Genomic DNA, 285,244 nt, shown 5'->3' with positions numbered 1-285,244 from the left:
GGAATCTGAGGCAGGGAATCTGAGGTGGGGAATCAGAGGCGGGGAAACAGGTGGGTAAACAGAGGTGGGTAAACATAGGCGGGGAATCAGAGGCGCGGAATCAGAGGCGGGGAATCAGAGGCAGGGAATCAGAGGCGGGGAATCAGAGGCGGGGAATCAGATGCGGGGAATCAGAGGTGGGGAATCAGAGGCGGGGTATCAGAGGAGGGGAATCAGAGGCGTGGAATCAGAGGCGGGGAATCAGAGGCGGGGAATCAGAGGCGTGGAATCAGAGGCGGGGAATCAGAGGCGGGGAATCAGAAGTGGGGAATCAGAGGTGGGGAATCAGAGGCGGGGAATCAGAATCAGCGAATCAGAGGCGGGCAATCAGATGCAGGGAATCAGAGGCAGGGAATCAGAGGCAGGGAATCTGAGGCAGGGAATCTGAGGCAGGGAATCTGAGGTGGGCAATCAGAGGCGGGAAAACAGGCGGGTAAACAGAGGCGGGTAAACATAGGCGGGGAATCAGAAGCGGGGAATCAGAGGCGGGGAATCAGAGTCGGGGAATCAGAGGCGGGGAATCAGAGTCGGGGAATAAGAGGCGGGGAATCTGAGGCGGGGAATCAGATGCAGGGAATCAGAGGCGGGGAATCAGAGGCGGGGTATCAGAGGCGGGGAATCAGAGGCGCGGAATCAGAGGCGGGGAATCAGAGGCGTGGAATCACAGACGGGGAATCAGAGGCGGGGAATCAGAAGTGGGGAATCAGAGGTGGGAAATCAGAGGCGGGGAATCTGAGGCGGGGAATCAGAGGCGGGGAATCAGAGGCAGGGTATCAGAGGCGGGCAATCAGATGCAGGGAATCAGAGGCAGGGAATCAGAGGCAGGGAATCAGAGGCAGGGAACCTGAGGTGGCGAATATGAGGTGGTGAATCAGAGGCGGGGAAACAGGCGGGTAAACAGAGGCTGGGAATCAGATGCAGGGAATCAGAGGCGGGGAATCAGAGGCAGGGAATCAGATGAAGGGAATCTGATGCAGGGAATCTGAGGCAGGGAATCTGAGGCAGGGAATCTGTGGCAGGGAATCTGATGCGGGTTATCAGAAGGGGGAAATGAGATGTGGGAAACGAGATGCAGAGAAAGAGGCACGGAAATAGAGGCAGGGAAAGAGAGGCAGGGTATCAGAGGTGGGTAATCAGAGGCGTGGAATCAGAGGCGGGGAATCAGAGGCGGGAAATCAGAGAGGGGAATCAGAGGTGGGGAATCAGAGGCGGGGAATCAGAGGCAGGGAATCAGAGGCAGGAAATCAGAGGCGGCGAATCTGAGGCGTGGAATCAGAGGTGGGGAAAGAGATGTGGGGAAACGTAGGCCAGGAAAGTTGCTCGGAAAGGGAGGCGGTGAATCAGAGGCGGGGAATCAGAGGCGGGGAATCAGAGGCGGGGAATCAGAGGCGTGGAATCAGAGGTGGGGAAAGAGATGTGGGGAAACAGGCGGGTAAACAGAAGTGGGTAAACATAGCTGCATCAATAGATGCAGCGAAAGAGATGGGCGAAACATAGTGGTTGGAACTTTTGTGTTGAAAATTAGTTACACAGAACAGATCGAACAGAGTTGTTGAAATTGAGGGAGGGAAAGAGAGGCACGGAAAGAGTGGAGGGGAAAGAGTGCAGGCAAAATAGAGGCGTAGAGACAGAGGTGGGGAATCAGATGCGGGGAATCAGAGGCCGGGAATCAGAGGCAGGGAATCAGATGAAGGGAATCTAATGCAGGGAAACTGAGGCAGGGAATCTGAGGCAGGGAATCGGAGGCAGGGAATCTGAGGCAGGGAATCAGTAAAAAGTTATCAGAGGCAGGGTATCAGAGGCGGAGAATCAGCGGTGGGGAATCAGAAGTGGGGAATCAGAGGTGGGGAATCAGAGGCGTGGAATCAGAGGCGGGGATTCAGAGGTGGGGAATCAGAAGTGGGGAATCAGAGGTGGGGAATCAGAGGCGGGGAATCAGAGGCGTGGAATCAGAGGCGGGCAATCAGAAGTGGGGAATCAGAGGCGGGGAATCAGAGGCGGGGAATCAGAGGCGGTGAATCAGAGGCGGGGAATCAGAGACGGGGAATCAGAGGCGGGGAATCAGAAGTGGGGAATCAGAGGTGGGGAATCAGAGGCGGGGAATCAGAGGCGGGCAATCAGATGCAGGGAATCAGAGGCAGGGAATCAGAGGCAGGGAACCAGATGCAGGGAATCAAATGAAGGGAATCTGATGCAGGGAATCTGAGGCAGGGAATCTGAGGCAGGGAATCTGTTGTGGGGAATCAGAGGCGGGAAAACAGGCGGTTAAACAGAGGCGGGTAAACATAGGCGGGGATTCAGAGGCGTGGAATCAGAGGCGGGAAATCAGAGGCGGGGAAAGATATGTGGGGAAAAGTAGGCCAGGAAAGTTGAGCGGAAAGGGAGGCATTGAATCAGAGGTGGGGAATCAGAGGCGGGGAATCAGAGGCGGGGAATCAGAGGCGGGGAATCAGAGGCAGGGAATCAGAAGCGGGGAATCAGAGGTTGGGAATCAGAGGCGGGGAATCAGAGGCGGAGAATCAGAGGCGGGCAATCAGATGCAGGGAATCAGAGGCAGGGAATCAGAGGCAGGGAATCAGAGGCAGGGAATCTGAGGCAGGGAATCTGAGGTGGGGAATCAGAGGCGGGGAAACAGGTGGGTAAACAGAGGCGGGTAAACATAGGCGGGGAATCAGAGGCGCGAAATCAGAGGTGGGGAATCAGAGGCAGGGAATCAGAGGCGGGGAATCAGAGGCGGGGAATCAGATGCGGGGAATCAGAGGTGGGGAATCAGAGGCGGGGTATCAGAGGAGGGGAATCAGAGGCGGGGAATCAGAGGCGGGGAATCAGAGGCGGGGAATCAGAGGCGTGATATCAGAGGCGGGGAATCTGAGGTGGGGAATCAGAAGTGGGGAATCAGAGGTGGGGAATCAGAGCCGGGGAATCAGAATCAGCGAATCAGAGGCGGGGCAATCAGAGGTGGGGAATCAGAGGCGGGGAATCAGAGGCGGGGAATCAGAGGAGGTGAATCAGAGGCAGGGAATCAGACGCGGGGAATCAGAGGCGGGGAATCAGAAGTGGGGAATCAGAGGTGGGGAATCAGAGGCGGGGAATCAGAGGCAGGTAATCAGAGGCGGGCAATCAGATGCAGGGAATCAGAGGCAGGGAATCAGAGGCAGGGAATCTGAGGCAGGGAATCTGAGGCAGGGAATCTGAGGTGGGCAATCAGAGGCGGGAAAACAGGCGGGTAAACAGAGGCGGGTAAACATAGGCGGGGAATCAGAGGCGGGGAATCAGAGGCGGGGAATCAGAGGCGGGGAATCAGAGTCGGGGAATCAGAGGCGGGGAATCTGAGGCGGGGAATCAGATGCAGGGAATCAGAGGCGGGGAATCAGAGGCGGTGTATCAGAGGCGGGGAATCAGAGGCGCGGAATCAGAGGCGGGGAATCAGAGGCGTGGAATCAGAGACGGGGAATCAGAGGCGGGGAATCAGAAGTGGGGAATCAGAGGTGGGAAATCAGAGGCTGGGAATCAGAGGCGGGGAATCAGAGGCGGGGAATCAGAGGAAGGGTATCAGAGGCGGGCAATCAGATGCAGGGAATCAGAGGCAGGGAATCAGAGGCAGGGAATCAGAGGCAGGGAACCTGAGATGGCGAATATGAGGTGGTTAATCAGAGGCGGGGAAACAGTCGGGTAAACAGAGGCGGGGAATCAGATGCAGGGAATCACCCGCGGGGAATCAGAGGCAGGGAATCAGATGAAGGGAATCTGATGCAGGGAATCTGAGGCAGGGTATCTGAGGCAGGGAATCTGTGGCAGGGAATCTGATGCGGGTTATCAGAAGGGGGAAATGAGATGTGGGAAACGAGATGCAGAGAAAGAGGCACGGAAATAGAGGCAGGGAAAGAGAGGCAGGGTATCAGAGGCGGGTAATCAGAGGCGTGGAATCAGAGGCCGGGAATCAGAGACACAGAAAGAGAGGCGTGGAATCAGATGTGCGGAATCAGAGCCGGTGAATCTGAGCCGGGAAATCAGAAGCAGAGCAACAGAGGTGGTGAAACATGGGTGCGGAATCGGACACGGGGAATCAGAGGTGGGGACTCAGAGGCCGGGAATCATAGGCAGGGAATCAGAGGCAGGTTATCAGAGGCAGGGAATCAGAGGTGGGAAATCAGAGGCGGGGAATCAGAGGCGGCGAATCAGAGGCGGGGAATCAGAGTCGGGGAATCAGAGGCGGAGAATCAGAGGCAGGCAATCAGATGCAGGAAATCAGAGGCAGGGAATCAGAGGCAGGGAATCAGAGGCAGGGAATCTGAGGCAGGGAATCAGAGGTGGGGAATCAGAGGCGGGGAATCAGAGGCAGGGAATCAGATGAAGGGAATCTGATGCAGGGAATCTGAGGCAGGGAATCTGAGGCAGGGAATCTGTGGCAGGGAATCTGATGCGGGTTATCAGAAGGGGGAAATGAGATGTGGGAAACGAGATGCAGAGAAAGAGGCACGGAAATAGAGGCAGGGAAAGACAGGCAGGGAATCAGAGGCGGGGAATCAGAGGTGGTGAATCAGAGGCTGGGAATCAGAGGCGCGGAATCAGAGGGGGGAATCAGAGGTGGGGAATCAGAGGCAGGGAATCAGAGGCAGGGAATCAGAGGCGGGAAATCAGAGGCGGCGAATCTGAGGCGTGGAATCAGAGGTGGGGAAAGAGATGTGGGGAAACGTAGGCCAGGAAAGTTGCGTGGAAAGGGAGGCGGTGAATCAGAGGCGGGGAATCAGAGGCGGGGAATCAGAGGCGGGGAATCAGAGGCGTGGAATCAGAGGTGGGGAAAGAGATGTGGGGAAACAGGCGGGTAAACAGAAGCGGGTAAACATAGCTGCATAAATAGAGGCAGCGAAAGAGATGGGCGAAACATAGTGGTTGGAACTTGTGTGTTGAAAATTAGGTACACAGAACAGATCAAACAGAGTTGTTGAAATTGAGGGAGGGAAAGAGAGGCACAGAAAGAGTGGAGGGGAAAGAGTGCAGTCAAAATAGAGGCGTAGAGACAGAGGTGGGGAATCAGAGGCGGGGATTCAGAGGCGGGGAATCAGAGGCAGGGAATCAGATGAAGGGAATCTGATGCAGGGAATCAGAGGCAGGGAATCTGAGGCAGGGAATCGGAGGCAGGGTATCAGAGGCGGGCAATCAGATGCAGGGAATCAGAGGCGGGGAATCAGAGGCGTGGAATCAGAGACGGGGAATCAGAGGCGGGGAATCAGAAGTGGGGAATCAGAGGTGGGAAATCAGAGGCGGGGAATCAGAGGCGGGGAATCAGAGGCGGGGAATCAGAGGCAGGGTATCAGAGGCGGGCAATCAGATGCAGGGAATCAGAGGCAGGGAATCAGAGGCAGGGAATCAGAGGCAGGGAACCTGAGGTGGCGAATATGAGGTGGTGAATCAGAGGCGGGGAAACAGGCGGGTAAACAGAGGTGGGGAATCAGATGCAGGGAATCAGCTGCGGGGAATCAGAGGCAGGGAATCAGATGAAGGGAATCTCACGCAGGGAATCTGAGGCAGGGTATCTGAGGCAGGGAATCTGTGGCAGGGAATCTGATGCGGGTTATCAGAAGGGGGAAATGAGATGTGGGAAACGAGATGCAGAGAAAGAGGCACGGATATAGAGGCAGGGAAAGAGAGGCAGGGTATCAGAGGCGGGTAATCTGAGGCGTGGAATCAGAGGTGGGGAATCAGAGACACAGAAAGAGAGGCGTGGAATCAGAGGTGCGGAATCAGAGCCGGTGAATCTGAGCCGGGAAATCAGAAGCAGAGCAACAGAGGTGGTGAAACATGGGTGCGGAATCGGACACGGGGAATCAGAGGTGTTGATTCAGAGGCCGGGAATCAGAGGCAGGGAATCAGAGGCAGGTTATCAGAGGCAGGGAATCAGAGGTGGGGAATCAGAGGCGGGGAATCAAGTGGCGGGGAATCAGAGGCGGGGAATCAGAGGCGGGGAATCAGAGGCGGAGAATCAGAGGCGGGCAATCAGATGCAGGAAATCAGAGGCAGGGAATCAGAGGCAGGGAATCAGAGGCAGGGAATCTGAGGCAGGGAATCAGAGGTGGGGAATCAGAGGCGTGGAATCAGAGGCGGGGAATCAGAGGCGGAGAATCAGAGGCGGGCAATCAGATGCAGGAAATCAGAGGCAGGGAATCTGAGGCAGGGAATCTGAGGCAGGGAATCTGTGGCAGGGAATCTGATGCGGGTTATCAGAAGGGGGAAATGAGATGTGGGAAACGAGATGCAGAGAAAGAGGCACGGAAATAGAGGTAGGGAAAGAGAGGCAGGGAATCAGAGGCGGGGAATCAGAGGTGGGGAATCAGAGGCTGGGAATCAGAGGCGGGGAATCAGAGGGGGGAATCAGAGGTGGGGAATCAGAGGCAGGGAATCAGAGGCAGGGAATCAGAGGCAGGAAATCAGAGGCGGCAAATCTGAGGCGTGGAATCAGAGGTGGGGAAAGAGATGTGGGGAAACGTAGGCCAGGAAAGTTGCGCGGAAAGGGAGGCGGTGAATCAGAGGCGGGGAATCAGAGGCGGGGAATCAGAGGCGGGGAATCAGAGGCGTGGAATCAGAGGTGGGGAAAGAGATGTGGGGAAACAGGCGGGTAAACAGAAGCGGGTAAACATAGCTGCATAAATAGAGGCAGCGAAAGAGATGGGCGAAACATAGTAGTTGGAACTTGTGTGTTGAAAATTAGGTACACAGAACAGATCAAACAGAGTTGTTGAAATTGAGGGAGGGAAAGAGAGGCACCGAAAGAGTTGAGGGGAAAGAGTGCAGGCAAAATAGAGGCGTAGAGACAGAGGTGGGGAATCAGAAGCGGGGAATCAGAGGCGGGGAATCAGAGGCAGGGAATCAGATGAAGGGAATCTGATGCAGGGAAACTGAGGCAGGGAATGTGAGGCAGGGAATCGGAGGCAGGGAATCTGAGGCAGGGAATCAGTAAAAAGTTATAAGAGGCAGGGTATCAGAGGCGGAGAATCAGAGGTGGGGAATCAGAAGTGGGGAATCAGTGGTGGGGAATCAGAGGCGTGGAATCAGAGGCGGGGAATCAGAGGTGGGGAATCAGAAGCGGGGAATCAGAGGTGGGGAATCAGAGGCGGGGAATCAGAGGCGTGGAATCAGAGGCGGGCAATCAGAAGTGGGGAATCAGAGGCGGGGAATCAGAGGCGGGGAATCAGGGGCGGTGAATCAGAGGCGGGGAATCAGAGGCGGGGAATCAGAGGCGTGGAATCAGAAGTGGGGAATCAGAGGTGGGGAATCAGAGGCGGGGAATCAGAGGCGGGGAATCAGAGGCGGGCAATCAGATGCAGGGAATCAGAGGCAGGGAATCAGACGCAGGGAATCAAATGAAGGGAATCTGATGCAGGGAATCTGAGGCAGGGAATCTGAGGCAGGGAATCTGTGGTGGGGAATCAGAGGCGGGAAAACAGGCGGGTAAACAGAGGCGGGTAAACATAGGCGGGGAATCAGAGGCGTGGAATCAGAGGCGGGAAATCAGAGGCGGGGAAAGATATGTGGGGAAAAGTAGGCCAGGAAAGTTGAGCGGAAAGGGAGGCAGTGAATCAGAGGTGGGGAATCAGAGGCGGGGAATCAGAGGCGGGGAATCAGAGGCGGGGAATCAGAGGCGGGGAATCAGAAGTGGGGAATCAGAGGTGGGGAATCAGAGGCGGGGAATCAGAGGCGGAGAATCAGAGGCGGGGAATCTGAGGCAGGGAATCTGAGGTGGGGAATCAGAGGCGGGGAAACAGGTGGGTAAACAGAGGTGGGTAAACATAGGCGGGGAATCAGAGGCGCGGAATCAGAGGCGGGGAATCAGAGGCAGGGAATCAGAGGCGGGGAATCAGAGGCGGGGAATCAGATGCGGGGAGTCAGAGGTGGGGAATCAGAGGCGGGGTATCAGAGGAGGGGAATCAGAGGCGTGGAATCAGAGGCGGGGAATCAGAGGCGGGGAATCAGAGGCGTGGAATCAGAGGCGGGGAATCAGAGGCGGGGAATCAGAAGTGGGGAATCAGAGGTGGGGAATCAGATGCAGGGAATGAGATGCAGGGAATCAGAGGCAGGGAATCTGAGGCAGGGAATCTGAGGCAGGGAATCTGAGGTGGGCAATCAGAGGCGGGAAAAGAGGCGGGTAAACAGAGGCGGGTAAACATAGGCGGGGAATCAGAAGCGGGGAATCAGAGGCGGGGAATCAGAGTCGGGGAATCAGAGGCGGGGAATCAGAGTCGGGGAATAAGAGGCGGGGAATCTGAGGCGGGGAATCAGATGCAGGGAATCAGAGGCGGGGAATCAGAGGCGGGGTATCAGAGGTGGGGAATCAGAGGCGCAGAATCAGAGGCGGGGAATCAGAGGCGTGGAATCACAGACGGGGAATCAGAGGCGGGGAATCAGAAGTGGGGAATCAGAGGTGGGAAATCAGAGGCGGGGAATCAGAGGCGGGGAATCAGAGGCGGGGAATCAGAGGCAGGGTATCAGAGGCGGGCAATCAGATGCAGGGAATCAGATGAAGGGAATCTGATGCAGGGAATCTGAGGCAGGGAATCTGAGGCAGGGAATCTGTGGCAGGGAATCTGATGCGGGTTATCAGAAGGGGGAAATGAGATGTGGGAAACGAGATGCAGAGAAAGAGGAACGGAAATAGAGGCAGGGAAAGAGAGGCAGGGTATCAGAGGCGGGTAATCAGAGGCGTGGAATCAGAGGCGGGGAATCAGAGGCGGGAAATCAGAGAGGGGAATCAGAGGTGGGGAATCAGAGGCGGGGAATCAGAGGCAGGGAATCAGAGGCAGGAAATCAGAGGCGGCGAATCTGAGGCGTGGAATCAGAGGTGGGGAAAGAGATGTGGGGAAACGTAGGCCAGGAAAGTTGCTCGGAAAGGGAGGCGGTGAATCAGAGGCGGGGAATCAGAGGCGGGGAATCAGAGGCGGGGAATCAGAGGCGTGGAATCAGAGGTGGGGAAAGAGATGTGGGGAAACAGGCGGGTAAACAGAAGCGGGTAAACATAGCTGCATCAATAGATGCAGCGAAAGAGATGGGCGAAACATAGTGGTTGGAACTTTTGTGTTGAAAATTAGTTACACAGAACAGATCAAACAGAGTTGTTGAAATTGAGGGAGGGAAAGAGAGGCACGGAAAGAGTGGAGGGGAAAGAGTGCAGGCAAAATAGAGGCGTAGAGACAGAGGTGGGGAATCAGATGCGGGGAATCAGAGGCCGGGAATCAGAGGCAGGGAATCAGATGAAGGGAATCTAATGCAGGGAAACTGAGGCAGGGAATCTGAGGCAGGGAATCGGAGGCAGGGAATCTGAGGCAGGGAATCAGTAAAAAGTTATCAGAGGCAGGGTATCAGAGGCGGAGAATCAGAGGTGGGGAATCAGAAGTGGGGAATCAGAGGTGGGGAATCAGAGGCGTGGAATCAGAGGCGGGGAATCAGAGGTGGGGAATCAGAAGTGGGGAATCAGAGGTGGGGAATCAGAGGCGGGGAATCAGAGGCGTGGAATCAGAGGCGGGCAATCAGAAGTGGGGAATCAGAGGCGGGGAATCAGAGGCGGGGAATCAGAGGCGGTGAATCAGAGGCGGGGAATCAGAGACGGGGAATCAGAGGCGGGGAATCAGAAGTGGGGAATCAGAGGTGGGGAATCAGAGGCGGGGAATCAGAGGCGGGCAATCAGATGCAGGGAATCAGAGGCAGGGAATCAGAGGCAGGGAACCAGATGCAGGGAATCAAATGAAGGGAATCTGATGCAGGGAATCTGAGGCAGGGAATCTGAGGCAGGGAATCTGTTGTGGGGAATCAGAGGCGGGAAAACAGGCGGTTAAACAGAGGCGGGTAAACATAGGCGGGGATTCAGAGGCGTGGAATCAGAGGCGGGAAATCAGAGGCGGGGAAAGATATGTGGGGAAAAGTAGGCCAGGAAAGTTGAGCGGAAAGGGAGGCATTGAATCAGAGGTGGGGAATCAGAGGCGGGGAATCAGAGGCGGGGAATCAGAGGCGGGGAATCAGAGGCAGGGAATCAGAAGCGGGGAATCAGAGGTTGGGAATCAGAGGCGGGGAATCAGAGGCGGAGAATCAGAGGCGGGCAATCAGATGCAGGGAATCAGAGGCAGGGAATCAGAGGCAGGGAATCAGAGGCAGGGAATCTGAGGCAGGGAATCTGAGGTGGGGAATCAGAGGCGGGGAAACAGGTGGGTAAACAGAGGCGGGTAAACATAGGCGGGGAATCAGAGGCGCGAAATCAGAGGTGGGGAATCAGAGGCAGGGAATCAGAGGCGGGGAATCAGAGGCGGGGAATCAGATGCGGGGAATCAGAGGTGGGGAATCAGAGGCGGGGTATCAGAGGAGGGGAATCAGAGGCGGGGAATCAGAGGCGGGGAATCAGAGGCGGGGAATCAGAGGCGTGCAATCAGAGGCGGGGAATCTGAGGTGGGGAATCAGAAGGGGGGAATCAGAGGTGGGGAATCAGAGCCGGGGAATCAGAATCAGCGAATCAGAGGCGGGGCAATCAGAGGTGGGGAATCAGAGGCGGGGAATCAGAGGCGGGGAATCAGAGGAGGTGAATCAGAGGCGGGGAATCAGACGCGGGGAATCAGAGGCGGGGAATCAGAAGTGGGGAATCAGAGGTGGGGAATCAGAGGCGGGGAATCAGAGGCAGGTAATCAGAGGCGGGCAATCAGATGCAGGGAATCAGAGGCAGGGAATCAGAGGCAGGGAATCTGAGGCAGGGAATCTGAGGCAGGGAATCTGAGGTGGGCAATCAGAGGCGGGAAAACAGGCGGGTAAACAGAGGCGGGTAAACATAGGCGGGGAATCAGAGGCGGGGAATCAGAGGCGGGGAATCAGAGGCGGGGAATCAGAGTCGGGGAATCAGAGGCGGGGAATCTGAGGCGGGGAATCAGATGCAGGGAATCAGAGGCGGGGAATCAGAGGCGGGGTATCAGAGGCGGGGAATCAGAGGCGCGGAATCAGAGGTGGGGAATCAGAGGCGTGGAATCAGACACGGGGAATCAGAGGCGGGGAATCAGAAGTGGGGAATCAGAGGTGGGAAATCAGAGGCTGGGAATCAGAGGCGGGGAATCAGAGGCGGGGAATCAGAGGAAGGGTATCAGAGGCGGGCAATCAGATGCAGGGAATCAGAGGCAGGGAATCAGAGGCAGGGAATCAGAGGCAGGGAACCTGAGATGGCGAATATGAGGTGGTGAATCAGAGGCGGGGAAACAGTCGGGTAAACAGAGGCGGGGAATCAGATGCAGGGAATCACCCGCGGGGAATCAGAGGCAGGGAATCAGATGAAGGGAATCTGATGCAGGGAATCTGAGGCAGGGTATCTGAGGCAGGGAATCTGTGGCAGGGAATCTGATGCGGGTTATCAGAAGGGGGAAATGAGATGTGGGAAACGAGATGCAGAGAAAGAGGCACGGAAATAGAGGCAGGGAAAGAGAGGCAGGGTATCAGAGGCGGGTAATCAGAGGCGTGGAATCAGAGGCGGGGAATCAGAGACACAGAAAGAGAGGCGTGGAATCAGATGTGCGGAATCAGAGCCGGTGAATCTGAGCCGGGAAATCAGAAGCAGAGCAACAGAGGTGGTGAAACATGGGTGCGGAATCGGACACGGGGAATCAGAGGTGGGGACTCAGAGGCCGGGAATCAGAGGCAGGGAATCAGAGGCAGGTTATCAGAGGCAGGGAATCAGAGGTGGGAAATCAGAGGCGGGGAATCAGAGGCGGCGAATCAGAGGCGGGCAATCAGATGCAGGAAATCAGAGGCAGGGAATCAGAGGCAGGGAATCCGAGGCAGGGAATCTGAGGCAGGGAATCAGAGGTGGGGAATCAGAGGCGGGGAATCAGAGGCAGGGAATCAGATGAAGGGAATCTGATGCAGGGAATCTGAGGCAGGGAATCTGAGGCAGGGAATCTGTGGCAGGGAATCTGATGCGGGTTATCAGAAGGGGGAAATGAGATGTGGGAAACGAGATGCAGAGAAAGAGGCACGGAAATAGAGGCAGGGAAAGACAGGCAGGGAATCAGAGGCGGGGAATCAGAGGTGGGGAATCAGAGGCTGGGAATCAGAGGCGCGGAATCAGAGGGGGGAATCAGAGGTTGGGAATCAGAGGCAGGGAATCAGAGGCAGGGAATCAGAGGCGGGAAATCAGAGGCGGCGAATCTGAGGCGTGGAATCAGAGGTGGGGAAAGAGATGTGGGGAAACGTAGGCCAGGAAAGTTGCGCGGAAAGGGAGGCGGTGAATCAGAGGCGGGGAATCAGAAGCGGGGAATCAGAGGCGGGGAATCAGAGGCGTGGAATCAGAGGTGGGGAAAGAGATGTGGGGAAACAGGCGGGTAAACAGAAGCGGGTAAACATAGCTGCATAAATAGAGGCAGCGAAAGAGATGGGCGAAACATAGTGGTTGGAACTTGTGTGTTGAAAATTAGGTACACAGAACAGATCAAACAGAGTTGTTGAAATTGAGGGAGGGAAAGAGAGGCACAGAAAGAGTGGAGGGGAAAGAGTGCAGTCAAAATAGAGGCGTAGAGACAGAGGTGGGGAATCAGAGGCGGGGATTCAGAGGCGGGGAATCAGAGGCAGGGAATCAGATGAAGGGAATCTGATGCAGGGAATCTGAGGCAGGGAATCTGAGGCAGGGAATCGGAGGCAGGGAATCTGATGCGGGTTATCAGAAGGGGGAAATGAGATGTTGGAAACGAGATGCAGAGAAAGAGGCACGGAAATAGAGGCAGGGAAAGAGAGGCAGGGTATCAGAGGCAGGTAATCAGAGGCGTGGAATCAGAGGTGGGGAATCAGAGGCGGTGAATCAGAGGCGGGGAATCAGAGGCGGGGAATCAGAGGCGGGGAATCAGAAGTGGGGAATCAGAGGTGGGGAATCAGAGGCGGGGAATCAGAGGTGGGGAATCAGAGGCGGGCAATCAGATGCAGGGAATCAGAGGCAAGGAATCAGACGCATGGAATCAAATGAAGGGAATCTGATGCAGGGAATCTGAGGCAGGGAATCTGATGCAGGGAATCTGTGGTGGGGAATCAGAGGCGGGAAAACAGGCTGGTAAACAGAGGCGGGTAAACATAGGCGGGGAATCAGAGGCGTGGAATCAGAGGCGGGAAGTCAGAGGCGGGGAAAGATATGTGGGGAAAAGTAGGCCAGGAAAGTTGAGCGGAAAGGGAGGCAGTGAATCAGAGGTGGGGAATCAGAGGCGGGGAATCAGAGGCGGGGAATCAGAGGCGGGGAATCAGAGGCGGGGAATCAGAAGTGGGGAATCAGAGGTGGGGAATCAGAGGCGGGGAATCAGAGGCGGAGAATCAGAGGCGGGGAATCTGAGGCAGGGAATCTGAGGTGGGGAATCAGAGGCGGGGAAACAGGTGGGTAAACAGAGGTGGGTAAACATAGGCGGGGAATCAGAGGCGCGGAATCAGAGGCGGGGAATCAGAGGCAGGGAATCAGAGGCGGGGAATCAGAGGCGGGGAATCAGATGCGGGGAATCAGAGGTGGGGAATCAGAGGCGGGGTATCAGAGGAGGGGAATCAGAGGCGTGGAATCAGAGGCGGGGAATCAGAGGCGGGGAATCAGAGGCGTGGAATCAGAGGCGGGGAATCAGAGGCGGGGAATCAGAAGTGGGGAATCAGAGGTGGGGAATCAGAGGCGGGGAATCAGAATCAGCGAATCAGAGGCGGGGCAATCAGAGGTGGGGAATCAGAGGCGGGGAATCAGAGGCGGGGAATCAGAGGCGTTGAATCAGAGGCGGGGAATCAGACGCGGGGAATCAGAGGCGGGGAATCAGAAGTGGGGAATCAGAGGTGGGGAATCAGAGGCGGGGAATCAGAGGCAGGTAATCAGAGGCGGGCAATCAGATGCAGGGAATCAGAGGCAGGGAATCAGAGGCAGGGAATCTGAGGCAGGGAATCTGAGGCAGGGAATCTGAGGTGGGCAATCAGAGGCGGGAAAACAGGCGGGTAAACAGAGGCGGGTAAACATAGGCGGGGAATCAGAGGCGGGGAATCAGAGGCGGGGAATCAGAGTCGGGGAATCAGAGGCGGGGAATCTGAGGCGGGGAATCAGATGCAGGGAATCAGAGGCGGGGAATCAGAGGCGGGGTATCAGAGGCTGGGAATCAGAGGCGCGGAATCAGAGGCGGGGAATCAGAGGCGTGGAATCACAGACGGGGAATCAGAGGCGGGGAATCAGAAGTGGGGAATCAGAGGTGGGAAATCAGTGGCGGGGAATCAGAGGCGGGGAATCAGAGGCGGGGAATCAGAGGCAGGGTATCAGAGGCGGGCAATCAGATGCAGGGTATAAGAGGCAGCGAATCAGAGGCAGGGAATCAGAGGCAGGGAACCTGAGGTGGCGAATATGAGGTGGTGAATCAGAGGCGGGGAAACAGGCGGGTAAACAGAGGCTGGGAAACAGATGCAGGGAATCAGAGGCGGGGAATCAGAGGCAGGGAATCAGATGAAGGGAATCTGATGCAGGGAATCTGAGGCAGGGAATCTGAGGCAGGGAATCTGTGGCAGGGAATCTGATGCGGGTTATCAGAAGGGGGAAATGAGATGTGGGAAACGAGATGCAGAGAAAGAGGCACGGAAATAGAGGCAGGGAAAGAGAGGCAGGGTATCAGAGGCGGGTAATCAGAGGCGTGGAATCAGAGGCGGTGAATCAGAGGCGGGAAATCAGAGAGGGGAATCAGAGGTGGGGAATCAGAGGCGGGGAATCAGAGGCAGGGAATCAGAGGCAGGAAATCAGAGGCGGCGAATTTGAGGCGTGGAATCAGAGGTGGGGAAAGAGATGTGGGGAAACGTAGGCCAGGAAAGTTGCTCGGAAAGGGAGGCGGTGAATCAGAGGCGGGGAATCAGAGGCGGGGAATCAGAGGCGGGGAATCAGAGGCGTGGAATCAGAGGTGGGGAAAGAGATGTGGGGAAACAGGCGGGTAAACAGAAGCGGGTAAACATAGCTGCATCAATAGATGCAGCGAAAGAGATGGGCGAAACATAGTGGTTGGAACTTTTGTGTTGAAAATTAGTTACACAGAACAGATCAAACAGAGTTGTTGAAATTGAGGGAGGGAAAGAGAGGCACTGAAAGAGTGGAGGGGAAAGAGTGCAGGCAAAATAGAGGCGTAGAGACAGAGGTGGGGAATCAGATGCGGGGAATCAGAGGCGGGGAATCAGAGGCAGGGAATCAGATGAAGGGAATCTAATGCAGGGAAACTGAGGCAGGGAATCTGAGGCAGGGAATCGGAGGCAGGGAATCTGAGGCAGGGAATCAGTAAAAAGTTATCAGAGGCAGGGTATCAGAGGCGGAGAATCAGAGGTGGGGAATCAGAAGTGGGGAATCAGAGGTGGGGAATCAGAGGCGTGGAATCATAGGCGGGGAATCAGAGGCGGGCAATCAGAAGTGGGGAATCAGAGGCGGGGAATCAGAGGCGGGGAATCAGAGGCGGGGAATCAGAGGCGGGGAATCAGAAGTGGGTAATCAGAGGTGGGGAATCAGAGGCGGGGAATCAGAGGCGGGCAATCAGATGCAGGGAATCAGAGGCAGGGAATCAGAGGCACGGAACCACACGCAGGGAATCAAATGAAGGGAATCTGATGCAGGGAATCTGAGGCAGGGAATCTGAGGCAGGGAATCTGTGGTGGGGAATCAGAGGCGGGAAAACAGGCGGTTAAACAGATGCGGGTAAACATAGGCGGGGATTCAGAGGCGTGGAATCAGAGGCGGGGAAAGATATTTGGGGAAAAGTATGCCAGGAAAGTTGAGCGGAAAGGGAGGCATTGAATCAGAGGTGGGGAATCAGAGGCGGGGAATCAGAAGTGGGGAATCAGAGGTGGGAAATCAGAGGTGGGAAATCAGAAGCGGGGAATCAGAGGCGGGGAATCAGAGGCAGGGAATCAGAGGCAGGGAATCTGAGGCAGGGAATCTGAGGCAGGGAATCTGAGGTGGGCAATCAGATGCAGGGAATCAGAGGCGGGGAATCAGAGGCGGGGTATCAGAGGCGGGGAATCAGAGGCGCGGAATCAGAGGCGGGGAATCAGAGGCATGGAATCAGAGACGGGGAATCAGAGGCGGGGAATCAGAAGTGGGGAATCAGAGGTGGGAAATCAGAGGCTGGGAATCAGAGGCGGGGTATCAGAGGCGGGGAATCAGAGGCAGGGTATCAGAGGCGGGCAATCAGATGCAGGGAATCAGAGGCAGGGAATCAGAGGCAGGGAATCAGAGGCAGGGAACCTGAGATGGCGAATATGAGGTGGTGAATCAGAGGCGGGGAAACAGTCGGGTAAACAGAGGCGGGGAATCAGAGGCAGGGAATCAGCCGCGGGGAATCAGAGGCAGGGAATCAGATGAAGGGAATCTGATGCAGGGAATCTGAGGCAGGGTATCTGAGGCAGGGAATCTGTGGCAGGGAATCTGATGCGGGTTATCAGAAGGGGGAAATGAGATGTGGGAAACGAGATGCAGAGAAAGAGGCACGGAAATAGAGGCAGGGAAAGAGAGGCAGGGTATCAGAGGCGGGTAATCAGAGGCGTGGAATCAGAGGCGGGGAATCTGAGACACAGAAAGAGAGGCGTGGAATCAGAGGTGCGGAATCAGAGCTGGTGAATCTGAGCCGGGAAATCAGAAGCAGAGCAACAGAGGTGGTGAAACATGGGTGCGGAATCGGACACGGGGAATCAGAGGTGGGGACTCAGAGGCCGGGAATCAGAGGCAGGGAATCAGAGGCAGGTTATCAGAGGCAGGGAATCAGAGGTGGGAAATCAGAGGCGGGGAATCAGAGGCGGCGAATCAGAGGCGGGGAATCAGAGGCGGGGAATCAGAGGCGGACAATCAGAGGCAGGCAATCAGATGCAGGAAATCAGAGGCAGGGAATCAGAGGCAGGGAATCAGAGGCAGGGAATCTGAGGCAGGGAATCAGAGGTGGGGAATCAGAGGCGGGGAATCAGAGGCAGGGAATCAGATGAAGGGAATCTGATGCAGGGAATCTGAGGCAGGGAATCTGAGGCAGGGAATCTGTGGCAGGGAATCTGATGCGGGTTATCAGAAGGGGGAAATGAGATGTGGGAAACGAGATGCAGAGAAAGAGGCACGGAAATAGAGGCAGGGAAAGACAGGCAGGGAATCAGAGGCGGGGAATCAGAGGTGGGGAATCAGAGGCTGGGAATCAGAGGCGGGGAATCAGAGGGGGGAATCAGAGGTGGGGAATCAGAGGCAGGGAATCAGAGTCAGGGAATCAGAGGCGGGAAATCAGAGGCGGCGAATCTGAGGCGTGGAATCAGAGGTGGGGAAAGAGATGTGGGGAAACGTAGGCCAGGAAAGTTGCGCGGAAAGGGAGGCGGTGAATCAGAGGCGGGGAATCAGAGGCGGGGAATCAGAGGCGGGGAATCAGAGGCGTGGAATCAGAGGTGGGGAAAGAGATGTGGTGAAACAGGTGGCTAAACAGAAGCGGGTAAACATAGCTGCATAAATAGAGGCAGCGAAAGAGATGGGCGAAACATAGTGGTTGGAACATGTGTGTTGAAAATTAGGTACACAGAACAGATCAAACAGAGTTGTTGAAATTGAGGGAGGGAAAGAGAGGCACAGAAAGAGTGGAGGGGAAAGAGTGCAGGCAAAATAGAGGCGTAGAGACAGAGGTGGGGAATCAGAGGCGGGGAATCAGATGAAGGGAATCTGATGCAGGGAATCTGAGGCAGGGAATCTGAGGCAGGGAATCGGAGGCAGGGAATCTGAGGCAGGTAATCAGTAAAAAGTTATCAGAGGCAGGGTATCAGAGGCGGAGAATCAGAGGTGGGGATTCAGAAGTGGGGAATCAGAGGCGTGGAATCAGAGGCAGGGAATCAGAGGTGGGGAATCAGAAGTGGGGAATCAGAGGTGGGGAATCAGAGGCGGGGAATCAGAGGCGTGGAATCAGAGGCGGGCAATCAGAAGTGGGGAATCAGAGGTGGGGAATCAGAGGCGGGGAATCAGAGGCGGTGAATCAGAGGCGGGGAATCAGAGGCGGGGAATCAGAGGCGGGGAATCAGACGTGGGGAATCAGAGGTGGGGAATCAGAGGCGGGGAATCAGAGGCGGGGAATCAGAGGCGGGCAATCAGATGCAGGGAATCAGAGGCAGGGAATCAGACGCAGGGAATCAAATGAAGGGAATCTGATGCAGGGAATCTGAGGCAGGGAATCTGAGGCAGGGAACCTGAGATGGCGAATATGAGGTGGTGAATCAGAGGCGGGGAAACAGTCGGGTAAACAGAGGCGGGGAATCAGAGGCAGGGAATCAGATGAAGGGAATCTGATGCAGTGAATCTGAGGCAGGGAATCTGAGGCGGGAAAACAGGCGGGTAAACAGAGGCGGGTAAACATAGGCGGGGAATCAGAGGCGGGGAATAAGAGGCGGGGAATCAGAGGCGGGGAATCAGAGGCGGGGAATCAGATGCGGGGAATCAGATGCGGGGAATCAGAGGTGGGGAATCAGAAGCGGGGTATCAGAGGAGGGGAATCAGAGGCGGGGAATCAGAGGTGGGGAATCAGAGGCGGGGAATCAGAGGCGTGGAATCAGAGGAGGGAATTCAGAGGCGGGGAAAGATATGTGGGGAAACGTAGGCCAGGAAAGTTGAGCGGAAATGGAGGCAGTGAATCAGAGGTGGGGAATCAGAAGCGGGGAATCAGAGGCGGGGAATCAGAGGCGGGGAATCAGAGGCGGGGAATCAGAAGTGGGGAATCAGAGGTGGGGAATCAGAGGCGGGGAATCAGAGGCGGGGAATCAGAGGCGGGGAATCAGAGGCAGGGAATCAGAGGCGGACAATCAGATGCAGGGAATCAGAGGCAAGGAATCAGAGGCAGGGAATCAGAGGCGGGCAATCAGATGCAGGGAATCTGAGGCAGGGAATCTGATGCAGGGAATCTGAGTCAGGGAATCTGAGGCAGGGAATCTGTGGCAGAAAATCTGATGCGGGTTATCAGAAGGGGGAAATGAGATGTGGGAAACGAGATGCACTGAAAGAGGCACGGAAATAGAGGCAGGGAAAGAGAGGCAGGGTATCAGAGGCGGGTAATCAGAGGCGTGGAATCAGAGGCGGGGAATCAGAGACACAGAAAGAGAGGCGTGGAATCAGAGGTGCGGAATCAGAGCCGGTGAATCTGAGCCGGGAAATCAGAAGCATAGCAACAGAGGCGGTGAAACATGGATGCGGAATCGGACGCGGGGAATCAGAGGTGGGGACTCAGAGGCAGGGAATCAGAGGCAGGGAATCAGAGGCAGGTTATCAGAGGCAGGGAATCAGATGCGGGGAATCAGAGGCGGGGAATCAGAGGCGGGGAATCAGAGGCGGGGAATCAGAGGCGGGGAATCAGAGGCGGAGAATCATAGGCGGGCAATCAGATGCAGGAAATCAGAGGCAGGGAATCAGAGGCAGGGAATCAGAGGCAGGGAATCTGAGGCAGGGAGTCAGAGGTGGGGAATCAGAGGCGGGGAATCAGAGGCAGGGAATCAGATGAAGGGAATCTGATGCAGGGAATCTGAGGCAGGGAATCTGAGGCAGGGAATCTGTGGCAGGGAATCTGATGAGGGTTATCAGAAGGGGGAAATGAGATTTGGGAAACGAGATGCAGAGAAAGAGGCACGGAAATAGAGGCAGGGAAAGAGAGGCAGGGAATCAGAGGCGGGGAATCAGAGGTGGGGAATCAGAGGCGGGGAATCAGAGGGGGGAATCAGAGGCAGGGAATCAGAGGCGGGGAATCAGAGGCAGGGAATCAGAGGCGGGAAATCAGAGACGGCGAATCTGAGGCGTGGAATCAGAGGTGGGGAAAGAGATGTGGGGAAACGTAGGCCAGGAAAGTTGCGCGGAAAGGGAGGCGGTGAATCAGAGGCGGCGAATCAGAGGCGGGGAATCAGAGGCAGGGAATCAGAGGGGGGCAATCAGAGGCGGCGAATCAGAGGGGTGGAATCAGAGGTGTGGAAAGAGATGTGGGGAAACGTAGGCCAGGAAAGTTGCGCGGAAAGGGAGGCGGTGAATCAGAGGCGGCGAATCAGAGGCGGGGAATCAGAGGCAGGGAATCAGAGGCAGGGAATCAGAGGCAGGGAATCTGAGGCAGGGAATCAGAGGTGGGGAATCAGAGGCGGGGAATCAGAGGCAGGGAATCAGATGAAGGGAATCTGATGCAGGGAATCTGAGGCAGGGAATCTGAGGCAGGGAATCTGTGGCAGGGAATCTGATGCGGGTTATCAGAAGGGGGAAATGAGATGTTGGAAACGAGATGCAGAGAAAGAGGCACGGAAATAGAGGCAGGGAAAGACAGGCAGGGAATCAGAGGCGGGGAATCAGAGGTGGGGAATCAGAGGCTGGGAATCAGAGGCGGGGAATCAGAGGGGGGAATCAGAGGTGGGGAATCAGAGGCAGGGAATCAGAGGCAGGGAATCAGAGGCGGGAAATCAGAGGCGGCGAATCTGAGGCGTGGAATCAGAGGTGGGGAAAGAGATGTGGGGAAACGTAGGCCAGGAAAGTTGCGCGGAAAGGGAGGCGGTGAATCAGAGGCGGGGAATCAGAGGCGGGGAATCAGAGGCGGGGAATCAGAGGCGTGGAATCAGAGGTGGGGAAAGAGATGTGGGGAATCAGGCGGCTAAACAGAAGCGGGTAAACATAGCTGCATAAATAGAGGCAGCGAAAGAGATGGGCGAAACATAGTGGTTGGAACTTGTGTGTTGAAAATTAGGTACACAGAACAGATCAAACAGAGTTGTTGAAATTGAGGGAGGGAAAGAGAGGCACAGAAAGAGTGGAGGGGAAAGAGTGCAGGCAAAATAGAGGCGTAGAGACAGAGGTGGGGAATCAGAGGCGGGGAATCAGATGAAGGGAATCTGATGCAGGGAATCTGAGGCAGGGAATCTGAGGCAGGGAATCGGAGGCAGGGAATCTGAGGCAGGGAATCAGTAAAAAGTTATCAGAGGCAGGGTATCAGAGGTGGAGAATCAGAGGTGGGGATTCAGAAGTGGGGAATCAGAGGCGTGGAATCAGAGGCGGGGAATCAGAGGTGGGGAATCAGAAGTGGGGAATCAGAGGTGGGGAATCAGAGGCGGGGAATCAGAGGCGTGGAATCAGAGGCGGGCAATCAGAAGTGGGGAATCAGAGGCGGGGAATCAGAAGCGGGGAATCAGAGGCGTGGAATCAGAGGCGGGGAATCAGAGGCGGGGAATCAGACGCGGGGAATCAGAAGTGGGGAATCAGAGGTGGGGAATCAGAGGCGGGGAATCAGAGGCGGGGAATCAGAGGCGGGCAATCAGATGCAGGGAATCAGAGGCAGGGAATCAGACGCAGGGAATCAAATGAAGGGAATCTGATGCAGGGAATCTGAGGATGGGAATCTGAGGCAGGGAACCTGAGATGGCGAATATGAGGTGGTGAATCAGAGGCGGGGAAACAGTCGGGTAAACAGAGGCGGGGAATCAGAGGCAGGGAATCAGATGAAGGGAATCTGATGCAGTGAATCTGAGGCGGGAAAACAGGCGGGTAAACAGAGGCGGGTAAACATAGGCGGGGAATCAGAGGCGGGGAATCAGAGGCGGGGAATCAGAGGCGGGGAATCAGAGGCGGGGAATCAGATGCGGGGAATCAGATGCGGGGAATCAGAGGTGGGGAATCAGAAGCGGGGTATCAGAGGAGGGGAATCAGAGGCGGGGAATCAGAGGTGGGGAATCAGAGGCGGGGAATCAGAGGCGTGGAATCAGAGGCGGGAATTCAGAGGCGGGGAAAGATATGTGGAGAAACGTAGGCCAGGAAAGTTGAGCGGAAATAGAGGCAGTGAATCAGAGGTGGGGAATCAGAGGCGGGGAATCAGAGGCGGGGAATCAGAGGCGGGGAATCAGAGGCGGGGAATCAGAAGTGGGGAATCAGAGGTGGGGAATCAGAGGCGCGGAATCAGAGGCGGGGAATCAGAGGCGGGGAATCAGAGGCAGGGAATCAGAGGCGGACAATCAGATGCAGGGAATCAGAGGCAGGGAATCAGAGGCAGGGAATCAGAGGCGGGCAATCAGATGCAGGGAATCTGAGGCAGGGAATCTGATGCAGGGAATCTGAGGCAGGGAATCTGAGGCAGGGAATCTGTGGCAGAAAATCTGATGCGGGTTATCAGAAGGGGGAAATGAGATGTGGGAAACGAGATGCAGTGAAAGAGGCACGGAAATAGAGGCAGGGAAAGAGAGGCAGGGTATCAGAGGCGGGTAATCAGAGGCGTGGAATCAGAGGCGGGGAATCAGAGACACAGAAAGAGAGGCGTGGAATCAGAGGTGCGGAATCAGAGCCGGTGAATCTGAGCCGGGAAATCAGAAGCATAGCAACAGAGGCAGTGAAACATGGGTGCGGAATCGGACGCGGGGAATCAGAGGTGGGGACTCAGAGGCAGGGAATCAGAGGCAGGGAATCAGAGGCAGGTTATCAGAGGCAGGGAATCAGATGCGGGGAATCAGAGGCGGGGAATCAGAGGCGGGGAATCAGAGGCGGGGAATCAGAGGCGGGGAATCAGAGGCGGAGAATCATAGGCGGGCAATCAGATGCAGGAAATCAGAGGCAGGGAATCAGAGGCAGGGAATCAGAGGCAGGGAATCTGATGCAGGGAGTCAGAGGTGGTGAATCAGAGGCGGGGAATCAGAGGCAGGGAATCAGATGAAGGGAATCTGATGCAGGGAATCTGAGGCAGGGAATCTGAGGCAGGGAATCTGTGGCAGGGAATCTGATGAGGGTTATCAGAAGGGGGAAATGAGATTTGGGAAACGAGATGCAGAGAAAGAGGCACGGAAATAGAGGCAGGGAAAGAGAGGCAGGGAATCAGAGGCGGGGAATCAGAGGTGGGGAATCAGAGGCGGGAATCAGAGGGGGGAATCAGAGGCAGGGAATCAGAGGCGGGGAATCAGAGGCAGGGAATCAGAGGCGGGAAATCAGAGACGGCGAATCTGAGGCGTGGAATAGGAGGTGGGGAAAGAGATGTGGGGAAACGTAGGCCAGGAAAGTTGCGGGGAAAGGGAGGCGGTGAATCAGAGGCGGCGAATCAGAGGCGGGGTATCAGAGGCAGGGAATCAGAGGGGGGCAATCAGAGGCGGCGAATCAGAGGCGTGGAATCAGAGGTGTGGAAAGAGATGTGGGGAAACAGGCGGGTAAACAGAAGCGGGTAAACATAGGTGCATAAATAGAGGCGGCGAAAGAGATGGGCGAAACATAGTGGTTGGAACTTGTATTTTGAAAATGAGTTACACAGAACAGATCAAAAAGAGTTGTTGAAATTGAGGGAGGGAAAGAGAGGCACGGAAAGAGTGGAGGGGAAAGAGTGCAGGCAAAATAGAGGCGTAGAGACAGAGGTGGCGAATCAGTGGCGGGGAATCAGAGGCGGGGAATCAGAGGCAGGGAATCAGATGAAGGGAATCTGATGCAGGGAATCTGAGGCAGGGAATCTGAGGCAGGGAATCGGAGGCAGGGAATCTGATGTGGGGAATCAGAGGCGGGGAATCAGAGGCGGGGAATCAGAGGGGGGATTCAGAGGCTGGGAATCAGAGGCGGGGAATCAGAGGCGGGGAATCAGAGGGGGGAATCTGAGGTGGGGAATCAGAGGCGGGGAATCAGAGGCGGGGAATCAGAGGCAGGGAATCAGAGGCAGGGAATCAGATGAAGGGAATCTGATGCAGGGAATCTGAGGCAGGGAATCTGAGGCGGGGAAACAGGCGGGTAAACAGAGGCTGGTAAACATAGGCGGGGAATCAGAGGCGGGGAATCAGAGGCGGGGAATCAGAGGTGGGGAATCAGAGGCGGGGAATCAGAGGCGGGGAATCAGATGCGGGGAATCAGATGCGGGGAATCAGAGGTGTGGAATCAGAAGCGGGGTATCAGAGGAGGGGAATCAGAGGCTGGGAATCAGAGGCGGGGAATCAGAGGCGGGGAATCAGAGGCGTGAAATCAGAGGCGGGAATTCAGAGGCGGGGAAAGATATGTGGGGAAACGTAGGCCAGGAAAGTTGAGCGGAAATGGAGGCAGTGAATCAGAGGTGGGGAATCAGAGGCGGGGAATCAGAGGCGGGGAATCAGAGGCGGGGAATCAGAGGCGGGGAATCAGAAGTGGGGAATCAGAGGTGGGGAATCAGAGGCGGGGAATCAGAGGCGGGGAATCAGAGGCAGGGAATCAGAGGCAGGGAATCAGAGGCGGGCAATCAGATGCAGGGAATCAGAGGCAGGGAATCTGAGGGGGCGAATATGAGGTAGTGAATCAGAGGCGGGGAAACAGGCGGGTAAACAGAGGCTGGGAATCAGAGGCAGGGAATCAGCCGCGGGGAATCAGAGGCAGGGAATCAGATGAAGGGAATCTGATGCAGGGAATCTTAGGCAGGGAATCTGAGGCAGGGAATCTGTGGCAGAAAATCTGATGCGGGTTATCAGAAGGGGGAAATGAGATGTGGGAAACGAGATGCAGAGAAAGAGGCACGGAAATAGAGGCAGGGAAAGAGAGGCAGGGTATCAGAGGCGGGTAATCAGAGGCGTGGAATCAGAGGCGGGGAATCAGAGACACAGAAAGAGAGGCGTGGAATCAGAGGTGCAGAATCAGAGCCGGTGAATCTGAGCCGGGAAATCAGAAGCATAGCAACAGAGGCGGTGAAACATGGGTGCGGAATCGGACGCGGGGAATCAGAGGTGGGGACTCAGAGGCAGGGAATCGGAGGCAGGGAATCAGAGGCAGGTTATCAGAGGCAGGGAATCAGATGCGGGGAATCAGAGGCGTGGAATCAGAGGCGGAGAATGAGAGGTGGGGAATCAGAGGCGGGGAATCAGAGGCGGAGAATCATAGGCGGGCAATCAGATGCAGGAAATCAGAGGCAGGGAATCAGAGGCAGGGAATCAGAGGCATGGAATCTGAGGCAGGGAGTCAGAGGTGGGGAATCAGAGGCGGGGAATCAGAGGCAGGGAATCAGATGAAGGGACTCTGATGCAGGGAATCTGAGGCAGGGAATCTGAGGCAGGGAATCTGTGGCAGGGAATCTGATGAGGGTTATCAGAAGGGGGAAATGAGATTTGGGAAACGAGATGCAGAGAAAGAGGCACGGAAATAGAGGCAGGGAAAGAGAGGCAGGGAATCAGAGGCGGGGAATCAGAGGTGGGGAATCAGAGGCGGGGAATCAGAGGCGGGGAATCAGAGGGGGGAATCAGAGGCGTGGAATCAGAGGCGGGGAATCAGAGGCAGGGAATCAGAGGCGGGAAATCAGAGACGGCGAATCTGAGGCGTGGAATCAGAGGTGGGGAAAGAGATGTGGGGAAACGTAGGCCAGGAAAGATGCACGGAAAGGGAGGCGGTGAATCAGAGGCGGGGAATCAGAGGCGGGGAATCAGAGGCAGGGAATCAGAGGGGGGCAATCAGAGGCGGCGAATCAGAGGCGTGGAATCAGAGGTGGGGAAAGAGATGTTGGGAAACAGGCGGGTAAACAGAAGCGGGTAAACATAGGTGAATAAATAGAGGCGGCGAAAGAGATGGGCGAAACATAGTGGTTGGAACTTGTATGTTGAAAATGAGTTACACAGAAAAGATCAAACAGAGTTTTTGAAATTGAGGGAGGGAAAGAGAGGCACGGAAAGAGTGGAGGGGAAAGAGTGCAGGCAAAAGAGAGGCGTAGAGACAGTGGTGGGGAATCAGAGGTGGGGAATCAGAGGCGGGGAATCAGAGGCAGGGAATCAGAGGCGGGGAAAGATATGTGGGGAAACGTAGGCCAGGAAAGTTGAGCGGAAAGGGAGGCAGTGAATCAGAGGTGGGGAATCAGAGGCGGGGAATCAGAGGCGGGGAATCAGAGGCGGGGAATCAGAGGCGGGGAATCAGAAGCGGGGAATCAGAGGTGGGGAATCAGAGGCGGGGTATCAGAGGTTGAGAATCAGAGATGGGCATTCAGATGCAGGGAATCAGAGGCAGGGAATCAGAGGCAGGGAATCAGAGTCACGGAATCTGAGGTAGCGAATCTGAGGTGGGGAATCAGAGGCGGGGAAACAGGCGGGTAAACAGAGGCGGGTAAACATAGGCGGGGAATCAGAGGCAGGGAATCAGAGGCGGGGAATCAGAGGCGGTGAATCAGAGGCGGGGAATCAGAGGCGGGGAATCAGATGCGGGGAATCAGAGGCGGGGAATCAGAGGTGGGGTATTAGATGAGGGGAATCAGAGGCGGGGAATCAGAGGCGGGGAATCAGAGGCGGGGAATCAGAGGCGTGGAATCAGAGGCGGGGAATCAGAGGCGGGGAATCAGAAGTGGGGAATCAGATGTGGGGAATCAGAGGCGGGGAATCAGAGGCAGGGAATCAGAGGCGGGCAATCAGAAGTGGGGAATCAGAGGCGGGGAATCAGAGGCGGGGAAACAGAGGCGGTGAATCAGAGGCGGGGAATCAGAAGTGGGGAATCAGAGGTGGGGAATCAGAGGCGGGGAATCAGAGGCGGGGAATCAGAGGCGGGCAATCAGATGCAGGGAATCAGAGGCAGGGAATCAGAGGCAGGGAATCAGAGGCAGGGAATCTGAGGCAGGGAATCTGTGTTGGGGAACCAGAGGCGGGAAAACAGGCGAGTAAACAGAGGCGGGTAAACATAGGTGGGGAATCAGAGGCGGGGAATCAGAGCCGGGAAATCGGAGGCGGGGAATCTGAGGCGGGGAATCAGATGCAGGGAATCAGATGCGGGACATCAGAGGTGCGGTATCAGAGGCGGGGAATTAGAGGCGGGGAATCAGAGGCGGGGAATCAGAGGCGTGGAATCAGAGGCGGGGAATCAGAGGCGGGTAAACATAGGCGGGGAATCAGAGGCGGGGAATCAGAGGCGGGGAATCAGAGGCGGGGAATCAGAGGCGGGGAATCAGAGGTGTGGAATCAGATGCGGTGAATCAGTCTCGGAGAATCAGAGGCGGGGTATTAGACGAGGGGAATCGGAGATGGGGAATCAGAGGCAGGGAATCAGAGGCGGGGAATCAGAGGCGGGGAATCAGAGGCCGGGAATCAGATATGGGGAAACAGAGGCGGGGAATCCGAGGAGGGGAAACAGAGGCGGGGAATCAGATATGGGGAATCAGAGATGGGGAATCAGAGGTTGGGAATCAGAGGCAGGGAATCAGAGGCTTGGAATCAGATGCAGGGAATCAGATGCGGGGAATCAGAGGCGGGGAATCAGAGCTGGGGAATCAGAGGTGGGGAATCAGATTTGGGGAATCAGAGGCGGGGACTTAGATATTGGGAAACAGAGGCGGGCAATCAGAGGCGGGGAAACCCAGGCGGGGAATAAGATATGGGGAATCAGAGGTGGGGAATCAGAGGCAAGGAATCAGATGTGCGGAATCAGAGATGGGGAATCAGAGGCAGGGAATCAGAATCAGAAGCAGGGAATCAGAGGCCGGGAATCAGAGGCCGGAATCAGATGCTGGGAATCAGAGGCCTGGAATCAGAGGCGGGGAATCAGAGGCAGGGAATCAGATGCAGGGAATCAGAGGCGGGGAATCAGAGCTTGGGAATCAGAGGCGGGGTATTAGAGTTGGGGAATCAGAGGCGGGGAATCAGATATGGGGAAACAGAGGTGGGGAATCAGAGGCGGGGAAACAGAGGCAGGGAATCAGATATGGGGAATCAGAGGTGGGGAATCAGAGATGGGGAATCAGAGGCGGTGAATCAGAGATGGGGAATCAGAGGCGGGGAATCAGAGGCAGGAAATCAGACACGGGGATTCAGAGGCTGAGAATCAGACGGGGGGAATCAAAGGCGGGGAATCAGAGCTGGGGAATCAGAGGCAGGGAATCAGAGGCGGGGAATCAGATATGGGGAATCAGAGGCTGGGATTCAGAGGCGGGGAATCAGAGGCAGGGAATCAGACACGGGGAATCAGAGGTGGGGAATCAGATATGGGGAATCAGAGGTGGGGAATCAGAGATGGGGAATCAGAGGCGGTGAATCAGAGATGGGGAATCAGAGGCGGGGAATCAGAGGCAGGAAATCAGACACGGGTATTCAGAGGCTGAGAATCAGACGGGGGGAATCAAAGGCTGGGAATCAGAGCTGGGGAATCAGAGGCAGGGAATCAGAGGCGGGGAATCAGATATGGGGAATCAGAGGCTGGGATTCAGAGGCGGGGAATCAGAGGCAGGGAATCAGACACGGGGAATCAGAGGTGGGGAATCAGAGGTGGGGAATCAGAGTTGGGGAATCAGAGGCAGGGAATCGGATGTGTGGAATCAGAGATGGGGAATCAGATGTGGGGAATCAGAGGAACAGGGATGGGGAATCAGAGGCGGGGAATCAGAGGCAGGAAATCAGACACGGGGATTCAGAGGCTGGGAATCAGACGGGGGGAATCAAAGGCGGGGAATCAGAGCTGGGGAATCAGAGGCAGGGAATCAGAGTTGGGGATTCAGAGACGGGGAATCAGATATGGGGAAACAGAGGCGGGGAATCAGAGGCGGGCAAACAGAGGCGGGGAATTAGATATGGGGAATCAGAGGTGGGGAATCTGAGGTGGTGAATCAGTGATGGGGAATCACAGGCGGGGAATCAGAGGCAGGGAATAGAACGCAGGGAATCAGACGCAGGGAATCAGAGCTGGGGAATCAGAGGCGGGGAATCATAGTTGGGAATCAGAGGCGGGGAATCAGATATGGGGAAACAGAGGCGGGGAATCAGAGGCGGGGAAACAGAGGCCGGGAATCAGATATGGGGAATCGGATGCGGGGAATCAGAGGCAGGGAATCAGAGCTGGGGAATCAGAGGCGGGGTATCAGAGTTGGGGCATCAGAGGTGGGGAATTAGATATAGGGAAACAGAGGCGGGGAATCAGAGGCGGGGAAACAGAGGCGGGGAATCAGATATGGGGAATCAGAGGTGGGGAATCAGAGGCAGGGAATCAGATGTGCGGAATCAGAGATGGGGAATCAGAGGCAGGGAATCAGAATCAGAAGCGGGGAATCAGAGGCCAGGAATCAGAGGCCGGGAATCAGATGCTGGGAATAAGAGGCCGGGAATCAGAGGTGGGGAATCAGAGTCCGGGAATCAGAGATGGGGATTCAGAGGCGGGGAATGAGATATGGAGAATCAGAGGCGGGGAATCAGAGGCCGGGAAACAGAGGTGGGGAATCAGATATGGGGAATCAGAGGTGTGAATCAAAGGCGGTGAATCAGAGATGGGGAATCAGAGGCGGGGAATCAGAGGCAGGGAATAAGATGCGGGGAATCAGAGGCGGGGAATCAGAGCTGGCGAATCAGAGGCGGGGAATCAGAGGTGGGCAATCAGAGGCGGGGAATCAGATATGGGGAATCAGAGGCGGGGAATCAGAGGCAGGGAATCGGACGCCGGGAATCAGAGTCGGGGAATCAGAGCTGGGGAATCAGAGGCGGGGAATCAGAGTTGGGGAATCAGAGGCGGGGATTCAGATATGGGGAAATAGAGGCGGGGAATCAGATATGGGGAATCAGAGGTGTGGAATCAGAGGTTGGGAATCAGATGAAGGGAATCAGAGTCGGGGAAACAGAGGCGGGGAATCAGATATGTGGAATCAGAGGTGGCGATTCAAAGGCGGTGAAACAGAGATGGGGAATCAGGGCAGGGAATCAGAGGCAGGGAATCAAACACGGGGAATTAGAGCTGGGGAATCAGAGGCGGGGAATCAGAGTTGGGAATCAGAGGCGGGGAATCAGAGGCGGGGAAACAGAGGCGGGGAATCAGATATGGGGAATCAGAGGTGGGGAATCAGAGGTTGGGAATCAGAGGCAGGGAATCGGAGATCGGGAATCAGAGGCAGGGAATCAGAGGCGGGGAATCAGAGGCGGGGAATCAGAGGCCGGGAATCAGATATGGGGAAACTGAGGCGGGGAATCCGAGGCGGGGAAACAGAGGCGGGGAATCAGATATGGGGAATCAGAGGTGGGGAATCAGAGCTGGGGAATCAGAGGTGGGGAATCAGAATTGGGGAATCAGAGGTGGGGACTTAGATATTGGGAAACAGAGGCGGGGAATCAGAGGCGGGGAAACAGAGGCGGGGAATCAGATATGGGGAATCAGAGGTGGGGAATCAGAGGCAGGGAATCAGATGTGCGGAATCAGAGATGGGGAATCAGAGGCAGGGAATCAGAATCAGAAGCAGGGAATCAGAGGCCGGGAATCAGAGGCCGGAATCAGATGATGGGAATCAGAGGCCTGGAATCAGAGGCGGGGAATCAAAGGCAGGGAATCAGATGCGGGGAATCAGAGGCGGGGAATCAGAGCTGGGGAATCAGAGGCGGGATATTAGAGGTGGGGAATCAGAGGCGGGGAATCAGATATGGGGAAACAGAGGTAGGGAATCAGAGGCGGGGAAACAGAGGCAGGGAATCAGATATGGGGAATCAGAGGCGGGGAATCAGAGGTGGGGAATCATAGGCAGGGAATCGGACGTGCGGAATCAGAGATGGGGAATCAGAGGCCGGGAATCAGAGGTGGTGAATCAGAGATGGGGAATCAGAGGCGGGGAATCAAGAGTCAGGGTATCAGACGCGGGGAATCAGAGGTGGGCAATCAGAGGCAGGGAATCAGAGTTGGGGAATCAGAGGCAGGGAATCAGATATGGGGAATCAGAGGCGGGGAAACAGAGGCGGGGAATCAGATATGGGGAATCAGAGGTGGGGAATCAGGGGCAGGGATTCAGTGTCAGGGAATCAGAGGCGGGGAATCAGAGGCGGGGAATCAGAGGCAGGGAATCAGACACGGGGAATCAGAGGCGGGGAATCAGAGATGGGGAATCAGAGGCGGGGAATCAGAGGCAGGGAATCGGACGCCGGGAATCAGAGTCGGGGAATCAGAGCTGGCGAATCAGAGGCGGGGAATCAGAGTTGGGGAATCAGAGGCGGGGATTCAGATATGGGGAAATAGAGGCGGGGAATCAGATATTGGGAATCAGAGGTGTGGAATCAGAGGTTGGGAATCAGAGGAAGGGAATCAGAGTCGGGGAAACAGAGGCGGGGAATCAGATATGTGGAATCAGAGGTGGCGATTCAAAGGCGGTGAAACAGAGATGGGAAATCAGGGCAGGGAATCAGAGGCAGGGAATCAAACACGGGGAATCAGAGCTGGGGAATCAGAGGCGGGGAATCAGAGTTGGGAATCAGAGGCGGGGAATCAGAGGCGGGGAAACAGAGGCGGGGAATCAGATATGGGGAATCAGAGGTGGGGAATCAGAGGTTGGGAATCAGAGGCAGGGAATCGGAGATCGGGAATCAGAGGCAGGGAATCAGAGGCGGGGAATCAGAGGCGGGGAATCAGAGGCCGGGAATCAGATATGGGGAAACTGAGGCGGGGAATCCGAGGCGGGGAAACAGAGGCGGGGAATCAGATATGGGGAATCAGAGGTGGGGAATCAGAGGTTGGGAATCAGAGGCAGGGAATCAGAGGCTTGGAATCAGATGCAGGGAATCAGATGCGGGGAATCAGAGGCGGGGAATCAGAGCTGGGGAATCAGAGGTGGGGAATCAGATTTGGGGAATCAGAGGTGGGGACTTAGATATTGGGAAACAGAGGCGGGGAATCAGAGGCGGGGAAACAGAGGCGGGGAATCAGATATGGGGAATCAGAGGTGGGGAATCAGAGGCAGGGAATCAGATGTGCGGAATCAGAGATGGGGAATCAGAGGCAGGGAATCAGAATCAGAAGCAGGGAATCAGAGGCCGGGAATCAGAGGCCGGAATCAGATGATGGGAATCAGAGGCCTGGAATCAGAGGCGGGGAATCAAAGGCAGGGAATCAGATGCGGGGAATCAGAGGCGGGGAATCAGAGCTGGGGAATCAGAGGCGGGGTATTAGAGGTGGGGAATCAGAGGCGGGGATCAGATATGGGGAAACAGAGGTAGCGAATCAGAGGCGGGGAAACAGAGGCAGGGAATCAGATATGGGGAATCAGAGGCGGGGAATCAGAGGTGGGGAATCATAGGCAGGGAATCGGACGTGCGGAATCAGAGATGGGGAATCAGAGGCCGGGAATCAGAGGTGGTGAATCAAGAGGCAGGGTATCAGACGCGGGGAATCAGAGGTGGGCAATCAGAGGCGGGGAATCAGATATGGGGAATCAGAGGCGGGGAATCAGATATGGGGAATCAGAGGTGGGGCATCAGAGGTTGTGAATCACAGATGGGGAATCAGAGGCGGGGAATCAGAGGCAGGGAATCAGACGCGGGGAATCAGAGGCGGGGATTCAGAGCTGCGGAATCAGAAGCGGGGAATCAGAGTTGGGGAATCAGAGGCGGGGAATCTGATATGGGGAATCAGAGGCAGGGAATCAGAGGCGAGGAATCAGAGGCAGGGAATCAGAGGCGGGAAATCAGAGACGGCGAATCTGAGGCGTGGAATCAGAGGTGGGGAAAGAGATGTGGGGAAACGTAGGCCAGGAAAGTTGCGCGGAAAGGGAGGCGGTGAATCAGAGGCGGCGAATCAGAGGCGGGGAATCAGAGGCAGGGAATCAGAGGGGGGCAATCAGAGGCGGCGAATCAGAGGGGTGGAATCAGAGGTGTGGAAAGACATGTGGGGAAACGTAGGCCAGGAAAGTTGCGCGGAAAGGGAGGCGGTGAATCAGAGGCGGCGAATCAGAGGCGGGGAATCAGAGGCAGGGAATCAGAGGCAGGGAATCAGAGGCAGGGAATCTGAGGCAGGGAATCAGAGGTGGGGAATCAGAGGCGGGGAATCAGAGGCAGGGAATCAGATGAAGGGAATCTGATGCAGGGAATCTGAGGCAGGGAATCTGAGGCAGGGAATCTGTGGCAGGGAATCTGATGCGGGTTATCAGAAGGGGGAAATGAGATGTTGGAAACGAGATGCAGAGAAAGAGGCACGGAAATAGAGGCAGGGAAAGACAGGCAGGGAATCAGAGGCGGGGAATCAGAGGTGGGGAATCAGAGGCTGGGAATCAGAGGCGGGGAATCAGAGGGGGGAATCAGAGGTGGGGAATCAGAGGCAGGGAATCAGAGGCAGGGAATCAGAGGCGGGAAATCAGAGGCGGCGAATCTGAGGCGTGGAATCAGAGGTGGGGAAAGAGATGTGGGGAAACGTAGGCCAGGAAAGTTGCGCGGAAAGGGAGGCGGTGAATCAGAGGCGGGGAATCAGAGGCGGGGAATCAGAGGCGGGGAATCAGAGGCGTGGAATCAGAGGTGGGGAAAGAGATGTGGGGAATCAGGCGGCTAAACAGAAGCGGGTAAACATAGCTGCATAAATAGAGGCAGCGAAAGAGATGGGCGAAACATAGTGGTTGGAACTTGTGTGTTGAAAATTAGGTACACAGAACAGATCAAACAGAGTTGTTGAAATTGAGGGAGGGAAAGAGAGGCACAGAAAGAGTGGAGGGGAAAGAGTGCAGGCAAAATAGAGGCGTAGAGACAGAGGTGGGGAATCAGAGGCGGGGAATCAGATGAAGGGAATCTGATGCAGGGAATCTGAGGCAGGGAATCTGAGGCAGGGAATCGGAGGCAGGGAATCTGAGGCAGGGAATCAGTAAAAAGTTATCAGAGGCAGGGTATCAGAGGCGGAGAATCAGAGGTGGGGATTCAGAAGTGGGGAATCAGAGGCGTGGAATCAGAGGCGGGGAATCAGAGGTGGGGAATCAGAAGTGGGGAATCAGAGGTGGGGAATCAGAGGCGGGGAATCAGAGGCGTGGAATCAGAGGCGGGCAATCAGAAGTGGGGAATCAGAGGCGGGGAATCAGAAGCGGGGAATCAGAGGCGTGGAATCAGAGGCGGGGAATCAGAGGCGGGGAATCAGACGCGGGGAATCAGAAGTGGGGAATCCGAGGTGGGGAATCAGAGGCGGGGAATCAGAGGCGGGGAATCAGAGGCGGGCAATCAGATGCAGGGAATCAGAGGCAGGGAATCAGACGCATGGAATCAAATGAAGGGAATCTGATGCAGGGAATCTGAGGCAGGGAATCTGAGGCAGGGAACCTGAGATGGCGAATATGAGGTGGTGAATCAGAGGCGGGGAAACAGTCGGGTAAACAGAGGCGGGGAATCAGAGGCAGGGAATCAGATGAAGGGAATCTGATGCAGTGAATCTGAGGCGGGAAAACAGGCGGGTAAACAGAGGCGGGTAAACATAGGCGGGGAATCAGAGGCGGGGAATCAGAGGCGGGGAATCAGAGGCGGGGAATCAGAGGCGGGGAATCAGATGCGGGGAATCAGATGCGGGGAATCAGAGGTGGGGAATCAGAAGCGGGGTATCAGAGGAGGGGAATCAGAGGCGGGGAATCAGAGGTGGGGAATCAGAGGCGGGCAATCAGAGGCGTGGAATCAGAGGCGGGAATTCAGAGGCGGGGAAAGATATGTGGAGAAACGTAGGCCAGGAAAGTTGAGCGGAAATAGAGGCAGTGAATCAGAGGTGGGGAATCAGAGGCGGGGAATCAGAGGCGGGGAATCAGAGGCGGGGAATCAGAGGTGGGGAATCAGAAGTGGGGAATCAGAGGTGGGGAATCAGAGGCGCGGAATCAGAGGCGGGGAATCAGAGGCGGGGAATCAGAGGCAGGGAATCAGAGGCGGACAATCAGATGCAGGGAATCAGAGGCAGGGAATCAGAGGCAGGGAATCAGAGGCGGGCAATCAGATGCAGGGAATCTGAGGCAGGGAATCTGATGCAGGGAATCTGAGGCAGGGAATCTGTGGCAGAAAATCTGATGCGGGTTATCAGAAGGGGGAAATGAGATGTGGGAAACGAGATGCAGTGAAAGAGGCACGGAAATAGAGGCAGGGAAAGAGAGGCAGGGTATCAGAGGCGGGTAATCAGAGGCGTGGAATCAGAGGCGGGGAATCAGAGACACAGAAAGAGAGGCGTGGAATCAGAGGTGCGGAATCAGAGCCGGTGAATCTGAGCCGGGAAATCAGAAGCATAGCAACAGAGGCAGTGAAACATGGGTGCGGAATCGGACGCGGGGAATCAGAGGTGGGGACTCAGAGGCAGGGAATCAGAGGCAGGGAATCAGAGGCAGGTTATCAGAGGCAGGGAATCAGATGCGGGGAATCAGAGGCGGGGAATCAGAGGCGGGGAATCAGAGGCGGGGAATCAGAGGCGGGGAATCAGAGGCGGAGAATCATAGGCGGGCAATCAGATGCAGGAAATCAGAGGCAGGGAATCAGAGGCAGGGAATCAGAGGCAGGGAATCTGATGCAGGGAGTCAGAGGTGGGGAATCAGAGGCGGGGAATCAGAGGAAGGGAATCAGATGAAGGGAATCTGATGCAGGGAATCTGAGGCAGGGAATCTGAGGCAGGGAATCTGTGGCAGGGAATCTGATGAGGGTTATCAGAAGGGGGAAATGAGATTTGGGAAACGAGATGCAGAGAAAGAGGCACGGAAATAGAGGCAGGGAAAGAGAGGCAGGGAATCAGAGGCGGGGAATCAGAGGTGGGGAATCAGAGGCGGGAATCAGAGGGGGGAATCAGAGGCAGGGAATCAGTGGCGGGGAATCAGAGGCAGGGAATCAGAGGCGGGAAATCAGAGACGGCGAATCTGAGGCGTGGAATAGGAGGTGGGGAAAGAGATGTGGGGAAACGTAGGCCAGGAAAGTTGCGGGGAAAGGGAGGCGGTGAATCAGAGGCGGCGAATCAGAGGCGGGGTATCAGAGGCAGGGAATCAGAGGGGGGCAATCAGAGGCGGCGAATCAGAGGCGTGGAATCAGAGGTGTGGAAAGAGATGTGGGGAAACAGGCGGGTAAACAGAAGCGGGTAAACATAGGTGCATAAATAGAGGCGGCGAAAGAGATGGGCGAAACATAGTGGTTGGAACTTGTATTTTGAAAATGAGTTACACAGAACAGATCAAACAGAGTTGTTGAAATTGAGGGAGGGAAAGAGAGGCACGGAAAGAGTGGAGGGGAAAGAGTGCAGGCAAAATAGAGGCGTAGAGACAGAGGTGGCGAATCAGTGGCGGGGAATCAGAGGCGGGGAATCAGAGGCAGGGAATCAGATGAAGGGAATCTGATGCAGGGAATCTGAGGCAGGGAATCTGAGGCAGGGAATCGGAGGCAGGGAATCTGATGTGGGGAATCAGAGGCGGGGAATCAGAGGCGGGGAATCAGAGGGGGGATTCAGAGGCTGGGAATCAGAGGCGGGGAATCAGAGGCGGGGAATCAGAGGGGGGAATCTGAGGTGGGGAATCAGAGGCGGGGAATCAGAGGCGGGGAATCAGAGGCAGGGAATCAGAGGCAGGGAATCAGATGAAGGGAATCTGATGCAGGGAATCTGAGGCAGGGAATCTGAGGCGGGGAAACAGGCGGGTAAACAGAGGCTGGTAAACATAGGCGGGGAATCAGAGGCGGGGAATCAGAGGCGGGGAATCAGAGGCGGGGAATCAGAGGCGGGGAATCAGAGGCGGGGAATCAGATGCGGGGAATCAGATGCGGGGAATCAGAGGTGGGGAATCAGAAGCGGGGTATCAGAGGAGGGGAATCAGAGGCTGGGAATCAGAGGCGGGGAATCAGAGGCGGGGAATCAGAGGCGTGAAATCAGAGGCGGGAATTCAGAGGCGGGGAAAGATATGTGGGGAAACGTAGGCCAGGAAAGTTGAGCGGAAATGGAGGCAGTGAATCAGAGGTGGGGAATCAGAGGCGGGGAATCAGAGGCGGGGAATCAGAGGCGGGGAATCAGAGGCGGGGAATCAGAAGTGGGGAATCAGAGGTGGGGAATCAGAGGCGGGGAATCAGAGGCGGGGAATCAGAGGCGGGGAATCAGAGGCAGGGAATCAGAGGCGGGCAATCAGATGCAGGGAATCAGAGGCAGGGAATCTGAGGGGGCGAATATGAGGTAGTGAATCAGAGGCGGGGAAACAGGCGGGTAAACAGAGGCTGGGAATCAGAGGCAGGGAATCAGCCGCGGGGAATCAGAGGCAGGGAATCAGATGAAGGGAATCTGATGCAGGGAATCTTAGGCAGGGAATCTGAGGCAGGGAATCTGTGGCAGAAAATCTGATGCGGGTTATCAGAAGGGGGAAATGAGATGTGGGAAACGAGATGCAGAGAAAGAGGCACGGAAATAGAGGCAGGGAAAGAGAGGCAGGGTATCAGAGGCGGGTAATCAGAGGCGTGGAATCAGATGCGGGGAATCAGAGGTGGGGAATCAGAAGCGGGGTATCAGAGGAGGGGAATCAGAGGCTGGGAATCAGAGGCGGGGAATCAGAGGCGGGGAATCAGAGGCGTGAAATCAGAGGCGGGAATTCAGAGGCGGGGAAAGATATGTGGGGAAACGTAGGCCAGGAAAGTTGAGCGGAAATGGAGGCAGTGAATCAGAGGTGGGGAATCAGAGGCGGGGAATCAGAGGCGGGGAATCAGAGGCGGGGAATCAGAGGCGGGGAATCAGAAGTGGGGAATCAGAGGTGGGGAATCAGAGGCGGGGAATCAGAGGCGGGGAATCAGAGGCGGGGAATCAGAGGCAGGGAATCAGAGGCGGGCAATCAGATGCAGGGAATCAGAGGCAGGGAATCTGAGGGGGCGAATATGAGGTAGTGAATCAGAGGCGGGGAAACAGGCGGGTAAACAGAGGCTGGGAATCAGAGGCAGGGAATCAGCCGCGGGGAATCAGAGGCAGGGAATCAGATGAAGGGAATCTGATGCAGGGAATCTTAGGCAGGGAATCTGAGGCAGGGAATCTGTGGCAGAAAATCTGATGCGGGTTATCAGAAGGGGGAAATGAGATGTGGGAAACGAGATGCAGAGAAAGAGGCACGGAAATAGAGGCAGGGAAAGAGAGGCAGGGTATCAGAGGCGGGTAATCAGAGGCAGGGAATCAGAGGCAGGGAATCTGAGGCAGGGAATCAGAGGCGGGGAATCAGAGGCGGGGAATCAGAGGCCGGGAATCAGATATGGGGAAACTGAGGCGGGGAATCCGAGGCGGGGAAACAGAGGCGGGGAATCAGATATGGGGAATCAGAGGTGGGGAATCAGAGCTGGGGAATCAGAGGTGGGGAATCAGAATTGGGGAATCAGAGGTGGGGACTTAGATATTGGGAAACAGAGGCGGGGAATCAGAGGCGGGGAAACAGAGGCGGGGAATCAGATATGGGGAATCAGAGGTGGGGAATCAGAGGCAGGGAATCAGATGTGCGGAATCAGAGATGGGGAATCAGAGGCAGGGAATCAGAATCAGAAGCAGGGAATCAGAGGCCGGGAATCAGAGGCCGGAATCAGATGATGGGAATCAGAGGCCTGGAATCAGAGGCGGGGAATCAAAGGCAGGGAATCAGATGCGGGGAATCAGAGGCGGGGAATCAGAGCTGGGGAATCAGAGGCGGGATATTAGAGGTGGGGAATCAGAGGCGGGGAATCAGATATGGGGAAACAGAGGTAGGGAATCAGAGGCGGGGAAACAGAGGCAGGGAATCAGATATGGGGAATCAGAGGCGGGGAATCAGAGGTGGGGAATCATAGGCAGGGAATCGGACGTGCGGAATCAGAGATGGGGAATCAGAGGCCGGGAATCAGAGGTGGTGAATCAGAGATGGGGAATCAGAGGCGGGGAATCAAGAGTCAGGGTATCAGACGCGGGGAATCAGAGGTGGGCAATCAGAGGCAGGGAATCAGAGTTGGGGAATCAGAGGCAGGGAATCAGATATGGGGAATCAGAGGCGGGGAAACAGAGGCGGGGAATCAGATATGGGGAATCAGAGGTGGGGAATCAGGGGCAGGGATTCAGTGTCAGGGAATCAGAGGCGGGGAATCAGAGGCGGGGAATCAGAGGCAGGGAATCAGACACGGGGAATCAGAGGCGGGGAATCAGAGATGGGGAATCAGAGGCGGGGAATCAGAGGCAGGGAATCGGACGCCGGGAATCAGAGTCGGGGAATCAGAGCTGGGGAATCAGAGGCGGGGAATCAGAGTTGGGGAATCAGAGGCGGGGATTCAGATATGGGGAAATAGAGGCGGGGAATCAGATATTGGGAATCAGAGGTGTGGAATCAGAGGTTGGGAATCAGAGGAAGGGAATCAGAGTCGGGGAAACAGAGGCGGGGAATCAGATATGTGGAATCAGAGGTGGCGATTCAAAGGCGGTGAAACAGAGATGGGAAATCAGGGCAGGGAATCAGAGGCAGGGAATCAAACACGGGGAATCAGAGCTGGGGAATCAGAGGCGGGGAATCAGAGTTGGGAATCAGAGGCGGGGAATCAGAGGCGGGGAAACAGAGGCGGGGAATCAGATATGGGGAATCAGAGGTGGGGAATCAGAGGTTGGGAATCAGAGGCAGGGAATCGGAGATCGGGAATCAGAGGCAGGGAATCAGAGGCGGGGAATCAGAGGCGGGGAATCAGAGGCCGGGAATCAGATATGGGGAAACTGAGGCGGGGAATCCGAGGCGGGGAAACAGAGGCGGGGAATCAGATATGGGGAATCAGAGGTGGGGAATCAGAGGTTGGGAATCAGAGGCAGGGAATCAGAGGCTTGGAATCAGATGCAGGGAATCAGATGCGGGGAATCAGAGGCGGGGAATCAGAGCTGGGGAATCAGAGGTGGGGAATCAGATTTGGGGAATCAGAGGTGGGGACTTAGATATTGGGAAACAGAGGCGGGGAATCAGAGGCGGGGAAACAGAGGCGGGGAATCAGATATGGGGAATCAGAGGTGGGGAATCAGAGGCAGGGAATCAGATGTGCGGAATCAGAGATGGGGAATCAGAGGCAGGGAATCAGAATCAGAAGCAGGGAATCAGAGGCCGGGAATCAGAGGCCGGAATCAGATGATGGGAATCAGAGGCCTGGAATCAGAGGCGGGGAATCAAAGGCAGGGAATCAGATGCGGGGAATCAGAGGCGGGGAATCAGAGCTGGGGAATCAGAGGCGGGGTATTAGAGGTGGGGAATCAGAGGCGGGGATCAGATATGGGGAAACAGAGGTAGCGAATCAGAGGCGGGGAAACAGAGGCAGGGAATCAGATATGGGGAATCAGAGGCGGGGAATCAGAGGTGGGGAATCATAGGCAGGGAATCGGACGTGCGGAATCAGAGATGGGGAATCAGAGGCCGGGAATCAGAGGTGGTGAATCAAGAGGCAGGGTATCAGACGCGGGGAATCAGAGGTGGGCAATCAGAGGCGGGGAATCAGATATGGGGAATCAGAGGCGGGGAATCAGATATGGGGAATCAGAGGTGGGGCATCAGAGGTTGTGAATCACAGATGGGGAATCAGAGGCGGGGAATCAGAGGCAGGGAATCAGACGCGGGGAATCAGAGGCGGGGATTCAGAGCTGCGGAATCAGAAGCGGGGAATCAGAGTTGGGGAATCAGAGGCGGGGAATCTGATATGGGGAATCAGAGGCAGGGAATCAGAGGCGAGGAATCAGAGGCAGGGAATCAGAGGCGGGAAATCAGAGACGGCGAATCTGAGGCGTGGAATCAGAGGTGGGGAAAGAGATGTGGGGAAACGTAGGCCAGGAAAGTTGCGCGGAAAGGGAGGCGGTGAATCAGAGGCGGCGAATCAGAGGCGGGGAATCAGAGGCAGGGAATCAGAGGGGGGCAATCAGAGGCGGCGAATCAGAGGGGTGGAATCAGAGGTGTGGAAAGACATGTGGGGAAACGTAGGCCAGGAAAGTTGCGCGGAAAGGGAGGCGGTGAATCAGAGGCGGCGAATCAGAGGCGGGGAATCAGAGGCAGGGAATCAGAGGCAGGGAATCAGAGGCAGGGAATCTGAGGCAGGGAATCAGAGGTGGGGAATCAGAGGCGGGGAATCAGAGGCAGGGAATCAGATGAAGGGAATCTGATGCAGGGAATCTGAGGCAGGGAATCTGAGGCAGGGAATCTGTGGCAGGGAATCTGATGCGGGTTATCAGAAGGGGGAAATGAGATGTTGGAAACGAGATGCAGAGAAAGAGGCACGGAAATAGAGGCAGGGAAAGACAGGCAGGGAATCAGAGGCGGGGAATCAGAGGTGGGGAATCAGAGGCTGGGAATCAGAGGCGGGGAATCAGAGGGGGGAATCAGAGGTGGGGAATCAGAGGCAGGGAATCAGAGGCAGGGAATCAGAGGCGGGAAATCAGAGGCGGCGAATCTGAGGCGTGGAATCAGAGGTGGGGAAAGAGATGTGGGGAAACGTAGGCCAGGAAAGTTGCGCGGAAAGGGAGGCGGTGAATCAGAGGCGGGGAATCAGAGGCGGGGAATCAGAGGCGGGGAATCAGAGGCGTGGAATCAGAGGTGGGGAAAGAGATGTGGGGAATCAGGCGGCTAAACAGAAGCGGGTAAACATAGCTGCATAAATAGAGGCAGCGAAAGAGATGGGCGAAACATAGTGGTTGGAACTTGTGTGTTGAAAATTAGGTACACAGAACAGATCAAACAGAGTTGTTGAAATTGAGGGAGGGAAAGAGAGGCACAGAAAGAGTGGAGGGGAAAGAGTGCAGGCAAAATAGAGGCGTAGAGACAGAGGTGGGGAATCAGAGGCGGGGAATCAGATGAAGGGAATCTGATGCAGGGAATCTGAGGCAGGGAATCTGAGGCAGGGAATCGGAGGCAGGGAATCTGAGGCAGGGAATCAGTAAAAAGTTATCAGAGGCAGGGTATCAGAGGCGGAGAATCAGAGGTGGGGATTCAGAAGTGGGGAATCAGAGGCGTGGAATCAGAGGCGGGGAATCAGAGGTGGGGAATCAGAAGTGGGGAATCAGAGGTGGGGAATCAGAGGCGGGGAATCAGAGGCGTGGAATCAGAGGCGGGCAATCAGAAGTGGGGAATCAGAGGCGGGGAATCAGAAGCGGGGAATCAGAGGCGTGGAATCAGAGGCGGGGAATCAGAGGCGGGGAATCAGACGCGGGGAATCAGAAGTGGGGAATCCGAGGTGGGGAATCAGAGGCGGGGAATCAGAGGCGGGGAATCAGAGGCGGGCAATCAGATGCAGGGAATCAGAGGCAGGGAATCAGACGCATGGAATCAAATGAAGGGAATCTGATGCAGGGAATCTGAGGCAGGGAATCTGAGGCAGGGAACCTGAGATGGCGAATATGAGGTGGTGAATCAGAGGCGGGGAAACAGTCGGGTAAACAGAGGCGGGGAATCAGAGGCAGGGAATCAGATGAAGGGAATCTGATGCAGTGAATCTGAGGCGGGAAAACAGGCGGGTAAACAGAGGCGGGTAAACATAGGCGGGGAATCAGAGGCGGGGAATCAGAGGCGGGGAATCAGAGGCGGGGAATCAGAGGCGGGGAATCAGATGCGGGGAATCAGATGCGGGGAATCAGAGGTGGGGAATCAGAAGCGGGGTATCAGAGGAGGGGAATCAGAGGCGGGGAATCAGAGGTGGGGAATCAGAGGCGGGCAATCAGAGGCGTGGAATCAGAGGCGGGAATTCAGAGGCGGGGAAAGATATGTGGAGAAACGTAGGCCAGGAAAGTTGAGCGGAAATAGAGGCAGTGAATCAGAGGTGGGGAATCAGAGGCGGGGAATCAGAGGCGGGGAATCAGAGGCGGGGAATCAGAGGTGGGGAATCAGAAGTGGGGAATCAGAGGTGGGGAATCAGAGGCGCGGAATCAGAGGCGGGGAATCAGAGGCGGGGAATCAGAGGCAGGGAATCAGAGGCGGACAATCAGATGCAGGGAATCAGAGGCAGGGAATCAGAGGCAGGGAATCAGAGGCGGGCAATCAGATGCAGGGAATCTGAGGCAGGGAATCTGATGCAGGGAATCTGAGGCAGGGAATCTGTGGCAGAAAATCTGATGCGGGTTATCAGAAGGGGGAAATGAGATGTGGGAAACGAGATGCAGTGAAAGAGGCACGGAAATAGAGGCAGGGAAAGAGAGGCAGGGTATCAGAGGCGGGTAATCAGAGGCGTGGAATCAGAGGCGGGGAATCAGAGACACAGAAAGAGAGGCGTGGAATCAGAGGTGCGGAATCAGAGCCGGTGAATCTGAGCCGGGAAATCAGAAGCATAGCAACAGAGGCAGTGAAACATGGGTGCGGAATCGGACGCGGGGAATCAGAGGTGGGGACTCAGAGGCAGGGAATCAGAGGCAGGGAATCAGAGGCAGGTTATCAGAGGCAGGGAATCAGATGCGGGGAATCAGAGGCGGGGAATCAGAGGCGGGGAATCAGAGGCGGGGAATCAGAGGCGGGGAATCAGAGGCGGAGAATCATAGGCGGGCAATCAGATGCAGGAAATCAGAGGCAGGGAATCAGAGGCAGGGAATCAGAGGCAGGGAATCTGATGCAGGGAGTCAGAGGTGGGGAATCAGAGGCGGGGAATCAGAGGAAGGGAATCAGATGAAGGGAATCTGATGCAGGGAATCTGAGGCAGGGAATCTGAGGCAGGGAATCTGTGGCAGGGAATCTGATGAGGGTTATCAGAAGGGGGAAATGAGATTTGGGAAACGAGATGCAGAGAAAGAGGCACGGAAATAGAGGCAGGGAAAGAGAGGCAGGGAATCAGAGGCGGGGAATCAGAGGTGGGGAATCAGAGGCGGGAATCAGAGGGGGGAATCAGAGGCAGGGAATCAGTGGCGGGGAATCAGAGGCAGGGAATCAGAGGCGGGAAATCAGAGACGGCGAATCTGAGGCGTGGAATAGGAGGTGGGGAAAGAGATGTGGGGAAACGTAGGCCAGGAAAGTTGCGGGGAAAGGGAGGCGGTGAATCAGAGGCGGCGAATCAGAGGCGGGGTATCAGAGGCAGGGAATCAGAGGGGGGCAATCAGAGGCGGCGAATCAGAGGCGTGGAATCAGAGGTGTGGAAAGAGATGTGGGGAAACAGGCGGGTAAACAGAAGCGGGTAAACATAGGTGCATAAATAGAGGCGGCGAAAGAGATGGGCGAAACATAGTGGTTGGAACTTGTATTTTGAAAATGAGTTACACAGAACAGATCAAACAGAGTTGTTGAAATTGAGGGAGGGAAAGAGAGGCACGGAAAGAGTGGAGGGGAAAGAGTGCAGGCAAAATAGAGGCGTAGAGACAGAGGTGGCGAATCAGTGGCGGGGAATCAGAGGCGGGGAATCAGAGGCAGGGAATCAGATGAAGGGAATCTGATGCAGGGAATCTGAGGCAGGGAATCTGAGGCAGGGAATCGGAGGCAGGGAATCTGATGTGGGGAATCAGAGGCGGGGAATCAGAGGCGGGGAATCAGAGGGGGGATTCAGAGGCTGGGAATCAGAGGCGGGGAATCAGAGGCGGGGAATCAGAGGGGGGAATCTGAGGTGGGGAATCAGAGGCGGGGAATCAGAGGCGGGGAATCAGAGGCAGGGAATCAGAGGCAGGGAATCAGATGAAGGGAATCTGATGCAGGGAATCTGAGGCAGGGAATCTGAGGCGGGGAAACAGGCGGGTAAACAGAGGCTGGTAAACATAGGCGGGGAATCAGAGGCGGGGAATCAGAGGCGGGGAATCAGAGGCGGGGAATCAGAGGCGGGGAATCAGAGGCGGGGAATCAGATGCGGGGAATCAGATGCGGGGAATCAGAGGTGGGGAATCAGAAGCGGGGTATCAGAGGAGGGGAATCAGAGGCTGGGAATCAGAGGCGGGGAATCAGAGGCGGGGAATCAGAGGCGTGAAATCAGAGGCGGGAATTCAGAGGCGGGGAAAGATATGTGGGGAAACGTAGGCCAGGAAAGTTGAGCGGAAATGGAGGCAGTGAATCAGAGGTGGGGAATCAGAGGCGGGGAATCAGAGGCGGGGAATCAGAGGCGGGGAATCAGAGGCGGGGAATCAGAAGTGGGGAATCAGAGGTGGGGAATCAGAGGCGGGGAATCAGAGGCGGGGAATCAGAGGCGGGGAATCAGAGGCAGGGAATCAGAGGCGGGCAATCAGATGCAGGGAATCAGAGGCAGGGAATCTGAGGGGGCGAATATGAGGTAGTGAATCAGAGGCGGGGAAACAGGCGGGTAAACAGAGGCTGGGAATCAGAGGCAGGGAATCAGCCGCGGGGAATCAGAGGCAGGGAATCAGATGAAGGGAATCTGATGCAGGGAATCTTAGGCAGGGAATCTGAGGCAGGGAATCTGTGGCAGAAAATCTGATGCGGGTTATCAGAAGGGGGAAATGAGATGTGGGAAACGAGATGCAGAGAAAGAGGCACGGAAATAGAGGCAGGGAAAGAGAGGCAGGGTATCAGAGGCGGGTAATCAGAGGCGTGGAATCAGAGGCGGGGAATCAGAGACACAGAAAGAGAGGCGTGGAATCAGAGGTGCAGAATCAGAGCCGGTGAATCTGAGCCGGGAAATCAGAAGCATAGCAACAGAGGCGGTGAAACATGGGTGCGGAATCGGACGCGGGGAATCAGAGGTGGGGACTCAGAGGCAGGGAATCGGAGGCAGGGAATCAGAGGCAGGTTATCAGAGGCAGGGAATCAGATGCGGGGAATCAGAGGCGTGGAATCAGAGGCGGAGAATGAGAGGTGGGGAATCAGAGGCGGGGAATCAGAGGCGGAGAATCATAGGCGGGCAATCAGATGCAGGAAATCAGAGGCAGGGAATCAGAGGCAGGGAATCAGAGGCATGGAATCTGAGGCAGGGAGTCAGAGGTGGGGAATCAGAGGCGGGGAATCAGAGGCAGGGAATCAGATGAAGGGACTCTGATGCAGGGAATCTGAGGCAGGGAATCTGAGGCAGGGAATCTGTGGCAGGGAATCTGATGAGGGTTATCAGAAGGGGGAAATGAGATTTGGGAAACGAGATGCAGAGAAAGAGGCACGGAAATAGAGGCAGGGAAAGAGAGGCAGGGAATCAGAGGCGGGGAATCAGAGGTGGGGAATCAGAGGCGGGGAATCAGAGGCGGGGAATCAGAGGCGGGGAATCAGAGGCGGGGAATCAGAGGCGGGGAATCAGAGGCAGGGAATCAGAGGCGGGAAATCAGAGACGGCGAATCTGAGGCGTGGAATCAGAGGTGGGGAAAGAGATGTGGGGAAACGTAGGCCAGGAAAGATGCACGGAAAGGGAGGCGGTGAATCAGAGGCGGGGAATCAGAGGCGGGGAATCAGAGGCAGGGAATCAGAGGGGGGCAATCAGAGGCGGCGAATCAGAGGCGTGGAATCAGAGGTGGGGAAAGAGATGTTGGGAAACAGGCGGGTAAACAGAAGCGGGTAAACATAGGTGCATAAATAGAGGCGGCGAAAGAGATGTGCGAAACATAGTGGTTGGAACTTGTATGTTGAAAATGAGTTACACAGAACAGATCAAACAGAGTTTTTGAAATTGAGGGAGGGAAAAAGAGGCACGGAAAGAGTGGAGGGGAAAGAGTGCAGGCAAAAGAGAGGCGTAGAGACAGTGGTGGGGAATCAGAGGCGGGGAATCAGAGGCGGGGAATCAGAGGCAGGGAATCAGAGGCGGGGAAAGATATGTGGGGAAACGTAGGCCAGGAAAGTTGAGCGGAAAGGGAGGCAGTGAATCAGAGGTGGGGAATCAGAGGCGGGGAATCAGAGGCGGGGAATCAGAGGCGGGGAATCAGAGGCGGGGAATCAGAAGCGGGGAATCAGAGGTGGGGAATCAGAGGCGGGGTATCAGATGTTGAGAATCAGAGATGGGCATTCAGATGCAGGGAATCAGAGGCAGGGAATCAGAGGCAGGGAATCAGAGTCACGGAATCTGAGGTAGCGAATCTGAGGTGGGGAATCAGAGGCGGGGAAACAGGCGGGTAAACAGAGGCGGGTAAACATAGGCGGGGAATCAGAGGCAGGGAATCAGAGGCGGGGAATCAGAGGCGGTGAATCAGAGGCGGGGAATCAGAGGCGGGGAATCAGATGCGGGGAATCAGAGGCGGGGAATCAGAGGTGGGGTATTAGATGAGGGGAATCAGAGGCGGGGAATCAGAGGCGGGGAATCAGAGGCGGGGAATCAGAGGCGTGGAATCAGAGGCGGGGAATCAGAGGCGGGGAATCAGAAGTGGGGAATCAGATGTGGGGAATCAGAGGCGGGGAATCAGAGGCAGGGAATCAGAGGCGGGCAATCAGAAGTGGGGAATCAGAGGCGGGGAATCAGAGGCGGGGAAACAGATGCGGTGAATCAGAGGCGGGGAATCAGAAGTGGGGAATCAGAGGTGGGGAATCAGAGGCGGGGAATCAGAGGCGGGGAATCAGAGGCGGGCAATCAGATGCAGGGAATCAGAGGCAGGGAATCAGAGGCAGGGAATCAGAGGCAGGGAATCTGAGGCAGGGAATCTGTGTTGGGGAACCAGAGGCGGGAAAACAGGCGAGTAAACAGAGGCGGGTAAACATAGGTGGGGAATCAGAGGCGGGGAATCAGAGCCGGGAAATCGGAGGCGGGGAATCTGAGGCGGGGAATCAGATGCAGGGAATCAGATGCAGGACATCAGAGGTGCGGTATCAGAGGCGGGGAATTAGAGGCGGGGAATCAGAGGCGGGGAATCAGAGGCGTGGAATCAGAGGCGGGGAATCAGAGGCGGGTAAACATAGGCGGGGAATCAGAGGCGGGGAATCAGAGGCGGGGAATCAGAGGCGGGGAATCAGAGGCGGGGAATCAGAGGTGTGGAATCAGATGCGGTGAATCAGTGGCGGAGAATCAGAGGCGGGGAATTAGACGAGGGGAATCGGAGATGGGGAATCAGAGGCAGGGAATCAGAGGCGGGGAATCAGAGGCGGGGAATCAGAGGCCGGGAATCAGATATGGGGAAACAGAGGCGGGGAATCCGAGGAGGGGAAACAGAGGCGGGGAATCAGATATGGGGAATCAGAGATGGGGAATCAGAGGTTGGGAATCAGAGGCAGGGAATCAGAGGCTTGGAATCAGATGCAGGGAATCAGATGCGGGGAATCAGAGGCGGGGAATCAGAGCTGGGGAATCAGAGGTGGGGAATCAGATTTGGGGAATCAGAGGCGGGGACTTAGATATTGGGAAACAGAGGCGGGCAATCAGAGGCGGGGAAACCCAGGCGGGGAATAAGATATGGGGAATCAGAGGTGGGGAATCAGAGGCAAGGAATCAGATGTGCGGAATCAGAGATGGGGAATCAGAGGCAGGGAATCAGAATCAGAAGCAGGGAATCAGAGGCCGGGAATCAGAGGCCGGAATCAGATGCTGGGAATCAGAGGCCTGGAATCAGAGGCGGGGAATCAGAGGCAGGGAATCAGATGCGGGGAATCAGAGGCGGGGAATCAGAGCTTGGGAATCAGAGGCGGGGTATTAGAGTTGGGGAATCAGAGGCGGGGAATCAGATATGGGGAAACAGAGGTGGGGAATCAGAGGCGGGGAAACAGAGGCAGGGAATCAGATATGGGGAATCAGAGGTGGGGAATCAGAGATGGGGAATCAGAGGCGGTGAATCAGAGATGGGGAATCAGAGGCGGGGAATCAGAGGCAGGAAATAAGACACGGGGATTCAGAGGCTGAGAATCAGACGGGGGGAATCAAAGGCGGGGAATCAGAGCTGGGGAATCAGAGGCAGGGAATCAGAGGCGGGGAATCAGATATGGGGAATCAGAGGCTGGGATTCAGAGGCGGGGAATCAGAGGCAGGGAATCAGACACGGGGAATCAGAGGTGGGGAATCAGATATGGGGAATCAGAGGTGGGGAATCAGAGATGGGGAATCAGAGGCGGTGAATCAGAGATGGGGAATCAGAGGCGGGGAATCAGAGGCAGGAAATCAGACACGGGTATTCAGAGGCTGAGAATCAGACGGGGGGAATCAAAGGCGGGGAATCAGAGCTGGGGAATCAGAGGCAGGGAATCAGAGGCGGGGAATCAGATATGGGGAATCAGAGGCTGGGATTCAGAGGCGGGGAATCAGAGGCAGGGAATCAGACACGGGGAATCAGAGGTGGGGAATCAGAGGTGGGGAATCAGAGTTGGGGAATCAGAGGCAGGGAATCGGATGTGTGGAATCAGAGATGGGGAATCAGATGTGGGGAATCAGAGGAACAGGGATGGGGAATCAGAGGCGGGGAATCAGAGGCAGGAAATCAGACACGGGGATTCAGAGGCTGGGAATCAGACGGGGGGAATCAAAGGCGGGGAATCAGAGCTGGGGAATCAGAGGCAGGGAATCAGAGTTGGGGATTCAGAGACGGGGAATCAGATATGGGGAAACAGAGGCGGGGAATCAGAGGCGGGCAAACAGAGGCGGGGTATTAGATATGGGGAATCAGAGGTGGGGAATCTGAGGTGGTGAATCAGTGATGGGGAATCACAGGCGGGGAATCAGAGGCAGGGAATAGAACGCAGGGAATCAGATGCAGGGAATCAGAGCTGGGGAATCAGAGGCGGGGAATCATAGTTGGGAATCAGAGGCGGGGAATCAGATATGGGGAAACAGAGGCGGGGAATCAGAGGCGGGGAAACAGAGGCCGGGAATCAGATATGGGGAATCGGATGCGGGGAATCAGAGGCAGGGAATCAGAGCTGGGGAATCAGAGGCGGGGAATCAGAGTTGGGGCATCAGAGGTGGGGAATTAGATATAGGGAAACAGAGGCGGGGAATCAGAGGCGGGGAAACAGAGGCGGGGAATCAGATATGGGGAATCAGAGGTGGGGAATCAGAGGCAGGGAATCAGATGTGCGGAATCAGAGATGGGGAATCAGAGGCAGGGAATCAGAATCAGAAGCGGGGAATCAGAGGCCGGGAATCAGAGGCCGGGAATCAGATGCTGGGAATAAGAGGCCGGGAATCAGAGGTGGGGAATCAGAGTCCGGGAATCAGAGATGGGGATTCAGAGGCGGGGAATGAGATATGGAGAATCAGAGGCGGGGAATCAGAGGCCGGGAAACAGAGGTGGGGAATCAGATATGGGGAATCAGAGGTGGCGAATCAAAGGCGGTGAATCAGAGATGGGGAATCAGAGGCGGGGAATCAGAGGCAGGGAATCAGATGCGGGGAATCAGAGGCGGGGAATCAGAGCTGGCGAATCAGAGGCGGGGAATCAGAGGTGGGCAATCAGAGGCGGGGAATCAGATATGGGGAATCAGAGGCGGGGAATCAGAGGCGGGGAAACAGAGGCGGGGAAACAGAGGCGGGGAATCAAATATAGGGAATCAGAGGTGGGGAATCAGAGGTTGTGAATCAGAGATGGGGAATCAAGGCGGGGAATCAGAGGCAGGGAATCAGACACGGGGAATCAGAGGCGGGGATTCAGAGCTGGGGAATCAGAGGCGGGGAATCAGAGTTGGGGAATCAGAGGCAGGGAATCAGATATGGGGAATCAGAGGCGGGGAATCAGAGGCGGGGAAACAGAGGCGGGGAATCAGATATGGGGAATCAGAGGTGGGGAATCAGGGGCAGGGATTCAGTGTCAGGGAATCAGAGGCGGGGAATCAGAGGCGGGGAATCAGAGGCAGGGAATCAGACACGGGGAATCAGAGGCGGGGAATCAGAGATGGGGAATCAGAGGCGGGGAATCAGAGGCAGGGAATCGGACGCCGGGAATCAGAGTCAGGGAATCAGAGCTGGGGAATCAGAGGCGGGGAATCAGAGTTGGGGAATCAGAGGCGGGGATTCAGATATGGGGAAATAGAGGCGGGGAATCAGATATGGGGAATCAGAGGTGTGGAATCAGAGGTTGGGAATCAGATGAAGGGAATCAGAGTCGGGGAAACAGAGGCGGGGAATCAGATATGTGGAATCAGAGGTGGCGATTCAAAGGCGGTGAAACAGAGATGGGGAATCAGGGCAGGGAATCAGAGGCAGGGAATCAAACACGGGGAATTAGAGCTGGGGAATCAGAGGTGGGGAATCAGAGTTGGGAATCAGAGGCGGGGAATCAGAGGCGGGGAAACAGAGGCGGGGAATCAGATATGGGGAATCAGAGGTGGGGAATCAGAGGTTGGGAATCAGAGGCAGGGAATCGGAGATCGGGAATCAGAGGCAGGGAATCAGAGGCGGGGAATCAGAGGCGGGGAATCAGAGGCCGGGAATCAGATATGGGGAAACTGAGGCGGGGAATCCGAGGCGGGGAAACAGAGGCGGGGAATCAGATATGGGGAATCAGAGGTGGGGAATCAGAGCTGGGGAATCAGAGGTGGGGAATCAGATTTGGGGAATCAGAGGTGGGGACTTAGATATAGGGAAACAGAGGCGGGGAATCAGAGGCGGAGAAACAGAGGCGGGGAATCAGATATGGGGAATCAGAGGTGGGGAATCAGAGGCAGGGAATCAGATGTGCGGAATCAGAGATGGGGAATCAGAGGCAGGGAATCAGAATCAGAAGCAGGGAATCAGAGGCCGGGAATCAGAGGCCGGAATCAGATGATGGGAATCAGAGGCCTGGAATCAGAGGCGGGGAATCAAAGGCAGGGAATCAGATGCGGGGAATCAGAGGCGGGGAATCAGAGCTGGGGAATCAGAGGCGGGGTATTAGAGGTGGTGAATCAGAGGCGGGGAATCAGATATGGGGAAACAGAGGTAGGGAATCAGAGGCGGGGAAACAGAGGCAGGGAATCAGATATGGGGAATCAGAGGCGGGGAATCAGAGGTGGGGAATCATAGGCAGGGAATCGGACGTGCGGAATCAGAGATGGGGAATCAGAGGCCGGGAATCAGAGGTGGTGAATCAGAGATGGGGAATCAGAGGCGGGGAATCAAGAGTCAGGGTATCAGACGCGGCGAATCAGAGGTGGGCAATCAGAGGCAGGGAATCAGAGTTGGGGAATCAGAGGCAGGGAATCAGATATGGGGAATCAGAGGCGGGGAAACAGAGGCGGGGAATCAGATATGGGGAATCAGAGGTGGGGAATCAGGGGCAGGGATTCAGTGTCAGGGAATCAGAGGCGGGGAATCAGAGGCGGGGAATCAGAGGCAGGGAATCAGACACGGGGAATCAGAGGCGGGGAATCAGAGATGGGGAATCAGAGGCGGGGAATCAGAGGCAGGGAATCGGACGCCGGGAATCAGAGTCGGGGAATCAGAGCTGGGGAATCAGAGGCGGGGAATCAGAGTTGGGGAATCAGAGGCGGGGATTCAGATATGGGGAAATAGAGGCGGGGAATCAGATATTGGGAATCAGAGGTGTGGAATCAGAGGTTGGGAATCAGAGGAAGGGAATCAGAGTCGGGGAAACAGAGGCGGGGAATCAGATATGTGGAATCAGAGGTGGCGATTCAAAGGCGGTGAAACAGAGATGGGGAATCAGGGCAGGGAATCAGAGGCAGGGAATCAAACACGGGGAATCAGAGCTGGGGAATCAGAGGCGGGGAATCAGAGTTGGGAATCAGAGGCGGGGAATCAGAGGCGGGGAAACAGAGGCGGGGAATCAGATATGGGGAATCAGAGGTGGGGAATCAGAGGTTGGGAATCAGAGGCAGGGAATCAGAGGCGGGGAATCAGAGGCCGGGAATCAGATATGGGGAAACTGAGGCGGGGAATCCGAGGCGGGGAAACAGAGGCGGGGAATCAGATATGGGGAATCAGAGGTGGGGAATCAGAGGTTGGGAATCAGAGGCAGGGAATCAGAGGCTTGGAATCAGATGCAGGGAATCAGATGCGGGGAATCAGAGGCGGGGAATCAGAGCTGGGGAATCAGAGGTTGGGAATCAGATTTGGGGAATCAGAGGTGGGGACTTAGATATTGGGAAACAGAGGCGGGGAATCAGAGGCGGGGAAACAGAGGCGGGGAATCAGATATGGGGAATCAGAGGTGGGGAATCAGAGGCAGGGAATCAGATGTGCGGAATCAGAGATGGGGAATCAGAGGCAGGGAATCAGAATCAGAAGCAGGGAATCAGAGGCCGGGAATCAGAGGCCGGAATCAGATGATGGGAATCAGAGGCCTGGAATCAGAGGCGGGGAATCAAAGGCAGGGAATCAGATGCGGGGAATCAGAGGCGGGGAATCAGAGCTGGGGAATCAGAGGCGGGGTATTAGAGGTGGGGAATCAGAGGCGGGGATCAGATATGGGGAAACAGAGGTAGGGAATCAGAGGCGGGGAAACAGAGGCAGGGAATCAGATATGGGGAATCAGAGGCGGGGAATCAGAGGTGGGGAATCATAGGCAGGGAATCGGACGTGCGGAATCAGAGATGGGGAATCAGAGGCCGGGAATCAGAGGTGGTGAATCAAGAGGCAGGGTATCAGACGCGGGGAATCAGAGGTGGGCAATCAGAGGCGGGGAATCAGATATGGGGAATCAGAGGCGGGGAATCAGATATGGGGAATCAGAGGTGGGGCATCAGAGGTTGTGAATCACAGATGGGGAATCAGAGGCGGGGAATCAGAGGCAGGGAATCAGACGCGGGGAATCAGAGGCGGGGATTCAGAGCTGCGGAATCAGAAGCGGGGAATCAGAGTTGGGGAATCAGAGGCGGGGAATCTGATATGGGGAATCAGAGGCAGGGAATCAGAGGCGAGGAATCAGAGGCAGGGAATCAGACGCGGGGAATCTGAGGCGGGGAATCAGAGCTGGGGAATCAGAGGTGGGGAATCAGAGTTGGGGAATCAGAGGCAGGGAATTGGATGTGCGGAATCAGAGATGGGGAATCAGAGGTGGGGAATCAGAGGCGGTGAATCAGAGATGGGGAATCAGAGGCGGGGAATCAGAGGCAGGAAATCAGACACGGGGATTCAGAGGCTGGTAATCAGACGGGGGGAATCAAAGGCGGGGAATCAGAGCTGGGGAATCTTAGGCAGGGAATCAGAGTTGGGGATTCAGAGGCGGGGAATCAGATATGGGGAAACAGAGGCGGGGAATCAGAGGCGGGCAAACAGAGGCGGGGAATTAGATATGGGGAATCAGAGGTAGGGAATCAGAGGTGGTGAATCAGTGATGGGGAATCACAGGCGGGGAATCAGAGGCAGGGAATAGAACGCGGGGAATCAGAGGCAGGGAATCAGAGGCGGGGAATCATAGTTGGGAATCAGAGGCGGGAATCAGATATGGGGAAACAGAGGCGGGAATCAGAGGCGGGGAAACAGAGGCGGGGAATCAGATATGGGGAATCGGATGCAGGGAATCAGAGGCGGGGAATCAGAGCTGGGGAATCAGAGGCGGGGAATCAGAGTTGGGGCATCAGAGGTGGGGAATTAGATATAGGGAAACAGAGGCGGGGAATCAGAGGCGGGGAAACAGAGGCGGGGAATCAGATATGGGGAATCAGAAGTGGGGAATCAGAGGCAGGGAATCAGATGTGCGGAATCAGAGATGGGGAATCAGAGGCAGGGAATCAGAAGCGGGGAATCAGAGGCCGGGAATCAGAGGCCGGGAATCAGATGCTGGGAATAAGAGGCCGGGAATCAGAGGAGGGGATTCAGAGTCCGGGAATCAGAGATGGGGATTCAGAGGCGGGGAATGAGATATGGAGAATCAGAGGCGGGGAATCAGAGGCGGGGAAACAGAGGTGGGGAATCAGATATGGGGAATCAGAGGTGGCGAATCAAAGGCGGTGAATCAGAGATGGGGAATCAGAGGCGGGGAATCAGAGGCAGGGAATCAGATGCGGGGAATCATATATGGGGAATCAGAGGCGGGGAATCAGAGGCGGGGAAACAGAGGCGGGGAATCAAATATAGGGAATCAGAGGTGGGGAATCAGAGGTTGTGAATCAGAGATGGGGAATCAAGGCGGGGAATCAGAGGCGGGGATTCAGAGCTGGGGAATCAGAGGCGGGGAATCAGAGTTGGGGAATCAGAGGCAGGGAATCAGATATGGGGAATCAGAGGCGGGGAATCAGAGGCCGGGAATCAGATATGGGGAAAGAGAGGCGGGGAATCCGAGGCGGGGAAACAGAGGCGGGGAATCAGATATGGGGAATCAGAGGTGGGGAATCAGAGGCTTGGAATCAGATGCAGGGTATCAGATGCGGGGAATCAGAGGCGGGGAATCAGAGCTGGGGAATCAGAGGTGGGGAATCAGATTTGGGGAATCAGAGGTGGGGACTTAGATATTGGGAAACAGAGGCGGGGAATCAGAGGCGGGGAAACAGAGGCGGGGAATCAGATATGGGGAATCAGAGGTGGGGAATCAGAGGCAGGGAATCAGATGTGCGGAATCAGAGATGGGGAATCAGAGGCAGGGAATCAGAATCAGAAGCAGGGAATCAGAGGCCGGGAATCAGAGGCCGGAATCAGATGCTGGGAATCAGAGGCCTGGAATCAGAGGCGGGGTATTAGAGTTGGGGAATCAGAGGCGGGGAATCAGAGCTGGGGAATCAGAGGCGGGGTATTAGAGTTGGGGAATCAGAGGTGGGGAATCAGAGCTGGGGAATCAGAGGCGGGGTATTAGAGTTGGGGAATCAGAGGCGGGGAATCAGATATGGGGAAACAGAGGTGGGGAATCAGAGGCGGGGAAACAGAGGCAGGGAATCAGATATGGGGAATCAGAGGTGGGGCATCAGAGGTTGTGAATCACAGATGGGGAATCAGAGGCGGGGAATCAGAGGCAGGGAATCAGACGCGGGGAATCAGAGGCGGGGATTCAGAGCTTGGGAATCAGAAGCGGGGAATCAGAGTTGGGGAATCAGAGGCGGGGAATCAGATATGGGGAATCAGAGGCAGGGAATCAGAGGCGGGGAATCAGAGGCAGGGAATCAGATGCGGGGAATCTGAGGCGGGGAATCAGAGCTGGGGAATCAGAGGTGGGGAATCAGAGTTGGGGAATCAGAGGCAGGGAATTGGATATGGGGAATCAGAGGCAGGGAATCAGAGGCGGGGAATCAGAGGCAGGGAATCAGATGCGGGGAATCTGAGGCGGGGAATCAGAGCTGGGGAATCAGAGGTGGGGAATCAGAGTTGGGGAATCAGAGGCAGGGAATTGGATGTGCGGAATCAGAGAGGGGGAATCAGAGGTGGGGAATCAGAGGCGGTGAATCAGAGATGGGGAATCAGAGGCGGGGAATCAGAGGCAGGAAATCAGACACGGGGATTCAGAGGCTGGGAATCAGACGGGGGGAATCAAAGGCGGGGAATCAGAGCTGGGGAATCTGAGGCAGGGAATCAGAGTTGGGGATTCAGAGGCGGGGAATCAGATATGGGGAAACAGAGGCGGGGAATCAGAGGCGGGCAAACAGAGGCGGGGAATTAGATATGGGGAATCAGAGGCCGGGAATCAGATGCTGGGAATAAGAGGCCGGGAATCAGAGGAGGGGAATCAGAGTCCGGGAATCAGAGATGGGGATTCAGAGGCGGGGAATGAGATATGGAGAATCAGAGGCGGGGAATCAGAGGCGGGGAAACAGAGGTGGGGAATCAGATATGGGGAATCAGAGGTGGCGAATCAAAGGCGGTGAATCAGAGATGGGGAATCAGAGGCGGGGAATCAGAGGCAGGGAATCAGATGCGGGGAATCAGAGGCGGGGAATCAGAGCTGGCGAATCGGAGGCTGGGAATCAGAGGTGGGCAATCAGAGGCGGGGAATCATATATGGGGAATCAGAGGCGGGGAATCAGAGGCGGGGAAACAGAGGCGGGGAATCAAATATAGGGAATCAGAGGTGGGGAATCAGAGGTTGTGAATCAGAGATGGGGAATCAAGGCGGGGAATCAGAGGCAGGGAATCAGACGCGGGGAATCAGAGGCGGGGATTCAGAGCTGGGGAATCAGAGGCGGGGAATCAGAGTTGGGGAATCAGAGGCAGGGAATCAGATATGGGGAATCAGAGGCGGGGAATCGGGGCCGGGAATCAGATATGGGGAAAGAGAGGCGGGGAATCCGAGGCGGGGAAACAGAGGCGGGGAATCAGATATGGGGAATCAGAGGTGGGGAATCAGAGGTTGGGAATCAGAGGCAGGGAATCAGAGGCTTGGAATCAGATGCAGGGTATCAGATGCGGGGAATCAGAGGCGGGGAATCAGAGCTGGGGAATAAGAGGTGGGGAATCAGATTTGGGGAATCAGAGGTGGGGACTTAGATATTGGGAAACAGAGGCGGGCAATCAGAGGCGGGGAAACAGAGGCGGGGAATCAGATATGGGGAATCAGAGGTGGGGAATCAGAGGCAGGGAATCAGATGTGCGGAATCAGAGATGGGGAATCAGAGGCAGGGAATCAGAATCAGAAGCAGGGAATCAGAGGCCGGGAATCAGAGGCCGGAATCAGAGGCGGGGTATTAGAGTTGGGGAATCAGAGGTGGGGAATCAGATATGGGGAATCAGAGGTGGGGTATCAGGGGCAGGGAATCAGTGGCAGGGAATCAGAGGCGGGGATTCAGAGGCGGGGAATCAGAGGCAGGGAATCAGACACGGGGAATCAGATATGGGGAAACAGAGGCGGGGAATCAGAGGCGGGCAAACAGAGGCGGGGAATTAGATATGGGGAATCAGAGGCCGGGAATCAGATGCTGGGAATAAGAGGCCGGGAATCAGAGGAGGGGAATCAGAGTCCGGGAATCAGAGATGGGGATTCAGAGGCGGGGAATGAGATATGGAGAATCAGAGGCGGGGAATCAGAGGCGGGGAAACAGAGGTGGGGAATCAGATATGGGGAATCAGAGGTGGCGAATCAAAGGCGGTGAATCAGAGATGGGGAATCAGAGGCGGGGAATCAGAGGCAGGGAATCAGATGCGGGGAATCAGAGGCGGGGAATCAGAGCTGGCGAATCGGAGGCTGGGAATCAGAGGTGGGCAATCAGAGGCGGGGAATCATATATGGGGAATCAGAGGCGGGGAATCAGAGGCGGGGAAACAGAGGCGGGGAATCAAATATAGGGAATCAGAGGTGGGGAATCAGAGGTTGTGAATCAGAGATGGGGAATCAAGGCGGGGAATCAGAGGCAGGGAATCAGACGCGGGGAATCAGAGGCGGGGATTCAGAGCTGGGGAATCAGAGGCGGGGAATCAGAGTTGGGGAATCAGAGGCAGGGAATCAGATATGGGGAATCAGAGGCGGGGAATCGGGGCCGGGAATCAGATATGGGGAAAGAGAGGCGGGGAATCCGAGGCGGGGAAACAGAGGCGGGGAATCAGATATGGGGAATCAGAGGTGGGGAATCAGAGGTTGGGAATCAGAGGCAGGGAATCAGAGGCTTGGAATCAGATGCAGGGTATCAGATGCGGGGAATCAGAGGCGGGGAATCAGAGCTGGGGAATAAGAGGTGGGGAATCAGATTTGGGGAATCAGAGGTGGGGACTTAGATATTGGGAAACAGAGGCGGGCAATCAGAGGCGGGGAAACAGAGGCGGGGAATCAGATATGGGGAATCAGAGGTGGGGAATCAGAGGCAGGGAATCAGATGTGCGGAATCAGAGATGGGGAATCAGAGGCAGGGAATCAGAATCAGAAGCAGGGAATCAGAGGCCGGGAATCAGAGGCCGGAATCAGAGGCGGGGTATTAGAGTTGGGGAATCAGAGGCGGGGAATCAGAGCTGGGGAATCAGAGGCGGGGTATTAGAGTTGGGGAATCAGAGGTGGGGAATCAGAGCTGGGGAATCAGAGGCCGGGTATTAGAGTTGGGGAATCAGAGGCGGGGAATCAGATATGGGGAAACAGAGGTGGGGAATCAGAGGCGGGGAAACAGAGGCAGGGAATCAGATATGGGGAATCAGAGGTGGGGCATCAGAGGTTGTGAATCACAGATGGGGAATCAGAGGCGGGGAATCAGAGGCAGGGAATCAGACGCGGGGAATCAGAGGCGGGGATTCAGAGCTGGGGAATCAGAAGCGGGGAATCAGAGTTGGGGAATCAGAGGCGGGGAATCAGATATGGGGAATCAGAGGCAGGGAATCAGAGGCGGGGAATCAGAGGCAGGGAATCAGATGCGGGGAATCTGAGGCGGGGAATCAGAGCTGGGGAATCAGAGGTGGGGAATCAGAGTTGGGGAATCAGAGGCAGGGAATTGGATGTGCGGAATCAGAGAGGGGGAATCAGAGGTGGGGAATCAGAGGCGGTGAATCAGAGATGGGGAATCAGAGGCGGGGAATCAGAGGCAGGAAATCAGACACGGGGATTCAGAGGCTGGGAATCAGACGGGGGGAATCAAAGGCGGGGAATCAGAGCTGGGGAATCTGAGGCAGGGAATCAGAGTTGGGGATTCAGAGGCGGGGAATCAGATATGGGGAAACAGAGGCGGGGAATCAGAGGCGGGCAAACAGAGGCGTGGAATTAGATATGGGGAATCAGAGGTAGGGAATCAGAGGTGGTGAATCAGTGATGGGGAATCACAGGCGGGGAATCAGAGGCAGGGAATAGAACGCGGGGAATCAGAGGCAGGGAATCAGAGCTGGGGAATCAGAGGAGGGGATTCATAGTTGGGAATCAGAGGCGGGAATCAGATATGGGGAAACAGAGGCGGGGAATCAGAGGCGGTGAAACAGAGGCGGGGAATCAGATATGGGGAATCGGATGCAGGGAATCAGAGGCGGGGAATCAGAGCTGGGGAATCAGAGGCGGGGAATCAGAGTTGGGGCATCAGAGGTGGGGAATTAGATATAGGGAAACAGAGGCGGGGAATCAGAGGTGGGGAAACAGAGGCGGGGAATCAGATATGGGGAATCAGAGGTGGGGAATCAGAGGCAGGGAATCAGATGTGCGGAATCAGAGATGGGGAATAAGAGGCAGGGAATCAGAATCAGAAGCGGGGAATCAGAGGCCGGGAATCAGAGGCCGGGAATCAGATGCTGGGAATAAGAGGCCGGGAATCAGAGGTGGGGAATCAGATATGGGGAATCAGAGGTGGCGAATCAAAGGCGGTGAATCAGAGATGGGGAATCAGAGGCGGGGAATCAGAGGCAGGGAATCAGATGCGGGGAATCAGAGGCGGGGAATCAGAGCTGGCGAATCAGAGGCTGGGAATCAGAGGTGGGCAATCAGAGGCGGGGAATCAGATATGGGGAATCAGAGGCGGGGAATCAGAGGCGGGGAAACAGAGGCGGGGAATCAAATATAGGGAATCAGAGGTGGGGAATCAGAGGTTGTCAATCAGAGATGGGGAATCAAGGCGGGGAATCAGAGGCAGGGAATCAGACGCGGGGAATCAGAGACGGGGATTCAGAGCTGGGGAATCAGAGGCGGGGAATCAGAGTTGGGGAATCAGAGGCAGGGAATCAGATATGGGGAATCAGAGGCGGGGAATCAGAGGCGGGGAAACAGAGGCCGGGAATCAGATGTGGGGAATCAGAGGTGGGGAATCAGGGGCAGGGAATCAGTGGCAGGGAATCAGAGGCGGGGAATCAGAGGCGGGGAATCAAAGGCAGGGAATCAGACACGGGGAATCAGAGGCGGGGAATCAGAGATGGGGAATCAGAGGCGGGGAATCAGAGGCAGGGAATCGGATGCCGGGAATCAGAGTCGGGGAATCAGAGCTGGGGAATCAGAGGCGGGGAATCAGAGTTGGGGAATCAGAGGCGGGGAATCAGATATGGGGAAATAGAGGCGGGGAATCAGATATGGGGAATCAGAGGTGTGGAATCAGAGGTTGGGAATCAGAGGCAGGGAATCAGAGTCGGGGAAACAGAGGCGGGGAATCAGATATGGGGAATCAGATGTGGCGAATCAAAGGCGGTGAAACAGAGATGGGGAATCAGGGCAGGGAATCAGAGGCAGGGAATCAAACACGGGGAATCAGAGCTGGGGAATCAGAGGCGGGGAATCAGAGTTGGGAATAAGTGGCGGGGAATCAGAGGCGGGGAAACAGAGGCGGGGAATCAGATATGGGGAATCAGAGGTGGGGAATCCGAGGTTGGGAATCAGAGGCAGGGAATCAGAGGCGGAAAATCAGAGGCGGGGAATCAGAGGAAGGGAATCAGATGTGCGGAATCGGAGATGGGGAATCAGAGGCAGGGAATCAGAGGCGGGGAATCAGAGGCGGGGAATCAGAGGCCGGGAATCAGATATGGGGAAACAGAGGCGGGGAATCCGAGTCGGGGAAACAGAGGCGGGGAATCAGATATGGGGAATCAGAGGTGGGGAATCAGAGGTTGGGAATCAGAGGCAGGGAATCAGAGGCTTGGAATCAGATGCAGGGAATCAGATGCGGGGAATCAGAGGCGGGGAATCAGAGCTGGGGAATCAGAGGTGGGGAATCAGATTTGGGGAATCAGAGGCGGGGACTTAGATATTGGGAAACAGAGGCGGGGAATCAGAGGCGGGGAAACCCAGGTGGGGAATCAGATATGGGGAATCAGAGGTGGGGAATCAGAGGCAAGGAATCAGATGTGCGGAATCAGAGATGGGGAATCAGAGGAAGGGAATCAGAATCAGAAGCAGGGAATCAGAGGCCGGGAATCAAAGGCCGGAATCAGATGCTGGGAATCAGAGGCCTGGAATCAGAGGCGGGGAATCAGAGGCAAAGAATCAGATGCGGGGAATCAGAGGCGGGGAATCAGAGCTGGGGAATCAGAGGCGGGGATTCAGACTTGGGGAATCAGAGGCGGGGAATCAGAGGCGGGGAAACAGAGGCGGGGAATCAGATATGGGGAATCAGAGGTGGGGAATCAAAGGTTGGGAATCAGAAGCAGGGAATCAGAGGCGGGGAATCAGAGCTGGGGAATCAGAGATGGGGAATAAGAGGCAGGGAATCAGAATCAGAAGCGGGGAATCAGAGGCCGGGAATCAGAGGCCGGGAATCAGATGCTGGGAATAAGAGGCCGGGAATCAGAGGTGGGGAATCAGATATGGGGAATCAGAGGTGGCGAATCAAAGGCGGTGAATCAGAGATGGGGAATCAGAGGCGGGGAATCAGAGGCAGGGAATCAGATGTGGGGAATCAGAGGCGGGGAATCAGAGCTGGCGAATCAGAGTCTGGGAATCAGAGGTGGGCAATCAGAGGCGGGGAATCAGATATGGGGAATCAGAGGCGGGGAATCAGAAGCGGGGAAACAGAGGCGGGGAATCAAATATAGGGAATCAGAGGTGGGGAATCAGAGGTTGTCAATCAGAGATGGGGAATCAAGGCGGGGAATCAGAGGCAGGGAATCAGACGCGGGGAATCAGAGGCGGGGATTCAGAGCTGGGGAATCAGAGGCGGGGAATCAGAGTTGGGGAATCAGAGGCAGGGAATCAGATATGGGGAATCAGAGGCGGGGAATCAGAGGCGGGGAAACAGAGGCCGGGAATCAGATGTGGGGAATCAGAGGTGGGGAATCAGGGGCAGGGAATCAGTGGCAGGGAATCAGAGGCGGGGAATCAGAGGCGGGGAATCAAAGGCAGGGAATCAGACACGGGGAATCAGAGGCGGGGAATCAGAGATGGGGAATCAGAGGCGGGGAATCAGAGGCAGGGAATCCGATGCCGGGAATCAGAGTCCGGGAATCAGAGCTGGGGAATCAGAGGCGGGGAATCAGAGTTGGGGAATCAGAGGCGGGGAATCAGATATGGGGAAATAGAGGCGGGGAATCAGATATGGGGAATCAGAGGTGTGGAATCAGAGGTTGGGAATCAGAGGCAGGGAATCAGAGTCGGGGAAACAGAGGCAGGGAATCAGATATGGGGAATCAGAAGTGGCGAATCAAAGGCGGTGAAACAGAGATGGGGAATCAGGGCAGGGAATCAGAGGCAGGGAATCAAACACGGGGAATCAGAGCTGGGGAATCAGAGGCGGGGAATCAGAGTTGGGAATCAGAGGCGGGGAATCAGAGGCGGGGAAACAGAGGCGGGGAATCAGATATGGGGAATCAGAGGTGGGGAATCCGAGGTTGGGAATCAGAGGCAGGGAATCAGAGGCGGAAAATCAGAGGCGGGGAATCAGAGGAAGGGAATCAGATGTGCGGAATCGGAGATGGGGAATCAGAGGCAGGGAATCAGAGGCGGGGAATCAGAGGCGGGGAATCAGAGGCCGGGAATCAGATATGGGGAAACAGAGGCGGGGAATCCGAGTCGGGGAAACAGAGGCGGGGAATCAGATATGGGGAATCAGAGGTGGGGAATCAGAGGTTGGGAATCAGAGGCAGGGAATCAGAGGCTTGGAATCAGATGCAGGGAATCAGATGCGGGGAATCAGAGGCGGGGAATCAGAGCTGGGGAATCAGAGGTGGGGAATCAGATTTGGGGAATCAGAGGCGGGGACTTAGATATTGGGAAACAGAGGCGGGGAATCAGAGGCGGGGAAACCCAGGTGGGGAATCAGATATGGGGAATCAGAGGTGGGGAATCAGAGGCAAGGAATCAGATGTGCGGAATCAGAGATGGGGAATCAGAGGAAGGGAATCAGAATCAGAAGCAGGGAATCAGACGCCGGGAATCAAAGGCCGGAATCAGATGCTGGGAATCAGAGGCCTGGAATCAGAGGCGGGGAATCAGAGGCAAAGAATCAGATGCGGGGAATCAGAGGCGGGGAATCAGAGCTGGGGATTCAGAGGCGGGGATTCAGAGTTGGGGAATCAGAGGCGGGGAATCAGAGGCGGGGAAACAGAGGCGGGGAATCAGATATGGGGAATCAGAGGTGGGGAATCAAAGGTTGGGAATCAGAAGCAGGGAATCAGAGGCGGGGAATCAGAGGCGGGGAATCAGAGGCAGGGAATCCGATGTGCGGAATCGGAGATGGGGAATCAGAGGCAGGGAATCAGAGGCGGGGAATCAGAGGCGGAGAATCAGAGGCCGGGAATCAGATATGGGGAAACAGAGGCGGGGAATCAGAGGCGGGGAAACAGAGGCGGGGAATCAGATATGGGGAATCAGAGGTGGGGAATCAGAGGTTGGGAATCAGAGGCAGGGAATCAGAGGCTGGGAATCAGATGCAGGGAATCAGATGCGGGAAATCAGAGGCGGGGAATCAGAGCTGGGGAATCAGAGGTGGGGAATCAGAGTTGGGGAATCAGAGTCGGGGACTTAGATATGGGGAAACAGAGGCGGGGAATCAGAGGCAGGGAAACAGACGCGGGGAATCAGAGGCGGGGATTCAGAGCTGGGGAATCAGAGGTGGGGAATCAGAGTTGGGGAATCAGAGGCGGGGAATCAGATATGGGGAATCAGAGGCGGGGAATCAGAGGCGGGGAAACAGAGCTGGGGAATCAGAGGTGGGGAATCAGATATGGGGAATCAGAGGTGGGGTATCAGGGGCAGGGAATCAGTGGCAGGGAATCAGAGGCGGGGATTCAGAGGCGGGGAATCAGAGGCAGGGAATCAGACACGGGGAATCAGATATGGGGAAACAGAGGCGGGGAATCAGAGGCGGGCAAACAGAGGCGGGGAATTAGATATGGGGAATCAGAGGTGGGGAATCAGAGGTGGTGAATCAGAGATGGGGAATCACAGGCGGGGAATCAGAGGCCGGGAATAGAACGCGGGGAATCAGAGGCGGGGAATCAGAGCTGGGGAATCAGAGGCGGGGAATCATAGTTGGGAAGCAGAGGCGGGGAATCAGATATGGGGAAACAGAGGCGGGGAATCAAAGGCGGGGAAACAGAGGCGGGGAATCAGATATGGGGAATCGGATGCGGGGAATCAGAGGCGGGGAATCAGAGCTGGGGAATCAGAGGCGGGGTATCAGAGTTGGGGCATCTGATGTGGGGAATTAGATATGGGGAAACAGAGGCGGGGAATCAGAGGCGGGGAAACAGAGGCGAGGCATCAGATATGGGGAATCAGAGGTGGGGAATCAGAGGCAGGGAATCAGATGTGCGGAATCAGAGATGGGGAATCAGAGGCAGGGAATCAGAGATGGGGATTCAGAGGCGGGGAATGATATATGGGGAATCAGAGGCGGGGAATCAGAGGCGGGGTAACAGAGGTGGGGAATCAGATATGGGGAGTCAGAGGTGGCGAATCAAAGGCGGTGAATCAGAGATGGGGAATCAGAGGCGGGGAATCAGAGGCAGGGAATCAAACACGGGGAATCAGAGGCGGGGAATCAGAGCTGGGGAATCGGAGGCGGGGAATCAGAGTTGGGGAATCAGAGGCGGGGAATCAGATAAGGGGAAACAGGGGCGGGAATCAGAGGCAGGGAAACAGAGGCGGGGAATCAGATATGGGGAATCAGGGGTGGGGAATCAGAGGTTGGGAATCAGAGGCAGGGAATCAGAGGCGTGGAAACAGAGGCGGGGATTCAGATATGGGGAATCAGAGGTGGGGAATCAGGGGCGTGGAATCAGAGGCAGGGAATTAGATGTGGTGAATCAGAGATGGGGAATCAGAGGCAGGGAATCAGAATCAGAAGCGGGGTATCAGTGGCCGGGAATCAGAGGAAGGTAATCAGAGGCAGGGGATCAAACACGGGGAATCAGAGGCTGGGAATCAGAGCTGGGGAATCAGAGGCGGGGAATCAGAGCTGGGGAATCACAGGCGGGGAATCAGAGATGGGGAATCAAGGGGGGAATCAGAGGCAGGGAATCAGATGCGGGGAATCAGAGGCGGGGAATCATAGCTGGCGAATCAGAGGCGGGGAATCAGAGGTGGGCAATCAGAGGATGGGAATCAGATATGGGGAATCAGAGGCGGGGAATCAGAGCTGGGGAATCACAGGCGGGGAATCAGAGTTGGGGAATCAGAGGCGGGGAATCAGATATGGGGAAACAGAGGCGGGGAATCAGAGGCGGTGAAACAGAGGCGGGGAATCAGAGGTGGGGAATCAGAGGTTGGGAATCAGAGGCCTGGAATCAGAGGCGGGGAATCAGAGGCAGGGAATCAGATGCGGGGAATCAGAGGAGGGGAATCAGAGCTGGGGAATCAGAGGCGGGGTATTAGAGTTGGGGAATCAGAGGCAGGGAATCAGACGTGGGGAATCAGAGGGGGGGAATCATAGCTGGCGAATCAGAGGCGGGGAATCAGAGGTGGGCAATCAGAGGCCGGGAATCAGAGGTGGTGAATCAGAGATGGGGAATCAGAGGCGGGGAATCAGTGGCAGGGAATCAGATATGGGGAATCAGAGGCGTGGAATCAGAGGCAGGGAATCAGACACGGGGAATCAGACACGGGGAATCAGAAGTGGGGAATCAGAGATGGGGAATCAGAGGCGGTGAATCAGAGATGGGGAATCAGAGGCGGGGAATCAGAGGCAGGAAATCAGACACGGGGATTCAGAGGCTGGGAATCAGACGGGGGGAATCAAAGGCGGGGAATCAGAGCTGGGGAATCAGAGGCAGGGAATCAGAGGCGGGGAATCAGATATGGGGAATCAGAGGCTGGTATTCAGAGGCGGGGAATCAGAGGCAGGGAATCAGACACGGGGAATCAGAGGTGGGGAATCAGAGATGGGGAATCAGAGGCGGGGAATCAGAGTTGGGGAATCAGAGGCAGGGAATCGGATGTGCGGAATCAGAGATCGGGAATCAGAGGTGGGGAATCAGAGGCGGTGAATCAGAGATGGGGAATCAGAGGCGGGGAATCAGAGGCAGGAAATCAGACACGGGGATTCAGAGGCTGGGAATCAGACGGGGGGAATCAAAGGCGGGGAATCAGAGCTGGGGAATCAGAGGCAGGGAATCAGAGTTGGGGATTCAGAGACGGGGAATCAGATATGGGGAAACAGAGGCGGGGAATCAGAGGCGGGCAAACAGAGGCGGGGAATTAGATATGGGGAATCAGATGTGGGGAATCAGAGGTGGTGAATCAGTGATGGGGAATCACAGGCGGGGAATCAGAGGCAGGGAATAGAACGCAGGGAATCAGAGGCAGGGAATCAGAGCTGGGGAATCAGAGGCGGGGAATCATAGTTGGGAATCAGAGGCGGGGAATCAGATATGGGGAAACAGAGGCGGGGAATCAGAGGCGGGGAAACAGAGGTGGGGAATCAGATATGGGGAATCGGATGCGGGGAATCAGAGGCGGGGAATCAGAGCTGGGGAATCAGAGGCGGGGAATCAGAGTTGGGGCATCAGAGGTGGGGAATTAGATATAGGGAAACAGAGGCGGGGAATCAGAGGCGGGGAAACAGAGGCGGGGAATCAGATATGGGGAATCAGAGGTGGGGAATCAGAGGCAGGGAATCAGATGTGCGGAATCAGAGATGGGGAATCAGAGGCAGGGAATCAGAATCAGAAGCGGGGAATCAGAGGCCGGGAATCAGAGGCCGGGAATCAGATGCTGGGAATAAGAGGCCGGGAATCAGAGGTGGGGAATCAGAGTCCGGGAATCAGAGATGGGGATTCAGAGGCGGGGAATGAGATATGGAGAATCAGAGGCGGGGAATCAGAGGCCGGGAAACAGAGGTGGGGAATCAGATATGGGGAATCAGAGGTGGCGAATCAAAGGCGGTGAATCAGAGATGGGGAATCAGAGGCGGGGAATCAGAGGCAGGGAATCAGATGCGGGGAATCAGAGGCGGGGAATCAGAGCTGGCGAATCAGAGGCGGGGAATCAGAGGTGGGCAATAAGAGCCGGGGAATCAGATATTGGGAATCAGAGGCGGAAATCAGAGGCGGGGAAACAGAGGTGGGGAATCAGATATGGGGAAACAGAGGTGGCGAATCAAAGGCGGTGAATCAGAGATGGGGAATCAGAGGCGGGGAATCAGAGGCAGGGAATCAAAAACGGGGAATCAGAGGCGGGGAATCAGAGCTGGGGAATCAGAGGCGGGGAAGCAGAGTAGGAGAATCAGAGGTGGGGAATCAGATATGGGGAATCAGAGGTGTGGAATCAGAGGTTGGGAATCAGAGGCGGGGAAACAGAGGAGGGGAATCAGATATGGGGAATCAGAGGTGGCGAATTAAAGGCGGTGAATCAGAGATGGGGAATCAGGGCAGGGAATCAGAGGCAGGGAATCAAACACGGGGAATCAGAGGCGTGGAATCAGAGCTGGGGAATCAGAGGCGGGGATTCAGAGTTGGGGAATCAGAGGCGGGGAATCAGAGGCGGGGAAACAGAGGCGGGGAATCAGATATGGGGAATCAGAGGTGGGGAATCAGAGGTTGGGAATCAGAAGCAGGGAATCAGAGGCGGGGAATCAGAGGCGGGGAATCAGAGGCAGGAAATCCGATGTGCGGAATCGGAGATGGGGAATCAGAGGCAGGGAATCAGAGGCGAGGAATCAGAGGCGGGGAATCAGAGGCCGGGAATCAGATATGGGGAAACAGAGGCGGGGAATCAGAGGCGGGGAAACAGAGGCGGGGAATCAGATATGGGGAATCAGAGGTGGGGAATCAGAGGTTGGGAATCAGAGGCAGGGAATCAGAGGCTGGGAATCAGATGCAGGGAATCAGATGCGGGGAATCAGAGGCGGGGAATCAGAGCTGGGGAATCAGAGGTGGGGAATCAGAGTTGGGGAATCAGAGTCGGGTACTTAGATATGGGGAAACAGAGGCAGGGAATCAGAGGCGGGGAAACAGACGCGGGGAATCAGAGGCGGGTATCAGAGCTGGGGAATCAGAGGCGGGGAATCAGAGTTGGGGAATCAGAGGCGGGGAATCAGAGGCAGGGAATCAGAGGCGGGGAATCAGAGGCGGAGAAACAGAGGCAGGGAATCAGATATGGGGAATCAGAGGTGGGGTATCAGGGGCAGGGATTCAGTGGCAGGGAATCAGAGGCGGGGAATCAGAGGCGGGGAATCAGAGGCAGGGAATCAGACACGGGGAATCAGATATGGGGAAACAGAGGCGGGGAATCAGAGGCGGGCAAACAGAGGCGGGGAATTAGATAAGGGGAATCAGAGGTGGGGAATCAGAGGTGGTGAATCAGAGATGGGGAATCACAGGCGGGGAATCAGAGGCAGGGAATAGAACGCGGGGAATCAAAGGCGGGGAAACAGAGGCGGGGAATCAGATATGGGGAATCGGATGCGGGGAATCAGAGGCGGGGAATCAGAGCTGGGGAATCAGAGGCGGGGTATCAGAGTTGGGGCATCAGAGGTGGGGAATTAGATATGGGGAAACAGAGGTGGGGAATCAGAGGCGGGGAAACAGAGGTGGGGAATCAGATATGGGGAATCAGAGGTGGGGAATCAGAGGCAGGGAATCAGATGTGCGGAATCAGAGATGGGGAATCAGAGGCAGGGAATCAGAATCAGAAGCGGGGAATCAGAGCCCGGGAATCAGAGGCCGGGATTCAGATGCCGGGAATAAGAGGCCGGGAATCAGAGGTGGGGAATCAGAGTCCGGGAATCAGAGATGGGGATTCAGAGGCGGGGAATGATATATGGGGAATAAGAGGCGGGGAATCAGAGGCGGGGTAACAGAGGTGGGGAATCAGATATGGGGAATCAGAGGTGTCGAATCAAAGGCGGTGAATCAGAGATGGGGAATCAGAGGCGGGGAATCAGAGGCAGGGAATCAAACACGGGGAATCAGAGGCGGGGAATCAGAGCTGGGGAATCAGAGGTGGGGAATCAGAGTTGGGGAATCAGAGGCGGGGAATCAGATATGGGGAAACAGGGGCGGAGAATCAGAGGCAGGGAAACAGAGGCGGGGAATCAGATATGGGGAATCAGGGGTGGGGAATCAGAGGTTGGGAATCAGAGGCAGGGAATCAGAGGCGTGGAAACAGAGGCGGGGATTCAGATATGGGGAATCAGAGGTGGGGAATCAGGGGCGTGGAATCAGATGCAGGGAATTAGATGTGGTGAATCAGAGATGGGGAATCAGAGGCAGGGAATCAGAATCAGAAGCGGGGTATCAGAGGCCGGGAATCAGAGGAAGGTAATCAGAGGCAGGGGATCAAACACGGGGAATCAGAGGCTGGGAATCAGAGCTGGGGAATCACAGGCGGGGAATCAGAGATGGGGAATCAGAGGCGGGGAATCAGAGGCAGGGAATCAGATGCGGGGAATCAGAGGCGGGGAATCAGAGCTGGCGAATCAGAGGCGGGCAATCAGAGGTGGGCAATCAGAGGATGGGAATCAGATATGGGGAATCAGAGGCGGGGAATTAGAGCTGGGGAATCACAGGCGGGGAATCAGAGTTGGGGAATCAGAGGCGGGGAATCAGATATGGGGAAACAGAGTCGGGGAATCAGAGGCGGTGAAACAGAGGCGGGGAATCAGATATGGGGAATCAGAGGTGGGGAATTAGAGGTTGGGAATCAGAGGCCTGGAATCAGAGGCGGGGAATCAGAGGCAGGGAATCAGATGCGGGGAATCAGAGGAGGGGAATCAGAGCTGGGGAATCAGAGGCGGGGTATTAGAGTTGGGGAATCAGAGGTGGGGAATCAGACGCGGGGAATCAGAGGGGGGGTATCATAGCTGGCGAATCAGAGGCGGGGAATCAGAGGTGGGCAATCAGAGGCCGGGAATCAGAGGTGGTGAATCAGAGATGGGGAATCAGAGGCGGGGAATCAGTGGCAGGGAATCAGATATGGGGAATCAGAGGCGTGGAATCAGAGGCAGGGAATCAGACACGGGGAATCAGACACGGGGAATCAGAGGTGGGGAATCAGAGATGGGGAATCAGAGGCGGTGAATCAGAGATGGGGAATCAGAGGCGGGGAATCAGAGGCAGGAAATCAGATATGGGGAATCAGAGGCTGGGATTCAGAAGCGGGGAATCAGAGGCAGGGAATCAGACACGGGGAATCAGAGGTGGGGAATCAGAGATGGGGAATCAGAGGCGGGGAATCACAGGCAGGGAATCAGACGCGGGGAATCTGAGGCGGGGAATCAGAGCTGGGGAATCAGAGGTGGGGAATCAGAGTTGGGGAATCAGAGGCAGGGAATCGGATGTGCGGAATCGGAGATGGGGAATCAGATGTGGGGAATCAGAGGAATCAGAGATGGGGAATCAGAGGCGGGGAATCAGAGGCAGGAAATAAGACACGGGGATTCAGAGGCTGGGAATCAGACGGGGGGAATCAAAGGCGGGGAATAAGAGCTGGGGAATCAGAGGCAGGGAATCAGAGTTTGGGATTCAGAGACGGGGAATCAGATATGGGGAAAGAGAGGCGGGGAATCAGAGGCGGGCAAACAGAGGCGGGGAATTAGATATGGGGAATCAGAGGTGGGGAATCAGAGGTGGTGAATAAGTGATGGGGAATCACAGGCGGGGAATCAGAGGCAGGGAATAGAACGCAGGGAATCAGACGCAGGGAATCAGAGCTGGGGAATCAGAGGCGGGGAATCATAGTTGGGAATCAGAGGCGGGGAATCAGATATGGGGAAACAGAGGCGGGGAATCAGAGGCGGGGAAACAGAGGCGGGGAATCAGATATGGGGAATCGGATGCGGGGAATCAGAGGCGGGGAATCAGAGCTGGGGAATCAGAGGCGGGGAATCAGAGTTGGGGCATCAGAGGTGGGGAATTAGATATCGGGAAAAAGAGGTGGGGAATCAGAGGCGGGGAAACAGAGGCGGGGAATCAGATATGGGGAATCAGAGGTGGGGAATCAGAGGCAGGGAATCAGATGTGCGGAATCAGAGATGGGGAATCAGAGGCAGGGAATCAGAATCAGAAGCGGGGAATCAGAGGCCGGGAATCAGAGGCCGGGAATCAGATTCTGGGAATAAGAGGCCGGGAATCAGAGGTGGGGAATCAGAGTCCGGGAATCGGAGATGGGGATTCAGAGGCGGGGAATGAGATATGGAGAATCAGAGGCGGGGAATCAGAGGCCGGGAAACAGAGGTGGGGAATCAGATATGGGGAATCAGAGGTGGCGAATCAAAGGCGGTGAATCAGAGATGGGGAATCAGAGGTGGGGAATCAGAGGCAGGGAATCAGATGCGGGGAATCAGAGGCGGGGAATCAGAGCTGGCGAATCAGAGGCGGGGAATCAGAGGTGGGCAATCAGAGGCGGGGAATCAGATATGGGGAATCAGAGGCGGGGAATCAGAGGCGGGGAAACAGAGGCGGGGAATCAAATATAGGGAATCAGAGGTGGGGAATCAGAGGTTGTGAATCAGTGATGGGGAATCAAGGCGGGGAATCAGAGGCAGGGAATCAGACACGGGGAATCAGAGGCGGGGATTCAGAGCTGGGGAATCAGAGGCGGGGAATCAGAGTTGGGGAATCAGAGGCAGGGAATCAGATATGGGGAATCAGAGGGGGGGAATCAGAGGCGGGGAAACAGAGGCGGGGAATCAGATATGGGGAATCAGAGGTGGGGAATCAGGGGCAGGGAATCAGTGGCAGGGAATCAGAGGCGGGGAATCAGAGGCGGGGAATCAGAGGCAGGGAATCAGACACGGGGAATCAGAGGCGGGGAATCAGAGATGGGGAATCAGAGGCGGGGAATCAGAGGCAGGGAATCGGACGCCGGGAATCAGAGTCGGGGAATCAGAGCTGGGGAATCAGAGGCGGGGAATCAGAGTTGGGGAATCAGAGGCGGGGAATCAGATATGGGGAAATAGAGGCGGGGAATCAGATATGGGGAATCAGAGTTGTGGAATCAGAGGTTGTGAATCAGAGGAAGGGAATCAGAGTCGGGGAAACAGAAGCGGGGAATCAGATATGTGGAATCAGAGGTGGCGAATCAAAGGCGGTGAAACAGAGATGGGGAATCAGGGCAGGGAATCAGAGGCAGGGAATCAAACACGGGGAATCAGAGCTGGGGAATCAGAGACGGGGAATCAGAGTTGGGAATCAGAGGCGGGGAATCAGAGGCGGGGAAACAGAGGCGGGGAATCAGATATGGGGAATCAGAGGTGGGGAATCAGAGGTTGGGAATCAGAGGCAGGGAATCAGAGGCGGGGAATCAGAGGCGGAGAATCAGAGGAAGGGAATCAGATGTGCGGAATCGGAGATGGGGAATCAGAGGCAGGGAATCAGAGGCGGGGAATCAGAGGCGGGGAATCAGAGGCCGGGAATCAGATATGGGGAAACTGAGGCGGGGAATCCGAGGCGGGGAAACAGAGGCGGGGATTCAGATATGGGGAATCAGAGGTGGGGAATCAGAGGTTGGGAATCAGAGGCAGGGAATCAGAGGCTTGGAATCAGATGCAGGGAATCAGATGCGGGGAATCAGAGGCGGGGAATCAGAGCTGGGGAATCAGAGGTGGGGAATCAGATTTGGGGAATCAGAAGTTGGGACTTAGATATTGGGAAACAGAGGCGGGAAATCAGAGGCGGGGAAACAGAGGCGGGGAATCAGATATGGGGAATCAGAGGTGGGGAATCAGAGGCAGGGAATCAGATGTGCGGAATCAGAGATGGGGAATCAGAGGCAGGGAAACAGAATCAGAAGCAGGGAATCAGAGGCTGGAATCAGATGCTGGGAATCAGAGGCCTGGAATCAGAGGCGGGGAATCAGAGGCAGGGAATCAGATGCGGGGAATCAGAGGCGGGGAATCAGAGCTGGGGAATCAGAGGCGGGGTATTAGAGTTGGGGAATCAGAGGCGGGGAATCAGATATGGGGAAACAGAGGTAGGGAATCAGAGGCGGGGAAACAGAGGCAGGGAATCAGATATGGTGAATCAGAGGCGGGGAATCAGAGGTGGGGAATCATAGGCAGGGAATCGGATGTGCGGAATCAGAGATGGGGAATCAGAGGCCGGGAATCAGAGGTGGTGAATCAGAGATGGGGAATCAGAGGCGGGGAATCAGAGGCAGGGTATCAGACGCGGGGAATCAGAGGTGGGCAATCAGAGGCGGGGAATCAGATATGGGGAATCAGAGGCGGGGAATCAGAGGCGGGGAAACAGAGGCGGGGAATCAGATATGGGGAATCAGAGGTGGGGCATCAGAGGTTGTGAATCACAGATGGGGAATCAGAGGCGGGGAATTTGAGGCAGGGAATCAGATGCGGGGAATCAGAGGCGGGGATTCAGAGCTGGGGAATCAGAAGCGGGGAATCAGAGTTGGGGAATCAGAGGCGGGGAATCAGATATGGGGAATCAGAGGCAGGGAATCAGAGGCGGGGAATCAGAGGCAGGGAATCAGACTCGGGGAATCTGAGGCGGGGAATCAGAGCTGGGGAATCAGAGGTGGGGAATCAGAGTTGGGGAATCAGAGGCAGGGAATTGGATGTGCGGAATCAGAGATGGGGAATCAGAGGTGGGGAATCAGAGGCGGTGAATCAGAGATGGGGAATCAGAGGCGGGGAATCTGAGGCAGGAAATCAGACACGGGTATTCAGAGGCTGGGAATCAGATATGGGGAAACAGAGGCGGGGAATCAGAGGCGGGCAAACAGAGGCGGGGAATTAGATATGGGGAATCAGAGGTAGGGAATCAGAGGTGGTGAATCAGTGATGGGGAATCACAGGCGGGGAATCAGAGGCAGGGAATAGAACGCGGGGAATCAGAGGCAGGGAATCAGAGCTGGGGAATCAGAGGCAGGGAATCATAGTTGGGAATCAGAGGCGGGAATCAGATATGGGGAAACAGAGGCGGGGAATCAGAGGCGGGGAAACAGAGGCGGGGAATCAGATATGGGGAATCGGATGCAGGGAATCAGAGGCGGGGAATCAGAGCTGGGGAATCAGAGGCGGGGAATCAGAGTTGGGGCATCAGAGGTGGGGAATTAGATATAGGGAAACAGAGGAGGTGAATCAGAGGCGGGCAAACAGAGGCGGGGAATTAGATATGGGGAATCAGAGGTAGGGAATCAGAGGTGGTGAATCAGTGATGGGGAATCACAGGCGGGGAATCAGAGGCAGGAAATCCGATGTGCGGAATCGGAGATGGGGAATCAGAGGCAGGGAATCAGAGGCGAGGAATCAGAGGCGGGGAATCAGAGGCCGGGAATCAGATATGGGGAAACAGAGGCGGGGAATCAGAGGCAGGGAAACAGAGGCGGGGAATCAGATATGGGGAATCAGAGGTGGGGAATCAGAGGTTGGGAATCAGAGGCAGGGAATCAGAGGCTGGGAATCAGATGCAAGGAATCAGATGCGGGGAATCAGAGGCGGGGAATCAGAGCTGGGGAATCAGAGGTGGGGAATCAGAGTTGGGGAATCAGAGTCGGGGACTTAGATATGGGGAAACAGAGGCAGGGAATCAGAGGCGGGGAAACAGACGCGGGGAATCAGAGGCGGGTATCAGAGCTGGGGAATCAGAGGCGGGGAATCAGAGTTGGGGAATCAGAGGCGGGGAATCAGAGGCAGGGAATCAGAGGCGGGGAATCAGAGGCGGAGAAACAGAGGCAGGGAATCAGATATGGGGAATCAGAGGTGGGGTATCAGGGGCAGGGAATCAGTGGCAGGGAATCAGAGGCGGGGAATCAGAGGCGGGGAATCAGAGGCAGGGAATCAGACACGGGGAATCAGATATGGGGAAACAGAGGCGGGGAATCAGAGGCGGGCAAACAGAGGCGGGGAATTAGATAAGGGGAATCAGAGGTGGGGAATCAGAGGTGGTGAATCAGAGATGGGGAATCACAGGCGGGGAATCAGAGGCAGGGAATAGAACGCGGGGAATCAAAGGCGGGGAAACAGAGGCGGGGAATCAGATATGGGGAATCGGATGCGGGGAATCAGAGGCGGGGAATCAGAGCTGGGGAATCAGAGGCGGGGTATCAGAGTTGGGGCATCAGAGGTGGGGAATTAGATATGGGGAAACAGAGGCGGGGAATCAGAGGCGGTGAAACAGAGGCGGGGAATCAGATATGGGGAATAAGAGGTGGGGAATCAGAGGTTGGGAATCAGAGGCCTGGAATCAGAGGCGGGGAATCAGAGGCAGGGAATCAGATGCGGGGAATCAGAGGAGGGGAATCAGAGCTGGGGAATCAGAGGCGGGGTATTAGAGTTGGGGAATCAGAGGCGGGGAATCAGACGCGGGGAATCAGAGGGGGGGTATCATAGCTGGCGAATCAGAGGCGGGGAATCAGAGGTGGGCAATCAGAGGCCGGGAATCAGAGGTGGTGAATCAGAGATGGGGAATCAGAGGCGGGGAATCAGTGGCAGGGAATCAGATATGGGGAATCAGAGGCGTGGAATCAGAGGCAGGGAATCAGACACGGGGAATCAGACACGGGGAATCAGAGGTGGGGAATCAGAGATGGGGAATCAGAGGCGGTGAATCAGAGATGGGGAATCAGAGGCGGGAAATCAGAGGCAGGAAATCAGATATGGGGAATCAGAGGCTGGGATTCAGAAGCGGGGAATCAGAGGCAGGGAATCAGACACGGGGAATCAGAGGTGGGGAATCAGAGATGGGGAATCAGAGGCGGGGAATCACAGGCAGGGAATCAGACGCGGGGAATCTGAGGCGGGGAATCAGAGCTGGGGAATCAGAGGTGGGGAATCAGAGTTGGGGAATCAGAGGCAGGGAATCGGATGTGCGGAATCAGAGATGGGGAATCAGATGTGGGGAATCAGAGGAATCAGAGATGGGGAATCAGAGGCGGGGAATCAGAGGCAGGAAATCAGACACGGGGATTCAGAGGCTGGGAATCAGACGGGGGGAATCAAAGGCGGGGAATAAGAGCTGGGGAATCAGAGGCAGGGAATCAGAGTTTGGGATTCAGAGACGGGGAATCAGATATGGGGAAAGAGAGGCGGGGAATCAGTGGCGGGCAAACAGAGGCGGGGAATTAGATATGGGGAATCAGAGGTGGGGAATCAGAGGTGGTGAATAAGTGATGGGGAATCACAGGCGGGGAATCAGAGGCAGGGAATAGTACGCAGGGAATCAGACGCAGGGAATCAGAGCTGGGGAATCAGAGGCGGGGAATCATAGTTGGGAATCAGAGGCGGGGAATCAGATATGGGGAAACAGAGGCGGGGAATCAGAGGCGGGGAAACAGAGGCGGGGAATCAGATATGGGGAATCGGATGCGGGGAATCAGAGGCGGGGAATCAGAGCTGGGGAATCAGAGGCGGGGAATCAGAGTTGGGGCATCAGAGGTGGGGAATTAGATATCGGGAAAAAGAGGTGGGGAATCAGAGGCGGGGAAACAGAGGCGGGGAATCAGATATGGGGAATCAGAGGTGGGGAATCAGAGGCAGGGAATCAGATGTGCGGAATCAGAGATGGGGAATCAGAGGCAGGGAATCAGAATCAGAAGCGGGGGATCAGAGGCCGGGAATCAGAGGCCGGGAATCAGATTCTGGGAATAAGAGGCCGGGAATCAGAGGTGGGGAATCAGAGTCCGGGAATCAGAGATGGGGATTCAGAGGCGGGGAATGAGATATGGAGAATCAGAGGCGGGGAATCAGAGGCCGGGAAACAGAGGTGGGGAATCAGATATGGGGAATCAGAGGTGGCGAATCAAAGGCGGTGAATCAGAGATGGGGAATCAGAGGCGGGGAATCAGAGGCAGGGAATCAGAGGCTGGGAATCAGATGCAAGGAATCAGATGCGGGGAATCAGAGGCGGGGAATCAGAGCTGGGGAATCAGAGGTGGGGAATCAGAGTTGGGGAATCAGAGTCGGGGACTTAGATATGGGGAAACAGAGGCAGGGAATCAGAGGCGGGGAAACAGACGCGGGGAATCAGAGGCGGGTATCAGAGCTGGGGAATCAGAGGCGGGGAATCAGAGTTGGGGAATCAGAGGCGGGGAATCAGAGGCAGGGAATCAGAGGCGGGGAATCAGAGGCGGAGAAACAGAGGCAGGGAATCAGATATGGGGAATCAGAGGTGGGGTATCAGGGGCAGGGAATCAGTGGCAGGGAATCAGAGGCGGGGAATCAGAGGCGGGGAATCAGAGGCAGGGAATCAGACACGGGGAATCAGATATGGGGAAACAGAGGCGGGGAATCAGAGGCGGGCAAACAGAGGCGGGGAATTAGATAAGGGGAATCAGAGGTGGGGATTCAGAGGTGGTGAATCAGAGATGGGGAATCACAGGCGGGGAATCAGAGGCAGGGAATAGAACGCGGGGAATCAAAGGCGGGGAAACAGAGGCGGGGAATCAGATATGGGGAATCGGATGCGGGGAATCAGAGGCGGGGAATCAGAGCTGGGGAATCAGAGGCGGGGTATCAGAGTTGGGGCATCAGAGGTGGGGAATTAGATATGGGGAAACAGAGGCGGGGAATCAGAGGCGGGGAAACAGAGGTGGGGAATCAGATATGGGGAATCAGAGGTGGGGAATCATAGGCAGGGAATCAGATGTGCGGAATCAGAGATGGGGAATCAGAGTCGGGGACTTAGATATGGGGAAACAGAGGCAGGGAATCAGAGGCGGGGAAACAGACGCGGGGAATCAGAGGCGGGTATCAGAGCTGGGGAATCAGAGGCGGGGAATCAGAGTTGGGGAATCAGAGGCGGGGAATCAGAGGCAGGGAATCAGAGGCGGGGAATCAGAGGCGGAGAAACAGAGGCAGGGAATCAGATATGGGGAATCAGAGGTGGGGTATCAGGGGCAGGGAATCAGTGGCAGGGAATCAGAGGCGGGGAATCAGAGGCGGGGAATCAGAGGCAGGGAATCAGACACGGGGAATCAGATATGGGGAAACAGAGGCGGGGAATCAGAGGCGGGCAAACAGAGGCGGGGAATTAGATAAGGGGAATCAGAGGTGGGGATTCAGAGGTGGTGAATCAGAGATGGGGAATCACAGGCGGGGAATCAGAGGCAGGGAATAGAACGCGGGGAATCAAAGGCGGGGAAACAGAGGCGGGGAATCAGATATGGGGAATCGGATGCGGGGAATCAGAGGCGGGGAATCAGAGCTGGGGAATCAGAGGCGGGGTATCAGAGTTGGGGCATCAGAGGTGGGGAATTAGATATGGGGAAACAGAGGCGGGGAATCAGAGGCGGGGAAACAGAGGTGGGGAATCAGATATGGGGAATCAGAGGTGGGGAATCATAGGCAGGGAATCAGATGTGCGGAATCAGAGATGGGGAATCAGAGGCAGGGAATCAGATGCCGGGAATAAGAGGCCGGGAATCAGAGGTGGGGAATCAGAGTCCGGGAATCAGAGATGGGGATTCAGAGGCGGGGAATGATATATGGGGAATCAGAGGCGGGGAATCAGAGGCGGGGTAACAGAGGTGGGGAATCAGATATGGGGAATCAGAGGTGTCGAATCAAAGGCGGTGAATCAGAGATGGGGAATCAGAGGCGGGGAATCAGAGGCAGGGAATCAAACACGGGGAATCAGAGGCGGGGAATCAGAGCTGGGGAATCAGAGGTGGGGAATCAGAGTTGGGGAATCAGAGGCGGGGAATCAGATATGGGGAAACAGGGGCGGAGAATCAGAGGCAGGGAAACAGAGGCGGGGAATCAGATATGGGGAATCAGGGGTGGGGAATCAGAGGTTGGGAATCAGAGGCAGGGAATCAGAGGCAGGGAATCAGAGGCGTGGAAACAGAGGCGGGGATTCAGATATGGGGAATCAGAGGTGGGGAATCAGGGGCGTGGAATCAGATGCAGGGAATTAGATGTGGTGAATCAGAGATGGGGAATCAGAGGCAGGGAATCAGAATCAGAAGCGGGGTATCAGAGGCCGGGAATCAGAGGAAGGTAATCAGAGGCAGGGGATCAAACACGGGGAATCAGAGGCTGGGAATCAGAGCTGGGGAATCACAGGCGGGGAATCAGAGATGGGGAATCAGAGGCAGGGAATCAGAGGCAGGGAATCAGATGCGCGGAATCAGAGGCGGGGAATCAGAGCTGGCGAATCAGAGGCGGGGAATCAGAGATGGGGAATCAGAGGCAGGGAATCAGAGGCAGGGAATCAGATGCGCGGAATCAGAGGCGGGGAATCAGAGCTGGCGAATCAGAGGCGGGCAATCAGAGGTGGGCAATCAGAGGATGGGAATCAGATATGGGGAATCAGAGGCGGGGAATTAGAGCTGGGGAATCACAGGCGGGGAATCAGAGTTGGGGAATCAGAGGCGGGGAATCAGATATGGGGAAACAGAGTCGGGGAATCAGAGGCGGTGAAACAGAGGCGGGGAATCAGATATGGGGAATAAGAGGTGGGGAATCAGAGGTTGGGAATCAGAGGCCTGGAATCAGAGGCGGGGAATCAGAGGCAGGGAATCAGATGCGGGGAATCAGAGGAGGGGAATCAGAGCTGGGGAATCAGAGGCGGGGTATTAGAGTTGGGGAATCAGAGGCGGGGAATCAGACGCGGGGAATCAGAGGGGGGGTATCATAGCTGGCGAATCAGAGGCGGGGAATCAGAGGTGGGCAATCAGAGGCCGGGAATCAGAGGTGGTGAATCAGAGATGGGGAATCAGAGGCGGGGAATCAGTGGCAGGGAATCAGATATGGGGAATCAGAGGCGTGGAATCAGAGGCAGGGAATCAGACACGGGGAATCAGACACGGGGAATCAGAGGTGGGGAATCAGAGATGGGGAATCAGAGGCGGTGAATCAGAGATGGGGAATCAGAGGCGGGAAATCAGAGGCAGGAAATCAGATATGGGGAATCAGAGGCTGGGATTCAGAAGCGGGGAATCAGAGGCAGGGAATCAGACACGGGGAATCAGAGGTGGGGAATCAGAGATGGGGAATCAGAGGCGGGGAATCACAGGCAGGGAATCAGACGCGGGGAATCTGAGGCGGGGAATCAGAGCTGGGGAATCAGAGGTGGGGAATCAGAGTTGGGGAATCAGAGGCAGGGAATCGGATGTGCGGAATCAGAGATGGGGAATCAGATGTGGGGAATCAGAGGAATCAGAGATGGGGAATCAGAGGCGGGGAATCAGAGGCAGGAAATCAGACACGGGGATTCAGAGGCTGGGAATCAGATGGGGGGAATCAAAGGCGGGGAATAAGAGCTGGGGAATCAGAGGCAGGGAATCAGAGTTTGGGATTCAGAGACGGGGAATCAGATATGGGGAAAGAGAAGCGGGGAATCAGAGGCGGGCAAACAGAGGCGGGGAATTAGATATGGGGAATCAGAGGTGGGGAATCAGAGGTGGTGAATAAGTGATGGGGAATCACAGGCGGGGAATCAGAGGCAGGGAATAGAACGCAGGGAATCAGACGCAGGGAATCAGAGCTGGGGAATCAGAGGCGGGGAATCATAGTTGGGAATCAGAGGCGGGGAATCAGATATGGGGAAACAGAGGCGGGGAATCAGAGGCGGGGAAACAGAGGCGGGGAATCAGATATGGGGAATCGGATGCGGGGAATCAGAGGCGGGGAATCAGAGCTGGGGAATCAGAGGCGGGGAATCAGAGTTGGGGCATCAGAGGTGGGGAATTAGATATCGGGAAAAAGAGGTGGGGAATCAGAGGCGGGGAAACAGAGGCGGGGAATCAGATATGGGGAATCAGAGGTGGGGAATCAGAGGCAGGGAATCAGATGTGCGGAATCAGAGATGGGGAATCAGAGGCAGGGAATCAGAATCAGAAGCGGGGGATCAGAGGCCGGGAATCAGAGGCCGGGAATCAGATTCTGGGAATAAGAGGCCGGGAATCAGAGGTGGGGAATCAGAGTCCGGGAATCAGAGATGGGGATTCAGAGGCGGGGAATGAGATATGGAGAATCAGAGGCGGGGAATCAGAGGCCGGGAAACAGAGGTGGGGAATCAGATATGGGGAATCAGAGGTGGCGAATCAAAGGCGGTGAATCAGAGATGGGGAATCAGAGGCGGGGAATCAGAGGCAGGGAATCAGATGCGGGGAATCAGAGGCGGGGAATCAGAGCTGGCGAATCAGAGGCGGGGAATCAGAGGTGGGCAATCAGAGGCGGGGAATCAGATATGGGGAATCAGAGGCGGGGAATCAGAGGCGGGGAAACAGAGGCGGGGAATCAAATATAGGGAATCAGAGGTGGGGAATCAGAGGTTGTGAATCAGTGATGGGGAATCAAGGCGGGGAATCAGAGGCAGGGAATCAGACACGGGGAATCAGAGGCGGGGATTCAGAGCTGGGGAATCAGAGGCGGGGAATCAGAGTTGGGGAATCAGAGGCAGGGAATCAGATATGGGGAATCAGAGGGGGGGAATCAGAGGCGGGGAAACAGAGGCGGGGAATCAGATATGGGGAATCAGAGGTGGGGAATCAGGGGCAGGGAATCAGTGGCAGGGAATCAGAGGCGGGGAATCAGAGGCGGGGAATCAGAGGCAGGGAATCAGACACGGGGAATCAGAGGCGGGGAATCAGAGATGGGGAATCAGAGGCGGGGAATCAGAGGCAGGGAATCGGACGCCGGGAATCAGAGTCGGGGAATCAGAGCTGGGGAATCAGAGGCGGGGAATCAGAGTTGGGGAATCAGAGGCGGGGAATCAGATATGGGGAAATAGAGGCGGGGAATCAGATATGGGGAATCAGAGGTGTGGAATCAGAGGTTGTGAATCAGAGGAAGGGAATCAGAGTCGGGGAAACAGAAGCGGGGAATCAGATATGTGGAATCAGAGGTGGCGAATCAAAGGCGGTGAAACAGAGATGGGGAATCAGGGCAGGGAATCAGAGGCAGGGAATCAAACACGGGGAATCAGAGCTGGGGAATCAGAGACGGGGAATCAGAGTTGGGAATCAGAGGCGGGGAATCAGAGGCGGGGAAACAGAGGCGGGGAATCAGATATGGGGAATCAGAGGTGGGGAATCAGAGGTTGGGAATCAGAGGCAGGGATTCAGAGGCGGGGAATCAGAGGCGGGGAATCAGAGGAAGGGAATCAGATGTGCGGAATCGGAGATGGGGAATCAGAGGCAGGGAATCAGAGGCGGGGAATCAGAGGCGGGGAATCAGAGGCCGGGAATCAGATATGGGGAAACTGAGGCGGGGAATCCGAGGCGGGGAAACAGAGGCGGGGATTCAGATATGGGGAATCAGAGGTGGGGAATCAGAGGTTGGGAATCAGAGGCAGGGAATCAGAGGCTTGGAATCAGATGCAGGGAATCAGATGCGGGGAATCAGAGGCGGGGAATCAGAGCTGGGGAATCAGAGGTGGGGAATCAGATTTGGGGAATCAGAAGTGGGGACTTAGATATTGGGAAACAGAGGCGGGAAATCAGAGGCGGGGAAACAGAGGCGGGGAATCAGATATGGGGAATCAGAGGTGGGGAATCAGAGGCAGGGAATCAGATGTGCGGAATCAGAGATGGGGAATCAGAGGCAGGGAAACAGAATCAGAAGCAGGGAATCAGAGGCCGGAATCAGATGATGGGAATCAGAGGCCTGGAATCAGAGGCGGGGAATCAGAGGCAGGGAATCAGATGCGGGGAATCAGAGGCGGGGAATCAGAGCTGGGGAATCAGAGGCGGGGTATTAGAGTTGGGGAATCAGAGGCGGGGAATCAGATATGGGGAAACAGAGGTAGGGAATCAGAGGCGGGGAAACAGAGGCAGGGAATCAGATATGGTGAATCAGAGGCGGGGAATCAGAGGTGGGGAATCATATGCAGGGAATCGGATGTGCGGAATCAGAGATGGGGAATCAGAGGCCGGGAATCAGAGGTGGTGAATCAGAGATGGGGAATCAGAGGCGGGGAATCAGAGGCAGGGTATCAGACGCGGGGAATCAGAGGTGGGCAATCAGAGGCGGGGAATCAGATATGGGGAATCAGAGGCGGGGAATCAGAGGCGGGGAAACAGAGGCGGGGAATCAGATATGGGGAATCAGAGGTGGGGCATCAGAGGTTGTGAATCACAGATGGGGAATCAGAGGCGGGGAATCAGAGGCAGGGAATCAGATGCGGGGAATCAGAGGCGGGGATTCAGAGCTGGGGAATCAGAAGCGGGGAATCAGAGTTGGGGAATCAGAGGCGGGGAATCAGATATGGGGAATCAGAGGCAGGGAATCAGAGGCGGGGAATCAGAGGCAGGGAATCAGACTCGGGGAATCTGAGGCGGGGAATCAGAGCTGGGGAATCAGAGGTGGGGAATCAGAGTTGGGGAATCAGAGGCAGGGAATTGGATGTGCGGAATCAGAGATGGGGAATCAGAGGTGGGGAATCAGAGGCGGTGAATCAGAGATGGGGAATCAGAGGCGGGGAATCTGAGGCAGGAAATCAGACACGGGTATTCAGAGGCTGGGAATCAGATATGGGGAAACAGAGGCGGGGAATCAGAGGCGGGCAAACAGAGGCGGGGAATTAGATATGGGGAATCAGAGGTAGGGAATCAGAGGTGGTGAATCAGTGATGGGGAATCACAGGCGGGGAATCAGAGGCAGGGAATAGAACGCGGGGAATCAGAGGCAGGGAATCAGAGCTGGGGAATCAGAGGCAGGGAATCATAGTTGGGAATCAGAGGCGGGAATCAGATATGGGGAAACAGAGGCGGGGAATCAGAGGCGGGGAAACAGAGGCGGGGAATCCGATATGGGGAATCGGATGCAGGGAATCAGAGGCGGGGAATCAGAGCTGGGGAATCAGAGGCGGGGAATCAGAGTTGGGGCATCAGAGGTGGGGAATTAGATATAGGGAAACAGAGGAGGTGAATCAGAGGCGGGCAAACAGAGGCGGGGAATTAGATATGGGGAATCAGAGGTAGGGAATCAGAGGTGGTGAATCAGTGATGGGGAATCACAGGCGGGGAATCAGAGGCAGGGAATAGAACGCGGGGAATCAGAGGCAGGGAATCAGAGCTGGGGAATCAGAGGCGGGGAATCAGAGGTGGGGAATCAGAGGCGGGGAATCAGAGGCAGGGAATCGGACGCCGGGAATCACAGGCGGGGAATCAGAGGCAGGAAATCCGATGTGCGGAATCGGAGATGGGGAATCAGAGGTGGGGAATTAGATATCGGGAAAAAGAGGTGGGGAATCAGAGGCGGGGAAACAGAGGCGGGGAATCAGATATGGGGAATCAGAGGTGGGGAATCAGAGGCAGGGAATCAGATGTGCGGAATCAGAGATGGGGAATCAGAGGCAGGGAATCAGAATCAGAAGCGGGGGATCAGAGGCCGGGAATCAGAGGCCGGGAATCAGATTCTGGGAATAAGAGGCCGGGAATCAGAGGTGGGGAATCAGAGTCCGGGAATCAGAGATGGGGATTCAGAGGCGGGGAATGAGATATGGAGAATCAGAGGCGGGGAATCAGAGGCCGGGAAACAGAGGTGGGGAATCAGATATGGGGAATCAGAGGTGGCGAATCAAAGGCGGTGAATCAGAGATGGGGAATCAGAGGCGGGGAATCAGAGGCAGGGAATCAGATGCGGGGAATCAGAGGCGGGGAATCAGAGCTGGCGAATCAGAGGCGGGGAATCAGAGGTGGGCAATCAGAGGCGGGGAATCAGATATGGGGAATCAGAGGCGGGGAATCAGAGGCGGGGAAACAGAGGCGGGGAATCAAATATAGGGAATCAGAGGTGGGGAATCAGAGGTTGTGAATCAGTGATGGGGAATCAAGGCGGGGAATCAGAGGCAGGGAATCAGACACGGGGAATCAGAGGCGGGGATTCAGAGCTGGGGAATCAGAGGCGGGGAATCAGAGTTGGGGAATCAGAGGCAGGGAATCAGATATGGGGAATCAGAGGGGGGGAATCAGAGGCGGGGAAACAGAGGCGGGGAATCAGATATGGGGAATCAGAGGTGGGGAATCAGGGGCAGGGAATCAGTGGCAGGGAATCAGAGGCGGGGAATCAGAGGCGGGGAATCAGAGGCAGGGAATCAGACACGGGGAATCAGAGGCGGGGAATCAGAGATGGGGAATCAGAGGCGGGGAATCAGAGGCAGGGAATCGGACGCCGGGAATCAGAGTCGGGGAATCAGAGCTGGGGAATCAGAGGCGGGGAATCAGAGTTGGGGAATCAGAGGCGGGGAATCAGATATGGGGAAATAGAGGCGGGGAATCAGATATGGGGAATCAGAGGTGTGGAATCAGAGGTTGTGAATCAGAGGAAGGGAATCAGAGTCGGGGAAACAGAAGCGGGGAATCAGATATGTGGAATCAGAGGTGGCGAATCAAAGGCGGTGAAACAGAGATGGGGAATCAGGGCAGGGAATCAGAGGCAGGGAATCAAACACGGGGAATCAGAGCTGGGGAATCAGAGACGGGGAATCAGAGTTGGGAATCAGAGGCGGGGAATCAGAGGCGGGGAAACAGAGGCGGGGAATCAGATATGGGGAATCAGAGGTGGGGAATCAGAGGTTGGGAATCAGAGGCAGGGATTCAGAGGCGGGGAATCAGAGGCGGGGAATCAGAGGAAGGGAATCAGATGTGCGGAATCGGAGATGGGGAATCAGAGGCAGGGAATCAGAGGCGGGGAATCAGAGGCGGGGAATCAGAGGCCGGGAATCAGATATGGGGAAACTGAGGCGGGGAATCCGAGGCGGGGAAACAGAGGCGGGGATTCAGATATGGGGAATCAGAGGTGGGGAATCAGAGGTTGGGAATCAGAGGCAGGGAATCAGAGGCTTGGAATCAGATGCAGGGAATCAGATGCGGGGAATCAGAGGCGGGGAATCAGAGCTGGGGAATCAGAGGTGGGGAATCAGATTTGGGGAATCAGAAGTGGGGACTTAGATATTGGGAAACAGAGGCGGGAAATCAGAGGCGGGGAAACAGAGGCGGGGAATCAGATATGGGGAATCAGAGGTGGGGAATCAGAGGCAGGGAATCAGATGTGCGGAATCAGAGATGGGGAATCAGAGGCAGGGAAACAGAATCAGAAGCAGGGAATCAGAGGCCGGAATCAGATGATGGGAATCAGAGGCCTGGAATCAGAGGCGGGGAATCAGAGGCAGGGAATCAGATGCGGGGAATCAGAGGCGGGGAATCAGAGCTGGGGAATCAGAGGCGGGGTATTAGAGTTGGGGAATCAGAGGCGGGGAATCAGATATGGGGAAACAGAGGTAGGGAATCAGAGGCGGGGAAACAGAGGCAGGGAATCAGATATGGTGAATCAGAGGCGGGGAATCAGAGGTGGGGAATCATATGCAGGGAATCGGATGTGCGGAATCAGAGATGGGGAATCAGAGGCCGGGAATCAGAGGTGGTGAATCAGAGATGGGGAATCAGAGGCGGGGAATCAGAGGCAGGGTATCAGACGCGGGGAATCAGAGGTGGGCAATCAGAGGCGGGGAATCAGATATGGGGAATCAGAGGCGGGGAATCAGAGGCGGGGAAACAGAGGCGGGGAATCAGATATGGGGAATCAGAGGTGGGGCATCAGAGGTTGTGAATCACAGATGGGGAATCAGAGGCGGGGAATCAGAGGCAGGGAATCAGATGCGGGGAATCAGAGGCGGGGATTCAGAGCTGGGGAATCAGAAGCGGGGAATCAGAGTTGGGGAATCAGAGGCGGGGAATCAGATATGGGGAATCAGAGGCAGGGAATCAGAGGCGGGGAATCAGAGGCAGGGAATCAGACTCGGGGAATCTGAGGCGGGGAATCAGAGCTGGGGAATCAGAGGTGGGGAATCAGAGTTGGGGAATCAGAGGCAGGGAATTGGATGTGCGGAATCAGAGATGGGGAATCAGAGGTGGGGAATCAGAGGCGGTGAATCAGAGATGGGGAATCAGAGGCGGGGAATCTGAGGCAGGAAATCAGACACGGGTATTCAGAGGCTGGGAATCAGATATGGGGAAACAGAGGCGGGGAATCAGAGGCGGGCAAACAGAGGCGGGGAATTAGATATGGGGAATCAGAGGTAGGGAATCAGAGGTGGTGAATCAGTGATGGGGAATCACAGGCGGGGAATCAGAGGCAGGGAATAGAACGCGGGGAATCAGAGGCAGGGAATCAGAGCTGGGGAATCAGAGGCAGGGAATCATAGTTGGGAATCAGAGGCGGGAATCAGATATGGGGAAACAGAGGCGGGGAATCAGAGGCGGGGAAACAGAGGCGGGGAATCCGATATGGGGAATCGGATGCAGGGAATCAGAGGCGGGGAATCAGAGCTGGGGAATCAGAGGCGGGGAATCAGAGTTGGGGCATCAGAGGTGGGGAATTAGATATAGGGAAACAGAGGAGGTGAATCAGAGGCGGGCAAACAGAGGCGGGGAATTAGATATGGGGAATCAGAGGTAGGGAATCAGAGGTGGTGAATCAGTGATGGGGAATCACAGGCGGGGAATCAGAGGCAGGGAATAGAACGCGGGGAATCAGAGGCAGGGAATCAGAGCTGGGGAATCAGAGGCGGGGAATCAGAGGTGGGGAATCAGAGGCGGGGAATCAGAGGCAGGGAATCGGACGCCGGGAATCACAGGCGGGGAATCAGAGGCAGGAAATCCGATGTGCGGAATCGGAGATGGGGAATCAGAGGCAGGGAATCAGAGGCGAGGAATCAGAGGCGGGGAATCAGAGGCCGGGAATCAGATATGGGGAAACAGAGGCGGGGAATCAGAGGCGGGGAAACAGAGGCGGGGAATCAGATATGGGGAATCAGAGGTGGGGAATCAGAGGTTGGGAATCAGAGGCAGGGAATCAGAGGCTGGGAATCAGATGCAGGGAATCAGATGCGGGGAATCAGAGGCGGGGAATCAGAGCTGGGGAATCAGAGGTGGGGAATCAGAGTTGGGGAATCAGAGTCGGGGACTTAGATATGGGGAAACAGAGGCAGGGAATCAGAGGCGGGGAAACAGACGCGGGGAATCAGAGGCGGGTATCAGAGCTGGGGAATCAGAGGCGGGGAATCAGAGTTGGGGAATCAGAGGCGGGGAATCAGAGGCAGGGAATCAGAGGCGGGGAATCAGAGGCGGAGAAACAGAGGCAGGGAATCAGATATGGGGAATCAGAGGTGGGGTATCAGGGGCAGGGAATCAGTGGCAGGGAATCAGAGGCGGGGAATCAGAGGCGGGGAATCAGAGGCAGGGAATCAGACACGGGGAATCAGATATGGGGAAACAGAGGCGGGGAATCAGAGGCGGGCAAACAGAGGCGGGGAATTAGATAAGGGGAATCAGAGGTGGGGAATCAGAGGTGGTGAATCAGAGATGGGGAATCACAGGCGGGGAATCAGAGGCAGGGAATAGAACGCGGGGAATCAAAGGCGGGGAAACAGAGGCGGGGAATCAGATATGGGGAATCGGATGCGGGGAATCAGAGGCGGGGAATCAGAGCTGGGGAATCAGAGGCGGGGTATCAGAGTTGGGGCATCAGAGGTGGGGAATTAGATATGGGGAAACAGAGGCGGGGAATCAGAGGCGGGGAAACAGAGGTGGGGAATCAGATATGGGGAATCAGAGGTGGGGAATCAGAGGCAGGGAATCAGATGTGCGGAATCAGAGATGGGGAATCAGAGGCAGGGAATCAGAATCAGAAGCGGGGAATCAGAGCCCGGGAATCAGAGGCCGGGATTCAGATGCCGGGAATAAGAGGCCGGGAATCAGAGGTGGTGAATCAGAGTCCGGGAATCAGAGATGGGGATTCAGAGGCGGGGAATGATATATGGGGAATCAGAGGCGGGGAATCAGAGGCAGGGTAACAGAGGTGGGGAATCAGATATGGGGAATCAGAGGTGTCGAATCAAAGGCGGTGAATCAGAGATGGGGAATAAGAGGCGGGGAATCAGAGGCAGGGAATCAAACACGGGGAATCAGAGGCGGGGAATCAGAGCTGGGGAATCAGAGGTGGGGAATCAGAGTTGGGGAATCAGAGGCGGGGAATCAGATATTGGGAAACAGGGGCGGAGAATCAGAGGCAGGGAAACAGAGGCGGGGAATCAGATATGGGGAATCAGGGGTGGGGAATCAGAGGTTGGGAATCAGAGGCAGGGAATCAGAGGCGTGGAAACAGAGGCGGGGATTCAGATATGGGGAATCAGAGGTGGGGAATCAGGGGCGTGGAATCAGATGCAGGGAATTAGATGTGGTGAATCAGAGATGGGGAATCAGAGGCAGGGAATCAGAATCAGAAGCGGGGTATCAGAGGCCGGGAATCAGAGGAAGGTAATCAGAGGCAGGGGATCAAACACGGGGAATCAGAGGCTGGGAATCAGAGCTGGGGAATCACAGGCGGGGAATCAGAGATGGGGAATCAGAGGCAGGGAATCAGAGGCAGGGAATCAGATGCGGGGAATCAGAGGCGGGGAATCAGAGCTGGCGAATCAGAGGCGGGCAATCAGAGGTGGGCAATCAGAGGATGGGAATCAGATATGGGGAATCAGAGGCGGGGAATTAGAGCTGGGGAATCACAGGCGGGGAATCAGAGTTGGGGAATCAGAGGCGGGGAATCAGATATGGGGAAACAGAGTCGGGGAATCAGAGGCGGTGAAACAGAGGCGGGGAATCAGATATGGGGAATCAGAGGTGGGGAATCAGAGGTTGGGAATCAGAGGCCTGGAATCAGAGGCGGGGAATCAGAGGCAGGGAATCAGATGCGGGGAATCAGAGGAGGGGAATCAGAGCTGGGGAATCAGAGGCGGGGTATTAGAGTTGGGGAATCAGAGGCGGGGAATCAGACGCGGGGAATCAGAGGGGGGGTATCATAGCTGGCGAATCAGAGGCGGGGAATCAGAGGTGGGCAATCAGAGGCCGGGAATCAGAGGTGGTGAATCAGAGATGGGGAATCAGAGGCGGGGAATCAGTGGCAGGGAATCAGATATGGGGAATCAGAGGCTTGGAATCAGAGGCAGGGAATCAGACACGGGGAATCAGACACGGGGAATCAGAGGTGGGGAATCAGAGATGGGGAATCAGAGGCGGTGAATCAGAGATGGGGAATCAGAGGCGGGAAATCAGAGGCAGGAAATCAGATATGGGGAATCAGAGGCTGGGATTCAGAAGCGGGGAATCAGAGGCAGGGAATCAGACACGGGGAATCAGAGGTGGGGAATCAGAGATGGGGAATCAGAGGCGGGGAATCACAGGCAGGGAATCAGACGCGGGGAATCTGAGGCGGGGAATCAGAGTTGGGGAATCAGAGGCAGGGAATCGGATGTGCGGAATCAGAGATGGGGAATCAGATGTGGGGAATCAGAGGAATCAGAGATGGGGAATCAGAGGCGGGGAATCAGAGGCAGGAAATCAGACACGGGGATTCAGAGGCAGGGAATCAGACGGGGGGAATCAAAGGCGGGGAATAAGAGCTGGGGAATCAGAGGCAGGGAATCAGAGTTTGGGATTCAGAGACGGGGAATCAGATATGGGGAAAGAGAGGCGGGGAATCAGAGGCGGGCAAACAGAGGCGGGGAATTAGATATGGGGAATCAGAGGTGGGGAATCAGAGGTGGTGAATAAGTGATGGGGAATCACAGGCGGGGAATCAGAGGCAGGGAATAGAACGCAGGGAATCAGACGCAGGGAATCAGAGCTGGGGAATCAGAGGCGGGGAATCATAGTTGGGAATCAGAGGCGGGGAATCAGATATGGGGAAACAGAGGCGGGGAATCAGAGGCGGGGAAACCGAGGCGGGGAATCAGATATGGGGAATCGGATGCGGGGAATCAGAGGCGGGGAATCAGAGCTGGGGAATCAGAGGCGGGGAATCAGAGTTGGGGCATCAGAGGTGGGGAATTAGATATCGGGAAAAAGAGGTGGGGAATCAGAGGCGGGGAAACAGAGGCGGGGAATCAGATATGGGGAATCAGAGGTGGGGAATCAGAGGCAGGGAATCAGATGTGCGGAATCAGAGATGGGGAATCAGAGGCAGGGAATCAGAATCAGAAGCGGGGGATCAGAGGCCGGGAATCAGAGGCCGGGAATCAGATTCTGGGAATAAGAGGCCGGGAATCAGAGGTGGGGAATCAGAGTCCGGGAATCAGAGATGGGGATTCAGAGGCGGGGAATGAGATATGGAGAATCAGAGGCGGGGAATCAGAGGCCGGGAAACAGAGGTTGGGAATCAGATATGGGGAATCAGAGGTGGCGAATCAAAGGCGGTGAATCAGAGATGGGGAATCAGAGGCGGGGAATCAGAGGCGGGGAATCAGAGGCAGGGAATCAGACACGGGGAATCAGAGGCGGGGAATCAGAGATGGGGAATCAGAGGCGGGGAATCAGAGGCAGGGAATCGGACGCCGGGAATCAGAGTCGGGGAATCAGAGCTGGGGAATCAGAGGCGGGGAATCAGAGTTGGGGAATCAGAGGCGGGGAATCAGATATGGGGAAATAGAGGCGGGGAATCAGATATGGGGAATCAGAGGTGTGGAATCAGAGGTTGTGAATCAGAGGAAGGGAATCAGAGTCGGGGAAACAGAAGCGGGGAATCAGATATGTGGAATCAGAGGTGGCGAATCAAAGGCGGTGAAACAGAGATGGGGAATCAGGGCAGGGAATCAGAGGCAGGGAATCAAACACGGGGAATCAGAGCTGGGGAATCAGAGACGGGGAATCAGAGTTGGGAATCAGAGGCGGGGAATCAGAGGCGGGGAAACAGAGGCGGGGAATCAGATATGGGGAATCAGAGGTGGGGAATCAGAGGTTGGGAATCAGAGGCAGGGATTCAGAGGCGGGGAATCAGAGGCGGGGAATCAGAGGAAGGGAATCAGATGTGCGGAATCGGAGATGGGGAATCAGAGGCAGGGAATCAGAGGCGGGGAATCAGAGGCGGGGAATCAGAGGCCGGGAATCAGATATGGGGAAACTGAGGCGGGGAATCCGAGGCGGGGAAACAGAGGCGGGGATTCAGATATGGGGAATCAGAGGTGGGGAATCAGAGGTTGGGAATCAGAGGCAGGGAATCAGAGGCTTGGAATCAGATGCAGGGAATCAGATGCGGGGAATCAGAGGCGGGGAATCAGAGCTGGGGAATCAGAGGTGGGGAATCAGATTTGGGGAATCAGAAGTGGGGACTTAGATATTGGGAAACAGAGGCGGGAAATCAGAGGCGGGGAAACAGAGGCGGGGAATCAGATATGGGGAATCAGAGGTGGGGAATCAGAGGCAGGGAATCAGATGTGCGGAATCAGAGATGGGGAATCAGAGGCAGGGAAACAGAATCAGAAGCAGGGAATCAGAGGCCGGAATCAGATGATGGGAATCAGAGGCCTGGAATCAGAGGCGGGGAATCAGAGGCAGGGAATCAGATGCGGGGAATCAGAGGCGGGGAATCAGAGCTGGGGAATCAGAGGCGGGGTATTAGAGTTGGGGAATCAGAGGCGGGGAATCAGATATGGGGAAACAGAGGTAGGGAATCAGAGGCGGGGAAACAGAGGCAGGGAATCAGATATGGTGAATCAGAGGCGGGGAATCAGAGGTGGGGAATCATAGGCAGGGAATCGGATGTGCGGAATCAGAGATGGGGAATCAGAGGCCGGGAATCAGAGGTGGTGAATCAGAGATGGGGAATCAGAGGCGGGGAATCAGAGGCAGGGTATCAGACGCGGGGAATCAGAGGTGGGCAATCAGAGGCGGGGAATCAGATATGGGGAATCAGAGGCGGGGAATCAGAGGCGGGGAAACAGAGGCGGGGAATCAGATATGGGGAATCAGAGGTGGGGCATCAGAGGTTGTGAATCACAGATGGGGAATCAGAGGCGGGGAATCAGAGGCAGGGAATCAGATGCGGGGAATCAGAGGCGGGGATTCAGAGCTGGGGAATCAGAAGCGGGGAATCAGAGTTGGGGAATCAGAGGCGGGGAATCAGATATGGGGAATCAGAGGCAGGGAATCAGAGGCGGGGAATCAGAGGCAGGGAATCAGACTCGGGGAATCTGAGGCGGGGAATCAGAGCTGGGGAATCAGAGGTGGGGAATCAGAGTTGGGGAATCAGAGGCAGGGAATTGGATGTGCGGAATCAGAGATGGGGAATCAGAGGTGGGGAATCAGAGGCGGTGAATCAGAGATGGGGAATCAGAGGCGGGGAATCTGAGGCAGGAAATCAGACACGGGTATTCAGAGGCTGGGAATCAGATATGGGGAAACAGAGGCGGGGAATCAGAGGCGGGCAAACAGAGGCGGGGAATTAGATATGGGGAATCAGAGGTAGGGAATCAGAGGTGGTGAATCAGTGATGGGGAATCACAGGCGGGGAATCAGAGGCAGGGAATAGAACGCGGGGAATCAGAGGCAGGGAATCAGAGCTGGGGAATCAGAGGCAGGGAATCATAGTTGGGAATCAGAGGCGGGAATCAGATATGGGGAAACAGAGGCGGGGAATCAGAGGCGGGGAAACAGAGGCGGGGAATCCGATATGGGGAATCGGATGCAGGGAATCAGAGGCGGGGAATCAGAGCTGGGGAATCAGAGGCGGGGAATCAGAGTTGGGGCATCAGAGGTGGGGAATTAGATATAGGGAAACAGAGGAGGTGAATCAGAGGCGGGCAAACAGAGGCGGGGAATTAGATATGGGGAATCAGAGGTAGGGAATCAGAGGTGGTGAATCAGTGATGGGGAATCACAGGCGGGGAATCAGAGGCAGGGAATAGAACGCGGGGAATCAGAGGCAGGGAATCAGAGCTGGGGAATCAGAGGCGGGGAATCAGAGGTGGGGAATCAGAGGCGGGGAATCAGAGGCAGGGAATCGGACGCCGGGAATCAGAGGCGGGGAATCAGAGCTGGGGAATCAGAGGCGGAGAATCAGAGTTGGGGAATCAGAGGCGGGGAATCAGATATGGGGAAATAGAGGCGGGGAATCAGATATGGGGAATCAGAGGTGTGGAATCAGAGGTTGGGAATCAGAGGCAGGGAATCAGAGGCGGGTAAACAGAGGCGGGGAATCAGATATGGGGAATCAGAAGTGGCGAATCAAAGGCGGTGAAACAGAGATGGGGAATCAGGGCAGGGAATCAGAGGCAGGGAATCAGAGCTGGGGAAACAGAGGCGGGGAATCAGATATGGGAAATCAGAGGTGGGGAATCAGGGGCGGGGAATCAGTGGCAGGGAATCAGAGCTTGGGAATCAGAGGTGGGGAATCACAGCTGGGGAAACAGAGGCGGGGAATCAGATATGGGGAATCAGAGGTGGGGAATCAGGGGCGGGGAATCAGTGGCAGGGAATCAGAGGCCGGGAATAAAAGGCGGGGAATCAGAGCTGGGGAATCAGAGGCGGGGAATCAGAGTTGGGGAATCAGAGGAGGGGAATCAGATATGGGGAAACAGAGGCCGGGAATCAGAGGCAGGGTAACAGAGGCGGGGAATCAGATATGGGGAATCAGAGGTGGGGAATTAGAGGTTGCGAATCAGAGGCGGGGAAACAGAGGCGGGGAATCAAATATAGGGAATCAGAGGTGGGGAATATGAGGTTGTGAATCAGAGATGGGGAATCAAGGCGGGGAATCAGAGGCAGGGAATCAGACGCGGGGAATCAGAGGCGGGGATTCAGAGCTGGGGAATCAGAGGCGGTGAATCATACTTGGGGAATCAGAGGCAGGGAATCAGATATGGGGAATCAGAGGCGGGGAATCAGAGGCGGGGAAACAGAGGCGGGGAATCAGATATGGGGAATCAGAATTGGGGAATCAGGGGCAGGGAATCAGTGGCAGGGAATCAGAGGCGGGGAATCAGAGGCGGGGAATCAGAGGCAGGGAATCAGAGGCAGGGAATCAGAGGCTTGGAATCAGATGCAGGGAATCAGATGCGGGGAATCAGAGGCGGGGAATCAGAGCTGGGGAATCAGAGGTGGGGAATCAGATTTGGGGAATCAGAAGTGGGGACTTAGATATTGGGAAACAGAGGCGGGAAATCAGAGGCGGGGAAACAGAGGCGGGGAATCAGATATGGGGAATCAGAGGTGGGGAATCAGAGGCAGGGAATCAGATGTGCGGAATCAGAGATGGGGAATCAGAGGCAGGGAAACAGAATCAGAAGCAGGGAATCAGAGGCCGGAATCAGATGATGGGAATCAGAGGCCTGGAATCAGAGGCGGGGAATCAGAGGCAGGGAATCAGATGCGGGGAATCAGAGGCGGGGAATCAGAGCTGGGGAATCAGAGGCGGGGTATTAGAGTTGGGGAATCAGAGGCGGGGAATCAGATATGGGGAAACAGAGGTAGGGAATCAGAGGCGGGGAAACAGAGGCAGGGAATCAGATATGGTGAATCAGAGGCGGGGAATCAGAGGTGGGGAATCATAGGCAGGGAATCGGATGTGCGGAATCAGAGATGGGGAATCAGAGGCCGGGAATCAGAGGTGGTGAATCAGAGATGGGGAATCAGAGGCGGGGAATCAGAGGCAGGGTATCAGACGCGGGGAATCAGAGGTGGGCAATCAGAGGCGGGGAATCAGATATGGGGAATCAGAGGCGGGGAATCAGAGGCGGGGAAACAGAGGCGGGGAATCAGATATGGGGAATCAGAGGTGGGGCATCAGAGGTTGTGAATCACAGATGGGGAATCAGAGGCGGGGAATCAGAGGCAGGGAATCAGATGCGGGGAATCAGAGGCGGGGATTCAGAGCTGGGGAATCAGAAGCGGGGAATCAGAGTTGGGGAATCAGAGGCGGGGAATCAGATATGGGGAATCAGAGGCAGGGAATCAGAGGCGGGGAATCAGAGGCAGGGAATCAGACTCGGGGAATCTGAGGCGGGGAATCAGAGCTGGGGAATCAGAGGTGGGGAATCAGAGTTGGGGAATCAGAGGCAGGGAATTGGATGTGCGGAATCAGAGATGGGGAATCAGAGGTGGGGAATCAGAGGCGGTGAATCAGAGATGGGGAATCAGAGGCGGGGAATCTGAGGCAGGAAATCAGACACGGGTATTCAGAGGCTGGGAATCAGATATGGGGAAACAGAGGCGGGGAATCAGAGGCGGGCAAACAGAGGCGGGGAATTAGATATGGGGAATCAGAGGTAGGGAATCAGAGGTGGTGAATCAGTGATGGGGAATCACAGGCGGGGAATCAGAGGCAGGGAATAGAACGCGGGGAATCAGAGGCAGGGAATCAGAGCTGGGGAATCAGAGGCAGGGAATCATAGTTGGGAATCAGAGGCGGGAATCAGATATGGGGAAACAGAGGCGGGGAATCAGAGGCGGGGAAACAGAGGCGGGGAATCCGATATGGGGAATCGGATGCAGGGAATCAGAGGCGGGGAATCAGAGCTGGGGAATCAGAGGCGGGGAATCAGAGTTGGGGCATCAGAGGTGGGGAATTAGATATAGGGAAACAGAGGAGGTGAATCAGAGGCGGGCAAACAGAGGCGGGGAATTAGATATGGGGAATCAGAGGTAGGGAATCAGAGGTGGTGAATCAGTGATGGGGAATCACAGGCGGGGAATCAGAGGCAGGGAATAGAACGCGGGGAATCAGAGGCAGGGAATCAGAGCTGGGGAATCAGAGGCGGGGAATCAGAGGTGGGGAATCAGAGGCGGGGAATCAGAGGCAGGGAATCGGACGCCGGGAATCAGAGGCGGGGAATCAGAGCTGGGGAATCAGAGGCGGAGAATCAGAGTTGGGGAATCAGAGGCGGGGAATCAGATATGGGGAAATAGAGGCGGGGAATCAGATATGGGGAATCAGAGGTGTGGAATCAGAGGTTGGGAATCAGAGGCAGGGAATCAGAGGCGGGTAAACAGAGGCGGGGAATCAGATATGGGGAATCAGAAGTGGCGAATCAAAGGCGGTGAAACAGAGATGGGGAATCAGGGCAGGGAATCAGAGGCAGGGAATCAGAGCTGGGGAAACAGAGGCGGGGAATCAGATATGGGAAATCAGAGGTGGGGAATCAGGGGCGGGGAATCAGTGGCAGGGAATCAGAGCTTGGGAATCAGAGGTGGGGAATCACAGCTGGGGAAACAGAGGCGGGGAATCAGATATGGGGAATCAGAGGTGGGGAATCAGGGGCGGGGAATCAGTGGCAGGGAATCAGAGGCCGGGAATAAAAGGCGGGGAATCAGAGCTGGGGAATCAGAGGCGGGGAATCAGAGTTGGGGAATCAGAGGAGGGGAATCAGATATGGGGAAACAGAGGCCGGGAATCAGAGGCAGGGTAACAGAGGCGGGGAATCAGATATGGGGAATCAGAGGTGGGGAATTAGAGGTTGCGAATCAGAGGCGGGGAAACAGAGGCGGGGAATCAAATATAGGGAATCAGAGGTGGGGAATATGAGGTTGTGAATCAGAGATGGGGAATCAAGGCGGGGAATCAGAGGCAGGGAATCAGACGCGGGGAATCAGAGGCGGGGATTCAGAGCTGGGGAATCAGAGGCGGTGAATCATACTTGGGGAATCAGAGGCAGGGAATCAGATATGGGGAATCAGAGGCGGGGAATCAGAGGCGGGGAAACAGAGGCGGGGAATCAGATATGGGGAATCAGAATTGGGGAATCAGGGGCAGGGAATCAGTGGCAGGGAATCAGAGGCGGGGAATCAGAGGCGGGGAATCAGAGGCAGGGAATCAGACACGGGGAATCGGAGGCGGGGAATCAGAGATGGGGAATCAGAGGCGGGGAATCAGAGGCAGGGAATCGGACTCCGGGAATCAGAGTCGGGGAATCAGAGCTGGGGAATCAGGGGCGGGGAATCAGAGTTGGGGAATCAGAGGCGGGGAATCAGATATGGGGAAATAGAGGCGGGGAATCAGATATGGGGAATCAGAGGTGTGGAATCAGAGGTTGGGAATCAGAGGCAGGGAATCAGAGTCGGGGAAACAGAGGCGGGGAATCAGATATGGTGAATCAGAGGTGGCGAATCAAAGGCGGTGAAACAGAGATGGGGAATCAGGGCAGGGAATCAGAGGCAGGGAATCAAACACGGGGAATCAGAGCTGGGCAATCAGAGGCGGCGAATCAGAGTTGGGAATCAGAGGCGGGGAATCAGAGGCGGGGAAACAGAGGCGGGGAATCAGATATGGGGAATCAGAGGTGGGGAATCCGAGGTTGGGGAATCAGAGGCAGGGAATCAGAGGCGGGGAATCAGAGGCGGGGAATCAGAGGAAGGGAATCAGATGTGCGGAATCGGAGATGGGGAATGAGAGGCAGGGAATCAGAGGCGGGGAATCAGAGGCGGGGAATCAGAGGCCGGGAATCAGATATGGGGAAACAGAGGGGGGGAATCCGAGGCAGGGAAACAGAGGCGGGGAATCAGATATGGGGAATTAGAGGTGGGGAATCAGAGGTTGGGAATCAGAGGCAGGGAATCAGAGGCTTGGAATCAGATGCAGGGAATCAGATGCAGGGAATCAGAGGCGGGGAATCAGAGCTGGGGAATCAGAGGTGGGGAATCAGATTTGGGGAATCAGAGGCGGGGACTTAGATATTGGGAAACAGAGGCGGGGAATCAGAGGCGGGGAAACCCAGGCGGGGAATCAGATATGGGGAATCAGAGGTGGGGAATCAGAGGCAAGGAATCAGATGTGCGGAATCAGAGGTGGGGAATCAGAGGCAGGGAATCAGAATCAGTAGCAGGGAATCAGAGGCCGGGAATAAGAGGCCGGAATCAGATGCTGGGAATCAGAGGCCTGGAATCAGAGGCGGGGAATCAGAGGCAGGGAATCAGATGCGGGGAATCAGAGGCGGGGAATCAGAGCTGGGGAATCAGAGGTGGGGTATTAGAGTTGGGGAATCAGAGGCGGGGAATCAGAGGTGGGGAATCAGAGGCGGGGAAACAGAGGCAGGGAATCAGATATGGGGAATCAGAGGTGGGGAATCAGAGATGGGGAATCAGACGCGGTGAATCAGAGATGGGGAATCAGAGGCGGGGAATCAGAGGCAGGAAATCAGACACGGGGATTCAGAGGCTGGGAATCAGACGGGGAGAATCAAGGGCGGGGAATCAGAGCTGGGGAATCAGAGGCAGGGAATCAGAGGCGGGGAATCAGATATGGGGAATCAGAGGCTGGGATTCAGAGGCGGGGAATTAGAGGCAGGGAATCAGACACGGGGAATCAGAGGTGGGGAATCAGAGATGGGGATCAGAGGCGGGGAATCAGAGGCAGGGAATCAGACGCGATGAATCTGAGGCGGGGAATCAGAGCTGGGGAATCAGAGGTGGGGAATCAGAGTTGGGGAATCAGAGGCAGGGAATCGGATGTGCGGAATCAGAGATGGGGAATCAGATGTGGGGAATCAGAGGAATCAGAGATGGGGAATCAGAGGCGGGGAATCAGAGGCAGGAAATCAGACACGGGGTTCAGAGGCTGGGAATCAGACGGGGGGAATCAAAGGCGGGGAATCAGAGCTGGGGAATCAGAGGCAGGGAATCAGAGTTGGGGATTCAGAGACGGGGAATCAGATATGGGGAAACAGAGGCGGGGAATCAGAGGCGGGCAAACAGAGGCGGGGAATTAGATATGGGGAATCAGAGGTGGGGAATCAGAGGTGGTGAATCAGTGATGGGGAATCACAGGCGGGGAATCAGAGGCAGGGAATAGAACGCAGGGAATCAGACGCAGGGAATCAGAGCTGGGGAATCAGAGGCTTGGAATCAGATGCAGGGAATCAGAGGCTTGGAATCAGATGCAGGGAATCAGATGCGGGGAATCAGAGGCGGGGAATCAGAGCTGGGGAATCAGAGGTGGGGAATCAGATTTGGGGAATCAGAGGTGGGGACTTAGATATTGGGAAACAGAGGCGGGGAATCAGAGGCGGGGAAACAGAGGCGGGGAATCAGATATGGGGAATCAGAGGTGGGGAATCAGAGGCAGGGAATCAGATGTGCGGAATCAGAGATGGGGAATCAGAGGCAGGGAATCAGAATCAGAAGCAGGGAATCAGAGGCCGGGAATCAGAGGCCGGAATCAGATGATGGGAATCAGAGGCCTGGAATCAGAGGCGGGGAATCAAAGGCAGGGAATCAGATGCGGGGAATCAGAGGCGGGGAATCAGAGCTGGGGAATCAGAGGCGGGGTATTAGAGGTGGGGAATCAGAGGCGGGGAATCAGATATGGGGAAACAGAGGTAGGGAATCAGAGGCGGGGAAACAGAGGCAGGGAATCAGATATGGGGAATCAGAGGCGGGGAATCAGAGGTGGGGAATCAGAGGTGTGGAATCAGAGGTTGGGAATCAGAGGCAGGGAATCAGAGTCGGGGAAACAGAGGCGGGGAATCAGATATGGTGAATCAGAGGTGGCGAATCAAAGGCGGTGAAACAGAGATGGGGAATCAGGGCAGGGAATCAGAGGCAGGGAATCAAACACGGGGAATCAGAGCTGGGCAATCAGAGGCGGCGAATCAGAGTTGGGAATCAGAGGCGGGGAATCAGAGGCGGGGAAACAGAGGCGGGGAATCAGAGGCGGGGAAACAGAGGCGGGGAATCAGATATGGGGAATCAGAGGTGGGGAATCAGAGGCAGGGAATCAGATGTGCGGAATCAGAGATGGGGAATCAGAGGCAGGGAATCAGAATCAGAAGCAGGGAATCAGAGGCCGGGAATCAGAGGCCGGAATCAGATGATGGGAATCAGAGGCCTGGAATCAGAGGCGGGGAATCAAAGGCAGGGAATCAGATGCGGGGAATCAGAGGCGGGGAATCAGAGCTGGGGAATCAGAGGCGGGGTATTAGAGGTGGGGAATCAGAGGCGGGGAATCAGATATGGGGAAACAGAGGTAGGGAATCAGAGGCGGGGAAACAGAGGCAGGGAATCAGATATGGGGAATCAGAGGCGGGGAATCAGAGGTGGGGAATCATAGGCAGGGAATCGGACGTGCGGAATCAGAGATGGGGAATCAGAGGCCGGGAATCAGAGGTGGTGAATCAGAGATGGGGAATCAGAGGCGGGGAATCAAGAGGCAGGGTATCAGACGCGGGGAATCAGAGGTGGGCAATCAGAGGCGGGGAATCAGATATGGGGAATCAGAGGCGGGGAATCAGATATGGGGAATCAGAGGTTGGGCATCAGAGGTTGTGAATCACAGATGGGGAATCAGAGGCGGGGAATCAGAGGCAGGGAATCAGACGCGGGGAATCAGAGGCGGGGATTCAGAGCTGCGGAATCAGAAGCGGGGAATCAGAGTTGGGGAATCAGAGGCGGGGAATCTGATATGGGGAATCAGAGGCAGGGAATCAGAGGCGAGGAATCAGAGGCAGGGAATCAGACGCGGGGAATCTGAGGCGGGGAATCAGAGCTGGGGAATCAGAGGTGGGGAATCAGAGTTGGGGAATCAGAGGCAGGGAATTGGATGTGCGGAATCAGAGATGGGGAATCAGAGGCAGGAAATCAGACACGGGGATTCAGAGGCTGGTAATCAGACGGGGGGAATCAAAGGCGGGGAATCAGAGCTGGGGAATCTGAGGCAGGGAATCAGAGTTGGGGATTCAGAGGCGGGGAATCAGATATGGGGAAACAGAGGCGGGGAATCAGAGGCGGGCAAACAGAGGCGGGGAATTAGATATGGGGAATCAGAGGTAGGGAATCAGAGGTGGTGAATCAGTGATGGGGAATCACAGGCGGGGAATCAGAGGCAGGGAATAGAACGCGGGGAATCAGAGGCAGGGAATCAGAGGCGGGGAATCATAGTTGGGAATCAGAGGCGGGAATCAGATATGGGGAAACAGAGGCGGGGAATCAGAGGCGGGGAAACAGAGGCGGGGAATCAGATATGGGGAATCGGATGCAGGGAATCAGAGGCGGGGAATCAGAGCTGGGGAATCAGAGGCGGGGAATCAGAGTTGGGGCATCAGAGGTGGGGAATTAGATATAGGGAAACAGAGGCGGGGAATCAGAGGCGGGGAAACAGAGGCGGGGAATCAGATATGGGGAATCAGAAGTGGGGAATCAGAGGCAGGGAATCAGATGTGCGGAATCAGAGATGGGGAATCAGAGGCAGGGAATCAGAAGCGGGGAATCAGAGGCCGGGAATCAGAGGCCGGGAATCAGATGCTGGGAATAAGAGGCCGGGAATCAGAGGAGGGGAATCAGAGTCCGGGAATCAGAGATGGGGATTCAGAGGCGGGGAATGAGATATGGAGAATCAGAGGCGGGGAATCAGATATGGGGAATCAGAGGTGGCGAATCAAAGGCGGTGAATCAGAGATGGGGAATCAGAGGCGGGGAATCAGAGGCAGGGAATCAGATGCGGGGAATCAGAGGCTGGGAATCAGAGCTGGCGAATCGGAGGCTGGGAATCAGAGGTGGGCAATCAGAGGCGGGGAATCATATATGGGGAATCAGAGGCGGAGAATCAGAGGCGGGGAAACAGAGGCGGGGAATCAAATATAGGGAATCAGAGGTGGGGAATCAGAGGTTGTGAATCAGAGATGGGGAATCAAGGCGGGGAATCAGAGGCAGGGAATCAGACGCGGGGAATCAGAGGCGGGGATTCAGAGCTGGGGAATCAGAGGCGGGGAATCAGAGTTGGGGAATCAGAGGCAGGGAATCAGATATGGGGAATCAGAGGCGGGGAATCAGAGGCCGGGAATCAGATATGGGGAAAGAGAGGCGGGGAATCCGAGGCGGGGAAACAGAGGCGGGGAATCAGATATGGGGAATCAGAGGTGGGGAATCAGAGGTTGGGAATCAGAGGCAGGGAATCAGAGGCTTGGAATCAGATGCAGGGTATCAGATGCGGGGAATCAGAGGCGGGGAATCAGAGCTGGGGAATCAGAGGTGGGGAATCAGATTTGGGAAATCAGAGGTGGGGACTTAGATATTGGGAAACAGAGGCGGGGAATCAGAGGCGGGGAAACAGAGGCGGGGAATCAGATATGGGGAATCAGAGGTGGGGAATCAGAGGCAGGGAATCAGATGTGCGGAATCAGAGATGGGGAATCAGAGGCAGGGAATCAGAATCAGAAGCAGGGAATCAGAGGCCGGGAATCAGAGGCCGGAATCAGATGCTGGGAATCAGAGGCCTGGAATCAGAGGCGGGGAATAAGAGGCAGGGAATCAGATGCGGGGAATCAGAGGTGGGGAATCAGAGCTGGGGAATCAGAGGCGGGGTATTAGAGTTGGGGAATCAGAGGCGGGGAATCAGATATGGGGAAACAGAGGTGGGGAATCAGAGGCGGGGAAACAGAGGCAGGGAATCAGATATGGGGAATCAGAGGTGGGGCATCAGAGGTTGTGAATCACAGATGGGGAATCAGAGGCGGGGAATCAGAGGCAGGGAATCAGACGCGGGGAATCAGAGGCGGGGATTCAGAGCTGGGGAATCAGACGCGGGGAATCAGAGTTGGGGAATCAGAGGCGGGGAATCAGATATGGGGAATCAGAGGCAGGGAATCAGAGGCGGGGAATCAGAGGCAGGGAATCAGATGCGGGGAATCTGAGGCGGGGAATCAGAGCTGGGGAATCAGAGGTGGGGAATCAGAGTTGGGGAATCAGAGGCAGGGAATTGGATGTGCGGAATCAGAGAGGGGGAATCAGAGGTGGGGAATCAGAGGCGGTGAATCAGAGATGGGGAATCAGAGGCGGGGAATCAGAGGCAGGAAATCAGACACGGGGATTCAGAGGCTGGGAATCAGACGGGGGGAATCAAAGGCGGGGAATCAGAGCTGGGGAATCTGAGGCAGGGAATCAGAGTTGGGGATTCAGAGGCGGGGAATCAGATATGGGGAAACAGAGGCGGGGAATTAGAGGCGGGCAAACAGAGGCGGGGAATTAGATATGGGGAATCAGAGGTAGGGAATCAGAGGTGGTGAATCAGTGATGGGGAATCACAGGCGGGGAATCAGAGGCAGGGAATAGAACGCGGGGAATCAGAGGCAGGGAATCAGAGCTGGGGAATCAGAGGAGGGGATTCATAGTTGGGAATCAGAGGCGGGAATCAGATATGGGGAAACAGAGGCGGGGAATCAGAGGCGGTGAAACAGAGGCGGGGAATCAGATATGGGGAATCGGATGCAGGGAATCAGAGGCGGGGAATCAGAGCTGGGGAATCAGAGGCGGGGAATCAGAGTTGGGGCATCAGAGGTGGGGAATTAGATATAGGGAAACAGAGGCGGGGAATCAGAGGCGGGGAAACAGAGGCGGGGAATCAGATATGGGGAATCAGAGGTGGGGAATCAGAGGCAGGGAATCAGATGTGCGGAATCAGAGATGGGGAATAAGAGGCAGGGAATCAGAATCAGAAGCGGGGAATCAGAGGCCGGGAATCAGAGGCCGGGAATCAGATGCTGGGAATAAGAGGCCGGGAATCAGAGGTGGGGAATCAGATATGGGGAATCAGAGGTGGCGAATCAAAGGCGGTGAATCAGAGATGGGGAATCAGAGGCGGGGAATCAGAGGCAGGGAATCAGATGCGGGGAATCAGAGGCTGGGAATCAGAGCTGGCGAATCGGAGGCTGGGAATCAGAGGTGGGCAATCAGAGGCGGGGAATCATATATGGGGAATCAGAGGCGGAGAATCAGAGGCGGGGAAACAGAGGCGGGGAATCAAATATAGGGAATCAGAGGTGGGGAATCAGAGGTTGTGAATCAGAGATGGGGAATCAAGGCGGGGAATCAGAGGCAGGGAATCAGACGCGGGGAATCAGAGGCGGGGATTCAGAGCTGGGGAATCAGAGGCGGGGAATCAGAGTTGGGGAATCAGAGGCAGGGAATCAGATATGGGGAATCAGAGGCGGGGAATCAGAGGCCGGGAATCAGATATGGGGAAAGAGAGGCGGGGAATCCGAGGCGGGGAAACAGAGGCGGGGAATCAGATATGGGGAATCAGAGGTGGGGAATCAGAGGTTGGGAATCAGAGGCAGGGAATCAGAGGCTTGGAATCAGATGCAGGGTATCAGATGCGGGGAATCAGAGGCGGGGAATCAGAGCTGGGGAATCAGAGGTGGGGAATCAGATTTGGGAAATCAGAGGTGGGGACTTAGATATTGGGAAACAGAGGCGGGGAATCAGAGGCGGGGAAACAGAGGCGGGGAATCAGATATGGGGAATCAGAGGTGGGGAATCAGAGGCAGGGAATCAGATGTGCGGAATCAGAGATGGGGAATCAGAGGCAGGGAATCAGAATCAGAAGCAGGGAATCAGAGGCCGGGAATCAGAGGCCGGAATCAGATGCTGGGAATCAGAGGCCTGGAATCAGAGGCGGGGAATAAGAGGCAGGGAATCAGATGCGGGGAATCAGAGGTGGGGAATCAGAGCTGGGGAATCAGAGGCGGGGTATTAGAGTTGGGGAATCAGAGGCGGGGAATCAGATATGGGGAAACAGAGGTGGGGAATCAGAGGCGGGGAAACAGAGGCATGAATCAGATATGGGGAATCAGAGGTGGGGCATCAGAGGTTGTGAATCACAGATGGGGAATCAGAGGCGGGGAATCAGAGGCAGGGAATCAGACGCGGGGAATCAGAGGCGGGGATTCAGAGCTGGGGAATCAGAGGCGGGGAATCAGATATGGGGAATCAGAGGCAGGGAATCAGAGGCGGGGAATCAGAGGCAGGGAATCAGATGCGGGGAATCTGAGGCGGGGAATCAGAGCTGGGGAATCAGAGGTGGGGTATCAGAGTTGGGGAATCAGAGGCAGGGAATTGGATGTGCGGAATCAGAGAGGGGGAATCAGAGGTGGGGAATCAGAGGCGGTGAATCAGAGATGGGGAATCAGAGGCGGGGAATCAGAGGCAGGAAATCAGACACGGGGATTCAGAGGCTGGGAATCAGACGGGGGGAATCAAAGGCGGGGAATCAGAGCTGGGGAATCTGAGGCAGGGAATCAGAGTTGGGGATTCAGAGGCGGGGAATCAGATATGGGGAAACAGAGGCGGGGAATCAGAGGCGTGCAAACAGAGGCGGGGAATTAGATATGGGGAATCAGAGGTAGGGAATCAGAGGTGGTGAATCAGTGATGGGGAATCACAGGCGGGGAATCAGAGGCAGGGAATAGAACGCGGGGAATCAGAGGCAGGGAATCAGAGCTGGGGAATCAGAGGAGGGGATTCATAGTTGGGAATCAGAGGCGGGAATCAGATATGGGGAAACAGAGGCGGGGAATCAGAGGCGGTGAAACAGAGGCGGGGAATCAGATATGGGGAATCGGATGCAGGGAATCAGAGGCGGGGAATCAGAGCTGGGGAATCAGAGGCGGGGAATCAGAGTTGGGGCATCAGAGGTGGGGAATTAGATATAGGGAAACAGAGGCGGGGAATCAGAGGCGGGGAAACAGAGGCGGGGAATCAGATATGGGGAATCAGAGGTGGGGAATCAGAGGCAGGGAATCAGATGTGCGGAATCAGAGATGGGGAATAAGAGGCAGGGAATCAGAATCAGAAGCGGGGAATCAGAGGCCGGGAATCAGAGGCCGGGAATCAGATGCTGGGAATAAGAGGCCGGGAATCAGAGGTGGCGAATCAGATATGGGGAATCAGAGGTGGCGAATCAAAGGCGGTGAATCAGAGATGGGGAATCAGAGGCGGGGAATCAGAGGAAGGGAATCAGATGCGGGGAATCAGAGGCGGGGAATCAGAGCTGGCGAATCAGAGGCTGGGAATCAGAGGTGGGCAATCAGAGGCGGGGAATCAGATATGGGGAATAGGAGGCGGGGAATCAGAGGCGGGGAAACAGAGGCGGGGAATCAAATATAGGGAATCAGAGGTGGGGAATCAGAGGTTGTCAATCAGAGATGGGGAATCAAGGCGGGGAATCAGAGGCAGGGAATCAGACGCGGGGAATCAGAGGCGGGGATTCAGAGCTGGGGAATCAGAGGCGGGGAATCAGAGTTGGGGAATCAGAGGCAGGGAATCAGATATGGGGAATCAGAGGCGGGGAATCAGAGGCGGGGAAACAGAGGCCGGGAATCAGATGTGGGGAATCAGAGGTGGGGAATCAGGGGCAGGGAATCAGTGGCAGGGAATCAGAGGCGGGGAATCAGAGGCGGGGAATCAAAGGCAGGGAATCAGACACGGGGAATCAGAGGCGGGGAATCAGAGATGGGGAATCAGAGGCGGGGAATCAGAGGCAGGGAATCGGATGCCGGGAATCAGAGTCTGGGAATCAGAGCTGGGGAATCAGAGGCGGGGAATCAGAGTTGGGGAATCAGAGGCGGGGAATCAGATATGGGGAAATAGAGGCGGGGAATCAGATATGGGGAATCAGAGGTGTGGAATCAGAGGTTGGGAATCAGAGGCAGGGAATCAGAGTCGGGGAAACAGAGGCGGGGAATCAGATATGGGGAATCAGAGGTGGCGAATCAAAGGCGGTGAAACAGAGATGGGGAATCAGGGCAGGGAATCAGAGGCAGGGAATCAAACACGGGGAATCAGAGCTGGGGAATCAGAGGCGGGGAATCAGAGTTGGGAATCAGAGGCGGGGAATCAGAGCTGGGGAATCAGAGGCGGGGAATCAGAGTTGGGGCATCAGAGGTGGGGAATTAGATATAGGGAAACAGAGGCGGGGAATCAGAGGCGGGGAAACAGAGGCGGGGAATCAGATATGGGGAATCAGAGGTGGGGAATCAGAGGCAGGGAATCAGATGTGCGGAATCAGAGATGGGGAAAAAGAGGCAGGGAATCAGAATCAGAAGCGGGGAATCAGAGGCCGGGAATCAGAGGCCGGGAATCAGATGCTGGGAATAAGAGGCCGGGAATCAGAGGTGGGGAATCAGATATGGGGAATCAGAGGTGGCGAATCAAAGGCGGTGAATCAGAGATGGGGAATCAGAGGCGGGGAATCAGAGGCAGGGAATCAGATGCGGGGAATCAGAGGCGGGGAATCAGAGCTGGCGAATCAGAGGCTGGGAATCAGAGGTGGGCAATCAGAGGCGGGGAATCAGATATGGGGAATAGGAGGCGGGGAATCAGAGGCGGGGAAACAGAGGCGGGGAATCAAATATAGGGAATCAGAGGTGGGGAATCAGAGGTTGTCAATCAGAGATGGGGAATCAAGGCGGGGAATCAGAGGCAGGGAATCAGACGCGGGGAATCAGAGGCGGGGATTCAGAGCTGGGGAATCAGAGGCGGGGAATCAGAGTTGGGGAATCAGAGGCAGGGAATCAGATATGGGGAATCAGAGGCGGGGAATCAGAGGCGGGGAAACAGAGGCCGGGAATCAGATGTGGGGAATCAGAGGTGGGGAATCAGGGGCAGGGAATCAGTGGCAGGGAATCAGAGGCGGGGAATCAGAGGCGGGGAATCAAAGGCAGGGAATCAGACACGGGGAATCAGAGGCGGGGAATCAGAGATGGGGAATCAGAGGCGGGGAATCAGAGGCAGGGAATCGGATGCCGGGAATCAGAGTCTGGGAATCAGAGCTGGGGAATCAGAGGCGGGGAATCAGAGTTGGGGAATCAGAGGCGGGGAATCAGATATGGGGAAATAGAGGCGGGGAATCAGATATGGGGAATCAGAGGTGTGGAATCAGAGGTTGGGAATCAGAGGCAGGGAATCAGAGTCGGGGAAACAGAGGCGGGGAATCAGATATGGGGAATCAGAGGTGGCGAATCAAAGGCGGTGAAACAGAGATGGGGAATCAGGGCAGGGAATCAGAGGCAGGGAATCAAACACGGGGAATCAGAGCTGGGGAATCAGAGGCGGGGAATCAGAGTTGGGAATCAGAGGCGGGGAATCAGAGGCGGGGAAACAGAGGCGGGGAATCAGATATGGGGAATCAGAGGTGGGGAATCCGAGGTTGGGAATCAGAGGCAGGGAATCAGAGGCGGAAAATCAGAGGCGGGGAATCAGAGGAAGGGAATCAGATGTGCGGAATCGGAGATGGGGAATCAGAGGCAGGGAATCAGAGGCGGGGAATCAGAGGCGGGGATTCAGAGGCCGGGAATCAGATATGGGGAAACAGAGGCGGGGAATCCGAGTCGGGGAAACAGAGGCGGGGAATCAGATATGGGGAATCAGAGGTGGGGAATCAGAGGTTGGGGATCAGAGGCAGGGAATCAGAGGCTTGGAATCAGATGCAGGGAATCAGATGCAGGGAATCAGAGGCGGGGAATCAGAGCTGGGGAATCAGAGGTGGGGAATCAGATTTGGGGAATCAGAGGCGGGGACTTAGATATTGGGAAACAGAGGCGGGGAATCAGAGGCGGGGAAACCCAGGTGGGGAATCAGATATGGGGAATCAGAGGTGGGGAATCAGAGGCAAGGAATCAGATGTGCGGAATCAGAGGCGGGGAATCAGAGGCGGGGAATCAGAGGCAGGGAATCAGACACGGGGAATCAGATATGGGGAAACAGAGGCGGGGAATCAGAGGCGGGCAAACAGAGGCGGGGAATTAGATATGGGGAATCAGAGGTGGGGAATCAGAGGTGGTGAATCAGAGATGGGGAATCACAGGCGGGGAATCAGAGGCAGGGAATAGAACGCGGGGAATCAGAGGCGGGGAATCAGAGCTGGGGAATCAGAGGCGGGGAATCATAGTTGGGAATCAGAGGCGGGGAATCAGATATGGGGAAACAGAGGCGGGGAATCAAAGGCGGGGAAACAGAGGCGGGGAATCAGATATGGGGAATCGGATGCGGGGAATCAGAGGCGGGGAATCAGAGCTGGGGAATCAGAGGCGGGGTATCAGAGTTGGGGCATCTGAGGTGGGGAATTAGATATGGGGAAACAGAGGCGGGGAATCAGAGGCGGGGAAACAGAGGCGAGGCATCAGATATGGGGAATCAGAGGTGGGGAATCAGAGGCAGGGAATCAGATGTGCGGAATCAGAGATGGGGAATCAGAGGCAGGGAATCAGAATCAGAAGCGGGGAATCAGAGGCCGGGAATCAGAGGCCAGGATTCGGATGCCGGGAATAAGAGGCCGGGAATCAGAGGTGGGGAATCAGAATCCGGGAATCAGAGATGGGGATTCAGAGGCGGGGAATGATATATGGGGAATCAGAGGCGGGGAATCAGAGGCGGGGTAAGAGAGGTGGGGAATCAGATATGGGGAGTCAGAGGTGGCGAATCAAAGGCGGTGAATCAGAGATGGGGAATCAGAGGCGGGGAATCAGAGGCAGGGAATCAAACACGGGGAATCAGAGGCGGGGAATCAGAGCTGGGGAATCGGAGGCGGGGAATCAGAGTTGGGGAATCAGAGGCGGGGAATCAGATATGGGGAAACAGGGGCGGGGAATCAGAGGCAGGGAAACAGAGGCGGGGAATCAGATATGGGGAATCAGGGGTGGGGAATCAGAGGTTGGGAATCAGAGGCAGGGAATCAGAGGCGTGGAAACAGAGGCGGGGATTCAGATATGGGGAATCAGAGGTGGGGAATCAGGGGCGTGGAATCAGAGGCAGGGAATTAGATGTGGTGAATCAGAGATGGGGAATCAGAGGCAGGGAATCAGAATCAGAAGCGGGGTATCAGTGGCCGGGAATCAGAGGAAGGTAATCAGAGGCAGGGGATCAAACACGGGGAATCAGAGGCTGGGAATCAGAGCTGGGGAATCAGAGGCGGGGAATCAGAGCTGGGGAATCACAGGCGGGGAATCAGAGATGGGGAATCAAGGGGGGAATCAGAGGCAGGGAATCAGATGCGGGGAATCAGAGGCGGGGAATCATAGCTGGCGAATCAGAGGCGGGGAATCAGAGGTGGGCAATCAGAGGATGGGAATCAGATATGGGGAATCAGAGGCGGGGAATCAGAGCTGGGGAATCACAGGCGGGGAATCAGAGTTGGGGAATCAGAGGCGGGGAATCAGATATGGGGAAACAGAGGCGGGGAATCAGAGGCGGTGAAACAGAGGCGGGGAATCAGATATTGGGAATCAGAGGTGGGGAATCAGAGGTTGGGAATCAGAGGCCTGGAATCAGAGGCGGGGAATCAGAGGCAGGGAATCAGATGCGGGGAATCAGAGGAGGGGAATCAGAGCTGGGGAATCAGAGGCGGGGTATTAGAGTTGGGGATTCAGAGGCAGGGAATCAGACGTGGGGAATCAGAGGGGGGGAATCATAGCTGGCGAATCAGAGGCGGGGAATCAGAGGTGGGCAATCAGAGGCCGGGAATCAGAGGTGGTGAATCAGAGATGGGGAATCAGAGGCGGGGAATCAGTGGCAGGGAATCAGATATGGGGAATCAGAGGCGTGGAATCAGAGGCAGGGAATCAGACACGGGGAATCAGACACGGGGAATCAGATGTGGGGAATCAGAGATGGGGAATCAGAGGCGGTGAATCAGAGATGGGGAATCAGAGGCGGGGAATCAGAGGCAGGAAATCAGACACGGGGATTCAGAGGCTGGGAATAAGACGGGGGGAATCAAAGGCGGGGAATCAGAGCTGGGGAATCAGAGGCAGGGAATCAGAGGCGGGGAATCAGATATGGGGAATCAGAGGCTGGTATTCAGAGGCGGGGAATCAGAGGCAGGGAATCAGACACGGGGAATCAGAGGTGGGGAATCAGAGATGGGGAATCAGAGGCGGGGAATCAGAGTTGGGGAATCAGAGGCAGGGAATCGGATGTGCGGAATCAGAGATCGGGAATCAGAGGTGGGGAATCAGAGGCGGTGAATCAGAGATGGGGAATCAGAGGCGGGGAATCAGAGGCAGGAAATCAGACACGGGGATTCAGAGGCTGGGAATCAGACGGGGGGAATCAAAGGCGGGGAATCAGAGCTGGGGAATCAGAGGCAGGGAATCAGAGTTGGGGATTCAGAGACGGGGAATCAGATATGGGGAAACAGAGGCGGGGAATCAGAGGCGGGCAAACAGAGGCGGGGAATTAGATATGGGGAATCAGATGTGGGGAATCAGAGGTTGTGAATCAGTGATGGGGAATAACAGGCGGGGAATCAGAGGCAGGGAATAGAACGCAGGGAATCAGAGGCAGGGAATCAGAGCTGGGGAATCAGAGGCGGGGAATCATAGTTGGGAATCAGAGGCGGGGAATCAGATATGGGTAAACAGAGGCGGGGAATCAGAGGCGGGGAAATAGAGGCGGGGAATCAGATATGGGGAATCAGAGGTGTGGAATCAGAGGTTGGGAATCAGAGGCAGGGAATCAGAGTCGGGGAAACAGAGGCGGGGAATCAGATATGGGGAATCAGAGGTGGCGAATCAAAGGCGGTGAAACAGAGATGGGGAATCAGGGCAGGGAATCAGAGGCAGGGAATCAAACACGGGGAATCAGAGCTGGGGAATCAGAGGCGGGGAATCAGAGTTGGGAATCAGAGGCGGGGAATCAGAGGCGGGGAAACAGAGGCGGGGAATCAGATATGGGGAATCAGAGGTGGGGAATCCGAGGTTGGGAATCAGAGGCAGGGAATCAGAGGCGGAAAATCAGAGGCGGGGAATCAGAGGAAGGGAATCAGATATGGGGAATCAGAGGTGGGGAATCAGAGGCAGGGAATCAGATGTGCGGAATCAGAGATGGGGAATCAGAGGCAGGGAATCAGAATCAGAAGCGGGGAATCAGAGGCCGGGAATCAGAGGCCGGGATTCGGATTCCGGGAATAAGAGGCCGGGAATCAGAGGTGGGGAATCAGAATCCGGGAATCAGAGATGGGGATTCAGAGGCGGGGAATGATATATGGGGAATCAGAGGCGGGGAATCAGAGGCGGGGTAACAGAGGTGGGGAATCAGATATGGGGAGTCAGAGGTGGCGAATCAAAGGCGGTGAATCAGAGATGGGGAATCAGAGGCGGGGAATCAGAGGAAGGGAATCAAACACGGGGAATCAGAGGCGGGGAATCAGAGCTGGGGAATCGGAGGCGGGGAATCAGAGTTGGGGAATCAGAGGCGGGGAATCAGATATGGGGAAACAGGGGCGGGGAATCAGAGGCAGGGAAACAGAGGCGGGGAATCAGATATGGGGAATCAGGGGTGGGGAATCAGAGGTTGGGAATCAGAGGCAGGGAATCAGAGGCGTGGAAACAGAGGCGGGGATTCAGATATGGGGAATCAGAGGTGGGGAATCAGGGGCGTGGAATCAGAGGCAGGGAATTAGATGTGGTGAATCAGAGATGGGGAATCAGAGGCAGGGAATCAGAATCAGAAGCGGGTATCAGTGGCCGGGAATCAGAGGAAGGTAATCAGAGGCAGGGGATCAAACACGGGGAATCAGAGGCTGGGAATCAGAGCTGGGGAATCAGAGGCGGGGAATCAGAGCTGGGGAATCACAGGCGGGGAATCAGAGATGGGGAATCAAGGGGGGAATCAGAGGCAGGGAATCAGATGCGGGGAATCAGAGGCGGGGAATCATAGCTGGCGAATCAGAGGCGGGGAATCAGAGGTGGGCAATCAGAGGATGGGAATCAGATATGGGGAATCAGAGGCGGGGAATCAGAGCTGGGGAATCACAGGCGGGGAATCAGAGTTGGGGAATCAGAGGCGGGGAATCAGATATGGGGAAACAGAGGCGGGGAATCAGAGGCGGTGAAACAGAGGCGGGGAATCAGATATTGGGAATCAGAGGTGGGGAATCAGAGGTTGGGAATCAGAGGCCTGGAATCAGAGGCGGGGAATCAGAGGCAGGGAATCAGATGCGGGGAATCAGAGGAGGGGAATCAGAGCTGGGGAATCAGAGGCGGGGTATTAGAGTTGGGGAATCAGAGGCAGGGAATCAGACGTGGGGAATCAGAGGGGGGGAATCATAGCTGGCGAATCAGAGGCGGGGAATCAGAGGTGGGCAATCAGAGGCCGGGAATCAGAGGTGGTGAATCAGAGATGGGGAATCAGAGGCGGGGAATCAGTGGCAGGGAATCAGATATGGGGAATCAGAGGCGTGGAATCAGAGGCAGGGAATCAGACACGGGGAATCAGACACGGGGAATCAGATGTGGGGAATCAGAGATGGGGAATCAGAGGCGGTGAATCAGAGATGGGGAATCAGAGGCGGGGAATCAGAGGCAGGAAATCAGACACGGGGATTCAGAGGCTGGGAATCAGACGGGGGGAATCAAAGGCGGGGAATCAGAGCTGGGGAATCAGAGGCAGGGAATAAGAGGCGGGGAATCAGATATGGGGAATCAGAGGCTGGTATTCAGAGGCGGGGAATCAGAGGCAGGGAATCAGACACGGGGAATGAGAGGTGGGGAATCAGAGATGGGGAATCAGAGGCGGGGAATCAGAGTTGGGGAATCAGAGGCAGGGAATCGGATGTGCGGAATCAGAGATCGGGAATCAGAGGTGGGGAATCAGAGGCGGTGAATCAGAGATGGGGAATCAGAGGCGGGGAATCAGAGGCAGGAAATCAGACACGGGGATTCAGAGGCTGGGAATCAGACGGGGGGAATCAAAGGCGGGGAATCAGAGCTGGGGAATCAGAGGCAGGGAATCAGAGTTGGGGATTCAGAGACGGGGAATCAGATATGGGGAAACAGAGGCGGGGAATCAGAGGCGGGCAAACAGAGGCGGGGAATTAGATATGGGGAATCAGATGTGGGGAATCAGAGGTGGTGAATCAGTGATGGGGAATCACAGGCGGGGAATCAGAGGCAGGGAATAGAACGCAGTGAATCAGAGGCAGGGAATCAGAGCTGGGGAATCAGAGGCGGGGAATCATAGTTGGGAATCAGAGGCGGGGAATCAGATATTGGGAAACAGAGGCGGGGAATCAGAGGCGGGGAAACAGAGGTGGGGAATCAGATATGGGGAATCGGATGCGGGGAATCAGAGGCGGGGAATCAGAGCTGGGGAATCAGAGGCGGGGAATCAGAGTTGGGGCATCAGAGGTGGGGAATTAGATATAGGGAAACAGAGGCGGGGAATCAGAGGCGGGGAAACAGAGGCGGGGAATCAGATATGGGGAATCAGAGGTGGGGAATCAGAGGCAGGGAATCAGATGTGCGGAATCAGAGATGGGGAATCAGAGGCAGGGAATCAGAATCAGAAGCGGGGAATCAGAGGCCGGGAATCAGAGGCCGGGAATCAGATGCTGGGAATAAGAGGCCGGGAATCAGAGGTGGGGAATCAGAGTCCGGGAATCAGAGATGGGGATTCAGAGGCGGGGAATGAGATATGGAGAATCAGAGGCGGGGAATCAGAGGGCGGGAAACAGAGGTGGGGAATCAGATATGGGGAATCAGAGGTGGCGAATCAAAGGCGGTGAATCAGAGATGGGGAATCAGAGGCGGGGAATCAGAGGCAGGGAATCAGATGCGGGGAATCAGAGGCGGGGAATCAGAGCTGGCGAATCAGAGGCGGGGAATCAGAGGTGGGCAATAAGAGCCGGGGAATCAGATATTGGGAATCAGAGGCGGAAATCAGAGGCGGGGAAACAGAGGTGGGGAATCAGATATGGGGAAACAGAGGTGGCGAATCAAAGGCGGTGAATCAGAGATGGGGAATCAGAGGCGGGGAATCAGAGGCAGGGAATCAAAAACGGGGAATCAGAGGCGGGGAATCAGAGCTGGGGAATCAGAGGCGGGGAAGCAGAGTAGGAGAATCAGAGGTGGAGAATCAGATATGGGGAAACAGGGGTGGGGAATCCGAGGCAGGGAAACAGAGGCGGGGAATCAGATATGGGGAATCAGAGGTGGGGAATCAGAGGTTGGGAATCAGAGGCAGGGAATCAGAGGCTTGGAATCAGATGCAGGGAATCAGATGCGGGGAATCAGAGGCGGGGAATCAGAGCTGGGGAATCAGAGGTCGGGAATCAGATTTGGGGAATCAGAGGCGGGGACTTAGATATTGGGAAACAGAGGCGGGGAATCAGAGGCGGGGAAACCCAGGCGGGGAATCAGATATGGGGAATCAGAGGTGGGGAATCAGAGGCAAGGAATCAGATGTGCGGAATCAGAGGTGGGGAATCAGAGGCAGGGAATCAGAATCAGAAGCAGGGAATCAGAGGCCGGGAATAAGAGGCCGGAATCAGATGCTGGGAATCAGAGGCCTGGAATCAGAGGCGGGGAATCAGAGGCAGGGAATCAGATGCGGGGAATCAGAGGCGGGGAATCAGAGCTGGGGAATCAGAGGTGGGGTATTAGAGTTGGGGAATCAGAGGCGGGGAATCAGAGGTGGGGAATCAGAGGCGGGGAAACAGAGGCAGGGAATCAGATATGGGGAATCAGAGGTGGGGAATCAGAGATGGGGAATCAGAGGCGGTGAATCAGAGATGGGGAATCAGAGGCGGGGATTCAGAGGCAGGAAATCAGACACGGGGATTCAGAGGCTGGGAATCAGACGGGGGGAATCAAAGGCGGGGAATCAGAGCTGGGGAATCAGAGGCAGGGAATCAGAGGCGGGGAATCAGAGGTGGGGAATCAGAGATGGGGAATCAGAGGCGGGGAATCAGAGGCGGGGAATCAGACGCGATGAATCTGAGGCGGGGAATCAGAGCTGGGGAATCAGAGGTGGGGAATCAGAGTTGGGGAATCAGAGGCAGGGAATCGGATGTGCGGAATCAGAGATGGGGAATCAGATGTGGGGAATCAGAGGAATCAGAGATGGGGAATCAGAGGCGGGGAATCAGAGGCAGGAAATCAGACACGGGGATTCAGAGGCTGGGAATCAGACGGGGGGAATCAAAGGCGGGGAATCCGAGCTGGGGAATCAGAGGCAGGGAATCAGAGTTGGGGATTCAGAGACGGGGAATCAGATATGGGGAAACAGAGGCGGGGAATCAGAGGCGGGCAAACAGAGGCGGGGAATTAGATATGGGGAATCAGAGGTGGGGAATCAGAGGTGGTGAATCAGTGATGGGGAATCACAGGCGGGGAATCAGAGGCAGGGAATAGAACGCAGGGAATCAGACGCAGGGAATCAGAGCTGGGGAATCAGAGGCTTGGAATCAGATGCAGGGAATCAGAGGCTTGGAATCAGATGCAGGGAATCAGATGCGGGGAATCAGAGGCGGGGAATCAGAGCTGGGGAATCAGAGGTGGGGAATCAGATTTGGGGAATCAGAGGTGGGGACTTAGATATTGGGAAACAGAGGCGGGGAATCAGAGGCGGGGAAACAGAGGCGGGGAATCAGATATGGGGAATCAGAGGTGGGGAATCAGAGGCAGGGAATCAGATGTGCGGAATCAGAGATGGGGAATCAGAGGCAGGGAATCAGAATCAGAAGCAGGGAATCAGAGGCCGGGAATCAGAGGCCGGAATCAGATGATGGGAATCAGAGGCCTGGAATCAGAGGCGGGGAATCAAAGGCAGGGAATCAGATGCGGGGAATCAGAGGCGGGGAATCAGAGCTGGGGAATCAGAGGCGGGGTATTAGAGGTGGGGAATCAGAGGCGGGGAATCAGATATGGGGAAACAGAGGTAGGGAATCAGAGGCGGGGAATCAGAGGCGGGGAATCAGAGGTGGGGAATCATAGGCAGGGAATCGGACGTGCGGAATCAGAGATGGGGAATCAGAGGCCGGGAATCAGAGGTGGTGAATCAGAGATGGGGAATCAGAGGCGGGGAATCAAGAGGCAGGGTATCAGACGCGGGGAATCAGAGGTGGGCAATCAGAGGCGGGGAATCAGATATGGGGAATCAGAGGCGGGGAATCAGATATGGGGAATAAGAGGTGGGGCATCAGAGGTTGTGAATCACAGATGGGGAATCAGAGGCGGGGAATCAGAGGCAGGGAATCAGACGCGGGGAATCAGAGGCGGGGATTCAGAGCTGCGGAATCAGAAGCGGGGAATCAGAGTTGGGGAATCAGAGGCGGGGAATCTGATATGGGGAATCAGAGGCAGGGAATCAGAGGCGAGGAATCAGAGGCAGGGAATCAGACGCGGGGAATCTGAGGCGGGGAATCAGAGCTGGGGAATCAGAGGTGGGGAATCAGAGTTGGGGAATCAGAGGCAGGGAATTGGATGTGCGGAATCAGAGATGGGGAATCAGAGGTGGGGAATCAGAGGCGGTGAATCAGAGATGGGGAATCAGAGGCGGGGAATCAGAGGCAGGAAATCAGACACGGGGATTCAGAGGCTGGTAATCAGACGGGGGGAATCAAAGGCGGGGAATCAGAGCTGGGGAATCTGAGGCAGGGAATCAGAGTTGGGGATTCAGAGGCGGGGAATCAGATATGGGGAAACAGAGGCGGGGAATCAGAGGCGGGCAAACAGAGGCGGGGAATTAGATATGGGGAATCAGAGGTAGGGAATCAGAGGTGGTGAATCAGTGATGGGGAATCACAGGCGGGGAATCAGAGGCAGGGAATAGAACGCGGGGAATCAGAGGCAGGGAATCAGAGGCGGGGAATCATAGTTGGGAATCAGAGGCGGGAATCAGATATGGGGAAACAGAGGCGGGGAATCAGAGGCGGGGAAACAGAGGCGGGGAATCAGATATGGGGAATCGGATGCAGGGAATCAGAGGCGGGGAATCAGAGCTGGGGAATCAGAGGCGGGGAATCAGAGTTGGGGCATCAGAGGTGGGGAATTAGATATAGGGAAACAGAGGCGGGGAATCAGAGGCGGGGAAACAGAGGCGGGGAATCAGATATGGGGAATCAGAAGTGGGGAATCAGAGGCAGGGAATCAGATGTGCGGAATCAGAGATGGGGAATCAGAGGCAGGGAATCAGAAGCGGGGAATCAGAGGCCGGGAATCAGAGGCCGGGAATCAGATGCTGGGAATAAGAGGCCGGGAATCAGAGGAGGGGAATCAGAGTCCGGGAATCAGAGATGGGGATTCAGAGGCGGGGAATGAGATATGGAGAATCAGAGGCGGGGAATCAGAGGCGGGGAAACAGAGGTGGGGAATCAGATATGGGGAATCAGAGGTGGCGAATCAAAGGCGGTGAATCAGAGATGGGGAATCAGAGGCGGGGAATCAGAGGCAGGGAATCAGATGCGGGGAATCAGAGGCGGGGAATCAGAGCTGGCGAATTGGAGGCTGGGAATCAGAGGTGGGCAATCAGAGGCGGGGAATCATATATGGGGAATCAGAGGCGGGGAATCAGAGGCGGGGAAACAGAGGCGGGGAATCAAATATAGGGAATCAGAGGTGGGGAATCAGAGGTTGTGAATCAGAGATGGGGAATCAATGCGGGGAATCAGAGGCAGGGAATCAGACGCGGGGAATCAGAGGCGGGGATTCAGAGCTGGGGAATCAGAGGCGGGGAATCTGAGTTGGGGAATCAGAGGCAGGGAATCAGATATGGGGAATCAGAGGCGGGGAATCAGAGGCCGGGAATCAGATATGGGGAAAGAGAGGCGGGGAATCCGAGGCGGGGAAACAGAGGCGGGGAATCAGATATGGGGAATCAGAGGTGGGGAATCAGAGGTAGGGAATCAGAGGCAGGGAATCAGAGGCTTGGAATCAGATGCAGGGTATCAGATGCGGGGAATCAGAGGCGGGGAATCAGAGCTGGGGAATCAGAGGTGGGGAATCAGATTTGGGGAATCAGAGGTGGGGACTTAGATATTGGGAAACAGAGGCGGGGAATCAGAGGCGGGGAAACAGAGGCGGGGAATCAGATATGGGGAATCAGAGGTGGGGAATCAGAGTCAGGGAATCAGATGTGCGGAATCAGAGATGGGGAATCAGAGGCAGGGAATCAGAATCAGAAGCAGGGAATCAGAGGCCGGGAATCAGAGGCCGGAATCAGATGCTGGGAATCAGAGGCCTGGAATCAGAGGCGGGGAATAAGAGGCAGGGAATCAGATGCGGGGAATCAGAGGTGGGGAATCAGAGCTGGGGAATCAGAGGCGGGGTATTAGAGTTGGGGAATCAGAGGCGGGGAATCAGATATGGGGAAACAGAGGTGGGGAATCAGAGGCGGGGAAACAGAGGCAGGGAATCAGATATGGGGAATCAGAGGTGGGGCATCAGAGGTTGTGAATCACAGATGGGGAATCAGAGGCAGGGAATCAGAGGCAGGGAATCAGACGCGGGGAATCAGAGGCGGGGATTCAGAGCTGGGGAATCAGAAGCGGGGAATCAGAGTTGGGGAATCAGAGGCGGGGAATCAGATATGGGGAATCAGAGGCAGGGAATCAGAGGCGGGGAATCAGAGGCAGGGAATCAGATGCGGGGAATCTGAGGCGGGGAATCAGAGCTGGGGAATCAGAGGTGGGGAATCAGAGTTGGGGAATCAGAGGCAGGGAATTGGATGTGCGGAATCAGAGAGGGGGAATCAGAGGTGGGGAATCAGAGGCGGAGAATCAGAGATGGGGAATCAGAGGCGGGGAATCAGAGGCAGGAAATCAGACACGGGGATTCAGAGGCTGGGAATCAGACGGGGGGAATCAAAGGCGGGGAATCAGAGCTGGGGAATCTGAGGCAGGGAATCAGAGTTGGGGATTCAGAGGCGGGGAATCAGATATGGGGAAACAGAGGCGGGGAATCAGAGGCGGGCCAACAGAGGCGGGGAATTAGATATGGGGAATCAGAGGTAGGGAATCAGAGGTGGTGAATCAGTGATGGGGAATCACAGGCGGGGAATCAGAGGCAGGGAATAGAACGCGGGGAATCAGAGGCAGGGAATCAGAGCTGGGGAATCAGAGGAGGGGATTCATAGTTGGGAATCAGAGGCGGGAATCAGATATGGGGAAACAGAGGCGGGGAATCAGAGGCGGTGAAACAGAGGCGGGGAATCAGATATGGGGAATCGGATGCAGGGAATCAGAGGCGGGGAATCAGAGCTGGGGAATCAGAGGCGGGGAATCAGAGTTGGGGCATCAGAGGTGGGGAATTAGATATAGGGAAACAGAGGCGGGGAATCAGAGGCGGGGAAACAGAGGCGGGGAATCAGATATGGGGAATCAGAGGTGGGGAATCAGAGGCAGGGAATCAGATGTGCGGAATCAGAGATGGGGAATAAGAGGCAGGGAATCAGAATCAGAAGCGGGGAATCAGAGGCCGGGAATCAGAGGCCGGGAATCAGATGCTGGGAATAAGAGGCCGGGAATCAGAGGTGGGGAATCAGATATGGGGAATCAGAGGTGGCGAATCAAAGGCGGTGAATCAGAGATGGGGAATCAGAGGCGGGGAATCAGAGGCAAGGAATCAGATGCGGGGAATCAGAGGCGGGGAATCAGAGCTGGCGAATCAGAGGCTGGGAATCAGAGGTGGGCAATCAGAGGCGGGGAATCAGATATGGGGAATCAGAGGCGGGGAATCAGAGGCGGGGAAACAGAGGCGGGGAATCAAATATAGGGAATCAGAGGTGGGGAATCAGAGGTTGTCAATCAGAGATGGGGAATCAAGGCGGGGAATCAGAGGCAGGGAATCAGATGCGGGGAATCAGAGGCGGGGATTCAGAGCTGGGGAATCAGAGGCGGGGAATCAGAGTTGGGGAATCAGAGGCGGGGAATCAAAGGCAGGGAATCAGACACGGGGAATCAGAGGCGGGGAATCAGAGATGGGGAATCAGAGGCGGGGAATCAGAGGCAGGGAATCGGATGCCGGGAATCAGAGTCGGGGAATCAGAGCTGGGGAATCAGAGGCGGGGAATCAGAGTTGGGGAATCAGAGGCGGGGAATCAGATATGGGGAAATAGAGGCGGGGAATCAGATATGGGGAATCAGAGGTGTGGAATCAGAGGTTGGGAATCAGAGGCAGGGAATCAGAGTCGGGGAAACAGAGGCGGGGAATCAGATATGGGGAATCAGAGGTGGCGAATCAAAGGCGGTGAAACAGAGATGGGGAATCAGGGCAGGGAATCAGAGGCAGTGAATCAAACACGGGGAATCAGAGCTGGGGAATCAGAGGCGGGGAATCAGAGTTGGGAATCAGAGGCAGGGAATCAGAGGCGGGGAAACAGAGGCGGGGAATCAGATATGGGGAATCAGAGGTGGGGAATCCGAGGTTGGGAATCAGAGGCAGGGAATCAGAGGCGGAAAATCAGAGGCGGGGAATCAGAGGAAGGGAATCAGATGTGCGGAATCGGAGATGGGGAATCAGAGGCAGGGAATCAGAGGCGGGGAATCAGAGGCGGGGAATCAGAGGCCGGGAATCAGATATGGGGAAACAGAGGCGGGGAATCCGAGTCGGGGAAACAGAGGCGGGGAATCAGATATGGGGAATCAGAGGTGGGGAATCAGAGGTTGGGAATCAGAGGCAGGGAATCAGAGGCTTGGAATCAGATGCAGGGAATCAGATGCGGGGAATCAGAGGCGGGGAATCAGAGCTGGGGAATCAGAGGTGGGGAATGAGATTTGGGGAATCAGAGGCGGGGACTTAGATATTGGGAAACAGAGGCGGGGAATCAGAGGCGGGGAAACCCAGGTGGGGAATCAGATATGGGGAATCAGAGGTGGGGAATCAGAGGCAAGGAATCAGATGTGCGGAATCAGAGATGGGGAATCAGAGGAAGGGAATCAGAATCAGAAGCAGGGAATCAGAGGCCGGGAATCAAAGGCCGGAATCAGATGCTGGGAATCAGAGGCCTGGAATCAGAGGCGGGGAATCAGAGGCAAAGAATCAGATGCGGGGAATCAGAGGCGGGGAATCAGAGCTGGGGAATCAGAGGCGGGGATTCAGAGTTGGGGAATCAGAGGCGGGGAATCAGAGGCGGGGAAACAGAGGCGGGGAATCAGATATGGGGAATCAGAGGTGGGGAATCAAAGGTTGGGAATCAGAAGCAGGGAATCAGAGGCGGGGAATCAGAGGCGGGGAATCAGAGGCAGGGAATCCGATGTGCGGAATCGGAGATGGGGAATCAGAGGCAGGGAATCAGAGGCGGGGAATCAGAGGCGGAGAATCAGAGGCCGGGAATCAGATATGGGGAAACAGAGGCGGGGAATCAGAGGCGGGGAAACAGAGGCGGGGAATCAGATATGGGGAATCAGAGGTGGGGAATCAGAGGTTGGGAATCAGAGGCAGGGAATCAGAGGCTGGGAATCAGATGCAGGGAATCAGATGCGGGAAATCAGAGGCGGGGAATCAGAGCTGGGGAATCAGAGGTGGGGAATCAGAGTTGGGGAATCAGAGTCGGGGACTTAGATATGGGGAAACAGAGGCGGGGAATCAGAGGCAGGGAAACAGACGCGGGGAATCAGAGGCGGGGATTCAGAGCTGGGGAATCAGAGGTGGGGAATCAGAGTTGGGGAATCAGAGGCGGGGAATCAGATATGGGGAATCAGAGGCAGGGAATCAGAGGCGGGGAAACAGAGGCAGGGAATCAGATATGGGGAATCAGAGGTGGGGTATCAGGGGCAGGGAATCAGCGGCAGGGAATCAGAGGCGGGGAATCAGAGGCGGGGAATCAGAGGCAGGGAATCAGACACGGGGAATCAGATATGGGGAAACAGAGGCGGGGTATCAGAGGCGGGCAAACAGAGGCGGGGAATTAGATATGGGTAATCAGAGGTGGGGAATCAGAGGTGGTGAATCAGAGATGGGGAATCAGAGGCGGGGAATCATAGTTGGGAATCAGAGGCGGGGAATCAGATATGGGGAAACAGAGGCGGGGAATCAAAGGCGGGGAAACAGAGGCGGGGAATCAGATATGGGGAATCGGATGCGGGGAATCAGAGGCGGGGAATCAGAGCTGGGGAATCAGAGGCGGGGTATCAGAGTTGGGGCATCTGAGGTGGGGAATTAGATATGGGGAAACAGAGGCGGGGAATCAGAGGCGGGGAAACAGAGGCGAGGCATCAGATATGGGGAATCAGAGGTGGGGAATCAGAGGCAGGGAATCAGATGTGCGGAATCAGAGATGGGGAATCAGAGGCAGGGAATCAGAATCAGAAGCGGGGAATCAGAGGCCGTGAATCAGAGGCCGGGATTCGGATGCCGGGAATAAGAGGCCGGGAATCAGAGGTGGGGAATCAGAATCCGGGAATCAGAGATGGGGATTCAGAGGCGGGGAATGATATATGGGGAATCAGAGGCGGGGAATCAGAGGCGGGGTAACAGAGGTGGGGAATCAGATATGGGGAGTCAGAGGTGGCGAATCAAAGGCGGTGAATCAGAGATGGGGAATCAGAGGCGGGGAATCAGAGGCAGGGAATCAAACACGGGGAATCAGAGGCGGGGAATCAGAGCTGGGGAATCGGAGGCGGGGAATCAGAGTTGGGGAATCAGAGGCGGGGAATCAGATATGGGGAAACAGGGGCGGGGAATCAGAGGCAGGGAAACAGAGGCGGGGAATCAGATATGGGGAATCAGGGGTGGGGAATCAGAGGTTGGGAATCAGAGGCAGGGAATCAGAGGCGTGGAAACAGAGGCGGGGATTCAGATATGGGGAATCAGAGGTGGGGAATCAGGGGCGTGGAATCAGAGGCAGGGAATTAGATGTGGTGAATCAGAGATGGGGAATCAGAGGCAGGGAATCAGAATCAGAAGCGGGGTATCAGTGGCCGGGAATCAGAGGAAGGTAATCAGAGGCAGGGGATCAAACACGGGGAATCAGAGGCTGGGAATCAGAGCTGGGGAATCAGAGGCGGGGAATCAGAGCTGGGGAATCACAGGCGGGGAATCAGAGATGGGGAATCAAGGGGGGAATCAGAGGCAGGGAATCAGATGCGGGGAATCAGAGGCGGGGAATCATAGCTGGCGAATCAGAGGCGGGGAATCAGAGGTGGGCAATCAGAGGATGGGAATCAGATATGGGGAATCAGAGGCGGGGAATCAGAGCTGGGGAATCACAGGCGGGGAATCAGAGTTGGGGAATCAGAGGCGGGGAATCAGATATGGGGAAACAGAGGCGGGGAATCAGAGGCGGTGAAACAGAGGCGGGGAATCAGATATTGGGAATCAGAGGTGGGGAATCAGAGGTTGGGAATCAGAGGCCTGGAATCAGAGGCGGGGAATCAGAGGCAGGGAATCAGATGCGGGGAATCAGAGGAGGGGAATCAGAGCTGGGGAATCAGAGGCGGGGTATTAGAGTTGGGGAATCAGAGGCAGGGAATCAGACGTGGGGAATCAGAGGGGGGGAATCATAGCTGGCGAATCAGAGGCGGGGAATCAGAGGTGGGCAATCAGAGGCCGGGAATCAGAGGTGGTGAATCAGAGATGGGGAATCAGAGGCGGGGAATCAGTGGCAGGGAATCAGATATGGGGAATCAGAGGCGTGGAATCAGAGGCAGGGAATCAGACACGGGGAATCAGACACGGGGAATCAGATGTGGGGAATCAGAGATGGGGAATCAGAGGCGGTGAATCAGAGATGGGGAATCAGAGGCGGGGAATCAGAGGCAGGAAATCAGACACGGGGATTCAGAGGCTGGGAATCAGACGGGGGGAATCAAAGGCGGGGAATCAGAGCTGGGGAATCAGAGGCAGGGAATCAGAGGCGGGGAATCAGATATGGGGAATCAGAGGCTGGTATTCAGAGGCGGGGAATCAGAGGCAGGGAATCAGACACGGGGAATCAGAGGTGGGGAATCAGAGATGGGGAATCAGAGGCGGGGAATCAGAGTTGGGGAATCAGAGGCAGGGAATCGGATGTGCGGAATCAGAGATGGGGAATCAGAGGTGGGGAATCAGAGGCGGTGAATCAGAGATGGGGAATCAGAGGCGGGGAATCAGAGGCAGGAAATCAGACACGGGGATTCAGAGGCTGGGAATCAGACGGGGGGAATCAAAGGCGGGGAATCAGAGCTGGGGAATCAGAGGCAGGGAATCAGAGTTGGGGATTCAGAGACGGGGAATCAGATATGGGGAAACAGAGGCGGGGAATCAGAGGCGGGCAAACAGAGGCGGGGAATTAGATATGGGGAATCAGATGTGGGGAATCAGAGGTGGTGAATCAGTGATGGGGAATCACAGGCGGGGAATCAGAGGCAGGGAATAGAACGCAGGGAATCAGAGGCAGGGAATCAGAGCTGGGGAATCAGAGGCGGGGAATCATAGTTGGGAATCAGAGGCGGGGAATCAGATATGGGGAAACAGAGGCGGGGAATCAGAGGCGGGGAAACAGAGGTGGGGAATCAGATATGGGGAATCGGATGCGGGGAATCAGAGGCGGGGAATCAGAGCTGGGGAATCAGAGGCGGGGAATCACAGTTGGGGCATCAGAGGTGGGGAATTAGATATAGGGAAACAGAGGCGGGGAATCAGAGGCGGGGAAACAGAGGCGGGGAATCAGATATGGGGAATCAGAGGTGGGGAATCAGAGGCAGGGAATCAGATGTGCGGAATCAGAGATGGGGAATCAGAGGCAGGGAATCAGAATCAGAAGCGGGGAATCATAGGCCGGGAATCAGAGGCCGGGAATCAGATGCTGGGAATAAGAGGCCGGGAATCAGAGGTGGGGAATCAGAGTCCGGGAATCAGAGATGGGGATTCAGAGGCGGGGAATGAGATATGGAGAATCCGAGGCGGGGAATCAGAGGCCGGGAAACAGAGGTGGGGAATGAGATATGGGGAATCAGAGGTGGCGAATCAAAGGCGGTGAATCAGAGATGGGGAATCAGAGGCGGGGAATCAGAGGCAGGGAATCAGATGCGGGGAATCAGAGGCGGGGAATCAGAGCTGGCGAATCAGAGGCGGGGAATCAGAGGTGGGCAATAAGAGCCGGGGAATCAGATATTGGGAATCAGAGGCGGAAATCAGAGGCGGGGAAACAGAGGTGGGGAATCAGATATGGGGAAACAGAGGTGGCGAATCAAAGGCGGTGAATCAGAGATGGGGAATCAGAGGCGGGGAATCAGAGGCAGGGAATCAAAAACGGGGAATCAGAGGCGGGGAATCAGAGCTGGGGAATCAGAGGCGGGGAAGCAGAGTAGGAGAATCAGAGGTGGGGAATCAGATATGGGGAAACAGGGGTGGGGAATCAGAGGCTGGGAAACAGAGGCGGGGAATCAGATATGGGGAATCAGAGGTGTGGAATCAGAGGTTGGGAATCAGAGGTGGGGAATCAGAGTTGGGGAATCAGAGGCGGGGAATCAGATATGGGGAATCAGAGGCAGGGAATCAGAGGCGGGGAAACAGAGGCAGGGAATCAGATATGGGGAATCAGAGGTGGGGTATCAGGGGCAGGGAATCAGCGGCAGGGAATCAGAGGCGGGGAATCAGAGGCGGGGAATCAGAGGCAGGGAATCAGACACGGGGAATCAGATATGGGGAAACAGAGGCGGGGTATCAGAGGCGGGCAAACAGAGGCGGGGAATTAGATATGGGGAATCAGAGGTGGGGAATAAGAGGTGGTGAATCAGAGATGGGGAATCACAGGCGGGGAATCAGAGGCAGGGAATAGAACGCGGGGAATCAGAGGTGGGGAATCAGAGCTGGGGAATCAGAGGCGGGGAATCATAGTTGGGAATCAGAGGCGGGGAATCAGATATGGGGAAACAGAGGCGGGGAATCAAAGGCGGGGAAACAGAGGCGGGGAATCAGATATGGGGAATCGGATGCGGGGAATCAGAGGCGGGGAATCAGAGCTGGGGAATCAGAGGCGGGGTATCAGAGTTGGGGCATCTGAGGTGGGGAATTAGATATGGGGAAACAGAGGCGGGGAATCAGAGGCGGGGAAACAGAGGCGAGGCATCAGATATGGGGAATCAGAGGTGGGGAATCAGAGGCAGGGAATCAGATGTGCGGAATCAGAGATGGGGAATCAGAGGCAGGGAATCAGAATCAGAAGCGGGGAATCAGAGGCCGGGAATCAGAGGCCGGGATTCGGATGCCGGGAATAAGAGGCCTGGAATCAGAGGTGGGGAATCAGAATCCGGGAATCAGAGATGGGGATTCAGAGGCGGGGAATGATATATGGGGAATCAGAGGCGGGGAATCAGAGGCGGGGTAACAGAGGTGGGGAATCAGATATGGGGAGTCAGAGGTGGCGAATCAAAGGCGGTGAATCAGAGATGGGGAATCAGAGGCGGGGAATCAGAGGCAGGGAATCAAACACGGGGAATCAGAGGCGGGGAATCAGAGCTGGGGAATCGGAGGCGGGGAATCAGAGTTGGGGAATCAGAGGCGGGGAATCAGATATGGGGAAACAGGGGCGGGGAATCAGAGGCAGGGAAACAGAGGCGGGGAATCAGATATGGGGAATCAGGGGTGGGGAATCAGAGGTTGGGAATCAGAGGCAGGGAATCAGAGGCGTGGAAACAGAGGCGGGGATTCAGATATGGGGAATCAGAGGTGGGGAATAAGGGGCGTGGAATCAGAGGCAGGGAATTAGATGTGGTGAATCAGAGATGGGGAATCAGAGGCAGGGAATCAGAATCAGAAGCGGGGTATCAGTGGCCGGGAATCAGAGGAAGGTAATCAGAGGCAGGGGATCAAACACGGGGAATCAGAGGCTGGGAATCAGAGCTGGGGAATCAGAGGCGGGGAATCAGAGCTGGGGAATCACAGGCGGGGAATCAGAGATGGGGAATCAAGGGGGGAATCAGAGGCAGGGAATCAGATGCGGGGAATCAGAGGCGGGGAATCATAGCTGGCGAATCAGAGGCGGGGAATCAGAGGTGGGCAATCAGAGGATGGGAATCAGATATGGGGAATCAGAGGCTGGGAATCAGAGCTGGGGAATCACAGGCGGGGAATCAGAGTTGGGGAATCAGAGGCGGGGAATCAGATATGGGGAAACAGAGGCGGGGAATCAGAGGCGGTGAAACAGAGGCGGGGAATCAGATATTGGGAATCAGAGGTGGGGAATCAGAGGTTGGGAATCAGAGGCCTGGAATCAGAGGCGGGGAATCAGAGGCAGGGAATCAGATGCGGGGAATCAGAGGAGGGGAATCAGAGCTGGGGAATCAGAGGCGGGGTATTAGAGTTGGGGAATCAGAGGCAGGGAATCAGACGTGGGGAATCAGAGGGGGGGAATCATAGCTGGCGAATCAGAGGCGGGGAATCAGAGGTGGGCAATCAGAGGCCGGGAATCAGAGGTGGTGAATCAGAGATGGGGAATCAGAGGCGGGGAATCAGTGGCAGGGAATCAGATATGGGGAATCAGAGGCGTGGAATCAGAGGCAGGGAATCAGACACGGGGAATCAGACACGGGGAATCAGATGTGGGGAATCAGAGATGGGGAATCAGAGGCGGTGAATCAGAGATGGGGAATCAGAGGCGGGGAATCAGAGGCAGGAAATCAGACACGGGGATTCAGAGGCTGGGAGTCAGACGGGGGGAATCAAAGGCGGGGAATCAGAGCTGGGGAATCAGAGGCAGGGAATCAGAGGCGGGGAATCAGATATGGGGAATCAGAGGCTGGTATTCAGAGGCGGGGAATCAGAGGCAGGGAATCAGACACGGGGAATCAGAGGTGGGGAATCAGAGATGGGGAATCAGAGGCGGGGAATCAGAGTTGGGGAATCAGAGGCAGGGAATCGGATGTGCGGAATCAGAGATGGGGAATCAGAGGTGGGGAATCAGAGGCGGTGAATCAGAGATGGGGAATCAGAGGCGGGGAATCAGAGGCAGGAAATCAGACACGGGGATTCAGAGGCTGGGAATCAGATGGGGGGAATCAAAGGCGGGGAATCAGAGCTGGGGAATCAGAGGCAGGGAATCAGAGTTGGGGATTCAGAGACGGGGAATCAGATATGGGGAAACAGAGGCGGGGAATCAGAGGCGGGCAAACAGAGGCGGGGAATTAGATATGGGGAATCAGATGTGGGGAATCAGAGGTGGTGAATCAGTGATGGGGAATCACAGGCGGGGAATCAGAGGCAGGGAATAGAACGCAGGGAATCAGAGGCAGGGAATCAGAGCTGGGGAATCAGAGGCGGGGAATCATAGTTGGGAATCAGAGGCGGGGAATCAGATATGGGGAAACAGAGGCGGGGAATCAGAGGCGGGGAAACAGAGGTGGGGAATCAGATATGGGGAATCGGATGCGGGGAATCAGAGGCGGGGAATCAGAGCTGGGGAATCAGAGGCGGGGAATCAGAGTTGGGGCATCAGAGGTGGGGAATTAGATATAGGGAAACAGAGGCGGGGAATCAGAGGCGGGGAAACAGAGGCGGGGAATCAGATATGGGGAATCAGAGGTGGGGAATCAGAGGCAGGGAATCAGATGTGCAGAATCAGAGATGGGGAATCAGAGGCAGGGAATCAGAATCAGAAGCGGGGAATCAGAGGCCGGGAATCAGAGGCCGGGAATCAGATGCTGGGAATAAGAGGCCGGGAATCAGAGGTGGGGAATCAGAGTCCGGGAATCAGAGATGGGGATTCAGAGGCGGGGAATGAGATATGGAGAATCAGAGGCGGGGAATCAGAGGCCGGGAAACAGAGGTGGGGAATGAGATATGGGGAATCAGAGGTGGCGAATCAAAGGCGGTGAATCAGAGATGGGGAATCAGAGGCGGGGAATCAGAGGCAGGGAATCAGATGCGGGGAATCATAGGCGGGGAATCAGAGCTGGCGAATCAGAGGCGGGGAATCAGAGGTGGGCAATAAGAGCCGGGGAATCAGATATTGGGAATCAGAGGCGGAAATCAGAGGCGGGGAAACAGAGGTGGGGAATCAGATATGGGGAAACAGAGGTGGCGAATCAAAGGCGGTGAATCAGAGATGGGGAATCAGAGGCGGGGAATCAGAGGCAGGGAATCAAAAACGGGGAATCAGAGGCGGGGAATCAGAGCTGGGGAATCAGAGGCGGGGAAGCAGAGTAGGAGAATCAGAGGTGGGGAATCAGATATGGGGAAACAGGGGTGGGGAATCAGAGGCTGGGAAACAGAGGCGGGGAATCAGATATGGGGAATCAGAGGTGTGGAATCAGAGGTTGGGAATCAGAGGCGGGGAAACAGAGGAGGGGAATCAGATATGGGGAATCAGAGGTGGCGAATTAAAGGCGGTGAATCAGAGATGGGGAATCAGGGCAGGGAATCAGAGGCAGGGAATCAAACACGGGGAATCAGAGGCGTGGAATCAGAGCTGGGGAATCAGAGGCGGGGATTCAGAGTTGGGGAATCAGAGGCGGGGAATCAGAGGCGGGGAAACAGAGGCGGGGAATCAGATATGGGGAATCAGAGGTGGGGAATCAGAGGTTGGGAATCAGAAGCAGGGAATCAGAGGCGGGGAATCAGAGGCGGGGAATCAGAGGCAGGAAATCCGATGTGCGGAATCGGAGATGGGGAATCAGAGGCAGGGAATCAGAGGCGGGGAATCAGAGGCGGGGAATCAGAGGCCGGGAATCAGATATGGGGAAACAGAGGCGGGGAATCAGAGGCGGGGAAACAGAGGCGGGGAATCAGATATGGGGAATCAGAGGTGGGGAATCAGAGGTTGGGAATCAGAGGCAGGGAATCAGAGGCTGGGAATCAGATGCAGGGAATCAGATGCGGGGAATCAGAGGCGGGGAATCAGAGCTGGGGAATCAGAGGTGGGGAATCAGAGGCGGGGAATCAGAGGCGGGGAAACAGACGCGGGGAATCAGAGGCGGGTATCAGAGCTGGGGAATCAGAGGCGGGGAAACAGAGGCAGGGAGTCAGAGGCGGGGAAACAGACGCGGGGAATCAGAGGCGGGTATCAGAGCTGGGGAATCAGAGGCGGGGAATCAGAGTTGGGGAATCAGACGCGGGGAATCAGAGGCGGGGAATCAGAGGCGGGGAATCAGAGGCGGGGAAACAGAAGCAGGGAATCAGATATGGGGAATCAGAGGTGGGGTATCAGGGGCAGGGAATCAGTGGCAGGGAATCAAAGGCGGGGAATCAGAGGCGGGGAATCAGAGGCAGGGAATCAGACACGGGGAATCAGATATGGGGAAACAGAGGCGGGGAATCAGAGGCGGGCAAACAGAGGCGGGGAATTAGATAAGGGGAATCAGAGGTGGGGAATCAGAGGTGGTGAATCAGAGATGGGGAATCACAGGCGGGGAATCAGAGGCAGGGAATAGAACGCGGGGAATCAAAGGCGGGGAAACAGAGGCGGGGAATCAGATATGGGGAATCGGATGCGGGGAATCAGAGGCGGGGAATCAGAGCTGGGGAATCAGAGGCGGGGTATCAGAGTTGGGGCATCAGAGGTGGGGAATTAGATATGGGGAAACAGAGGCGGGGAATCAGAGGCGGGGAAACAGAGGTGGGGAATCAGATATGGGGAATCAGAGGTGGGGAATCAGAGGCAGGGAATCAGATGTGCGGAATCAGAGATGGGGAATCAGAGGCAGGGAATCAGAATCAGAAGCGGGGAATCAGAGGCCGGGAATCAGAGGCCGGGATTCAGATGCCGGGAATAAGAGGCCGGGAATCAGAGGTGGGGAATCAGAGTCCGGGAATCAGAGATGGGGATTCAGAGGCGGGGAATGATATATGGGGAATCAGAGGCGGGGAATCAGAGGCGGGGTAACAGAGGTGGGGAATCAGATATGGGGAATCAGAGGTGTCGAATCAAAGGCGGTGAATCAGAGATGGGGAATCAGAGGCGGGGAATCAGAGGCAGGGAATCAAACACGGGGAATCAGAGGCGGGGAATCAGAGCTGGGGAATCAGAGGTGGGGAATCAGAGTTGGGGAATCAGAGGCGGGGAATCAGATATGGGGAAACAGGGGCGGAGAATCAGAGGCAGGGAAACAGAGGCGGGGAATCAGATATGGGGAATCAGGGGTGGGGAATCAGAGGTTGGGAATCAGAGGCAGGTAATCAGAGGCGTGGAAACAGAGGCGGGGATTCAGATATGGGGAATCAGAGGTGGGGAATCAGGGGCGTGGAATCAGATGCAGGGAATTAGATGTGGTGAATCAGAGATGGGGAATCAGAGGCAGGGAATCAGAATCAGAAGCGGGGTATCAGAGGCCGGGAATAAGAGGAAGGTAATCAGAGGCAGGGGATCAAACACGGGGAATCAGAGGCTGGGAATCAGAGCTGGGGAATCACAGGCGGGGAATCAGAGATGGGGAATCAGAGGCGGGGAATCAGAGGCAGGGAATCAGATGCGGGGAATCAGAGGCGGGGAATCAGAGCTGGCGAATCAGAGGCGGGCAATCAGAGGTGGGCAATCAGAGGATGGGAATCAGATATGGGGAATCAGAGGCGGGGAATTAGAGCTGGGGAATCACAGGCGGGGAATCAGAGTTGGGGAATCAGAGGCGGGGAATCAGATATGGGGAAACAGAGTCGGGGAATCAGAGGCGGTGAAACAGAGGCGGGGAATCAGATATGGGGAATCAGAGGTGGGGAATCAGAGGTTGGGAATCAGAGGCCTGGAATCAGAGGCGGGGAATCAGAGGCAGGGAATCAGATGCGGAGAATCAGAGGAGGGGAATCAGAGCTGGGGAATCAGAGGCGGGGTATTAGAGTTGGGGAATCAGAGGCGGGGAATCAGACGCGGGGAATCAGAGGGGGGGTATCATAGCTGGCGAATCAGAGGCGGGGAATCAGAGGTGGGCAATCAGAGGCCGGGAATCAGAGGTGGTGAATCAGAGATGGGGAATCAGAGGCGGGGAATCAGTGGCAGGGAATCAGATATGGGGAATCAGAGGCGTGGAATCAGAGGCAGGGAATCAGACACGGGGAATCAGACACGGGGAATCAGAGGTGGGGAATCAGAGATGGGGAATCAGAGGCGGTGAATCAGAGATGGGGAATCAGAGGCGGGGAATCAGAGGCAGGAAATCAGATGCGGGGAATCAGAGGTGGGGAATCAGAGCTGGGGAATCAGAGGCGGGGTATTAGAGTTGGGGAATCAGAGGCGGGGAATCAGATATGGGGAAACAGAGGTGGGGAATCAGAGGCGGGGAAACAGAGGCAGGGAATCAGATATGGGGAATCAGAGGTGGGGCATCAGAGGTTGTGAATCACAGATGGGGAATCAGAGGCGGGGAATCAGAGGCAAAGAATCAGACGCGTGGAATCAGAGGCGGGGATTCAGAGCTGGGGAATCAGAAGCGGGGAATCAGAGTTGGGGAATCAGAGGCGGGGAATCAGATATGGGGAATCAGAGGCAGGGAATCAGAGGCGGGGAATCAGAGGCAGGGAATCAGATGCGGGGAATCTGAGGCGGGGAATCAGAGCTGGGGAATCAGAGGTGGGGAATCAGAGTTGGGGAATCAGAGGTAGGGAATTGGATGTGCGGAATCAGAGAGGGGGAATCAGAGGTGGGGAATCAGAGGCGGTGAATCAGAGATGGGGAATCAGAGGCGGTGAATCAGAGATGGGGGATCAGAGGCGGGGAATCAGAGGCAGGAAATCAGACACGGGGATTCAGAGGCTGGGAATCAGACGGGGGGAATCAAAGGCGGGGAATCAGAGCTGGGGAATCTGAGGCAGGGAATCAGAGTTGGGGATTCAGAGGCGGGGAATCAGATATGGGGAAACAGAGGCGGGGAATCAGAGGCGGGCAAACAGAGGCGGGGAATTAGATATGGGGAATCAGAGGTAGGGAATCAGAGGTGGTGAATCAGTGATGGGGAATCACAGGCGGGGAATCAGAGGCAGGGAATAGAACGCGGGGAATCAGAGGCAGGGAATCAGAGCTGGGGAATCAGAGGAGGGGATTCATAGTTGGGAATCAGAGGCGGGAATCAGATATGGGGAAACAGAGGCGGGGAATCAGAGGCGGTGAAACAGAGGCGGGGAATCAGATATGGGGAATCGGATGCAGGGAATCAGAGGCGGGGAATCAGAGCTGGGGAATCAGAGGCGGGGAATCAGAGTTGGGGCATCAGAGGTGGGGAATTAGATATAGGGAAACAGAGGCGGGGAATCAGAGGCGGGGAAACAGAGGCGGGGAATCAGATATGGGGAATCAGAGGTGGGGAATCAGAGGCAGGGAATCAGATGTGCGGAATCAGAGATGGGGAATAAGAGGCAGGGAATCAGAATCAGAAGCGGGGAATCAGAGGCCGGGAATCAGAGGCCGGGAATCAGATGCTGGGAATAAGAGGCCGGGAATCAGAGGTGGGGAATCAGATATGGGGAATCAGAGGTGGCGAATCAAAGGCGGTGAATCAGAGATGGGGAATCAGAGGCGGGGAATCAGAGGCAGGGAATCAGATGCGGGGAATCAGAGGCGGGGAATCAGAGCTGGCGAATCAGAGGCTGGGAATCAGAGGTGGGCAATCAGAGGCGGGGAATCAGATATGGGGAATCAGAGGCGGGGAATCAGAGGCGGGGAAACAGAGGCGGGGAATCAAATATAGGGAATCAGAGGTGGGGAATCAGAGGTTGTCAATCAGAGATGGGGAATCAAGGCGGGGAATCAGAGGCAGGGAATCAGACGCGGGGAATCAGAGGCGGGGATTCAGAGCTGGGGAATCAGAGGCGGGGAATCAGAGTTGGGGAATCAGAGGCAGGGAATCAGATATGGGGAATCAGAGGCGGGGAATCAGAGGCGGGGAAACAGAGGCCGGGAATCAGATGTGGGGAATCAGAGGTGGGGAATCAGGGGCAGGGAATCAGTGGCAGGGAATCAGAGGCGGGGAATCAGAGGCGGGGAATCAAAGGCAGGGAATCAGACACGGGGAATCAGAGGCGGGGAATCAGAGATGGGGAATCAGAGGCGGGGAATCAGAGGCAGGGAATCGGATGCCGGGAATCAGAGTCGGGGAATCAGAGCTGGGGAATCAGAGGCGGGGAATCAGAGTTGGGGAATCAGAGGCGGGGAATCAGATATGGGGAAATAGAGGCGGGGAATCAGATATGGGGAATCAGAGGTGTGGAATCAGAGGTTGGGAATCAGAGGCAGGGAATCAGAGTCGGGGAAACAGAGGCGGGGAATCAGATATGGGGAATCAGAGGTGGCGAATCAAAGGCGGTGAACCAGAGATGGGGAATCAGGGCAGGGAATCAGAGGCAGGGAATCAAACACGGGGAATCAGAGATGGGGAATCAGAGGCGGGGAATCAGAGTTGGGAATCAGAGGCGGGGAATCAGAGGCGGGGAATCAGATATGGGGAATCAGAGGTGGGGAATCCGAGGTTGGGAATCAGAGGCAGGGAATCAGAGGCGGAAAATCAGAGGCGGGGAATCAGAGGAAGGGAATCAGATGTGCGGAATCGGAGATGGGGAATCAGAGGCAGGGAATCAGAGGCGGGGAATCAGAGGCGGGGAATCAGAGGCCGGGAATCAGATATGGGGAAACAGAGGCGGGGAATCCGAGTCGGGGAAACAGAGGCGGGGAATCAGATATGGGGAATCAGAGGTGGGGAATCAGAGGTTGGGAATCAGAGGCAGGGAATCAGAGGCTTGGAATCAGATGCAGGGAATCAGATGCGGGGAATCAGAGGCGGGGAATCAGAGCTGGGGAATCAGAGGTGGGGAATCAGATTTGGGGAATCAGAGGCGGGGACTTAGATATTGGGAAACAGAGGCGGGGAATCAGAGGCGGGGAAACCCAGGTGGGGAATCAGATATGGGGAATCAGAGGTGGGGAATCAGAGGCAAGGAATCAGATGTGCGGAATCAGAGATGGGGAATCAGAGGAAGGGAATCAGAATCAGAAGCAGGGAATCAGTGGCCGGGAATCAAAGGCCGGAATCAGATGCTGGGAATCAGAGGCCTGGAATCAGAGGCGGGGAATCAGAGGCAAAGAATCAGATGCGGGGAATCAGAGGCGGGGAATCAGAGCTGGGGAATCAGAGGCGGGGATTCAGAGTTGGGGAATCAGAGGCGGGGAATCAGAGGCGGGGAAACAGAGGCGGGGAATCAGATATGGGGAATCAGAGGTGGGGAATCAAAGGTTGGGAATCAGAAGCAGGGAATCAGAGGCGGGGAATCAGAGGCGGGGAATCAGAGGCAGGGAATCCGATGTGCGGAATCGGAGATGGGGAATCAGAGGCAGGGAATCAGAGGCGGGGAATCAGAGGCGGAGAATCAGAGGCCGGGAATCAGATATGGGGAAACAGAGGCGGGGAATCAGAGGCGGGGAAACAGAGGCGGGGAATCAGATATGGGGAATCAGAGGTGGGGAATCAGAGGTTGGGAATCAGAGGCAGGGAATCAGAGGCTGGGAATCAGATGCAGGGAATCAGATGCGGGAAATCAGAGGCGGGGAATCAGAGCTGGGGAATCAGAGGTGGGGAATCAGAGTTGGGGAATCAGAGTCGGGGACTTAGATATGGGGAAACAGAGGCGGGGAATCAGAGGCAGGGAAACAGACGCGGGGAATCAGAGGCGGGGATTCAGAGCTGGGGAATCAGAGGTGGGGAATCAGAGTTGGGGAATCAGAGGCGGGGAATCAGATATGGGGAATCAGAGGCAGGGAATCAGAGGCGGGGAAACAGAGGCAGGGAATCAGATATGGGGAATCAGAGGTGGGGTATCAGGGGCAGGGAATCAGTGGCAGGGAATCAGAGGCGGGGAATCAGAGGCGTGGAATCAGAGGCAGGGAATCAGACACGGGGAATCAGATATGGGGAAACAGAGGCGGGGAATCAGAGGCGGGCAAACAGAGGCGGGGAATTAGATATGGGGAATCAGAGGTGGGGAATCAGAGGTGGTGAATCAGAGATGGGGAATCACAGGCGGGGAATCAGAGGCAGGGAATAGAACGCGGGGAATCAGAGGCGGGGAATCAGAGCTGGGGAATCAGAGGCGGGGAATCATAGTTGGGAATCAGAGGCGGGGAATCAGATATGGGGAAACAGAGGCGGGGAATCAAAGGCGGGGAAACAGAGGCGGGGAATCAGATATGGGGAATCGGATGCGGGGAATCAGAGGCGGGGAATCAGAGCTGGGGAATCAGAGGCGGGGTATCAGAGTTGGGGCATCTGAGGTGGGGAATTAGATATGGGGAAACAGAGGCGGGGAATCAGAGGCGGGGAAACAGAGGCGAGGCATCAGATATGGGGAATCAGAGGTGGGGAATCAGAGGCAGGGAATCAGATGTGCGGAATCAGAGATGGGGAATCAGAGGCAGGGAATCAGAATCAGAAGCGGGGAATCAGAGGCCGGGAATCAGAGGCCGGGATTCGGATGCCGGGAATAAGAGGCCGGGAATCAGAGGTGGGGAATCAGAATCCGGGAATCAGAGATGGGGATTCAGAGGCGGGGAATGATATATGGGGAATCAGAGGCGGGGAATCAGAGGCGGGGTAACAGAGGTGGGGAATCAGATATGGGGAGTCAGAGGTGGCGAATCAAAGGCGGTGAATCAGAGATGGGGAATCAGAGGCGGGGAATCAGAGGCAGGGAATCAAACACGGGGAATCAGAGGCGGGGAATCAGAGCTGGGGAATCGGAGGCGGGGAATCAGAGTTGGGGAATCAGAGGCGGGGAATCAGATATGGGGAAACAGGGGCGGGGAATCAGAGGCAGGGAAACAGAGGCGGGGAATCAGATATGGGGAATCAGGGGTGGGGAATCAGAGGTTGGGAATCAGAGGCAGGGAATCAGAGGCGTGGAAACAGAGGCGGGGATTCAGATATGGGGAATCAGAGGTGGGGAATCAGGGGCGTGGAATCAGAGGCAGGGAATTAGATGTGGTGAATCAGAGATGGGGAATCAGAGGCAGGGAATCAGAATCAGAAGCGGGGTATCAGTGGCCGGGAATCAGAGGAAGGTAATCAGAGGCAGGGGATCAAACACGGGGAATCAGAGGCTGGGAATCAGAGCTGGGGAATCAGAGGCGGGGAATCAGAGCTGGGGAATCACAGGCGGGGAATCAGAGATGGGGAATCAAGGGGGGAATCAGAGGCAGGGAATCAGATGCGGGGAATCAGAGGCGGGGAATCATAGCTGGCGAATCAGAGGCGGGGAATCAGAGGTGGGCAATCAGAGGATGGGAATCAGATATGGGGAATCAGAGGCGGGGAATCAGAGCTGGGGAATCACAGGCGGGGAATCAGAGTTGGGGAATCAGAGGTGGGGAATCAGATATGGGGAAACAGAGGCGGGGAATCAGAGGCGGTGAAACAGAGGCGGGGAATCAGATATTGGGAATCAGAGGTGGGGAATCAGAGGTTGGGAATCAGAGGCCTGGAATCAGAGGCGGGGAATCAGAGGCAGGGAATCAGATGCGGGGAATCAGAGGAGGGGAATCAGAGCTGGGGAATCAGAGGCGGGGTATTAGAGTTGGGGAATCAGAGGCAGGGAATCAGACGTGGGGAATCAGAGGGGGGGAATCATAGCTGGCGAATCAGAGGCGGGGAATCAGAGGTGGGCAATCAGAGGCCGGGAATCAGAGGTGGTGAATCAGAGATGGGGAATCAGAGGCGGGGAATCAGTGGCAGGGAATCAGATATGGGGAATCAGAGGCGTGGAATCAGAGGCAGGGAATCAGACACGGGGAATCAGACACGGGGAATCAGATGTGGGGAATCAGAGATGGGGAATCAGAGGCGGTGAATCAGAGATGGGGAATCAGAGGCGGGGAATCAGAGGCAGGAAATCAGACACGGGGATTCAGAGGCTGGGAATCAGACGGGGGGAATCAAAGGCGGGGAATCAGAGCTGGGGAATCAGAGGCAGGGAATCAGAGGCGGGGAATCAGATATGGGGAATCAGAGGCTGGTATTCAGAGGCGGGGAATCAGAGGCAGGGAATCAGACACGGGGAATCAGAGGTGGGGAATCAGAGATGGGGAATCAGAGGCGGGGAATCAGAGTTGGGGAATCAGAGGCAGGGAATCGGATGTGCGGAATCAGAGATCGGGAATCAGAGGTGGGGAATCAGAGGCGGTGAATCAGAGATGGGGAATCAGAGGCGGGGAATCAGAGGCAGGAAATCAGACACGGGGATTCAGAGGCTGGGAATCAGACGGGGGGAATCAAAGGCGGGGAATCAGAGCTGGGGAATCAGAGGCAGGGAATCAGAGTTGGGGATTCAGAGACGGGGAATCAGATATGGGGAAACAGAGGCGGGGAATCAGAGGCGGGCAAACAGAGGCGGGGAATTAGATATGGGGAATCAGGTGTGGGGAATCAGAGGTGGTGAATCAGTGATGGGGAATCACAGGCGGGGAATCAGAGGAAGGGAATAGAACGCAGGGAATCAGAGGCAGGGAATCAGAGCTGGGGAATCAGAGGCGGGGAATCATAGTTGGGAATCAGAGGCGGGGAATCAGATATGGGGAATCAGAGGCGGGGAATCAGAGGCGGGGAAACAGAGGTGGGGAATCAGATATGGGGAATCGGATGCGGGGAATCAGAGGCGGGGAATCAGAGCTGGGGAATCAGAGGCGGGGAATCAGAGTTGGGGCATCAGAGGTGGGGAATTAGATATAGGGAAACAGAGGCGGGGAATCAGAGGCGGGGAAACAGAGGCGGGGAATCAGATATGGGGAATCAGAGGTGGGGAATCAGAGGCAGGGAATCAGATGTGCGGAATCAGAGATGGGGAATCAGAGGCAGGGAATCAGAATCAGAAGCGGGGAATCAGAGGCCGGGAATCAGAGGCCGGGAATCAGATGCTGGGAATAAGAGGCCGGGAATCAGAGGTGGGGAATCAGAGTCCGGGAATCAGAGATGGGGATTCAGAGGCGGGGAATGAGATATGGAGAATCAGAGGCGGGGAATCAGAGGCCGGGAAACAGAGGTGGGGAATGAGATATGGGGAATCAGAGGTGGCGAATCAAAGGCGGTGAATCAGAGATGGGGAATCAGAGGCGGGGAATCAGAGGCAGGGAATCAGATGCGGGGAATCAGAGGCGGGGAATCAGAGCTGGCGAATCAGAGGCGGGGAATCAGAGGTGGGCAATAAGAGCCGGGGAATCAGATATTGGGAATCAGAGGCGGAAATCAGAGGCGGGGAAACAGAGGTGGGGAATCAGATATGGGGAAACAGAGGTGGCGAATCAAAGGCGGTGAATCAGAGATGGCGAATCAGAGGCGGGGAATCAGAGGCAGGGAATCAAAAACGGGGAATCAGAGGCGGGGAATCAGAGCTGGGGAATCAGAGGCGGGGAAGCAGAGTAGGAGAATCAGAGGTGGGGAATCAGATATGGGGTAACAGGGGTGGGGAATCAGAGGCTGGGAAACAGAGGCGGGGAATCAGATATGGGGAATCAGAGGTGTGGAATCAGAGGTTGGGAATCAGAGGCGGGGAAACAGAGGAGGGGAATCAGATATGGGGAATCAGAGGTGGCGAATTAAAGGCGGTGAATCAGAGATGGGGAATCAGGGCAGGGAATCAGAGGCAGGGAATCAAACACGGGGAATCAGAGGCGTGGAATCAGAGCTGGGGAATCAGAGGCGGGGATTCAGAGTTGGGGAATCAGAGGCGGGGAATCAGAGGCGGGGAAACAGAGGCGGGGAATCAGATATGGGGAATCAGAGGTGGGGAATCAGAGGTTGGGAATCAGAAGCAGGGAATCAGAGGCGGGGAATCAGAGGCGGGGAATCAGAGGCAGGAAATCCGATGTGCGGAATCGGAGATGGGGAATCAGAGGCAGGGAATCAGAGGCGGGGAATCAGAGGCGGGGAATCAGAGGCCGGGAATCAGATATGGGGAAACAGAGGCGGGGAATCAGAGGCGGGGAAACAGAGGCGGGGAATCAGATATGGGGAATCAGAGGTGGGGAATCAGAGGTTGGGAATCAGAGGCAGGGAATCAGAGGCTGGGAATCAGATGCAGGGAATCAGATGTGGGGAATCAGAGGCGGGGAATCAGAGCTGGGGAATCAGAGGTGGGGAATCAGAGTTGGGGAATCAGAGTCGGGGACTTAGATATGGGGAAACAGAGGCAGGGAATCAGAGGCGGGGAAACAGACGCGGGGAATCAGAGGCGGGTATCAGTGCTGGGGAATCAGAGGCGGGGAATCAGAGTTGGGGAATCAGAGGCGGGGAATCAGAGGCGGGGAATCAGAGGCGGGGAATCAGAGGCGGGGAAACAGAAGCAGGGAATCAGATATGGGGAATCAGAGGTGGGGTATCAGGGGCAGGGAATCAGTGGCAGGGAATCAGAGGCGGGGAATCAGAGGCGGGGAATCAGAGGCAGGGAATCAGACACGGGGAATCAGATATGGGGAAACAGAGGCGGGGAATCAGAGGCGGGCAAACAGAGGCGGGGAATTAGATAAGGGGAATCAGAGGTGGGGAATCAGAGGTGGTGAATCAGAGATGGGGAATCACAGGCGGGGAATCAGAGGCAGGGAAACCCAGGTGGGGAATCAGATATGGGGAATCAGAGGTGGGGAATCAGAGGCAAGGAATCAGATGTGCGGAATCAGAGATGGGGAATCAGAGGAAGGGAATCAGAATCAGAAGCAGGGAATCAGTGGCCGGGAATCAAAGGCCGGAATCAGATGCTGGGAATCAGAGGCCTGGAATCAGAGGCGGGGAATCAGAGGCAAAGAATCAGATGCGGGGAATCAGAGGCGGGGAATCAGAGCTGGGGAATCAGAGGCGGGGATTCAGAGTTGGGGAATCAGAGGCGGGGAATCAGAGGCGGGGAAACAGAGGCGGGGAATCAGATATGGGGAATCAGAGGTGGGGAATCAAAGGTTGGGAATCAGAAGCAGGGAATCAGAGGCGGGGAATCAGAGGCGGGGAATCAGAGGCAGGGAATCCGATGTGCGGAATCGGAGATGGGGAATCAGAGGCAGGGAATCAGAGGCGGGGAATCAGAGGCGGAGAATCAGAGGCCGGGAATCAGATATGGGGAAACAGAGGCGGGGAATCAGAGGCGGGGAAACAGAGGCGGGGAATCAGATATGGGGAATCAGAGGTGGGGAATCAGAGGTTGGGAATCAGAGGCAGGGAATCAGAGGCTGGGAATCAGATGCAGGGAATCAGATGCGGGAAATCAGAGGCGGGGAATCAGAGCTGGGGAATCAGAGGTGGGGAATCAGAGTTGGGGAATCAGAGTCGGGGACTTAGATATGGGGAAACAGAGGCGGGGAATCAGAGGCAGGGAAACAGACGCGGGGAATCAGAGGCGGGGATTCAGAGCTGGGGAATCAGAGGTGGGGAATCAGAGTTGGGGAATCAGAGGCGGGGAATCAGATATGGGGAATCAGAGGCAGGGAATCAGAGGCGGGGAAACAGAGGCAGGGAATCAGATATGGGGAATCAGAGGTGGGGTATCAGGGGCAGGGAATCAGTGGCAGGGAATCAGAGGCGGGGAATCAGAGGCGTGGAATCAGAGGCAGGGAATCAGACACGGGGAATCAGATATGGGGAAACAGAGGCGGGGAATCAGAGGCGGGCAAACAGAGGCGGGGAATTAGATATGGGGAATCAGAGGTGGGGAATCAGAGGTGGTGAATCAGAGATGGGGAATCACAGGCGGGGAATCAGAGGCAGGGAATAGAACGCGGGGAATCAGAGGCGGGGAATCAGAGCTGGGGAATCAGAGGCGGGGAATCATAGTTGGGAATCAGAGGCGGGGAATCAGATATGGGGAAACAGAGGCGGGGAATCAAAGGCGGGGAAACAGAGGCGGGGAATCAGATATGGGGAATCGGATGCGGGGAATCAGAGGCGGGGAATCAGAGCTGGGGAATCAGAGGCGGGGTATCAGAGTTGGGGCATCTGAGGTGGGGAATTAGATATGGGGAAACAGAGGCGGGGAATCAGAGGCGGGGAAACAGAGGCGAGGCATCAGATATGGGGAATCAGAGGTGGGGAATCAGAGGCAGGGAATCAGATGTGCGGAATCAGAGATGGGGAATCAGAGGCAGGGAATCAGAATCAGAAGCGGGGAATCAGAGGCCGGGAATCAGAGGCCGGGATTCGGATGCCGGGAATAAGAGGCCGGGAATCAGAGGTGGGGAATCAGAATCCGGGAATCAGAGATGGGGATTCAGAGGCGGGGAATGATATATGGGGAATCAGAGGCGGGGAATCAGAGGCGGGGTAACAGAGGTGGGGAATCAGATATGGGGAGTCAGAGGTGGCGAATCAAAGGCGGTGAATCAGAGATGGGGAATCAGAGGCGGGGAATCAGAGGCAGGGAATCAAACACGGGGAATCAGAGGCGGGGAATCAGAGCTGGGGAATCGGAGGCGGGGAATCAGAGTTGGGGAATCAGAGGCGGGGAATCAGATATGGGGAAACAGGGGCGGGGAATCAGAGGCAGGGAAACAGAGGCGGGGAATCAGATATGGGGAATCAGGGGTGGGGAATCAGAGGTTGGGAATCAGAGGCAGGGAATCAGAGGCGTGGAAACAGAGGCGGGGATTCAGATATGGGGAATCAGAGGTGGGGAATCAGGGGCGTGGAATCAGAGGCAGGGAATTAGATGTGGTGAATCAGAGATGGGGAATCAGAGGCAGGGAATCAGAATCAGAAGCGGGGTATCAGTGGCCGGGAATCAGAGGAAGGTAATCAGAGGCAGGGGATCAAACACGGGGAATCAGAGGCTGGGAATCAGAGCTGGGGAATCAGAGGCGGGGAATCAGAGCTGGGGAATCACAGGCGGGGAATCAGAGATGGGGAATCAAGGGGGGAATCAGAGGCAGGGAATCAGATGCGGGGAATCAGAGGCGGGGAATCATAGCTGGCGAATCAGAGGCGGGGAATCAGAGGTGGGCAATCAGAGGATGGGAATCAGATATGGGGAATCAGAGGCGGGGAATCAGAGCTGGGGAATCACAGGCGGGGAATCAGAGTTGGGGAATCAGAGGCGGGGAATCAGATATGGGGAAACAGAGGCGGGGAATCAGAGGCGGTGAAACAGAGGCGGGGAATCAGATATTGGGAATCAGAGGTGGGGAATCAGAGGTTGGGAATCAGAGGCCTGGAATCAGAGGCGGGGAATCAGAGGCAGGGAATCAGATGCGGGGAATCAGAGGAGGGGAATCAGAGCTGGGGAATCAGAGGCGGGGTATTAGAGTTGGGGAATCAGAGGCAGGGAATCAGACGTGGGGAATCAGAGGGGGGGAATCATAGCTGGCGAATCAGAGGCGGGGAATCAGAGGTGGGCAATCAGAGGCCGGGAATCAGAGGTGGTGAATCAGAGATGGGGAATCAGAGGCGGGGAATCAGTGGCAGGGAATCAGATATGGGGAATCAGAGGCGTGGAATCAGAGGCAGGGAATCAGACACGGGGAATCAGACACGGGGAATCAGATGTGGGGAATCAGAGATGGGGAATCAGAGGCGGTGAATCAGAGATGGGGAATCAGAGGCGGGGAATCAGAGGCTGGGAATCAGACGGGGGGAATCAAAGGCGGGGAATCAGAGCTGGGGAATCAGAGGCAGGGAATCAGAGGCGGGGAATCAGATATGGGGAATCAGAGGCTGGTATTCAGAGGCGGGGAATCAGAGGCAGGGAATCAGACACGGGGAATCAGAGGTGGGGAATCAGAGATGGGGAATCAGAGGCGGGGAATCAGAGTTGGGGAATCAGAGGCAGGGAATCGGATGTGCGGAATCAGAGATCGGGAATCAGAGGTGGGGAATCAGAGGCGGTGAATCAGAGATGGGGAATCAGAGGCGGGGAATCAGAGGCAGGAAATCAGACACGGGGATTCAGAGGCTGGGAATCAGACGGGGGGAATCAAAGGCGGGGAATCAGAGCTGGGGAATCAGAGGCAGGGAATCAGAGTTGGGGATTCAGAGACGGGGAATCAGATATGGGGAAACAGAGGCGGGGAATCAGAGGCGGGCAAACAGAGGCGGGGAATTAGATATGGGGAATCAGGTGTGGGGAATCAGAGGTGGTGAATCAGTGATGGGGAATCACAGGCGGGGAATCAGAGGAAGGGAATAGAACGCAGGGAATCAGAGGCAGGGAATCAGAGCTGGGGAATCAGAGGCGGGGAATCATAGTTGGGAATCAGAGGCGGGGAATCAGATATGGGGAAACAGAGGCGGGGAATCAGAGGCGGGGAAACAGAGGTGGGGAATCAGATATGGGGAATCGGATGCGGGGAATCAGAGGCGGGGAATCAGAGCTGGGGAATCAGAGGCGGGGAATCAGAGTTGGGGCATCAGAGGTGGGGAATTAGATATAGGGAAACAGAGGCGGGGAATCAGAGGCGGGGAAACAGAGGCGGGGAATCAGATATGGGGAATCAGAGGTGGGGAATCAGAGGCAGGGAATCAGATGTGCGGAATCAGAGATGGGGAATCAGAGGCAGGGAATCAGAATCAGAAGCGGGGAATCAGAGGCCGGGAATCAGAGGCCGGGAATCAGATGCTGGGAATAAGAGGCCGGGAATCAGAGGTGGGGAATCAGAGTCCGGGAATCAGAGATGGGGATTCAGAGGCGGGGAATGAGATATGGAGAATCAGAGGCGGGGAATCAGAGGCCGGGAAACAGAGGTGGGGAATGAGATATGGGGAATCAGAGGTGGCGAATCAAAGGCGGTGAATCAGAGATGGGGAATCAGAGGCGGGGAATCAGAGGCAGGGAATCAGATGCGGGGAATCAGAGGCGGGGAATCAGAGCTGGCGAATCAGAGGCGGGGAATCAGAGGTGGGCAATAAGAGCCGGGGAATCAGATATTGGGAATCAGAGGCGGAAATCAGAGGCGGGGAAACAGAGGTGGGGAATCAGATATGGGGAAACAGAGGTGGCGAATCAAAGGCGGTGAATCAGAGATGGGGAATAAGAGGCGGGGAATCAGAGGCAGGGAATCAAAAACGGGGAATCAGAGGCGGGGAATCAGAGCTGGGGAATCAGAGGCGGGGAAGCAGAGTAGGAGAATCAGAGGTGGGGAATCAGATATGGGGAAACAGGGGTGGGGAATCAGAGGCTGGGAAACAGAGGCGGGGAATCAGATATGGGGAATCAGAGGTGTGGAATCAGAGGTTGGGAATCAGAGGCGGGGAAACAGAGGAGGGGAATCAGATATGGGGAATCAGAGGTGGCGAATTAAAGGCGGTGAATCAGAGATGGGGAATCAGGGCAGGGAATCAGAGGCAGGGAATCAAACACGGGGAATCAGAGGCGTGGAATCAGAGCTGGGGAATCAGAGGCGGGGATTCAGAGTTGGGGAATCAGAGGCGGGGAATCAGAGGCGGGGAAACAGAGGCGGGGAATCAGATATGGGGAATCAGAGGTGGGGAATCAGAGGTTGGGAATCAGAAGCAGGGAATCAGAGGCGGGGAATCAGAGGCGGGGAATCAGAGGCAGGAAATCCGATGTGCGGAATCGGAAATGGGGAATCAGAGGCAGGGAATCAGAGGCGGGGAATCAGAGGCGGGGAATCAGAGGCCGGGAATCAGATATGGGGAAACAGAGGCGGGGAATCAGAGGCGGGGAAACAGAGGCGGGGAATCAGATATGGGGAATCAGAGGTGGGGAATCAGAGGTTGGGAATCAGAGGCAGGGAATCAGAGGCTGGGAATCAGATGCAGGGAATCAGATGCGGGGAATCAGAGGCGGGGAATCAGAGCTGGGGAATCAGAGGTGGGGAATCAGAGTTGGGGAATCAGAGTCGGGGACTTAGATATGGGGAAACAGAGGCAGGGAATCAGAGGCGGGGAAACAGACGCGGGGAATCAGAGGCGGGTATCAGAGCTGGGGAATCAGAGGCGGGGAATCAGAGTTGGGGAATCAGAGGCGGGGAATCAGAGGCGCGGAATCAGAGGCGGGGAATCAGAGGCGGGGAAACAGAAGCAGGGAATCAGATATGGGGAATCAGAGGTGGGGTATCAGGGGCAGGGAATCAGTGGCAGGGAATCAGAGGCGGGGAATCAGAGGCGGGGAATCAGAGGCAGGGAATCAGACACGGGGAATCAGATATGGGGAAACAGAGGCGGGGAATCAGAGGCGGGCAAACAGAGGCGGGGAATTAGATAAGGGGAATCAGAGGTGGGGAATCAGAGGTGGTGAATCAGAGATGGGGAATCACAGGCGGGGAATCAGAGGCAGGGAATAGAACGCGGGGAATCAAAGGCGGGGAAACAGAGGCGGGGAATCAGATATGGGGAATCGGATGCGGGGAATCAGAGGCGGGGAATCAGAGCTGGGGAATCAGAGGCGGGGTATCAGAGTTGGGGCATCAGAGGTGGGGAATTAGATATGGGGAAACAGAGGCGGGGAATCAGAGGCGGGGAAACAGAGGTGGGGAATCAGATATGGGGAATCAGAGGTGGGGAATCAGAGGCAGGGAATCAGATGTGCGGAATCAGAGATGGGGAATCAGAGGCAGGGAATCAGAATCAGAAGCGGGGAATCAGAGGCCGGGAATCAGAGGCCGGGATTCAGATGCCGGGAATAAGAGGCCGGGAATCAGAGGTGGGGAATCAGAGTCCGGGAATCAGAGATGGGGATTCAGAGGCGGGGAATGATATATGGGGAATCAGAGGCGGGGAATCAGAGGCGGGGTAACAGAGGTGGGGAATCAGATATGGGGAATCAGAGGTGTCGAATCAAATGCGGTGAATCAGAGATGGGGAATCAGAGGCGGGGAATCAGAGGCAGGGAATCAAACACGGGGAATCAGAGGCGGGGAATCAGAGCTGGGGAATCAGAGGTGGGGAATCAGAGTTGGGGAATCAGAGGCGGGGAATCAGATATGGGGAAACAGGGGCGGAGAATCAGAGGCAGGGAAACAGAGGCGGGGAATCAGATATGGGGAATCAGGGGTGGGGAATCAGAGGTTGGGAATCAGAGGCAGGGAATCAGAGGCGTGGAAACAGAGGCGGGGATTCAGATATGGGGAATCAGAGGTGGGGAATCAGGGGCGTGGAATCAGATGCAGGGAATTAGATGTGGTGAATCAGAGATGGGGAATCAGAGGCAGGGAATCAGAATCAGAAGCGGGGTATCAGAGGCCGGGAATCAGAGGAAGGTAATCAGAGGCAGGGGATCAAACACGGGGAATCAGAGGCTGGGAATCAGAGCTGGGGAATCACAGGCGGGGAATCAGAGATGGGGAATCAGAGGCGGGGAATCAGAGGCAGGGAATCAGATGCGGGGAATCAGAGGCGGGGAATCAGAGCTGGCGAATCAGAGGCGGGCAATCAGAGGTGGGCAATCAGAGGATGGGAATCAGATATGGGGAATCAGAGGCGGGGAATTAGAGCTGGGGAATCACAGGCGGGGAATCAGAGTTGGGGAATCAGAGGCGGGGAATCAGATATGGGGAAACAGAGTCGGGGAATCAGAGGCGGTGAAACAGAGTCGGGGAATCAGATATGGGGAATCAGAGGTGGGGAATCAGAGGTTGGGAATCAGAGGCCTGGAATCAGAGGCGGGGAATCAGAGGCAGGGAATCAGATGCGGGGAATCAGAGGAGGGGAATCAGACCTGGGGAATCAGAGGCGGGGTATTAGAGTTGGGGAATCAGAGGTGGGGAATCAGACGCGGGGAATCAGAGGGGGGGTATCATAGCTGGCGAATCAGAGGCGGGGAATCAGAGGTGGGCAATCAGAGGCCGGGAATCAGAGGTGGTGAATCAGAGATGGGGAATCAGAGGCGGGGAATCAGTGGCAGGGAATCAGATATGGGGAATCAGAGGCGTGGAATCAGAGGCAGGGAATCAGACACGGGGAATCAGACACGGGGAATCAGAGGTGGGGAATCAGAGATGGGGAATCAGAGGCGGTGAATCAGAGATGGGGAATCAGAGGCGGGGAATCAGAGGCAGGAAATCAGATATGGGGAATCAGAGGCTGGGATTCAGAAGCGGGGAATCAGAGGCAGGGAATCAGACACGGGGAATCAGAGGTGGGGAATCAGAGATGGGGAATCAGAGGCGGGGAATCACAGGCAGGTAATCAGACGCGGGGAATCTGAGGCGGGGAATCAGAGCTGGGGAATCAGAGGTGGGGAATCAGAGTTGGGGAATCAGAGGCGGGGTATCAGATATGGGGAAACAGGGGCGGAGAATCAGAGGCAGGGAAACAGAGGCGGGGAATCAGATATGGGGAATCAGGGGTGGGGAATCAGAGGTTGGGAATCAGAGGCAGGGAATCAGAGGCGTGGAAACAGAGGCGGGGATTCAGATATGGGGAATCAGAGGTGGGGAATCAGGGGCGTGGAATCAGATGCAGGGAATTAGATGTGGTGAATCAGAGATGGGGAATCAGAGGCAGGGAATCAGAATCAGAAGCGGGGTATCAGAGGCCGGGAATAAGAGGAAGGTAATCAGAGGCAGGGGATCAAACACGGGGAATCAGAGGCTGGGAATCAGAGCTGGGGAATCACAGGCGGGGAATCAGAGATGGGGAATCAGAGGCGGGGAATCAGAGGCAGGGAATCAGATGCGGGGAATCAGAGGCGGGGAATCAGAGCTGGCGAATCAGAGGCGGGCAATCAGAGGTGGGCAATCAGAGGATGGGAATCAGATATGGGGAATCAGAGGCGGGGAATTAGAGCTGGGGAATCACAGGCGGGGAATCAGAGTTGGGGAATCAGAGGCGGGGAATCAGATATGGGGAAACAGAGTCGGGGAATCAGAGGCGGTGAAACAGAGGCGGGGAATCAGATATGGGGAATCAGAGGTGGGGAATCAGAGGTTGGGAATCAGAGGCCTGGAATCAGAGGCGGGGAATCAGAGGCAGGGAATCAGATGCGGAGAATCAGAGGAGGGGAATCAGAGCTGGGGAATCAGAGGCGGGGTATTAGAGTTGGGGAATCAGAGGCGGGGAATCAGACGCGGGGAATCAGAGGGGGGGTATCATAGCTGGCGAATCAGAGGCGGGGAATCAGAGGTGGGCAATCAGAGGCCGGGAATCAGAGGTGGTGAATCAGAGATGGGGAATCAGAGGCGGGGAATCAGTGGCAGGGAATCAGATATGGGGAATCAGAGGCGTGGAATCAGAGGCAGGGAATCAGACACGGGGAATCAGACACGGGGAATCAGAGGTGGGGAATCAGAGATGGGGAATCAGAGGCGGTGAATCAGAGATGGGGAATCAGAGGCGGGGAATCAGAGGCAGGAAATCAGATGCGGGGAATCAGAGGTGGGGAATCAGAGCTGGGGAATCAGAGGCGGGGTATTAGAGTTGGGGAATCAGAGGCGGGGAATCAGATATGGGGAAACAGAGGTGGGGAATCAGAGGCGGGGAAACAGAGGCAGGGAATCAGATATGGGGAATCAGAGGTGGGGCATCAGAGGTTGTGAATCACAGATGGGGAATCAGAGGCGGGGAATCAGAGGCAAAGAATCAGACGCGGGGAATCAGAGGCGGGGATTCAGAGCTGGGGAATCAGAAGCGGGGAATCAGAGTTGGGGAATCAGAGGCGGGGAATCAGATATGGGGAATCAGAGGCAGGGAATCAGAGGCGGGGAATCAGAGGCAGGGAATCAGATGCGGGGAATCTGAGGCGGGGAATCAGAGCTGGGGAATCAGAGGTGGGGAATCAGAGTTGGGGAATCAGAGGTAGGGAATTGGATGTGCGGAATCAGAGAGGGGGAATCAGAGGTGGGGAATCAGAGGCGGTGAATCAGAGATGGGGAATCAGAGGCGGGGAATCAGAGGCAGGAAATCAGACACGGGGATTCAGAGGCTGGGAATCAGACGGGGGGAATCAAAGGCGGGGAATCAGAGCTGGGGAATCTGAGGCAGGGAATCAGAGTTGGGGATTCAGAGGCGGGGAATCAGATATGGGGAAACAGAGGCGGGGAATCAGAGGCGGGCAAACAGAGGCGGGGAATTAGATATGGGGAATCAGAGGTAGGGAATCAGAGGTGGTGAATCAGTGATGGGGAATCACAGGCGGGGAATCAGAGGCAGGGAATAGAACGCGGGAAATCAGAGGCAGGGAATCAGAGCTGGGGAATCAGAGGAGGGGATTCATAGTTGGGAATCAGAGGCGGGAATCAGATATGGGGAAACAGAGGCGGGGAATCAGAGGCGGTGAAACAGAGGCGGGGAATCAGATATGGGGAATCGGATGCAGGGAATCAGAGGCGGGGAATCAGAGCTGGGGAATCAGAGGCGGGGAATCAGAGTTGGGGCATCGGAGGTGGGGAATTAGATATAGGGAAACAGAGGCGGGGAATCAGAGGCGGGGAAACAGAGGCGGGGAATCAGATATGGGGAATCAGAGGTGGGGAATCAGAGGCAGGGAATCAGATGTGCGGAATCAGAGATGGGGAATAAGAGGCAGGGAATCAGAATAAGAAGCGGGGAATCAGAGGCCGGGAATCAGAGGCCGGGAATCAGATGCTGGGAATAAGATGCCGGGAATCAGAGGTGGGGAATCAGATATGGGGAATCAGAGGTGGCGAATCAAAGGCGGTGAATCAGAGATGGGGAATCAGAGGCGGGGAATCAGAGGCAGGGAATCAGATGCGGGGAATCAGAGGCGGGGAATCAGAGCTGGCGAATCAGAGGCTGGGAATCAGAGGTGGGCAATCAGAGGCGGGGAATCAGATATGGGGAATCAGAGGCGGGGAATCAGAGGCGGGGAAACAGAGGCGGGGAATCAAATATAGGGAATCAGAGGTGGGGAATCAGAGGTTGTCAATCAGAGATGGGGAATCAAGGCGGGGAATCAGAGGCAGGGAATCAGACGCGGGGAATCAGAGGCGGGGATTCAGAGCTGGGGAATCAGAGGCGGGGAATCAGAGTTGGGGAATCAGAGGCAGGGAATCAGATATGGGGAATCAGAGGCGGGGAATCAGAGGCGGGGAAACAGAGGCCGGGAATCAGATGTGGGGAATCAGAGGTGGGGAATCAGGGGCAGGGAATCAGTGGCAGGGAATCAGAGGCGGGGAATCAGAGGCGGGGAATCAAAGGCAGGGAATCAGACACGGGGAATCAGAGGCGGGGAATCAGAGATGGGGAATCAGAGGCGGGGAATCAGAGGCAGGGAATCGGATGCCGGGAATCAGAGTCGGGGAATCAGAGCTGGGGAATCAGAGGCGGGGAATCAGAGTTGGGGAATCAGAGGCGGGGAATCAGATATGGGGAAATAGAGGCGGGGAATCAGATATGGGGAATCAGAGGTGTGGAATCAGAGGTTGGGAATCAGAGGCAGGGAATCAGAGTCGGGGAAACAGAGGCGGGGAATCAGATATGGGGAATCAGAGGTGGCGAATCAAAGGCGGTGAAACAGAGATGGGGAATCAGGGCAGGGAATCAGAGGCAGGGAATCAAACACGGGGAATCAGAGCTGGGGAATCAGAGGCGGGGAATCAGAGTTGGGAATCAGAGGCGGGGAATCAGAGGCGGGGAAACAGAGGCGGGGAATCAGATATGGGGAATCAGAGGTGGGGAATCCGAGGTTGGGAATCAGAGGCAGGGAATCAGAGGCGGAAAATCAGAGGCGGGGAATCAGAGGAAGGGAATCAGATGTGCGGAATCGGAGATGGGGAATCAGAGGCAGGGAATCAGAGGCGGGGAATCAGAGGCGGGGAATCAGAGGCCGGGAATCAGATATGGGGAAACAGAGGCGGGGAATCCGAGTCGGGGAAACAGAGGCGGGGAATCAGATATGGGGAATCAGAGGTGGGGAATCAGAGGTTGGGAATCAGAGGCAGGGAATCAGAGGCTTGGAATCAGATGCAGGGAATCAGATGCGGGGAATCAGAGGCGGGGAATAAGAGCTGGGGAATCAGAGGTGGGGAATCAGATTTGGGGAATCAGAGGCGGGGACTTAGATATTGGGAAACAGAGGCGGGGAATCAGAGGCGGGGAAACCCAGGTGGGGAATCAGATATGGGGAATCAGAGGTGGGGAATCAGAGGCAAGGAATCAGATGTGCGGAATCAGAGATGGGGAATCAGAGGAAGGGAATCAGAATCAGAAGCAGGGAATCAGAGGCCGGGAATCAAAGGCCGGAATCAGATGCTGGGAATCAGAGGCCTGGAATCAGAGGCGGGGAATCAGAGGCAAAGAATCAGATGCAGGGAATCAGAGGCGGGGAATCAGAGCTGGGGAATCAGAGGCGGGGATTCAGAGTTTGGGAATCAGAGGCGGGGAATCAGAGGCGGGGAAACAGAGGCGGGGAATCAGATATGGGGAATCAGAGGTGGGGAATCAAAGGTTGGGAATCAGAAGCAGGGAATCAGAGGCGGGGAATCAGAGGCGGGGAATCAGAGGCAGGGAATCCGATGTGCGGAATCGGAGATGGGGAATCAGAGGCAGGGAATCAGAGGCGGGGAATCAGAGGCGGAGAATCAGAGGCCGGGAATCAGATATGGGGAAACAGAGGCGGGGAATCAGAGGCGGGGAAACAGAGGCGGGGAATCAGATATGGGGAATCAGAGGTGGGGAATCAGAGGTTGGGAATCAGAGGCAGGGAATCAGAGGCTGGGAATCAGATGCAGGGAATCAGATGCGGGAAATCAGAGGCGGGGAATCAGAGCTGGGGAATCAGAGGTGGGGAATCAGAGTTGGGGAATCAGAGTCGGGGACTTAGATATGGGGAAACAGAGGCGGGGAATCAGAGGCAGGGAAACAGACGCGGGGAATCAGAGGCGGGGATTCAGAGCTGGGGAATCAGAGGTGGGGAATCAGAGTTGGGGAATCAGAGGCGGGGAATCAGATATGGGGAATCAGAGGCAGGGAATCAGAGGCGGGGAAACAGAGGCAGGGAATCAGATATGGGGAATCAGAGGTGGGGTATCAGGGGCAGGGAATCAGTGGCAGCGAATCAGAGGCGGGGAATCAGAGGCGTGGAATCAGAGGCAGGGAATCAGACACGGGGAATCAGATATGGGGAAACAGAGGCGGGGAATCAGAGGCGGGCAAACAGAGGCGGGGAATTAGATATGGGGAATCAGAGGTGGGGAATCAGAGGTGGTGAATCAGAGATGGGGAATCACAGGCGGGGAATCAGAGGCAGGGAATAGAACGCGGGGAATCAGAGGCGGGGAATCAGAGCTGGGGAATCAGAGGCGGGGAATCATAGTTGGGAATCAGAGGCCGGGAATCAGATATGGGGAAACAGAGGCGGGGAATCAAAGGCGGGGAAACAGAGGCGGGGAATCAGATATGGGGAATCGGATGCGGGGAATCAGAGGCGGGGAATCAGAGCTGGGGAATCAGAGGCGGGGTATCAGAGTTGGGGCATCTGAGGTGGGGAATTAGATATGGGGAAACAGAGGCGGGGAATCAGAGGCGGGGAAACAGAGGCGAGGCATCAGATATGGGGAATCAGAGGTGGGGAATCAGAGGCAGGGAATCAGATGTGCGGAATCAGAGATGGGGAATCAGAGGCAGGGAATCAGAATCAGAAGCGGGGAATCAGAGGCCGGGAATCAGAGGCCGGGATTCGGATGCCGGGAATAAGAGGCCGGGAATCAGAGGTGGGGAATCAGAATCCGGGAATCAGAGATGGGGATTCAGAGGCGGGGAATGATATATGGGGAATCAGAGGCGGGGAATCAGAGGCGGGGTAACAGAGGTGGGGAATCAGATATGGGGAGTCAGAGGTGGCGAATCAAAGGCGGTGAATCAGAGATGGGGAATCAGAGGCGGGGAATCAGAGGCAGGGAATCAAACACGGGGAATCAGAGGCGGGGAATCAGAGCTGGGGAATCGGAGGCGGGGAATCAGAGTTGGGGAATCAGAGGCGGGGAATCAGATATGGGGAAACAGGGGCGGGGAATCAGAGGCAGGGAAACAGAGGCGGGGAATCAGATATGGGGAATCAGGGGTGGGGAATCAGAGGTTGGGAATCAGAGGCAGGGAATCAGAGGCGTGGAAACAGAGGCGGGGATTCAGATATGGGGAATCAGAGGTGGGGAATCAGGGGCGTGGAATCAGAGGCAGGGAATTAGATGTGGTGAATCAGAGATGGGGAATCAGAGGCAGGGAATCAGAATCAGAAGCGGGGTATCAGTGGCCGGGAATCAGAGGAAGGTAATCAGAGGCAGGGGATCAAACACGGGGAATCAGAGGCTGGGAATCAGAGCTGGGGAATCAGAGGCGGGGAATCAGAGCTGGGGAATCACAGGCGGGGAATCAGAGATGGGGAATCAAGGGGGGAATCAGAGGTTTGGAATCAGATGCGGGGAATCAGAGGCGGGGAATCATAGCTGGCGAATCAGAGGCGGGGAATCAGAGGTGGGCAATCAGAGGATGGGAATCAGATATGGGGAATCAGAGGCGGGGAATCAGAGCTGGGGAATCACAGGCGGGGAATCAGAGTTGGGGAATCAGAGGCGGGGAATCAGATATGGGGAAACAGAGGCGGGGAATCAGAGGCGGTGAAACAGAGGCGGGGAATCAGATATTGGGAATCAGAGGTGGGGAATCAGAGGTTGGGAATCAGAGGCCTGGAATCAGAGGCGGGGAATCAGAGGCAGGGAATCAGATGCGGGGAATCAGAGGAGGGGAATCAGAGCTGGGGAATCAGAGGCGGGGTATTAGAGTTGGGGAATCAGAGGCAGGGAATCAGACGTGGGGAATCAGAGGGGGGGAATCATAGCTGGCGAATCAGAGGCGGGGAATCAGAGGTGGGCAATCAGAGGCCGGGAATCAGAGGTGGTGAATCAGAGATGGGGAATCAGAGGCGGGGAATCAGTGGCAGGGAATCAGATATGGGGAATCAGAGGCGTGGAATCAGAGGCAGGGAATCAGACACGGGGAATCAGACACGGGGAATCAGATGTGGGGAATCAGAGATGGGGAATCAGAGGCGGTGAATCAGAGATGGGGAATCAGAGGCGGGGAATCAGAGGCAGGAAATCAGACACGGGGATTCAGAGGCTGGGAATCAGACGGGGGGAATCAAAGGCGGGGAATCAGAGCTGGGGAATCAGAGGCAGGGAATCAGAGGCGGGGAATCAGATATGGGGAATCAGAGGCTGGTATTCAGAGGCGGGGAATCAGAGGCAGGGAATCAGACACGGGGAATCAGAGGTGGGGAATCAGAGATGGGGAATCAGAGGCGGGGAATCAGAGTTGGGGAATCAGAGGCAGGGAATCGGATGTGCGGAATCAGAGATCGGGAATCAGAGGTGGGGAATCAGAGGCGGTGAATCAGAGATGGGGAATCAGAGGCGGGGAATCAGAGGCAGGAAATCAGACACGGGGATTCAGAGGCTGGGAATCAGACGGGGGGAATCAAAGGCGGGGAATCAGAGCTGGGGAATCAGAGGCAGGGAATCAGAGTTGGGGATTCAGAGACGGGGAATCAGATATGGGGAAACAGAGGCGGGGAATCAGAGGCGGGCAAACAGAGGTGGGGAATTAGATATGGGGAATCAGATGTGGGGAATCAGAGGTGGTGAATCAGTGATGGGGAATCACAGGCGGGGAATCAGAGGCAGGGAATAGAACGCAGGGAATCAGAGGCAGGGAATCAGAGCTGGGGAATCAGAGGCGGGGAATCATAGTTGGGAATCAGAGGCGGGGAATCAGATATGGGGATACAGAGGCGGGGAATCAGAGGCGGGGAAACAGAGGTGGGGAATCAGATATGGGGAATCGGATGCGGGGAATCAGAGGCGGGGAATCAGAGCTGGGGAATCAGAGGCGGGGAATCAGAGCTGGGGAATCAGAGGTGGGGAATCAAAGGCAGGGAATCAGATGTGCGGAATCAGAGATGGGGAATCAGAGGCAGGGAATCAGAATCAGAAGCGGGGAATCAGAGGCCGGGAATCAGAGGCCGGGAATCAGATGCTGGGAATAAGAGGCCGGGAATCAGAGGTGGGGAATCAGAGTCCGGGAATCAGAGATGGGGATTCAGAGGCGGGGAATGAGATATGGAGAATCAGAGGCGGGGAATCAGAGGCCGGGAAACAGAGGTGGGGAATCAGATATGGGGAAACAGAGGTGGCGAATCAAAGGCGGTGAATCAGAGATGGGGAATCAGAGGCGGGGAATCAGAGGCAGGGAATCAAAAACGGGGAATCAGAGGCGGGGAATCAGAGCTGGGGAATCAGAGGCGGGGAAGCAGAGTAGGAGAATCAGAGGTGGGGAATCAGATATGGGGAAACAGGGGTGGGGAATCAGAGGCTGGGAAACAGAGGCGGGGAATCAGATATGGGGAATCAGAGGTGTGGAATCAGAGGTTGGGAATCAGAGGCGGGGAAACAGAGGAGGGGAATCAGATATGGGGAATCAGAGGTGGCGAATTAAAGGCGGTGAATCAGAGATGGGGAATCAGGGCAGGGAATCAGAGGCAGGGAATCAAAAACGGGGAATCAGAGGCGGGGAATCAGAGCTGGGGAATCAGAGGCGGGGAAGCAGAGTAGGAGAATCAGAGGTGGGGAATCAGATATGGGGAAACAGGGGTGGGGAATCAGAGGCTGGGAAACAGAGGCGGGGAATCAGATATGGGGAATCAGAGGTGTGGAATCAGAGGTTGGGAATCAGAGGCGGGGAAACAGAGGAGGGGAATCAGATATGGGGAATCAGAGGTGGCGAATTAAAGGCGGTGAATCAGAGATGGGGAATCAGAGGCGGGGAATCACAGGCAGGTAATCAGACGCGGGGAATCTGAGGCGGGGAATCAGAGCTGGGGAATCAGAGGTGGGGAATCAGAGTTGGGGAATCAGAGGCGGGGTATCAGATATGGGGAAACAGGGGCGGAGAATCAGAGGCAGGGAAACAGAGGCGGGGAATCAGATATGGGGAATCAGGGGTGGGGAATCAGAGGTTGGGAATCAGAGGCAGGGAATCAGAGGCGTGGAAACAGAGGCGGGGATTCAGATATGGGGAATCAGAGGTGGGGAATCAGGGGCGTGGAATCAGATGCAGGGAATTAGATGTGGTGAATCAGAGATGGGGAATCAGAGGCAGGGAATCAGAATCAGAAGCGGGGTATCAGAGGCCGGGAATAAGAGGAAGGTAATCAGAGGCAGGGGATCAAACACGGGGAATCAGAGGCTGGGAATCAGAGCTGGGGAATCACAGGCGGGGAATCAGAGATGGGGAATCAGAGGCGGGGAATCAGAGGCAGGGAATCAGATGCGGGGAATCAGAGGCGGGGAATCAGAGCTGGCGAATCAGAGGCGGGCAATCAGAGGTGGGCAATCAGAGGATGGGAATCAGATATGGGGAATCAGAGGCGGGGAATTAGAGCTGGGGAATCACAGGCGGGGAATCAGAGTTGGGGAATCAGAGGCGGGGAATCAGATATGGGGAAACAGAGTCGGGGAATCAGAGGCGGTGAAACAGAGGCGGGGAATCAGATATGGGGAATCAGAGGTGGGGAATCAGAGGTTGGGAATCAGAGGCCTGGAATCAGAGGCGGGGAATCAGAGGCAGGGAATCAGATGCGGAGAATCAGAGGAGGGGAATCAGAGCTGGGGAATCAGAGGCGGGGTATTAGAGTTGGGGAATCAGAGGCGGGGAATCAGACGCGGGGAATCAGAGGGGGGGTATCATAGCTGGCGAATCAGAGGCGGGGAATCAGAGGTGGGCAATCAGAGGCCGGGAATCAGAGGTGGTGAATCAGAGATGGGGAATCAGAGGCGGGGAATCAGTGGCAGGGAATCAGATATGGGGAATCAGAGGCGTGGAATCAGAGGCAGGGAATCAGACACGGGGAATCAGACACGGGGAATCAGAGGTGGGGAATCAGAGATGGGGAATCAGAGGCGGTGAATCAGAGATGGGGAATCAGAGGCGGGGAATCAGAGGCAGGAAATCAGATGCGGGGAATCAGAGGTGGGGAATCAGAGCTGGGGAATCAGAGGCGGGGTATTAGAGTTGGGGAATCAGAGGCGGGGAATCAGATATGGGGAAACAGAGGTGGGGAATCAGAGGCGGGGAAACAGAGGCAGGGAATCAGATATGGGGAATCAGAGGTGGGGCATCAGAGGTTGTGAATCACAGATGGGGAATCAGAGGCGGGGAATCAGAGGCAAAGAATCAGACGCGGGGAATCAGAGGCGGGGATTCAGAGCTGGGGAATCAGAAGCGGGGAATCAGAGTTGGGGAATCAGAGGCGGGGAATCAGATATGGGGAATCAGAGGCAGGGAATCAGAGGCGGGGAATCAGAGGCAGGGAATCAGATGCGGGGAATCTGAGGCGGGGAATCAGAGCTGGGGAATCAGAGGTGGGGAATCAGAGTTGGGGAATCAGAGGTAGGGAATTGGATGTGCGGAATCAGAGAGGGGGAATCAGAGGTGGGGAATCAGAGGCGGTGAATCAGAGATGGGGAATCAGAGGCGGGGAATCAGAGGCAGGAAATCAGACACGGGGATTCAGAGGCTGGGAATCAGACGGGGGGAATCAAAGGCGGGGAATCAGAGCTGGGGAATCTGAGGCAGGGAATCAGAGTTGGGGATTCAGAGGCGGGGAATCAGATATGGGGAAACAGAGGCGGGGAATCAGAGGCGGGCAAACAGAGGCGGGGAATTAGATATGGGGAATCAGAGGTAGGGAATCAGAGGTGGTGAATCAGTGATGGGGAATCACAGGCGGGGAATCAGAGGCAGGGAATAGAACGCGGGAAATCAGAGGCAGGGAATCAGAGCTGGGGAATCAGAGGAGGGGATTCATAGTTGGGAATCAGAGGCGGGAATCAGATATGGGGAAACAGAGGCGGGGAATCAGAGGCGGTGAAACAGAGGCGGGGAATCAGATATGGGGAATCGGATGCAGGGAATCAGAGGCGGGGAATCAGAGCTGGGGAATCAGAGGCGGGGAATCAGAGTTGGGGCATCAGAGGTGGGGAATTAGATATAGGGAAACAGAGGCGGGGAATCAGAGGCGGGGAAACAGAGGCGGGGAATCAGATATGGGGAATCAGAGGTGGGGAATCAGAGGCAGGGAATCAGATGTGCGGAATCAGAGATGGGGAATAAGAGGCAGGGAATCAGAATAAGAAGCGGGGAATCAGAGGCCGGGAATCAGAGGCCGGGAATCAGATGCTGGGAATAAGATGCCGGGAATCAGAGGTGGGGAATCAGATATGGGGAATCAGAGGTGGCGAATCAAAGGCGGTGAATCAGAGATGGGGAATCAGAGGCGGGGAATCAGAGGCAGGGAATCAGATGCGGGGAATCAGAGGCGGGGAATCAGAGCTGGCGAATCAGAGGCTGGGAATCAGAGGTGGGCAATCAGAGGCGGGGAATCAGATATGGGGAATCAGAGGCGGGGAATCAGAGGCGGGGAAACAGAGGCGGGGAATCAAATATAGGGAATCAGAGGTGGGGAATCAGAGGTTGTCAATCAGAGATGGGGAATCAAGGCGGGGAATCAGAGGCAGGGAATCAGACGCGGGGAATCAGAGGCGGGGATTCAGAGCTGGGGAATCAGAGGCGGGGAATCAGAGTTGGGGAATCAGAGGCAGGGAATCAGATATGGGGAATCAGAGGCGGGGAATCAGAGGCGGGGAAACAGAGGCCGGGAATCAGATGTGGGGAATCAGAGGTGGGGAATCAGGGGCAGGGAATCAGTGGCAGGGAATCAGAGGCGGGGAATCAGAGGCGGGGAATCAAAGGCAGGGAATCAGACACGGGGAATCAGAGGCGGGGAATCAGAGATGGGGAATCAGAGGCGGGGAATCAGAGGCAGGGAATCGGATGCCGGGAATCAGAGTCGGGGAATCAGAGCTGGGGAATCAGAGGCGGGGAATCAGAGTTGGGGAATCAGAGGCGGGGAATCAGATATGGGGAAATAGAGGCGGGGAATCAGATATGGGGAATCAGAGGTGTGGAATCAGAGGTTGGGAATCAGAGGCAGGGAATCAGAGTCGGGGAAACAGAGACGGGGAATCAGATATGGGGAATCAGAGGTGGCGAATCAAAGGCGGTGAAACAGAGATGGGGAATCAGGGCAGGGAATCAGAGGCAGGGAATCAAACACGGGGAATCAGAGCTGGGGAATCAGAGGCGGGGAATCAGAGTTGGGAATCAGAGGCGGGGAATCAGAGGCGGGGAAACAGAGGCGGGGAATCAGATATGGGGAATCAGAGGTGGGGAATCCGAGGTTGGGAATCAGAGGCAGGGAATCAGAGGCGGAAAATCAGAGGCGGGGAATCAGAGGAAGGGAATCAGATGTGCGGAATCGGAGATGGGGAATCAGAGGCAGGGAATCAGAGGCGGGGAATCAGAGGCGGGGAATCAGAGGCCGGGAATCAGATATGGGGAAACAGAGGCGGGGAATCCGAGTCGGGGAAACAGAGGCGGGGAATCAGATATGGGGAATCAGAGGTGGGGAATCAGAGGTTGGGAATCAGAGGCAGGGAATCAGAGGCTTGGAATCAGATGCAGGGAATCAGATGCGGGGAATCAGAGGCGGGGAATCAGAGCTGGGGAATCAGAGGTGGGGAATCAGATTTGGGGAATCAGAGGCGGGGACTTAGATATTGGGAAACAGAGGCGGGGAATCAGAGGCGGGGAAACCCAGGTGGGGAATCAGATATGGGGAATCAGAGGTGGGGAATCAGAGGCAAGGAATCAGATGTGCGGAATCAGAGATGGGGAATCAGAGGAAGGGAATCAGAATCAGAAGCAGGGAATCAGAGGCCGGGAATCAAAGGCCGGAATCAGATGCTGGGAATCAGAGGCCTGGAATCAGAGGCGGGGAATCAGAGGCAAAGAATCAGATGCAGGGAATCAGAGGCGGGGAATCAGAGCTGGGGAATCAGAGGCGGGGATTCAGAGTTGGGGAATCAGAGGCGGGGAATCAGAGGCGGGGAAACAGAGGCGGGGAATCAGATATGGGGAATCAGAGGTGGGGAATCAAAGGTTGGGAATCAGAAGCAGGGAATCAGAGGCGGGGAATCAGAGGCGGGGAATCAGAGGCAGGGAATCCGATGTGCGGAATCGGAGATGGGGAATCAGAGGCAGGGAATCAGAGGCGGGGAATCAGAGGCGGAGAATCAGAGGCCGGGAATCAGATATGGGGAAACAGAGGCGGGGAATCAGAGGCGGGGAAACAGAGGCGGGGAATCAGATATGGGGAATCAGAGGTGGGGAATCAGAGGTTGGGAATCAGAGGCAGGGAATCAGAGGCTGGGAATCAGATGCAGGGAATCAGATGCGGGAAATCAGAGGCGGGGAATCAGAGCTGGGGAATCAGAGGTGGGGAATCAGAGTTGGGGAATCAGAGTCGGGGACTTAGATATGGGGAAACAGAGGCGGGGAATCAGAGGCAGGGAAACAGACGCGGGGAATCAGAGGCGGGGATTCAGAGCTGGGGAATCAGAGGTGGGGAATCAGAGTTGGGGAATCAGAGGCGGGGAATCAGATATGGGGAATCAGAGGCAGGGAATCAGAGGCGGGGAAACAGAGGCAGGGAATCAGATATGGGGAATCAGAGGTGGGGTATCAGGGGCAGGGAATCAGTGGCAGCGAATCAGAGGCGGGGAATCAGAGGCGTGGAATCAGAGGCAGGGAATCAGACACGGGGAATCAGATATGGGGAAACAGAGGCGGGGAATCAGAGGCGGGCAAACAGAGGCGGGGAATTAGATATGGGGAATCAGAGGTGGGGAATCAGAGGTGGTGAATCAGAGATGGGGAATCACAGGCGGGGAATCAGAGGCAGGGAATAGAACGCGGGGAATCAGAGGCGGGGAATCAGAGCTGGGGAATCAGAGGCGGGGAATCATAGTTGGGAATCAGAGGCCGGGAATCAGATATGGGGAAACAGAGGCGGGGAATCAAAGGCGGGGAAACAGAGGCGGGGAATCAGATATGGGGAATCGGATGCGGGGAATCAGAGGCGGGGAATCAGAGCTGGGGAATCAGAGGCGGGGTATCAGAGTTGGGGCATCTGAGGTGGGGAATTAGATATGGGGAAACAGAGGCGGGGAATCAGAGGCGGGGAAACAGAGGCGAGGCATCAGATATGGGGAATCAGAGGTGGGGAATCAGAGGCAGGGAATCAGATGTGCGGAATCAGAGATGGGGAATCAGAGGCAGGGAATCAGAATCAGAAGCGGGGAATCAGAGGCCGGGAATCAGAGGCCGGGATTCGGATGCCGGGAATAAGAGGCCGGGAATCAGAGGTGGGGAATCAGAATCCGGGAATCAGAGATGGGGATTCAGAGGCGGGGAATGATATATGGGGAATCAGAGGCGGGGAATCAGAGGCGGGGTAACAGAGGTGGGGAATCAGATATGGGGAGTCAGAGGTGGCGAATCAAAGGCGGTGAATCAGAGATGGGGAATCAGAGGCGGGGAATCAGAGGCAGGGAATCAAACACGGGGAATCAGAGGCGGGGAATCAGAGCTGGGGAATCGGAGGCGGGGAATCAGAGTTGGGGAATCAGAGGCGGGGAATCAGATATGGGGAAACAGGGGCGGGGAATCAGAGGCAGGGAAACAGAGGCGGGGAATCAGATATGGGGAATCAGGGGTGGGGAATCAGAGGTTGGGAATCAGAGGCAGGGAATCAGAGGCGTGGAAACAGAGGCGGGGATTCAGATATGGGGAATCAGAGGTGGGGAATCAGGGGCGTGGAATCAGAGGCAGGGAATTAGATGTGGTGAATCAGAGATGGGGAATCAGAGGCAGGGAATCAGAATCAGAAGCGGGGTATCAGTGGCCGGGAATCAGAGGAAGGTAATCAGAGGCAGGGGATCAAACACGGGGAATCAGAGGCTGGGAATCAGAGCTGGGGAATCAGAGGCGGGGAATCAGAGCTGGGGAATCACAGGCGGGGAATCAGAGATGGGGAATCAAGGGGGGAATCAGAGGCAGGGAATCAGATGCGGGGAATCAGAGGCGGGGAATCATAGCTGGCGAATCAGAGGCGGGGAATCAGAGGTGGGCAATCAGAGGATGGGAATCAGATATGGGGAATCAGAGGCGGGGAATCAGAGCTGGGGAATCACAGGCGGGGAATCAGAGTTGGGGAATCAGAGGCGGGGAATCAGATATGGGGAAACAGAGGCGGGGAATCAGAGGCGGTGAAACAGAGGCGGGGAATCAGATATTGGGAATCAGAGGTGGGGAATCAGAGGTTGGGAATCAGAGGCCTGGAATCAGAGGCGGGGAATCAGAGGCAGGGAATCAGATGCGGGGAATCAGAGGAGGGGAATCAGAGCTGGGGAATCAGAGGCGGGGTATTAGAGTTGGGGAATCAGAGGCAGGGAATCAGACGTGGGGAATCAGAGGGGGGGAATCATAGCTGGCGAATCAGAGGCGGGGAATCAGAGGTGGGCAATCAGAGGCCGGGAATCAGAGGTGGTGAATCAGAGATGGGGAATCAGAGGCGGGGAATCAGTGGCAGGGAATCAGATATGGGGAATCAGAGGCGTGGAATCAGAGGCAGGGAATCAGACACGGGGAATCAGACACGGGGAATCAGATGTGGGGAATCAGAGATGGGGAATCAGAGGCGGTGAATCAGAGATGGGGAATCAGAGGCGGGGAATCAGAGGCAGGAAATCAGACACGGGGATTCAGAGGCTGGGAATCAGACGGGGGGAATCAAAGGCGGGGAATCAGAGCTGGGGAATCAGAGGCAGGGAATCAGAGGCGGGGAATCAGATATGGGGAATCAGAGGCTGGTATTCAGAGGCGGGGAATCAGAGGCAGGGAATCAGACACGGGGAATCAGAGGTGGGGAATCAGAGATGGGGAATCAGAGGCGGGGAATCAGAGTTGGGGAATCAGAGGCAGGGAATCGGATGTGCGGAATCAGAGATCGGGAATCAGAGGTGGGGAATCAGAGGCGGTGAATCAGAGATGGGGAATCAGAGGCGGGGAATCAGAGGCAGGAAATCAGACACGGGGATTCAGAGGCTGGGAATCAGACGGGGGGAATCAAAGGCGGGGAATCAGAGCTGGGGAATCAGAGGCAGGGAATCAGAGTTGGGGATTCAGAGACGGGGAATCAGATATGGGGAAACAGAGGCGGGGAATCAGAGGCGGGCAAACAGAGGTGGGGAATTAGATATGGGGAATCAGATGTGGGGAATCAGAGGTGGTGAATCAGTGATGGGGAATCACAGGCGGGGAATCAGAGGCAGGGAATAGAACGCAGGGAATCAGAGGCAGGGAATCAGAGCTGGGGAATCAGAGGCGGGGAATCATAGTTGGGAATCAGAGGCGGGGAATCAGATATGGGGATACAGAGGCGGGGAATCAGAGGCGGGGAAACAGAGGTGGGGAATCAGATATGGGGAATCGGATGCGGGGAATCAGAGGCGGGGAATCAGAGCTGGGGAATCAGAGGCGGGGAATCAGAGTTGGGGCATCAGAGGTGGGGAATTAGATATAGGGAAACAGAGGCGGGGAATCAGAGGCGGGGAAACAGAGGCAGGGAATCAGATATGGGGAATCAGAGGTGGGGAATCAAAGGCAGGGAATCAGATGTGCGGAATCAGAGATGGGGAATCAGAGGCAGGGAATCAGAATCAGAAGCGGGGAATCAGAGGCCGGGAATCAGAGGCCGGGAATCAGATGCTGGGAATAAGAGGCCGGGAATCAGAGGTGGGGAATCAGAGTCCGGGAATCAGAGATGGGGATTCAGAGGCGGGGAATGAGATATGGAGAATCAGAGGCGGGGAATCAGAGGCCGGGAAACAGAGGTGGGGAATCAGATATGGGGAAACAGAGGTGGCGAATCAAAGGCGGTGAATCAGAGATGGGGAATCAGAGGCGGGGAATCAGAGGCAGGGAATCAAAAACGGGGAATCAGAGGCGGGGAATCAGAGCTGGGGAATCAGAGGCGGGGAAGCAGAGTAGGAGAATCAGAGGTGGGGAATCAGATATGGGGAAACAGGGGTGGGGAATCTGAGGCTGGGAAACAGAGGCGGGGAATCAGATATGGGGAATCAGAGGTGTGGAATCAGAGGTTGGGAATCAGAGGCGGGGAAACAGAGGAGGGGAATCAGATATGGGGAATCAGAGGTGGCGAATTAAAGGCGGTGAATCAGAGATGGGGAATCAGGGCAGGGAATCAGAGGCCGGGAATCAAACACGGGGAATCAGAGGCGTGGAATCAGAGCTGGGGAATCAGAGGCGGGGATTCAGAGTTGGGGAATCAGAGGCGGGGAATCAGAGGCGGGGAAACAGAGGCGGGGAATCAGATATGGGGAATCAGAGGTGGGGAATCAGAGGTTGGGAATCAGAAGCAGGGAATCAGAGGTGGGGAATCAGAGGCGGGGAATCAGAGGCAGGAAATCCGATGTGCGGAATCGGAGATGGGGAATCAGAGGCAGGGAATCAGAGGCGGGGAATCAGAGGCGGGGAATCAGAGGCCGGGAATCAGATATGGGGAAACAGAGGCGGGGAATCAGAGGCGGGGAAACAGAGGCGGGGAATCAGATATGGGGAATCAGAGGTGGGGAATCAGAGGTTGGGAATCAGAGGCAGGGAATCAGAGGCTGGGAATCAGATGCAGGGAATCAGATGCGGGGAATCAGAGGCGGGGAATCAGAGCTGGGGAATCAGAGGTGGGGAATCAGAGGCGGGGAATCAGAGGCGGGGAATCAGAGGCGGGGAAACAGAAGCAGGGAATCAGATATGGGGAATCAGAGGTGGGGTATCAGGGGCAGGGAATCAGTGGCAGGGAATCAGAGGCGGGGAATCAGAGGCGGGGAATCAGAGGCAGGGAATCAAACACGGGGAATCAGATATGGGGAAACAGAGGCGGGGAATCAGAGGCGGGCAAACAGAGGCGGGGAATTAGATAAGGGGAATCAGAGGTGGGGAATCAGAGGTGGTGAATCAGAGATGGGGAATCACAGGCGGGGAATCAGAGGCAGGGAATAGAACGCGGGGAATCAAAGGCGGGGAAACAGAGGCGGGGAATCAGATATGGGGAATCGGATGCGGGGAATCAGAGGCGGGGAATCAGAGCTGGGGAATAAGAGGCGGGGTATCAGAGTTGGGGCATCAGAGGTGGGGAATTAGATATGGGGAAACAGAGGCGGGGAATCAGAGGCGGGGAAACAGAGGTGGGGAATCAGATATGGTGAATCAGAGGTGGGGAATCAGAGGCAGGGAATCAGATGTGCGGAATCAGAGATGGGGAATCAGAGGCAGGGAATCAGAATCAGAAGCGGGGAATCAGAGGCCGGGAATCAGAGGCCGGGATTCAGATGCCGGGAATAAGAGGCCGGGAATCAGAGGTGGGGAATCAGAGTCCGGGAATCAGAGATGGGGATTCAGAGGCGGGGAATGATATATGGGGAATCAGAGGCGGGGAATCAGAGGCGGGGTAACAGAGGTGGGGAATCAGATATGGGGAATCAGAGGTGTCGAATCAAAGGCGGTGAATCAGAGATGGGGAATCAGTGGCGGGGAATCAGAGGCAGGGAATCAAACACGGGGAATCAGAGGCGGGGAATCAGAGCTGGGGAATCAGAGGTGGGGAATCAGAGTTGGGGAATCAGAGGCGGGGAATCAGATATGGGGAAACAGGGGCGGAGAATCAGAGGCAGGGAAACAGAGGCGGGGAATCAGATATGGGGAATCAGGGGTGGGGAATCAGAGGTTGGGAATCAGAGGCAGGGAATCAGAGGCGTGGAAACAGAGGCGGGGATTCAGATATGGGGAATCAGAGGTGGGGAATCAGGGGCGTGGAATCAGATGCAGGGAATTAGATGTGGTGAATCAGAGATGGGGAATCAGAGGCAGGGAATCAGAATCAGAAGCGGGGTATCAGAGGCCGGGAATCAGAGGAAGGTAATCAGGGGCAGGGGATCAAACACGGGGAATCAGAGGCTGGGAATCAGAGCTGGGGAATCACAGGCGGGGAATCAGAGATGGGGAATCAGAGGCGGGGAATCAGAGGCAGGGAATCAGATGCGGGGAATCAGAGGCGGGGAATCAGAGCTGGCGAATCAGAGGCGGGCAATCAGAGGTGGGCAATCAGAGGATGGGAATCAGATATGGGGAATCAGAGGCGGGGAATTAGAGCTGGGGAATCACAGGCGGGGAATCAGAGTTGGGGAATCAGAGGCGGGGAATCAGATATGGGGAAACAGAGTCGGGGAATCAGAGGCGGTGAAACAGAGGCGGGGAATCAGATATGGGGAATCAGAGGCGGGGAATCAGAGGCAGGGAATCAGATGCGGGGAATCAGAGGAGGGGAATCAGAGCTGGGGAATCAGAGGCGGGGTATTAGAGTTGGGGAATCAGAGGCGGGGAATCAGACGCGGGGAATCAGAGGGGGGGTATCATAGCTGGCGAATCAGAGGCGGGGAATCAGAGGTGGGCAATCAGAGGCCGGGAATCAGAGGTGGTGAATCAGAGATGGGGAATCAGAGGCGGGGAATCAGTGGCAGGGAATCAGATATGGGGAATCAGAGGCGTGGAATCAGAGGCAGGGAATCAGACACGGGGAATCAGACACGGGGAATCAGAGGTGGGGAATCAGAGATGGGGAATCAGAGGCGGTGAATCAGAGATGGGGAATCAGAGGCGGGGAATCAGAGGCAGGAAATCAGATATGGGGAATCAGAGGCTGGGATTCAGAAGCGGGGAATCAGAGGCAGGGAATCAGACACGGGGAATCAGAGGTGGGGAATCAGAGATGGGGAATCAGAGGCGGGGAATCACAGGCAGGGAATCAGACGCGGGGAATCTGAGGCGGGGAATCAGAGCTGGGGAATCAGAGGTGGGGAATCAGAGTTGGGGAATCAGAGGCAGGGAATCGGATGTGCGGAATCAGAGATGGGGAATCAGATGTGGGGAATCAGAGGAATCAGAGATGGGGAATCAGAGGCGGGGAATCAGAGGCAGGAAATCAGACACGGGGATTCAGAGGCTGGGAATCAGACGGGGGGAATCAAAGGCGGGGAATAAGAGCTGGGGAATCAGAGGCAGGGAATCAGAGTTTGGGATTCAGAGACGGGGAATCAGATATGGGGAAAGAGAGGCGGGGAATCAGAGGCGGGCAAACAGAGGCGGGGAATTAGATATGGGGAATCAGAGGTGGGGAATCAGAGGTGGTGAATAAGTGATGGGGAATCACAGGCGGGGAATCAGAGGCAGGGAATAGAACGCAGGGAATCAGACGCAGGGAATCAGAGCTGGGGAATCAGAGGCGGGGAATCATAGTTGGGAATCAGAGGCGGGGAATCAGATATGGGGAAACAGAGGCGGGGAATCAGAGGCGGGGAAACAGAGGCGGGGAATCAGATATGGGGAATCGGATGCGGGGAATCAGAGGCGGGGAATCAGAGCTGGGGAATCAGAGGCGGGGAATCAGAGTTGGGGCATCAGAGGTGGGGAATTAGATATCGGGAAACAGAGGTGGGGAATCAGAGGCGGGGAAACAGAGGCGGGGAATCAGATATGGGGAATCAGAGGTGGGGAATCAGAGGCAGGGAATCAGATGTGCGGAATCAGAGATGGGGAATCAGAGGCAGGGAATCAGAATCAGAAGCGGGGAATCAGAGGCCGGGAATCAGAGGCCGGGAATCAGATTCTGGGAATAAGAGGCCGGGAATCAGAGGTGGGGAATCAGAGTCCGGGAATCAGAGATGGGGATTCAGAGGCGGGGAATGAGATATGGAGAATCAGAGGCGGGGAATCAGAGGCCGGGAAACAGAGGTGGGGAATGAGATATGGGGAATCAGAGGTGGCGAATCAAAGGCGGTGAATCAGAGATGGGGAATCAGAGGCGGGGAATCAGAGGCAGGGAATCAGATGCGGGGAATCAGAGGCGGGGAATCAGAGCTGGCGAATCAGAGGCGGGGAATCAGAGGTGGGCAATAAGAGCCGGGGAATCAGATATTGGGAATCAGAGGCGGAAATCAGAGGCGGGGAAACAGAGGTGGGGAATCAGATATGGGGAAACAGAGGTGGCGAATCAAAGGCGGTGAATCAGAGATGGGGAATCAGAGGCGGGGAATCAGAGGCAGGGAATCAAAAACGGGGAATCAGAGGCGGGGAATCAGAGCTGGGGAATCAGAGGCGGGGAAGCAGAGTAGGAGAATCAGAGGTGGGGAATCAGATATGGGGAAACAGGGGTGGGAAATCAGAGGCTGGGAAACAGAGGCGGGGAATCAGATATGGGGAATCAGAGGTGTGGAATCAGAGGTTGGGAATCAGAGGCGGGGAAACAGAGGAGGGGAATCAGATATGGGGAATCAGAGGTGGCGAATTAAAGGCGGTGAATCAGAGATGGGGAATCAGGGCAGGGAATCAGAGGCAGGGAATCAAACACGGGGAATCAGAGGCGTGGAATCAGAGCTGGGGAATCAGAGGCGGGGATTCAGAGTTGGGGAATCAGAGGCGGGGAATCAGAGGCGGGGAAACAGAGGCGGGGAATCAGATATGGGGAATCAGAGGTGGGGAATCAGAGGTTGGGAATCAGAAGCAGGGAATCAGAGGCGGGGAATCAGAGGCGGGGAATCAGAGGCAGGAAATCCGATGTGCGGAATCGGAGATGGGGAATCAGAGGCAGGGAATCAGAGGCGGGGAATCAGAGGCGGGGAATCAGAGGCCGGGAATCAGATATGGGGAAACAGAGGCGGGGAATCAGAGGCGGGGAAACAGAAGCGGGGAATCAGATATGGGGAATCAGAGGTGGGGAATCAGAGGTTGGGAATCAGAGGCAGGGAATCAGAGGCTGGGAATCAGATGCAGGGAATCAGATGCGGGGAATCAGAGGCGGGGAATCAGAGCTGGGGAATCAGAGGTGGGGAATCAGAGTTGGGGAATCAGAGTCGGGGACTTAGATATGGGGAAACAGAGGCAGGGAATCAGAGGCGGGGAAACAGACGCGGGGAATCAGAGGCGGGTATCAGAGCTGGGGAATCAGAGGCGGGGAATCAGAGTTGGGGAATCAGAGGCGGGGAATCAGAGGCGGGGAATCAGAGGCGGGGAATCAGAGGCGGGGAAACAGAAGCAGGGAATCAGATATGGGGAATCAGAGGTGGGGTATCAGGGGCAGGGATCAGTGGCAGGGAATCAGAGGCGGGGAATCAGAGGCGGGGAATCAGAGGCAGGGAATCAGACACGGGGAATCAGATATGGGGAAACAGAGGCGGGGAATCAGAGGCGGGCAAACAGAGGCGGGGAATTAGATAAGGGGAATCAGAGGTGGGGAATCAGAGGTGGTGAATCAGAGATGGGGAATCACAGGCGGGGAATCAGAGGCAGGGAATAGAACGCGGGGAATCAAAGGCTGGGAAACAGAGGCGGGGAATCAGATATGGGGAATCGGATGCGGGGAATCAGAGGCGGGGAATCAGAGCTGGGGAATCAGAGGCGGGGTATGAGAGTTGGGGCATCAGAGGTGGGGAATTAGATATGGGGAAACAGAGGCGGGGAATCAGAGGCGGGGATACAGAGGTGGGGAATCAGATATGGGGAATCAGAGGTGGGGAATCAGAGGCAGGGAATCAGATGTGCGGAATCAGAGATGGGGAATCAGAGGCAGGGAATCAGAATCAGAAGCGGGGAATCAGAGGCCGGGAATCAGAGGCCGGGATTCAGATGCCGGGAATAAGAGGCCGGGAATCAGAGGTGGGGAATCAGAGTCCGGGAATCAGAGATGGGGATTCAGAGGCGGGGAATGATATATGGGGAATCAGAGGCGGGGAATCAGAGGCGGGGAATCAGAGGTGGGGAATCAGATATGGGGAATCAGAGGTGTCGAATCAAAGGCGGTGAATCAGATATGGGGAAACAGGGGCGGAGAATCAGAGGCAGGGAAACAGAGGCGGGGAATCAGATATGGGGAATCAGGGGTGGGGAATCAGAGGTTGGGAATCAGAGGCAGGGAATCAGAGGCGTGGAAACAGAGGCGGGGATTCAGATATGGGGTATCAGAGGTGGGGAATCAGGGGCGTGGAATCAGATGCAGGGAATTAGATGTGGTGAATCAGAGATGGGGAATCAGAGGCAGGGAATCAGAATCAGAAGCGGGGTATCAGAGGCCGGGAATCAGAGGAAGGTAATCAGAGGCAGGGGATCAAACACGGGGAATCAGAGGCTGGGAATCAGAGCTGGGGAATCACAGGCGGGGAATCAGAGATGGGGAATCAGAGGCGGGGAATCAGAGGCAGGGAATCAGATGCGGGGAATCAGAGGCGGGGAATCAGAGCTGGCGAATCAGAGGCGGGCAATCAGAGGTGGGCAATCAGAGGATGGGAATCAGATATGGGGAATCAGAGGCGGGGAATTAGAGCTGGGGAATCACAGGCGGGGAATCAGAGTTGGGGAATCAGAGGCGGGGAATCAGATATCGGGAAACAGAGTCGGGGAATCAGAGGCGGTGAAACAGAGGCGGGGAATCAGATATGGGGAATCAGAGGTGGGGAATCAGAGGTTGGGAATCAGAGGCCTGGAATCAGAGGCGGGGAATCAGAGGCAGGGAATCAGATGCGGGGAATCAGAGGAGGGGAATCAGAGCTGGGGAATCAGAGGCGGGGTATTAGAGTTGGGGAATCAGAGGCGGGGAATCAGACGCGGGGAATCAGAGGGGGGGTATCATAGCTGGCGAATCAGAGGCGGGGAATCAGAGGTGGGCAATCAGAGGCCGGGAATCAGAGGTGGTGAATCAGAGATGGGGAATCAGAGGCGGGGAATCGGTGGCAGGGAATCAGATATGGGGAATCAGAGGCGTGGAATCAGAGGCAGGGAATCAGACACGGGGAATCAGACACGGGGAATCAGAGGTGGGGAATCAGAGATGGGGAATCAGAGGCGGTGAATCAGAGATGGGGAATCAGAGGCGGGGAATCAGAGGCAGGAAATCAGATATGGGGAATCAGAGGCTGGGATTCAGAAGCGGGGAATCAGAGGCAGGGAATCAGACACGGGGAATCAGAGGTGGGGAATCAGAGATGGGGAATCAGAGGCGGGGAATCACAGGCAGGGAATCAGACGCGGGGAATCTGAGGCGGGGAATCAGAGCTGGGGAATCAGAGGTGGGGAATCAGAGTTGGGGAATCAGAGGCAGGGAATCGGATGTGCGGAATCAGAGATGGGGAATCAGATGTGGGGAATCAGAGGAATCAGAGATGGGGAATCAGTGGCGGGGAATCAGAGGCAGGAAATCAGACACGGGGATTCAGAGGCTGGGAATCAGACGGGGGGAATCAAAGGCGGGGAATAAGAGCTGGGGAATCAGAGGCAGGGAATCAGAGTTTGGGATTCAGAGACGGGGAATAAGATATGGGGAAAGAGAGGCGGGGAATCAGAGGCGGGCAAACAGAGGCGGGGAATTAGATATGGGGAATCAGAGGTGGGGAATCAGAGGTGGTGAATAAGTGATGGGGAATCACAGGCGGGGAATCAGAGGCAGGGAATAGAACGCAGGGAATCAGACGCAGGGAATCAGAGCTGGGGAATCAGAGGCGGGGAATCATAGTTGGGAATCAGAGGCGGGGAATCAGATATGGGGAAACAGAGGCGGGGAATCAGAGGCGGGGAAACAGAGGCGGGGAATCAGATATGGGGAATCGGATGCGGGGAATCAGAGGCGGGGAATCAGAGCTGGGGAATCAGAGGCGGGGAATCAGAGTTGGGGCATCAGAGCTGGGGAATTAGATATCGGGAAACAGAGGTGGGGAATCAGAGGCGGGGAAACAGAGGGGGGGAATCAGATATGGGGAATCAGAGGTGGGGAATCAGAGGCAGGGAATCAGATGTGCGGAATCAGAGATGGGGAATCAGAGGCAGGGAATCAGAATCAGAAGCGGGGAATCAGAGGCCGGGAATCAGAGGCCGGGAATCAGATTCTGGGAATAAGAGGCCGGGAATCAGAGGTGGGGAATCAGAGTCCGGGAATCAGAGATGGGGATTCAGAGGCGGGGAATGAGATATGGAGAATCAGAGGCGGGGAATCAGAGGCCGGGAAACAGAGGTGGGGAATGAGATATGGGGAATCAGAGGTGGCGAATCAAAGGCGGTGAATCAGAGATGGGGAATCAGAGGCGGGGAATCAGAGGCAGGGATTCAGATGCGGGGAATCAGAGGCGGGGAATCAGAGCTGGCGAATCAGAGGCGGGGAATCAGAGGTGGGCAATAAGAGCCGGGGAATCAGATATTGGGAATCAGAGGCGGAAATCAGAGGCGGGGAAACAGAGGTGGGGAATCAGATATGGGGAAACAGAGGTGGCGAATCAAAGGCGGTGAATCAGAGATGGGGAATCAGAGGCGGGGAATCAGAGCTGGGGAATCAGAGGCGGGGAAGCAGAGTAGGAGAATCAGAGGTGGGGAATCAGATATGGGGAAACAGGGGTGGGGAATCAGAGGCTGGGAAACAGAGGCGGGGAATCAGATATGGGGAATCAGAGGTGTGGAATCAGAGGTTGGGAATCAGAGGCGGGGAAACAGAGGAGGGGAATCAGATATGGGGAATCAGAGGTGGCGAATTAAAGGCGGTGAATCGGAGATGGGGAATCAGGGCAGGGAATCAGAGGCAGGGAATCAAACACGGGGAATCAGAGGCGTGGAATCAGAGCTGGGGAATCAGAGGCGGGGATTCAGAGTTGGGGAATCAGAGGCGGGGAATCAGAGGCGGGGAAACAGAGGCGGGGAATCAGATATGGGGAATCAGAGGTGGGGAATCAGAGGTTGGGAATCAGAAGCAGGGAATCAGAGGCGGGGAATCAGAGGCGGGGAATCAGAGGCAGGAAATCCGATGTGCGGAATCGGAGATGGGGAATCAGAGGCAGGGAATCAGAGGCGGGGAATCAGAGGCGGGGAATCAGAGGCCGGGAATCAGATATGGGGAAACAGAGGCGGGGAATCAGAGGCGGGGAAACAGAGGCGGGGAATCAGATATGGGGAATCAGAGGTGGGGAATCAGAGGTTGGGAATCAGAGGCAGGGAATCAGAGGCTGGGAATCAGATGCAGGGAATCAGATGCGGGGAATCAGAGGCGGGGAATCAGAGCTGGGGAATCAGAGGTGGGGAATCAGAGTTGGGGAATCAGAGTCGGGGACTTAGATATGGGGAAACAGAGGCAGGGAATCAGAGGCGGGGAAACAGACGCGGGGAATCAGAGGCGGGTATCAGAGCTGGGGAATCAGAGGCGGGGAATCAGAGTTGGGGAATCAGAGGCGGGGAATCAGAGGCGGGGAATCAGAGGCGGGGAATCAGAGGCGGGGAAACAGAAGCAGGGAATCAGATATGGGGAATCAGAGGTGGGGTATCAGGGGCAGGGAATCAGTGGCAGGGAATCAGAGGCGGGGAATCAGAGGCGGGGAATCAGAGGCAGGGAATCAGACACGGGGAATCAGATATGGGGAAACAGAGGCGGGGAATCAGAGGCGGGCAAACAGAGGCGGGGAATTAGATAAGGGGAATCAGAGGTGGGGAATCAGAGGTGGTGAATCAGAGATGGGGAATCACAGGCGGGGAATCAGAGGCAGGGAATAGAACGCGGGGAATCAAAGGCGGGGAAACAGAGGCGGGGAATCAGATATGGGGAATCAGAGGTGGGGAATCAGAGGCAGGGAATCAGATGTGCGGAATCAGAGATGGGGAATCAGAGGCAGGGAATCAGAATCAGAAGCGGGGAATCAGAGGCCGGGAATCAGAGGCCGGGATTCAGATGCCGGGAATAAGAGGCCGGGAATCAGAGGTGGGGAATCAGAGTCCGGGAATCAGAGATGGGGATTCAGAGGCGGGGAATGATATATGGGGAATCAGAGGCGGGGAATCAGAGGCGGGGAATCAGAGGTGGGGAATCAGATATGGGGAATCAGAGGTGTCGAATCAAAGGCGGTGAATCAGATATGGGGAAACAGGGGCGGAGAATCAGAGGCAGGGAAACAGAGGCGGGGAATCAGATATGGGGAATCAGGGGTGGGGAATCAGAGGTTGGGAATCAGAGGCAGGGAATCAGAGGCGTGGAAACAGAGGCGGGGATTCAGATATGGGGTATCAGAGGTGGGGAATCAGGGGCGTGGAATCAGATGCAGGGAATTAGATGTGGTGAATCAGAGATGGGGAATCAGAGGCAGGGAATCAGAATCAGAAGCGGGGTATCAGAGGCCGGGAATCAGAGGAAGGTAATCAGAGGCAGGGGATCAAACACGGGGAATCAGAGGCTGGGAATCAGAGCTGGGGAATCACAGGCGGGGAATCAGAGATGGGGAATCAGAGGCGGGGAATCAGAGGCAGGGAATCAGATGCGGGGAATCAGAGGCGGGGAATCAGAGCTGGCGAATCAGAGGCGGGCAATCAGAGGTGGGCAATCAGAGGATGGGAATCAGATATGGGGAATCAGAGGCGGGGAATTAGAGCTGGGGAATCACAGGCGGGGAATCAGAGTTGGGGAATCAGAGGCGGGGAATCAGATATCGGGAAACAGAGTCGGGGAATCAGAGGCGGTGAAACAGAGGCGGGGAATCAGATATGGGGAATCAGAGGTGGGGAATCAGAGGTTGGGAATCAGAGGCCTGGAATCAGAGGCGGGGAATCAGAGGCAGGGAATCAGATGCGGGGAATCAGAGGAGGGGAATCAGAGCTGGGGAATCAGAGGCGGGGTATTAGAGTTGGGGAATCAGAGGCGGGGAATCAGACGCGGGGAATCAGAGGGGGGGTATCATAGCTGGCGAATCAGAGGCGGGGAATCAGAGGTGGGCAATCAGAGGCCGGGAATCAGAGCTGGGGAATCAGAGGTGGGGAATCAGAGTTGGGGAATCAGAGGCAGGGAATCGGATGTGCGGAATCAGAGATGGGGAATCAGATGTGGGGAATCAGAGGAATCAGAGATGGGGAATCAGTGGCGGGGAATCAGAGGCAGGAAATCAGACACGGGGATTCAGAGGCTGGGAATCAGACGGGGGGAATCAAAGGCGGGGAATAAGAGCTGGGGAATCAGAGGCAGGGAATCAGAGTTTGGGATTCAGAGACGGGGAATCAGATATGGGGAAAGAGAGGCGGGGAATCAGAGGCGGGCAAACAGAGGCGGGGAATTAGATATGGGGAATCAGAGGTGGGGAATCAGAGGTGGTGAATAAGTGATGGGGAATCACAGGCGGGGAATCAGAGGCAGGGAATAGAACGCAGGGAATCAGACGCAGGGAATCAGAGCTGGGGAATCAGAGGCGGGGAATCATAGTTGGGAATCAGAGGCGGGGAATCAGATATGGGGAAACAGAGGCGGGGAATCAGAGGCGGGGAAACAGAGGCGGGGAATCAGATATGGGGAATCGGATGCGGGGAATCAGAGGCGGGGAATCAGAGCTGGGGAATCAGAGGCGGGGAATCAGAGTTGGGGCATCAGAGCTGGGGAATTAGATATCGGGAAACAGAGGTGGGGAATCAGAGGCGGGGAAACAGAGGGGGGGAATCAGATATGGGGAATCAGAGGTGGGGAATCAGAGGCAGGGAATCAGATGTGCGGAATCAGAGATGGGGAATCAGAGGCAGGGAATCAGAATCAGAAGCGGGGAATCAGAGGCCGGGAATCAGAGGCCGGGAATCAGATTCTGGGAATAAGAGGCCGGGAATCAGAGGTGGGGAATCAGAGTCCGGGAATCAGAGATGGGGATTCAGAGGCGGGGAATGAGATATGGAGAATCAGAGGCGGGGAATCAGAGGCCGGGAAACAGAGGTGGGGAATGAGATATGGGGAATCAGAGGTGGCGAATCAAAGGCGGTGAATCAGAGATGGGGAATCAGAGGCGGGGAATCAGAGGCAGGGATTCAGATGCGGGGAATCAGAGGTGGGGAATCAGAGCTGGCGAATCAGAGGCGGGGAATCAGAGGTGGGCAATAAGAGCCGGGGAATCAGATATTGGGAATCAGAGGCGGAAATCAGAGGCGGGGAAACAGAGGTGGGGAATCAGATATGGGGAAACAGAGGTGGCGAATCAAAGGCGGTGAATCAGAGATGGGGAATCAGAGGCGGGGAATCAGAGCTGGGGAATCAGAGGCGGGGAAGCAGAGTAGGAGAATCAGAGGTGGGGAATCAGATATGGGGAAACAGGGGTGGGGAATCAGAGGCTGGGAAACAGAGGCGGGGAATCAGATATGGGGAATCAGAGGTGTGGAATCAGAGGTTGGGAATCAGAGGCGGGGAAACAGAGGAGGGGAATCAGATATGGGGAATCAGAGGTGGCGAATTAAAGGCGGTGAATCGGAGATGGGGAATCAGGGCAGGGAATCAGAGGCAGGGAATCAAACACGGGGAATCAGAGGCGTGGAATCAGAGCTGGGGAATCAGAGGCGGGGATTCAGAGTTGGGGAATCAGAGGCGGGGAATCAGAGGCGGGGAAACAGAGGCGGGGAATCAGATATGGGGAATCAGAGGTGGGGAATCAGAGGTTGGGAATCAGAAGCAGGGAATCAGAGGCGGGGAATCAGAGGCGGGGAATCAGAGGCAGGAAATCCGATGTGCGGAATCGGAGATGGGGAATCAGAGGCAGGGAATCAGAGGCGGGGAATCAGAGGCGGGGAATCAGAGGCCGGGAATCAGATATGGGGAAACAGAGGCGGGGAATCAGAGGCGGGGAAACAGAGGCGGGGAATCAGATATGGGGAATCAGAGGTGGGGAATCAGAGGTTGGGAATCAGAGGCAGGGAATCAGAGGCTGGGAATCAGATGCAGGGAATCAGATGCGGGGAATCAGAGGCGGGGAATCAGAGCTGGGGAATCAGAGGTGGGGAATCAGAGTTGGGGAATCAGAGTCGGGGACTTAGATATGGGGAAACAGAGGCAGGGAATCAGAGGCGGGGAAACAGACGCGGGGAATCAGAGGCGGGTATCAGAGCTGGGGAATCAGAGGCGGGGAATCAGAGTTGGGGAATCAGAGGCGGGGAATCAGAGGCGGGGAATCAGAGGCGGGGAATCAGAGGCGGGGAAACAGAAGCAGGGAATCAGATATGGGGAATCAGAGGTGGGGTATCAGGGGCAGGGAATCAGTGGCAGGGAATCAGAGGCGGGGAATCAGAGGCGGGGAATCAGAGGCAGGGAATCAGACACGGGGAATCAGATATGGGGAAACAGAGGCGGGGAATCAGAGGCGGGCAAACAGAGGCGGGGAATTAGATAAGGGGAATCAGAGGTGGGGAATCAGAGGTGGTGAATCAGAGATGGGGAATCACAGGCGGGGAATCAGAGGCAGGGAATAGAACGCGGGGAATCAAAGGCGGGGAAACAGAGGCGGGGAATCAGATATGGGGAATCGGATGCGGGGAATCAGAGGCGGGGAATCAGAGCTGGGGAATCAGAGGCGGGTTATGAGAGTTGGGGCATCAGAGGTGGGGAATTAGATATGGGGAAACAGAGGCGGGGAATCAGAGGCGGGGAAACAGAGGTGGGGAATCAGATATGGGGAATCAGAGGTGGGGAATCAGAGGCAGGGAATCAGATGTGCGGAATCAGAGATGGGGAATCAGAGGCAGGGAATCAGAATCAGAAGCGGGGAATCAGAGGCCGGGAATCAGAGGCCGGGATTCAGATGCCGGGAATAAGAGGCCGGGAATCAGAGGTGGGGAATCAGAGTCCGGGAATCAGAGATGGGGATTCAGAGGCGGGGAATGATATATGGGGAATCAGAGGCGGGGAATCAGAGGCGGGGTAACAGAGGTGGGGAATCAGATATGGGGAATCAGAGGTGTCGAATCAAAGGCGGTGAATCAGAGATGGGGAATCAGAGGCGGGGAATCAGAGGCAGGGAATCAAACACGGGGAATCAGAGGCGGGGAATCAGAGCTGGGGAATCAGAGGTGGGGAATCAGAGTTGGGGAATCAGAGGCGGGGAATCAGATATGGGGAAACAGGGGCGGAGAATCAGAGGCAGGGAAACAGAGGCGGGGAATCAGATATGGGGAATCAGGGGTGGGGAATCAGAGGTTGGGAATCAGAGGCAGGGAATCAGAGGCGTGGAAACAGAGGCGGGGATTCAGATATGGGGAATCAGAGGTGGGGAATCAGGGGCGTGGAATCAGATGCAGGGAATTAGATGTGGTGAATCAGAGATGGGGAATCAGAGGCAGGGAATCAGAATCAGAAGCGGGGTATCAGAGGCCGGGAATCAGAGGAAGGTAATCAGAGGCAGGGGATCAAACACGGGGAATCAGAGGCTGGGAATCAGAGCTGGGGAATCACAGGCGGGGAATCAGAGATGGGGAATCAGAGGCGGGGAATCAGAGGCAGGGAATCAGATGCGGGGAATCAGAGGCGGGGAATCAGAGCTGGCGAATCAGAGGCGGGCAATCAGAGGTGGGCAATCAGAGGATGGGAATCAGATATGGGGAATCAGAGGCGGGGAATTAGAGCTGGGGAATCACAGGCGGGGAATCAGAGTTGGGGAATCAGAGGCGGGGAATCAGATATGGGGAAACAGAGTCGGGGAATCAGAGGCGGTGAAACAGAGGCGGGGAATCAGATATGGGGAATCAGAGGTGGGGAATCAGAGGTTGGGAATCAGAGGCCTGGAATCAGAGGCGGGGAATCAGAGGCAGGGAATCAGATGCGGGGAATCAGAGGAGGGGAATCAGAGCTGGGGAATCAGAGGCGGGGTATTAGAGTTGGGGAATCAGAGGCGGGGAATCAGACGCGGGGAATCAGAGGGGGGGTATCATAGCTGGCGAATCAGAGGCGGGGAATCAGAGGTGGGCAATCAGAGGCCGGGAATCAGAGGTGGTGAATCAGAGATGGGGAATCAGAGGCGGGGAATCAGTGGCAGGGAATCAGATATGGGGAATCAGAGGCGTGGAATCAGAGGCAGGGAATCAGACACGGGGAATCAGACACGGGGAATCAGAGGTGGGGAATCAGAGATGGGGAATCAGAGGCGGTGAATCAGAGATGGGGAATCAGAGGCGGGGAATCAGAGGCAGGAAATCAGATATGGGGAATCAGAGGCTGGGATTCAGAAGCGGGGAATCAGAGGCAGGGAATCAGACACGGGGATTCAGAGGTGGGGAATCAGAGATGGGGAATCAGAGGCGGGGAATCACAGGCAGGGAATCAGACGCGGGGAATCTGAGGCGGGGAATCAGAGCTGGGGAATCAGAGGTGGGGAATCAGAGTTGGGGAATCAGAGGCAGGGAATCGGATGTGCGGAATCAGAGATGGGGAATCAGATGTGGGGAATCAGAGGAATCAGAGATGGGGAATCAGTGGCGGGGAATCAGAGGCAGGAAATCAGACACGGGGATTCAGAGGCTGGGAATCAGACGGGGGGAATCAAAGGCGGGGAATAAGAGCTGGGGAATCAGAGGCAGGGAATCAGAGTTTGGGATTCAGAGACGGGGAATCAGATATGTGGAAAGAGAGGCGGGGAATCAGAGGCGGGCAACCAGAGGCGGGGAATTAGATATGGGGAATCAGAGGTGGGGAATCAGAGGTGGTGAATAAGTGATGGGGAATCACAGGCGGGGAATCAGAGGCAGGGAATAGAACGCAGGGAATCAGACGCAGGGAATCAGAGCTGGGGAATCAGAGGCGGGGAATCATAGTTGGGAATCAGAGGCGGGGAATCAGATATGGGGAAACAGAGGCGGGGAATCAGAGGCGGGGAAACAGAGGCGGGGAATCAGATATGGGGAATCGGATGCGGGGAATCAGAGGCGGGGAATCAGAGCTGGGGAATCAGAGGCGGGGAATCAGAGTTGGGGCATCAGAGGTGGGGAATTAGATATCGGGAAACAGAGGTGGGGAATCAGAGGCGGGGAAACAGAGGCGGGGAATCAGATATGGGGAATCAGAGGTGGGGAATCAGAGGCAGGGAATCAGATGTGCGGAATCAGAGATGGGGAATCAGAGGCAGGGAATCAGAATCAGAAGCGGGGAATCAGAGGCCAGGAATCAGAGGCCGGGAATCAGATTCTGGGAATAAGAGGCCGGGAATCAGAGGTGGGGAATCAGAGTCCGGGAATCAGAGATGGGGATTCAGAGGCGGGGAATGAGATATGGAGAATCAGAGGCGGGGAATCAGAGGCCGGGAAACAGAGGTGGGGAATCAGATATGGGGAATCAGAGGTGGCGAATCAAAGGCGGTGAATCAGAGATGGGGAATCAGAGGCGGGGAATCAGAGGCAGGGAATCAGATGCGGGGAATCAGAGGCGGGGAATCAGAGCTGGCGAATCAGAGGCGGGGAATCAGAGGTGGGCAATCAGAGGCGGGGAATCAGATATGGGGAATCAGAGGCGGGGAATCAGAGGCGGGGAAACAGAGGCGGGGAATCAAATATAGGGAATCAGAGGTGGGGAATCAGAGGTTGTGAATCAGTGATGGGGAATCAAGGCGGGGAATCAGAGGCAGGGAATCAGACACGGGGAATCAGAGGCGGGGATTCAGAGCTGGGGAATCAGAGGCGGGGAATCAGAGGCAGGGAATCAGAGGCAGGGAATCAGATATGGGGAATCAGAGGGGGGGAATCAGAGGCGGGGAAACAGAGGCGGGGAATCAGATATGGGGAATCAGAGGTGGGGAATCAGGGGCAGGGAATCAGTGGCAGGGAATCAGAGGCGGGGAATCAGAGGCGGGGAATCAGAGGCAGGGAATCAGACACGGGGAATCAGAGGCGGGGAATCAGAGATGGGGTATCAGAGGCGGGGAATCAGAGGCAGGGAATCGGACGCCGGGAATCAGAGTCGGGGAATCAGAGCTGGGGAATCAGAGGCGGGGAATCAGAGTTCGGGAATCAGAGGCGGGGAATCAGATATGGGGAAATAGAGGCGGGGAATCAGATATGGGGAATCAGAGGTGTGGAATCAGAGGTTGTGAATCAGAGGAAGGGAATCAGAGTCGGGGAAACAGAAGCGGGGAATCAGATATGTGGAATCAGAGGTGGCGAATCAAAGGCGGTGAAACAGAGATGGGGAATCAGGGCAGGGAATCAGAGGCAGGGAATCAAACACGGGGAATCAGAGCTGGGGAATCAGAGACGGGGAATCAGAGTTGGGAATCAGAGGCGGGGAATCAGAGGCGGGGAAACAGAGGCGGGGAATCAGATATGGGGAATCAGAGGTGGGGAATCAGAGGTTGGGAATCAGAGGCAGGGAATCAGAGGCGGGGAATCAGAGGCGGGGAATCAGAGGAAGGGAATCAGATGTGCGGAATCGGAGATGGGGAATCAGAGGCAGGGAATCAGAGGCGGGGAATCAGAGGCGGGGAATCAGAGGCCGGGAATCAGATATGGGGAAACTGAGGCGGGGAATCCGAGGCTGGGAATCAGAGGTTGGGAATCAGAGGCAGGGAATCAGAGGCTTGGAATCAGATGCAGGGAATCAGATGCGGGGAATCAGAGGCGGGGAATCAGAGCTGGGGAATCAGAGGTGGGGAATCAGATTTGGGGAATCAGAAGTGGGGACTTAGATATTGGGAAACAGAGGCGGGAAATCAGAGGCGGGGAAACAGAGGCGGGGAATCAGATATGGGGAATCAGAGGTGGGGAATCAGAGGCAGGGAATCAGATGTGCGGAATCAGAGATGGGGAATCAGAGGCAGGGAAACAGAATCAGAAGCAGGGAATCAGAGGCCGGAATCAGATGCTGGGAATCAGAGGCCTGGAATCAGAGGCGGGGAATCAGAGGCAGGGAATCAGATGCGGGGAATCAGAGGCGGGGAATCAGAGCTGGGGAATCAGAGGCGGGGTATTAGAGTTGGGGAATCAGAGGCGGGGAATCAGATATGGGGAAACAGAGGTAGGGAATCAGAGGCGGGGAAACAGAGGCAGGGAATCAGATATGGTGAATCAGAGGCGGGGAATCAGAGGTGGGGAATCATAGGCAGGGAATCGGATGTGCGGAATCAGAGATGGGAAATCAGAGGCCGGGAATCAGAGGTGGTGAATCAGAGATGGGGAATCAGAGGCGGGGAATCAGAGGCAGGGTATCAGACGCGGGGAATCAGAGGTGGGCAATCAGAGGCGGGGAATCAGATATGGGGAATCAGAGGCGGGGAATCAGAGGCGGGGAAACAGAGGCGGGGAATCAGATATGGGGAATCAGAGGTGGGGCATCAGAGGTTGTGAATCACAGATGGGGAATCAGAGGCGGGGAATCAGAGGCAGGGAATCAGATGCGGGGAATCAGAGGCGGGGATTCAGAGCTGGGGAATCAGAAGCGGGGAATCAGAGTTGGGGAATCAGAGGCGGGGAATCAGATATGGGGAATCAGAGGCAGGGAATCAGAGGCGGGGAATCAGAGGCAGGGAATCGGACTCGGGGAATCTGAGGCGGGGAATCAGAGCTGGGGAATCAGAGGTGGGGAATCAGAGTTGGGGAATCAGAGGCAGGGAATTGGATGTGCGGAATCAGAGATGGGGAATCAGAGGTGGGGAATCAGAGGCGGTGAATCAGAGATGGGGAATCAGAGGCGGGGAATCTGAGGCAGGATATCAGACACGGGTATTCAGAGGCTGGGAATCAGATATGGGGAAACAGAGGCGGGGAATCAGAGGCGGGCAAACAGAGGCGGGGAATTAGATATGGGGAATCAGAGGTAGGGAATCAGAGGTGGTGAATCAGTGATGGGGAATCACAGGCGGGGAATCAGAGGCAGGGAATAGAACGCGGGGAATCAGAGGCAGGGAATCAGAGCTGGGGAATCAGAGGCAGGGAATCATAGTTGGGAATCAGAGGCGGGAATCAGATATGGGGAAACAGAGGCGGGGAATCAGAGGCGGGGAAACAGAGGCGGGGAATCAGATATGGGGAATCGGATGCAGGGAATCAGAGGCGGGGAATCAGAGCTGGGGAATCAGAGGCGGGGAATCAGAGTTGGGGCATCAGAGGTGGGGAATTAGATATAGGGAAACAGAGGAGGTGAATCAGAGGCGGGCAAACAGAGGCGGGGAATTAGATATGGGGAATCAGAGGTAGGGAATCAGAGGTGGTGAATCAGTGATGGGGAATCACAGGCGGGGAATCAGAGGCAGGGAATAGAACGCGGGGAATCAGAGGCAGGGAATCAGAGCTGGGGAATCAGAGGCGGGGAATCAGAGGTGGGGAATCAGAGGCGGGGAATCAGAGGCAGGGAATCGGACGCCGGGAATCAGAGGCGGGGAATCAGAGCTGGGGAATCAGAGGCGGAGAATCAGAGTTGGGGAATCAGAGGCGGGGAATCAGATATGGGGAAATAGAGGCGGGGAATCAGATATGGGGAATCAGAGGTGTGGAATCAGATGTTGGGAATCAGAGGCAGGGAATCAGAGGCGGGTAAACAGAGGCGGGGAATCAGATATGGGGAATCAGAGGTGGCGAATCAAAGGCGGTGAAACAGAGATGGGGAATCAGGGCAGGGAATCAGAGGCAGGGAATCAGAGCTGGGGAAACAGAGGCGGGGAATCAGATATGGGAAATCAGAGGTGGGGAATCAGGGGCGGGGAATCAGTGGCAGGGAATCAGAGCTTGGGAATCAGAGGTGGGGAATCACAGCTGGGGAAACAGAGGCAGGGAATCAGATATGGGGAATCAGAGGTGGGGAATCAGGGGCGGGGTATCAGTGGCAGGGAATCAGAGGCCGGGAATAAAAGGCGGGGAATCAGAGCTGGGGAATCAGAGGCGGGGAATCAGAGTTGGGGAATCAGAGGAGGGGAATCAGATATGGGGAAACAGAGGCCGGGAATCAGAGGCAGGGTAACAGAGGCGGGGAATCAGATATGGGGAATCAGAGGTGGGGAATTAGAGGTTGCGAATCAGAGGCGGGGAAACAGAGGCGGGGAATCAAATATAGGGAATCAGAGGTGGGGAATCAGAGGTTGTGAATCAGAGATGGGGAATCAAGGCGGGGAATCAGAGGCAGGGAATCAGACGCGGGGAATCAGAGGCGGGGATTCAGAGCTGGGGAATCAGAGGTGGTGAATCATAGTTGGGGAATCAGAGGCAGGGAATCAGATATGGGGAATCAGAGGCGGGGAATCAGAGGCGGGGAAACAGAGGCGGGGAATCAGATATGGGGAATCAGAATTGGGGAATCAGGGGCAGGGAATCAGTGGCAGGGAATCAGAGGCGGGGAATCAGAGGCGGGGAATCAGAGGCAGGGAATCAGACACGGGGAATCGGAGGCGGGGAATCAGAGATGGGGAATCAGAGGCGGGGAATCAGAGGCAGGGAATCGGACTCCGGGAATCAGAGTCGGGGAATCAGAGCTGGGGAATCAGAGGCGGGGAATCAGAGTTGGGGAATCAGAGGCGGGGAATCAGATATGGGGAAATAGAGGCGGGGAATCAGATATGGGGAATCAGAGGTGTGGAATCAGAGGTTGGGAATCAGAGGCAGGGAATCAGAGTCGGGGAAACAGAGGCGGGGAATCAGATATGGTGAATCAGAGGTGGCGAATCAAAGGCGGTGAAACAGAGATGGGGAATCAGGGCAGGGAATCAGAGGCAGGGAATCAAACACGGGGAATCAGAGCTGGGGAATCAGAGGCGGGGAATCAGAGTTGGGAATCAGAGGCGGGGAATCAGAAGCGGGGAAACAGAGGCGGGGAATCAGATATGGGGAATCAGAGGTGGGGAATCCGAGGTTGGGAATCAGAGGCAGGGAATCAGAGGCGGGGAATCAGAGGCGGGGAATCAGAGGAAGGGAATCAGATGTGCGGAATCGGAGATGGGGAATCAGAGGCAGGGAATCAGAGGCGGGGAATCAGAGGCGGGGAATCAGAGGCCGGGAATCAGATATGGGGAAACAGAGGCGGGGAATCCGTGGCAGGGAAACAGAGGCGGGGAATCAGATATGGGGAATCAGAGGTGGGGAATGAGGTTGGGAATCAGAGGCAGGGAATCAGAGGCTTGGAATCAGATGCAGGGAATCAGATGCGGGGAATCAGAGGCGGGGAATCAGAGCTGGGGAATCAGAGGTGGGGAATCAGATTTGGGGAATCAGAGGCGGGAACTTAGATATTGGGAAACAGAGGCGGGGAATCAGAGGCGGGGAAACCCAGGCGGGGAATCAGATATGGGGAATCAGAGGTGGGGAATCAGAGGCAAGGAATCAGATGTGCGGAATCAGAGGTGGGGAATCAGAGGCAGGGAATCAGAATCAGAAGCAGGGAATCAGAGGCCGGGAATAAGAGGCCGGAATCAGATGCTGGGAATCAGAGGCCTGGAATCAGAGGCGGGGAATCAGAGGCAGGGAATCAGATGCGGGGAATCAGAGGCGGGGAATCAGAGCTGCGGAATCAGAGGTGGGGTATTAGAGTTGGGGAATCAGAGGCGGGGAATCAGAGGTGGGGAATCAGAGGCGGGGAAACAGAGGCAGGGAATCAGATATGGGGAATCAGAGGTGGGGAATCAGAGATGGGGAATCAGAGGCGGTGAATCAGAGATGGGGAATCAGAGGCGGGGAATCAGAGGCAGGAAATCAGACACGGGGATTGAGAGGCTGGGAATCAGACGGGGGGAATCAAAGGCGGGGAATCAGAGCTGGGGAATCAGAGGCAGGGAATCAGAGGCGGGGAATCAGATATGGGGAATCAGAGGCTGGGATTCAGAGGCGGGGAATAAGAGGCAGGGAATCAGACACGGGGAATCAGAGGTGGGGAATCAGAGATGGGGAATCAGAGGCGGGGAATAAGAGGCAGGGAATCAGACGCGATGAATCTGAGGCGGGGAATCAGAGCTGGGGAATCAGAGGTGGGGAATCAGAGTTGGGGAATCAGAGGCAGGCAATCGGATGTGCGGAATCAGAGATGCGGAATCAGATGTGGGGAATCAGAGGAATCAGAGATGGGGAATCAGAGGCGGGGAATCAGAGGCAGGAAATCAGACACGGGGATTCAGAGGCTGGGAATCAGACGGGGGGAATCAAAGGCGGGGAATCAGAGCTGGGGAATCAGAGGCAGGGAATCAGAGTTGGGGATTCAGAGACGGGGAATCAGATATGGGGAAACAGAGGCGGGGAATCAGAGGCGGGCAAACAGAGGCGGGGAATTAGATATGGGGAATCAGAGGTGGGGAATCAGAGGTGGTGAATTAGTGATGGGGAATCACAGGCGGGGAATCAGAGGCAGGGAATAGAACGCAGGGAATCAGACGCAGGGAATCAGAGCTGGGGAATCAGAGGCGGGGAATCATAGTTGGGAATCAGAGGCGGGGAATCAGATATGGGGAAACAGAGGCGGGGAATCAGAGGCGGGGAAACAGAGGCGGGGAATCAGATATGGGGAATAGGATGCGGGGAATCAGAGGCGGGGAATCAGAGCTGGGGAATCAGAGGCGGGGAATCAGAGTTGGGGCATCAGAAGTGGAGAATTAGATATAGGGAAACAGAGGCGGGGAATCAGAGGCGGGGAAACAGAGGCGGGGAATCAGATATGGGGAATCAGAGGTGGGGAATCAGAGGCAGGGAATCAGATGTGCGGAATCAGAGATGGGGAATCAGAGGCAGGGAATCAGAATCAGAAGCGGGGAATCAGAGGCCGGGAATCAGAGGCCGGGAATCAGATGCTGGGAATAAGAGGCCGGGAATCAGAGGTGGGGAATCAGAGTCCGGGAATCAGAGATGGGGATTCAGAGGCGGGGAATGAGATATGGAGAATCAGAGGCGGGGAATCAGAGGCCGGGAAACAGAGGTGGGGAATCAGATATGGGGAATCAGAGGTGGCGAATCAAAGGCGGTGAATCAGAGATGGGGAATCAGAGGCGGGGAATCAGAGGCAGGGAATCAGATGCGGGGAATCAGAGGCGGGGAATCAGAGCTGGCGAATCAGAGGCGGGGAATCAGAGGTGGGCAATCAGAGGCGGGGAATCAGATATGGGGAATCAGAGGCGGGGAATCAGAGGCGGGGAAACAGAGGCGGGGAATAAAATATAGGGAATCAGATGTGGGGAATCAGAGGTTTTGAATCAGAGATGGGGAATCAAGGCGGGGAATCAGAGGCAGGGAATCAGACACGGGGAATCAGAGGCGGGGATTCAGAGCTGGGGAATCAGAGGCGGGGAATCAGAGTTGGGGAATCAGAGGCAGGGAATCAGATATGGGGAATCAGAGGCGGGGAATCAGAGGCAGGGAAACAGAGGCGGGGAATCAGATATGGGGAATCAGAGGTGGGGAATCAGGGGCAGGGAATCAGTGGCAGGGAATCAGAGGCGGGGAATCAGAGGCGGGGAATCAGAGGCAGGGAATCAGTGGCAGGGAATCAGAGGCGGGGAATCAGACACGGGGAATCAGAGGCAGGGAATCGGACGCCGGGAATCAGAGTCGGGGAATCATTGCTGGGGAATCAGAGGCGGGGAATCAGAGTTGGGGAATCAGAGGCGGGGATTCAGATATGGGGAAATAGAGGCGGGGAATCAGATATGGGGAATCAGAGCTGTGGAATCAGAGGTTGGGAATCAGAGGAAGGGAATCAGAGTCGGGGAAACAGAGGTGGGGAATCAGATATGTGGAATCAGAGGTGGCGAATCAAAGGCGGTGAAACAGAGATGGGGAATCAGGGCAGGGAATCAGAGGCAGGGAATCAAACACGGGGAATCAGAGCTGGGGAATCAGAGGCGGGGAATCAGAGTTGGGAATCAGAGGCGGGGAATCAGAGGCGGGGAAACAGAGGCGGGGAATCAGATATGGGGAATCAGAGGTTGGGAATCAGAGGTTGGGAATCAGAGGCAGGGAATCAGAGGCGGGGAATCAGAGGCGGGGAATCAGAGGAAGGGAATCAGATGTGCGGAATCGGAGATGGGGAATCAGAGGCAGGGAATCAGAGGCGGGGAATCAGAGGCGGGGAATCAGAGGCCGGGAATCAGATATGTGGAAACTGAGGCGGGGAATCCGAGGCGGGGAAACAGAGGCGGGGAATCAGATATGGGGAATCAGAGTTAGGGAATCAGAGGTTGGGAATCAGAGGCAGGGAATCAGAGGCTTGGAGTCAGATGCAGGGAATCATATGAGGGGCATCAGAGGCGGGGAATCAGAACTGGGGAATCAGAGGTGGGGAATCAGATTTGGGGAATCAGAGGTGGGGACTTAGATATTGGGAAACAGAGGCGGGGAAACAGAGGCGGGGAAACAGAGGCGGGGAATCAGATATGGGGAATCAGAGGTGGGGAATCAGAGGCAGGGAATCAGATGTGCGGAATCAGAGATGGGGAATCAGAGGCAGGGAATCAGAATCAGAAGCAGGGAATCAGAGGCCGGGAATCAGAGGCCGGAATCAGATGCGGGGAATCAGATGCGGGGAATCAGAGGCGGGGAATCAGAGCTGGGGAATCAGAGGCGGGGTATTAGAGTTGGGGAATCAGAGGCGGGGAATCAGATATGGGGAAACAGAGGTAGGGAATCAGAGATGGGGAATCAGAGGCAGGGAATCAGAATCAGAAGCGGCGAATCAGAGGCCGGGAATCAGAGGCCGGGAATCAGATGCTGGGAATAAGAGGCCGGGAATCAGAGGTGGGGAATCAGAGATGGGGAATCAGAGGCGGGGAATCAGAGGCAGGGTATCAGATGCGGGGTATCAGATATGGGGAATCAGAGGCGGGAAATCAGAGGCGGGGAAACAGAGGCAGGGAATCAGATATGGGGAATCAGAGGTGGGGCATCAGAGGTTGTGAATCACAGATGGGGAATCAGAGGCGGGGAATCAGATATGGGGAATCAGAGGCAGGGAATCAGAGGCGGGGAATCAGAGATGGGGAATCAGAGGTGGGGAATCAGAGGCGGTGAATCAGAGATGGGGAATCAGAGGCGGGGAATCAGAGGCAGGGAATCAGACACGGGGATTCAGAGGCTGGGAATCAGACGGGGGGAATCAAAGGCGGGGAATCAGAGCTGGGGAATCTGAGGCAGGGAATCAGAGTTGGGGATTCAGAGGCGGGGAATCAGATATGGGGAAACAGAGGCGGGGAATCAGAGGCGGGCAAACAGAGGCGGGGAATTAGATATGGGGAATCAGAGGTAGGGAATCAGAGGTGGTGAATCAGTGATGGGGAATCACAGGCGGGGAATCAGAGGCAGGGAATAGAACGCGGGGAATCAGAGGCAGGGAATCAGAGCTGGGGAATCAGAGGCGGGGAATCATAGTTGGGAATCAGAGGCGGGAATCAGATATGGGGAAACAGAGGCGGGGAATCAGAGGCGGGGAAACAGAGGCAGGGAATCAGATGTGCGGAATCAGAGATGGGGAATCAGAGGCAGGGAATCAGAAGCGGGGAATCAGAGGCCGGGAATCAGAGGCCGGGAATCAGATGCTTGGAATAAGAGGCCGGGAATCAGAGGAGGGGAATCAGAGTCCGGGAATCAGAGATGGGGATTCAGAGGCGGGGAATGAGATATGGAGAATCAGAGGCGGGGAATCAGAGGCGGGGAAACAGAGGTGGGGATTCAGATATGGGGAATCAGAGGTGGCGAATCAAAGGCGGTGAATCAGAGATGGGGAATCAGAGGCGGGGAATCAGAGGCAGTGAATCAGATGCGGGGAATCAGAGGCGGGGAATCAGAGCTGGCGAATCAGAGGCTGGGAATCAGAGGTGGGCAATCAGAGGCGGGGAATCAGATATGGGGAATCAGAGGCGGGGAATCAGAGGCGGGGAAACAGAGGCGGGGAATCAAATATAGGGAATCAGAGGTGGGGAATCAGAGGTTGTGAATCAGAGATGGGGAATCAAGGCGGGGAATCAGAGGCAGGGAATCAGATGCGGGGAATCAGAGGCCTGGAATCAGAGGCGGGGAATCAGAGGCAGGGAATCAGAGGCCGGAATCAGATGCTAGGAATCAGAGGCCTGGAATCAGAGGCGGGGAATCAGAGGCAGGGAATCAGATGCGGGGAATCAGAGGCGGGGAATCAGAGCTGGGGAATCAGAGGCGGGGTATTAGAGTTGGGGAATCAGAGGCGGGGAATCATATATAGGGAAACAGAGGTGGGGAATCAGAGGCGGGGAAACAGAAGCAGGGAATCAGATATGGGGAATCAGAGGTGGGGCATCAGAGGTTGTGAATCACAGATTGGGAATCAGAGGCGGGGAATCAGAGGCAGGGAATCAGACGCGGGGAATCAGAGGCGGGGATACAGAACTGGGGAATCAGAAGCGGGGAATCAGAGTTGGGGAATCAGAGGCGGGGAATCAGATATGGGGAATCAGAGGCAGGGAATCGGAGGCGGGGAATCAGAGGCAAGGAATCAGACGTGTGGAATCTGAGGCGGGGAATGAGAGATGGGGAATCAGAGGTGGGGAATCAGAGTTGGGGAATCAGAGGCAGGGAATTGGATGTGCGGAATCAGAGAGGGGGAATCAGAGGTGGGGAATCAGGCGGTGAATCAGAGATGGGGAATCAGAGGTGGCGAATCAAAGGCGGTGAAACAGAGATGGGGTATCAGGGCAGGGAATCAGAGGCAGGGAATCAAACACGGGGAATCAGAGCTGGGGAATCAGAGGCGGGGAATCAGAGGCGGGGAAACAGAGGCGGGGAATCAGATATGGGGAATCAGAGGTGGGGAATCCGAGGTTGGGAATCAGAGGCAGGGAATCAGAGGCGGAAAATCAGAGGCGGGGAATCAGAGGAAGGGAATCAGATGTGCGTAATCGGAGATGGGGAATCAGAGGCAGGGAATCAGAGGCGGGGAATCAGAGGCGGGGAATCAGAGGCCGGGAATCAGATATGGGGAAACAGAGGCGGGGAATCCGAGGCGGGGAAACAGAGGCGGGGAATCAGAGTTGGGGAATCAGAGGCGGGGAATCAGATATGGGGAATCAGAGGCAGGGAATCGGAGGCGGGGAATCAGAGGCAAGGAATCAGACGTGTGGAATCTGAGGCGGGGAATGAGAGATGGGGAATCAGAGGTGGGGAATCAGAGTTGGGGAATCAGAGGCAGGGAATTGGATGTGCGGAATCAGAGAGGGGGAATCAGAGGTGGGGAATCAGGCGGTGAATCAGAGATGGGGAATCAGAGGCGGGGAATCAGAGGCAGGAAATCAGACACGGGGATTCAGAGGCTGGGAATCAGACGGGGGGAATCAAAGGCGGGGAATCAGAGCTGGGGAATCTGAGGCAGGGAATCAGAGTTGGGGATTCAGAGGCGGGGAATCAGATATGGGGAAACAGAGGCGGGGAATCAGAGGTGGGCAAACAGAGGCGGGGAATTAGATATGGGGAATCAGAGGTAGGGAATCAGAGGTGGTGAATCAGTGATGGGGAATCACAGGCGGGGAATCAGAGGCAGGGAATAGAACGCGGGGAATCAGAGGCAGGGAATCAGAGCTGGGGAATAAGAGGAGGGGATTCATAGTTGGGAATCAGAGGCGGGAATCAGATATGGGGAAACAGAGGCGGGGAATCAGAGGCGGTGAAACAGAGGCGGGGAATCAGATATGGGGAATCGGATGCAGGGAATCAGAGGCGGGGAATCAGAGCTGGGGAATCAGAGGCGGGGAATCAGAGGCAGGGAATCAGATGCGGGGAATCAGAGGCGGGGAATCAGAGCTGGCGAATCAGAGGCTGGGAATCAGAGGTGGGCAATCAGAGGCGGGGAATCAGATATGGGGAATCAGAGGCGGGGAATCAGAGGCGGGGAAACAGAGGCGGGGAATCAAATATAGGGAATCAGAGGTGGGGAATCAGAGGTTGTGAATCAGAGATGGGGAATCAAGGCGGGGAATCAGAGGCAGGGAATCAGACGCGGGGAATCAGAGGCGGGGATTCAGAGCTGGGGAATCAGAGGCGGGGAATCAGAGTTGGGGAATCAGAGGCAGGGAATCAGATATGGGGAATCAGAGGCGGGGAATCAGAGGCGGGGAAACAGAGGCGGGGAATCAGATGTGGGGAATCAGAGGTGGGGAATCAGGGGCAGGGAATCAGTGGCAGGGAATCAGAGGCGGGGAATCAGACGCGGGGAATCAAAGGCAGGGAATCAGACACGGGGAATCAGAGGCGGGGAATCAGAGATGGGGAATCAGAGGCGGGGAATCAGAGGCAGGGAATCGGATGTCGGGAATCAGAGTCGGGGAATCAGAGCTGGGGAATCAGAGGCGGGGAATCAGAGTTGGGGAATCAGAGGCGGGGAATCAGATATGGGGAAATAGAGGCGGGGAATCAGATATGGGGAATCAGAGGTGTGGAATCAGAGGTTGGGAATCAGAGGCAGGGAATCAGAGTCGGGGAAACAGAGGCGGGGAATCAGATATGGGGAATCAGAGGTGGCGAATCAAAGGCGGTGAAACAGAGATGGGGAATCAGGGCAGGGAATCAGAGGCAGGGAATCAAACACGGGGAATCAGAGCTGGGGAATCAGAGGCGGGGAATCAGAGGCGGGGAAACAGAGGCGGGGAATCAGATATGGGGAATCAGAGGTGGGGAATCCGAGGTTGGGAATCAGAGGCAGGGAATCAGAGGCGGAAAATCAGAGGCGGGGAATCAGAGGAAGGGAATCAGATGTGCGGAATCGGAGATGGGGAATCAGAGGCAGGGAATCAGAGGCGGGGAATCAGAGGCGGGGAATCAGAGGCCGGGAATCAGATATGGGGAAACAGAGGCGGGGAATCCGAGGCGGGGAAACAGAGGCGGGGAATCAGAGTTGGGGAATCAGAGGCGGGGAATCAGATATGGGGAATCAGAGGCAGGGAATCGGAGGCGGGGAATCAGAGGCAAGGAATCAGACGTGTGGAATCTGAGGCGGGGAATGAGAGATGGGGAATCAGAGGTGGGGAATCAGAGTTGGGGAATCAGAGGCAGGGAATTGGATGTGCGGAATCAGAGAGGGGGAATCAGAGGTGGGGAATCAGGCGGTGAATCAGAGATGGGGAATCAGAGGCGGGGAATCAGAGGCAGGAAATCAGACACGGGGATTCAGAGGCTGGGAATCAGACGGGGGGAATCAAAGGCGGGGAATCAGAGCTGGGGAATCTGAGGCAGGGAATCAGAGTTGGGGATTCAGAGGCGGGGAATCAGATATGGGGAAACAGAGGCGGGGAATCAGAGGCGGGCAAACAGAGGCGGGGAATTAGATATGGGGAATCAGAGGTAGGGAATCAGAGGTGGTGAATCAGTGATGGGGAATCACAGGCGGGGAATCAGAGGCAGGGAATAGAACGCGGGGAATCAGAGGCAGGGAATCAGAGCTGGGGAATCAGAGGAGGGGATTCATAGTTGGGAATCAGAGGCGGGAATCAGATATGGGGAAACAGAGGCGGGGAATCAGAGGCGGTGAAACAGAGGCGGGGAATCAGATATGGGGAATCGGATGCAGGGAATCAGAGGCGGGGAATCAGAGCTGGGGAATCAGAGGCGGGGAATCAGAGTTGGGGCATCAGAGGTGGGGAATTAGATATAGGGAAACAGAGGCGGGGAATCAGAGGCGGGGAAACAGAGGCGGGGAATCAGATATGGGGAATCAGAGGTGGGGAATCAGAGGCAGGGAATCAGATGTGCGGAATCAGAGATGGGGAATAAGAGGCAGGGAATCAGAATCAGAAGCGGGGAATCAGAGGCCTGGAATAAGAGGCCGGGAATAAGATGCTGGGAATAAGAGGCCGGGAATCAGAGGTGGGGAATCAGATATGGGGAATCAGAGGTGGCGAATCAAAGGCGGTGAATCAGAGATGGGGAATCAGAGGCGGGGAATCAGAGGCAGGGAATCAGATGCGGGGAATCAGAGGCGGGGAATCAGAGCTGGCGAATCAGAGGCTGGGAATCAGAGGTGGGCAATCAGAGGCGGGGAATCAGATATGGGGAATCAGAGGCGGGGAATCAGAGGCGGGGAAACAGAGGCGGGGAATCAAATATAGGGAATCAGAGGTGGGGAATCAGAGGTTGTGAATCAGAGATGGGGAATCAAGGCGGGGAATCAGAGGCAGGGAATCAGACGCGGGGAATCAAAGGCGGGGATTCAGAGCTGGGGAATCAGAGGCGGGGAATCAGAGTTGGGGAATCAGAGGCAGGGAATCAGATATGGGGAATCAGAGGCGGGGAATCAGAGGCGGGGAAACAGAGGCGGGGAATCAGATGTGGGGAATCAGAGGTGGGGAATCAGGGGCAGGGAATCAGTGGCAGGGAATCAGAGGCGGGGAATCAGACGCGGGAATCAAAGGCAGGGAATCAGACACGGGGAATCAGAGGCGGGGAATCAGAGATGGGGAATCAGAGGCGGGGAATCAGAGGCAGGGAATCGGATGCCGGGAATCAGAGTCGGGGAATCAGAGCTGGGGAATCAGAGGCGGGGAATCAGAGTTGGGGAATCAGAGGCGGGGAATCAGATATGGGGAAATAGAGGCGGGGAATCAGATATGGGGAATCAGAGGTGTGGAATCAGAGGTTGGGAATCAGAGGCAGGGAATCAGAGTCGGGGAAACAGAGGCGGGGAATCAGATATGGGGAATCAGAGGTGGCGAATCAAAGGCGGTGAAACAGAGATGGGGAATCAGGGCAGGGAATCAGAGGCAGGGAATCAAACACGGGGAATCAGAGCTGGGGAATCAGAGGTGGGGAATCAGAGTTGGGAATCAGAGGCGGGGAATCAGAGGCGGGGAAACAGAGGCGGGGAATCAGATATGGGGAATCAGAGGTGGGGAATCCGACGTTGGGAATCAGAGGCAGGGAATCAGAGGCGGAAAATCAGAGGCGGGGAATCAGAGGAAGGGAATCAGATGTGCGGAATTGGAGATGGGGAATCAGAGGCAGGGAATCAGAGGCGGGGAATCAGAGGCGGGGAATCAGAGGCCGGGAATCAGATATGGGGAAACAGAGGCGGGGAATCCGAGGCGGGGAAACAGAGGCGGGGAATCAGATATGGGGAATCAGAGGTGGGGAATCAGAGGTTGGGAATCAGAGGCAGGGAATCAGAGGCTTGGAATCAGATGCAGGGAATCAGATGCGGGGAATCAGAGGCGGGGAATCAGAGCTGGGGAATCAGAGGTGGGGAATCAGATTTGGGGAATCAGAGGCGGGGACTTAGATATTGGGAAACAGAGGCGGGGAATCAGAGGCGGGGAAACCCAGGCGGGGAATCAGATATGGGGAATCAGAGGTGGGGAATCAGAGGCAAGGAATCAGATGTGCGGAATCAGAGATGGGGAATCAGAGGCAGGGAATCAGAATCAGAAGCAGGGAATCAGAGGCCGGGAATCAGAGGCCCGAATCAGATGCTGGGAATCAGAGGCCTGGAATCAGAGGCGAGGAATCAGAGGCAGGGAATCAGATGCGGGGAATCAGAGGCGGGGAATCAGAGCTGGGGAATCAGAGGCGGGGTATTAGAGTTGGGGAATCAGAGGCGGGGAATCAGATATGGGGAAACAGAGGTGGGGAATCAGAGGCGGGGAAACAGAGGCAGGGAATCAGATATGGGGAATCAGAGGCGGGGAATCAGAGGTGGGGAATCATAGGCAGGGAATCGGATGTGCGGAATCAGAGATGGGGAATCAGAGGCTGGGAATCAGAGGTGGTGAATCAGAGATTGGGAATCTTTGGCGGGGAATCAGAGGCAGGGAATCAGACGCGGGGAATCAGAGGTGGGCAATCAGAGGCGGGGAATCAGATATGGGGAATCAGAGGCGGGGAATCAGAGGCGGGGAAACAGAGGCGGGGAATCAGATATGGGGAATCAGAGGTGGGGCATCAGAGGTTGTGAATCACAGATGGGGAATCAGGCGGGGAATCAGAGGCAGGGAATCAGACGCGGGGAATCAGAGGCGGGGATTCAGAGCTGGGGAATCAGAGGCTGGGAATCAGAGTTGGGGAATCAGAGGCGGGTAATCAGATATGGGGAATCAGAGGCAGGGAATCAGAGGCGGGAAAACAGAGGCGGGGAATCAGATATGGGGAATCAGAGGCGGGGAATCAGAGGCAGGGAATCAGACACGGGGAATCAGAGGCGGGGAATCAGAGATGGGGAATCAGAGGCGGGGAATCAGAGGCAGGGAATCGGATGCCGGGAATCAGAGGCGGGAAATCAGAGCTGGGGAATCAGAGGCGGGGAATCAGAGTTGGGGAATCAGAGGCGGCGAAGCAGATATGGGGAAATAGAGGCGGGGAATCAGATATGGGGAATCAGATGCGGGGAATCAGATATGGGGAATCAGAGGCTGGGAATCAGAGGGGGGGAAACAGAGGCGGGGAATAAGATATGGGGAATCAGAGGTGGGGAATCAGGGGCGGGGAATCAAAGGAAGGGAATCAGACACGGGGAATCAGAGGTGGGGAATCAGAGATGTGGAATCAGAGGCGGGGAATCACAGGCAGGGAATCAGACGCGGGGAATCAGAGGCGGGGAATCAGAGCTGGGGAATCAGAGGTGGGGAATCAGAGTCGGGGAATCATAGGCAGGGAATCGGTTGTGCGGAATCAGAGATGGGGAATCAGATGTGGGGAATCAGAGGCAGTGAATCAGAGGCGGGGAAACAGAGGCGGGGAATCAAATATAGGGAATCAGAGTTGGGGAATCAGAGGCAGGGAATCAGATATGGGAAATCAGAGGTGGGGAATCAGAGGCGGGGAAACAGAGGCGGGGAATCAGATATGGGGAATCAGAATTGGGGAATCAGGGGCAGCGAATCAGTGGCAGGGAATCAGAGGCGGGGAATCAGAGGCGGGGAATCAGAGGCAGGGAATCAGACACGGGGTATCAGAGGCGGGGAATCAGAGATGGGGAATCAGAGGCGGGGAATCAGAGTTGGGGAATCAGAGGCGGGGAATCAGATATGGGGAAATAGAGGCGGGGAATCAGATATGGGGAATCAGAAGTGTGGAATCAGAGGTTGGGAATCAGAGGCAGGGAATCAGAGTCGGGGAAACAGAGGCGGGTAATCAGATATGGGGAATCAGAGGTGGCGAATCAAAGGCGGTGAAACAGAGATGGGGAATCAGGGCAGGGAATCAGAGGCAGGGAATCAAACACGGGGAATCAGAGCTGGGGAATCAGAGGTGGGGAATCAGAGTTGGGAATCAGAGGCGGGGAATCAGAGGCGGGGAAACAGAGGCGGGGAATCAGATATGGGGAATCAGAGGTGGGGAATCCGAGGTTGGGAATCAGAGGCAGGGAATCAGAGGCGGGGAATCAGAGGCGGGGAATCAGAGGAAGGGAATCAGATGTGCGGAATCGGAGATGGGGAATAAGAGGCAGGGAATCAGATGCGGGGAATCAGAGGCGGGGAATCAGATATGGGGAATCAGAGGTGGCGAATCAAAGGCGGTGAAACAGAGATGGGGAATCAGGGCAGGGAATCAGAGGCAGGGAATCAAACACGGGGAATCAGAGCTGGGCAATCAGAGGCGGCGAATCAGAGTTGGGAATCAGAGGCGGGGAATCAGAGGCGGGGAAGCAGAGGCGGGGAATCAGATATGGGGAATCAGAGGTGGGGAATCCGAGGTTGGGAATCAGAGGCAGGGAATCAGAGGCGGGGAATCAGAGGTGGGGAATCAGAGGAAGGGAATCAGATGTGCGGAATCGGAGATGGGGAATCAGAGGCAGGGAATCAGAGGTGGGGAATCAGAGGCGGGGAATCAGAGGCCGGGAATCAGATGTGGGGAATCAGAGGCAGTGAATCAGAGGCGGGGAAACAGAGGCGGGGAATCAAATATAGGGAATCAGAGGTGGGGAATCAGAGGTTGTGAATCAGAGATGGGGAATCAAGGCGGGGAATCAGAGGCAGGGAATCAGACGCGGGGAATCAGAGGCGGGGATTCAGAGCTGGGGAATCAGAGGCGGTGAATCAGAGTTGGGGAATCAGAGGCAGGGAATCAGATATGGGAAATCAGAGGTGGGGAATCAGAGGCGGGGAAACAGAGGCGGGGAATCAGATATGGGGAATCAGAATTGGGGAATCAGGGGCAGGGAATCAGAGGCGGGGAATCAGAGGCAGGGAATCAGACACGGGGAATCAGAGGCGGTGAATCAGAGATGGGGAATCAGAGGCGTGGAATCAGAGTTGGGGAATCAGAGGCGGGGAATCAGATATGGGGAAATAGAGGCGGGGAATCTGATATGGGGAATCAGAGGTGTGGAATCAGAGGTTGGGAATCAGAGGCAGGGAATCAGAGTCGGGGAAACAGAGGCGGGTAATCAGATATGGGGAATCAGAGGTGGCGAATCAAAGGCGGTGAAACAGAGATGGGGAATCAGGGCAGGGAATCAGAGGCAGGGAATCAAACACGGGGAATCAGAGCTGGGGAATCAGAGGCGGGGAATCAGAGTTGGGAATCAGAGGCGGGGAATCAGAGGCGGGGAAACAGAGGCGGGGAATCAGATATGGGGAATCAGAGGTGGGGAATCCGAGGTTGGGAATCAGAGGCAGGGAATCAGAGGCCGGGAATCAGAGGCGGGGAATCAGAGGAAGGGAATCAGATGTGCGGAATCGGAGATGGGGAATCAGAGGCAGGGAATCAGAGGCGGGGAATCAGAGGCGGGGAATCAGAGGCCGGGAATCAGATATGGGGAAACAGAGGCGGGGAATCCGAGGCGGGGAAACAGAGGCGGGGAATCAGATATGGGGAATCAGAGGTGGGGAATCAGAGGTTGGGAATCAGAGGCAGGGAATCAGAGGCTTGGAATCAGATGCAGGGAATCAGATGCGGGGAATCAGAGGCGGGGAATCAGAGCTGGGGAATCAGAGGTGGGGAATTAGATTTGGGGAATCAGAGGCGGGGACTTAGATATTGGGAAACAGAGGCGGGGAATCAGAGGCGGGGAAACCCAGGCGGGGAATCAGATATGGGGAATCAGAGGTGGGGAATCAGAGGCAAGGAATCAGATGTGCGGAATCAGAGATGGGGAATCAGAGGCAGGGAATCAGAATCAGAAGCAGGGAATCAGAGGCCGGGAATTAGAGGCCGGAAGCAGATGCTGGGAATCAGAGGCCTGGAATCAGAGGCGGGGAATCAGAGGCAGGGAATCAGATGCGGGGAATCAGAGGCGGGGAATCAGAGCTGGGGAATCAGAGGCGGGGTATTAGAGTTGGGGAATCAGAGGCGGGGAATCAGATATGGGGAAACAGAGGTGGGGAATCAGAGGCGGGGAAACAGAGGCATGGAATCAGATATGGGGAATCAGAGGCGGGGAATCAGAGGTGGGGAATCATAGGCAGGGAATCGGATGTGCGGAATCAGAGATGGGGAATCAGAGGCTGGGAATCAGAGGTGGTGAATCAGAGATGGGGAATCAGAGGCGGGGAATCAGACGCAGGGAATCAGACGCGGGGAATCAGAGGTGGGCAATCAGAGGCGGGGAATCAGATATGGGGAATCAGAGGCGGGGAATCAGAGGCGGGGAAACAGAGGCGGGGAATCAGATATGGGGAATCAGAGGTGGGGCATCAGAGGTTGTGAATCACAGATGGGGAATCAGAGGCGGGGAATCAGAGGCAGGGAATCAGACGCGGGGAATCAGAGGCGGGGATTCAGAGCTGGGGAATCAGAGGTGGGGAATCAGAGTTGGGGAATCAGAGGCGGGGAATCAGATATGGGAAATCAGAGGCAGGGAATCAGAGGCGGGAAAACAGAGGCGGGGAATCAGATATGGGGAATCAGAGGCGGGGAATCAGAGGCAGGGAATCAGACACGGGGAATCAGAGGCGGGGAATCAGAGATGGGGAATCAGAGGCGGGGAATCAGAGGCAGGGAATCGGATGCCGGGAATCAGAGGCGGGAAATCAGTGCTGGGGAATCTGAGGCGGGGAATCAGAGGCAAGGAATCAGATGTGCGGAATCAGATATGGGGAATCAGAGGCGGGGAATCAGAGGCAGGGAATCAGACACGGGGAATCAGAGGCGGGGAATCAGAGATGGGGAATCAGAGGCGGGGAATCAGAGGCTTGGAATCAGATGCAGGGAATCAGATGCGGGGAATCAGAGGCGGGGAATCAGAGCTGGGGAATCAGAGGTGGGGAATTAGATTTGGGGAATCAGAGGCGGGGACTTAGATATTGGGAAACAGAGGCGGGGAATCAGAGGCGGAGAAACCCAGGCGGGGAATCAGATATGGGGAATCAGAGGTGGGGAATCAGAGGCAAGGAATCAGATGTGCGGAATCAGAGATGGGGAATCAGAGGCAGGGAATCAGAATCAGAAGCAGGGAATCAGAGGCCGGGAATTAGAGGCCGGAAGCAGATGCTGGGAATCAGAGGCCTGGAATCAGAGGCGGGGAATCAGAGGCAGGGAATCAGATGCGGGGAATCAGAGGCGGGGAATCAGAGCTGGGGAATCAGAGGCGGGGTATTAGAGTTGGGGAATCAGAGGCGGGGAATCAGATATGGGGAAACAGAGGTGGGGAATCAGAGGCGGGGAAACAGAGGCATGGAATCAGATATGGGGAATCAGAGGCGGGGAATCAGAGGTGGGGAATCATAGGCAGGGAATCGGATGTGCGGAATCAGAGATGGGGAATCAGAGGCTGGGAATCAGAGGTGGTGAATCAGAGATGGGGAATCAGAGGCGGGGAATCAGACGCAGGGAATCAGACGCGGGGAATCAGAGGTGGGCAATCAGAGGCGGGGAATCAGATATGGGGAATCAGAGGCGGGGAATCAGAGGCGGGGAAACAGAGGCGGGGAATCAGATATGGGGAATCAGAGGTGGGGCATCAGAGGTTGTGAATCACAGATGGGGAATCAGAGGCGGGGAATCAGAGGCAGGGAATCAGACGCGGGGAATCAGAGGCGGGGATTCAGAGCTGGGGAATCAGAGGCGGGGAATCAGAGTTGGGGAATCAGAGGCGGGGAATCAGATATGGGGAATCAGAGGCAGGGAATCAGAGGCGGGAAAACAGAGGCGGGGAATCAGATATGGGGAATCAGATGCGGGGAATCAGAGGCAGGGAATCAGACACGGGGAATCAGAGGCGGGGAATCAGAGATGGGGAATCAGAGGCGGGGAATCAGAGGCAGGGAATCGGATGCCGGGAATCAGAGGCGGGAAATCAGTGCTGGGGAATCTGAGGCGGGGAATCAGAGGCAAGGAATCAGATGTGCGGAATCAGAGATGGGGAATCAGAGGCAGGGAATCAGAATCAGAAGCAGGGAATCAGAGGCCGGGAATCAGAGGAGCATCAGAGGAGCGTCAGAGGAGCATCAGAGGAGCATCAGAGGAGCATCAGAGGAGCATCAGAGGAGCATCAGAGGAGCATCAGAGGAGCATCAGAGGAGCATCAGAGGAGCATCAGAGGAGCATCAGAGGAGCCTCAGAGGAGCATCAGAGGAGTATCAGAGGAGCATCAGATGAGCATCAGAGGAGCATCAGAGGAGCATCAGAGGAGCATCAAGAGGAGCATCAGAGGAGCATCAGAGGAGCATCAGAGGAGCATCACAGGAGCATCAGTGGAGCATCATTGGAGCATCATTGGAGCATCAGAGGAGCATCAGAGGAGCATCAGAGGAGCAACAGAGGAGCATCAGAGGAGCATCAGAGGAGCATCAGAGGAGCATCAGCGGAGCATCAGAGGAGAATCAGAGGAGCATCAGAGGAGCATCACAGAGGCATCAGAGGAGCATCAGAGGAGCATCAGAGGAGCATCAGAGGAGCATCAGAGGAGCCTCAGAGGAGCATCAGAGGAGTATCAGAGGAGTATCAGATGAGCATCAGAGGAGCATCAGAGGAGCATCAGAGGAGCATCAGAGGAGCATCAGAGGAGCATCAGAGGAGCATCAGAGGTGCATCAGAGGAGCATCAGAGGAGCATCAGAGGAGCATCAGAGGAGCATCTGAGAAGCATCATTGGAGCATCAGAGGAGCATCAGAGGAGCATCAGAGGAGCAACAGAGGAGCATCAGAGGAGCATCAGAGGAGCATCAGAGGAGCATCAGAGGAGCATCAGAGGTGAATCAGAGGAGCATCTGAGGAGCATCAGAGGAGCATCACAGGAGCATCAGAGGAGCATCAGAGGAGCATCAGAGGAGCATCAGAGGAGCATCAGAGGAGCCTCAGAGGAGCATCAGAGGAGTATCAGAGGACCATCAGATGAGCATCAGAGGAGCATCAGAGGAGCATCAGAGGAGCATCAGAGGAGCATCAGAGGAGCATCAGAGGAGCATCACAGGAGCATCAGTGGAGCATCATTGGAGCATCATTGGAGCATCAGAGGAGCATCAGAGGAGCATCAGAGGAGCAACAGAGTAGCATCAGAGGAGCATCAGAGGAGCATCAGAGGAGCATCAGAGGAGCATCAGAGGTGCATCAGAGGAGCATCTGAGGAGCATCAGAGGAGCATCATAGGAGCATCAGAGGAGCATCAGAGGTGCATCAGAGGAGCATCTGAGGAGCATCAGTGGAGCATCAGAGGAGCATCAGAGGAGCATCAGAGGTGCATCAGAGGAGCATCGAGCAAGAGCAGGAGCATCAGAGGTGCAGGAGCAGGAGCCGGAGCAGGAGCGGGAGCAGGAGCCGGAGCAGGAGCAGGAGCAGGAGCAGGAGCAGGAGCAGGAGCAGGAGCAGGGGCAGGAGCATGAGCAGGAGCAGGAGCAGGAGCAGGAGCAGGAGCAGGAGCAGGAGCAGGAGCAGGAGCAGGAGCAGGAGCAGGAGCAGGAGCAGGAGCAGGAGCATCAAAGGAGCATCAGAGGAGCATCAGAGGAACATCAGAGGAGCATCAGAGGAGCATCAGAGGAGCATCAGAGGAGCATCAGAGGAGCATCAGAGGAGCATCAGAGGAGCATCAGAGGAGCATCAGTGGAGCATCAGAGGAGGATCAGAGGAGCATCAGCGGAGCATCAGAGGAGAATCAGAGGAGCATCAGAGGAGCATCACAGAGGCATCAGAGGAGCATCAGAGGAGCATCAGAGGAGCATCAGAGGAGCATCTAAGGAGCATCAGAGGAGTATCAGAGGAGCATCAGAGGAGCATCAGAGGTGCATCAGAGGAGCATCAGAGGTGCAGGAGCAGGAGCAGCAGCAGGAGCAGGAACAGGAGCAGGAGCAGGAGCAGGAGCAGGAGCAGGAGCAGGAGCAGGAGCAGGAGCAGGAGCAGGAGCAGGAGCAGGAGCAGGAGCAACAGAGGAGCATCAGAGGAGCATCAGAGGAGCATCAGAGGAGCATCAGAGGAGCATCAGAGGAGCATCAGAGGAGGATCGGAGGAGCATCAGAGGAGCATCAGAGGAGCATCAGAGGAGCATCAGAGGAGCATCAGAGGAGCATCAGAGGAGCATCAGAGGAGCATCAGAGGAGCATCATAGGAGCATCAGAGGAGCATCAGAGGAGCATCAGAGGAGTATCAGAGGAGCATCAGAGGAGGATCAGAGGAGCATCAGAGGAGCATCAGAGGAGCCTCAGAGGAGCATCAGAGGAGCATCAGAGGAGCATCAGAGGAGCATCAGAGGAACATCAGAGGAACAGCAGAGCAGCATCACAGGAGCATCAGAGGAGCATCACAGGAGCATCAGAGGAGCATCAGAGGAGCATCAGAGGAGCATCAGAAGAGAATCAGAGGAGCCTCAGAGGTGCCTCAGAGGAGCATCAGAGGAGCATCAGAGGAGCATCAGAGGAGCATCAGAGGAGGATCAGAGGAGCATCAGAGGAGCATCAGAGGAGCATCAGAGGAGGATCACAGGAGCATCAGAGGAGCATCACAGGAGCATCAGAGGAGCATCAGAGGAGCATCAGAGGAGCATCAGAGGAGCATCAGAGGAGCATCAGAGGAGCATCAGAGGAGCCTCAGAGGAGCATCAGAGGAGCATCAGAGGAGCATCAGAGGAGCATCAGAGGAGCATCAGAGGAGCAGCAGAGGAGGATCAGAGGAGCATCAGAGGAGCATCAGAGGAGCATCAGAGGAGCATCAGAGGAGCATCAGAGGAGCATCAGAGGAGCATCAGAGTAGCATCAGAGGAGCATCAGAGGAGCATCAGAGGAGCATCAGAGGAGCATCAGAGGAGGATCAGAGGAGCATAAGAGGAGCATCAGAGGAGCATCAGAGGAGAATCAGAGGAGCTTCAGATGAGCATCAGAGGAGCAGCAGAGGAGCATCAGAGGAGCATCACAGGAGCATCAGAGGAGCATCAGAGGAGCATCAGAGGAGCATCAGAGGTGGATCAGAGGAGCATCAGAGGAGCATCAGAGGAGCATCAGAGGAGCATCAGAGGAGAATCAGAGGAGCATCAGAGGAGCATCAGAGGAGCAGCAGAGGAGCATCAGAGGAGCATCACAGGAGCATCAGAGGAGCATCAGAGGAGTATCAGAGGAGCATCAGAGGAGCATCAGAGGAGCATCAGAGGAGCATCAGAGGAGCATCAGAGGAGCCTCAGAGGAGCATCAGAGGAGCATCAGAGGAGCATCAGAGGAGCATCAGAGGAGGATCAGAGGAGCATCAGAGGAGCATCAGAGGAGCATCAGAGGAGCATCAGAGGAGCATCAGAGGAGAATCAGATCAGCATCAGAGGAGCAGCAGAGGAGCATCAGAGGAGCATCACAGGAGCATCAGAGGAGCATCAGAGGAGCATCAGAAGAGCATCACAGGAGCATCAGAGGAGCATCAGAGGAGCATCAGAGGAGCATCAGAGGAGCATCAGAGGAGCATCAGAGGAGCATCAGAGGAGCATCAGAGGAGCATCAGAGGAGAATCAGAGGAGCATCAGAGGAGAATCAGAGGAGCATTACAGGAGCATCACAGGAGCATCAGAGGAGCATCAGTGGAGCATCAGAGGAGGATCAGAGGATCATCAGAGGAGCATCAGAGGAGCATCAGAGGAGCATCAGCGGAGCATCAGAGGAGAATCAGAGGAGCATCAGAGGAGCATCACAGAGGCATCAGAGGAGCATCAGAGGAGCATCAGAGGAGCATCAGAGGAGCATCTAAGGAGCATCAGAGGAATATCAGAGGAGCATCAGAGGAGCATCAGAGGTGCATCAGAGGAGCATCAGAGGTGCAGGAGCAGGAGCAGCAGCAGGAGCAGGAACAGGAGCAGGAGCAGGAGCAGGAGCAGGAGCAGGAGCAGGAGCAGGAGCAGGAGCAGGAGCAGGAGCAGGAGCAGGGGCAGGAGCATGAGCAGGAGCAGGAGCAGGAGCAGGAGCAGTAGCAGGAGCAGGAGCAGGAGCAGGAGCAGGAGCAGGAGCAGGAGCAGGAGCAGGAGCAGGAGCATCAAAGGAGTATCAGAGGAGCATCAGAGGAACATCAGAGGAGCATCAGAGGAGCATCAGAGGAGCATCAGAGGAGCATCAGAGGAGCATCAGAGGAGCATCAGAGGAGCATCAGAAGAGAATCAGAGGAGCATTACAGGAGCATCACAGGAGCATCAGAGGAGCATCAGTGGAGCATCAGAGGAGGATCAGAGGATCATCAGAGGAGCATCAGAGGAGCATCAGAGGAGCATCAGCGGAGCATCAGAGGAGAATCAGAGGAGCATCAGAGGAGCATCACAGAGGCATCAGAGGAGCATCAGAGGAACATCAGAGGAGTATCAGAGGAGCATCTAAGGAGCATCAGAGGAGTATCAGAGGAGCATCAGAGGAGCATCAGAGGTGCATCAGAGGAGCATCAGAGGTGCAGGAGCAGGAGCAGCAGCAGGAGCAGGAACAGGAGCAGGAGCAGGAGCAGTAGCAGGAGCAGGAGCAGGAGCAGGAGCAGGAGCAGGAGCAGGAGCAGGAGCAGGAGCAGGAGCAGGAGCAGGAGCATCAGAGGAGCATCAGAGGAGCATCAGAGGAGCATCAGAGGAGCATCAGAGGAGGATCAGAGGAGCATCAGAGGAGCATCAGAGGAGCATCAGAGGAGCATCAGAGGAGCATCAGAGGAGCATCAGAGGAGCATCAGAGGAGCATCATAGGAGCATCAGAGGAGCATCAGAGGAGCATCAGAGGAGTATCAGAGGAGCATCAGAGGAGGATCAGAGGAGCATCAGAGGAGCATCACAGGAGCCTCAGAGGAGCATCAGAGGAGCATCAGAGGAGCATCAGAGGAGCATCAGAGGAACATCAGAGGAACATCAGAGGAGCATCACAGGAGCATCAGAGGAGCATCACAGGAGCATCAGAGGAGCATCAGAGGAGCATCAGAGGAGCATCAGAAGAGAATCAGAGGAGCCTCAGAGGTGCCTCAGAGGAGCATCAGAGGAGCATCAGAGGAGCATCAGAGGAGCATCAGAGGAGCATCAGAGGAGCATCAGAGGAGCATCAGAGGAGGATCAGAGGAGCATCAGAGGAGCATCAGAGGAGCATCAGAGGAGGATCACAGGAGCATCAGAGGAGCATCACAGGAGCATCAGAGGAGCATCAGAGGAGCATCAGAGGAGCATCAGAGGAGGATCAGAGGAGCATCAGAGGAGCATCAGAGGAGCCTCAGAGGAGCATCAGAGGAGCATCAGAGGAGCATCAGAGGAGCATCAGAGGAGCAGCAGAGGAGCATCAGAGGAGCATCAGAGGAGCATCAGAGGAGCATCAGAGGAGCATCAGAGGAGCATCAGAGGAGCATCAGAGGAGCATCAGAGGAGCATCAGAGTAGCATCAGAGGAGCATCAGAGGAGCATCAGAGGAGCATCAGAGGAACATCAGAGGAGGATCAGAGGAGCATAAGAGGAGCATCAGAGGAGCATCAGAGGAGCATCAGAGGAGAATCAGAGGAGCATCAGATGAGCATCAGAGGAGCAGCAGAGGAGCATCAGAGGAGCATCAGAGGAGCATCAGAGGAGCATCAGAGGAGCATCAGAGGTGGATCAGAGGAGCATCAGAGGAGCATCAGAGGAGCATCAGAGGAGCATCATAGGAGAATCAGAGGAGCATCAGATGAGCATCAGAGGAGCAGCAGAGGAGTATCAGAGGAGCATCACAGGAGCATCAGAGGAGCATCAGAGGAGTATCAGAGGAGCATCAGAGGAGCATCAGAGGAGCATCAGAGGAGCATCAGAGGAGCCTCAGAGGAGCATCAGAGGAGCATCAGAGGAGCATCAGAGGAGCATCAGAGGAGGATCAGAGGAGCATCAGAGGAGCATCAGAGGAGCATCAGAGGAGCATCAGAGGAGCATCAGAGGAGAATCAGATCAGCATCAGAGGAGCAGCAGAGGAGCATCAGAGGAGCATCACAGGAGCATCAGAGGAGCATCAGAGGAGCATCAGAGGAGCATCACAGGAGCATCAGAGGAGCATCAGAGGAGCATCAGAGGAGCAACAGAGGAGCCTCAGAGGAGCATCAGAGGAGCATCAGAGGAGCATCAGAGGAGCATCAGAGGAGGATCAGAGGAGCATCAGAGGAGCATTTGAGGAGCATCAGAGGAGCATCAGAGGAGCAGGAGCAGGAGCAGGAGCAGGAGCAGGAGCAGGAGCATCAGAGGAGCATCAGAGGAGCATCAGAGGAGCAGGAGCAGGAGCAGGAGCATCAGAGGAGCATCAGAGGAACATCAGAGGAGCGTCAGAGGAGCATCAGAGGAGCGTCAGAGGAGCATCAGAGGAGCATCAGAGGAGCATCAGAGGAGCATCAGAGGAGCATCAGTGGAGCATCAGAGGTGCATCAGTGGAGCATCAGAGGAGGATCAGAGGAGCATCAGAGGAGCATCAGAGGAGCATCAGAGGAGCATCAGAGGAGCATCAGAGGAGCATCAGAGGAGCAGGAGCAGGAGCAGGAGCAGGAGCAGGAGCAGGAGCAGGAGCAGGAGCAGGAGCATCAGAGGAGCATCAGAGGAGCATCAGAGGAGCATCAGAGGAGCATCAGTGGAGCATCAGAGGAGGATCAGAGGAGCATCAGAGGAGCATCAGAGGAGCATCAGAGGAGCATCAGAGGAGCATCAGAGGAGCATCAGAGGAGCATCAGAGGAGCATCAGAGGAGGATCAGAGGAGCATCAGAGGAGCATCAGAGGAGCATCAGAGGAGCATCAGAGGAGCATCAGAGGAGCATCAGAGGAGCATCAGAGGAGCATCAGAGGAGGATCAGAGGAGCATCAGAGAAGCATCCGAGGAGCATCAGAAAAGCATCAGAGGAGCATCAGAGGAGCATCTGAGGAGCATCAGAGGAGTATCAGAGGAGCATCAGAGGAGCATCTGAGGAGCATCAGAGGAGTATCAGAGGAGCATCAGAGGAGCATCAGAGGTTCATCAGAGGAGCATCAGAGGTGCATCAGAGGAGCATCAGAGGAGCATCAGAGGAGCATCAGAGGAGCATCAGAGGAGCATCTGAGGAGCATCAGAGGAGTATAAGAGGAGCATCAGAGGAGCATCAGAGGAGCATCAGAGGAGCATCTGAGGAGCATCAGGAGGAGCATCAGAGGAGCATCAGAGGTGCATCAGAGGAGCATCAGAGGTGCAGGAGCAGGAGCAGGAGCAGGAACAGGAGCAGGAGCAGGAGCAGGAGCAGGAGCAGGATCAGGAGCAGGAGCAGGAGCAGGAGCAGGAGCAGGAGCAGGAGCAGGAGCAGGAGCAGGAGCAGGAGCAGGAGCAGGAGCAGGAGCAGGAGCAGGAGCAGGAGCAGGAGCAGGAGCATCAGAGGAGCATCAGAGGAGCATCAGAGGAGCCTCAGAGGAGCATCAGAGGAGCATCAGAGGAGCATCAGAGGAGCAGCACAGGAGCATCAGAGGAGGATCACAGGAGCATCAGAGGAGCATCAGAGGAGCATCAGAGGAGCATCAGAGGAGCATCAGAGGAGCATCAGAGGAGCCTCAGAGGAGCATCAGAGGAGCATCAGAGGAGCATCAGAGGAGCATCAGAGGAGCATCAGAGGAGCATCAGAGGAGCATCAGAGGAGCATCAGAGGAGCATCAGAGGAGCATCAGAGGAGCATCAGAGGAGCAGCAGAGGAGCATCAGTGGAGCATCAGAGGAGCATCAGAGGAGCATCAGAGGAGCATCAGAGGAGCATCACAGGAGCATCAGCGGAGCATCAGAGGAGAATCAGAGGAGCATCAGAGGAGCATCAGAGGAGCATCAGAGGAGCATCAGAGGAGCATCAGAGGAGTATCAGAGGAGCATCTAAGGAGCATCAGAGGAGGATCAGAGGAGCATCAGAGGAGCATCAGAGGAGCAGGAGCAGGAGCAGGAGCAGGAGCAGGTGCAGGAGCATCAGAGGTCATCAGAGGAGCATCAGAGGAGCAGGAGCAGGAGCAGGAGCATCAGAGGAGCATCAGAGGAGCATCAGAGGAGCGTCAGAGGAGCATCAGAGGAGCATCAGAGGAGCATCAGAGGAGCATCAGAGGAGCATCAGAGGAGCATCAGTGGAGCATCAGAGGAGCATCAGTGGAGCATCAGAGGAGGATCAGAGGAGCATCAGAGGAGCATCAGAGGAGCATCAGAGGAGCATCAGAGGAGCATCAGAGGAGCATCAGAGGAGCATCAGAGGAGCAGGAGCAGGAGCAGGAGCAGGATCAGGAGCAGGAGCAGGAGCAGGAGCAGAAGCATCAGAGGAGCATCAGAGGAGCATCAGAGGAGCATCAGAGGAGCATCAGTGGAGCATCAGAGGAGGATCAGAGGAGCATCGGAGGAGCATCAGAGGAGCATCAGAGGAGCATCAGAGGAGCATCAGAGGAGCATCAGAGGAGCATCAGAGGAGCGTCAGAAGAGGATCAGAGGAGCATCAGAGGAGCATCAGAGGAGCATCAGAGGAGCATCAGAGGAGGATCACAGGAGCATCAGAGAAGCATCCGAGGAGCCTCAGAGGAGCATCAGAGGAGCATCAGAGGAGCATCTGAGGAGCATCAGAGGAGTATCAGAGGAGCATTAGAGGAGCATCTGAGGAGTATCAGAGGAGCATCAGAGGAGCATCAGAGGAGCATCTGAGGAGCATCAGAGGAGTATCAGAGGAGCATCAGAGGAGCATCAGAGGTGCATCAGAGGAGCATCAGAGGTGCAGGAGCAGGAGCAGGAGCAGGAACAGGAGCAGGAGCAGGAGCAGGAGCAGGAGCAGGAGCAGGAGCAGGAGCAGGAGCAGGAGCAGGAGCAGGAGCAGGAGCAGGAGCAGGAGCAGGAGCAGGAGCAGGAGCAGGAGCAGGAGCAGGAGCAGGAGCAGGAGCAGGAGCAGGAGCAGGAGCAGGAGCAGGAGCAGGAGCATCAGAGGAGCATCAGAGGAGCATCAGAGGAGCCTCAGAGGAGCATCAGAGGAGCATCAGAGGAGCATCAGAGGAGCAGCACAGGAGCATCAGAGGAGGATCACAGGAGCATCAGAGGAGCATCAGAGGAGCATCAGAGGAGCATCAGAGGAGCATCAGAGGAGCATCAGAGGAGCCTCAGAGGAGCATCAGAGGAGCATCAGAGGAGTATCAGAGGAGCATCAGATGAGCATCAGAGGAGCATCAGAGGAGCATCAGAGGAGCATCCGAGGAGCATCAGAGGAGCATCAGAAGAGCATCAGAGGAGCATCAGAGGAGCATCAGAGGAGCATCAGAGGAGCATCAGAGGAGCATCAGAGGAGCCTCAGAGGAGCATCAGAGGAGCATCAGAGGAGCATCATAGGAGCATCAGAGGAGCATCAGAGGAGCATCAGAGGAGCATCAGAGGAGCCTCAGAGGAGCCTCAGATGAGCCTCAGAGGAGCATCAGAGGAGCATCAGTGGAGCATCAGAGGAGCATCAGAGGAGCATCAGAAGAGCATCAGTGGAGCATCAGAGGAGCATCAGAGGAGCATCAGGGGAGCATCAGAGGAGCAACAGAGGAGCATCAGAGGAGCATCAGAGGAGCATCAGAGGAGCATCAGAGGAGCATCAGAGGAACATCAGTGGAGCATCAGAGGAGCATCAGAGGAGCATCAGAGGAGCAGGAGCAGGAGCAGGAGCAGGAGCAGGAGCAGGAGCAGGAGCAGGAGCAGGAGCAGGAGCAGGAGCAGGAGCAGGAGCAGGAGCAGGAGCAGGAGCATCAGAGGAGCATCAGATGAGCAGGAGCAGGAGCAGGAGCAGGAGCAGGAGCATGAGCAGGAGCAGGAGCAGGAGCAGGAGCAGGAGCATCAGAGGATCATAGGAAGAGCATCAGAGGAGCATCAGAGGAGCATCAGAGGAGCATCAGAGGAGCATCAGAGGAGGATCAGATGAGCATCAGAGGAGCATCAGAGGAGCATCAGAGGAGCATCAGAGGAGCATCAGAGGAGCTTCAGAGGAGCATCAGAGGAGCTTCAGAGGAGCATCAGAGGAGCATCAGAGGAGCATCAGAGGAGCATCAGAGGAGCATCAGAGGAGCATCAGAGGAGCATCAGAGGAGCATCAGAGGAGCATCAGAGGAGCATCAGAGGAGCATCAGAGGAGCATCAGAGGAGAATCAGAGGAGCATCAGAAGAGCATCACAGGAGCATCAGAGGAGCATCAGAGGAGCATCAGAAGAGCATCACAGGAGCATCAGAGGAGCATCAGAGGAGCATCAGAGGAGCATCAGAGGAGCATCAGAGGAGCATCAGAGGAGCATCAGAGGAGCATCAGAGGAGCATCAGTGGAGCATCAGAGGAGAATCAGAGGAGCATTACAGGAGCATCACAGGAGCATCAGAGGAGCATCAGTGGAGCATCAGAGGAGGATCAGAGGATCATCAGAGGAGCATCAGAGGAGCATCAGAGGAGCATCAGCGGAGCATGAGAGGAGAATCAGAGGAGCATCAGAGGAGCATCACAGAGGCATCAGAGGAGCATCAGAGGACCATCAGAGGAGCATCAGAGGAGCATCTAAGGAGCATCAGAGGAGTATCAGAGGAGCATCAGAGGAGCATCAGAGGTGCATCAGAGGAGCATCAGAGGTGCAGGAGCAGGAGCAGCAGCAGGAGCAGTAACAGGAGCAGGAGCAGGAGCAGGAGCAGGAGCAGGAGCAGGAGCAGGAGCAGGAGCAGGAGCAGGAGCAGGAGCAGGAGCAGGGGCAGGAGCATGAGCAGGAGCAGGAGCAGGAGCAGGAGCAGGAGCAGGAGCAGGTACAGGAGCAGGAGCATCAAAGGAGTATCAGAGGAGCATCAGAGGAACATCAGAGGAGCATCAGAGGAGCATCAGAGGAGCATCAGAGGAGCATCAGAGGAGCATCAGAGGAGCATCAGAGGAGCATCAGAGGAGAATCAGAGGAGCATTACAGGAGCATCACAGGAGCATCAGAGGAGCATCAGTGGAGCATCAGAGGAGGATCAGAGCATCATCAGAGGAGCATCAGAGGAGCATCAGAGGAGCATCAGCGGAGCATCAGAGGAGAATCAGAGGAGCATCAGAGGAGCATCAGAGGAGCAGCAGAGGAGCATCAGAGGAGCATCAGAGGAGCATCAGAGGAGCATCAGAGGAGCATCAGAGTAGCATCAGAGGAGCATCAGAGGAGCATCAGAGGAGCATCAGAGGAGCATCAGAGGAGGATCAGAGGAGCATAAGAGGATCATCAGAGGAGCATCAGAGGAGCATCAGAGGAGAATCAGAGGAGCATCAGATGAGCATCAGAGGAGCAGCAGAGGAGCATCAGAGGAGCATCACAGGAGCATCAGAGGAGCATCAGAGGAGCATCAGAGGAGCATCAGAGGTGGATCAGAGGAGCATCATAGGAGCATCAGAGGAGCATCAGAGGAGCATCAGAGGAGAATCAGAGGAGCATCAGATGAGCATCAGAGGAGCAGCAGAGGAGCATCAGAGGAGCATCACAGGAGCATCAGAGGAGCATCAGAGGAGTATCAGAGGAGCATCAGAGGAGCATCAGAGGAGCATCAGAGGAGCATCAGAGGAGCATCAGAGGAGCCTCAGAGGAGCATCAGAGGAGCATCAGAGGAGCATCAGAGGAGCATCAGAGGAGGATCAGAGGAGCATCAGAGGAGCATCAGAGGAGCATCAGAGGAGCATCAGAGGAGTATCAGAGGAGAATCAGATCAGCATCAGAGGAGCAGCCGAGGAGCATCAGAGGAGCATCACAGGAGAATCAGAGGAGCATCAGAGGAGCATCAGAGGAGCATCACAGGAGCATCAGAGGAGCATCAGAGGAGCATCAGAGGAGCATCAGAGGAGCATCAGAGGAGCATCAGAGGAGCCTCAGAGGAGCATCAGAGGAGCATCAGAGGAGCATCAGAGGAGCATCAGAGGAGGATCAGAGGAGCATCAGAGGAGCATCAGAGGAGCAGGAGCAGGAGCAGGAGCAGGAGCAGGAGCAGGAGCATCAGAGGTCATTAGAGGAGCATCAGAGGAGCAGGAGCAGGAGCAGGAGCATCAGAGAAGCATCAGAGGAGAATCAGATCAGCATCAGAGGAGCAGCAGAGGAGCATCAGAGGAGCATCACAGGAGCATCAGAGGAGCATCAGAGGAGCATCAGAGGAGCATCACAGGAGCATCAGAGGAGCATCAGAGGAGCATCAGAGGAGCAACAGAGGAGCCTCAGAGGAGCATCAGAGGAGCATCAGAGGAGCATCAGAGGAGCATCAGAGGAGGATCAGAGGAGCATCAGAGGAGCATTTGAGGAGCATCAGAGGAGCATCAGAGGAGCAGGAGCAGGAGCAGGAGCAGGAGCAGGAGCAGGAGCATCAGAGGAGCATCAGAGGAGCATCAGAGGAGCAGGAGCAGGAGCAGGAGCATCAGAGGAGCATCAGAGGAACATCAGAGGAGCGTCAGAGGAGCATCAGAGGAGCGTCAGAGGAGCATCAGAGGAGCATCAGAGGAGCATCAGAGGAGCATCAGAGGAGCATCAGTGGAGCATCAGAGGTGCATCAGTGGAGCATCAGAGGAGGATCAGAGGAGCATCAGAGGAGCATCAGAGGAGCATCAGAGGAGCATCAGAGGAGCATCAGAGGAGCATCAGAGGAGCAGGAGCAGGAGCAGGAGCAGGAGCAGGAGCAGGAGCAGGAGCAGGAGCAGGAGCATCAGAGGAGCATCAGAGGAGAATCAGAGGAGCATCAGAGGAGCATCAGTGGAGCTTCAGAGGAGGATCAGAGGAGCATCAGAGGAGCATCAGAGGAGCATCAGAGGAGCATCAGAGGAGCATCAGAGGAGCATCAGAGGAGCATCAGAGGAGCATCAGAGGAGGATCAGAGGAGCATCAGAGGAGCATCAGAGGAGCATCAGAGGAGCATCAGAGGAGCATCAGAGGAGCATCAGAGGAGCATCAGAGGAGCATCAGAGGAGGATCAGAGGAGCATCAGAGAAGCATCCGAGGAGCATCAGAAAAGCATCAGAGGAGCATCAGAGGAGCATCTGAGGAGCATCAGAGGAGTATCAGAGGAGCATCAGAGGAGCATCTGAGGAGCATCAGAGGAGTATCAGAGGAGCATCAGAGGAGCATCAGAGGTTCATCAGAGGAGCATCAGAGGTGCATCAGAGGAGCATCAGAGGAGCATCAGAGGAGCATCAGAGGAGCATCAGAGGAGCATCTGAGGAGCATCAGAGGAGTATAAGAGGAGCATCAGAGGAGCATCAGAGGAGCATCAGAGGAGCATCTGAGGAGCATCAGGAGGAGCATCAGAGGAGCATCAGAGGTGCATCAGAGGAGCATCAGAGGTGCAGGAGCAGGAGCAGGAGCAGGAACAGGAGCAGGAGCAGGAGCAGGAGCAGGAGCAGGATCAGGAGCAGGAGCAGGAGCAGGAGCAGGAGCAGGAGCAGGAGCAGGAGCAGGAGCAGGAGCAGGAGCAGGAGCAGGAGCAGGAGCAGGAGCAGGAGCAGGAGCAGGAGCAGGAGCATCAGAGGAGCATCAGAGGAGCATCAGAGGAGCCTCAGAGGAGCATCAGAGGAGCATCAGAGGAGCATCAGAGGAGCAGCACAGGAGCATCAGAGGAGGATCACAGGAGCATCAGAGGAGCATCAGAGGAGCATCAGAGGAGCATCAGAGGAGCATCAGAGGAGCATCAGAGGAGCCTCAGAGGAGCATCAGAGGAGCATCAGAGGAGTATCAGAGGAGCATCAGATGAGCATCAGAGGAGCATCAGAGGAGCATCAGAGGAGCATCAGAGGAGCATCAGAGGAGCATCAGAGGAGCATCAGAGGAGCAGCAGAGGAGCATCAGAGGAGCATCACAGGAGCATCAGAGGAGCATCAGAGGAGCATCAGAGGAGCATCACAGGAGCATCAGAGGAGCATCAGAGGAGCATCAGAGGAGCATCAGAGGAGCATCAGAGGAGCATCAGAGGAGCCTCAGAGGAGCATCAGAGGAGCATCAGAGGAGCATCAGAGGAGCATCAGAGGAGGATCAGAGGAGCATCAGAGGAGCATCAGAGGAGCAGGAGCAGGAGCAGGAGCAGGAGCAGGAGCAGGAGCATCAGAGGTCATCAGAGGAGCATCAGAGGAGCAGGAGCAGGAGCAGGAGCATCAGAGGAGCATCAGAGGAGCATCAGAGGAGCGTCAGAGGAGCATCAGAGGAGCATCAGAGGAGCATCAGAGGAGCATCAGAGGAGCATCAGAGGAGCATCAGTGGAGCATCAGAGGAGCATCAGTGGAGCATCAGAGGAGGATCAGAGGAGCATCAGAGGAGCATCAGAGGAGCATCAGAGGAGCATCAGAGGAGCATCAGAGGAGCATCAGAGGAGCATCAGAGGAGCAGGAGCAGGAGCAGGAGCAGGATCAGGAGCAGGAGCAGGAGCAGGAGCAGAAGCATCAGAGGAGCATCAGAGGAGCATCAGAGGAGCATCAGAGGAGCATCAGTGGAACATCAGAGGAGGATCAGAGGAGCATCGGAGGAGCATCAGAGGAGCATCAGAGGAGCATCAGAGGAGCATCAGAGGAGCATCAGAGGAGCATCAGAGGAGCGTCAGAAGAGGATCAGAGGAGCATCAGAGGAGCATCAGAGGAGCATCAGAGGAGCATCAGAGGAGGATCACAGGAGCATCAGAGAAGCATCCGAGGAGCCTCAGAGGAGCATCAGAGGAGCATCAGAGGAGCATCTGAGGAGCATCAGAGGAGTATCAGAGGAGCATTAGAGGAGCATCTGAGGAGTATCAGAGGAGCATCAGAGGAGCATCAGAGGAGCATCTGAGGAGCATCAGAGGAGTATCAGAGGAGCATCAGAGGAGCATCAGAGGTGCATCAGAGGAGCATCAGAGGTGCAGGAGCAGGAGCAGGAGCAGGAACAGGAGCAGGAGCAGGAGCAGGAGCAGGAGCAGGAGCAGGAGCAGGAGCAGGAGCAGGAGCAGGAGCAGGAGCAGGAGCAGGAGCAGGAGCAGGAGCAGGAGCAGGAGCAGGAGCAGGAGCAGGAGCAGGAGCAGGAGCAGGAGCAGGAGCAGGAGCAGGAGCAGGAGCATCAGAGGAGCATCAGAGGAGCATCAGAGGAGCCTCAGAGGAGAATCAGAGGAGCATCAGAGGAGCATCAGAGGAGCAGCACAGGAGCATCAGAGGAGGATCACAGGAGCATCAGAGGAGCATCAGAGGAGCATCAGAGGAGCATCAGAGGAGCATCAGAGGAGCATCAGAGGAGCCTCAGAGGAGCATCAGAGGAGCATCAGAGGAGTATCAGAGGAGCATCAGATGAGCATCAGAGGAGCATCAGAGGAGCATCAGAGGAGCATCCGAGGAGCATCAGAGGAGCATCAGAAGAGCATCAGAGGAGCATCAGAGGAGCATCAGAGGAGCATCAGAGGAGCATCAGAGGAGCATCAGAGGAGCCTCAGAGGAGCATCAGAGGAGCATCAGAGGAGCATCATAGGAGCATCAGAGGAGCATCAGAGGAGCATCAGAGGAGCATCAGAGGAGCCTCAGAGGAGCCTCAGATGAGCCTCAGAGGAGCATCAGAGGAGCATCAGTGGAGCATCAGAGGAGCATCAGAGGAGCATCAGAAGAGCATCAGTGGAGCATCAGAGGAGCATCAGAGGAGCATCAGGGGAGCATCAGAGGAGCAACAGAGGAGCATCAGAGGAGCATCAGAGGAGCATCAGAGGAGCATCAGAGGAGCATCAGAGGAACATCAGTGGAGCATCAGAGGAGCATCAGAGGAGCATCAGAGGAGCAGGAGCAGGAGCAGGAGCAGGAGCAGGAGCAGGAGCAGGAGCAGGAGCAGGAGCAGGAGCAGGAGCAGGAGCAAGAGCAGGAGCAGGAGCAGGAGCATCAGAGGAGCATCAGATGAGCAGGAGCAGGAGCAGGAGCAGGAGCAGGAGCATGAGCAGGAGCAGGAGCAGGAGCAGGAGCAGGAGCATCAGAGGATCATAGGAAGAGCATCAGAGGAGCATCAGAGGAGCATCAGAGGAGCATCAGAGGAGCATCAGAGGAGGATCAGATGAGCATCAGAGGAGCATCAGAGGAGCATCAGAGGAGCATCAGAGGAGCATCAGAGGAGCTTCAGAGGAGCATCAGAGGAGCTTCAGAGGAGCATCAGAGGAGCATCAGAGGAGCATCAGAGGAGCATCAGAGGAGCATCAGAGGAGCATCAGAGGAGCATCAGAGGAGCATCAGAGGAGCATCAGAGGAGCATCAGAGGAGCATCAGAGGAGCATCAGAGGAGCATCAGAGGAGAATCAGAGGAGCATCAGAAGAGCATCACAGGAGCATCAGAGGAGCATCAGAGGAGCATCAGAAGAGCATCACAGGAGCATCAGAGGAGCATCAGAGGAGCATCAGAGGAGCATCAGAGGAGCATCAGAGGAGCATCAGAGGAGCATCAGAGGAGCATCAGAGGAGCATCAGTGGAGCATCAGAGGAGAATCAGAGGAGCATTACAGGAGCATCACAGGAGCATCAGAGGAGCATCAGTGGAGCATCAGAGGAGGATCAGAGGATCATCAGAGGAGCATCAGAGGAGCATCAGAGGAGCATCAGCGGAGCATGAGAGGAGAATCAGAGGAGCATCAGAGGAGCATCACAGAGGCATCAGAGGAGCATCAGAGGACCATCAGAGGAGCATCAGAGGAGCATCTAAGGAGCATCAGAGGAGTATCAGAGGAGCATCAGAGGAGCATCAGAGGTGCATCAGAGGAGCATCAGAGGTGCAGGAGCAGGAGCAGCAGCAGGAGCAGTAACAGGAGCAGGAGCAGGAGCAGGAGCAGGAGCAGGAGCAGGAGCAGGAGCAGGAGCAGGAGCAGGAGCAGGAGCAGGAGCAGGGGCAGGAGCATGAGCAGGAGCAGGAGCAGGAGCAGGAGCAGGAGCAGGAGCAGGTGCAGGAGCAGGAGCATCAAAGGAGTATCAGAGGAGCATCAGAGGAACATCAGAGGAGCATCAGAGGAGCATCAGAGGAGCATCAGAGGAGCATCAGAGGAGCATCAGAGGAGCATCAGAGGAGCATCAGAGGAGAATCAGAGGAGCATTACAGGAGCATCACAGGAGCATCAGAGGAGCATCAGTGGAGCATCAGAGGAGGATCAGAGGATCATCAGAGGAGCATCAGAGGAGCATCAGAGGAGCATCAGCGGAGCATCAGAGGAGAATCAGAGGAGCATCAGAGGAGCATCAGAGGAGCAGCAGAGGAGCATCAGAGGAGCATCAGAGGAGCATCAGAGAAGCATCAGAGGAGCATCAGAGTAGCATCAGAGGAGCATCAGAGGAGCATCAGAGGAGCATCAGAGGAGCATCAGAGGAGGATCAGAGGAGCATAAGAGGATCATCAGAGGAGCATCAGAGGAGCATCAGAGGAGAATCAGAGGAGCATCAGATGAGCATCAGAGGAGCAGCAGAGGAGCATCAGAGGAGCATCACAGGAGCATCAGAGGAGCATCAGAGGAGCATCAGAGGAGCATCAGAGGTGGATCAGAGGAGCATCATAGGAGCATCAGAGGAGCATCAGAGGAGCATCAGAGGAGAATCAGAGGAGCATCAGATGAGCATCAGAGGAGCAGCAGAGGAGCATCAGAGGAGCATCACAGGAGCATCAGAGGAGCATCAGAGGAGTATCAGAGGAGCATCAGAGGAGCATCAGAGGAGCATCAGAGGAGCATCAGAGGAGCCTCAGAGGAGCATCAGAGGAGCATCAGAGGAGCATCAGAGGAGCATCAGAGGAGGATCAGAGGAGCATCAGAGGAGCATCAGAGGAGCATCAGAGGAGCATCAGAGGAGTATCAGAGGAGAATCAGATCAGCATCAGAGGAGCAGCCGAGGAGCATCAGAGGAGCATCACAGGAGAATCAGAGGAGCATCAGAGGAGCATCAGAGGAGCATCACATGAGCATCAGAGGAGCATCAGAGGAGCATCAGAGGAGCATCAGAGGAGCATCAGAGGAGCATCAGAGGAGCCTCAGAGGAGCATCAGAGGAGCATCAGAGGAGCATCAGAGGAGCATCAGAGGAGGATCAGAGGAGCATCAGAGGAGCATCAGAGGAGCAGGAGCAGGAGCAGGAGCAGGAGCAGGAGCAGGAGCATCAGAGGTCATTAGAGGAGCATCAGAGGAGCAGGAGCAGGAGCAGGAGCATCAGAGGAGCATCAGAGGAGCATCTGAGGAGCATCAGGAGGAGCATCAGAGGAGCATCAGAGGTGCATCAGAGGAGCATCAGAGGTGCAGGAGCAGGAGCAGGAGCAGGAACAGGAGCAGGAGCAGGAGCAGGAGCAGGAGCAGGATCAGGAGCAGGAGCAGGAGCAGGAGCAGGAGCAGGAGCAGGAGCAGGAGCAGGAGCAGGAGCAGGAGCAGGAGCAGGAGCAGGAGCAGGAGCAGGAGCAGGAGCAGGAGCAGGAGCATCAGAGGAGCATCAGAGGAGCATCAGAGGAGCCTCAGAGGAGCATCAGAGGAGCATCAGAGGAGCATCAGAGGAGCAGCACAGGAGCATCAGAGGAGGATCACAGGAGCATCAGAGGAGCATCAGAGGAGCATCAGAGGAGCATCAGAGGAGCATCAGAGGAGCATCAGAGGAGCCTCAGAGGAGCATCAGAGGAGCATCAGAGGAGTATCAGAGGAGCATCAGATGAGCATCAGAGGAGCATCAGAGGAGCATCAGAGGAGCATCAGAGGACCATCAGAGGAGCATCAGAGGAGCATCAGAGGAGCAGCAGAGGAGCATCAGAGGAGCATCACAGGAGCATCAGAGGAGCATCAGAGGAGCATCAGAGGAGCATCACAGGAGCATCAGAGGAGCATCAGAGGAGCATCAGAGGAGCATCAGAGGAGCATCAGAGGAGCATCAGAGGAGCCTCAGAGGAGCATCAGAGGAGCATCAGAGGAGCATCAGAGGAGCATCAGAGGAGGATCAGAGGAGCATCAGAGGAGCATCAGAGGAGCAGGAGCAGGAGCAGGAGCAGGAGCAGGAGCAGGAGCATCAGAGGTCATCAGAGGAGCATCAGAGGAGCAGGAGCAGGAGCAGGAGCATCAGAGGAGCATCAGAGGAGCATCAGAGGAGCGTCAGAGGAGCATCAGAGGAGCATCAGAGGAGCATCAGAGGAGCATCAGAGGAGCATCAGAGGAGCATCAGTGGAGCATCAGAGGAGCATCAGTGGAGCATCAGAGGAGGATCAGAGGAGCATCAGAGGAGCATCAGAGGAGCATCAGAGGAGCATCAGAGGAGCATCAGAGGAGCATCAGAGGAGCATCAGAGGAGCAGGAGCAGGAGCAGGAGCAGGATCAGGAGCAGGAGCAGGAGCAGGAGCAGAAGCATCAGAGGAGCATCAGAGGAGCATCAGAGGAGCATCAGAGGAGCATCAGTGGAACATCAGAGGAGGATCAGAGGAGCATCGGAGGAGCATCAGAGGAGCATCAGAGGAGCATCAGAGGAGCATCAGAGGAGCATCAGAGGAGCATCAGAGGAGCGTCAGAAGAGGATCAGAGGAGCATCAGAGGAGCATCAGAGGAGCATCAGAGGAGCATCAGAGGAGGATCACAGGAGCATCAGAGAAGCATCCGAGGAGCCTCAGAGGAGCATCAGAGGAGCATCAGAGGAGCATCTGAGGAGCATCAGAGGAGTATCAGAGGAGCATTAGAGGAGCATCTGAGGAGTATCAGAGGAGCATCAGAGGAGCATCAGAGGAGCATCTGAGGAGCATCAGAGGAGTATCAGAGGAGCATCAGAGGAGCATCAGAGGTGCATCAGAGGAGCATCAGAGGTGCAGGAGCAGGAGCAGGAGCAGGAACAGGAGCAGGAGCAGGAGCAGGAGCAGGAGCAGGAGCAGGAGCAGGAGCAGGAGCAGGAGCAGGAGCAGGAGCAGGAGCAGGAGCAGGAGCAGGAGCAGGAGCAGGAGCAGGAGCAGGAGCAGGAGCAGGAGCAGGAGCAGGAGCAGGAGCAGGAGCAGGAGCAGGAGCAGGAGCAGGAGCATCAGAGGAGCATCAGAGGAGCATCAGAGGAGCCTCAGAGGAGCATCAGAGGAGCATCAGAGGAGCATCAGAGGAGCAGCACAGGAGCATCAGAGGAGGATCACAGGAGCATCAGAGGAGCATCAGAGGAGCATCAGAGGAGCATCAGAGGAGCATCAGAGGAGCATCAGAGGAGCCTCAGAGGAGCATCAGAGGAGCATCAGAGGAGTATCAGAGGAGCATCAGATGAGCATCAGAGGAGCATCAGAGGAGCATCAGAGGAGCATCCGAGGAGCATCAGAGGAGCATCAGAAGAGCATCAGAGGAGCATCAGAGGAGCATCAGAGGAGCATCAGAGGAGCATCAGAGGAGCATCAGAGGAGCCTCAGAGGAGCATCAGAGGAGCATCAGAGGAGCATCATAGGAGCATCAGAGGAGCATCAGAGGAGCATCAGAGGAGCATCAGAGGAGCCTCAGAGGAGCCTCAGATGAGCCTCAGAGGAGCATCAGAGGAGCATCAGTGGAGCATCAGAGGAGCATCAGAGGAGCATCAGAAGAGCATCAGTGGAGCATCAGAGGAGCATCAGAGGAGCATCAGGGGAGCATCAGAGGAGCAACAGAGGAGCATCAGAGGAGCATCAGAGGAGCATCAGAGGAGCATCAGAGGAGCATCAGAGGAACATCAGTGGAGCATCAGAGGAGCATCAGAGGAGCATCAGAGGAGCAGGAGCAGGAGCAGGAGCAGGAGCAGGAGCAGGAGCAGGAGCAGGAGCAGGAGCAGGAGCAGGAGCAGGAGCAGGAGCAGGAGCAGGAGCAGGAGCATCAGAGGAGCATCAGATGAGCAGGAGCAGGAGCAGGAGCAGGAGCAGGAGCATGAGCAGGAGCAGGAGCAGGAGCAGGAGCAGGAGCATCAGAAGATCATAGGAAGAGCATCAGAGGAGCATCAGAGGAGCATCAGAGGAGCATCAGAGGAGCATCAGAGGAGGATCAGATGAGCATCAGAGGAGCATCAGAGGAGCATCAGAGGAGCATCAGAGGAGCATCAGAGGAGCTTCAGAGGAGCATCAGAGGAGCTTCAGAGGAGCATCAGAGGAGCATCAGAGGAGCATCAGAGGAGCATCAGAGGAGCATCAGAGGAGCATCAGAGGAGCATCAGAGGAGCATCAGAGGAGCATCAGAGGAGCATCAGAGGAGCATCAGAGGAGCATCAGAGGAGCATCAGAGGAGAATCAGAGGAGCATCAGAAGAGCATCACAGGAGCATCAGAGGAGCATCAGAGGAGCATCAGAAGAGCATCACAGGAGCATCAGAGGAGCATCAGAGGAGCATCAGAGGAGCATCAGAGGAGCATCAGAGGAGCATCAGAGGAGCATCAGAGGAGCATCAGAGGAGCATCAGTGGAGCATCAGAGGAGAATCAGAGGAGCATTACAGGAGCATCACAGGAGCATCAGAGGAGCATCAGTGGAGCATCAGAGGAGGATCAGAGGATCATCAGAGGAGCATCAGAGGAGCATCAGAGGAGCATCAGCGGAGCATGAGAGGAGAATCAGAGGAGCATCAGAGGAGCATCACAGAGGCATCAGAGGAGCATCAGAGGACCATCAGAGGAGCATCAGAGGAGCATCTAAGGAGCATCAGAGGAGTATCAGAGGAGCATCAGAGGAGCATCAGAGGTGCATCAGAGGAGCATCAGAGGTGCAGGAGCAGGAGCAGCAGCAGGAGCAGTAACAGGAGCAGGAGCAGGAGCAGGAGCAGGAGCAGGAGCAGGAGCAGGAGCAGGAGCAGGAGCAGGAGCAGGAGCAGGAGCAGGGGCAGGAGCATGAGCAGGAGCAGGAGCAGGAGCAGGAGCAGGAGCAGGAGCAGGTGCAGGAGCAGGAGCATCAAAGGAGTATCAGAGGAGCATCAGAGGAACATCAGAGGAGCATCAGAGGAGCATCAGAGGAGCATCAGAGGAGCATCAGAGGAGCATCAGAGGAGCATCAGAGGAGCATCAGAGGAGAATCAGAGGAGCATTACAGGAGCATCACAGGAGCATCAGAGGAGCATCAGTGGAGCATCAGAGGAGGATCAGAGGATCATCAGAGGAGCATCAGAGGAGCATCAGAGGAGCATCAGCGGAGCATCAGAGGAGAATCAGAGGAGCATCAGAGGAGCATCAGAGGAGCAGCAGAGGAGCATCAGAGGAGCATCAGAGGAGCATCAGAGAAGCATCAGAGGAGCATCAGAGTAGCATCAGAGGAGCATCAGAGGAGCATCAGAGGAGCATCAGAGGAGCATCAGAGGAGGATCAGAGGAGCATAAGAGGATCATCAGAGGAGCATCAGAGGAGCATCAGAGGAGAATCAGAGGAGCATCAGATGAGCATCAGAGGAGCAGCAGAGGAGCATCAGAGGAGCATCACAGGAGCATCAGAGGAGCATCAGAGGAGCATCAGAGGAGCATCAGAGGTGGATCAGAGGAGCATCATAGGAGCATCAGAGGAGCATCAGAGGAGCATCAGAGGAGAATCAGAGGAGCATCAGATGAGCATCAGAGGAGCAGCAGAGGAGCATCAGAGGAGCATCACAGGAGCATCAGAGGAGCATCAGAGGAGTATCAGAGGAGCATCAGAGGAGCATCAGAGGAGCATCAGAGGAGCATCAGAGGAGCATCAGAGGAGCCTCAGAGGAGCATCAGAGGAGCATCAGAGGAGCATCAGAGGAGCATCAGAGGAGGATCAGAGGAGCATCAGAGGAGCATCAGAGGAGCATCAGAGGAGCATCAGAGGAGTATCAGAGGAGAATCAGATCAGCATCAGAGGAGCAGCCGAGGAGCATCAGAGGAGCATCACAGGAGAATCAGAGGAGCATCAGAGGAGCATCAGAGGAGCATCACAGGAGCATCAGAGGAGCATCAGAGGAGCATCAGAGGAGCATCAGAGGAGCATCAGAGGAGCATCAGAGGAGCCTCAGAGGAGCATCAGAGGAGCATCAGAGGAGCATCAGAGGAGCATCAGAGGAGGATCAGAGGAGCATCAGAGGAGCATCAGAGGAGCAGGAGCAGGAGCAGGAGCAGGAGCAGGAGCAGGAGCATCAGAGGTCATTAGAGGAGCATCAGAGGAGCAGGAGCAGGAGCAGGAGCATCAGAGGAGCATCAGAGGAGCATCAGAGGAGCGTCAGAGGAGCATCAGTGGAGCATCAGAGGAGCATCAGAGGAGCATCAGAGGAGCATCAGACGAGCATCAGTGGAGCATCAGAGGAGCATCAGTGGAGCATCAGAGGAGGATCAGAGGAGCATCAGAGGAGCATCAGAGGAGCATCAGAGGAGCATCAGAGGAGCATCAGAGGAGCATCAGAGGAGCAGGAGCAGGAGCAGGAGCAGGAGCAGGAGCAGGAGCAGGAGCAGGAGCATCAGAGGAGCATCAGAGGAGCATCAGAGGAGCATCAGAGGAGCATCAGTGGAGCATCAGAGGAGGATCAGAGGAGCATCAGAGGAGCATCAGAGGAGCATCAGAGGAGCATCAGAGGAGCATCAGAGGAGCATCAGAGGAGCATCAGAGGAGCATCAGAGGAGGATCAGAGGAGCATCAGAGGAGCATCAGAGGAGCATCAGAGGAGCATCAGAGGAGCATCAGAGGAGCATCAGAGGAGCATCAGAGGAGGATCAGAGGAGCATCAGAGGAGCATCAGAGGAGCATCAGAGGAGCATCAGAGGAGCATCAGAGGAGAATCTGAGGAGCATCAGAGGAGTATCAGAGGAGCATCAGAGGAGCATCTGAGGAGCATCAGAGGAGTATCAGAGGAGCATCAGAGGAGCATCAGAGGTGCATCAGAGGAGCATCAGAGGAGCATCAGAGGAGCATCAGAGGAGCATCAGAGGAGCATCTGAGGAGCATCAGAGGAGTATAAGAGGAGCATCAGAGGAGCATCAGAGGAGCATCAGAGGAGCATCTGAGGAGCATCAGAGGAGTATCAGAGGAGCATCAGAGGAGCATCAGAGGTGCATCAGAGGAGCATCAGAGGTGCAGGAGCAGGAGCAGGAGCAGGAACAGGAGCAGGAGCAGGAGCAGGAGCAGGAGCAGGAGCAGGAGCAGGAGCAGGAGCAGGAGCAGGAGCAGGAGCAGGAGCAGGAGCAGGAGCAGGAGCAGGAGCAGGAGCAGGAGCAGGAGCAGGAGCAGGAGCATCAGAGTAGCATCAGAGGAGCATCAGAGTAGCATCAGAGGAGCATCAGAGGAGCCTCAGAGGAGCATCAGAGGAGCATCAGAGGAGCATCAGAGGAGCAGCACAGGAGCATCAGAGGAGGATCACAGGAGCATCAGAGGAGCATCAGAGGAGCATCAGAGGAGCATCAGAGGAGCATCAGAGGAGCATCAGAGGAGCCTCAGAGGAGCATCAGAGGAGCATCAGAGGAGAATCAGAGGAGCATCAGAGGAGCATCAGAGGAGCATCAGATGAGCATCAGAGGAGCATCAGAGGAGCATCAGAGGAGCATCAGAGGAGCATCAGAGGAGCATCAGAGGAGCATCAGAGGAGCATCAGAGGAGCATCAGAGGAGCATCATAGGAGCATCCGAGGAGCATCAGAGGAGCATCAGAGGAGCATCAGAGGAGCCTCAGAGGAGCCTCAGATGAGCCTCAGAGGAGCCTCAGAGGAGCATCAGAGGAGCATCAGAGGAGCATCAGAGGAGCATCAGAGGAGCATCAGAGGAGCCTCAGAGGAGGATCAGAGGAGCATTAGAGGAGCATCAGAGGAGCATCAGAGGAGCATCTGAGGAGCATCAGAGGAGTATCAGAGGAGCATCAGAGGAGCATCAGAGGTGCATCAGAGGAGCATCAGAGGTGCAGGAGCAGGAGCAGGAGCAGGAACAGGAGCAGGAGCAGGAGCAGGAGCAGGAACAGGAGCAGGAGCAGGAGCAGGAGCAGGAGCAGGAGCAGGAGCAGGAGCAGGAGCAGGAGCAGGAGCAGGAGCAGGAGCAGGAGCAGGAGCAGGAGCAGGAGCAGGAGCAGGAGCAGGAGCAGGAGCAGGAGCAGGAGCAGGAGCATCAGAGGAGCATCAGAGGAGCATCAGAGGAGCCTCAGAGGAGCATCAGAGGAGCATCAGAGGAGCATCAGAGGAGCAGCACAGGAGCATCAGAGGAGGATCACAGGAGCATCAGAGGAGCATCAGAGGAGCAACAGAGGAACATCAGAGGAGCATCAGAGGAGCATCAGAGGAGCCTCAGAGGAGCATCAGAGGAGCATCAGAGGAGTATCAGAGGAGCATCAGATGAGCATCAGAGGAGCATCAGAGGAGCATCAGAGGAGCATCAGAGGAGCATCAGAGGAGCATCAGAGGAGCATCAGAGGAGCATCAGAGGAGCATCAGAGGAGCATCAGAGGAGCATCAGAGGAGCCTCAGAGGAGCATCAGAGGAACATCAGAGGAGCATCATAGGAGCATCAGAGGAGCATCAGAGGAGCATCAGAGGAGCATCAGAGGAGCCTCAGAGGAGCCTCAGATGAGCCTCAGAGGAGCATCAGAGGAGCATCAGAGGAGCATCAGAGGAGCATCAGTGGAGCATCAGAGGAGCATCAGAGGAGCATCAGGGGAGCATCAGAGGAGCAACAGAGGAGCATCAGAGGAGCATCAGAGGAGCATCAGAGGAGCATCAGAGGAGCATCAGAGGAACATCAGTGGAGCATCAGAGGAGCATCAGAGGAGCATCAGAGGAGCAGGAGCAGGAGCAGGAGCAGGAGCAGGAGCAGGAGCAGGAGCAGGAGCAGGAGCAGGAGCAGGAGCATCAGAGGAGCATCAGATGAGCAGGAGCAGGAGCAGGAGCAGGAGCAGGAGCATGAGCAGGAGCAGGAGCAGGAGCAGGAGCAGGAGCAGGAGCAGGAGCAGGAGCAGGAGCAGGAGCAGGAGCAGGAGCAGGGGCAGGAGCATGAGCAGGAGCAGGAGCAGGAGCAGGAGCAGGAGCAGGAGCAGGAGCAGGAGCAGGAGCAGGAGCAGGAGCAGGAGCAGGTGCAGGAGCAGGAGCATCAAAGGAGTATCAGAGGAGCATCAGAGGAACATCAGAGGAGCATCAGAGGAGCATCAGAGGAGCATCAGAGGAGCATCAGAGGGGCATCAGAGGAGCATCAGAGGAGCATCAGAGGAGAATCAGAGGAGCATTACAGGAGCATCACAGGAGCATCAGAGGAGCATCAGTGGAGCATCAGAGGAGGATCAGAGGATCATCAGAGGAGCATCAGAGGAGCATCAGAGGAGCATCAGCGGAGCATCAGAGGAGAATCAGAGGAGCATCAGAGGAGCATCAGAGGAGCAGCAGAGGAGCATCAGAGGAGCATCAGAGGAGCATCAGAGGAGCATCAGAGGAGCATCAGAGTAGCATCAGAGGAGCATCAGAGGAGCATCAGAGGAGCATCAGAGGAGCATCAGAGGAGGATCAGAGGAGCATAAGAGGAGCATCCGAGGAGCATCAGAGGAGAATCAGAGGAGAATCAGAGGAGCATCAGATGAGCATCAGAGGAGCAGCAGAGGAGCATCAGAGGAGCATCAGAGGAGCATCAGAGGAGCATCAGAGGAGCATCAGAGGAGCATCAGAGGAGCCTCAGAGGAGCATCAGAGGAACATCAGAGGAGCATCAGAGGAGCATCAGAGGAGAATCAGAGGAGCATCAGATGAGCATCAGAGGAGCAGCAGAGGAGCATCAGAGGAGCATCACAGGAGCATCAGAGGAGCATCAGAGGAGTATCAGAGGAGCATCAGAGGAGCATCAGAGGAGCATCAGAGGAGCATCAGAGGAGCCTCAGAGGAGCATCAGAGGAGCATCAGAGGAGCATCAGAGGAGCATCAGAGGAGGATCAGAGGAGCATCAGAGGAGCATCAGAGGAGCATCAGAGGAGCATCAGAGGAGTATCAGAGGAGAATCAGATCAGCATCAGAGGAGCAGCAGAGGAGCATCAGAGGAGCATCACAGGAGCATCAGAGGAGCATCAGAGGAGCATCAGAGGAGCATCACAGGAGCATCAGAGGAGCATCAGAGGAGCATCAGAGGAGCATCAGAGGAGCATCAGAGGAGCATCAGAGGAGCCTCAGAGGAGCATCAGAGGAGCATCAGAGGAGCATCAGAGGAGCATCAGAGGAGGATCAGAGGAGCATCAGAGGAGCAGGAGCAGGAGCAGGAGCAGGAGCAGGAGCATCAGAGGTCATTAGAGGAGCATCAGAGGAGCAGGAGCAGGAGCAGGAGCATCAGAGGAGCATCAGAGGAGCATCAGAGGAGCATCAGACGAGCATCAGTGGAGCATCAGAGGAGCATCAGTGGAGCATCAGAGGAGGATAAGAGGAGCATCAGAGGAGCATCAGAGGAGCATCAGAGGAGCATCAGAGGAGCATCAGAGGAGCATCAGAGGAGCATCAGAGGAGCAGGAGCAGGAGCAGGAGCAGGAGCAGGAGCAGGAGCAGGAGCAGGAGCATCAGAGGAGCATCAGAGGAGCATCAGAGGAGCATCAGAGGAGCATCAGTGGAGCATCAGAGGAGGATCAGAGGAGCATCAGAGGAGCATCAGAGGAGCATCAGAGGAGCATCAGAGGAGCATCAGAGGAGCATCAGTGGAGCATCAGAGGAGCATCAGACGAGCATCAGTGGAGCATCAGAGGAGCATCAGTGGAGCATCAGAGGAGGATCAGAGGAGCATCAGAGGAGCATCAGAGGAGCATCAGAGGAGCATCAGAGGAGCATCAGAGGAGCATCAGAGGAGCATCAGAGGAGCAGGAGCAGGAGCAGGAGCAGGAGCAGGAGCAGGAGCAGGAGCAGGAGCATCAGAGGAGCATCAGAGGAGCATCAGAGGAGCATCAGAGGAGCATCAGTGGAGCATCAGAGGAGGATCAGAGGAGCATCAGAGGAGCATCAGAGGAGCATCAGAGGAGCATCAGAGGAGCATCAGAGGAGCATCAGAGGAGCATCAGAGGAGGATCAGAGGAGCATCAGAGGAGCATCAGAGGAGCATCAGAGGAGCATCAGAGGAGCATCAGAGGAGCATCAGAGGAGCATCAGAGGAGGATCAGAGGAGCATCAGAGGAGCATCAGAGGAGCATCAGAGGAGCATCAGAGGAGCATCAGAGGAGCATCTGAGGAGCATCAGAGGAGTATCAGAGGAGCATCAGAGGAGCATCTGAGGAGCATCAGAGGAGTATCAGAGGAGCATCAGAGGAGCATCAGAGGTGCATCAGAGGAGCATCAGAGGAGCATCAGAGGAGCATCAGAGGAGCATCAGAGGAGCATCTGAGGAGCATCAGAGGAGTATAAGAGGAGCATCAGAGGAGCATCAGAGGAGCATCAGAGGAGCATCTGAGGAGCATCAGAGGAGTATCAGAGGAGCATCAGAGGAGCATCAGATGTGCATCAGAGGAGCATCAGAGGTGCAGGAGCAGGAGCAGGAGCAGGAGCAGGAGCAGGAGCAGGAGCAGGAGCAGGAGCAGGAGCAGGAGCAGGAGCAGGAGCAGGAGCAGGAGCAGGAGCAGGAGCAGGAGCAGGAGCAGGAGCAGGAGCAGGAGCAGGAGCAGGAGCAGGAGCAGGAGCAGGAGCAGGAGCAGGAGCAGGAGCAGGAGCAGGAGCATCAGAGTAGCATCAGAGGAGCATCAGAGTAGCATCAGAGGAGCATCAGAGGAGACTCAGAGGAGCATCAGAGGAGCATCAGAGGAGCATCAGAGGAGCAGCACAGGAGCATCAGAGGAGGATCACAGGAGCATCAGAGGAGCATCAGAGGAGCATCAGAGGAGCATCAGAGGAGCATCAGAGGAGCATCAGAGGAGCCTCAGTGGAGCATCAGAGGAGCATCAGAGGAGAATCAGAGGAGCATCAGAGGAGCATCAGAGGAGCATCAGATGAGCATCAGAGGAGCATCAGAGGAGCATCAGAGGAGCATCAGAGGAGCAGCAGAGGAGCATCAGAGGAGCATCACAGGAGCATCAGAGGAGCATCAGAGGAGCATCAGAGGAGCATCACAGGAGCATCAGAGGAGCATCAGAGGAGCATCAGAGGAGCATCAGAGGAGCATCAGAGGAGCATCAGAGGAGCCTCAGAGGAGCATCAGAGGAGCATCAGAGGAGCATCAGAGGAGCATCAGAGGAGGATCAGAGGAGCATCAGAGGAGCATCAGAGGAGCAGGAGCAGGAGCAGGAGCAGGAGCAGGAGCATCAGAGGTCATTAGAGGAGCATCAGAGGAGCAGGAGCAGGAGCAGGAGCATCAGAGGAGCATCAGAGGAGCATCAGAGGAGCATCAGTGGAGCATCAGAGGAGGATAAGAGGAGCATCAGAGGAGCATCAGAGGAGCATCAGAGGAGCATCAGAGGAGCATCAGAGGAGCATCAGAGGAGCATCAGAGGAGCAGGAGCAGGAGCAGGAGCAGGAGCAGGAGCAGGAGCAGGAGCAGGAGCATCAGAGGAGCATCAGAGGAGCCTCAGAGGAGCCTCAGATGAGCCTCAGAGGAGCATCAGAGGAGGATCAGAGGAGCATCAGAGGAGCATCAGAGGAGCATCAGAGGAGCATCAGAGGAGCCTCAGAGGAGCATCAGAGGAGCATCAGAGGAGCATCAGAGGAGCATCAGAGGAGCATCTGAGGAGCATCAGAGGAGTATCAGAGGAGCATCAGAGGAGCATCAGAGGTGCATAAGAGGAGCATCAGAGGTGCAGGAGCAGGAGCAGGAGCAGGAACAGGAGCAGGAGCAGGAGCAGGAGCAGGAACAGGAGCAGGAGCAGGAGCAGGAGCAGGAGCAGGAGCAGGAGCAGGAGCAGGAGCAGGAGCAGGAGCAGGAGCAGGAGCAGGAGCAGGAGCAGGAGCAGGAGCAGGAGCAGGAGCATTAGCAGGAGCAGGAGCAGGAGCAGGAGCAGGAGCAGGAGCAGGAGCAGGAGCATCAGAGGAGCATCAGAGGAGCATCAGAGGAGCCTCAGAGGAGCATCAGAGGAGCATCAGAGGAGCATCAGAGGAGCAGCACAGGAGCATCAGAGGAGGATAACAGGAGCATCAGAGGAGCATCAGAGGAGCAACAGAGGAGCATCAGAGGAGCATCAGAGGAGCATCAGAGGAGCCTCAGAGGAGCATCAGAGGAGCATCAGAGGAGCATCAGAGGAGTATCAGAGGAGCATCAGATGAGCATCAGAGGAGCATCAGAGGAGCATCAGAGGAGCATCATTGGAGCATCAGAGGAGCATCAGAGGAGCATCAGAGGAGCATCAGAGGAGCATCAGAGGAGCATCAGAGGAGCATCAGAGGAGCATCAGAGGAGCCTCAGAGGAGCATCAGAGGAGCATCAGAGGAGCATCATAGGAGCATCAGAGGAGCATCAGAGGAGCATCAGAGGAGCATCAGAGGAGCCTCAGAGGAGTCTCAGATGAGCCTCAGAGGAGCATCAGAGGAGCATCAGAGGAGCATCAGAGGAGCATTAGAGGAGCATCAGAAGAGCATCAGTGGAGCATCAGAGGAGCATCAGAGGAGCATCAGGGGAGCATCAGAGGAGCAACAGAGGAGCATCAGAGGAGCATCAGAGGAGCATCAGAGGAGCATCAGAGGAGCATCAGAGGAACATCAGTGGAGCATCAGAGGAGCATCAGAGGAGCATCAGAGGAGCAGGAGCAGGAGCAGGAGCAGGAGCAGGAGCAGGAGCAGGAGCAGGAGCAGGAGCAGGAGCAGGAGCAGGAGCATCAGAGGAGCATCAGATGAGCAGGAGCAGGAGCAGGAGCAGGAGCAGGAGCATGAGCAGGAGCAGGAGCAGGAGCAGGAGCAGGAGCATCAGAGGATCATAGGAAGAGCATCAGAGGAGCATCAGAGGAGCATCAGAGGAGCATCAGAGGAGCATCAGAGGAGCATCAGAGGAGGATCAGAGGAGCATCAGAGGAGCATCAGAGGAGCATCAGAGGAGCATCAGAGGAGCATCAGAGGAGCTTCAGAGGAGCATCAGAGGAGCTTCAGAGGAGCATCAGAGGAGCATCAGAGGAGCATCAGAGGAGCATCAGAGGAGGATCAGAGGAGCATCAGAGGAGCATCAGAGGAGCCTCAGAGGAGCATCAGAGGAGCATCAGAGGAGCATCAGAGGAGCATCAGAGGAGCATCAGAGGAGCATCAGACGAGCATCAGAGGAGGATCAGAGGAGCATCAGAGGTGCATCAGAGGAGCCTCAGAGGAGCATCAGAGGAGCAGCAGAGGAGCATCAGAGGAGGATCACAGGAGCATCAGAGGAGCATCACAGGAGCATCAGAGGAGCATCAGAGGAGCATCAGAGGAGCATCAGAGGAGCATCAGAGGAGAATCAGATCAGCATCAGAGGAGCATCAGAGGAGCATCAGAGGAGTATCACAGGATCATCAGAGGAGCATCAGAGGAGCATCAGAAGAGCATCACAGGAGCATCAGAGGAGCATCAGAGGAGCATCAGAGGAGCATCAGAGGAGCATCAGAGGAGCATCAGAGGAGCATCAGAGGAGCATCAGAGGAGCATCAGAGGAGAATCAGAGGAGCATTACAGGAGCATCACAGGAGCATCAGAGGAGCATCAGTGGAGCATCAGAGGAGGATCAGATGATCATCAGAGGAGCATCAGAGGAGCATCAGAGGAGCATCAGCGGAGCATCAGAGGAGAATCAGAGGAGCATCAGAGGAGCTACACAGAGGCATCAGAGGAACATCAGAGGAGCATCAGAGGAGCATCAGAGGAGCATCAGAGGAGCATCAGAGGAGCATCAGAGGAGCATCAGAGGAGCATCAGAGGAGAATCAGAGGAGCATTACAGGAGCATCACAGGAGCATAAGAGGAGCATCAGTGGAGCATCAGAGGAGGATCAGAGGATCATCAGAGGAGCATCAGAGGAGCATCAGAGGAGCATCAGCGGAGCATCAGAGGAGAATCAGAGGAGCATCAGAGGAGCATCACAGAGGCATCAGAGGAGCATCAGAGGAGCATCAGAGGAGCATCAGAGGAGCATCTAAGGAGCATCAGAGGAGTATCAGAGGAGCATCAGAGGAGCATCAGAGGTGCATCAGAGGAGCATCAGAGGTGCAGGAGCAGGAGCAGCAGCAGGAGCAGGAACAGGAGCAGGAGCAGGAGCAGGAGCAGGAGCAGGAGCAGGAGCAGGAGCAGGAGCAGGAGCAGGAGCAGGAGCAGGAGCAGGAGCATCAGAGGAGCATCAGAGGAGCATCAGAGGAGCATCAGAGGAGCATCAGAGGAGCATCAGAGGAGCATCAGAGGAGCATCAGAGGAGCATCAGAGGAGCATCAGAGGAGCATCAGAGGAGCATCAGAGGAGCATCATAGGAGCATCAGAGGAGCATCAGAGGAGCATCAGAGGAGTATCAGAGGAGCATCATAGGAGGATCAGAGGAGCATCAGAGGAGCATCAGACGGAGCCTCAGAGGAGCATCAGAGGAGCATCAGAGGAGCATCAGAGGAGCATCAGAGGAACATCAGAGGAACAGCAGAGGAGCATCACAGGAGCATCAGAGGAGCATCACAGGAGCATCAGAGGAGCATCAGAGGAGCATCGGAGGAGCATCAGAAGAGAATCAGAGGAGCCTCAGAGGTGCCTCAGAGGAGCATCAGAGGAGCATCAGAGGAGCATCAGAGGAGCATCAGAGGAGCATCAGAGGAGCATCAGAGGAGCATCAGAGGAGAATCAGAGGAGCATCAGATGAGCATCAGAGGAGCATCAGAGGAGCATCAGAGGAGCATCAGAGGAGCATCAGAGGAGCATCTGAGGAGCATCAGAGGAGTATCAGAGGAGCATCAGAGGAGCAGGAGCAGGAGCAGGAGCAGGAGCAGGAGCAGGAGCATCAGAGGTCATTAGAGGAGCATCAGAGGAGCAGGAGCAGGAGCAGGAGCATCAGAGGAGCATCAGAGGAGCATCAGAGGAGCGTCAGAGGAGCATCAGAGGAGCATCAGAGGAGCATCAGAGGAGCATCAGAGGAGCATCAGAGGAGCATCAGTGGAGCATCAGAGGAGCATCAGTGGAGCATCAGATGAGGATCAGAGGAGCATCAGAGGAGCATCAGAGGAGCATCAGAGGAGCATCAGAGGAGCATCAGAGGAGCATCAGAGGAGCATCAGAGGAGCAGGAGCAGGAGCAGGAGCAGGAGCAGGAGCAGGAGCAGGAGCATCAGAGGAGCATCAGAGGAGCATCAGAGGAGCATCAGAGGAGCATCAGTGGAGCATCAGAGGAGGATCAGAGGAGCATCAGAGGAGCATCAGAGGAGCATCAGAGGAGCATCAGAGGATCATCAGAGGAGCATCAGAGGAGCATCAGAGGAGCATCAGAGGAGGATCAGAGGAGCATCAGAGGAGCATCAGAGGAGCATCAGAGGAGCATCAGAGGAGCATCAGAGGAGCATCAGAGGAGCATCAGAGGACGATCAGAGGAGCATCAGAGGAGCATCAGAGGAGCATCAGAGGAGCATCAGAGGAGCATCAGAGGAGCATCTGAGGAGCATCAGAGGAGTATCAGAGGAGCATCAGAGGAGCATCTGAGGAGCATCAGAGGAGTATCAGAGGAGCATCAGAGGTGCATCAGAGGTGCATCAGAGGAGCATCAGAGGAGCATCAGAGGAGCATCAGAGGAGCATCAGAGGAGCATCTGAGGAGCATCAGAGGAGTATAAGAGGAGCATCAGAGGAGCATCAGAGGAGCATCAGAGGAGCATCTGAGGAGCATCAGAGGAGTATCAGAGGAGCATCAGAGGAGCATCAGAGGTGCATCAGAGGAGCATCAGAGGTGCAGGAGCAGGAGCAGGAGCAGGAGCAGGAGCAGGAGCAGGAGCAGGAGCAGGAGCAGGAGCAGGAGCAGGAGCAGGAGCAGGAGCAGGAGCAGGAGCAGGAGCAGGAGCAGGAGCAGGAGCAGGAGCAGGAGCAGGAGCAGGAGCAGGAGCAGGAGCAGGAGCAGGAGCAGGAGCAGGAGCAGGAGCAGGAGCAGGAGCATCAGAGGAGCATCAGAGGAGCATCAGAGGAGCCTCAGAGGAGCATCAGAGGAGCATCAGAGGAGCATCAGAGGAGCAGCACAGGAGCATCAGAGGAGCATCAGAGGAGCATCTGAGGAGCATCAGAGGAGTATAAGAGGAGCATCAGAGGAGCATCAGAGGAGCATCAGAGGAGCATCTGAGGAGCATCAGAGGAGTATCAGAGGAGCATCAGAGGAGCATCAGAGGTGCATCAGAGGAGCATCAGAGGTGCAGGAGCAGGAGCAGGAGCAGGAACAGGAGCAGGAGCAGGAGCAGGAGCAGGAGCAGGAGCAGGAGCAGGAGCAGGAGCAGGAGCAGGAGCAGGAGCAGGAGCAGGAGCAGGAGCAGGAGCAGGAGCAGGAGCAGGAGCAGGAGCAGGAGCAGGAGCATCAGAGTAGCATCAGAGGAGCATCAGAGTAGCATCAGAGGAGCATCAGAGGAGCCTCAGAGGAGCATCAGAGGAGCATCAGAGGAGCATCAGAGGAGCAGCACAGGAGCATCAGAGGAGGATCACAGGAGCATCAGAGGAGCATCAGAGGAGCATCAGAGGAGCATCAGAGGAGCATCAGAGGAGCATCAGAGGAGCCTCAGAGGAGCATCAGAGGAGCATCAGAGGAGAATCAGAGGAGCATCAGAGGAGCATCAGAGGAGCATCAGATGAGCATCAGAGGAGCATCAGAGGAGCATCAGAGGAGCATCAGAGGAGCATCAGAGGAGCATCAGAGGAGCATCAGAGGAGCATCAGAGGAGCATCAGAGGAGCATCATAGGAGCATCCGAGGAGCATCAGAGGAGCATCAGAGGAGCATCAGAGGAGCCTCAGAGGAGCCTCAGATGAGCCTCAGAGGAGCCTCAGAGGAGCATCAGAGGAGCATCAGAGGAGCATCAGAGGAGCATCAGAGGAGCATCAGAGGAGCCTCAGAGGAGGATCAGAGGAGCATTAGAGGAGCATCAGAGGAGCATCAGAGGAGCATCTGAGGAGCATCAGAGGAGTATCAGAGGAGCATCAGAGGAGCATCAGAGGTGCATCAGAGGAGCATCAGAGGTGCAGGAGCAGGAGCAGGAGCAGGAACAGGAGCAGGAGCAGGAGCAGGAGCAGGAACAGGAGCAGGAGCAGGAGCAGGAGCAGGAGCAGGAGCAGGAGCAGGAGCAGGAGCAGGAGCAGGAGCAGGAGCAGGAGCAGGAGCAGGAGCAGGAGCAGGAGCAGGAGCAGGAGCAGGAGCAGGAGCAGGAGCAGGAGCAGGAGCATCAGAGGAGCATCAGAGGAGCATCAGAGGAGCCTCAGAGGAGCATCAGAGGAGCATCAGAGGAGCATCAGAGGAGCAGCACAGGAGCATCAGAGGAGGATCACAGGAGCATCAGAGGAGCATCAGAGGAGCAACAGAGGAACATCAGAGGAGCATCAGAGGAGCATCAGAGGAGCCTCAGAGGAGCATCAGAGGAGCATCAGAGGAGTATCAGAGGAGCATCAGATGAGCATCAGAGGAGCATCAGAGGAGCATCAGAGGAGCATCAGAGGAGCATCAGAGGAGCATCAGAGGAGCATCAGAGGAGCATCAGAGGAGCATCAGAGGAGCATCAGAGGAGCATCAGAGGAGCCTCAGAGGAGCATCAGAGGAACATCAGAGGAGCATCATAGGAGCATCAGAGGAGCATCAGAGGAGCATCAGAGGAGCATCAGAGGAGCCTCAGAGGAGCCTCAGATGAGCCTCAGAGGAGCATCAGAGGAGCATCAGAGGAGCATCAGAGGAGCATCAGTGGAGCATCAGAGGAGCATCAGAGGAGCATCAGGGGAGCATCAGAGGAGCAACAGAGGAGCATCAGAGGAGCATCAGAGGAGCATCAGAGGAGCATCAGAGGAGCATCAGAGGAACATCAGTGGAGCATCAGAGGAGCATCAGAGGAGCATCAGAGGAGCAGGAGCAGGAGCAGGAGCAGGAGCAGGAGCAGGAGCAGGAGCAGGAGCAGGAGCAGGAGCAGGAGCATCAGAGGAGCATCAGATGAGCAGGAGCAGGAGCAGGAGCAGGAGCAGGAGCATGAGCAGGAGCAGGAGCAGGAGCAGGAGCAGGAGCAGGAGCAGGAGCAGGAGCAGGAGCAGGAGCAGGAGCAGGAGCAGGGGCAGGAGCATGAGCAGGAGCAGGAGCAGGAGCAGGAGCAGGAGCAGGAGCAGGAGCAGGAGCAGGAGCAGGAGCAGGAGCAGGAGCAGGTGCAGGAGCAGGAGCATCAAAGGAGTATCAGAGGAGCATCAGAGGAACATCAGAGGAGCATCAGAGGAGCATCAGAGGAGCATCAGAGGAGCATCAGAGGGGCATCAGAGGAGCATCAGAGGAGCATCAGAGGAGAATCAGAGGAGCATTACAGGAGCATCACAGGAGCATCAGAGGAGCATCAGTGGAGCATCAGAGGAGGATCAGAGGATCATCAGAGGAGCATCAGAGGAGCATCAGAGGAGCATCAGCGGAGCATCAGAGGAGAATCAGAGGAGCATCAGAGGAGCATCAGAGGAGCAGCAGAGGAGCATCAGAGGAGCATCAGAGGAGCATCAGAGGAGCATCAGAGGAGCATCAGAGTAGCATCAGAGGAGCATCAGAGGAGCATCAGAGGAGCATCAGAGGAGCATCAGAGGAGGATCAGAGGAGCATAAGAGGAGCATCCGAGGAGCATCAGAGGAGAATCAGAGGAGAATCAGAGGAGCATCAGATGAGCATCAGAGGAGCAGCAGAGGAGCATCAGAGGAGCATCAGAGGAGCATCAGAGGAGCATCAGAGGAGCATCAGAGGAGCATCAGAGGAGCCTCAGAGGAGCATCAGAGGAACATCAGAGGAGCATCAGAGGAGCATCAGAGGAGAATCAGAGGAGCATCAGATGAGCATCAGAGGAGCAGCAGAGGAGCATCAGAGGAGCATCACAGGAGCATCAGAGGAGCATCAGAGGAGTATCAGAGGAGCATCAGAGGAGCATCAGAGGAGCATCAGAGGAGCATCAGAGGAGCCTCAGAGGAGCATCAGAGGAGCATCAGAGGAGCATCAGAGGAGCATCAGAGGAGGATCAGAGGAGCATCAGAGGAGCATCAGAGGAGCATCAGAGGAGCATCAGAGGAGTATCAGAGGAGAATCAGATCAGCATCAGAGGAGCAGCAGAGGAGCATCAGAGGAGCATCACAGGAGCATCAGAGGAGCATCAGAGGAGCATCAGAGGAGCATCACAGGAGCATCAGAGGAGCATCAGAGGAGCATCAGAGGAGCATCAGAGGAGCATCAGAGGAGCATCAGAGGAGCCTCAGAGGAGCATCAGAGGAGCATCAGAGGAGCATCAGAGGAGCATCAGAGGAGGATCAGAGGAGCATCAGAGGAGCATCAGAGGAGCAGGAGCAGGAGCAGGAGCAGGAGCAGGAGCATCAGAGGTCATTAGAGGAGCATCAGAGGAGCAGGAGCAGGAGCAGGAGCATCAGAGGAGCATCAGAGGAGCATCAGAGGAGCATCAGACGAGCATCAGTGGAGCATCAGAGGAGCATCAGTGGAGCATCAGAGGAGGATAAGAGGAGCATCAGAGGAGCATCAGAGGAGCATCAGAGGAGCATCAGAGGAGCATCAGAGGAGCATCAGAGGAGCATCAGAGGAGCAGGAGCAGGAGCAGGAGCAGGAGCAGGAGCAGGAGCAGGAGCAGGAGCATCAGAGGAGCATCAGAGGAGCATCAGAGGAGCATCAGAGGAGCATCAGTGGAGCATCAGAGGAGGATCAGAGGAGCATCAGAGGAGCATCAGAGGAGCATCAGAGGAGCATCAGAGGAGCATCAGAGGAGCATCAGTGGAGCATCAGAGGAGCATCAGACGAGCATCAGTGGAGCATCAGAGGAGCATCAGTGGAGCATCAGAGGAGGATCAGAGGAGCATCAGAGGAGCATCAGAGGAGCATCAGAGGAGCATCAGAGGAGCATCAGAGGAGCATCAGAGGAGCATCAGAGGAGCAGGAGCAGGAGCAGGAGCAGGAGCAGGAGCAGGAGCAGGAGCAGGAGCATCAGAGGAGCATCAGAGGAGCATCAGAGGAGCATCAGAGGAGCATCAGTGGAGCATCAGAGGAGGATCAGAGGAGCATCAGAGGAGCATCAGAGGAGCATCAGAGGAGCATCAGAGGAGCATCAGAGGAGCATCAGAGGAGCATCAGAGGAGGATCAGAGGAGCATCAGAGGAGCATCAGAGGAGCATCAGAGGAGCATCAGAGGAGCATCAGAGGAGCATCAGAGGAGCATCAGAGGAGGATCAGAGGAGCATCAGAGGAGCATCAGAGGAGCATCAGAGGAGCATCAGAGGAGCATCAGAGGAGCATCTGAGGAGCATCAGAGGAGTATCAGAGGAGCATCAGAGGAGCATCTGAGGAGCATCAGAGGAGTATCAGAGGAGCATCAGAGGAGCATCAGAGGTGCATCAGAGGAGCATCAGAGGAGCATCAGAGGAGCATCAGAGGAGCATCAGAGGAGCATCTGAGGAGCATCAGAGGAGTATAAGAGGAGCATCAGAGGAGCATCAGAGGAGCATCAGAGGAGCATCTGAGGAGCATCAGAGGAGTATCAGAGGAGCATCAGAGGAGCATCAGATGTGCATCAGAGGAGCATCAGAGGTGCAGGAGCAGGAGCAGGAGCAGGAGCAGGAGCAGGAGCAGGAGCAGGAGCAGGAGCAGGAGCAGGAGCAGGAGCAGGAGCAGGAGCAGGAGCAGGAGCAGGAGCAGGAGCAGGAGCAGGAGCAGGAGCAGGAGCAGGAGCAGGAGCAGGAGCAGGAGCAGGAGCAGGAGCAGGAGCAGGAGCAGGAGCAGGAGCATCAGAGTAGCATCAGAGGAGCATCAGAGTAGCATCAGAGGAGCATCAGAGGAGACTCAGAGGAGCATCAGAGGAGCATCAGAGGAGCATCAGAGGAGCAGCACAGGAGCATCAGAGGAGGATCACAGGAGCATCAGAGGAGCATCAGAGGAGCATCAGAGGAGCATCAGAGGAGCATCAGAGGAGCATCAGAGGAGCCTCAGTGGAGCATCAGAGGAGCATCAGAGGAGAATCAGAGGAGCATCAGAGGAGCATCAGAGGAGCATCAGATGAGCATCAGAGGAGCATCAGAGGAGCATCAGAGGAGCATCAGAGGAGCAGCAGAGGAGCATCAGAGGAGCATCACAGGAGCATCAGAGGAGCATCAGAGGAGCATCAGAGGAGCATCACAGGAGCATCAGAGGAGCATCAGAGGAGCATCAGAGGAGCATCAGAGGAGCATCAGAGGAGCATCAGAGGAGCCTCAGAGGAGCATCAGAGGAGCATCAGAGGAGCATCAGAGGAGCATCAGAGGAGGATCAGAGGAGCATCAGAGGAGCATCAGAGGAGCAGGAGCAGGAGCAGGAGCAGGAGCAGGAGCATCAGAGGTCATTAGAGGAGCATTAGAGGAGCAGGAGCAGGAGCAGGAGCATCAGAGGAGCATCAGAGGAGCATCAGAGGAGCATCAGTGGAGCATCAGAGGAGGATAAGAGGAGCATCAGAGGAGCATCAGAGGAGCATCAGAGGAGCATCAGAGGAGCATCAGAGGAGCATCAGAGGAGCATCAGAGGAGCAGGAGCAGGAGCAGGAGCAGGAGCAGGAGCAGGAGCAGGAGCAGGAGCATCAGAGGAGCATCAGAGGAGCCTCAGAGGAGCCTCAGATGAGCCTCAGAGGAGCATCAGAGGAGGATCAGAGGAGCATCAGAGGAGCATCAGAGGAGCATCAGAGGAGCATCAGAGGAGCCTCAGAGGAGCATCAGAGGAGCATCAGAGGAGCATCAGAGGAGCATCAGAGGAGCATCTGAGGAGCATCAGAGGAGTATCAGAGGAGCATCAGAGGAGCATCAGAGGTGCATAAGAGGAGCATCAGAGGTGCAGGAGCAGGAGCAGGAGCAGGAACAGGAGCAGGAGCAGGAGCAGGAGCAGGAACAGGAGCAGGAGCAGGAGCAGGAGCAGGAGCAGGAGCAGGAGCAGGAGCAGGAGCAGGAGCAGGAGCAGGAGCAGGAGCAGGAGCAGGAGCAGGAGCAGGAGCAGGAGCAGGAGCATTAGCAGGAGCAGGAGCAGGAGCAGGAGCAGGAGCAGGAGCAGGAGCAGGAGCATCAGAGGAGCATCAGAGGAGCATCAGAGGAGCCTCAGAGGAGCATCAGAGGAGCATCAGAGGAGCATCAGAGGAGCAGCACAGGAGCATCAGAGGAGGATAACAGGAGCATCAGAGGAGCATCAGAGGAGCAACAGAGGAGCATCAGAGGAGCATCAGAGGAGCATCAGAGGAGCCTCAGAGGAGCATCAGAGGAGCATCAGAGGAGCATCAGAGGAGTATCAGAGGAGCATCAGATGAGCATCAGAGGAGCATCAGAGGAGCATCAGAGGAGCATCATTGGAGCATCAGAGGAGCATCAGAGGAGCATCAGAGGAGCATCAGAGGAGCATCAGAGGAGCATCAGAGGAGCATCAGAGGAGCATCAGAGGAGCCTCAGAGGAGCATCAGAGGAGCATCAGAGGAGCATCATAGGAGCATCAGAGGAGCATCAGAGGAGCATCAGAGGAGCATCAGAGGAGCCTCAGAGGAGTCTCAGATGAGCCTCAGAGGAGCATCAGAGGAGCATCAGAGGAGCATCAGAGGAGCATTAGAGGAGCATCAGAAGAGCATCAGTGGAGCATCAGAGGAGCATCAGAGGAGCATCAGGGGAGCATCAGAGGAGCAACAGAGGAGCATCAGAGGAGCATCAGAGGAGCATCAGAGGAGCATCAGAGGAGCATCAGAGGAACATCAGTGGAGCATCAGAGGAGCATCAGAGGAGCATCAGAGGAGCAGGAGCAGGAGCAGGAGCAGGAGCAGGAGCAGGAGCAGGAGCAGGAGCAGGAGCAGGAGCAGGAGCAGGAGCATCAGAGGAGCATCAGATGAGCAGGAGCAGGAGCAGGAGCAGGAGCAGGAGCATGAGCAGGAGCAGGAGCAGGAGCAGGAGCAGGAGCATCAGAGGATCATAGGAAGAGCATCAGAGGAGCATCAGAGGAGCATCAGAGGAGCATCAGAGGAGCATCAGAGGAGCATCAGAGGAGGATCAGAGGAGCATCAGAGGAGCATCAGAGGAGCATCAGAGGAGCATCAGAGGAGCATCAGAGGAGCTTCAGAGGAGCATCAGAGGAGCTTCAGAGGAGCATCAGAGGAGCATCAGAGGAGCATCAGAGGAGCATCAGAGGAGGATCAGAGGAGCATCAGAGGAGCATCAGAGGAGCCTCAGAGGAGCATCAGAGGAGCATCAGAGGAGCATCAGAGGAGCATCAGAGGAGCATCAGAGGAGCATCAGACGAGCATCAGAGGAGGATCAGAGGAGCATCAGAGGTGCATCAGAGGAGCCTCAGAGGAGCATCAGAGGAGCAGCAGAGGAGCATCAGAGGAGGATCACAGGAGCATCAGAGGAGCATCACAGGAGCATCAGAGGAGCATCAGAGGAGCATCAGAGGAGCATCAGAGGAGCATCAGAGGAGAATCAGATCAGCATCAGAGGAGCATCAGAGGAGCATCAGAGGAGTATCACAGGATCATCAGAGGAGCATCAGAGGAGCATCAGAAGAGCATCACAGGAGCATCAGAGGAGCATCAGAGGAGCATCAGAGGAGCATCAGAGGAGCATCAGAGGAGCATCAGAGGAGCATCAGAGGAGCATCAGAGGAGCATCAGAGGAGAATCAGAGGAGCATTACAGGAGCATCACAGGAGCATCAGAGGAGCATCAGTGGAGCATCAGAGGAGGATCAGATGATCATCAGAGGAGCATCAGAGGAGCATCAGAGGAGCATCAGCGGAGCATCAGAGGAGAATCAGAGGAGCATCAGAGGAGCTACACAGAGGCATCAGAGGAACATCAGAGGAGCATCAGAGGAGCATCAGAGGAGCATCAGAGGAGCATCAGAGGAGCATCAGAGGAGCATCAGAGGAGCATCAGAGGAGAATCAGAGGAGCATTACAGGAGCATCACAGGAGCATAAGAGGAGCATCAGTGGAGCATCAGAGGAGGATCAGAGGATCATCAGAGGAGCATCAGAGGAGCATCAGAGGAGCATCAGCGGAGCATCAGAGGAGAATCAGAGGAGCATCAGAGGAGCATCACAGAGGCATCAGAGGAGCATCAGAGGAGCATCAGAGGAGCATCAGAGGAGCATCTAAGGAGCATCAGAGGAGTATCAGAGGAGCATCAGAGGAGCATCAGAGGTGCATCAGAGGAGCATCAGAGGTGCAGGAGCAGGAGCAGCAGCAGGAGCAGGAACAGGAGCAGGAGCAGGAGCAGGAGCAGGAGCAGGAGCAGGAGCAGGAGCAGGAGCAGGAGCAGGAGCAGGAGCAGGAGCAGGAGCATCAGAGGAGCATCAGAGGAGCATCAGAGGAGCATCAGAGGAGCATCAGAGGAGCATCAGAGGAGCATCAGAGGAGCATCAGAGGAGCATCAGAGGAGCATCAGAGGAGCATCAGAGGAGCATCAGAGGAGCATCATAGGAGCATCAGAGGAGCATCAGAGGAGCATCAGAGGAGTATCAGAGGAGCATCATAGGAGGATCAGAGGAGCATCAGAGGAGCATCAGACGGAGCCTCAGAGGAGCATCAGAGGAGCATCAGAGGAGCATCAGAGGAGCATCAGAGGAACATCAGAGGAACAGCAGAGGAGCATCACAGGAGCATCAGAGGAGCATCACAGGAGCATCAGAGGAGCATCAGAGGAGCATCGGAGGAGCATCAGAAGAGAATCAGAGGAGCCTCAGAGGTGCCTCAGAGGAGCATCAGAGGAGCATCAGAGGAGCATCAGAGGAGCATCAGAGGAGCATCAGAGGAGCATCAGAGGAGCATCAGAGGAGAATCAGAGGAGCATCAGATGAGCATCAGAGGAGCATCAGAGGAGCATCAGAGGAGCATCAGAGGAGCATCAGAGGAGCATCTGAGGAGCATCAGAGGAGTATCAGAGGAGCATCAGAGGAGCAGGAGCAGGAGCAGGAGCAGGAGCAGGAGCAGGAGCATCAGAGGTCATTAGAGGAGCATCAGAGGAGCAGGAGCAGGAGCAGGAGCATCAGAGGAGCATCAGAGGAGCATCAGAGGAGCGTCAGAGGAGCATCAGAGGAGCATCAGAGGAGCATCAGAGGAGCATCAGAGGAGCATCAGAGGAGCATCAGTGGAGCATCAGAGGAGCATCAGTGGAGCATCAGATGAGGATCAGAGGAGCATCAGAGGAGCATCAGAGGAGCATCAGAGGAGCATCAGAGGAGCATCAGAGGAGCATCAGAGGAGCATCAGAGGAGCAGGAGCAGGAGCAGGAGCAGGAGCAGGAGCAGGAGCAGGAGCATCAGAGGAGCATCAGAGGAGCATCAGAGGAGCATCAGAGGAGCATCAGTGGAGCATCAGAGGAGGATCAGAGGAGCATCAGAGGAGCATCAGAGGAGCATCAGAGGAGCATCAGAGGATCATCAGAGGAGCATCAGAGGAGCATCAGAGGAGCATCAGAGGAGGATCAGAGGAGCATCAGAGGAGCATCAGAGGAGCATCAGAGGAGCATCAGAGGAGCATCAGAGGAGCATCAGAGGAGCATCAGAGGACGATCAGAGGAGCATCAGAGGAGCATCAGAGGAGCATCAGAGGAGCATCAGAGGAGCATCAGAGGAGCATCTGAGGAGCATCAGAGGAGTATCAGAGGAGCATCAGAGGAGCATCTGAGGAGCATCAGAGGAGTATCAGAGGAGCATCAGAGGTGCATCAGAGGTGCATCAGAGGAGCATCAGAGGAGCATCAGAGGAGCATCAGAGGAGCATCAGAGGAGCATCTGAGGAGCATCAGAGGAGTATAAGAGGAGCATCAGAGGAGCATCAGAGGAGCATCAGAGGAGCATCTGAGGAGCATCAGAGGAGTATCAGAGGAGCATCAGAGGAGCATCAGAGGTGCATCAGAGGAGCATCAGAGGTGCAGGAGCAGGAGCAGGAGCAGGAGCAGGAGCAGGAGCAGGAGCAGGAGCAGGAGCAGGAGCAGGAGCAGGAGCAGGAGCAGGAGCAGGAGCAGGAGCAGGAGCAGGAGCAGGAGCAGGAGCAGGAGCAGGAGCAGGAGCAGGAGCAGGAGCAGGAGCAGGAGCAGGAGCAGGAGCAGGAGCAGGAGCAGGAGCAGGAGCATCAGAGGAGCATCAGAGGAGCATCAGAGGAGCCTCAGAGGAGCATCAGAGGAGCATCAGAGGAGCATCAGAGGAGCAGCACAGGAGCATCAGAGGAGGATCACAGGAGCATCAGAGGAGCATCAGAGGAGCATCAGAAGAGCATCAGAGGAGCATCAGAGGAGCATCAGAGGAGCATCAGAGGAGCATCAGAGGAGTATCAGAGGAGCATCAGAGGAGCATCAGAGGAGCATCAGAGGAGCATCAGAGGAGCATCAGAGGAGCATCATAGGAGCATCCGAGGAGCATCAGAGGAGCATCAGAGGAGCATCAGAGGAGCCTCAGAGGAGCCTCAGATGAGCCTCAGAGGAGCATCAGAGGAGCATCAGAGGAGCATCAGAGGAGCATCAGAGGAGCATCAGAAGAGCATCAGTGGAGCATCAGAGGAGCATCAGAGGAGCATCAGGGGAGCATCAGAGGAGCAACAGAGGAGCATCAGAGGAGCATCAGAGGAGCATCAGAGGAGCATCAGAGGAGCATCAGAGGAACATCAGTGGAGCATCAGAGGAGCATCAGAGGAGCATCAGAGGAGCAGGAGCAGGAGCAGGAGCAGGAGCAGGAGCAGGAGCAGGAGCAGGAGCCGGAGCAGGAGCAGGAGCAGGAGCATCAGAGGAGCATCAGATGAGCAGGAGCAGGAGCAGGAGCAGGAGCAGGAGCATGAGCAGGAGCAGGAGCAGGAGCAGGAGCAGGAGCATCAGAGGATCATAGGAAGAGCATCAGAGGAGCATCAGAGGAGCATCAGAGGAGCATCAGTGGAGCATCAGAGGAGGATCAGAGGAGCATCAGAGGAGCATCAGAGGAGCATCAGAGGAGCATCAGAGGAGCATCAGAGGAGCATCAGAGGAGCATCAGAGGAGCCTCAGAGGAGCATCAGAGGAGTATCAGAGGAGCATCAGATGAGCATCAGAGGAGCATCAGAGGAGCATCAGAGGAGCATCAAGAGGAGCATCAGAGGAGCATCAGAGGAGCATCAGAGGAGCATCACAGGAGCATCAGTGGAGCATCATTGGAGCATCATTGGAGCATCAGAGGAGCATCAGAGGAGCATCAGAGGAGCAACAGAGGAGCATCAGAGGAGCATCAGAGGAGCATCAGAGGAGCATCAGCGGAGCATCAGAGGAGAATCAGAGGAGCATCAGAGGAGAATCACAGAGGCATCAGAGGAGCATCAGAGGAGCATCAGAGGAGCATCAGAGGAGCATCAGAGGAGCCTCAGAGGAGCATCAGAGGAGTATCAGAGGAGTATCAGATGAGCATCAGAGGAGCATCAGAGGAGCATCAGAGGAGCATCAGAGGAGCATCAGAGGAGCATCAGAGGAGCATCAGAGGTGCATCAGAGGAGCATCAGAGGAGCATCAGAGGAGCATCAGAGGAGCATCTGAGAAGCATCATTGGAGCATCAGAGGAGCATCAGAGGAGCATCAGAGGAGCAACAGAGGAGCATCAGAGGAGCATCAGAGGAGCATCAGAGGAGCATCAGAGGAGCATCAGAGGTGAATCAGAGGAGCATCTGAGGAGCATCAGAGGAGCATCACAGGAGCATCAGAGGAGCATCAGAGGAGCATCAGAGGAGCATCAGAGGAGCATCAGAGGAGCCTCAGAGGAGCATCAGAGGAGTATCAGAGGAGCATCAGATGAGCATCAGAGGAGCATCAGAGGAGCATCAGAGGAGCATCAGAGGAGCATCAGAGGAGCATCAGAGGAGCATCACAGGAGCATCAGTGGAGCATCATTGGAGCATCATTGGAGCATCAGAGGAGCATCAGAGGAGCATCAGAGGAGCAACAGAGTAGCATCAGAGGAGCATCAGAGGAGCATCAGAGGAGCATCAGAGGAGCATCAGAGGTGCATCAGAGGAGCATCTGAGGAGCATCAGAGGAGCATCATAGGAGCATCAGAGGAGCATCAGAGGTGCATCAGAGGAGCATCTGAGGAGCATCAGTGGAGCATCAGAGGAGCATCAGAGGAGCATCAGAGGTGCATCAGAGGAGCATCGAGCAAGAGCAGGAGCATCAGAGGTGCAGGAGCAGGAGCCGGAGCAGGAGCGGGAGCAGGAGCCGGAGCAGGAGCAGGAGCAGGAGCAGGAGCAGGAGCAGGAGCAGGAGCAGGGGCAGGAGCATGAGCAGGAGCAGGAGCAGGAGCAGGAGCAGGAGCAGGGGCAGGAGCAGGAGCAGGAGCAGGAGCAGGAGCAGGAGCAAGAGCAGGAGCATCAAAGTAGCATCAGAGGAGCATCAGAGGAACATCAGAGGAGCATCAGAGGAGCATCAGAGGAGCATCAGAGGAGCATCAGAGGAGCATCAGAGGAGCATCAGAGGAGCATCAGAGGAGCATCAGTGCAGCATCAGAGGAGGATCAGAGGAGCATCAGCGGAGCATCAGAGGAGAATCAGAGGAGCATCAGAGGAGCATCACAGAGGCATCAGAGGAGCATCAGAGGAGCATCAGAGGAGCATCAGAGGAGCATCTAAGGAGCATCAGAGGAGTATCAGAGGAGCATCAGAGGAGCATCAGAGGTGCATCAGAGGAGCATCAGAGGTGCAGGAGCAGGAGCAGCAGCAGGAGCAGGAACAGGAGCAGGAGCAGGAGCAGGAGCAGGAGCAGGAGCAGGAGCAGGAGCAGGAGCAGGAGCAGGAGCAGGAGCAGGAGCAGGAGCAACAGAGGAGCATCAGAGGAGCATCAGAGGAGCATCAGAGGAGCATCAGAGGAGCATCAGAGGAGCATCAGAGGAGCATCATAGGAGCATCAGAGGAGCATCAGAGGAGCATCAGAGGAGTATCAGAGGAGCATCAGAGGAGGATCAGAGGAGCATCAGAGGAGCATCAGAGGAGCCTCAGAGGAGCATCAGAGGAGCATCAGAGGAGCATCAGAGGAGCATCAGAGGAACATCAGAGGAACAGCAGAGCAGCATCACAGGAGCATCAGAGGAGCATCACAGGAGCATCAGAGGAGCATCAGAGGAGCATCAGAGGAGCATCAGAAGAGAATCAGAGGAGCCTCAGAGGTGCCTCAGAGGAGCATCAGAGGAGCATCAGAGGAGCATCAGAGGAGCATCAGAGGAGCATCAGAGGAGCATCAGAGGAGGATCAGAGGAGCATCAGAGGAGCATCAGAGGAGCATCAGAGGAGGATCACAGGAGCATCAGAGGAGCATCAGAGGAGCATCAGAGGAGCATCAGAGGAGCATCAGAGGAGCATCAGAGGAGCATCAGAGGAGCATCAGAGGAGCCTCAGAGGAGCATCAGAGGAGCATCAGAGGAGCATCAGAGGAGCATCAGAGGAGCATCAGAGGAGCAGCAGAGGAGGATCAGAGGAGCATCAGAGGAGCATCAGAGGAGCATCAGAGGAGCATCAGAGGAGCATCAGAGGAGCATCAGAGGAGCATCAGAGTAGCATCAGAGGAGCATCAGAGGAGCATCAGAGGAGCATCAGAGGAGCATCAGAGGAGGATCAGAGGAGCATAAGAGGAGCATCAGAGGAGCATCAGAGGAGCATCAGAGGAGAATCAGAGGAGCTTCAGATGAGCATCAGAGGAGCAGCAGAGGAGCATCAGAGGAGCATCACAGGAGCATCAGAGGAGCATCAGAGGAGCATCAGAGGAGCATCAGAGGTGGATCAGAGGAGCATCAGAGGAGCATCAGAGGAGCATCAGAGGAGCATCAGAGGAGAATCAGAGGAGCATCAGAGGAGCATCAGAGGAGCAGCAGAGGAGCATCAGAGGAGCATCACAGGAGCATCAGAGGAGCATCAGAGGAGTATCAGAGGAGCATCAGAGGAGCATCAGAGGAGCATCAGAGGAGCATCAGAGGAGCATCAGAGGAGCCTCAGAGGAGCATCAGAGGAGCATCAGAGGAGCATCAGAGGAGCATCAGAGGAGGATCAGAGGAGCATCAGAGGAGCATCAGAGGAGCATCAGAGGAGCATAAGAGGAGCATCAGAGGAGAATCAGATCAGCATCAGAGGAGCAGCAGAGGAGCATCAGAGGAGCATCACAGGAGCATCAGAGGAGCATCAGAGGAGCATCAGAAGAGCATCACAGGAGCATCAGAGGAGCATCAGAGGAGCATCAGAGGAGCATCAGAGGAGCATCAGAGGAGCATCAGAGGAGCATCAGAGGAGCATCAGAGGAGCATCAGAGGAGCATCAGAGGAGCATCAGAGGAGAATCAGAGGAGCATTACAGGAGCATCAGAGGAGCATCAGAGGAGCATCAGTGGAGCATCAGAGGAGGATCAGAGGATCATCAGAGGAGCATCAGAGGAGCATCAGAGGAGCATCAGCGGAGCATCAGAGGAGAATCAGAGGAGCATCAGAGGAGCATCACAGAGGCATCAGAGGAGCATCAGAGGAGCATCAGAGGAGCATCAGAGGAGCATCTAAGGAGCATCAGAGGAATATCAGAGGAGCATCAGAGGAGCATCAGAGGTGCATCAGAGGAGCATCAGAGGTGCAGGAGCAGGAGCAGCAGCAGGAGCAGGAACAGGAGCAGGAGCAGGAGCAGGAGCAGGAGCAGGAGCAGGAGCAGGAGCAGGAGCAGGAGCAGGAGCAGGAGCAGGGGCAGGAGCATGAGCAGGAGCAGGAGCAGGAGCAGGAGCAGGAGCAGGAGCAGGAGCAGGAGCAGGAGCAGGAGCAGGAGCAGGAGCAGGAGCAGGAGCAGGAGCATCAAAGGAGTATCAGAGGAGCATCAGAGGAACATCAGAGGAGCATCAGAGGAGCATCAGAGGAGCATCAGAGGAGCATCAGAGGAGCATCAGAGGAGCATCAGAGGAGCATCAGAAGAGAATCAGAGGAGCATTACAGGAGCATCACAGGAGCATCAGAGGAGCATCAGTGGAGCATAAGAGGAGGATCAGAGGATCATCAGAGGAGCATCAGAGGAGCATCAGAGGAGCATCATCGGAGCATCAGAGGAGAATCAGAGGAGCATCAGAGGAGCATCACAGAGGCATCAGAGGAGCATCAGAGGAACATCAGAGGAGTATCAGAGGAGCATCTAAGGAGCATCAGAGGAGTATCAGAGGAGCATCAGAGGAGCATCAGAGGTGCATCAGAGGAGCATCAGAGGTGCAGGAGCAGGAGCAGCAGCAGGAGCAGGAACAGGAGCAGGAGCAGGAGCAGTAGCAGGAGCAGGAGCAGGAGCAGGAGCAGGAGCAGGAGCAGGAGCAGGAGCAGGAGCAGGAGCAGGAGCAGGAGCATCAGAGGAGCATCAGAGGAGCATCAGAGGAGCATCGGAGGAGCATCAGAGGAGGATCAGAGGAGCATCAGAGGAGCATCAGAGGAGCATCAGAGGAGCATCAGAGGAGCATCAGAGGAGCATCAGAGGAGCATCAGAGGAGCATCATAGGAGCATCAGAGGAGCATCAGAGGAGCATCAGAGGAGTATCAGAGGAGCATCAGAGGAGGATCAGAGGAGCATCAGAGGAGCATCACAGGAGCCTCAGAGGAGCATCAGAGGAGCATCAGAGGAGCATCAGAGGAGCATCAGAGGAACTTCAGAGGAACATCAGAGGAGCATCACAGGAGCATCAGAGGAGCATCACAGGAGCATCAGAGGAGCATCAGAGGAGCATCAGAGGAGCATCAGAAGAGAATCAGAGGAGCCTCAGAGGTGCCTCAGAGGAGCATCAGAGGAGCATCAGAGGAGCATCAGAGGAGCATCAGAGGAGCATCAGAGGAGCATCAGAGGAGCATCAGAGGAGGATCAGAGGAGCATCAGAGGAGCATCAGAGGAGCATCAGAGGAGGATCACAGGAGCATCAGAGGAGCATCACAGGAGGATCAGAGGAGCATCAGAGGAGCATCAGAGGAGCCTCAGAGGAGCATCAGAGGAGCATCAGAGGAGCATCAGAGGAGCATCAGAGGAGCAGCAGAGGAGCATCAGAGGAGCATCAGAGGAGCATCAGAGGAGCATCAGAGGAGCATCAGAGGAGCATCAGAGGAGCATCAGAGGAGCATCAGAGGAGCATCAGAGTAGCATCAGAGGAGCATCAGAGGAGCATCAGAGGAGCAGCAGAGGAGCATCAGAGGAGGATCAGAGGAGCATAAGAGGAGCATCAGAGGAGCATCAGAGGAGCATCAGAGGAGAATCAGAGGAGCATCAGATGAGCATCAGAGGAGCAGCAGAGGAGCATCAGAGGAGCATCACAGGAGCATCAGAGGAGCATCAGAGGAGCATCAGAGGTGGATCAGAGGAGCATCAGAGGAGCATCAGAGGAGCATCAGAGCAGCATCATAGGAGAATCAGAGGAGCATCAGATGAGCATCAGAGGAGCAGCAGAGGAGTATCAGAGGAGCATCACAGGAGCATCAGAGGAGCATCAGAGGAGCATCAGAGGAGCCTCAGAGGAGCATCAGAGGAGCATCAGAGGAGCATCAGAGGAGCATCAGAGGAGGATCAGAGGAGCATCAGAGGAGCATCAGAGGAGCATCAGAGGAGCATCAGAGGAGCATCAGAGGAGAATCAGATCAGCATCAGAGGAGCAGCAGAGGAGCATCAGAGGAGCATCACAGGAGCATCAGAGGAGCATCAGAGGAGCATCAGAGGAGCATCACAGGAGCATCAGAGGAGCATCAGAGGAGCATCAGAGGAGCAACAGAGGAGCCTCAGAGGAGCATCAGAGGAGCATCAGAGGAGCATCAGAGGAGCATCAGAGGAGGATCAGAGGAGCATCAGAGGAGCATCAGAGGAGCATCAGAGGAGCATCAGAGGAGCAGGAGCAGGAGTAGGAGCAGGAGCAGGAGCAGGAGCATCAGAGGAGCATCAGAGGAGCATCAGAGGAGCAGGAGCAGGAGCAGGAGCATCAGAGGAGCATCAGAGGAAAATCAGAGGAGCGTCAGAGGAGCATCAGAGGAGCGTCAGAGGAGCATCAGAGGAGCATCAGAGGAGCATCAGAGGAGCATCAGAGGAGCATCAGTGGAGCATCAGAGGTGCATCAGTGGAGCATCAGAGGAGGATCAGAGGAGCATCAGAGGAGCATCAGAGGAGCATCAGAGGAGCATCAGAGGAGCATCAGAGGAGCATCAGAGGAGCAGGAGCAGGAGCAGGAGCAGGAGCAGGAGCAGGAGCAGGAGCAGGAGCAGGAGCATCAGAGGAGCATCAGAGGAGCATCAGAGGAGCATCAGAGGAGCATCAGTGGAGCATCAGAGGAGGATCAGAGGAGCATCAGAGGAGCATCAGAGGAGCATCAGAGGAGCATCAGAGGAGCATCAGAGGAGCATCAGAGGAGCATCAGAGGAGCATCAGAGGAGGATCAGAGGAGCATCAGAGGAGCATCAGAGGAGCATCAGAGGAGCATCAGAGGAGCATCAGAGGAGCATCAGAGGAGCATCAGAGGAGCATCAGAGGAGGATCAGAGGAGCATCAGAGAAGCATCCGAGGAGCATCAGAAAAGCATCAGAGGAGCATCAGAGGAGCATCTGAGGAGCATCAGAGGAGTATCAGAGGAGCATCAGAGGAGCATCTGAGGAGCATCAGAGGAGTATCAGAGGAGCATCAGAGGAGCATCAGAGGTGCATCAGAGGAGCATCAGAGGTGCATCAGAGGAGCATCAGAGGAGCATCAGAGGAGCATCAGAGGAGCATCTGAGGAGCATCAGAGGAGTATAAGAGGAGCATCAGAGGAGCATCAGAGGAGCATCAGAGGAGCATCTGAGGAGCATCAGGAGGAGCATCAGAGGAGCATCAGAGGTGCATCAGAGGAGCATCAGAGGTGCAGGAGCAGGAGCAGGAGCAGGAACAGGAGCAGGAGCAGGAGCAGGAGCAGGAGCAGGATCAGGAGCAGGAGCAGGAGCAGGAGCAGGAGCAGGAGCAGGAGCAGGAGCAGGAGCAGGAGCAGGAGCAGGAGCAGGAGCAGGAGCAGGAGCAGGAGCAGGAGCATCAGAGGAGCATCAGAGGAGCATCAGAGGAGCCTCAGAGGAGCATCAGAGGAGCATCAGAGGAGCATCAGAGGAGCAGCACAGGAGCATCAGAGGAGGATCACAGGAGCATCAGAGGAGCATCAGAGGAGCATCAGAGGAGCATCAGAGGAGCATCAGAGGAGCATCAGAGGAGCCTCAGAGGAGCATCAGAGGAGCATCAGAGGAGTATCAGAGGAGCATCAGATGAGCAACAGAGGAGCATCAGAGGAGCATCAGAGGAGCATCAGAGGAGCATCAGAGGAGCATCAGAGGAGCATCAGAGGAGCAGCAGAGGAGCATCAGAGGAGCATCACAGGAGCATCAGAGGAGCATCAGAGGAGCATCAGAGGAGCATCACAGGAGCATCAGAGGAGCATCAGAGGAGCATCAGAGGAGCATCAGAGGAGCATCAGAGGAGCATCAGAGGAGCCTCAGAGGAGCATCAGAGGAGCATCAGAGGAGCATCAGAGGAGCATCAGAGGAGGATCAGAGGAGCATCAGAGGAGCATCAGAGGAGCAGGAGCAGGAGCAGGAGCAGGAGCAGGAGCAGGAGCATCAGAGGTCATCAGAGGAGCATCAGAGGAGCAGGAGCAGGAGCAGGAGCATCGGAGGAGCATCAGAGGAGCATCAGAGGAGCGTCAGAGGAGCATCAGAGGAGCATCAGAGGAGCATCAGAGGAGCATCAGAGGAGCATCAGAGGAGCATCAGTGGAGCATCAGAGGAGCATCAGTGGAGCATCAGAGGAGGATCAGAGGAGCATCAGAGGAGCATCAGAGGAGCATCAGAGGAGCATCAGAGGAGCATCAGAGGAGCATCAGAGGAGCATCAGAGGAGCAGGAGCAGGAGCAGGAGCAGGATCAGGAGCAGGAGCAGGAGCAGGAGCAGAAGCATCAGAGGAGCATCAGAGGAGCATCAGAGGAGCATCAGAGGAGCATCAGTGGAGCATCAGAGGAGGATCAGAGGAGCATCGGAGGAGCATCAGAGGAGCATCAGAGGAGCATCAGAGGAGCATCAGAGGAGCATCAGAGGAGCATCAGAGGAGCGTCAGAAGAGGATCAGAGGAGCATCAGAGGAGCATCAGAGGAGCATCAGAGGAGCATCAGAGGAGGATCAGAGGAGCATCAGAGAAGCATCCGAGGAGCCTCAGAGGAGCATCAGAGGAGCATCAGAGGAGCATCTGAGGAGCATCAGAGGAGTATCAGAGGAGCATTAGAGGAGCATCTGAGGAGTATCAGAGGAGCATCAGAGGAGCATCAGAGGAGCATCTGAGGAGCATCAGAGGAGTATCAGAGGAGCATCAGAGGAGCATCAGAGGTGCATCAGAGGAGCATCAGAGGTGCAGGAGCAGGAGCAGGAGCAGGAACAGGAGCAGGAGCAGGAGCAGGAGCAGGAGCAGGAGCAGGAGCAGGAGCAGGAGCAGGAGCAGGAGCAGGAGCAGGAGCAGGAGCAGGAGCAGGAGCAGGAGCAGGAGCAGGAGCAGGAGCAGGAGCAGGAGCAGGAGCAGGAGCAGGAGCAGGAGCATCAGAGGAGCATCAGAGGAGCATCAGAGGAGCCTCAGAGGAGCATCAGAGGAGCATCAGAGGAGCATCAGAGGAGCAGCACAGGAGCATCAGAGGAGGATCACAGGAGCATCAGAGGAGCATCAGAGGAGCATCAGAGGAGCATCAGAGGAGCATCAGAGGAGCATCAGAGGAGCCTCAGAGGAGCATCAGAGGAGCATCAGAGGAGTATCAGAGGAGCATCAGATGAGCATCAGAGGAGCATCAGAGGAGCATCAGAGGAGCATCCGAGGAGCATCAGAGGAGCATCAGAAGAGCATCAGAGGAGCATCAGAGGAGCATCAGAGGAGCATCAGAGGAGCATCAGAGGAGCATCAGAGGAGCCTCAGAGGAGCATCAGAGGAGCATCAGAGGAGCATCATAGGAGCATCAGAGGAGCATCAGAGGAGCATCAGAGGAGCATCAGAGGAGCCTCAGAGGAGCCTCAGATGAGCCTCAGAGGAGCATCAGAGGAGCATCAGAGGAGCATCAGAGGAGCATCAGAGGAGCATCAGAAGAGCATCAGTGGAGCATCAGAGGAGCATCAGAGGAGCATCAGGGGAGCATCAGAGGAGCAACAGAGGAGCATCAGAGGAGCATCAGAGGAGCATCAGAGGAGCATCAGAGGAGCATCAGAGGAACATCAGTGGAGCATCAGAGGAGCATCAGAGGAGCATCAGAGGAGCAGGAGCAGGAGCAGGAGCAGGAGCAGGAGCAGGAGCAGGAGCAGGAGCAGGAGCAGGAGCAGGAGCAGGAGCAGGAGCATCAGAGGAGCATCAGATGAGCAGGAGCAGGAGCAGGAGCAGGAGCAGGAGCATGAGCAGGAGCAGGAGCAGGAGCAGGAGCAGGAGCATCAGAGGATCATAGGAAGAGCATCAGAGGAGCATCAGAGGAGCATCAGAGGAGCATCAGAGGAGCATCAGAGGAGCATCAGAGGAGGATCAGATGAGCATCAGAGGAGCATCAGAGGAGCATCAGAGGAGCATCAGAGGAGCATCAGAGGAGCTTCAGAGGAGCATCAGAGGAGCTTCAGAGGAGCATCAGAGGAGCATCAGAGGAGCATCAGAGGAGCATCAGAGGAGCATCAGAGGAGGATCAGAGGAGCATCAGAGGAGCATCAGAGGAGCCTCAGAGGAGCATCAGAGGAGCATCAGAGGAGCATCAGAGGAGCATCAGAGGAGCATCAGAGGAGCATCAGACGAGCATCAGAGGAGGATCAGAGGAGCATCAGAGGTGCATCAGAGGAGCCTCAGAGGAGCATCAGAGGAGCAGCAGAGGAGCATCAGAGGAGGATCACAGGAGCATCAGAGGAGCATCACAGGAGCATCAGAGGAGCATCAGATTAGCATCAGAGGAGCATCAGAGGAGCATCAGAGGAGCATCAGAGGAGCATCAGAGGAGCATCAGAGGAGCATCAGAGGAGCATCAGAGGAGAATCAGAGGAGCATCAGAAGAGCATCACAGGAGCATCAGAGGAGCATCAGAGGAGCATCAGAAGAGCATCACAGGAGCATCAGAGGAGCATCAGAGGAGCATCAGAGGAGCATCAGAGGAGCATCAGAGGAGCATCAGAGGAGCATCAGAGGAGCATCAGAGGAGCATCAGTGGAGCATCAGAGGAGAATCAGAGGAGCATTACAGGAGCATCACAGGAGCATCAGAGGAGCATCAGTGGAGCATCAGAGGAGGATCAGAGGATCATCAGAGGAGCATCAGAGGAGCATCAGAGGAGCATCAGCGGAGCATCAGAGGAGAATCAGAGGAGCATCAGAGGAGCATCACAGAGGCATCAGAGGAGCATCAGAGGACCATCAGAGGAGCATCAGAGGAGCATCTAAGGAGCATCAGAGGAGTATCAGAGGAGCATCAGAGGAGCATCAGAGGTGCATCAGAGGAGCATCAGAGGTGCAGGAGCAGGAGCAGCAGCAGGAGCAGGAACAGGAGCAGGAGCAGGAGCAGGAGCAGGAGCAGGAGCAGGAGCAGGAGCAGGAGCAGGAGCAGGAGCAGGAGCAGGAGCAGGGGCAGGAGCATGAGCAGGAGCAGGAGCAGGAGCAGGAGCAGGAGCAGGAGCAGGAGCAGGAGCAGGAGCAGGAGCAGGAGCAGGAGCAGGAGCAGGTGCAGGAGCAGGAGCATCAAAGGAGTATCAGAGGAGCATCAGAGGAACATCAGAGGAGCATCAGAGGAGCAGGAGCAGCTGCAGGAGCAGGAGCATCAAAGGAGTATCAGAGGAGCATCAGAGGAACATCAGAGGAGCATCAGAGGAGCATCAGAGGAGCATCAGAGGAGCATCAGAGGAGCATCAGAGGAGCATCAGAGGAGCATCAGAGGAGAATCAGAGGAGCATTACAGGAGCATCACAGGAGCATCAGAGGAGCATCAGTGGAGCATCAGAGGAGGATCAGAGGATCATCAGAGGAGCATCAGAGGAGCATCAGAGGAGCATCAGCGGAGCATCAGAGGAGAATCAGAGGAGCATCAGAGGAGCATCAGAGGAGCAGCAGAGGAGCATCAGAGGAGCATCAGAGGAGCATCAGAGGAGCATCAGAGGAGAATCAGAGTAGCATCAGAGGAGCATCAGTGGAGCATCAGAGGAGCATCAGAGGAGCATCAGAGGAGGATCAGAGGAGCATAAGAGGAGCATCAGAGGAGCATCAGAGGAGCATCAGAGGAGAATCAGAGGAGCATCAGATGAGCATCAGAGGAGCAGCAGAGGAGCATCAGAGGAGCATCACAGGAGCATCAGAGGAGCATCAGAGGAGCATCAGAGGAGCATCAGAGGTGGATCAGAGGAGCATCAGAGGAGCATCAGAGGAGCATCAGAGGAGCATCAGAGGAGAATCAGAGGAGCATCAGATGAGCATCAGAGGAGCAGCAGAGGAGCATCAGAGGAGCATCACAGGAGCATCAGAGGAGCATCAGAGGAGTATCAGAGGAGCATCAGAGGAGCATCAGAGGAGCATCAGAGGAGCATCAGAGGAGCATCAGAGGAGCCTCAGAGGAGCATCAGAGGAGCATCAGAGGAGCATCAGAGGAGCATCAGAGGAGGATCAGAGGAGCATCAGAGGAGCATCAGAGGAGCATCAGAGGAGCATCAGAGGAGTATCAGAGGAGAATCAGATCAGCATCAGAGGAGCAGCAGAGGAGCATCAGAGGAGCATCACAGGAGCATCAGAGGAGCATCAGAGGAGCATCAGAGGAGCATCACAGGAGCATCAGAGGAGCATCAGAGGAGCATCAGAGGAGCATCAGAGGAGCATCAGAGGAGCATCAGAGGAGCCTCAGAGGAGCATCAGAGGAGCATCAGAGGAGCATCAGAGGAGCATCAGAGGAGGATCAGAGGAGCATCAGAGGAGCATCAGAGGAGCAGGAGCAGGAGCAGGAGCAGGAGCAGGAGCAGGAGCATCAGAGGTCATTAGAGGAGCATCAGAGGAGCAGGAGCAGGAGCAGGAGCATCAGAGGAGCATCAGAGGAGCATCAGAGGAGCGTCAGAGGAGCATCAGTGGAGCATCAGAGGAGCATCAGAGGAGCATCAGAGGAGCATCAGACGAGCATCAGTGGAGCATCAGAGGAGCAACAGTGGAGCATCAGAGGAGGATCAGAGGAGCATCAGAGGAGCATCAGAGGAGCATCAGAGGAGCATCAGAGGAGCATCAGAGGAGCATCAGAGGAGCAGGAGCAGGAGCAGGAGCAGGAGCAGGAGCAGGAGCAGGATCAGGAGCATCAGAGGAGCATCAGAGGAGCATCAGAGGAGCATCAGAGGAGCATCAGTGGAGCATCAGAGGAGGATCAGAGGAGCATCAGAGGAGCATCAGAGGAGCATCAGAGGAGCATCAGAGGAGCATCAGAGGAGCATCAGAGGAGCATCAGAGGAGCATCAGAGGAGGATCAGAGGAGCATCAGAGGAGCATCAGAGGAGCATCAGAGGAGCATCAGAGGAGCATCAGAGGAGCATCAGAGGAGCATCAGAGGAGGATCAGAGGAGCATCAGAGGAGCATCAGAGGAGCATCAGAGGAGCATCAGAGGAGCATCAGAGGACCATCTGAGGAGCATCAGAGGAGTATCAGAGGAGCATCAGAGGAGCATCTGAGGAGCATCAGAGGAGTATCAGAGGAGCATCAGAGGAGCATCAGAGGTGCATCAGAGGAGCATCAGAGGAGCATCAGAGGAGCATCAGAGGAGCATCAGAGGAGCATCTGAGGAGCATCAGAGGAGTATAAGAGGAGCATCAGAGGAGCATCAGAGGAGCATCAGAGGAGCATCTGAGGAGCATCAGAGGAGTATCAGAGGAGCATCAGAGGAGCATCAGAGGTGCATCAGAGGAGCATCAGAGGTGCAGGAGCAGGAGCAGGAGCAGGAACAGGAGCAGGAGCAGGAGCATGAGCAGGAGCAGGAGCAGGAGCAGGAGCAGGAGCAGGAGCAGGAGCAGGAGCAGGAGCAGGAGCAGGAGCAGGAGCAGGAGCAGGAGCATCAGAGTAGCATCAGAGGAGCATCAGAGTAGCATCAGAGGAGCATCAGAGGAGCCTCAGAGGAGCATCAGAGGAGCATCAGAGGAGCATCAGAGGAGCAGCACAGGAGCATCAGAGGAGGATCACAGGAGCATCAGAGGAGCATCAGAGGAGCATCAGAGGAGCATCAGAGGAGCATCAGAGGAGCATCAGAGGAGCCTCAGAGGAGCATCAGAGGAGCATCAGAGGAGAATCAGAGGAGCATCAGAGGAGCATCAGAGGAGCATCAGATGAGCATCAGAGGAGCATCAGAGGAGCATCAGAGGAGCATCAGAGGAGCATCAGAGGAGCATCAGAGGAGCATCAGAGGAGCATCAGAGGAGCATCAGAGGAGCATCATAGGAGCATCCGAGGAGCATCAGAGGAGCATCAGAGGAGCATCAGAGGAGCCTCAGAGGAGCCTCAGATGAGCCTCAGAGGAGCCTCAGAGGAGCATCAGAGGAGCATCAGAGGAGCATCAGAGGAGCATCAGAGGAGCCTCAGAGGAGGATCAGAGGAGCATCAGAGGAGCATCAGAGGAGCATCAGAGGAGCATCTGAGGAGCATCAGAGGAGTATCAGAGGAGCATCAGAGGAGCATCAGAGGTGCATCAGAGGAGCATCAGAGGTGCAGGAGCAGGAGCAGGAGCAGGAACAGGAGCAGGAGCAGGAGCAGGAGCAGGAACAGGAGCAGGAGCAGGAGCAGGAGCAGGAGCAGGAGCAGGAGCAGGAGCAGGAGCAGGAGCAGGAGCAGGAGCAGGAGCAGGAGCAGGAGCAGGAGCAGGAGCAGGAGCAGGAGCAGGAGCAGGAGCAGGAGCATCAGAGGAGCATCAGAGGAGCATCAGAGGAGCCTCAGAGGAGCATCAGAGGAGCATCAGAGGAGCATCAGAGGAGCAGCACAGGAGCATCAGAGGAGGATCACAGGAGCATCAGAGGAGCATCAGAGGAGCAACAGAGGAGCATCAGAGGAGCATCAGAGGAGCATCAGAGGAGCCTCAGAGGAGCATCAGAGGAGCATCAGAGGAGTATCAGAGGAGCATCAGATGAGCATCAGAGGAGCATCAGAGGAGCATCAGAGGAGCATCAGAGGAGCATCAGAGGAGCATCAGAGGAGCATCAGAGGAGCATCAGAGGAGCATCAGAGGAGCATCAGAGGAGCATCAGAGGAGCATCAGAGGAGCCTCAGAGGAGCATCAGAGGAACATCAGAGGAGCATCATAGGAGCATCAGAGGAGCATCAGAGGAGCATCAGAGGAGCATCAGAGGAGCCTCAGAGGAGCCTCAGATGAGCCTCAGAGGAGCATCAGAGGAGCATCAGAGGAGCATCAGAGGAGCATCAGTGGAGCATCAGAGGAGCATCAGAGGAGCATCAGGGGAGCATCAGAGGAGCAACAGAGGAGCATCAGAGGAGCATCAGAGGAGCATCAGAGGAGCATCAGAGGAGCATCAGAGGAACATCAGTGGAGCATCAGAGGAGCATCAGAGGAGCATCAGAGGAGCAGGAGCAGGAGCAGGAGCAGGAGCAGGAGCAGGAGCAGGAGCAGGAGCAGGAGCAGGAGCAGGAGCATCAGAGGAGCATCAGATGAGCAGGAGCAGGAGCAGGAGCAGGAGCAGGAGCATGAGCAGGAGCAGGAGCAGGAGCAGGAGCAGGAGCAGGAGCAGGAGCAGGAGCAGGAGCAGGAGCAGGAGCAGGAGCAGGGGCAGGAGCATGAGCAGGAGCAGGAGCAGGAGCAGGAGCAGGAGCAGGAGCAGGAGCAGGAGCAGGAGCAGGAGCAGGAGCAGGAGCAGGTGCAGGAGCAGGAGCATCAAAGGAGTATCAGAGGAGCATCAGAGGAACATCAGAGGAGCATCAGAGGAGCATCAGAGGAGCATCAGAGGAGCATCAGAGGAGCATCAGAGGAGCATCAGAGGAGCATCAGAGGAGAATCAGAGGAGCATTACAGGAGCATCACAGGAGCATCAGAGGAGCATCAGTGGAGCATCAGAGGAGGATCAGAGGATCATCAGAGGAGCATCAGAGGAGCATCAGAGGAGCATCAGCGGAGCATCAGAGGAGAATCAGAGGAGCATCAGAGGAGCATCAGAGGAGCAGCAGAGGAGCATCAGAGGAGCATCAGAGGAGCATCAGAGGAGCATCAGAGGAGCATCAGAGTAGCATCAGAGGAGCATCAGAGGAGCATCAGAGGAGCATCAGAGGAGCATCAGAGGAGGATCAGAGGAGCATAAGAGGAGCATCAGAGGAGCATCAGAGGAGCATCAGAGGAGAATCAGAGGAGCATCAGATGATCGTCAGAGGAGCAGCAGAGGAGCATCAGAGGAGCATCACAGGAGCATCAGAGGAGCATCAGAGGAGCATCAGAGGAGCATCAGAGGTGGATCAGAGGAGCATCAGAGGAGCATCAGAGGAGCATCAGAGGAGCATCAGAGGAGAATCAGAGGAGCATCAGATGAGCATCAGAGGAGCAGCAGAGGAGCATCAGAGGAGCATCACAGGAGCATCAGAGGAGCATCAGAGGAGTATCAGAGGAGCATCAGAGGAGCATCAGAGGAGCATCAGAGGAGCATCAGAGGAGCATCAGAGGAGCCTCAGAGGAGCATCAGAGGAGCATCAGAGGAGCATCAGAGGAGCATCAGAGGAGGATCAGAGGAGCATCAGAGGAGCATCAGAGGAGCATCAGAGGAGCATCAGAGGAGTATCAGAGGAGAATCAGATCAGCATCAGAGGAGCAGCAGAGGAGCATCAGAGGAGCATCACAGGAGCATCAGAGGAGCATCAGAGGAGCATCAGAGGAGCATCACAGGAGCATCAGAGGAGCATCAGAGGAGCATCAGAGGAGCATCAGAGGAGCATCAGAGGAGCATCAGAGGAGCCTCAGAGGAGCATCAGAGGAGCATCAGAGGAGCATCAGAGGAGCATCAGAGGAGGATCAGAGGAGCATCAGAGGAGCATCAGAGGAGCAGGAGCAGGAGCAGGAGCAGGAGCAGGAGCATCAGAGGTCATTAGAGGAGCATCAGAGGAGCAGGAGCAGGAGCAGGAGCATCAGAGGAGCATCAGAGGAGCATCAGAGGAGCGTCAGAGGAGCATCAGTGGAGCATCAGAGGAGCATCAGAGGAGCATCAGAGGAGCATCAGACGAGCATCAGTGGAGCATCAGAGGAGCATCAGTGGAGCATCAGAGGAGGATCAGAGGAGCATCAGAGGAGCATCAGAGGAGCCTCAGAGGAGCATCAGAGGAGCATCAGAGGAGCATCAGAGGAGCATCAGAGGAGGATCAGAGGAGCATCAGAGGAGCATCAGAGGAGCATCAGAGGAGCATCAGAGGAGTATCAGAGGAGAATCAGATCAGCATCAGAGGAGCAGCAGAGGAGCATCAGAGGAGCATCACAGGAGCATCAGAGGAGCATCAGAGGAGCATCAGAGGAGCATCACAGGAGCATCAGAGGAGCATCAGAGGAGCATCAGAGGAGCATCAGAGGAGCATCAGAGGAGCCTCAGAGGAGCATCAGAGGAGCATCAGAGGAGCATCAGAGGAGCATCAGAGGAGGATCAGAGGAGCATCAGAGGAGCATCAGAGGAGCAGGAGCAGGAGCAGGAGCAAGAGCAGGAGCAGGAGCATCAGAGGTCATTAGAGGAGCATCAGAGGAGCAGGAGCAGGAGCAGGAGCATCAGAGGAGCATCAGAGGAGCATCAGAGGAGCGTCAGAGGAGCATCAGTGGAGCATCAGAGGAGCATCAGAGGAGCATCAGAGGAGCATCAGACGAGCATCAGTGGAGCATCAGAGGAGCAACAGTGGAGCATCAGAGGAGGATCAGAGGAGCATCAGAGGAGCATCAGAGGAGCATCAGAGGAGCATCAGAGGAGCATCAGAGGAGCATCAGAGGAGCAGGAGCAGGAGCAGGAGCAGGAGCAGGAGCAGGAGCAGGAGCAGGAGCATCAGAGGAGCATCAGAGGAGCATCAGAGGAGCATCAGAGGAGCATCAGTGGAGCATCAGAGGAGGATCAGAGGAGCATCAGAGGAGCATCAGAGGAGCATCAGAGGAGCATCAGAGGAGCATCAGAGGAGCATCAGAGGAGCATCAGAGGAGCATCAGAGGAGGATCAGAGGAGCATCAGAGGAGCATCAGAGGAGCATCAGAGGAGCATCAGAGGAGCATCAGAGGAGCATCAGAGGAGCATCAGAGGAGGATCAGAGGAGCATCAGAGGAGCATCAGAGGAGCATCAGAGGAGCATCAGAGGAGCATCAGAGGAGCATCTGAGGAGCATCAGAGGAGTATCAGAGGAGCATCAGAGGAGCATCTGAGGAGCATCAGAGGAGTATCAGAGGAGCATCAGAGGAGCATCAGAGGTGCATCAGAGGAGCATCAGAGGAGCATCAGAGGAGCATCAGAGGAGCATCAGAGGAGCATCTGAGGAGCATCAGAGGAGTATAAGAGGAGCATCAGAGGAGCATCAGAGGAGCATCAGAGGAGCATCTGAGGAGCATCAGAGGAGTATCAGAGGAGCATCAGAGGAGCATCAGAGGTGCATCAGAGGAGCATCAGAGGTGCAGGAGCAGGAGCAGGAGCAGGAACAGGAGCAGGAGCAGGAGCATGAGCAGGAGCAGGAGAAGGAGCAGGAGCAGGAGCAGGAGCAGGAGCAGGAGCAGGAGCAGGAGCAGGAGCAGGAGCAGGAGCAGGAGCATCAGAGTAGCATCAGAGGAGCATCAGAGTAGCATCAGAGGAGCATCAGAGGAGCCTCAGAGGAGCATCAGAGGAGCATCAGAGGAACATCAGAGGAGCATCAGAGGAGCATCAGAGGAGCATCAGAGGAGCATCAGAGGAGCATCAGAGGAGCATCAGAGGAGCATCAGAGGAGAATCAGAGGAGCATTACAGGAGCATCACAGGAGCATCAGAGGAGCATCAGTGGAGCATCAGAGGAGGATCAGAGGATCATCAGAGGAGCATCAGAGGAGCATCAGAGGAGCATCAGCGGAGCATCAGAGGAGAATCAGAGGAGCATCAGAGGAGCATCAGAGGAGCAGCAGAGGAGCATCAGAGGAGCATCAGAGGAGCATCAGAGGAGCATCAGAGGAGAATCAGAGTAGCATCAGAGGAGCATCAGTGGAGCATCAGAGGAGCATCAGAGGAGCATCAGAGGAGGATCAGAGGAGCATAAGAGGAGCATCAGAGGAGCATCAGAGGAGCATCAGAGGAGAATCAGAGGAGCATCAGATGAGCATCAGAGGAGCAGCAGAGGAGCATCAGAGGAGCATCACAGGAGCATCAGAGGAGCATCAGAGGAGCATCAGAGGAGCATCAGAGGTGGATCAGAGGAGCATCAGAGGAGCATCAGAGGAGCATCAGAGGAGCATCAGAGGAGAATCAGAGGAGCATCAGATGAGCATCAGAGGAGCAGCAGAGGAGCATCAGAGGAGCATCACAGGAGCATCAGAGGAGCATCAGAGGAGTATCAGAGGAGCATCAGAGGAGCATCAGAGGAGCATCAGAGGAGCATCAGAGGAGCATCAGAGGAGCCTCAGAGGAGCATCAGAGGAGCATCAGAGGAGCATCAGAGGAGCATCAGAGGAGGATCAGAGGAGCATCAGAGGAGCATCAGAGGAGCATCAGAGGAGCATCAGAGGAGTATCAGAGGAGAATCAGATCAGCATCAGAGGAGCAGCAGAGGAGCATCAGAGGAGCATCACAGGAGCATCAGAGGAGCATCAGAGGAGCATCAGAGGAGCATCACAGGAGCATCAGAGGAGCATCAGAGGAGCATCAGAGGAGCATCAGAGGAGCATCAGAGGAGCATCAGAGGAGCCTCAGAGGAGCATCAGAGGAGCATCAGAGGAGCATCAGAGGAGCATCAGAGGAGGATCAGAGGAGCATCAGAGGAGCATCAGAGGAGCAGGAGCAGGAGCAGGAGCAGGAGCAGGAGCAGGAGCATCAGAGGTCATTAGAGGAGCATCAGAGGAGCAGGAGCAGGAGCAGGAGCATCAGAGGAGCATCAGAGGAGCATCAGAGGAGCGTCAGAGGAGCATCAGTGGAGCATCAGAGGAGCATCAGAGGAGCATCAGAGGAGCATCAGACGAGCATCAGTGGAGCATCAGAGGAGCAACAGTGGAGCATCAGAGGAGGATCAGAGGAGCATCAGAGGAGCATCAGAGGAGCATCAGAGGAGCATCAGAGGAGCATCAGAGGAGCAGGAGCAGGAGCAGGAGCAGGAGCAGGAGCAGGAGCAGGATCAGGAGCATCAGAGGAGCATCAGAGGAGCATCAGAGGAGCATCAGAGGAGCATCAGTGGAGCATCAGAGGAGGATCAGAGGAGCATCAGAGGAGCATCAGAGGAGCATCAGAGGAGCATCAGAGGAGCATCAGAGGAGCATCAGAGGAGCATCAGAGGAGCATCAGAGGAGGATCAGAGGAGCATCAGAGGAGCATCAGAGGAGCATCAGAGGAGCATCAGAGGAGCATCAGAGGAGCATCAGAGGAGCATCAGAGGAGGATCAGAGGAGCATCAGAGGAGCATCAGAGGAGCATCAGAGGAGCATCAGAGGAGCATCAGAGGACCATCTGAGGAGCATCAGAGGAGTATCAGAGGAGCATCAGAGGAGCATCTGAGGAGCATCAGAGGAGTATCAGAGGAGCATCAGAGGAGCATCAGAGGTGCATCAGAGGAGCATCAGAGGAGCATCAGAGGAGCATCAGAGGAGCATCAGAGGAGCATCTGAGGAGCATCAGAGGAGTATAAGAGGAGCATCAGAGGAGCATCAGAGGAGCATCAGAGGAGCATCTGAGGAGCATCAGAGGAGTATCAGAGGAGCATCAGAGGAGCATCAGAGGTGCATCAGAGGAGCATCAGAGGTGCAGGAGCAGGAGCAGGAGCAGGAACAGGAGCAGGAGCAGGAGCATGAGCAGGAGCAGGAGCAGGAGCAGGAGCAGGAGCAGGAGCAGGAGCAGGAGCAGGAGCAGGAGCAGGAGCAGGAGCAGGAGCAGGAGCATCAGAGTAGCATCAGAGGAGCATCAGAGTAGCATCAGAGGAGCATCAGAGGAGCCTCAGAGGAGCATCAGAGGAGCATCAGAGGAGCATCAGAGGAGCAGCACAGGAGCATCAGAGGAGGATCACAGGAGCATCAGAGGAGCATCAGAGGAGCATCAGAGGAGCATCAGAGGAGCATCAGAGGAGCATCAGAGGAGCCTCAGAGGAGCATCAGAGGAGCATCAGAGGAGAATCAGAGGAGCATCAGAGGAGCATCAGAGGAGCATCAGATGAGCATCAGAGGAGCATCAGAGGAGCATCAGAGGAGCATCAGAGGAGCATCAGAGGAGCATCAGAGGAGCATCAGAGGAGCATCAGAGGAGCATCAGAGGAGCATCATAGGAGCATCCGAGGAGCATCAGAGGAGCATCAGAGGAGCATCAGAGGAGCCTCAGAGGAGCCTCAGATGAGCCTCAGAGGAGCCTCAGAGGAGCATCAGAGGAGCATCAGAGGAGCATCAGAGGAGCATCAGAGGAGCCTCAGAGGAGGATCAGAGGAGCATCAGAGGAGCATCAGAGGAGCATCAGAGGAGCATCTGAGGAGCATCAGAGGAGTATCAGAGGAGCATCAGAGGAGCATCAGAGGTGCATCAGAGGAGCATCAGAGGTGCAGGAGCAGGAGCAGGATCAGGAACAGGAGCAGGAGCAGGAGCAGGAGCAGGAACAGGAGCAGGAGCAGGAGCAGGAGCAGGAGCAGGAGCAGGAGCAGGAGCAGGAGCAGGAGCAGGAGCAGGAGCAGGAGCAGGAGCAGGAGCAGGAGCAGGAGCAGGAGCAGGAGCAGGAGCAGGAGCAGGAGCATCAGAGGAGCATCAGAGGAGCATCAGAGGAGCCTCAGAGGAGCATCAGAGGAGCATCAGAGGAGCATCAGAGGAGCAGCACAGGAGCATCAGAGGAGGATCACAGGAGCATCAGAGGAGCATCAGAGGAGCAACAGAGGAGCATCAGAGGAGCATCAGAGGAGCATCAGAGGAGCCTCAGAGGAGCATCAGAGGAGCATCAGAGGAGTATCAGAGGAGCATCAGATGAGCATCAGAGGAGCATCAGAGGAGCATCAGAGGAGCATCAGAGGAGCATCAGAGGAGCATCAGAGGAGCATCAGAGGAGCATCAGAGGAGCATCAGAGGAGCATCAGAGGAGCATCAGAGGAGCATCAGAGGAGCCTCAGAGGAGCATCAGAGGAACATCAGAGGAGCATCATAGGAGCATCAGAGGAGCATCAGAGGAGCATCAGAGGAGCATCAGAGGAGCCTCAGAGGAGCCTCAGATGAGCCTCAGAGGAGCATCAGAGGAGCATCAGAGGAGCATCAGAGGAGCATCAGTGGAGCATCAGAGGAGCATCAGAGGAGCATCAGGGGAGCATCAGAGGAGCAACAGAGGAGCATCAGAGGAGCATCAGAGGAGCATCAGAGGAGCATCAGAGGAGCATCAGAGGAACATCAGTGGAGCATCAGAGGAGCATCAGAGGAGCATCAGAGGAGCAGGAGCAGGAGCAGGAGCAGGAGCAGGAGCAGGAGCAGGAGCAGGAGCAGGAGCAGGAGCAGGAGCATCAGAGGAGCATCAGATGAGCAGGAGCAGGAGCAGGAGCAGGAGCAGGAGCATGAGCAGGAGCAGGAGCAGGAGCAGGAGCAGGAGCAGGAGCAGGAGCAGGAGCAGGAGCAGGAGCAGGAGCAGGAGCAGGGGCAGGAGCATGAGCAGGAGCAGGAGCAGGAGCAGGAGCAGGAGCAGGAGCAGGAGCAGGAGCAGGAGCAGGAGCAGGAGCAGGAGCAGGTGCAGGAGCAGGAGCATCAAAGGAGTATCAGAGGAGCATCAGAGGAACATCAGAGGAGCATCAGAGGAGCATCAGAGGAGCATCAGAGGAGCATCAGAGGAGCATCAGGGGAGCATCAGAGGAGCATCAGAGGAGAATCAGAGGAGCATTACAGGAGCATCACAGGAGCATCAGAGGAGCATCAGTGGAGCATCAGAGGAGGATCAGAGGATCATCAGAGGAGCATCAGAGGAGCATCAGAGGAGCATCAGCGGAGCATCAGAGGAGAATCAGAGGAGCATCAGAGGAGCATCAGAGGAGCAGCAGAGGAGCATCAGAGGAGCATCAGAGGAGCATCAGAGGAGCATCAGAGGAGCATCAGAGTAGCATCAGAGGAGCATCAGAGGAGCATCAGAGGAGCATCAGAGGAGCATCAGAGGAGGATCAGAGGAGCATAAGAGGAGCATCAGAGGAGCATCAGAGGAGCATCAGAGGAGAATCAGAGGAGCATCAGATGATCGTCAGAGGAGCAGCAGAGGAGCATCAGAGGAGCATCACAGGAGCATCAGAGGAGCATCAGAGGAGCATCAGAGGAGCATCAGAGGTGGATCAGAGGAGCATCAGAGGAGCATCAGAGGAGCATCAGAGGAGCATCAGAGGAGAATCAGAGGAGCATCAGATGAGCATCAGAGGAGCAGCAGAGGAGCATCAGAGGAGCATCACAGGAGCATCAGAGGAGCATCAGAGGAGTATCAGAGGAGCATCAGAGGAGCATCAGAGGAGCATCAGAGGAGCATCAGAGGAGCATCAGAGGAGCCTCAGAGGAGCATCAGAGGAGCATCAGAGGAGCATCAGAGGAGCATCAGAGGAGGATCAGAGGAGCATCAGAGGAGCATCAGAGGAGCATCAGAGGAGCATCAGAGGAGTATCAGAGGAGAATCAGATCAGCATCAGAGGAGCAGCAGAGGAGCATCAGAGGAGCATCACAGGAGCATCAGAGGAGCATCAGAGGAGCATCAGAGGAGCATCACAGGAGCATCAGAGGAGCATCAGAGGAGCATCAGAGGAGCATCAGAGGAGCATCAGAGGAGCATCAGAGGAGCCTCAGAGGAGCATCAGAGGAGCATCAGAGGAGCATCAGAGGAGCATCAGAGGAGGATCAGAGGAGCATCAGAGGAGCATCAGAGGAGCAGGAGCAGGAGCAGGAGCAGGAGCAGGAGCATCAGAGGTCATTAGAGGAGCATCAGAGGAGCAGGAGCAGGAGCAGGAGCATCAGAGGAGCATCAGAGGAGCATCAGAGGAGCGTCAGAGGAGCATCAGTGGAGCATCAGAGGAGCATCAGAGGAGCATCAGAGGAGCATCAGACGAGCATCAGTGGAGCATCAGAGGAGCATCAGTGGAGCATCAGAGGAGGATCAGAGGAGCATCAGAGGAGCATCAGAGGAGCCTCAGAGGAGCATCAGAGGAGCATCAGAGGAGCATCAGAGGAGCATCAGAGGAGGATCAGAGGAGCATCAGAGGAGCATCAGAGGAGCATCAGAGGAGCATCAGAGGAGTATCAGAGGAGAATCAGATCAGCATCAGAGGAGCAGCAGAGGAGCATCAGAGGAGCATCACAGGAGCATCAGAGGAGCATCAGAGGAGCATCAGAGGAGCATCACAGGAGCATCAGAGGAGCATCAGAGGAGCATCAGAGGAGCATCAGAGGAGCATCAGAGGAGCCTCAGAGGAGCATCAGAGGAGCATCAGAGGAGCATCAGAGGAGCATCAGAGGAGGATCAGAGGAGCATCAGAGGAGCATCAGAGGAGCAGGAGCAGGAGCAGGAGCAAGAGCAGGAGCAGGAGCATCAGAGGTCATTAGAGGAGCATCAGAGGAGCAGGAGCAGGAGCAGGAGCATCAGAGGAGCATCAGAGGAGCATCAGAGGAGCGTCAGAGGAGCATCAGTGGAGCATCAGAGGAGCATCAGAGGAGCATCAGAGGAGCATCAGACGAGCATCAGTGGAGCATCAGAGGAGCAACAGTGGAGCATCAGAGGAGGATCAGAGGAGCATCAGAGGAGCATCAGAGGAGCATCAGAGGAGCATCAGAGGAGCATCAGAGGAGCATCAGAGGAGCAGGAGCAGGAGCAGGAGCAGGAGCAGGAGCAGGAGCAGGAGCAGGAGCATCAGAGGAGCATCAGAGGAGCATCAGAGGAGCATCAGAGGAGCATCAGTGGAGCATCAGAGGAGGATCAGAGGAGCATCAGAGGAGCATCAGAGGAGCATCAGAGGAGCATCAGAGGAGCATCAGAGGAGCATCAGAGGAGCATCAGAGGAGCATCAGAGGAGGATCAGAGGAGCATCAGAGGAGCATCAGAGGAGCATCAGAGGAGCATCAGAGGAGCATCAGAGGAGCATCAGAGGAGCATCAGAGGAGGATCAGAGGAGCATCAGAGGAGCATCAGAGGAGCATCAGAGGAGCATCAGAGGAGCATCAGAGGAGCATCTGAGGAGCATCAGAGGAGTATCAGAGGAGCATCAGAGGAGCATCTGAGGAGCATCAGAGGAGTATCAGAGGAGCATCAGAGGAGCATCAGAGGTGCATCAGAGGAGCATCAGAGGAGCATCAGAGGAGCATCAGAGGAGCATCAGAGGAGCATCTGAGGAGCATCAGAGGAGTATAAGAGGAGCATCAGAGGAGCATCAGAGGAGCATCAGAGGAGCATCTGAGGAGCATCAGAGGAGTATCAGAGGAGCATCAGAGGAGCATCAGAGGTGCATCAGAGGAGCATCAGAGGTGCAGGAGCAGGAGCAGGAGCAGGAACAGGAGCAGGAGCAGGAGCATGAGCAGGAGCAGGAGAAGGAGCAGGAGCAGGAGCAGGAGCAGGAGCAGGAGCAGGAGCAGGAGCAGGAGCAGGAGCAGGAGCAGGAGCATCAGAGTAGCATCAGAGGAGCATCAGAGTAGCATCAGAGGAGCATCAGAGGAGCCTCAGAGGAGCATCAGAGGAGCATCAGAGGAGCATCAGAGGAGCAGCACAGGAGCATCAGAGGAGGATCACAGGAGCATCAGAGGAGCATCAGAGGAGCATCAGAGGAGCATCAGAGGAGCATCAGAGGAGCATCAGAGGAGCCTCAGAGGAGCATCAGAGGAGCATCAGAGGAGAATCAGAGGAGCATCAGAGGAGCATCAGAGGAGCATCAGATGAGCATCAGAGGAGCATCAGAGGAGCATCAGAGGAGCATCAGAGGAGCATCAGAGGAGCATCAGAGGAGCATCAGAGGAGCATCAGAGGAGCATCAGAGGAGCATCATAGGAGCATCCGAGGAGCATCAGAGGAGCATCAGAGGAGCATCAGAGGAGCCTCAGAGGAGCCTCAGATGAGCCTCAGAGGAGCCTCAGAGGAGCATCAGAGGAGCATCAGAGGAGCATCAGAGGAGCATCAGAGGAGCATCAGAGGAGCCTCAGAGGAGGATCAGAGGAGCATCAGAGGAGCATCAGAGGAGCATCAGAGGAGCATCTGAGGAGCATCAGAGGAGTATCAGAGGAGCATCAGAGGAGCATCAGAGGTGCATCAGAGGAGCATCAGAGGTGCAGGAGCAGGAGCAGGAGCAGGAACAGGAGCAGGAGCAGGAGCAGGAGCAGGAACAGGAGCAGGAGCAGGAGCAGGAGCAGGAGCAGGAGCAGGAGCAGGAGCAGGAGCAGGAGCAGGAGCAGGAGCAGGAGCAGGAGCAGGAGCAGGAGCAGGAGCAGGAGCAGGAGCAGGAGCAGGAGCAGGAGCATCAGAGGAGCATCAGAGGAGCATCAGAGGAGCCTCAGAGGAGCATCAGAGGAGCATCAGAGGAGCATCAGAGGAGCAGCACAGGAGCATCAGAGGAGGATCACAGGAGCATCAGAGGAGCATCAGAGGAGCAACAGAGGAGCATCAGAGGAGCATCAGAGGAGCATCAGAGGAGCCTCAGAGGAGCATCAGAGGAGCATCAGAGGAGTATCAGAGGAGCATCAGATGAGCATCAGAGGAGCATCAGAGGAGCATCAGAGGAGCATCAGAGGAGCATCAGAGGAGCATCAGAGGAGCATCAGAGGAGCATCAGAGGAGCATCAGAGGAGCATCAGAGGAGCATCAGAGGAGCATCAGAGGAGCCTCAGAGGAGCATCAGAGGAACATCAGAGGAGCATCATAGGAGCATCAGAGGAGCATCAGAGGAGCATCAGAGGAGCATCAGAGGAGCCTCAGAGGAGCCTCAGATGAGCCTCAGAGGAGCATCAGAGGAGCATCAGAGGAGCATCAGAGGAGCATCAGTGGAGCATCAGAGGAGCATCAGAGGAGCATCAGGGGAGCATCAGAGGAGCAACAGAGGAGCATCAGAGGAGCATCAGAGGAGCATCAGAGGAGCATCAGAGGAGCATCAGAGGAACATCAGTGGAGCATCAGAGGAGCATCAGAGGAGCATCAGAGGAGCAGGAGCAGGAGCAGGAGCAGGAGCAGGAGCAGGAGCAGGAGCAGGAGCAGGAGCAGGAGCAGGAGCATCAGAGGAGCATCAGATGAGCAGGAGCAGGAGCAGGAGCAGGAGCAGGAGCATGAGCAGGAGCAGGAGCAGGAGCAGGAGCAGGAGCAGGAGCAGGAGCAGGAGCAGGAGCAGGAGCAGGAGCAGGAGCAGGGGCAGGAGCATGAGCAGGAGCAGGAGCAGGAGCAGGAGCAGGAGCAGGAGCAGGAGCAGGAGCAGGAGCAGGAGCAGGAGCAGGAGCAGGTGCAGGAGCAGGAGCATCAAAGGAGTATCAGAGGAGCATCAGAGGAGCATCAGTGGAGCATCAGAGGAGGATCAGAGGATCATCAGAGGAGCATCAGAGGAGCATCAGAGGAGCATCAGCGGAGCATCAGAGGAGAATCAGAGGAGCATCAGAGGAGCATCAGAGGAGCAGCAGAGGAGCATCAGAGGAGCATCAGAGGAGCAGCAGAGGAGCATCAGAGGAGCATCAGAGGAGCATCAGAGGAGCATCAGAGGAGCATCAGAGTAGCATCAGAGGAGCATCAGAGGAGGATCAGAGGAGCATAAGAGGAGCATCAGAGGAGCATCAGAGGAGCATCAGAGGAGAATCAGAGGAGCATCAGATGAGCATCAGAGGAGCAGCAGAGGAGCATCAGAGGAGCATCACAGGAGCATCAGAGGAGCATCAGAGGAGCATCAGAGGAGCATCAGAGGTGGATCAGAGGAGCATCAGAGGAGCATCAGAGGAGCATCAGAGGAGCATCAGAGGAGAATCAGAGGAGCATCAGATGAGCATCAGAGGAGCAGCAGAGGAGCATCAGAGGAGCATCACAGGAGCATCAGAGGAGCATCAGAGGAGTATCAGAGGAGCATCAGAGGAGCATCAGAGGAGCATCAGAGGAGCATCAGAGGAGCATCAGAGGAGCCTCAGAGGAGCATCAGAGGAGCATCAGAGGAGCATCAGAGGAGCATCAGAGGAGGATCAGAGGAGCATCAGAGGAGCATCAGAGGAGCATCAGAGGAGTATCAGAGGAGAATCAGATCAGCATCAGAGGAGCAGCAGAGGAGCATCAGAGGAGCATCACAGGAGCATCAGAGGAGCATCAGAGGAGCATCAGAGGAGCATCACAGGAGCATCAGAGGAGCATCAGAGGAGCATCAGAGGAGCATCAGAGGAGCATCAGAGGAGCATCAGAGGAGCCTCAGAGGAGCATCAGAGGAGCATCAGAGGAGCATCAGAGGAGCATCAGAGGAGGATCAGAGGAGCATCAGAGGAGCATCAGAGGAGCAGGAGCAGGAGCAGGAGCAGGAGCAGGAGCATCAGAGGTCATTAGAGGAGCATCAGAGGAGCAGGAGCAGGAGCAGGAGCATCAGAGGAGCATCAGAGGAGCATCAGAGGAGCGTCAGAGGAGCATCAGTGGAGCATCAGAGGAGCATCAGAGGAGCATCAGAGGAGCATCAGACGAGCATCAGTGGAGCATCAGAGGAGCATCAGTGGAGCATCAGAGGAGGATCAGAGGAGCATCAGAGGAGCATCAGAGGAGCATCAGAGGAGCATCAGAGGAGCATCAGAGGAGCATCAGAGGAGCATCAGAGGAGCAGGAGCAGGAGCAGGAGCAGGAGCAGGAGCAGGAGCAGGAGCAGGAGCATCAGAGGAGCATCAGAGGAGCATCAGAGGAGCATCAGAGGAGCATCAGTGGAGCATCAGAGGAGGATCAGAGGAGCATCAGAGGAGCATCAGAGGAGCATCAGAGGAGCATCAGAGGAGCATCAGAGGAGCATCAGAGGAGCATCAGAGGAGGATCAGAGGAGCATCAGAGGAGCATCAGAGGAGCATCAGAGGAGCATCAGAGGAGCATCAGAGGAGCATCAGAGGAGGATCAGAGGAGCATCAGAGGAGCATCAGAGGAGCATCAGAGGAGCATCAGAGGAGCATCAGAGGAGCATCTGAGGAGCATCAGAGGAGTATCAGAGGAGCATCAGAGGAGCATCTGAGGAGCATCAGAGGAGTATCAGAGGAGCATCAGAGGAGCATCAGAGGTGCATCAGAGGAGCATCAGAGGAGCATCAGAGGAGCATCAGAGGAGCATCAGAGGAGCATCTGAGGAGCATCAGAGGAGTATAAGAGGAGCATCAGAGGAGCATCAGAGGAGCATCAGAGGAGCATCTGAGGAGCATCAGAGGAGTATCAGAGGAGCATCAGAGGAGCATCAGAGGTGCATCAAAGGAGCATCAGAGGTGCAGGAGCAGGAACAGGAGCAGGAACAGGAGCAGGAGCAGGAGCAGGAGCAGGAGCAGGAGCAGGAGCAGGAGCAGGAGCAGGAGCAGGAGCAGGAGCAGGAGCAGGAGCAGGAGCAGGAGCAGGAGCATCAGAGGAGCATCAGAGGAGCATCAGAGGAGCCTCAGAGGAGCATCAGAGGAGCATCAGAGGAGCATCAGAGGAGCAGCACAGGAGCATCAGAGGAGGATCACAGGAGCATCAGAGGAGCATCAGAGGAGCAACAGAGGAGCATCAGAGGAGCATCAGAGGAGCATCAGAGGAGCCTCAGAGGAGCATCAGAGGAGCATCAGAGGAGTATCAGAGGAGCATCAGATGAGCATCAGAGGAGCATCAGAGGAGCATCAGAGGAGCATCAGAGGAGCATCAGAGGAGCATCAGAGGAGCATCAGAGGAGCATCAGAGGAGCATCAGAGGAGCATCAGAGGAGCATCAGAGGAGCATCAGAGGAGCCTCAGAGGAGCATCAGAGGAACATCAGAGGAGCATCATAGGAGCATCAGAGGAGCATCAGAGGAGCATCAGAGGAGCATCAGAGGAGCCTCAGAGGAGCCTCAGATGAGCCTCAGAGGAGCATCAGAGGAGCATCAGAGGAGCATCAGAGGAGCATCAGTGGAGCATCAGAGGAGCATCAGAGGAGCATCAGGGGAGCATCAGAGGAGCAACAGAGGAGCATCAGAGGAGCATCAGAGGAGCATCAGAGGAGCATCAGAGGAGCATCAGAGGAACATCAGAGGAGCATCAGAGGAGCATCTGAGGAGCATCAGAGGAGTATCAGAGGAGCATCAGAGGAGCATCTGAGGAGCATCAGAGGAGTATCAGAGGAGCATCAGAGGAGCATCAGAGGTGCATCAGAGGAGCATCAGAGGAGCATCAGAGGAGCATCAGAGGAGCATCAGAGGAGCATCTGAGGAGCATCAGAGGAGTATAAGAGGAGCATCAGAGGAGCATCAGAGGAGCATCAGAGGAGCATCTGAGGAGCATCAGAGGAGTATCAGAGGAGCATCAGAGGAGCATCAGAGGTGCATCAGAGGAGCATCAGAGGTGCAGGAGCAGGAACAGGAGCAGGAACAGGAGCAGGAGCAGGAGCAGGAGCAGGAGCAGGAGCAGGAGCAGGAGCAGGAGCAGGAGCAGGAGCAGGAGCAGGAGCAGGAGCAGGAGCAGGAGCAGGAGCAGGAGCAGGAGCAGGAGCAGGAGCAGGAGCAGGAGCAGGAGCAGGAGCAGGAGCAGGAGCAGGAGCAGGAGCATCAGAGTAGCATCAGAGGAGCATCAGAGTAGCATCAGAGGAGCATCAGAGGAGCCTCAGAGGAGCATCAGAGGAGCATCAGAGGAGCATCAGAGGAGCAGCACAGGAGCATCAGAGGAGGATCACAGGAGCATCAGAGGAGCATCAGAGGAGCATCAGAGGAGCATCAGAGGAGCATCAGAGGAGCCTCAGAGGAGCATCAGAGGAGCATCAGAGGATCATCAGAGGAGCATCAGAGGAGCATCAGAGGAGCATCAGCGGAGCATCAGAGGAGAATCAGAGGAGCATCAGAGGAGCATCAGAGGAGCATCACAGAGGCATCAGAGGAGCATCAGAGGACCATCAGAGGAGCATCAGAGGAGCATCTAAGGAGCATCAGAGGAGTATCAGAGGAGCATCAGAGGAGCATCAGAGGTGCATCAGAGGAGCATCAGAGGTGCAGGAGCAGGAGCAGCAGCAGGAGCAGGAACAGGAGCAGGAGCAGGAGCAGGAGCAGGAGCAGGAGCAGGAGCAGGAGCAGGAGCAGGAGCAGGAGCAGGAGCAGGAGCAGGGGCAGGAGCATGAGCAGGAGCAGGAGCAGGAGCAGGAGCAGGAGCAGGAGCAGGAGCAGGAGCAGGAGCAGGAGCAGGAGCAGGAGCAGGTGCAGGAGCAGGAGCATCAAAGGAGTATCAGAGGAGCATCAGAGGAACATCAGAGGAGCATCAGAGGAGCAGGAGCAGGTGCAGGAGCAGGAGCATCAAAGGAGTATCAGAGGAGCATCAGAGGAACATCAGAGGAGCATCAGAGGAGCATCAGAGGAGCATCAGAGGAGCATCAGAGGAGCATCAGAGGAGCATCAGAGGAGCATCAGAGGAGAATCAGAGGAGCATTACAGGAGCATCACAGGAGCATCAGAGGAGCATCAGTGGAGCATCAGAGGAGGATCAGAGGATCATCAGAGGAGCATCAGAGGAGCATCAGAGGAGCATCAGCGGAGCATCAGAGGAGAATCAGAGGAGCATCAGAGGAGCATCAGAGGAGCAGCAGAGGAGCATCAGAGGAGCATCAGAGGAGCATCAGAGGAGCATCAGAGGAGCATCAGAGTAGCATCAGAGGAGCATCAGTGGAGCATCAGAGGAGCATCAGAGGAGCATCAGAGGAGGATCAGAGGAGCATAAGAGGAGCATCAGAGGAGCATCAGAGGAGCATCAGAGGAGAATCAGAGGAGCATCAGATGAGCATCAGAGGAGCAGCAGAGGAGCATCAGAGGAGCATCACAGGAGCATCAGAGGAGCATCAGAGGAGCATCAGAGGAGCATCAGAGGAGCATCAGAGGTGGATCAGAGGAGCATCAGAGGAGCATCAGAGGAGCATCAGAGGAGCATCAGAGGAGAATCAGAGGAGCATCAGATGAGCATCAGAGGAGCAGCAGAGGAGCATCAGAGGAGCATCACAGGAGCATCAGAGGAGCATCAGAGGAGCATCAGAGGAGCATCAGAGGAGCATCAGAGGAGCCTCAGAGGAGCATCAGAGGAGCATCAGAGGTGGATCAGAGGAGCATCAGAGGAGCATCAGAGGAGCATCAGAGGAGCATCAGAGGAGAATCAGAGGAGCATCAGATGAGCATCAGAGGAGCAGCAGAAGAGCATCAGAGGAGCATCACAGGAGCATCAGAGGAGCATCAGAGGAGCATCAGAGGAGCATCAGAGGAGCATCAGAGGAGCCTCAGAGGAGCATCAGAGGAGCATCAGAGGAGCATCAGAGGAGCATCAGAGGAGGATCAGAGGAGCATCAGAGGAGCATCAGAGGAGCATCAGAGGAGCATCAGAGGAGTATCAGAGGAGAATCAGATCAGCATCAGAGGAGCAGCAGAGGAGCATCAGAGGAGCATCACAGGAGCATCAGAGGAGCATCAGAGGAGCATCAGAGGAGCATCACAGGAGCATCAGAGGAGCATCAGAGGAGCATCAGAGGAGCATCAGAGGAGCATCAGAGGAGCATCAGAGGAGCCTCAGAGGAGCATCAGAGGAGCATCAGAGGAGCATCAGAGGAGCATCAGAGGAGGATCAGAGGAGCATCAGAGGAGCATCAGAGGAGCAGGAGCAGGAGCAGGAGCAGGAGCAGGAGCAGGAGCATCAGAGGTCATTAGAGGAGCATCAGAGGAGCAGGAGCAGGAGCAGGAGCATCAGAGGAGCATCAGAGGAGCATCAGAGGAGCGTCAGAGGAGCATCAGTGGAGCATCAGAGGAGCATCAGAGGAGCATCAGAGGAGCATCAGACGAGCATCAGTGGAGCATCAGAGGAGCAACAGTGGAGCATCAGAGGAGGATCAGAGGAGCATCAGAGGAGCATCAGAGGAGCATCAGAGGAGCATCAGAGGAGCATCAGAGGAGCATCAGAGGAGCAGGAGCAGGAGCAGGAGCAGGAGCAGGAGCAGGAGCAGGAGCAGGAGCATCAGAGGAGCATCAGAGGTGCATCAGAGGAGCATCAGAGGAGCATCAGAGGAGCATCAGAGGAGCATCAGAGGAGCATCTGAGGAGCATCAGAGGAGTATAAGAGGAGCATCAGAGGAGCATCAGAGGAGCATCAGAGGAGCATCTGAGGAGCATCAGAGGAGTATCAGAGGAGCATCAGAGGAGCATCAGAGGTGCATCAGAGGAGCATCAGAGGTGCAGGAGCAGGAACAGGAGCAGGAACAGGAGCAGGAGCAGGAGCAGGAGCAGGAGCAGGAGCAGGAGCAGGAGCAGGAGCAGGAGCAGGAGCAGGAGCAGGAGCAGGAGCAGGAGCAGGAGCAGGAGCAGGAGCAGGAGCAGGAGCAGGAGCAGGAGCAGGAGCAGGAGCAGGAGCAGGAGCAGGAGCAGGAGCAGGAGCATCAGAGTAGCATCAGAGGAGCATCAGAGTAGCATCAGAGGAGCATCAGAGGAGCCTCAGAGGAGCATCAGAGGAGCATCAGAGGAGCATCAGAGGAGCAGCACAGGAGCATCAGAGGAGGATCACAGGAGCATCAGAGGAGCATCAGAGGAGCATCAGAGGAGCATCAGAGGAGCATCAGAGGAGCCTCAGAGGAGCATCAGAGGAGCATCAGAGGATCATCAGAGGAGCATCAGAGGAGCATCAGAGGAGCATCAGCGGAGCATCAGAGGAGAATCAGAGGAGCATCAGAGGAGCATCAGAGGAGCATCACAGAGGCATCAGAGGAGCATCAGAGGACCATCAGAGGAGCATCAGAGGAGCATCTAAGGAGCATCAGAGGAGTATCAGAGGAGCATCAGAGGAGCATCAGAGGTGCATCAGAGGAGCATCAGAGGTGCAGGAGCAGGAGCAGCAGCAGGAGCAGGAACAGGAGCAGGAGCAGGAGCAGGAGCAGGAGCAGGAGCAGGAGCAGGAGCAGGAGCAGGAGCAGGAGCAGGAGCAGGAGCAGGGGCAGGAGCATGAGCAGGAGCAGGAGCAGGAGCAGGAGCAGGAGCAGGAGCAGGAGCAGGAGCAGGAGCAGGAGCAGGAGCAGGAGCAGGTGCAGGAGCAGGAGCATCAAAGGAGTATCAGAGGAGCATCAGAGGAACATCAGAGGAGCATCAGAGGAGCAGGAGCAGGTGCAGGAGCAGGAGCATCAAAGGAGTATCAGAGGAGCATCAGAGGAACATCAGAGGAGCATCAGAGGAGCATCAGAGGAGCATCAGAGGAGCATCAGAGGAGCATCAGAGGAGCATCAGAGGAGCATCAGAGGAGAATCAGAGGAGCATTACAGGAGCATCACAGGAGCATCAGAGGAGCATCAGTGGAGCATCAGAGGAGGATCAGAGGATCATCAGAGGAGCATCAGAGGAGCATCAGAGGAGCATCAGCGGAGCATCAGAGGAGAATCAGAGGAGCATCAGAGGAGCATCAGAGGAGCAGCAGAGGAGCATCAGAGGAGCATCAGAGGAGCATCAGAGGAGCATCAGAGGAGCATCAGAGTAGCATCAGAGGAGCATCAGTGGAGCATCAGAGGAGCATCAGAGGAGCATCAGAGGAGGATCAGAGGAGCATAAGAGGAGCATCAGAGGAGCATCAGAGGAGCATCAGAGGAGAATCAGAGGAGCATCAGATGAGCATCAGAGGAGCAGCAGAGGAGCATCAGAGGAGCATCACAGGAGCATCAGAGGAGCATCAGAGGAGCATCAGAGGAGCATCAGAGGAGCATCAGAGGTGGATCAGAGGAGCATCAGAGGAGCATCAGAGGAGCATCAGAGGAGCATCAGAGGAGAATCAGAGGAGCATCAGATGAGCATCAGAGGAGCAGCAGAGGAGCATCAGAGGAGCATCACAGGAGCATCAGAGGAGCATCAGAGGAGCATCAGAGGAGCATCAGAGGAGCATCAGAGGAGCCTCAGAGGAGCATCAGAGGAGCATCAGAGGTGGATCAGAGGAGCATCAGAGGAGCATCAGAGGAGCATCAGAGGAGCATCAGAGGAGAATCAGAGGAGCATCAGATGAGCATCAGAGGAGCAGCAGAGGAGCATCAGAGGAGCATCACAGGAGCATCAGAGGAGCATCAGAGGAGCATCAGAGGAGCATCAGAGGAGCATCAGAGGAGCCTCAGAGGAGCATCAGAGGAGCATCAGAGGAGCATCAGAGGAGCATCAGAGGAGGATCAGAGGAGCATCAGAGGAGCATCAGAGGAGCATCAGAGGAGCATCAGAGGAGTATCAGAGGAGAATCAGATCAGCATCAGAGGAGCAGCAGAGGAGCATCAGAGGAGCATCACAGGAGCATCAGAGGAGCATCAGAGGAGCATCAGAGGAGCATCACAGGAGCATCACAGGAGCATCAGAGGAGCATCAGAGGAGCATCAGAGGAGCATCAGAGGAGCATCAGAGGAGCCTCAGAGGAGCATCAGAGGAGCATCAGAGGAGCATCAGAGGAGCATCAGAGGAGGATCAGAGGAGCATCAGAGGAGCATCAGAGGAGCAGGAGCAGGAGCAGGAGCAGGAGCAGGAGCAGGAGCATCAGAGGTCATTAGAGGAGCATCAGAGGAGCAGGAGCAGGAGCAGGAGCATCAGAGGAGCATCAGAGGAGCATCAGAGGAGCGTCAGAGGAGCATCAGTGGAGCATCAGAGGAGCATCAGAGGAGCATCAGAGGAGCATCAGACGAGCATCAGTGGAGCATCAGAGGAGCAACAGTGGAGCATCAGAGGAGGATCAGAGGAGCATCAGAGGAGCATCAGAGGAGCATCAGAGGAGCATCAGAGGAGCATCAGAGGAGCATCAGAGGAGCAGGAGCAGGAGCAGGAGCAGGAGCAGGAGCAGGAGCAGGAGCAGGAGCATCAGAGGAGCATCAGAGGAGCATCAGAGGAGCATCAGAGGAGCATCAGTGGAGCATCAGAGGAGGATCAGAGGAGCATCAGAGGAGCATCAGAGGAGCATCAGAGGAGCATCAGAGGAGCATCAGAGGAGCATCAGAGGAGCATCAGAGGAGCATCAGAGGAGGATCAGAGGAGCATCAGAGGAGCATCAGAGGAGCATCAGAGGAGCATCAGAGGAGCATCAGAGGAGCATCAGAGGAGCATCAGAGGAGGATCAGAGGAGCATCAGAGGAGCATCAGAGGAGCATCAGAGGAGCATCAGAGGAGCATCAGAGGACCATCTGAGGAGCATCAGAGGAGTATCAGAGGAGCATCAGAGGAGCATCTGAGGAGCATCAGAGGAGTATCAGAGGAGCATCAGAGGAGCATCAGAGGTGCATCAGAGGAGCATCAGAGGAGCATCAGAGGAGCATCAGAGGAGCATCAGAGGAGCATCTGAGGAGCATCAGAGGAGTATAAGAGGAGCATCAGAGGAGCATCAGAGGAGCATCAGAGGAGCATCTGAGGAGCATCAGAGGAGTATCAGAGGAGCATCAGAGGAGCATCAGAGGTGCATCAGAGGAGCATCAGAGGTGCAGGAGCAGGAGCAGGAGCAGGAACAGGAGCAGGAGCAGGAGCATGAGCAGGAGCAGGAGCAGGAGCAGGAGCAGGAGCAGGAGCAGGAGCAGGAGCAGGAGCAGGAGCAGGAGCAGGAGCAGGAGCAGGAGCAGGAGCAGGAGCATCAGAGTAGCATCAGAGGAGCATCAGAGTAGCATCAGAGGAGCATCAGAGGAGCCTCAGAGGAGCATCAGAGGAGCATCAGAGGAGCATCAGAGGAGCAACACAGGAGCATCAGAGGAGGATCACAGGAGCATCAGAGGAGCATCAGAGGAGCATCAGAGGAGCATCAGAGGAGCATCAGAGGAGCATCAGAGGAGCCTCAGAGGAGCATCAGAGGAGCATCAGAGGAGAATCAGAGGAGCATCAGAGGAGCATCAGAGGAGCATCAGATGAGCATCAGAGGAGCATCAGAGGAGCATCAGAGGAGCATCAGAGGAGCATCAGAGGAGCATCAGAGGAGCATCAGAGGAGCATCAGAGGAGCATCATAGGAGCATCCGAGGAGCATCAGAGGAGCATCAGAGGAGCATCAGAGGAGCCTCAGAGGAGCCTCAGATGAGCCTCAGAGGAGCCTCAGAGGAGCATCAGAGGAGCATCAGAGGAGCATCAGAGGAGCATCAGAGGAGCCTCAGAGGAGGATCAGAGGAGCATCAGAGGAGCATCAGAGGAGCATCAGAGGAGCATCTGAGGAGCATCAGAGGAGTATCAGAGGAGCATCAGAGGAGCATCAGAGGTGCATCAGAGGAGCATCAGAGGTGCAGGAGCAGGAGCAGGAGCAGGAACAGGAGCAGGAGCAGGAGCAGGAGCAGGAACAGGAGCAGGAGCAGGAGCAGGAGCAGGAGCAGGAGCAGGAGCAGGAGCAGGAGCAGGAGCAGGAGCAGGAGCAGGAGCAGGAGCAGGAGCAGGAGCAGGAGCAGGAGCAGGAGCAGGAGCAGGAGCAGGAGCATCAGAGGAGCATAAGAGGAGCATCAGAGGAGCCTCAGAGGAGCATCAGAGGAGCATCAGAGGAGCATCAGAGGAGCAGCACAGGAGCATCAGAGGAGGATCACAGGAGCATCAGAGGAGCATCAGAGGAGCAACAGAGGAGCATCAGAGGAGCATCAGAGGAGCATCAGAGGAGCCTCAGAGGAGCATCAGAGGAGCATCAGAGGAGTATCAGAGGAGCATCAGATGAGCATCAGAGGAGCATCAGAGGAGCATCAGAGGAGCATCAGAGGAGCATCAGAGGAGCATCAGAGGAGCATCAGAGGAGCATCAGAGGAGCATCAGAGGAGCATCAGAGGAGCATCAGAGGAGCCTCAGAGGAGCATCAGAGGAACATCAGAGGAGCATCATAGGAGCATCAGAGGAGCATCAGAGGAGCATCAGAGGAGCATCAGAGGAGCCTCAGAGGAGCCTCAGATGAGCCTCAGAGGAGCATCAGAGGAGCATCAGAGGAGCATCAGAGGAGCATCAGTGGAGCATCAGAGGAGCATCAGAGGAGCATCAGGGGAGCATCAGAGGAGCAACAGAGGAGCATCAGAGGAGCATCAGAGGAGCATCAGAGGAGCAT

Source organism: Narcine bancroftii, unplaced genomic scaffold (assembly GCF_036971445.1).
Source record: "Narcine bancroftii isolate sNarBan1 unplaced genomic scaffold, sNarBan1.hap1 Scaffold_151, whole genome shotgun sequence".
Lineage (NCBI taxonomy): Eukaryota > Metazoa > Chordata > Chondrichthyes > Torpediniformes > Narcinidae > Narcine > Narcine bancroftii.
The sequence above is the reverse complement of the archived record's forward strand: the minus strand, read 5'-3'. Positions refer to the sequence as shown.